Source organism: Lathamus discolor, chromosome 5 (genome assembly GCF_037157495.1).
Source record: "Lathamus discolor isolate bLatDis1 chromosome 5, bLatDis1.hap1, whole genome shotgun sequence".
Classification (NCBI taxonomy): domain Eukaryota; kingdom Metazoa; phylum Chordata; class Aves; order Psittaciformes; family Psittacidae; genus Lathamus; species Lathamus discolor.
In genome coordinates this window covers 33,215,873-33,465,281 of record NC_088888.1, presented here as the reverse complement: position 1 = coordinate 33,465,281, position 249,409 = coordinate 33,215,873, and the positions used below count along the sequence as shown (strand labels likewise).

Sequence of the window (249,409 nt, the reverse complement as noted above, 5' to 3'; positions counted from 1 at the left end):
GGTGAAGGGAAAACTGTGTCCACATCCACACGTTCTTTGGCCCAGAATGCTCTAGGGAGTATTTCTGGTTCATTTTATTACTGACTGCAGGAAGTGCTGTGACAGGAAAATGTAATTCCTTGGCCTTGTGTCTGACCAAGGTGGCCGTTGTGGTAGTGGCTGCTACGCTGTCTGTGGCTCTCTGCTCCCCAGCTGCCATCCAGTGTGCAGCTGACCTGGTGGCTTTGATAATCAGACTTTTATTAGCCTGTTAAGTAAATGCTGGCATTGAGCCACTGGCAAGCTGTAAAGCTGGCTGAACAATTGGAATAGTAATTCACCCACCTTGAACAAGGTCCATTTAAACGCGGTGCTTATTTCCTGAATGGAAATGAATCTCTTCTAAGGATTTGGTTTAGATTAGTTCACTGCATGGTTTGCTTCAGCCTATCATTTTACCACTGATACATAAAGTAGGTTCATAAATAGAGCAATGGGGTCTTGGCTGGGCTAGGAGATAGTGCTGTGCACTAATGTAAATTATAAATGTAGAGTTAGAAAACCTAACAAGCCCAGCTGGCAAACTTCCATGTATTATCTCACAATAATTGCTTCCAGCCAGTGGGTATTTTTGTACAGCAGAAGACAGGTTATTTATATTATATATTTAGCCTGAAACCGTAGTAACATCCTCTGGCAAAGGTATTATCTGATGGTGTCTGAAATGGAACCAGCTTTCCTCTTTCCAGGCATCAACAAATGCAAATCTTTGTGTCATCTCGTGGCATTTCCGGAATTGGAGAATAAAATGAGGAGGATTTTTAATACGTATCGTTTATTTCTTGAAAAGTAAATCTATTTTTGACAACCAGGTTTCCCAGAATTGTTATGTGTGGTTTGTATCACTGACCAGAGAAATACTTCCTTTATGATTCTAATCAGGCAGAAACAACAGTACCATCAGCAGGACTGGTTCTTGGTTTAGCACAGTCAGAAAAGAACCTGTGAACAAGCGAGGCACGTGAAGGTCACAGCAGAGGTTATGTTTCTTCCTGTTAGCTCAGAAATGCCTACGTTGCCCATCTGCGCATTCTCAGGCAAGCACTACAGTAGTGAAGATGTGAGGCCAACAACCAGGAAGGCTAATAGGTGTGTTTCAGAAATCTTAGACAGAGACAAAACTTAGCGAGGGGCCAGGCTCACTACTCAATGTAGCTGTTCCATCTTCCAGTGGCAACAAAGAATGAGTGTTGTGGTTTAACCCCAGCCAGTGGCTAAGCCCCACACAGACACTTGCTCATTACCTGCAGTGGGATGGAGGGAGAATCAGAAAAGTGAAAGTCAGAAAACTCATGGATTGAGATAAAGACAGTTTAATAGGTAAAGCAAAAGCAGGAGGATGGTACTTGGGATTTACGACCTCAGGTGCCTTCCAGTCTTTCATTAACTTGAGAAGATGTCATGACTATTAAGAAATCGGTTGGCCTGGGTTGCCCGCTCCCTTTCCAGTCACAGGTCATGGCCAAGGAAGTCTCTGTGAGTGTTTGGGTTAGGTGACTATTAGGCCCTGGCACAACCCCAGAAGTTCAGGCTGTGCTAATGACAGGCTCCTCAGTAAAGGAGGCTGGCCTCAGGGAACTCGAGGCAGATCAGCTTAACCTCTGCCCTGGACAAAGTCACTGAAAATAACTTAATTACTGGTAAAGAACCCAATCAGCTGTGAACTGAAGATGCTGATGTGCAGAAGGCAGTAATGAGAACAAGCCTTGTCTGGCCTGAGGCTCAGTATTCAGTGCTGATGAGAGCAGAAGCTTGGTGGATGTGGACCATCATAATGTAAGGTTTCTGTCAGTTATTTGAACAAGTATCACACAACAGCCTGATTTAATAAAAAATAAAGTAGAACTGTGTAAGACTGAAATATTCGGTAGTCTGAGACCTGGTGAATTGAAAAGGTGCAGTTTTCCAAGGAGAACTGCTAAGGAATGGGGGTTACTGTAGTGATGTCTGCGTGGAGCAGTACAAGACTTATTGCTGGTTTTGTCAAGATCTGAGAATAAACATCACATTTCTGCTAAGACATCAGATAGTGCAAATGCTGGCCAGGCAGCAAATAGTGATGAAGGGTCCCCTGGAGTGGCCAGGATTGCTCAGTAGAGAGCCCATCCAGGCAAGTGATGTCTTAGTACAGTCCTAAGATACCTAGCTAAATTAGACATCTAAAAAGCAGGAACAGAGGCTGGACTTACAGGAGGTGGTTTTCAGAGGGTAAGCAGTGACTCTGAAATACTTTGGAGAGCTCAGAAGAGAGAAGCAACACAGTAGGAGCTCCCAGTGTGATGGAAGAAAAGGTGTTGACTATCTTTGGATATGGAATTGGTGAGAAGTGGGTAGTGATCAAAGCCCCACATGAAACCATTGCTGGAACATGTATCCCGCTGGAGTGTTCCCACTGAAAAGGAAGACTGAAGAATTTTCTGTCAGCAGATCAGAGAGTCATAGAAATAGTTCAAGAACTGGGAAAAAAAGGCCTTTCATCAGCTACTGTAGAGTTCACTTTATTTAGCTTAGTCAAAGGAAGAAGATAGCAGCGTTCATCGCCTAAGGTAAAAACACTTACACTGGGGTAAAACCAGAGGGTGGGATTCAATCGCCTAAACACTGTCACTTGCAGCACATTAGATGCCAGACGTGTAACTCCTCCTTTGGGCAGGGAGAAGGATGAGATAAACTCTCAAGGCCCTGCTCAATCCTATGTCTGGGAATCTGCTGGATATGCCACAAGCTTGGATTTAGGCACGCTGTGAACTCCAGACATTAAGCCCTTCAGTCTTCCTGTGTCAGCGAGTTCCCCCAGCTGCTCTGCAAGCTCTGCAGGTAACAGAAGAGTTGTTATAACACAGCAGCAGAAATCCCCTGGAATTACTGCTAACACAGTCACTTGCAATCAGAGAACAACCTGCAGTTCCTGATGTAAACTCCAAGGACAGTCTCAGCACAGATGTATGTGAATCAAATTGAATTTGAAGCCAGACCTCATTCTCTAGCTGGAGACTCAACACACTGGGCTTTCACACCCCTGACTGTGGTCCTTCTCTGGCACCCCTTGGATTTCTGGCAGGCAGGGAACATGCTTCACATATTTGTACTTTTATTATCTTCTATTCCTGCTTAATACATCATTTAAATGTTCCAACATAAGGTATATTGGCATGAAAATGGGAAAAATAAAGGTGGCAGGAACTCATTGCCAAAGCTAACATGTTTGACTGCTTTTTGTGCCTAGGCACATGAGCAGCTCTGAGGGGCCCCTTGCAGCACAGCGCACTTGCCTTCTCAGTACCCACTGCTCCTTTGGGCACGGCAGTCACGCTGTGGGCAAGTCACAGGATCATCCCTCTGCCAGTGTTTTGCATGTACCGCAGCACCAGCAGGTCATTTGACAGCACTAATGCAGTTAGCTGGGGACTGATAGTGTGGGGAAGCCAGCAAGAGCAGCTGCGTCCCAGTGCTATAGGATGGGACAAGCTATTGCCCCAGCTCTGGGAAGGTGGCAGGTGTTCGTGAGGGACTCTGCCAGTGTCACTGTGGCTGCCCACACCCCAGGCCTTCCCCTCTATGTGATCCACTCAATCCACACAGGAAAATGGATGTGTACACTGGATGTATACAGTGATCATCTCGTGAGGATGACATGTCACCTTGACATGTTAAGGTCTATTAAAATGACTGCTACAGCCACATAATGATAAATCCAAATCTGAATTCACACATGCTGTGAAAAAAAACATCCCCCCCCCCCAAATAATAATGACAGTTCAATAGAAAATAATTCTGTATCCAGATGTAAAAAGATGAATGCAGGAAAAGTGGTTCCCTTAGTGGTTGTACCGTAATGTTTAAAACAATTTGTGACAACCAGTAGAAATTGAAGAGTGTGAGACTAACAGATCTGAGACAATTTGGGATTTGGGGGGGTAGTACAGTAAAAAGGATTGCTGCTGAGAAGAAATATGCTTATTCTGCTTTCTAAACCCCATTGCTCCTGAGTTCTCGCAGGTTTGTTCTTAGTTGATATACTGACTTAGAATTATGGCTGGTCCACGCTACTATTGAGTAAAGGGCCCTAAAGTTCATTTTTAAAGCCTGGAGAACAGCAGTATGAATTCTCAGCTTATTTGTGAGTGTTCAGGTGTCTCTAGGGAAGGTTCAAGTTTTCTTGAACTAATTTAAGTTTATAGGGAGGCATCCAGGGAAAATAAACACCCAAAGGCTTAACTCTTTTGATTTGTATATCCACTGGGTTAGGCCTTCAAACATTTTTGAGCTATCCATAATATATGAGTCTTAATCCCATAAATATTTTGAACTGAGTGGTAATGAACTACCAGCTTTACTCTTGTTCTGAAGTCCTCCCTGACACCAGTTGAGTCACTGTCTTTGGAACAGGACCACAAAACGACGCCAGCAGCATCTACAGCTGCTCCGTTACAGCTGTGGATGAATAAGGAAAAAGGTGATTCTGGAAAGTGAAATGTGTTCACCTGTACCAACAATCGCATTAAAGTCTCATCAGTTCCATTCAGATTCACATGTTTTGTGAAAGTTTTATAAAGTTGCTTATTTTTTTTTAAACAAAATCCTGGTGTAGCTGAAGTCTCTAGGAGCTCTGTGGGAACTCCCAATAACTCGGACTGTGACTTAGCTTTTGCACTACGCACTTCAACTTATTGACTTATCTATCATAAAGATTACCTGTATGCTAATCATATCACAAAGCAAGTTCCAGAGTTATTACCTTCAGAGTTAACTAAAGCACAATCAAGTCAGAACACCTCATTTGGATAGGGCATGGCAGTATATCTAAGCTACACGCTGATTAAAGCTGAAAAAACCAAATTACTTCAGTTCTGTGGATGAATGAAATATATATACTTAAAAGCTCTTTGCAGATCAACCCAAAATGCCCTTGCTTTTACTGTTTTCTGATGGAAAACAATCCTTTGGGGATGAACTTCGCCACTGAAAGTGAAATGAGTGCTTCTGGTTCTGGACATCTAAAGTGAAAATGAAGGAAAAGTGGAATAAAGTGTTAGTTTTCTCTGCAAAGCTGTTACTGAGGGGAAAGAAAAAGTCATGAGCTGAGCTGTGAGGGTACGTAGGTGAAAAGGAAGCAGCTCAGAGGTTGTGGCTCCAGCAGGACCAGGTAACGGAAAAGTATTAGCCAGGATCTGGCTTCTGCAGAGGGCTGCAAATGTGAGGAGCAGGAGCACACAGCCACAGCAAACCACTGAGCTAAGCTGCCATCTCCCAGCCAGCCATGATTACCTTCATCCCTTATCCTGAGTCTTCTGGTGAGGTATGGCAGCTTGGCTGGGTGTCCTACCTCCCCATGGGCACAGATCTCTGGTCTGTACCAGCCCATGCTGCTGCTCTGCCATAGCCACCCCTGCCTGGCCTCCTATCTCATTACAGCTTCCCTAGTCCGTACTGAAGCCATGCTCCAAAAGATGCCACGCAAATGGTTTTCAAAGTGAAGGAGAGATGAGGAAAAGAACACCTTGAGAAAAATCAGAGTATGAGGACATGAGCATGATGGCTATTTACTCTTCTGCTGCAGTGCCACATATGAGCATAGCTTAAAAAGATTAAGATGTCTTGATCCTGGAGAGATAAAATTAGTAAGTCTAACATGTCTGGGCTTTCCTCATTTTTATGCTAGGCAAAGCCTTTTTTTTCCTCCCTGAATTTGACTTGAATTTACAAGTAGAGTTGGCTTCCCTTCAGTGGTATGTTTTGGTGAGTACATTATTTACTACTGAAATAGAAAAGGTCTCTGGCGTAGCAGTGATGGGGTAAAGAATGAAAAACAAAGATGAATGTAAGAAGAAGAAAAGCAGAGTTTGCAGCTGAGCTATGAGATGAAGCAGAGGTCATAAGGGGCAGAGCTACAGGAAATCTGTTCACTATGGCAGCAGGTGCAGGGGGGAGCTCTCATACACTGATATCAATTGGAAGAGAAGGTACCACACAAAGAAGCAGCTATGTGTAGACAATGAGAAGCAAAGAGGCCAAGATGAGGAGTGGAAAACAGAGGAGGCAATTTTGGGCTTCCATGAGGGCACAGGAAGTTGTTTGACAAGAGGCAGCAGCCCTGCCTTCAGTACACAGGGGGGATTGTCTGAATTTGGTGGGATTTCTGATGCAGCCTGTAATGCTGTAGTTTCACAGTCGCTTTCAACTGGAGAAAGGGCTTTGGTGGGAAAAAAAAGAGGTTTAAATCCACATCTGTTCCCTGTTTACTGTAGAGCCAGAGAAACATTCTTGCAGCACAAAGCAGGCAGTAGCACAAGGGAAGGGAAGGAATGCATAACTGGAGAAGTAGTGGAGGGAGTAAGGCAGAGCCATTTCTTTAGGCAGCTGTGCCTGTATCCACCATCATAATGAAAATTAAAAATCAAGACATAGCAAAACATTCCAGCTTCTTCCTCTATAACTTAAATCAGAAGATAGCCATATAGTATCAGCTGTTAGGTAGGTTTTGTGTAATTTCTTACCCCGTCCATCTCACTCTAAATACTAAGTAGTGCCCAGAAGTGCATTAGGGGAAACTGTAGGTGAGTAGATTTCTCTGTAAGCTCTGGATGTCTCACCATGTCATTTTGTTCAGACCTTCCATCAGGGCACAATACAAACAGCATTTAAACCCAAGAATACTACTCTTACTTACCAAAAGTTTGTCTGCTTCCTGCATCTTTTTCTCCATGTGTCTAAAGTCTTCTGTAGAAACTACCGGCCATCTGCCATCTCCCTCCAACTCCATTCCAATGGTCTGACAATTGAATAAGGGTGATTGCCCAAAAGCAGCCTCTTGCTTAGTAAAGGAACAGATTGCCATGTTCAATATATAAATATATATAACACACACACACACATATTCACACATACTGCTGATTATCTACTGGGGTAATGACTTACAGTCTGCTTAGATTCCAAGGCCAGATTGGATGGGGCTTTGAGCAAGCTGGTCTAGTGGAAGGTGTCCCTGCTCAGGGCAGGGGAGCTGGAACTGGGTGATCTTTAAGGTCCCTTCCAACCCAAACCATTCTGTGATTCTATGATTCTGTCGTGGTGGGAATTTTCTGCTAAATAGGCACATTAATGTGAGCATACATGAGGCAAGGCAAAGTCACCTGAAGCAGAAGTGTTGAAGTTTCACATAAACTTTAACTCTTGGAATAGATTCACAACAAATGTAAAGAACCCGTTAACAAGATTGAGGTTTTTTTTTTCCTGAATATAGATCATGGCATGCCTCCTTTCATTATTAGTTTAGAGAATCAGCTTTGGACTGATTGGTGTCTCTATAACCTCTGCTGTTCAACATTTCAGATGAAACAAGTCTGCTGCTGATTCTAAGCTATCTGAGGGAGCATGAACAAGGGCTGGCTGTAAAGACCTGGAGAAGGACTTTATGAGGCTGAATGACTGGACAATCAAAGAACAGATGAAATTCACTGTGTATAAATTGAATTGGCACCTATCAGTAAGAATAATCCTAGCCTCTCATATAAGATGAAAAGCTCTGCGATGATTGCTGCCACTGAGGAGGAAACTGTAGGGTTAGTAACATATCAGAAAATATCAGCTAAGTGAGTGTCAGCAGTCAGAAAAAACAATCAGATGTTACAGACTGTTGCTAAAGGAACACAGAACACAACAGGAAACATGAATAACAGCACAAATCCATAGCTAACCTGTACCCTTACTTAGTGCCATCATCCCAAAAAGCAGAAATAGAAAAATGCAGAGAGGAGCAACAAAGATAATCAAAGGTTTGGAGCCACTTCTGTACAGGGTCAGTTTTTGAGTAGCTTAGCATCCCCCAGCTTGGAAAAGGGATCACACGATCCCTTTTCATAACACATATGGAAATCATCAGTGTCATGGAAGCATTAGGAAAACACAGTATCTCACAGCTCTCAAAGACAGTGAGCCACAGAGCTCAGAGCTCAGAGGAAGCACAAGGAGCTGGTGCCTTGTGCAGTGGGTGAGACCTGGGGAAGCCCTCACCCATGGATGCTGAGTGTGGCAAAAGCTGAAGTGGGCTCAAGGGGAGGCTGGGTGAGCACTTGGAGAGCCTGAGAGCCACCGCAGAGTGCTAGTTCAACAAACCAAGCTGAGCTGAGGAAACCCCTGAGCAGATATCAGTCAGAGAGTGGGAGAATCCAAAGGGGAAGTTTTGTGGGTGCTGCCTTGTTCCTGCTCATGCTGAGGCAACTGCTGTGGGTTTGAGCTGGACACAAGGCTGTGCTAGATGGGACCTTTGTCTGCATCAGTACAAATGCCTTTTACAACAATTTCTCTCTGACTGATGGGAGCTAGCACTGACATCATCTGAACCAGACGCACTGCAGCAAGGCTGAAGGAAGAAGGAGAAGGATGCATGGCTATTTTTGGCATGTGAGGCACAGCTGCTCTCTCTCTTCTCTCACAAGTCAGGAAGGGCACAGACTGGAACATGAGGTCAAAACTCCCTTTAGCATGTCCTGTATTTCTTAATAAATGGACTCAAACCAGAGAACATCAGTAAGCTGTCAGTTGCTAGAGAAACCTGAGCTTTTTTTTTACCAACTTTTCTGAATGTTATGAGAACTTCCGTGTGCAGAGGATGGTATTTTTAACTTACAATAGCATTTGATGTATCTGAGAAGGTAGAAGCGTTCTTATAGACTAGGATGGATAGAGGTCATCTCGAAAAACACTGATTTCCTTTGCATGGCTAACATAGTGGATATGATGATCCATGGTTGAAGCAGGTACTACTTTAGCAAAGGTAATAAAAAGCTGTAGTCAGTGGATAGTCATAAGCTTATATAAAGCTTGCAATTATGGGTACCAATAGAGATAAAACTGACTGTCACTAAAGAAATACTAGGGATAGCAAAAGGTGATGCATTAACTAGGGAGGAGAAGATACAAGGCAAATGATGGAGGATTAAAATTATCTAAGACACAAAATAGGAGAGGGTTTTTAGGAGAAAGTTATATCGTTGCAATGATCTGTAACTTCACGGGAACAGCCTCAGGAAAGGTACAGTGATCTTCAAAAAAGGACTTGAAATTATCTGCTCTATATTGTTGTGGGTTACTCTGGTAGGCAGCTAAGCCCCATGCAGCTGCTTGCTCATTCTCCCTGCCTTGGTGAGATGAGTACCACAAATGTAAAAGCGAGAAGATGCATGGATTGAGGTATAGACAGTTTAATAGGTAAAGCAAAAGCTGCATGCACACAGCAAAATAAGGAATTCATTTGCTGCTTCCCATTGGCAGGCAGGTATTGAGCCACCCTCAGGACAGCAGGGCTCCATCACACATAACGGTTACTTGGGAAGACAAACACCATCGCTCCCAGCATATCCCTCCCTTCCTTCTTCTTCCACTCAACCTTTACTGCTGGGCATGATGCCATATGGATATATGGTCTGAGACATCCCTTTGGTCACTTGGGGTCACCTGTCCCAGTTGTGTCCCCTCACAGCTTCTTGTGCAGCCACAGCCCACTCGCAGGGCAGTTTGATTAGCCAAAAAGGCCTAGAGGCCAGCGCAAGCACTGCTCAGCAGTGACTAAACCATTCCCAAATTATCAGCACTGGTCACAAATCCAAACCAGAGCCCTACATGAGCTACAATGAAGAAAATTGCCTCTATCCTAGCCCAAACCCATACATATATATATATATGAAAATCATAGCACAACAAAATGGAAAAGCTCTGTGTTTGATGTCGAGATACAAATCCAACAAAAATACATATGAAGGGTTGGCTACCTGAAGCCAATGAATACCGTGCTATCCAACTGTACACACACTCTAATGAAGTCAGTATGTGACACACAACACAGTGCCACAGCAGGGCTCATGAGCAGTCACACAGTGGCTGTGAGACCCAACCAATGCACAGTACAGCTACATTTGAAAGCAAATCAATTCCCAATAGTATATTTGGTATATATATTTGGTACATATATTTGGTATAGCCGTATCCCCATGATGCTGGGACGTGCAAGAGGGAGCCTGTATGCTTGTGTATGTGTGGCAGAGGTGGCTCTTCTGGTGCGCTGATCCCGTCAGGATGATGCAGATGGGGAGTGCGAGCGTAGTCATCTCTTCTTCCCTCCTAACTTAATGCCGATGCGCTGCAGGCCTGGGGGAGCAGAGACCGTACACCCTGAGCTCGCGGCACGGGCAAGGGCCGGCCTTGCCCGAAGCGTCGTTGCTCGCTGGGCCTGTGCACAGCTTCACACTGGGCCTCCACCGCCGGGCCCACCCGCGGCCCTCTCCCTCTCCAGGGCGGCGGAGCTGCCTGCGGCCCGCCTCCGGCTGGGAGGGGCCGGCGCCACGGCCGCTTTCCGCCCCGGTGAGGATCGGGGCGGAGGGGGCGCCCGGGATGTGGCGGCCGCAGCCCCGGCCGGGCGGTACCGACAGGCGGCGCCGCGGCGGCGGGGGCGAGGCGGCAAGCTCAGGTGAGGGGGCGGCCTGAGGGCCCCGCGGCTGCCGAGGGGGAGGGCGGCCCGGGCCGGCGGCGTGAGGAGGGGAGCGGGACGTTCACCTCCTCACGCCGCCTGCCCGGTGGGGCAGGTACCCGGGACGGGGAAGGAGGGCGACGCTGAGCCCTAACGGGGCCAGGGCTGGCAGCGCTTCTCCCGGCTGGAGGCGCCGGGCGGATCGGTTGGGTGCAGCCTTCAGGCTTGGAGGGCCGGCAGCTCTGATGTTGGGAGTCGCGTTGAGCACTGGGGAATTAAGGGTGGAAAAATACGGATCTCTCGTTTCTCAGCCTTGAAAGTTTGGGAGTTTTTAATGCTAAACCCCAGTGATGGCAGCTTTTATTTCACAGTGAATACAGTCTAAGAAACTGTGCTACAACATTGAAATGACATGCTTGTTATCTTTTTAACTCAAGAAATCCTTCAATTTCATTTCAGCCAGTGTGAGAACAGTTACACTGATACAAAGGTGTGTAATTTATTGTTTTTAAAATGACCAACTGCAAAGAGGGAAGTAACAGTCACCCATATGCTGCCTCCAAACTGGGCTTAAAGGAAGAGAAAGGAAACTGACATCTTAATAGAGAAACTGTGCATATATACCCTTATGCATGAGTTCGTAAGACTGTGACCTCTAGTGTGGATGAGCTGCTCTCCTCTTTCCTCAGAGCAGCAGCCATCAGCTGGCCTGAGCTAGGGCTGCCTGTGTTACCAACACGGGTGCTGGAGAGAGGCTGGAGCTGTGGGGAGATTCTGGGAAAAATAATACTTCACCTTTCCCAGGAGAGCTGGAAGAAAGACGTGTCACTCGCTGGGTGCGTCCGCTGCCTTCCGCGTTGTGCGGGATACATGGTTCTCCCAGCTCCATTAGTCCGGCAAGACTTTCTGCAAACACTTCAGTTGTCCTTGCCAATGGTTTAGTAGAAACCAGCTCATTCATGTTTTGGTAATCCACACTAATCTTTGTGTACAAGTGCTTGAGTAACTTTTTGCTGTGCTGCTGAATAGAGATTTAAGAGCTCTGCAGTGAAGTGCTTTTATAATAAGGGCTTTCACAAAGTATGCTGCAGAACACATACCAGCAAGTGCTACTGGTAATTAAAAGTAAATGAGAGATTTGAGAGAAATGAGCAAAGTACACCAGGATGCATTATCTCTGGCTTTATCCTTTCGTATTTGTTCATTTACTTGCTAATTTGCTATTGGCCTTACAGTAACTCATGGAAGTGCGTGTTCTTCTATATTAAAATTTTCTTATCTAACTACTAAAGTCTCTGATACTGTTGTATAGGTATTCCCCCACGTCATTGCTGAAAAGGAAGGCGCTGAGAGTGGTTTTCCAGTTGAAGCTGAAGATTTTTACTAGGGTTTTAAGCACTTACAAAACTGAAAAGTAAGGATATTTAGAATAAATATTTGATTTAAAAAGAACAAAGTTGAGTTTAGAGGTTTGTGGTTACTTAAAATGTTGTGGTCATGATGGGTTGAAGGAATGTAAATGAACCTCAAAATGCTCATGAACAGTGTTTTGTATACTTGTGATTAAGACCATACCCAACTATGTCTTTTTTTTTTTCCCTTGCTTCTCAATGCTTATTCTATTAAAGTTACCACTTTTCTGTATAGTTCATTGAGATTAGGCAGTGAAAATAACCTGTTCTCATACACGATACTGATGATTACAGTGCAGCAGCACTCTAAAGAGTGGTAAGAGGCAAGTATTGTATTGCTGCTGGCTTCCTTTCTCTTCAAACTTAGATAAATCAGCCTTTGTTCTCTTCAGTAAAGTGAAGTCAAAAGTTTGGGCCTAAGCTGCTGCTGCTGGAATTGTAGTGGGGTCATGTAAGAAAAGAGGATTTATTAGCACCAGGATAAATTAATTGTGATGAACAGGAAGATGAAAAGCACTGCAAACAACGTTTTGTACTCACAAAAGGGAAAACCCTAAAGGTTAATTCTGACTTTGTTCACAAATTAGGCACACTTGGTTAGGCTTTTTCTGCTCACCATAACTTGGGCCTTCAACAGCTACTGAACCACCTGACCTTTCAAATGGGATTTATTGGAGTGTGTAACACCTCTTGGAGTGCTCCTTGGGAGTTATGATTTTTTTGGGGTCATTTTAGCATTGGATTTCCTTGAGCTGACCTTCTTCCTAATTGAGCGGTGGACAGGCTGTGGCCTTTTGTGGTTTTGACCATAATACATATTAACAACTCTTGTGGAAAGGGATTTTCTTACCTCCTTTGGAGTATATTGGCCTCAAAGGTGAGCAGAAAGGAACCTGCAGAGTTGCCATAGTGATTTCCAAGTTCATCCTTAGCATCTTGCATCTTTTTCCAGAGAGCAGCCTTTCATGCTGTGTCACTTAGATTAGGATTGAGCTCACAGAATGTTGTAATACTATTCAATATTCTCGAAGGAAAACTGCTGCAAAACTCTTATGTATTCGGGATGAATGTGCCTTTTGTAAATCAGCAGTCACACGAGGAGAAAGCTGGCCCTCTTGTAGAGAACAAAGGCTGCTGTGCCTATGTTATGCCTGGTAGTATCCTTACTTGGAGGTGTTTACTTAATTCTGTGTAATGTTAAATATTTAACTCTCCATTTAATTTTCTGTTTTCTTCTCTTTCAGCACATGGGCACAGATTCTGTTAACTACTCACCTGAAAAATGCTTTCAGGGAGAAACGTTTCTTTATCAGGCCTCACAGCTACTGTTGGTGTGGAATCTGAGATCTGCTGTCCACATTGTTTGTTTGTTAAACATGAGTTTTCTGTATGGAAATTGAATTAGCTTTTGACATGGAGTTACTTCCCTATTTATTGACTGATGCTGAGAATGTAGAGTGTCTTAATGACTAATCTGAAGTCTGCAGGCAGAGGGCTGAGATCATGTGCTTGCCTCAAGTAGGGTTTCTTTGTTCAGCGCTACTCCTTTGGGGCATACAGAATTTGGATTCTGCCTCCCCTTTGTACATACTGTACAGTGCTGCTCCCTCTGTTTCAGACCCTCCTTCATCTTACAGCCGTGCTTCCTTCCAGCATATGTCTTATTATCTCGGTGTGATAAATTACTAATTGGGACCTTGCTGCCTAATGAGTATGATCCGTGGCACTTTCTATTTTTTCTCATCCCCTCCTCCCTTTCCTTCCTCTCTTACTGCCTTACAAATAGGTGTGTTAGTTTGCAACCCTGGTGTCTGAGTAAATTGTCTAGTTACTCTGCTCTTTTTGCCTTCTGTCAATATGTTTATTTATAACAACAGCAAATGTAAAAATAAATATTTTTACCTTGAAAAGTAAATATTTATTATGTAAACAGCTGTGTACTCAGATTTAGGGATGGAAAGTGGAAAATGCATTTTCTTAATAGTGCTTTGCTAGCTCCTTTTGTTTCAAAGGTGTATGCATTACCTATATTTATAGGTCAGATCAGACAGCATCTGAATCAGAACTACAGGTATAACAGTAATTTGCTAAGCACAGTGTATGTATGCTCAGATAATAAAATCTCCTTGGAAGATTGCTGTGTGGGAGAAGTGGCTGCTTGAAACTTAGAGCAGAATGAGTGTGATGTGTGTGAACTTGCCCTGTTCTCTCTAGCAGCAGAAGAGTTGGTTGGAGAGGTTTCTTTTGCTGAGGGGTCGGGAAACTGTTGCAGAGGAAAATTTCTTGCTAGAGCACCTTTGAGGCAACCTGTGGAGCAAAAAGTTAAGTATTATAAAATTGAGCAAGAATGAAAGGGTTAGTATCTGTGGAACAGGCAGGAACTAGGAGTTGATATTAGATTTTTTAGAGTTGTTTTGCAAATATCCTGATTTGTGTAAGGTGAGGCATGTGGCATCAGTGTAGCTTTTCAAGACATTGCTATATTCTGCATGATAATGATGATGATGATGATGATGACGATGGAAAACTAGAATCAAATGATAGCGATGTTTTAATGTGCCTGATGATAATGAAGTTTGACAGTGGCTCCATGACTTTGCAGATTGATGGGGTGAGCAGAGTAGTCTGTAGCTCAGCTCATCTCTCTGGTAGCTCTTGGAATTAAAATTGGCATTCAGGCTTTTGGGTCTGAAAAGTGTTTTTTGACCATTGAAAGCAACCATTCTTAGGGTGTTTTAGTTTTGGTTTTGGAAAGCCATAAAGCCTCCAGAGAGCTTGAGAAGTGGAAAGATGATTTTTCCTGCTAGTAAACTGCTTTCTTGCTGTTTTAGTGGGATGCCAAAAGTATTTTATTTCCCATTTTTAATGTTATTGTGGTAAGCGTCCTTTCCACTGACATATCAGCTTAGTTTTATGGTTTATCACTTCGGCAGATATACAGGCACCTGGAATGGTGGTTGTGGAGACTACTTGCAAGGCCAAATGCTTATAGACAGAAGCTTTTTTCTTATGTTATGGCTATCTAATTCTTGTGGTCTGGTTGTTTCCCTTCCCACACGAGCAAATGTTTGACTTGAAGGGAGCACCCCAGGGTTTCAAGGAAGGACCATCCCCAAACCTGTTCAGTGTGATGAATCCAGGTAGCCTCAGCCCTGTAAAATATGCGACTTTCTGTTGTAAGGGCTAAGCTGATCATATGAGGAAGGGCTTGATTTCCCCTGTTGTGGGAGAGCATGGCTTTGGGGACAAGAGCTTACACTTCTCTGTTAGTAACCATCCTTTGTCAAAACCTTGAGGCAGGGATGAGGTTGAATTTCATGTGCTGGTCCAATGTCCAGCTGCTTCCTGTTGCTAATGGCCCATGGAGACTCAAGTTGGGGGGTGGGAATGGGCAGCGCAGCTGTTTGCTGAGGCTTGGCTATTCCCTTTTATTGAGCAGTGCATTAATCTGTCAGTATTTGCTCTAATGGCTCAGGCTCTGATCAGGAAAGCTGAGCTGTTGACATCCCAGCTTCAGTCTTGAAGAGCAATAGGCACACCAATCTCAGGAGAGCAAGACAGACAACAGCTGAGTTTGGTGGTGCTTTATATTGCTGGAGCAAGATTTCTATGATTTTAACATCTTTGTGGTTGCTGTGTCCAAAGTGGAAGTGACACAGAAGGAGTGCTGACATATATGCATCAGCAGTGGTGTGAAGTCTTGGGGCCATAAGATGCTGTTGGACACCCTGTCCCAGGCTATGCTGGCACTGTGGTGGGGCATCAGTGTTTTACCACAGCACTGTGCTGAAAATTTGGTCCTGTACAGCCAAACCCCTTGTTTAGGAGAGAAGTACATTTTTATTTGCTTAAAGCAGTGAACATCTTGAGGAGACCCTTGCTGAAATTGTGTGAGAAGGGCCTGGTTGCCAATGCCTGGAGTGCAGCACCAGTGCAGATGGTTGTCCTTGTGGTTTTGCTCTCAAACTAGTTAATAATCAACATGTATCGCATTTCCCCTTTCCCTGGAAAAGCTGAATGTGCTCATGGCAAGACAGCTGCTATAGTGTTCCCATGCTTGTAGTCTGTCAGGGTCTTGTACAGACTTGGCCATGAGAGGAACTGCTGCGGTTAATGGTTCCCTCTGAGCAGGGCATCAATGTCTGCTTCCTGTGAGAATGAGGACAGAGGAAAAGTCCTGCTTTGTCAGGGTGTCTCTGGTTGCTTAAGATGAAAAAAGACCAGCACATGCTTTTTCTTAGAGTGCAGTAGGTAAGGTTTGTTGTCTTTGGTTGAAGAGACTGGGTATATTCATGCCATTCACTTTCCAAATTAATTAAATGTAATTTTAAAATAATTTAGCTGTGCCATAACTACTGATAATGGTGTGTAGCAACAGCTTTGCTGTGTTTCTGGTGAGTTTGGTTTGGCACTGAATTTTTTGATGGGTGTCCAGACATTTCTACTGGATCTGGACACACATGCTTCTTATGTTATTACTTCCCGCACTGCCAGGTCTTAGAGGAACAATGTGTGCTTTACATAGGCATTAAATGTGGCTCTAGCAAGTTTAGATTAGCTGTGGTTTTAATATTGAAAGGCCGGTATGGCGTGCCTGTTCAGTGCAAGCCATTTGAGAAGTACATGAGGTTGCTGTCTTCAAGGTTTCTTCTTAGGAGCAATTGTTCTACATGTTAGCTGTCTGAAATGATCTTTAATGACTTGAAAATCATGATACAATATATGAAAGTAGGTTTTAAAAGGAGGATTACAATGCAGGGAGCTAAGTGGGAATAGTAATAGAAGTAGTAATAATAAAAAAAAAAAAACCCAAAACTGACCAGGTAAAGACGATGCAGAGGACAGCTTAAGGCTATTCGAAGGAATTCTGTGTAACAGCCTGTGTATTTTGAGCACCGACAGTGCAAAGTAGTGGAAGAAGAAAGAGATCAGCCCCAGAAATCCCTCAAATTCTGTATAAAAACAAGGAAGAGAACAGAAAGAACTGTATTTATGCACTCAGCTATGCAGAACATATGCATTCTTGGCATGGTTATGGGTGCCTGACTCAGCTGTGTGGCAGAGTATTCAGGTTTGCCTTTTTTCATGCCCATGTTAGAATTAGACTTTATGGACTGAATAGAGACAATATTCCCTGAGCAGAGGTTATCTTCCTCATTCCTTTGCCAGGAAATCTGTGTGAGAGGCAGGTTTCATTGCAGCTGTTCAAATGTGATATTTCTGTGTGTGTGTTTAATGCCCTTATCACCATTTAAGGGATTATGTTTCTGAGAGGCAAGTGTCTTCAGACAGTTATAGTCTTGCAGATGGCTCTGTCTTGGCCTCTGGTTGGCAAGCAGCCTAGGAAAAGTTATCAAAATAATTTTTAATAATAGTAAACTGAGTGATGCCTTGAGAGAAATGCTCTCTGATGTTTGTGCAAGCAATAAAAAAGTCTCAGTAATAAACATTTTGTGAAATAACAGCAGTAGATCAAAGTGACATTTAAGTGATGCTCATGAGCATCATTTAGTCACCAGCTAACTGCTAAAGGTCTGCTGCTGTGGAACATAGGAGTTATTGTGTTGTTATGCCTTGTTGTGTTTGTCTTGCTTAAGGCACTGACCATCATTGAAGTTTGTGATTTCTGTGTGTGTCTGTGTGTGCTGGATGCTTAAATGCTGGTTGTGAACCTATTTATTTCAAGTACTGAACTTTGTTCTTAATTTTGTTCATAGAAAGTCAGCTGTTTCCAGCTTCCAGGATGTGGCAACACTATTGTTTAGCTTCCTTGTGACTCCTTTGTGGAATTAAATCAGATAAATTGCTTTCTTGCAAAGTTGGATGCATCTTCATGTGTAAAACTCTTGAACTGTTGTTGTGTATATAGACAACTAGTGGAATACTGCAGATCCTGAGACATGTATTTAAAGCTTAGAGGTTAAGATAGGATAGCTTGGGTTGGACCAGGAGGTCTCTGGTCCAACTCCCTGGTCAAAGCAGGGCTGACTGAAGTTGTACCAGGTTGCTCAGAGTTTTACCCTGTTGGGCCTAGAAAACCTCCAAGGACTGCATGACCTCTCTGGGCAGCTTGCTCCACTGCTTGGCTGGCATCAGGGTGAAACAGTTTTCCTTTGCATCCAGTCTGAACCTCTCTTGTTTTAAGTTATGCCCATCTCTTTCCTGTCCTACCCCTGTGTACTGCTGTGTATGGATTGCTGTTATCCTCACTGTTTGTATGTAACATCTTAGGAATGTTGTTGCTAATAGAGGGTAATCAAATGCCATTTATAATGTCTTTAATGGAAGTTTTACAGTACACTCTTGGCATTCTTTGATTTGCTTTCTTCCTATAGCGTAGTATTGTATTTGCTGAAATTTAGTGTTGCTGCAAATATATCTTTATACCCAAAGAGGGCATTCTAACCTTAAAGATGTTCTTAGTTCTGCCCTCGTGGCTTTCTCTGATAGAGAAGTCCTTGCTTATGACTCAGGCTTTAAGGTAATTTAAGACATTTCATACATTTTTGTTCAGTAAAGCACTATGCCGTTTTCATTACAGAGAAATTAAAATCGACGTGTCTTCTCAGTATCTTTCACAGTTTTATTGGCAGCTCTTTGTTTTTATAAGGCTATTCATGCATGATGTTCCTGCTCACTGAGCATTGGAAGGAAAGGATGTTTCTCAGATTGTGAAACTTTTGCAAGTACTTTCAGAATACTGTGAGTTTCCCTTTCGTCCTAGTCAGGACAGGATTTAAAAGGCTTCCAGCTTAAAGGTAGCACTGTTCCACTTGGAAGTTTAAGGAGCCTGTTGATGGACTTCTGTCTATAGCCTGATGGACTTACTTGACACAGATATTTTATAAATATACTTTCCTGTATCAGATCTGTGGGTTAATAAAGATTTGTTTACAAAATTTGGATTACAAAGACATAAGCAAGCACAAGTCATATTGTTAAGCAGTCATGTAAATATCGTGTTTGTATTTGCTTCAAATTTCTGGGGAAAATGTAGGTTAAACCTGAAGTTTCCAATGAAACTTCACTGCACAGAATTCCACACAGGATGGCCTTATTGCAGGGATCTGCCTTGGGGGAACTCCAAGGTTTGATAGCTTTGAGACGATTCAGATAAAGTTCTATTCAGATGCTGCTTTTAAAGAATCTAATATTTTCCACAAAGACAGGAGCTGTAAAGGTACAAAGCCTTAGGTGTATCCTTACAGTGAAAATGCTTTCTCTCTAGCTGTCTTTCAGGAGTCCTGCGTAAGTCCTTACTTCTGTCTTGGGTGTGCTTTGTGACTCGGGTAAATTGTGTAGCTTCTCATGTGGTCCGCTTTAACCACAGATTACTGCAGTACCTCAGGACTCATGAGATCAAATGTCTCTGAAAATGCATTGCTTTCCTTGAAAGGAAGCTACAGCAGTTCTGTCTGCTACTTTATAACAATAATACCCGTCAGTAGTACTATGTGTAAACCTGAAAGAAGCAGGGGAAGAAATTTCCTGCTTTTGCTACAATAGTATGAACCAGGGGGCTGTTACATACAACTGAAAGTGATAAGCAAACATGAGTGACTTTGCACAGGACCCTCTAATCCTGGATTCTGAATTCAGATTTTCTAAAGCAATCAATAAATAAATAATAATAATAAAAAAAAAAACCAAACCCCAAACAGTATGGGAAATAACGAGTTAATGATCTGTATTTATTTTGGAAAACAATTTGAATGACGCTCAAAGTTTTTCTCTGCCAAGCTTTTTGCTTCTGCAGCAGATCTTCTCAGGTGTGTGTGTTTAACACCATATGGTACAATCTGCACCTTTTTAAATCCATTTAAAATGCTAAACTGAATCCAGAATATGTTGACCTGAAAAAGAAAAAGGGGGTTGGCTTACTCAAGACAATCTTAGAGAATATTTTTGAAAGGTAGGTCTGATTTTTGCATTTACTTTTAATTATTTTTCAACTTAAAGGACTTTTGTTTCATTACAGTATCACAGAGAGTGTGGTACTTGCACCCAAGAAACATCTGCAAGTTATCATTAGGTACATGAGTAAGGGTACAATTTCTCTGAAGATTAATGTTGTGCTTTAATTTACATGGGTAATAGAAGCAGACAGGTAAGGTTCAATGAAAGGTGGCAGATCCTATGGCCTTGTACTTAGGTGGGAATACTTAAGTGAATTACAATAGCATGTGGCAGAAGTAAGTTAAAAAAATCCTCTGGCAAAAATCTGGGCTTTTGTTGAGCATCACAGGCATATGTTAATAAGTGTAACCTGTATTATTAGCTAATGTATGTTTGCCCAGGGAGACTGTCAGAGTAAATTGTGGCAGGTAATTGTCTTGATTTCCTAGACATGAATAGCAGTGATTTACAGTCACGGGAAGGAAGCTCTTACAAGAGTGTTTTTATTGAGTTGATCTCAAAGGAGATGAATGGAGCCAGTGTGTCTTTAGAGTGGGGTTTGGTTTAGATGCTCAAACAAACTATGTGTGTGCTGTGAAAGAGGTAACAAGAGTCCTGAGAACTGGCTGCAGTCCTGATAGTCAAAAGGCAGAGCACCTGGGGGCAAGCAATGAAATCAGTGGGCACAGCTGAAGTAGGGTTGGGCTCCTTTTATATGCAACTGGAGAAGCCTGGAAACTTCTGCGCCCTGCTGATGGAGACAGTGAAGCAGGAAGGATTTCCACCATGGAAAGGGATGGGGTCCCTTGGAGGAGACTGGGGAGCTGGATGGTCTGGAAGCTCATGTTAAGGGGACTTTTAGCAGGCAAGTTGAAAGGTGCTTGATAGCTGTTGTGAGGGGAATCCTATTAATGGGGATGGGGGAGGCTTGAGTATGTCAGGGTTGTGACAAATAGGATAAACCAAAAATGACCAAAGGGGTGGTGTTGAGGAGTGATATCAGGAAAGAGCGTATTTGTGTGATTTTTGAATGTTGCTTGGGAGCTTTGTGGGTGGTTAGCACTCTAGATGGTATAGCATCAAGCATGACCCTCAGTGAGAAGTCTAGAGCAGCAAGTGGAAAGATTTCTGGTACAGCTGTCTTTTTCACTTACTTAAAGAGAAATAAGCAATTGGTTTGTGAAGACTAATTGGGAATAAAAAATGCAAGGGAAGTTGGTGGAAAAGAAGTCAGGGTTTGATGGAAGCGGTGGAAAGCATGTGCAGCGCTGGGATTGGCAGAATTGGAATGGAAACAAGAATAAGTGACAGTGAAAGTAGATCTGTTGGTGTTGATGATACCCTCCCACAGCGGGCATGGCTTTTGGATGTACGTGAAGACAGGGCTTTGGTCCTCTTGAGTTGTTAGTTTCCAGTTGTGGTGTGAGGTGTGTTGGGTGACTCTTGGGGATCTCCAGGAGTCTGGCTTCAAAGGCTGTGTTCCTGCAACACCTGGTGATGTGGGTAGGAAATACCAAGTTTGGCCACTAATGTCAGGGCTCTTATGTGGGGAGGTGTGGGCTGTTAGATGTCTAGCACTGGTGGGTGCCTTCTTTGAGTGCTCTTCAGCCTTTTCTGTGAGGTCTTCTCATCCTCTATCAATGGCAATTATCATTCTGTGCTGGCACACTGGTAAATTCTGTAATTCAATGCAGTTACCTTGTAGAGAAAATGTTTCTTCTTTCCTGGACTGTTAATTTTTTGTTGGTGGTGTAACCTGTGCTAAGTAGAGAGACCTCTGTCCCACCTTATTTATAAGCAGCTGTGATATTTGCTAGAAGACAAGTGTTCTTGCCAATGGTTAGTAATCTGCTGCAGTTTCAGCAACATCTACTATAGTACTTCTCCCAAAACTTGTTCACACGGTAATTCCAGAATTGCACCTGAACCATTTAGTTTTCTCCTCTATGCTGAAGGAGGAAAAGGATATAACTGATGTCATTGCTTCTGTGGTCTCGGGCCCCATAAAACAAATTTTTCATTTCTGTTTTGTCTGTTTATGGCCATAGGTATGAGTTGTAAAGATCAAACCATATTCTTACCTCAAAAGGGATATCATGTGCTGCTTTCCTGCTTACCAGTGTAGGTCTCTAAGGGAACTGCACTGAGCTTGCTGGAGCACGAAGGTTGACTCCTTGCAGGCTATGACATCGACTGATGCTGCAGGGTTCTGCTGGCCTTTAGCAAGGACTTGTGTTGCTGAAGTTGTCTGTGTAGTTGTTGAGGATAGGAGAGCAGTGTTGCAGTCTGTGCCTCATGGGTTCAGCTGAGGATTATCTTGCCACTCTGTGTAGTGATTGTCAGCCAGCAGAAACACAATCCACAATCACTGCAGCAAAGAGTGGAGGATACCAGAGTACAGAAATTTGGTGGGAGCATGAAGAGTTGCAGTGGTTTGTGCAAAGCCCTGAGAGTTTCTTTCTGGGGGAACAGGGTGAGAGACTGGTGCTGCTCATTTGCCCGCCCCCTCACTACATGTGGGCTCTGTCACATGCATTGCTGTAATTGCAGTTTGTGTACATGCCTGCCTTAAGCAGTATCTTGTATTCAAGCTGCATCCTGAGGTGCTGGGCTTTCTGTGGGAAGTTATTGCTCAGCTTTCCTGGTGTCTGGAAGTCCATTCTATCCCCATTGTTCTCTAAATAGCATTGACACTGCATCCTTGCAAGCCTGACTGGCGATGTAAGGTAAACTTCCTTCAGCAGGCAAAGGAGGAGCATTTGTCCTGGGACTTCGATATTAAACTGTAAAGCTAAAAGCATTCTGACTCCTCACCCTTGACAATATAGGAACTGCCACATTGTTTTATTTTCATTAGATGTGATCACTACTGAGCTGTTAAGAGAAAATTACTTTCTATTTCAGTAATCTCAATTCTGGTTTCAGACTGACTGTGCATCAGATGCTTAATTTGGAACCCACTCTCTTGGTGAAATTAAAAATTCAAATCTCCAAGCTGGAGAACTCAAACTGTGCTTGAATTAGAAATTGACTGCTGTCAATGCGCTCTCACACTTCACTTTTTTTAATTTCTCCCTCCCCTCCCCCTGACGAGTTTTATATTAGAGTCTTGCTGTAGATGATCTGACTGAGCAGAAGTAGTGGAAATCCACACTGTCATTCTGTAGACAGAGTGATGAAAGAGAAGTGTGGTGTGTTAAATAGACCATTCTTGAGAGGACTGCTGTGTACTGATTACATAGTTGCATGCATATTTGGTGAAATACTTCTATGGGAGATGACTGCAAACCCATTGTGTTGTTTGCAAATTAATTTAGGACCTAAGCAAACATCACCATTTCTATTAAAAATCCTAGTTCCCCTGTTTCTATGTAACATTTAAAACTGTTTTCAGATCTTTACTGAAAGAACCAGAACATCTCTATTCTTGAGACATTTGTCTAAAAATAAGCATTGGTTATCTATTGTGAGAATTCTTGCTAGGTTTGCAATTTGTGTGTCCTTCTGCCTCTTTGGAAAACGGATAATCTTCTCAATTACTGAACGGTAAGTTAAAAATTATTATGCTCAGAGGTTTAAAACAAACTGGGCTGGATATTTTTTGAGGAAGTTAAATGTCTTCTGTTATTGAAGAATATTATATATTCTGTGCGCTGAAGGCATCCAGTGCTGGTACTGGCTTGTTTTTCCAGACCTGCTTATGTTCTCCCCCAGGGTGTTTTATTGTCCATCAGGGACTGGCTGGATCTAGATGATCTTTAAGGTCCCTTCCAATCCAAACCATTTTATGATTCTGTGATATAAGTGGTCCTGCTTAATTGCAACAGCAGAGTCACCTGGCTGTTCTAGAGTAAATTTGGCTAGTTAATTCTCTGGCCAATGAAATGTGTTTCCTTGTAATGCAGCGGTGAAGAAGTTGGGAGGTGTAATTTTCATTCAGCTTAGAGGAATGCAATTTCCTATAATAGCCAAGCCTTAGATCTCAGGTTGCCAGCCATAGGGTGTTGATTAGTTATCAAATAGGCCTTTACAGTGCGACTGTATGCTTTCACAAGCTGGCTACTTATATTTTTAAATTTGAAAAGATCAGAAAGGCGTATTTTTTTCTGTCGCACCAAGGTGCTTAGGCCCCGATTCAGCAAGGCACTTGCTTGAGAAAAAAGCCTGCTTTTGTGTGCAGTCAGTGCCCTGCTGAATACTGATGATGCAGATGTGTTTTAAAGTCTTAGTAGTATCAAGCACAATTATGGTATGTAATTAAGCAAATTCCTTATTCCCCCTGACTAAATAGGTGATTATTAGTGATACGGGAAGCTTTTAATGTTTACCAGCTTACTTTTTAACAGCCATTTTTCTTTTTTTCTGTCTTAGTGTTTAGGCAAACCTGTGTTTAAAACCCTTTTTCCTGAAGGGAAAAAAGAAGTTGATGGTATATTGAAACTGCTGTCAGCTAATGTGATTCTTACTGTAGTGAGAGGTGCTGTAATTTCGTCATATCATAAAATGAGTTGTTGTGCTAAGGAGGTAAGTGGCTCAAATGTAACAACTCAATGACATGCGTGTTATGGGAGTGTGTCAATACAAACGCAATTATTTAAACACTGGCTATGGAAGAGCACTTTGACTTCTAAAATGCACAACTCTGAAGTGTTTTTAATGAAGGGTAGAAACCAATGTGCATTTAATGACTTCAGAGAATATTGTGTATGTGATGTCTTGGAAATTTAGCAGTTGATTAACTGAACCCAGTCCGGGACCTTAGGAATCACAGGAACCCTTAGTGGGGAAATAATTTGCAAATGGTATCAAATGTAATACAGCTTAGCCATTGTCTGTTCTGTAGATACGCTTTATAAGATGCTAGATAAATCAAAGCATTGTTAACATTCCATTAGTAAGGTGAAAAAGCTGTCCGAGACCTTTGCTTTTTAAGAGTTATGAAAATCTTTATTGAAAAGTAACTTTCTTTGGAAGCTTACTTGTGTAAGGAGATGGTGGTGGTTTGTTTTAACATAGGCTGTGTTGAGATCAGTGCCATCTTATTTTGAAGAGTTAGTGATATCTTTGAAATTCAGCCAATGAGTTAAAATATAACTAATTGGGAACTTGCAGCATTTTATATATTGATGAAGGAACTGAACAGTAATGGTTCTTGTCATGCCAGATCAAATAATCACTGGGAAATTATTTTTTTACTGGTATGTTAAATGTTTGTGTGTGGCTATATATTTGTAAATAATAAATATTTTCATCTCGCTTTGTTTGCGTACAGTTTAATGCAGATGTTTAAGGCTTCCCTACCAGAAGCAGCGCTACATAAATGGCTTAGAGCAGTGCTTTGATAGTAGGATTTGAATATGACCAAGTGTCTTTCCCTCCACACAACAGTTACCACCCACCAATGCTCTGAAGGTGAATTTGTTATTCTAATAAAAATAAACTGTGTGTAATATAGGTGTATTCGTATAGTTGAGCTCTCTTTAAAACTGCACGTATGATTTCTCAGTTATTTTCAGGGAGGTCTTAATGAGCTTGCAAGCATTCTGCATTATGTCTTTAAAGCAGGGGTGGGGAGATAATTGCTTTGGAGTTTCTGTGCTGATCTATAAAATCCTAGTGGACTGCATAAAAATGTAAGGTGGTTAAACCTGTCTGTCCACAAATGATACTGGAGCCTTTGGTGGAAAAATTGAACTGCCACTATTGTGGTAGTTCCCACTGTACCCAATTTCCCACTGAGCAGAGTGGAAAACTCTCTTTGGCTTTACCTCTCTCTCTTTCTTATTACTGGTACAACTAAGATGTGATCAACATTGATGGTTATGCCTTGCTTTACAATAGACTTCCCCCTTTCCCCCTCCACTGTGCTTTGGCTCCGAGCTGTTAGATTTTATGAAATGCTGGTCCCTAGGAAAGTTTGTTATGGTGAAAAGCTCTTTTAACTATTTCTGGGCTTTCAGAATTTGTATTTGAAGCAATTTGCATATAGTCTGACATTAGAATATACATTGCTTCATCTTCTAGGATTGTAACATATTAAAAATTAGTTTGTAATTATAATTGAAAGGCCCTTCTCTTCTGTTTGTGACTTTCCCAGGTGCATGTCTCACACAATGCATTGCATGCTGTAATGTCGGGCTATTTTAATTTCCTTCAGTTACTTCACTGTCAAGATATTGCCAAGGAACCATGTTGATAGCCTTGGAGTTAATTGCCATCAGTTATTTGCTGTGCTTGAAACTGAGGGAATTGCAAGAAAAATTTGAGGCCTGCTTTTCTTTAGCAATCTAGCTGAATTAGTTCAGTATAGTTTCTGTATCTGATGTGCAAACAAAGCAAGCTATGGTTGGAAGTCTATGCAGAAAAACAAAGTTTCCATAACTAATTTCAAATACATGATGATAAACAACTGAACTCACACTAATCTTAAAAAAAGAGACATGGCAGCAGGGTAAACAGCACACAGTATACCCAAAGCCATAGTAGCATCCTGTCTGGATTTCAGGGTGGCTGAGGGTACTATGACTGCTCTCTAGGAGGGATCAGGTTGTGGCTGCCTTCTCCCTCCATCATCCCTTGGGGAAGGTGTGTGTGTTCACGTTGAGGTGCTGGTCCCAGCTCTGTGTCTGTCCACTCCTTCTCTGGCTTGTGCAGAGTGCAGCTCTGACCAGCTCAGGTGTAGTTGTTCTGGGGGTTAGGACCTGCAGCCCTCTACTCCTAACATCTGCTGAACAGCCTGTGGCTTGGGCTGTAATTTTCAGTATAATTTGGGCAGCAGTTCTGCTCTGGTAGCCAGGTGAGGGATTTGTGCTGCTGGACTTGCCAGGAGGCATACCTGACGTCCGTAAAGGAGCTGAATGGTAAACCTGTCTAGAGGAGCACCGAAGTGGGTGAGTTTTGCATGGACTAGTTCAAAGTACTGCAATTGTACCACTTTGGCTCCAAGAATTTGTAGAGTTGCATCCATTTCACTTTGTGTGAATATCTAATGCTTTGGCCAATTTAAACCTTACTTACATTAGCTTAGTTTAAATTTGGTGTTTAAAGAGCTGTGATTATCTGTCTACTTTAGAAATTCATAGTGATTTAGTGAGAACAATTTTAAGCTGATTTTAATTAAACCAAAGAACCTTTTCCATTTTTACAGATGAGGCCTGTGACTAGTCTTTGTAAATGGTGATAAAGTATATCCAGTTTTGGAATGACTTTTCTGCATGACTGATTTCTTCTGCTGAAAGGAAACTTAGGCTGTTATTCTGTATATAAATTAAAAGAATTAAATTCTAAAGAACATTTCGTTCAATTTTTGTTCCCTTACTCCAAAAGTGGTTCCTATTTGTTAAGACTTCTATTAAATTACTCCCAGTACAGCATTTCAGTGTCTTTTTATAGGAGACAGGCTGATGGACTCCCTGACCTTTTTTATTTGTGATTTCTGTGATGCTTTTTCCTCTGACAAAAGACAATGTAAGAGGCAACTGGGGTATTCTAATTTATGGTGGTAGGAAGCAGAATACAGAAGCTTAACTGTAGTCACATGGTGAGATGTGCCACTATTGTAGTATGTGGAAAAGGTATAAATTGCTTTTGTTGAAGGTTATTTGGAGAAAGTGTAGTGAATGTTGGAAAAATTCTTCTGGGAAGTTCCAGGGCCAATGCTTAAATTTTTATATAGGATGTCATTGTATTGAGGTGTGTATGAAACCTGTATTAGGAGTTGTCGAGGGGTTTAGATTACATGCACATATATCAATGTAAAAATTGTCAAAGGGTTTTAATGAGAGATGAATATTATAATGAGAGATGAATATTAAATTTATTGCATGTAAAGAAAAAGATTGGAAACTTGTGTTCTTGGAAGAGCCCTGTGTGGGTGATGAGAATGTTTCTGTCACCTGAGCTTTGGGCAATTGATTCTATTTCAATGAGTAGAGGGCAGGTAATTGAAGGCATGATTCAGGTAGTCGCTAGATCTCTTTGAAGGGTGATTCTGGTAAATAGGTCCAGTCAATATGTTTTTGTATTGCAAAATGGATCATGGTGCAGAGCGTGTATTCTCATTGATTGTGCGCAGGACAGATGAATGGAATACCTTTTGACTAGCAGCAGTAAATCCATGTGAATTTGAAAGTAGTCACCATGTAATTTTTCACCCATATTTTTTTTTTTCTAATAGAAATATGCAGAAAACAAAGACCAGATACCACATTCTGATATCCCACTTTTAATGTTTGGTGTGTTGTGTAATTTTTTTTTTTTTAATTAATTAATTTATTTTTTATTTTTATCTTGATTCTTTCTATTCTGCTCTGCAAACAGTAAATCTATCTTTTCATCTATGTAAGTAAGGTATATGTGGGGAAATTGAGCTATTGAGCCTTTTGCTTAATGATATCAATGCTGCAGTAATGCTACCAACTATATGGTGGCATTAGTTTTCTAGAACTGATGGTCCTCCATGCAAACCTTTTCCTGTAACATTGTATTTTGGACAATAGGTAGTACAGTAAAGCTAAATGACAATGTGTAAAATATCTCATTAGACTGACATCTGCAGCTACAGACTGTTACAGAGTTGCATCTGTTCTGGAAGTAGAATCTGAATCATTTGCTCATACTAATAACACATGGATATGATACACAAGAAACTCGGTGTGAGTAACAGATTATGCACAAAATTTCTTTGCATGGTTCTCATCTTTTTTGTGAAAATTCAGTCCTATCCTAGATGTCCTCGTAAGTCTGAAAATCATTCTGGATCGGAGAGACTTTGACCACAGAATCACAGAATCACAGAATCCCAAGGGTTGGAAGGGACCTAAAAAGATCATCTAGTCCAACCCCCCTGCAAGAGCAGGGTAACCTACAGTACATCACACAGGAACTTGTCCAGGCGGGCCTTGAATATCTCCAGCGTAGGAGACTCCACAACCCCCCTGGGCAACCTGTTCCAGTGCTCTGTCACTCTTACAGTAAAGAAGTTCTTCCTGATGTTAACGTGGAACTTCCTATGCTCCAGTTTACACCCGTTGCCCCTTGTCCTATCACTGGATATCATTGAAAAAAGCCTAGCTCCATCATCCTGACACCTACCCTTTACATATTTGTAAACATTGATGAGGTCACCCCTCAGTCTCCTCTTCTCCAAGCTAAAGAGACCCAGCTCCCTCAGCCTCTCCTCATAAGGGAGATGTTCCACTCCCTTAATCATCTTTGTGGCTCTGCGCTGGACTCCTTCAAGCAATTCCCTGTCCTTCTTGAACAGAGGGGCCCAGAACTGGACGCAATATTCCAGATGCGGCCTCACCAAGGCTGAGTAGAGGGGGAGGAGAACCTCTCTTGACCTACTAACCACTCCCTTTCTAATGCACCCTAAGATGCCATTTGCCTTCTTGGCCACAAGAGCACATTGCTGGCTCATGGTCATCCTCCTATCCACCAGGACCCCCAGGTCCCTTTCCCCTTCACTACTTTCCAGCAGGTCAACCCCCAACCTGTACTGGTACATGGGGTTGTTCTTCCCCAGATGCAAGACTCTACACTTGCCCTTGTTAAATTTCATCAAGTTTCTCCCCGCCCAACTCTCCAGCCTGTCCAGGTCTCGCTGAATGGCAGCACAGTCCTCTGGTGTGTCAGCCACTCCTCCCAGTTTTGTGTCATCAGCAAACTTGCTGAGGGTGCACTCAGTTCCCTCATCCAGGTCATTGATGAAAATATTAAACAGCACCGGTCCCAGCACCGACCCCTGAGGAACTCCACTAGTCACAGACCTCCAGCTAGATTCTGCGCCATTGACCACAACTCTCTGCCTTCTTCCTTTCAACCAGTTCTCGATCCACCTCACTACTTGATCGTCAAGCCCACACTTCTTTAGCTTATCTATGAGGATGCTGTGGGAGACAGTATCAAATGCCTTACTGAAATCAAGAAAAACTACATCTACCGCTCTACCATCATCCCTCCACCTAGTCACTTCCTCATAGAAGGCTATAAGGTTGGTCATACATGACTTCCCCCTCATAAAACCATGTTGGCTGTTCTTAATGACCCCCTCATCCTTGATATGCCTAGTGATGGAGTCAAGAATAAGTTGTTCCATCACCTTTCCAGGGATGGAGGTAAGGCTGACCGGTCTATAATTACCCGGGTCCTCCTTCTTGCCCTTCTTATAGATTGGTGTGACCTTTGCCATCCGCCAATCCTCAGGCACCTCGCCCGTTTCCCACGACTTACCAAAGATGATGGAAAGTGGCCTAGCAATGACCTCCACCAGCTCCCTCAGCACCCGTGGGTGCATTCCATCCGGGCCCATCGATTTACAGATGTCCAGTTTGCATAGCTGATCCCTAACCCAATCCTCATCTACCAAAGCAAACTCCTCCTTTGTCCTGACTCCTTCTGGGGCTATAGAAATCCGGGGCCCTCGGGGAGAGTCTGCAGGAGTAAAGACAGAGGCAAAGAAGGCATTCAGCACCTCTGCCTTCTTTATATCCTCTGTCTCCAGGGTACCCACTTCGTTCAGCAGTGGGCCTATATTGCCTCTTGTGTTAGTTTTACTTGCTATGTATTTGAAGAAGCCCTTTCTATTGTCTTTAACCCGACTAGCAAGATTGAGTTCCAAGGAGGCCTTAGCTGTCCTAATTGCCTCCCTACATCCTCTAACAACTGTCCTATATTCCTCCCAAGCGGCCAGCCCCTCCTTCCATAATCCATAGATTCTCCTTTTCCACTTGAGTTTGCCCAGCAGCTCCTTGTTTAACCATGCCGGTCTCCTAGATCCCTTACTTGACTTCCTACTCATTGGGACGCTCCGATCCTGAGCTTGGAAGAAGCGGTCCTTGAATGCTAACCAGCTATCTTGAGCTCCTTTACCGCCTAGTACACTTTCCCATGAGACTTCCCTTAGCAGTTGACTGAAGAGGCCAAAGTTGGCCCTTCGGAAATCCAGAACTGTGGCTTTGCTAGGTATTCTATTCCTCCCACACAGGATCCTAAACTCCACCATCTCATGGTCACTGCAGCCAAGGCTGCCATTGACCGTCACCACTTCGACCAAACCCTCCTTGTTGGCGAGTACTAAATCTAGCAGCGCTGCTCTCCTAGTTGGTACGTCCACCATTTGCATTAAGAAATTATCATCAATGCACTCGAGGAACTTCCTAGACTGTGAATGACTGGCTGTGTGAGTCTTCCAGCAAATATCGGGGTAGTTAAAGTCCCCCACGACGACTAAGGCATGTAGTCGCGAGGCTACTTCCAGTTGCCTGTAGAAAGCCTCATCAACTCCTTCGTCCTGATCAGGAGGTCTGTAATAGACCCCCACAACTGTATCACCCGTGCCAGTCTGCCCCTTGATTCGTACCCACAGACATTCCACTTGCTCCTCATCCGACCCCGGACAAAACTCAATACATTCTAGTTGCTCTCTCACGTAAAGAGCAACTCCACCACCTCGCTTCGCTGACCTATCTTTCCTAAAAAGGACATAGCCATCCATGACCACATTCCAGTCATGTGAACTGTCCCACCATGTCTCTGTAATTGCCACTAGATCATAACCTTTAGCCCGCACACAGACTTCTAACTCCTCCTGTTTATTCCCCATGCTGCGTGCATTGGTGTACAGGCATTTCAGGGAGCCAGTCCTAGTACCCTTTTTCCCCGGTGGGACAGGGTCTAAAAAGCTATCCTTTCCCACAAGTGAAACAAGAGATTGATAGTCCTCCTTAGCCCGCCATCCTTCAATCCCTAGCATGTTCCTCTTGGGCTTGTCCCCAACAGGCCCAGTTAAATCCCCTCCCCCCTTCCTAACTAGTTTAAAGCCCTGTCAATAAGCCCTGCTAACTCCTGCCCCAAAACCCTTTTTCTTCTCTGGGACTGGTGTATCCCGCCTGTCACCAGCAAACCAGGTGTCCCATACAGCAGCCCGTGACTGAAAAACCCAAACCCCTGCCTTTGGCACCAGTCACGTAGCCATACATTAACCTGCAGAGTCTTCTTATAGCACCAGGTCTGTGCTTTACTGTGCTGCTAAGCAAATTGAGAATGAGAAAGCACAAGAGTGGTGCTATGAATAGGAAAGATGCTGTAATTCGTTGTACCCAGGTTTGTGTCCCAGTTATGTTAGTGAGTTCACTTAAAAGCAGGTGCAAACTCTTTAGAAAGTGAATGAATACACACAGCATTCTCTGGCAACACCTTTTCTCCTCTCTCAGCATTATGGTCAGTGTCTTTGCTTTGTTGAAAGAGAAAGCAATGCACTGTGTGAAATTCCTGAGATGATTATTTTCAGATGCTGCAATATGTTGAGCCTAGGAAACTGTGGAAACACTTTAATGACTTTTTTTCTCTTCCCCAGTTGGTCAGGAGCACTTCATGCCTGCGGGCTCTCTTTGTAAAAAGAAGCTGGCAAGAAGACCTGGATACATGAGGCCAGAAGCTCAGCGACAGGTAGATTTTCAGTCCCTGAGTGCCTGCAAACCATTCAGCCCAGAAGAGCTCAGACATGGCAAGCAGCAGTGTGAGCACCATGAGAGCTGCTCTCTATGCAGACAATGCCAAAATAACCTTGAGTTCTCATGCTGTAGTTCTGTACTTCCTGCTAATGGGGTAACAGTGTTGTCCACTACTGGAAATAAGCCAGAATGCCACAAAAATCTACCATGTTGCAAGAGTCCACAGTCAGAAAACACAGTGATAATGGTTTACGCTACTGCAGCAACAAGCAAAGGAGATGTTTCTGCTGTATGCTCTACACAGCAGAAAAGTGATGGTGATAAAGTGAGCAAGCCTGCAAATATGTGTGCTTTGGATCAGACAGAAGTGAATAACAGATGTGAATATCAAACCAGAGATGTCATTTCTCGTTCTGTTGGGGCACACGATAGCTTTAGTTCAAGTTTCAGTTTCATACAGCTCTCCCTGAACTCGACATCTGGCGTAAGAGATGCTGAAGGCAAGTCAACCGTTGAGGAAACTGAGTATGTTCAACATCCCAGCACTGCAGGAAATCTGCAGAAGCCAGAAGAGATGACGCGCACTCATGAGCACTTGGGAGCTTTACGTTGCTTCTCTAGGCCCTGTGAGGATTTGGAGTATGAAAATGAGACTACAGTGAATGATAAACTGCAGGACTGTGAGACTGTCTCTCTCTCAGATACAGATGCAACATATTCATATTCTACGGATTCCTCAGATGCAGCATCTGCTGGCTCTTCTGTTACCTCAGGCTATGAAAGCTGTTTTACTGTTAGTGACCATAGCTGGGATACTTTGATAAAAAAGTATGAACCAGTGCTACAGGACTGCCTGCTTGGCAACCGTAATACATTAAAGGTTAGTAATCTCACTTCATCTTTGATTCCTCCCCTGGCCCTCAAAACATTTGTATTTATAGAGACAAAGTCAAAGCTGATGTAGAAGTTGGGATGTTAATGGCTTTTATCACAGTTGTTCATGAAGGTTTACAGTAGCACTCCGCATAATAAAAGTGAGAACTGGTTTTGTTTTCTTTTTGGTCCTTTAAAAAAAGAAAAGTGATTATTTTTATAGTACCCTATTCCTATGTTCGACTGAAACTGTGATCCTCTTATTTCTGATGTCACACATCAGTTTCTGAATTCAACAGATACTGTTTTCTTTCACAGATGGCTGTTTTGTCTGCAGTTTGGAGTATGTGTAGTATGAAATTTGAGGGTGGTAGGAACTCTTTTCTTGATGCACCATGATTTAGCAACACTAAACTTTGTAACTAGAAATGTGTTAAGTTTAGCCAGGTTCTTGGAGTGAGGCATCCATATGAGAGTAACCTGTCAACTAATGATGGGTGGCCTCCCCACATGAAGAAAAATGAGGGTCAAGTCCTTGTTCTAACTCCAACTGGGAACTGAACCTTTTTTCTTTTTCCTTTCACACCAGAGGAGTACTGGGCTGTTGAGTCAGGAGTCCTTGTTTTTGCATGTGTATACCCACATATATATCTACCACACAGGCAGTCTCGTTCACTGTGTTTTTGTGGGAAGGGAAACTTTTAAGAAGGATTAGCTATGTTTTGTTATAGCGTCTTTAGGATGGTGGGGTGGGCATTGGAGGGAAACTATTTTGAGCTTGCCTGCAATAAGGAGACAAATACTGGCTTTATTTCATTTTTGTTTACAGTGCCCTAAGTGGGTGGTTGGGTTTTTTGTTTTGACATCTGATCTGGGCTTACAATGCTCTCTGATACTTACTTTTCATAGAGGATGCATCTACGACTCAGGCTAGGTTCTCTTATGTACGGGCTTCACACACATTTTTATGGAGCAGTTTCTTTGGCTTCATGCCTGGAATGACAATGTGCCCAAAGCCTGGGACAGTTTGGGAAATTAGTTCATTGCAAATTTGGAAATATAAGCCATAATCAAAATAGAAAAATAATTTCCTATCTATTCAGCATGCTTCTTTGATAGGTATAAAACAAACATTGCTATCTTTTATTTCTGTAGTCATTAATTCATTGAACAGAGAATTAGGGATTTGTGTCCTCACATGTCTTTGCCCTTCATTAGCCAGTTGTGTATGTTTAATTTGAAGCCTCTTCCTATTGTAATGATAATGAGCAAGTCTCAAACTTTCAGAAAGGAACAAAAGCAACTATAGTCCAGAAAAGGGGACAATACCAAGGTTGTTAAACGTATGCTTTTTCTGTACTTGTGGCCATCACTGGTACAGAGATATAGGACATGCCATGCTGAAGCAGCTCTTTGATAGATGAGCTCCAAGCATCTTACAAGCCTGAAAATGGGAAGCGCTCTACTGTGACAGCATCAGTTAGTTTGCCGTGGGTATGCCTGGGCTGTGGTACCCAAGCAGTGTTTAAATGACCTGCCACTGCGAGCAAATGATGGAATAAACGCGACAAACAGCAGCAAAGCTTACTTCTCAATGTAGATGGTTGTTATATAACATATACATATATGAGAAAGGCATCCTTTGAATAATTCCTACTGCAGGCTTCTTTAAAACTCTATCAAAAGTATGGCATAACATATAGAAAATAATTTATGGTGAGGATTCATGGCTCCTCCCTTCAATATGTTACACATTCCTCACCAGTCCCAGAGAAAAAGATTGGAGTTTCAGGATGTGAAAACTAAAATAAGATAAACCCCTGAGGAAAAGGGAGTATTTACAGTGTTGTGCAGTGTTGTTTGTTTTTTTCCCTCTGGGGCATCCTATAGCCTGGTTTTGATTGTTTTCTGGCTTTATTTTTTATAGTCATTTTCTGACTTTCACATACCATATTTAGAAGGGTTATGGTTCGTTTAAATGTCTTAACTAATTTGTGTGTTGATTGTGTAGTCATGATAACTTAATTTTTGTAGTAGGTTGTTAGCTGGCTGTATCTATTTTTCCTCTATGCAATCTAGAATTTAAATATAGAGATTTAAATATAAAGGAGTTTCATGGAGGAGTGAAATCTCTTGTAAATGCAAAATATCTGAAGCATAGACTTTCTTGTACTGAAAAATGCTTTCCCAAGCACTTTCAGGCTTTGGGCTATGAGAATGTATGCTGCTTCTTTTTCTAGGCTTACTTTTTCAGTGCTAATAATGGTATGTTTGGTACAGGCCATGTATAAATTTAATAAGAAGCAAGCACTTCTCAGTCTTGTAGCTGTAGCCATGTTAGGCTGTGGCTGGCATGGCAATGAGGACTACCTACCTTCTTAGCAAATTTTTCTGCAGTAAAAACTTGTAATGGCCTTTAAACACACCCCTGGCCTTACAATTTTTTAGTAAAGAAAGGGTGCTGTGTGTGTGATAGAGGTATTCTTGGTGGTGTGATTCCCCCCCCCCCCCAGCATTTGCAGTGTGAACATTTCTGAAGATGTAAATGTCAGCATTACGTAGATGAGCCCAAATTATATTTTAATAAACTTCATAAGCTTCATGTGAACAGTTTTCTGTGCCATGAGTATACCTGTTCCAGAACATTCATGCTATATTTCTTTTTTTTTTACTTACAGAAGAAAATGGTTTTATGATGGAAATTCTGGATTTGTTCTGTGCAAAACTCATATGGAGCAAAAATTGTTAGAATGGTCTCAAGAGCACACAGAGTACAATGTGATCTGAAGTAGATGTCGTGTTGACAGAATCCTCTAATAGTCTGTACTTTGATTTACTCAAAGTGTGAAAAATATCCTGCAGTCACATGATCTCTTTTGCTTTTCAAGAAATATTGTTTGTTATTCTCTGTGTGCATTTGGACTGAAGCCGTGCTTGGCTAAAGTAGCTGCAGTTCAGCTGAGTTCCAGATGAGTCTGTCCACTTAACAAATGTTGGGCTTAACTCTCAAAGTCGGGCCATTCTAGTGATTTAGTAATCTATTAAACTGATATGATGTAGATGTTAATAGCGTAAGTATTTTTAAAATGCAACTTCATCATTAACTTCTATCTCTTTGCATAGATAAAATCCTTGATCTTACGGCTCCAGAGGCTTCAGGAAAAAGCAGTAGAGGAAGATGACTATGATAGAGGTGAGAGTTGTTCCCTCCTTCCCCCACTAGGTCATGCTGGGTTTTTTTCCCTTCCCCCTTCTTTCTCTACTAATTTAATTTTACATTTGCTACATAGTGGTGGGTAGGTGTGGACGGTGAGTTTAATGAACTGTGTTGTTTATTCTGATGTATGGCAGGAAACAAACTAAAGAATGAAGTAGGTCAGCAGCAAGTAGCAACAGTTTTTATTTTCTTGAGTCACATCACCATGTGGGAAGGTTGGAATCCAAATATCCACCATCTGGATCAGCTGTTTTGAAGCAGCATGACTTTAAAAAATGCAGAAATGAATTAAAGCTTTGAAAAGAGAAAGGACAGGCACTGTCTGCTGACAGAGTGCGATTTGTTGCTTGCTACATTTAGTCATGACACTACAGCAGGTCTCAAACACAGAAATGAGGTCAGTAGCTATTATAAAAGTGAATGATACCGTCCTGTGGGATTAACTTGATGTCTGCTGAGTTGAAACAAAACTACCATCTAGAGAATATGGTGATGATACAGCTGCTGGCAAATATCTGTATTTGAATAGTGCTTTTCCTTTCAAATGCCTTGGTGCTTCTGATAAGCTGTGTATGCGTGTGTTTATAATTAGAGCATCTATTAACATACATCTTGGATTTCTTATTTCACATGGTAGTCTGTATTCAGGTACTCATATTTTGATAGTCTTGAGGTTCTAGGTTAAATTCTTCCTGCTAGATCTGTCTTCAGTTGGGAAGCCCTGCAGATGGTTCAGTAAAATCTGCATGGGTACATCAGAGAAATAAGGCTGGAAAAAAAATAGTTTCTTTCCTGCTGCTTTTTTATTCTCAGCTTTTAGGTGGTTGGGGAGTGGCCAAACTTGCGGTTTGCCTTTCAAAACCAATATGTGAAGCTTTGCAGTTGTACCACGGTTCTGTTTCCCTGCCCCCAAAGATGTCCTTCAGGACAACAGAAATGTGTTTTAATAGTGTCCAGGGAGTAGGTGTGTAGCCCTTTTACAAGAGTGGCTCTGCTGACCTCTTAAACGCTCATCTGTATGTAGGAGAAAAATCTGCTACTGTCGCAAGTCATTCTTTTAGTGTGGCCTTTTCCAGGGAGGGAAACCTTTAGCTGTGTTACAAGCTAAGGATGTCGTAGATATTCATGGGTTTAATCTCTGTGAAATAAACATTATTGATGTGTATGCTTTACATGTGTAACACTCGTAACTCTTCCTTTTTTAAGTGCCTCTGGGTTGAGTTCCCAGTTGGAGACTTCCTGACAGCTGTGTACTCCGTGCGCATGGTTCTCACTCATTACAGCTGGGATTTTCTGGGCAGTCATCCACTCTGACAGGAGTGTTTTACTGTATCAGGTGTGACATCTGCCTGCGATGCCACATAGTCATTGACCACAGTGAAAAACAATGACTTGCCTAAGTTTGCACAGGAAGTTGTTACCTAGTTTTCCTGGGTGCTAGTATTGTATCTTCAAAGCAGGACTATCTTTATGTTGACCATTATTTTATTAATTACCCTTTCCAGTTTCCACCCTAGTTGTCAGGCAGGTAGCACAAAGGGTGGTTTGCAGAGTCTTGCATTAATTCCCTTCAGAAAACCAGTCTGGCTGAAATGTGATTTCACCATGTGTTGTGGGCACAGCTTCCAGACAGCAAAAGTGGCAGCAATGCAAAGGTGGAAAGGAGCATCTACAGGTGAGATTGCTGTTTTCTGCATGATGGCTGGCATATATAGGCTGAAAACTTTTGTCCTGATACAGGACTAGGTACTGAGGTGCTTGAGAGACTTTGCTTTATGTTCCTCCATTCTTTTGAAAACTAGAACTCCACCTTCACACAAGTGTTCCCAGGAAATGGCATGCTCCATGGATGTACATGACCACGCATTCTTAATTTTATCAGTCCTTTGAGTCCTTGACCCATTTACTGTCATACTGGTCTTTGTTCCTCATCTGATAGAACTGTCAGCTGGGGTTTTTTATGACTACTTTTCATTATGTTCATGGTATCTGAACTGGCTTCCTTGTTTTCTTTTGTGAATCACAGGCAGCATATCTCCAGGGAAAGACTTGCACGGAGAAGGTGCCATGCTGCAAGAAGAATTAGAGCTGTGACCTTCCTTCGTTGTCTTGCAGTTGCAAGCTTTCCACCTTTGCTTTTAGAGCTATGTCACAGTTCCTAGTGGAGAACAAAGTCTTGCCTGGCATAGAGTGAGGTTTGAAGGCTTATTAAAGAGCTTACAGGTTGGCCTAGTACCAATTTCTGTTCAAGTGGAATCTGTAATTAGCCTTCTTTAAAGGGACCTTATTGCCAAATACTGCTAGCATGGAATGGAATTGCTAAACATTCAGAGCTGTGATGTGGGACATAAATGAAATATATTATCAGGGAGTGGGAGAAGCTGACAGGGTGTATTGTGGAGGGCTGAGGATGTTTTAACTATAATGCTAAAAAGAAAACTATTGTCCCTATAATTTTGGGGGACCTCTTTGAATATAGAGTGAGTCCTGTGTTAAGAGCAGAACTGTTTTGAATGGGAGATGGTGGTACTGCTGTGTGTGGTGATAGCATGGGTCTTGCTGATTTGGGGGTGCTGCAGGGGAAGGGGTGATCTGGTATTATGTGAGTAGCTGCAAAATACCCTGTATGTGAAAGATGTGAGTAGAGGGGAAGGAGGGCAGGTGAAGAGAGGGTATGGGTGGCCATACCCGCAAATGGAAAACAAAATTGTCAGTAAATACATTATTATATGTAACTGTTATCACTTCAGTGGTAGAGGCTCTTCAGCTTCAACTGTTGGCAAGAACTCAAGCAATTTTCTGACTTTGGCTCTCTAAGAGCCATCCAGTCCTGCAGGAGAGAGGGCTCTGTTTTTAACAGCAGTTCAGTGGGAGGGAGATGTGTTAGCACTTAAAACTCCTCAAAGTGCTTAGGACTGGTTTCTGCAGTCTGAAACTGCAAACTTAGCAACTTAATGAAAGCCAAGCCTCTGCTGTCTGATATTGCTGCTTTCCTGCTCTCTAGAGCTTTTTGAAAGCTGCCTTAGTTTATAGCAACTTTTTGAAACTGAACTTTAAGGAAAGTGGTGCCCATACAGAGGATGGAAATGATGCATTGTACTATTGGTTGTGGCAACAAGACTAGGATGCTTACCTGTGCTGTACTTTCTTAATGACCTGCCAGCATGGTTAGGGTATTGGTGTAGAGGACTGTCAGCCATTCACGCAGCTACAATTTCTTCCTGTATTTCTGGCAGCCTCATGTGTATGGGGTGTGTGTGTGTTTGTTCTGAGAGTGTTGAAGGGGCTACTTGGGGCAGAGGATGTTCTCCTGCGCCGTGTTCATCCTCCTCTGCTAGGGGACCCTGAGTACAGTGCTGCAAGACCTGCAGGGTCCCCTCTCTACTATAGCCACCATGGGTTGTTCCAAATGCAGATGTTCCTTGGCTGTGAAATGTTTGTGTGAAATGCACATTCAGGGAGACAAATCTTCTCACTCCTGGCTTAAGTTTAAAAAGGAAACATGAGGATATTACATGTTTTATTCCTTGTTCTGTGTTTTGAGGTGATGAAATATCAGGAAGTTGCTTATTTTTTCTGTATTTACTTGTAGTCTCCTCTTGGTGGCCACATTACTGTGTATTTTCAAAGCAGGTACAGTACCATGGGAATATGATAAGTGTTTTGCCTTGCATAGCATATAGTAAAAATTGGTCTGTTCTCCAAGGATCACTTGGAGTGTTGTCATGGCTCATTATTCATGATGGAGCTTGACAGCTCCAAGGTTAAATGCACTGCTGAATACAGGAGGTTAAAAAGAAGAAAAGAAGCAGCTTATTTTGTGTCTGTGTAAGTTGTGCCTGCAGTGGAAGCAAGTGTATTTTGCACAATACAAATCTATTGCCCAAACATTTAAACTCCTTTTCCTGTTCTTTGCTGCTTGAACTTCTCAACCTTGCCTGGTGCAAGGGGCAGCTGGATTGGTAACTGTCAGGACTGAGTCTTGCTGCTGCATTCCACCACTGGTTCATATGCCATCTTGTTATTCAGAGATAAGTTTCTGCTGAGCTACTGATCTTTTCTTATAAATTATTATCAATTTTAAACTCTTGTTTGTAGGAATGTGAGTGTGTGGATTCATTGCTTGCAACTGGTAGAGAAGGGTAACTTCCCTGTACAGATCATATTCAGAGTTAGGGCTCTCCAGTGAAGGTCATTGTGTTGATCAGAGCAACTCCCCATCTGTTCAACATGGCAGCCAGAAGACGGAAACATTTGTGCTTGTTATGGCAAAACCTAACCTATCCTACCAATGAAAATTCACCTATAGATACACTTAATGTCATGTAAGCCTTCAGTTATTCTAGCTGAGATATCAAGGCTTGGGCTATATGAATTGGTGAGCTGCCATGGACTGTGCCAGAGCACTGTGTGCTCTGCAGGAAAATAGCCTATGTTGTTTTGTTGTATTCCTTTTTTTTTTTTTTAACCTCTCCTCTCTGCTAGTGCTCTTTGAGACCTCTTCATGCCAATTGTCCTTTTGGTGTCTCGAGAACTGCAGAGCATCAAGGACAGAACCCTGTGGTGCATAGGAGTTGGAGCCTTATTTCATGCATTTTCCATTCATCAGAACTGTAGGAAGGAAGGACTTTGTAGCAGTTAGCCACCTGTACGTTTACAGTGGAAGAGATGCTTTGCTCACTTGCAGAGAGAGTAAAACAATGGAGTATGATTTTAAGTAGTATCTGGCTTGAAAATGTTACTTGTGAAATAGTTTTCAGAGGGGGGTCTTGGCCACTTCTTACGTGGTGCTTGCGAACACTGAATTATGCAACAGTCCCAAAGTCCTGGCCAGATGTATAGCTGTTTGGAAAAAATAGTTTTCCTGTTTAAAGTGCTATTTCTAGTCATAGCTTTTGAATACTTGAGCTAATTTGATCTTCAGGCAGGTGGGTGTTGTGTTTGGTGTGTTTTGGTTTGTTTTTTGTTTTGGTTTGTTTTTCCTTTGGAAGAGCTATTTGCAGATGAGGGTTGGGTAGAATCCCTGCTTTACTTTGATTATTTCAAACTAAAGCTTGCTTGGCAGATGGTTGTTAGGACACAGAAATGAAGACAAGTTAGCTGCTTGGAGGAAGGACAGTGAATTTGAGAGAAGCTGTATTTGGAAATAACTTTCAAAGAACATGCTACTTTGGATTTTACTTGTTTCACGATGGCACATACCTGTGCAAGTAAAATCCTTAAACCTAGCTGAGTGAAGCTCTACTTTTGAGGCTACTTGGTTAGATAAAAAGTGGTGGGGTGGACATTGGAGGAGCAGAGTTTCTGTGACACAGGAGACTTACTGTGAGTTTGTAACTTGCAGTTGCAGGCTGTTGAGTTGGAAATATGTTTGGGGCGGATGGGACAAATAGGGCTTTCTGTTGTGCTGTATCGTCAGAGCCTTGCTCCATCACAAGCTTGTAGAAGTTCCTGAAATCTGTAGGTAAGTCTTTTTGGATTTCATTTTCCATTTTTATAACTTTCCAGTAAAGCTATTAAGAGGATGGGGGGAAGGGCTTGTACAAATTCTCAAAATCAAATCTTCATTGCATGGGTCTTGTTTATTTTGTCTTTCTTTGACAGACTTAGCTTCCACAAAAGGGTTTAGGTGGTTAAGGAAAGGAAGTGTTTATGTGAAGTGTAAGTTTATAGGTATGAAACTACTTATCTTGCTGTCAGGAAGCTGGAAAACTCAGGTTATTGGGTTTTTTTAATGCCAGAATGGTGCTTTTTTTTTTTTTTTTTTTTAATTTAATTTTATTTTAATGGCCAGTGTTTATGAGAAGGAGGTCTGCTATACATTTCTGGGTGCATTCACTTGTATTTGTTTACTCATTGCTTGTGTGGCACATTTATCTTAAGCAACTTCTTGAAATGCTTTCAATGTGAATCTTCATTTTAACCCGGTTGTTCAGTTTTCGTCTTGTAAGGGTGTGGCTTTGAGGTAGAATAAGATCTTGCTCTTGATCTGCTTATGCCCTCACATTGAAGATGCAGTTGTGTTTTCTCTGTCTTTAATTCCTTAGCCAATATTGGAGAGGAAGCTGCTGTAGTCATGCAGTATCTTGCTTAGACCGTGCAGCCTAAATATTTTTAGGAAGCAATAGTATTTTGTGGGAGGCTACTATGCTCTCTTATTTTAATCTTGGCCAGCGCGAAAAGGTTCAGCTACATCTTGTGTTTCTGGAAGCTGCTTGACAAAAAGAAAATTGCTGAAGTTTTGGCATACCATGTGCTTGGAAGCTTTCTCTACTCCTGGCCATCTGCTGTCTAAAACTGACACTGCGGGCTACCCCTCCTGTGATAGTTGGGCTCTGTTTCTCAGCCTGTGATGCAGCCAAGCTGTTCCCAGACAGCCAAGCTAGTCTTTTACAAACAAACAAGCAGTGAAAAAATCTGAACAAAATAAGCAATTGTGGATAATTTAAGAGCTTACTTGCTGTATTGCAGTTGGAAACATAGAGCTCTGATGGGTGTGTAAGAGCCTGGAAGCTGTGTTGATGCGCTATCTGGACAGTACCCACAGAGTGAGTGACACAGCTCTCCTGCCACCCAGCCCATCTGCTTACTTTGCACTTGCAAAATCATGCAGCCCAATTTTATATTCAGGACAGACTTATCTTTCTCTTGCTCTTTAGGAATATTAACTCCAGATAAGAAAATCATCTTTCATTTGCAGCATGACCACTGGAGACAGTATGAGTATTAATTAAACCAACTACTAGAAATTTATTTTGCTGCCCTTGTCTTACACTTAGGATATAAACATCTTAAGTGAGTGGGGGCACCTTCTCTCTTTAATTGTTGTCTGCTTAATAAATGACTGGACCTGGACAGAAACTTCTAGATGGCGTGGTAATGCAACTTCTGTGTAATCGGGGATTAAAAAGATGCTGAATGACTGTGACTACCACTTGAAAGCAAACACTGAAGTATTCCAATGTGAGTTCTCTGTGGGGAACTGATAACACTCCTTGCTGATTGCTGGGTGGTGTATGGTTGAATTCTTTAATAGGATGCTTTTATTGGCAGGTCTGCAGAGATCTCCATCATTTGCCAAACTTCTCTGCAAAGTGGGACTGCCCCCAGTTAATTAACTTCTTTCTCCTGAGGTTTCACTCCTGTCCTCCCTGTCCACATGCCCAGACCCAACTGCTCATCCTGGGGTGCATTCATAGTTCTTCAGGCATGCCTGCCCCCTCCAATGTTTCCTTGCCTTCATCATATGCAAGCTTTTGCATGTTTCTTATCTTTTGCCTGTTGAAGGCGAAGGTAGAAAATGTGCTGTTTTAAGGACATCTTTAGCCTTCTTGGGACAAGGGTAGGGTTATGGCAATGATTGTTAATCAAAAAGGTGAAGAGGGGAAATTTCAAATTCCTAGCACTCTTATACGATAACATGGTTTGGACAAAGAGCTAGTAAGTCTGTAAGAAATCTGATAGTGGGAGCATCTAAACCAATGCCACATATTGTAAGTTTTAAACTTCTGCTGTTGACATCCTACCAGTCTAATACTGGTCAGGATTTCTGGTAGGTTTTAATTTGAGGAAGTGGCTGGTACATCTCTGTACTCACTGAGGTTTTTTAAGCATGAAAAAATAGATGAAGTTAATGAGTTGGATTGATTTGATGTATGGCAAAGTTGAATGAAGAGCAAAGTGAGGTGCTGTGGATCAGAGGCATAGTTCAGACATGATGCTGGAACCAAATACAAATAAAGATGAACAGCCTTTTTAATTAGATCATTGCAGAACATAGTATTTATCTGACTTATTTGTGGGTGTCCATTCATGCACACCTCTGGCATTCCCAAATGCCTCAGTATATCTCCCTGCCGATGATAGCTTACTGGAGGAATAGTGTCGTAGAGAGAAAGCGTTAATGTGTGGGTTGCTAGAAGCTCTCCAGGGTTCGTTAGACTTCTTGAGAAAATGTGTCAGTGGAAGCGAAAAGCAAAACCAGTTTGGTATGTGCCATGGTATCGTACAAAGCTCATCTTGCATTGCACCGAAGTGTCAGGGACAGTGCTTTAGACTGGAGGACCTGTGATAATGGTCTCAACAATAAGACCTTTTTAAAAATCAGTACAGTCGAGTTTTCTGGAGACAAAGAAGAGTTCAAGAAACCTTAAGACTGCAAAGAATCAGGCCCCTGTAAACTGATGTACACGACTTCCTATTTGTTAGAGCTCAAATAGCTGGGTTCTTCCCCCCAAATGACATTCAAATGTTTTACCAAAGAAAGGATTTTCTTTTTTTGTCCCCCCCCCCCCCTTTTTTTTCCCTTTATGCTTTGACCTTCACCTGCCCAGTCTCAAGGGTATGGGTGACTTCTAATACTGGCAAATAACTGGTATTGTAGTGGAATGACTTTTGGCTGCTGCTGTGCACTGGGCTGATGCTGTGCTCTTTTCAAAATGAATTCTGAGTGACAGCAACGAGTTTCTCAGTGGGAATCATTTGACATTAAATGACTCTCTTAATGATGAGCATATAGGAATACAGAGAGAAAAGGTTCCTGCTGCACACCATAATGTAGTGCAAAGCCTACTAGTGGGGTTTATTGCTGAAAATTCCTCATATATCAAATACCATTCAAGGGGAACAATTTCTTAATGCTTAATCTGAGCAAGAGTCAAACTGGTGATCTGGAAGCAGAAAGCGCAATAGCACATTAGTAATTCTACTAAAGCCTTTTGTTTGCGGGTTTAGGAAAGTAGCTCTGATAACATAAGGGTGCTACACTGATTCTGACCTTCTCCAAATGTGCTCAAGCAGTATCTGCTAGTTGGTGTTCATAGGCCAAATGTCATGCTTTGTTGCCAAGTTCATAGAGGATCTGCTGCCCTGCCTTTTAAAAGAACAAACAAAAGGAATAAAACAAAAAAGCTCAGCTCTTTTAAGCACACAGCAGTAATTAAAATCAAACCAAACTTCATATTGAAGTTTGGGGGGTGTTGGTTTGAAATATTTTAATTATGACCTTTCCTGGCTAGAGAAAACACCTATGAGCAAGAGCTTATTTATGAGCAAGACCCCAGTCACAGGAGGCTTCAACAGCTCGTTATTCTGGTGCCATCTAACCAATAATAAGAATGAAAATAGCGAGGCATTCTGGACAAAGAGGTTCCAGTCATGCTGTGTCACCTGCCTCACAGGACCTGTGGCAAGAAGAATTAAGATGTGTGAGTGTATTTTCATAATGTTTTTATAAAATGACAGGATCTTTCAGGGGAAGAAATGCTGAAGATGCTGAGGAGAATGAGAAATGTTTTTTTTTTTTTGTTTTTTGTTTTTCTTTTTTTATAAAAAAAGTCCAAAATAGAATTATTCCAGAATTAAAATTTAATTCTGCTTCAGAGCACTGTGCCTGCAGAAGCACTGCTACTGGAATGGCTTTCCAATATAATTATTCTGCATCATGAGTCTTTTCATGTCTGCCTATAGATAAGTCCTCTGAGTTTCGTGCCGTTTTCCTGTCTCAGGTGCTTTTTTTCCACCTGTAACTCCAAGGACTCATATCAAGGAATACATAGGGTCCAGTAGGGTGCTGCTATTTCATTTAGATCACTCTTATATTTATTCTTTGACATTTTCAAAAATAATCGTGCGACTCCATATGAGGAGGAGAAGAGAAATTTGCCAGAGGAGCAAAATCTTCATTCCTCGTGCCATTTGTGCTATTATCAAATGTCTGATTCTTTTAATTTTTTGCTACTTTGCTTGTTGGTTGAACCTGCCTGGTTTTGTATATAAGAAGTGTTTCTTCCCTCCTGCTTTCAAAATACTTCAGCTCTGCTTACTTATAGGTGTTGTATTTACTGACCCATTCATTCTGAATATTTAGGGGGCAGCCTTACATGCTCAGCAAAACTATTTAATTTCTGTTGCCCCACTTGGGGTGGGGGAGCCCTTTCCTTTTAAATCAAGTAAGGAGAAGGCAAAGCTGCGTGTCTGTGTGAGAGTGGCTAATGCCTACCCCAGTGTAAACAGACGGGAGTTACCCAGAAACAGTGTGGGCAGCAAGGCAGCTGAGCTGTATATGACTGACTTTCTTCTTTTGTGGCACACACATTTGTTGTGGGGAAAAAAAAAGCCAAAAATGTGAAACGAAATGTGTTTTGCTTGTTGAAGTATCCTTAAAAATACTGTGTTTGCTCAGAGGAGGAAAAGAAATTCTGTTCCTATCCAAGCTGGAGCTCAGTTACAGGCTACAGGAGGTATAGGTCATGAGAGGGCTGGAGTGTTTTGGAGTGTAATGCGGCAGGCCTGGTTCTGCTGGACAAGCATCCCCTGGGTTGTAGGTTTAAGGAAGCAAACTTGGACCTTGACTTCAACAAGCCTCTGGAAAGAAGTTTCTTCTACCTCTATGTGTGCTCCTATAGGAACTGTGCTTTGAGTAGTGTCAGCCCCGTTTCCTGGCCTCCTTTGTGTGCTAGAAACAGCATTGTGTCTCCTGCCTTTCTGGAGTTAGAAGCCAAGTCTGCCTTGCACATTGTGCCTGTTTTAATTTGTCTAGAAGCCCATTTTTCACTGCTTTAATTTTATAGGGTCTAACTGCTTAATAGAAACTTTCTTGTGAAGGGTCCCTAACTGTCATTCAGAGTGAGTGCTTTTAAGAGTAACTAATAAGAAACTGAATGTTTGCCTGCAAAATCAATTTTTATTTCAGAAGTTAGAAGGGATGAGAAATTAGTTCTTTGGAGACACTGACCCTCCTTGCTGTTAAAAGCTTTCCTGACTCTCCCTTTCCTAAGAAGCAGCCTTTCCTCTATTTCTGTCAGAAAAGCAAACTTCTGTACTCCCAGTTCCCTGCTTCAGAGTTTAGTGTGCTCCCTGGCCTTTGCTGCACTTAGCCATTTCTTTATGTAACAGGTGTGGATGGATCAGTGGCATGTATGCCTTCCACACTGCTTGAGCAGAGATCCTAAAAGGATGGGGTGTTCTTAGCCATTTATTTCATGTAAGGCTGTGGGGTTTGTAGACAACAAACCCCAAACAACAAACAAAACAGTTGTTTTATGGATGGTTAGTTGTTCAGGTGTGTATAGTTGATGTCTCTCAGTTCTAAAGAAAGTCTGCTTTCTCACACTTTTTTTTTTTTCTATGGGCTTTATTTTTTTCCCCATCCATACAAAGATATGCTGTATGTCTGCCAAAAATTACCAAAGTCCATTCTTAATATTCAAGATATGTCATGTAATACCATGGCACACATTGTTCCCAGTAGTTCCAGTGCCTACCTAAAAGGGATTCTGAGAAATGTTACCTGTGGTGCAGAATTCCTTGAAGTATTCTTGTGAAAGCAAAGAAAACATTTATACAACCCTGGTAGGCAACCGGAAAGGCTACCTATACCAAAGTGCATTGGATAACCTTTGGAAAAGTCAAGAAAACAGTGTGAAATACTAGATATTTTTTTAACTCTCATCTGCAGGCTAATTGACTTTTGACAGTTGGAGGCCTTTTTTGAAGTGATGTATAGCACACAAACCTGTCATCTTAGCTTCCAGGCAAGTACACAGAAGAAGCTGGGGCCACCTAAAGGTCACAAAAAATACCAACCGCCCCTTCTATGCAAAGAAGTTGAAAGCAACAACCCAATTCAACTTGCAGGAGAGAGGTACAGAAGCTGAATCTTACTTGATGTTAGTATTCTGCTCAGCTGAGATTAACTAACTGCCACAGGTTTCTTTTGAAGGTTAGGATGAAGCTGTGGCAATACTTATTTCTAGTCAGAGATGTTCTTGGGAGCTCAGAGTTAAGGTCAGAAAGTTGTACTTCATCAATTCCAACTCTCATGAAATTCACAACTGTCCTGCTTCCTCCAGTTTGACCTTGAGTACCTGACTGAGGAACATCCTCCAGATCTGGGGTATGTTTAGCAGTATTATGATGTATTCAGTTCTGTAGTGCCTGTGCATGGTCTTTGCACAGGTGGTGCTCTTGCCATTCTTGTTTTTCAGTTGATATTTAAATGGCCTCTTTCTTCCTTATTGCTCAGCTGCTTCCAAGCATAGGCAGCTACTTGCTGCTGAAATCCGTGGGAATGACAATAATGAAAAAGGGCGTGTTAATTATCAGGGTCACCCCAGTGAGAAAAATGAATCTGCCGGAACTACTGTCCCCAGCTGGATCCTGTACTTCAGGGTTTTCCATTTGTTCATTCAGAAATGCACTGCTTGGGGTTCTTTTCTGGCAAAAGGGCTACCAAATGGCCGTTTCCTTACCACCTTAACTTTGGCCGTGAGGACCTGCCAGGGCTTCTGCTGTGCAAGTTCAGCCCTAGCAGATGCTCTTTTAAAAATGAAGATTTCCAGTCTTTCAGGCATGGGAATTGTGCATGAAGATGAGTGCATCCTGTGCATAGGGTGATAGGAGGAACTTTGGTGACTGTAAGGCAAGAAGCTTGCTTTCCCGTGTCTCCTGTTCGGATGTCCTCTGTTCCCATGCTGGCATCTTGCAACAGTAGGGTATCTTCTAGTAGTAACCCTTCTTCCCTCCGCTTTGTGTTTTAGGAAGGTGCTTGGCAAGTGTCTTTTGGGAATACCATGAGTCACATTTTCTTCCTCTCCTGTGCCCTTCTCGCATATTTGTTCAGCCAGCAGGGGCTGTTAGCCTGGGCTGCTGCTGTTTCTGCTTATCGCCTGGTGAGCAGGCTTGAATTTGCTCTTCAATGGTTTACTGTAGTATCCTGGGGGTGGTAGGGAATATTATCAACCTGCTGCTGTGCCGCATCTCTGTGGTTGTAAGCTGTCCTTTGGACTGCATAATCTAAGCTGCTTTGCAAGGTAGTAATTCTGCTGCTTACCTGTAATCTGAAGTCAAGATTGTGGGCATGATGACAAGGTGCATCTTCCTTGTCCCTTTCACTCAATGAGTTAATTTTCACCAGACTGGGAAGTTACTGACCTTTTCCTAGCAGGTGGTGTTTCCCTGCATTCCTTTATTTGCAGGAACCCTCCAGGAGCCTGAGGAAAAACAGTGAATGTATGAAAGGAGCTGGAGGTCATGTCACTGTGCGTGTCATACGTATGGGAGGGAACCTCATGCAGTATATCTACTTGCATCAAAATTAGATGCTGGTAGTTTGAATCATTACCCTCTGGAAAGTAGTAAAAAGGATTTGTGTGGTGGTGTGTTGTTCTTCTGCTGGCTCTGAATGGTTTGAGTCAGATTCTGCAAGGCCGTGCCTGGTTCCTGACGAAGTTCCCTGTCCCTTCCTGAGGCTACAGGCTTCTGTGTGTGATTGCAGAGGAATTTCGGCAGGAGGGAGTAAGGGGAAGAGGCTGGATCAAACTTACCCTTTGCTGTCCAGGTCTCTCGGAAGTGGGAGAACAGGATTGTACTTCTGACTTGCTCTTTGCCTACACTTTTTGTCTTTGGTCTTGTCAGAGCTTTCCATTTTGGATGAACAGTGGGATTTATTTATTTACTTTTAAGTAAATATTTACATTGAATCATATACTTCTTGTGTTCTCTCTTTCCCAAGAAAAAGATGTGCTACAACCACAGTGAGTGAACTTCACACTCTGCCCTGATGGGAGCCTTGTGGACAGCCGCCAACAAGATTTTAATCCTGTTCCAATCCTTTCTGCTAGGATTTGAGGATATCTGTACTTGTTTCACAGCTAGGGCTCATTGTTAGTGGATTTAGGTAAATAAGCTGAAGTCTTGCTTGTATGTGAAGAAAAGAAAGCCAACCTAGTAATGGTGAGGAAGCCATAGTGCTAGAGGACAATATTAATATCTTAATCCTTTTCCTGGTAAATAAGTAATTTAAAGAGTTGGGTTAAGAGTAAGGACAGATAATGGTTGGTTTGGTTCCCAAAGGAAGAGTTCTGAAACTGGATAGAATCACTGGGAATGTCTAAATTAGACTATATATTTTTGCTACTTATAAAAGATTTTATTTCTAACTTTTTGGGAGTTGTATGTTAATTCTTTTGCCTAATAACAGTGGGAGAAGAAGGTGAATATAAATTAGAAAGGTAACAGTGCAAATATTGCAGATCAACAGTGAAGCTTAATAACAGGGATATAACAGAGGGAGATATTCTACAGGAGTTTTCTGAAGGAATAACATTCAGACTCTTGCTTCCTTTGAAACTTTATGCAAATACTTCATTACTTCTTTTTTTTTATTGTACTCTTTCCTGTATTTGAAACAATTGTAGCCGATTGCATTTTCTGCTTAAGTCTGCTTAAAGTATTTCTGGAAGAGATTTTTGTAAACTTAGCGCAATGGAATTTTGTTTGAGGGTTTGTTTCTTAACCTCCATCGTCACATAATTGCGTTAAGGTATGGCTGCCTGCTAAGTCCTGTAGCCTGCTGAATTGATAGATAGGGTTTTCTGGCACCAGAAGTGTGTGCAGTCTTCTAGAGGCTGTCAGGCTGCCCCTGTAGGCCTTTCTCTCCATCTTTTGAAATGCTGAAACATCCAGTTGTCACTGCTGCAGGCAGGATCCTGTTCTGGTTGGACCTGAGTCTGATCTAGTCTGGCAATTCTTGTCACTTTACAACTTACTGTTTCTTCTAGTGGTTTAATGTGCCCGTGTTTTGTTGTATGTACATGCGTGCTGCTGGATTGTGCTTGGAAAGGTGTAAGGTATTTTCTGTCAACTTTTCTTTCTAGCCTTTTGTAAAAAGAAAAAAATCAAACATTTTTCTTCTGCAGCTTAGGCTCATGTAAGTGCCCCAGCTTGCAAATAGGCTGCACACCTGCAAATCCCACTGACTTCAGTGAATATCAGAATCTTTACATTTAGATTATGGATTTTTAAACTTTAACCTCTTCAGGTAGAAGACAGTTGTCCAAGGGAAAATTTTATTTACATAGTAATGGATCTACTTGATGAAGTTTCCAAGTGTAAGTAACATTCTTCAGAATGGGGGGGGGATATATGGTATTGTGTTAATGCAGTGACAGTTAAAGCATCCACATCTCAAGGGGTATGTGTCAAACACAATGCTTTCTTAATCTAAAAGACTTTAAAATGTTATTTCCTGTCTGTTACTGAACAGCTAGAAAGAAAAAATCTTTGAGGATAATTTTATTTTCTCCTTGGATATGCCTTACTGCAGCTGCTTGCAACCCCACATTGTGGTGCTGCCATCATTCATAGTACTTGTCAGCAGAGAAACCATTATGGCTTTTTAAGGTCTTGATAGTGTTGTTATTGAGTATCTTTGAATAACTCGTTGAATTTGACACACTTAGGAAATGTGCCAGAGGGTAAAACAAACATCACTCCCATTCTTACATGTGGCAGCTGAAGTGGCATTGAAGAGGTTTGTGAATACCACCCTGTCCCTTGGCCAGCTTCCAGCCTCCCCACTTCCCTGTGAAAGTGAAAACCTATGAAAGGAGCTATATGTTATGTTATGCCAGATTAATTTTTTTTTTTTTTAAGGGAGCAGTAAGGTTTTGAAAGAGGCATGTGGCTCTGATACCTGTACTTTCTGTCTCACAATATTTATTGATGGAATGGCCCAATTCTGATGTTATAGTTCCCATTTTTGATGATGTTATAATTAGCCTCATTCTGGAGGCATTCAGGTAGTTGATATCTGTTCTGTATCTTAGGGACAGAGTTGCAGCTGTCTCTGGTTAACTTTTGTTAATTTAATAAAAAGTTGTTTCTTCTTGATTAAAGCTTGTTAGGATGCACACAATTTTTTGGTTATGTTCAGCTGACGTGTAAAATCTGTTAAGACCTAAGCAGTTTTGCAGCAAATCCAGAAGTCCAGTGCTCATAGTCAAAACATTGATTAAATGCTATGGTGAGAAAAGTTCTTGGGCTTTTTTGCATTTAGAGTCCAGTGTGTAAAATATTTCTACTACTTTTCCTAGTAACTGCAAAATTTTTTCCAAACTTGTCTTGATGATACAGGTTCTGAGTCTCATATGCTGGTGCTCAATTTTTAATCTTTAACAGAAACTGAGAGTACACCGAGTCACATAAATTCGTTTTGGATAGATGTAGTGAGACGAGGGGAACCTGAACATCTTCCTTGCCCTTTTCTTCCACCATTGCATGACACAGCCCAGGCTTCCTCAGGTGATGAGGATCATGCATCTATGTAAGTTGGGTTGTTGCTCACTTAGCCTTAAGATTTCAGCTTCAGCATTAAACTGGTTTAATACTAACTTCTGTATTTGTATACATTATTTTTATTCTGTAACACACTGCTGATGTTCCAAATGATAGTGGAACATCTTTTTGGAGAAGCAGAAAAATGTTTTGATGAGAGAATAAGTTATTATACAGGAATAGGGAGCTAAAAAATAATACACAACAGATTTTGTGGGGTTTTTGTCGGTTTTAAGGTGATTTGTTTGGTTTTGTTTGTTTTAAACTACAAGAGCATATTGGTATTTTGCTATTTTAACTGTAGGCAAGCTACGTAAGTTTGCTTCAAATGAGCCGTCCATAACACGGGTATATCACTTACCATACGACAGTCTTCAGAGTTTTAATAGAAAACTGTATATCCCACTGAGCTCCTATTGTGATTGAAGCTTCAGAGTTGTAAGGTGTTGTTATCGATAAATGCTGACATTTTAATTTTTATGGTTCTGTGAAAAAGTTGTCCTCATGTAACTTTGTGTATTATATTTGTTGTATTTCTGAGAGCTATAAGGCCTATAGGTTAATCTGTTCTTATCAGAGTGTATAGGCAACGAGGCAGTGGGAGTAATGTTAGCTTGTGTCTTAGAAAAATAAATGAAGGAACTGCTCTTTTTTTTCCTCGATCATGTAGACTACTATAAAGTTATTTTCTATAGTGGCAATTACTGGACAGTGACCTTTACCGACTTATGACATTGATGTAGTGGAAGGGACGTTTTTCCACTTGACCTTTATGCGATGTGTCGGCTTGTCCTGTAGCACCAAATGAGTTGCAATTGACAGATTTGATGGAACACTAACTTGACAGAAGCTTATTGTTTGGAAGAAGATATGTGTTGAAATGTAGAGCCTCTAGTAAAGAACATGATAAAAGTTATTTGCATATCTTCCATCACTAAGGAAGAACTTGCTTAGAAATGACCACTGCCTAAATTGCAATTTGAACACTTATGAACTGAAATTCTAGCAAGTCAGCCATCAAATAGTGATATTTCAGAGTAAAATCTATTGTGTTTACTCTCCCCACTCCCTTTGTTTTTCTGTAACCAAGTAACAGTGATTTTCTGTATTTTAACCTTGCTTTTTGTCTTAACATTCCTCTCTGAAGAGGAATAAAAGTCAGACAAACTGTTTTCACTATACAGCAAGGAAGACATGTCTTACATAAGGATGGGAGAATGTGTGTGTGTGTACAAATATACACACCCAAAGGTGGAGGGATGTGTGTGTGTGTATAAATATATATAGATATTCATGAGTAGCTTCTTTGATAATTTATTAATATATTAAAGAAATAATGGTCAGATATAGTTCTGGTTGTGGAGAAGAACAGGGAGCTACAAGCACATGCTACAGTGAGGGTGAATAGTGTAAAGAGAACTGTAAGGGAGGGTCAAACTTTCCCCACTCCACTGTTCCAAGTGGGAAGTGCAGAGGCCAATTGTTTTTCAGATCTTCCAGAATAAAGCAGAGAGAGGATTATGCTTTTTGAGGAGAAATTGAAAAGCAAAGAACGGAAGTCAGTTATCTTGGGTATCTTGTAATCAAATATCTTTTTGTGCCCTGGCTGAAGGTTCTAAAGCTTCCTGTGAATAAAATAATTCCACTTACAAAATGGAGAAGACAAAGTTGTAGCGGAACCCAGGATCTGTCTGACACTATTCAAGTAGTGAATTATCGTGGCTTTTTAAAACTATTGAGCATCAGGATTCATAAAAGAGCAGCAAATGCCATCTGTCTGATCTACATATTTTACCACGGTTTTTCCAAAGCTGTCCAGTTAAGGTAAAGTAGCTGAATGGGTGTGGGTGGGAAAAGCAGCTCAGCTATCGTCTGTTGCATTTGCAGGAGGTATTTGGAATATGAAAGAAAGTTTAGAGAAGTTGCTGTTGAGACATATTAATGTAACCTTTCCTTATTATTTCCAAGACATTTTGCTGAAATAAATTCAGTAATAGGGTATGGTACTGGACAGAGTCAAGGTGGGAGGCTGGATAGAACTATTTATTTAGCTATGGTGAAACAGGTGGTGTGGGTATGCTGGCATGGAGTGAAATTTACAGCAGGATCCGCTACTGTAGCAGTACCATTTAATTGTAACTCATGAGGAAAGCAGAGATTAGTTACTGTGAAGCTGTATGCTAATAAAAACTTATTTCTTGCAGTGTTTTCATTTGTAGCTAACACATGGTACAGGAGATTTAATCACAGAATGGTTTGGGTTGGAAGGGACCTTAAAGATCATCTACTTCCAACCTCCCTACCATGGGCAGGGACGCCTACCACTAGACCAGGTTGCTCAAAGCCCCATCCACCCTGGTTCTCGGTCAATACAGACACTGGTCTAGCAGTTTTAGTTTCCATGCTGAGGAGGCTCTGGTGAGTAGGTGGAAAAGCTGCCGGAAACAGTGAAACATCATGGGCTCAGGCTGGAAGAAGGCAGTGAGTCTGCATGTAAAATTTTAAAGTCTCACAGCTTAAAGCATGGAGACCAGCAAAGGTGCCTTGACGCTGCTGTGTTTCACTTGAGTGGGACATGGAGAGGCTCTTCTGTGGATCGCCATGCTGGAGGAAGTCACGCCTCTTTGCAGTAGCCGTTGTTGGGTGGGCTCTATTTCTGTGTGGACATAATCCAGTTGAGCCTCTGCCTGCGTTTGGTGGTCAATGGGATGTTATCTCATTCTTAAGTGCTTTGCTAAAGAAAGAGCAGAGCCAAAGGACTGTGGAACTTGCTTGGAGAGCCTTTTGATCTTTTCCCCACTGCCCTCTGCTGACAACCTCCTGTACAGCTCGGCCCAGTGCCCTGTGTGCTTGAGGGGTAGTTCTGCCTGGAACACTTCCCAGGAGCTCTGTGCCGGGACGGTGGGGACAGCTGTAGTGCCAGGATTAAAAGAATATCATAAATGTGAAAAATAGCGGCATGTTTGTGAAAGGGAGCAAGGTGGGGAACAGTGATTTAAAAAAAAAAAAATACTCAGGATCCCTTTTGTTCAACTAGGAAAGAAAGGCTGGGCTTTATCTGGTTTTGAAATTAGAAAATTAAGAGGTGACTCCCAGAGGTAGTAGTCTTTTACAAGGAGCAGAGTCCTGTAAAAGAACAAAAGGGCACTAACTTTTAAGAAAAGGTCAAATTATGAAAGGGATAATACAAGGTTTCTTATGCAAGAAGCAGTTCAGATAGTGTAATTACAGCAATCCTTTTATCTGAAGATCTCACACAGGAGTTAATTAAGCCTAATGAGGCCCCTGTGGAGCAATTGTTACTATCCAAATTTTTACAGGCAGAGGACCTAGAAGCTGAAAGAAACGGGGTTATTCAGCGGAGATCACTGTAAATCCATGGTCATGAGAGAATACTGGGAGCATGATCTGAAGCCACCTGGCACAGCAATGAGCAGAACCCTTTCCAGGAAACCATGCTGTGTATCCCTTCTGCTTTTTTTTTTTTTTGTCTGAAAATGTTGCTAGATGTAGATGCATAAAAAGAAATGACTGAAATGGGTTCTCTTGATGATGCTCTTAACTGCTTCTGTTTGGTTGTTCTTCCTTTTATTTTTTCTTTCTTTTTTCTAATGCCGTGCTTAAGATCTGCAGGCTCCTGTGATATTTTGGTTAGCATTAAGTGTTTTGAAAGCCTCATGGGAACCAGTAGTAAGAAAAATATACCTATGTGGGCGAGACTTTGTATATTAACTACTTTCATGTGTTCATGTCAGTCTTTCCAGTGCAGAGCAGATGGATAAATTGTTTCATAAGCTCCCTACAGGGAAATCAAACAGCTCTTAATTGTTGTTTTTCTTCCTGTAGTACTCTTGAGCTGTTAGTAATTCCACAAGAAATTCTGTGATAGTACTGGTGGATGAGTAGGATGGGGAAACAATGAATTTCAAGATACTCTTACAATGCTTTGTATGTAGGATGTTGAACTTCTGAGCAAGTCATCTAAGCTTTTTGGACTAGATGATATCTAAAGGTCCTCTCCAACTGTCCTGGGTTTAGCAGTAGCAGTTATTTTTCTCCTTAGTGGCTAGTGCAGTGCTGTGTTTTGATTTTTTTGGCCTGGGAACAGTGGTGATAACGCCGATGTTTTCAGTTGCTGCTCAAATGTTTGGTCTGGCCAAGGACTTTCTGAGCCTCATGCTCTGCCAGGGAGGAGGGGAGGCCGGGAGGAAGCAGGGACAGGACACCTGACCCAAACTGACCGAAGAGGTATTCCATACCACAGCACGTCATGCTTGGGATGTAACTGGGAGTTACCCGGCAGAACTAGAGTGGACTGCAGGATTGGACGAGGTATCGGTCGGTGCTCGGCTGGGGGGAGTGGGGTGAGTTATCAGTCGGCTGGTGCTGAGGTGCTGTATTCTTTCCCCTTGTTGTTTCCTTTATCATTACTATTATTGGTGGTAGCAGGAGTGATTTGTGTTATACTTTAGTTACTAAACTGTTCTTATCTCAACGCGTGGGGGTTGCATTCTTTTTTATTCTCCTCTCCGTCCCTCCAGGGGTAGAAGGAGGGAAAGAAGGGGGGGAGTGAGTGGATGAGCTGTGTGGTTTATGGCTGAATTTGTTTAAACCCCAACACCAACCCAAACCATTCTGTGATGATTCTATGAAATGTTAAAATTTGTGACTAGATTTTGGCTGACAGCAGGCAAAGTAGTCTGAGGAAAATTACAGATGTTGTAAACTGTTCTCTCATATTGCTTGCTTTCTTAGAATATGGCCTTTCCTGGATGAAGGAGAACAGAGTGACCTTTGGGTGCTAGAACAGACATGGATGACAGAAATTGGGAAAGTGGCTAGGCTGGACTTAAGGTAGCATCTTTAGTAGTTTTGAAACGGTTTTTGGTTTTGCAACTACTGAGTGCTTGGGAAGGGTATCAGTTTAATCTGAGGGTAAAGGTTTAGTTCTTGAAGAATACTGGAGATAAGGAAGGAACAATGAAAGGAGAAATTAGATGTATATATTTGAGATTATGTAGAGTGAAGACCTGGAATACAAGAAAACATTGAGTGCTATTGTGGGAACACATGAGGGGAATGCAGGCAGAAAGAAGAATTAAAAATATTTTTCACCCAAACCTAAAATTCTGGTGTCCAGGTACTCATTCATTATGAAAGGATTTACTGTTTTCAGCTCAGTTACCGCAAAGACTTCCTTTATCTTTTCTCTCTTCTTTTTGTTTCTAAAGCAAATCTACAAGTTTCCCCATAGCACTCCCCACTGCAGTTTTCCGAGCAATTGGTTTGGGGATGTATGCATATACCTGTATTCTCTTTAGAGTTCTCTGTGGGTAATATCCATTCTATATGAAAAAATATTTGATACCTTTTCATCAGTGTGCCTTGTCACAGAAGGAAGATAATGTTGTCTAATTGCATTTTGGCTTTGGTGGTGCTGGTGGCTTAAGCAGAACTGCAAGTCAGTTTTTTTGCATATTATAGTCCTTGGGGGGGGGGGGATGTTGCACAATTTAATATGCACCACATTTTAAAATCTGCGCTGTTTTCTTTCAAACTTCAACTTAAAGCAATTCTGCATCTACTCATTGGTGGTTTTAGCCTATACTTTGTGCTGCTTTTTTATTCTTTTTTACAGGATGGCTTTTAAAAGCAAGAAGATAAACCTCTATGGAATACTTCTTATATTATCTATACTAGTTTTGGACTTCTATAGCAAAAAAAAAAAATCTTTCATGTGGTGTGCTTTGGGATGATATTCTCAATATATTCAGGTTAGGCAGTAAAAAAGGAGGCTTTTCTTTCTTTGACAGCTAGAACAAAGCGCTTTACATTCACAGTATGTGCTTAAGTAGAGCCTGGTAAAAAAAATCCCAACATAATCTGATTGTGTCTCTAGTTAGAAAATCCTTGATATATAAGCCCAGATACAGTCCATCAGATTTTAGAATTTCTTATTATTTAGAAACTTGCTTTATAAAAGTGACTGGTATCTCAAAATAGAATGCAATTAGTTGTAGAGTATTACATTGTTTCACTGCTAATTGACTGGACTGTCTTCTAATCAAGCCATGGCATTTATTCAGAGGCAGTGAATAAAGGCAGGTGTTGATTTAGAGATTCCTGGAACAAGGAAGGGGCCATGGTGAACTGGGATTGAATCACCCACAGGTGATATATTAATATATAGCTGACAGTTCATGTATGTGAACCATGCTGATGGAAGCCTTTACTGAAATTCTTCCTCTACCATCTCCAATAAAAGAAGGAGCTGTGTGGCTTTGCGTTGATTTCTGCTAGCTTCCTTGTCTTGAGGGAACTTTTTAAGAGTAGAATTTAATTCACAATAGGTATCTACTCCATTGTGCTGCACAGCCTTACTTTTTTTAAAATGCAGATTCAGCCTGGAATCAGCAGTACATGGCTTTTCTTTATTTCTGTACCATTTCATTTGTAGTGACAGTACTGTCAGCACTGCTTGCAGAATAATGTTGGTATCAAATGAAGCACACCAGCAATCAGCTTGTTTTTTCCTTTTATTGTCTCTTTTGATGTTACTGTAAATTATTGTAAAGTCATTGGAAACTTGATATTTATGAAAGACTATCAAAAACAAACAGCCAACAGGGCACTGCTTATTTTGTATTCTGAATTGACTAAAGCAGAAAAGAGGTGTGGGCATTTTTTTGAAGACATTAGAACTCTGGTGGTGTTTAAAGGAATTTACAGATGCATACAGACATTGTATGGGATTGTTCTTTTATTTTTGTGCACTCTCTGTAAGACTAGTGAGGGGTTGTCACATGCAGAAAACTGCCCACTATTTCAGCAACTGTTATGCATATCAGTAACTTAAATGTTATTACTCCAGCACTTAGAAAATTATGGAAGTGGTTAGTTTATGTTTTAATGTAAAATACAAATGTCAGATTAAGAGCAGTGGAGATTAAGCTGCTTCTGGTGTGCTGAAATTATGGTACAATGTTCTCGTTGTATGTCTGATGCTTTGTTCTCTCCATTTGTCTCTGACTGTTGATTGTAATTTTATTGCAGTAGGACCCTTTGTATGTGTGTGTGCTGTCATTTTCCCTATTTTCCCCGTTCCTCCTCTCCTTTTCCTTTCCTCCTCCCAGCTCCTCCCAATGATGTTACCTGCAGCAGGTGAAGCTTATGGCGTCAAATGTGACATCAAGTCACTGTGGTGCATTTTGGCTGCTCTGATGCCTTTAGTCTGGCTGGGAATGTAGGAGACCAGTTCTCTTGTGCTTTTCAGGTTACTACTCTTTTAACTTTAAATAGCACTAGAATTGGAGGCAAACATTGAATTACAAGGGTTTGCCACCTGTACTGTGTGCCAAAGAACTGAGGAATATGCACAAAACAAAGACTTATGGGAGTTGTAGTACACTCTACAGGTTTTGGCTGTCCTGCTTGAGGGTGGATTCTGTAGCAGTTACTTCTGACTCCCAAGGGTGTTCAGCAGCCAGGAGTTTGGTTTGCTCAGCTGTTCCTTAAGGTAGTCTTGATAGTTAAGGAGCACAGCTGGACTGAATTTCACAAAGCTGCCTTTTTTGTTTGAATGGAAAATAATAAGTGGTGGGGTAAGCTGGGTAATTTCATTTGCACTTTGCTGTAGCAGCCATTAGGCTCTAGCCTTTTATGAACTGAACATAAATTTTGGCTCTGTAACCCAGGGGGTTATAGCCTTGTCTGGAAAGCTTTAGCTTCTGCTTATTGGCATTCCTAGGAGCTACTTTTTCCACTGACAGCTGGATGTATTCCAAGGACCACAGCCCAAATAGTATCTTAGTTAAAATTAGATGTGCAAGCCTTTGAAGGGAATTTCCCAGTAGTCCCGTTTACTTTGCTTTACATTGTAGAGCATTCTTAGAGTGCATGGACTGGCTTCATGCAGGTGGGATAAAGTCTGAAGATGTGCTCTAGAAGTTTACGTAAGGGCCTCCAACTACTGACTGGCCTTTGGTCCATGGGGCTACACTTAACCCAGTCTGAAGTAAGACCCTCTGAACTGCAGATTTTGGGGGCTTCAGTACTGAACTGTCTTGCTCTGCAGATGTGCTCCTTTTAGTCCAGATATTCAGTAGGGTGGGCATAGCTCTGTGGTGGAGCAGCTGCTCCTGTTCCTTCAGCAGGTGTTTCCAGTGTCCCCACACCTTCATGGAGCCAGCCATGTGTGGGTGTGCAGTTTGACTCTGCACTGAGTTTATTTCAAAGGTTTCCGTATGCAGGGCTGAATGGAAGGTGGATAAAGCTTTGCTCTGTACCTGTGACCAGACAGCACATGGTAAGGGTTAAAACTTAAACAGGGGAAGTTAACATTGGATATAAGGAAGAAGCTCTTTACTGTGAGGGTGGTGAGGCACTGAAATGGGTTGCCCAGGGAAGTTGTGAATGCTCCATCTCTGGCAATGTTCAAGGCCAGGTTGGACAGAGCCTTGGGTGACATGGTTTAGTGTGAGATGTCCCTGCCTGGGGGATTAGAACTAGATGATCCTAAGGTCCTTTCCAACCCTAACTATTCTATGATTCTAAGGGCTAGCTGCTCAACTATCCCATTTTAATCTGAAGCTCCCTTTTACACATATCCATGTGTTAGGACTTGCAAGGAATTGCGTATCTCCTACTGTGTATCTTTTCGGAACTGTTAAATGGGTCATTATTTTATCCTTAAATTAAGGGCACAGGTATGCTCCAGTTGCTTGTAATGCCTTTAGTTCTTATCACAGTATATGTCTTTACATGTCACATTTGTATATTACTTGGTTTGCATGTTCTGCTTCAAGTAATTTTGCAGGAGGCAACGCTAGAAATTGGTCTGTAGACACCCTACTTACTAGTCTAATCTCCAGCTGCATTTTAGTCATGTATTCAGGCTCCACATTAGACTCCTCACTTTCTAGCCTTTCTAGCACTGCTTTAGCTTATGTAAGTCTCTTCTGGAAAATGAATGGTGCAATTGGAACATGATGATGTCAAAGTTATTAATGTGTAGGGAGAGTGAAAAAGGAATGTTGCTGGCTTCTTTCCTTTTTTATTTACAGTAAAAAAAAGAAAAAAAGGAAACAGCTAATAAGAATGGTCAGACTTCAGTTTTAAAATTGGTAAGGGGAAATCCTGCCTGACCAATTTGGTGGCCTTCTATGATGGGGCTACAGAATTGATGGACAAGGGTAAAGCTGTTGACATCATCTACCTGGACTTGTGCATAGCGTTCAACACTGTCCCACACGACATCCTTGTCTCTAAATTGGAGAGATATCAGTTTGATGGATGGACCCCTCGGTGGATAAAGAACTGGCTGGCTGGCCGCACACAAAGAGTTGTGGTCAATGGCTCGATATCTGGCTGGAGACGGGTAACGAGTGGTGTCCCTCAGGGATCGGTGTTGGGACCGGTCTTGTTTAACATCTTCGTCGCTGACATGGACAGTGGGATTGAGTGCGCCCTCAGCAAGTTTGCCGATGACACCAAGCTGTGTGGTCCAGTTGATACGCTGGAGGGAAGGGATGCCATCCAGAGGGACCTTGACACGCTTGTGAGGTGGGCTGATGCCAGACTTATGAAGTTCAGCCACGACAAGTGCAAGGTCCTACACCTGGGTCAGAGCAATCCCAGGCACAGCAACAGACTGGGCAAAGAAGAGGTTCAGAGCGGCCCTGCAGAGAAGGGCTTGGGGGTGCTGGTCAATGAGAAAATGAACATGAGCTGGCTTCAGTGTGCGCTCGCAGCCCAGAAAGCCAACCGTATCCTGGGCTGCATCAAAAGGAGCGTGACCAGCAGGTCGAAGGAGGTGATCCTGCCCCTCTACTCTGCTCTTGTGAGACCTCACTTAGAGTAATGTGTGCAGTTCTGGTGTCCTCAACATAAAAAGGGCATGGAACTGCTGGAACAAGTCCAGAGGAGGGCCACGAGGATGATCAGGGGTCTGGAGCACCTCCTGTATGAAGATAAGCTGAGGAAGTTTGGAGACCTCATAGCAGCCTTCCGGTATCTGAAGGGGGCCTATAGGGATTCTGGGGAGGGACTCTTTGTCAGGGACTGTAGTGACAGGACCAGGGGTAACGGGTTAAAACTTAAACAGGGGAAGTTTAGATTGGATATAAGGAAGAAATTCTTTCCTGTTAGGGTGGTGAGACACTGGAATCGGTTGCCCAGGGAGGTTGTGAGTGCTCCATCCCTGGCGGTGTTCAAGGCCAGGTTGGATGAAGCCTTGTGTGGGATAGTTTAGTGTGAGGTGTCCCTGCTCATGGCAGGGAGGTTGGAACTAGATGATCTTGAGGTCCTTTCCAGCCCTAACTATTCTATAATTCTAATAGGGTATGTGTTTAAATAATTCATAATTCCATTTGAAATTTTCTGCTGTAGTGTATTTTGGAGACCAAAACATAGATAGCATGAGAAAAGAGAACTCTCTGGTTGAACTAGCTGAAGAAATGCATTTTTTTAATGTCCAGCAATTTGTAGAATAGCAGGATTGATCATCTTCTCACCTATCAGCAAAGAACAGGCATAAATAAATGTAAATATATGCAGTAGCTAGCAAATGAGGTTCTGCCCTTACTGTGATGATTTTCTTAAATGTGTTTTAAATGATGATAAATAGTTCTGATAAAGTGAACCTTATCTTATAGGGAAAAATACATATCAGAATATGTAAAAAGTAGAGAGGTAGCCAGATGTTCTCATATGGTAAATTAAAAATTATGTAAATTGCTTCCTTTGCTTAAAGCTATTACAAAACATGTTCTTTGGAGACAATGCAGTTCTTACTGCTGTTTAATTGAAACTAGCAGTTAGCATCTTCCAGGCCTGTACTCTGGGTTGACTTCAGTTTGAGTGGGATGTTTGAGGTGCATAAGGCAGTAATAGATTGGGATGGGGGATAATTTAAGGGTTAACTTTTGCTGTTTACACAGAAGTAGAGAGGGACTTTTTACAAAGGCATGTAGTGGCAGGACAAGGGGCAATGTCTTTAAGCTAATAAAGGATAGTTTAGATTAAATATTAGGGAGAAATTCTTTACTATGAGGGTGGTGAGGCACTGGAACAGATTGCCCAGGGAAGTTGTGGATGCCCCATCCCTCGAAGTGTTTAAGGCCAGGGCTTACAGCCACTTGGTCTAGTGGAAGGTATCTTTGTCCATGGCAGTGGGCTGGACCTAGATAAGCTTTGTGGTCCCTTCCAACCCAAACCATTCTATGATTCTGTGAAGCAGAAGCTTTGTATGGGGTATCTGTAGGACTGGTGCAAGGCAGTTGGCAACATAATACAGTGAAATAAAAGGCTGTTTAACAGAATTAAGCCTTATTCCAGATACTTGTCTGTAAAACTGAATACACTAAGTTCCTTCATTACTGAATACACTAAGTTCCTTCATTTAAGAACTTCAAATGGGATTTTTTTTTTTCATGTAAATTGTGTATTAAATGACTTGAGGTGAAGCGTGGGACAGAGCACTAAAGTATTAAGCCATTGTGTGTGTAGGTATCCATGTGTGTGTTTCCTTTTGGTGTTTCCATCCATCAGTGAGCTCTGTGATTTTGTGAAGGTCTCTTCTGTGTTGGAACCACATGCTTAGAAAACTAAAATGGAGGCAGATGTGATGGCCATGAGTCTGATGGCTTATGAATAGCAAATGCCTTCTGTATCTGCTTTTTGGCTGAAAAATCCTAAACAATAGGTAGGAAGGGATCTTGGGAGAGCATATTTGATCTTGCTGGCTTCAACCTTAGAAACTGTGCCAGAGCTGTTCCTAAGAGATGCTTGTCTGACCTGAAAACTGGCACTGGTGGAGATTTCCTGTCTATCCCAGGCAGTTAGTTTTAGAGCTTTACTATATGTAATGTTTTTTCCTCATCTGCTTTACTGCAGCTCAGGTTACTGGGAACCCAAGTTCTGAGGAGAGGTGAAAAGCACTGTATTATGGATTTCTTTGTAGCTTCCTGGTGTGTAATAGTACTGGAAGTTACTTCCTTCAGTCTTTATCTCCACTAGATGAAGGAACCCTGCTTTTTGCCATGTTTTTTACATTCTACTTGCTAGACTTCTGATCGTTTATATTACTTCTGCTTGACCTGGATGTCTCTTGAACTGCAACGCTTAAAGCTGGACTGAGATGAGCCTTATTTGCATGGCTCTCTGCAGCTGGCACTGAGGAGCCTTGTTCTCTCTTCTCACTGAAGACATCAGCCGAGTCAAACTTTCCAGGAAAGGAGACTAAAAGCCGTGTGCTGTAGTGTTCAGCTCGGTGGTGCTGGAGTCTCTTGAGACTTAACCCCTAACTGCAATGCTGAAAGGATAAAAAAAATCATTTAGTGCTGAGAGGTAACAAGTGGATATGGCTAGCAGTAGTACTTATGCCAGTGGAACAAATTATTTAGAAACATCTGTTAGTAGAAACTAATTGAATACTGTGTAGATTGGAATGTATAAAGCAGGACATAGCCAAGAATTAATGAGAGAGAGAATGAATTGGCAGGTGGATCCCCTCATCTGTTTTCCTTCCCGAAATAGCCTGTTTCCAGGGCCAGGATGGGTAGAATAGCATGATGAAACAACTGGACGCACAAACACAGTGTAAGCGTAATTATGGTGGAAAACAGTGAAAATGTTGTTAAATGGCTGTAGAGAGTTGCCTGCTCTCTCAACTCCTGCTTGCTTAACACACAAAGCTCGTTGGTCGATAGTTTGAGTAGAAGGAGGTGTTTTTATGTGTTTTGGCATTCAGTAGTCATTGGTCACAATCCAACACTTTTCTGTTTTAAGCAGTGATATTTTTGATGGCTGTCTTTGAAATTCTGTACAAATGACAAATGCTGATATGTCCTTCTGGTGAAAGCATGGGCTAGGGAGCTTCATCTGGGCCCAAATTTGAGTTTCCTTGTTGTGGTAGGGATTGGACAACTGTGGTCCCTGAAAAACGCCCTACAGATGTAGTTCAATTTCACTGCTGAAAATGTGTTTCTCCTTTGTAGGAAGAGAACATGAAAATGTACATGCGGCTGCTGGGGCAAGGTGTGGATCCTGCAGTAACTTGCATGGTGATCATTTTGGCTAGAGCCTTCTGGCAGCATTTTGCACCCTAATAATAACAACAGTAGTTTAACTACCCTGGAGCAGTCTACTGCCCCAGGGAGAAGATCTAGTCTCATTAGTACATTCTTGTGTCTTTATTCCACCCCATCAGCACAGAAGCAGAAAAGCGATCAGTATGAACGATAGATTATTGTAAAAACGGATCATTTCACTAAACTAGCAAATGTAGACAACCCCTCTTCTTAAAACCCCTTTGAGGATAAAGAAAATAAGCTGTAAAAAGCGTGCACAGATGGATGTTATTCTTATAGTAACATGCTGTACTGAGATGTTAGAAAGGAAGGAATGTTAATTGTGCAAAATTGTAGGCAGTGAGGTCATGGGGAAAGTACTGAACTGTAAAGGTTTTCCATTTGCAGGATAGTTCAGCTCTCTCTGATTTGACTAATGTATCATCAAAGGTGTCCTGGCCAGGACCAGCCAGGCTTCGTCTCTGTCATGGATGTGATTTTTGCTAATATACTGGCACTGTACAGAATATATGTTCCAGAAATAATAATTTGTAATTGAAACTGTGTTCCTTTGATTTCTACACAGGGAAAGAAAACAAAGAACTGGCTTACATAGAGAAATATTTACTCTAAGAAATTTATAGTCATGGTAGAGTCAAAGTAATCTCTTAAGGACCACTGTTTCTTTTATTGCAAATTAAAAATAAATCTTTTTGTTGGATGATAAAATAAGCATAATTCAGGACAGCCTGGAATGGTATAATTGTTTAAATGCTATAATTGCTTGTGCATTTTCTGCTGAAATATATTGCTGATCATGTGTGATTCTTCAGTTCTTCACCTAATAACAATGCAGTTTGTTAAAAGGTCAGACTTTGAATGTGTAACTGCGATCTAAGACTGTTTTAAAACTGGAACAGCTAAGAGTAGGAGTTTTCTTAGAATTGAATTCAGAGCTGTTTCTCTGGGAAAAAAGCAGATTATAGCTTTGAACCAATTCTTTGAAGCCTTACCAAATTAAAACTCTGTGAAAGTGCTGAGAAGCCTGCAGTTTTGTCCTTGTGGTAGAAGAAAGTAGCTTAGCATCCTGCTTGTCTGATGTTTTCCATTGTAGTCTTAGCAATTCATCCTTCAGCAAAACACTGATATATTTTATCAAAAAGAGAAGAACTGTCTGTGAGGTGGATTTTACTTTTTGTTGATTGACCTTTATTTCTTCTTCACGCAAAACGGAACCTTTTTTTGGCACTAATGAGTAAATTTTTCTCTGTGTGTGGTTGTTTTTGTTTTTTTGGTTTTTTTTTTTTTTGTTTAAATTTTTAGCTGATAAATTTAGACGGAAACTGGAAGAACTGGAGAAAGAGAAAAATTCTTTAAAATTTCAGCTTCCTTCAAGACATCCTTCAGTTAGCAGTTTTTTGGACCGGTTTGTTACCCAAGTTCAAGCAGTGTTGCGCTGGGCTGCTGATCATCGGTAAGTTTGTTGATTCCCCATTATGTAGCATGGTGCTTCTGTTTTTCTCTAAGAAGGGCAATTCATGAATAATTCTAATAAAGAGTTTTAAGGACATTCTAACATATCAATATGGAGCTTGTTTATGAAAATCCCCTCCCACCTTCCTTTTTTTCTTTCTATAGTTCTTTTAGAATTGCCCTGAAAAACATTGATCATGTCGAACTGGTGAATTAAGTGGAACTTTTCTCACTCTTATTGAGTGGGAATGGGATTGAATCCTTGACACAGCAACTTGAGCATACAGCAGCAAGGCAGCTTGAGCGATGGTTCCCTGTGGAGTTAATTCTGATGCTCCTTTACAAGCAATTGAGAGGATGTTTAAATATAAAGTAAAAACAGATTGTTTCTTTTTTTTTTAATATGAACAGATCTTTGGGCTCTTCCTTTTATGCATCACTTGTTAGGTGGCAGTAATGTGCTCAACGCTGTACAAAGTCGCAAAAACAGTTTTTCAACCTTCACTTGAAGGGATAACAGCTTTGAAGATCAGGGGAATGAAGATGCGTTGGATGACCCAAGGGGGGAGGTAGTTAGCTTAGGAAGAAAAAGTTGTCTCTATTTCTAAGTCGGTCTTCAGCTATGCTACTGGTTACTGTTATTAGAAGCAAGAGGATTCTTCATAAATATTGGGAGCTATTCTTAAATGCAATAACACAAATGAAAGAAGAAGAATCTTTTGTTTTCTGGCAGCTTGTACATAGAAAGGCTTCAGTGTGCTAGTCCATACATAGTTTTTGATAGACATGAAAATTGGGTAAAACCAGTACAGATAATAGGATTTCATTACTAAATTTGAGACATTTAAGGATATTTTTAGTTTCTATAGTATTTAGGAATAAGAGAGATTTAAAACAAACTGCATGCCCTCAGAGTTTTTTGCTTCTAACTTCTGAGCCTCTAAGCAGCTGTTTTGCCATTCCTTAATGATTTAGGGTACAACATCTTGCATTTTGTCATTGAGATGTGTCTGCTTTATAATGATTTTGGCTTTAGAGCTGCTGTTGTCTTTGTCACAGAAATTAAGTCACTAAAGCATCCTTGAAGTACATAGTCTGCTTCTTTTCTCTTAGATAATGTAGATATATTTTTTTGTATAATAACATACAGAATAAATAATATATACATTTATGAAACTAGTGCTGTTCTTTGATTATATCTGTAACTCTTCTGTTTGCACAGGTCTGAGAGCAGTGCCGTTCTTCAGGGTCAGATGAATATCCTCTTTACTTTCGTGTCCTGTGCATGCTTCTTTCTTTGAGCTTGTGCTTGTTGTGACACCCTTTCTTTTTCTTGCTTGATTCCTGTAGCTTTTCACACTGCTTTGTAGTCTGACTCTCTTGTTGATGCAGCAGGCCTGCCCTTCATCTTCAATACACGTTTTTAAAATCTTTCTTTTCCAACAGTATTTTTAGATAGGACAAGATTGAAAATGTGACCACTTCTTCTTGAAAAACTTGTAGGCTTCAGTTTTTATTTTGATTCTGAATGTGAACAAAACCAATATACGCAAGATTTCTTTTTTCACTGGAGGACTAGAAGGATGATGAGGCTAGCCCCATATGACCAAATCATTGCAGTTTCGCAGTAGTTAAGCCAGTCTTGTCTTTTTGCAAATAAACAACATTTAAAACAAAAAGTGTGTATTGCAGGTTATTTGTTCAATATATGAAACTGAAATTCATGCCCTGGTTTTGTTTTACTTGATTAAATTATGAGACTAGTTTTTAGGTGAGTGTATTTAGTTTTGACACAGGATACTGGGGGCAGGTGGTAGGAGCCAGGTTTGGTTATGTTTAGCTTATAACCTGGGTTTGTGCAATCACCCAAGTTTGGTGAGATCCAAGAGGTCTTGTTTCTGTTTCCTCAGTACCAAATAGACAAATGTACATGGGATTTCCAAGGAGGTTCTGAGAATAACATACGTTTATTGTGGAATGTTTCTTAATTTCAACCAACTACTCTGAAATCTCTGCATACAGATCTTGGGAAGATGCAGCTCTTGCTAAAAGAAGGTGGCTTCAGAGCTGCTGGCGAGTGTGGCTGGTTGGAGCCACAGCAACCTATAATGATTGTAAGGCATATATGTAGTGATGACCTAGCATCTCACATTGCAGGTGTTTTGTTTTTACAGAAATTTTGTTATTACAGAAATAAGTTGTGCTGTCATTATGTATGTTTTGTTTAAATATTAATGCCATTTATTTTAGTGCTAGGGGTTATTTTGCCTTTTCAGTACATTCTTCAGCACGTAGAAAGGGAATTAGGCATGTGTCTTCTGATGGTCCTGCAGAAGAGACAGAAACCTCTTGTTATACACACTTGTCAAACAGATGTGCATGGGGTTCATAAGTGTGTGATTAATTGTGCTTAAACTAGACTTGTGATGCATATTTTGTGTGTGGCATGAATGCATTTGCTTTGCATTATTACAGTGGGAAATCATGCTTCAAAAACATACTTTGAGACATAGTATTTATTTATTTATTTTTAAGCAAGATCTTGAAATGCATCTGTACCCTTTATGTGGTAATGCACTTGCTTCTGTAGAGATGAACACAGAAATACAATTGGCCTTACAAGCACGCATGCCCTTATGCTGGAACATGCAAGATGAAAGGTTTGCATTGTTTGTAGATGCATTTTGAGAAGCTGATTATAGACTTGACACTTAATGTAGTGCACTGATTACCTTGGGGTCCAATCATGCAAAGATTTACAGCTGAGGGTTGTACTGGTCACTGTGAGGAATCCCACTGACTGCAATTTTGAAAGAACTCGCTGTGCAGCAGAGAAGTAAAATTTGGCATTGAGAAGCAAACACTCCAGATGATCTCTAATGTAGTCTCCGAAAGCTGTCAGAAGCTGCAAAATTTGCTTTGGCAAGTTTCTAAACTTCTGTCTAAGAGAGATTTTTTTTTTCTCTGTATTGATAGAAATTACATGCCTTAGTTTTCTCTCTTTCAAGGCAGTGATGGATAAATTTCTGAAATATGAAAAAGCTGGGGGAAGCCTGAAGCTATACAAGTTTTCCTTTTTCCTTCTTCAGCATGTTGTAAAAACAGTGTAAATGTTTGAGATAATAAAGGAAGATATGCCAAGGAAAAATCTCTTGTTCTCTAACTGTATCCATTTAAGATGTAATCATTCTAGTGATGGAGTGTTATGACTCTGAAGGTAACATGTAACATTCTGATCTATTTAGTCTTTGAGACGTTGGTACTCGGCAATAATGCTAACTTTTAGCTTTTTTCATTTTTCCAAAGTCTTAGAAATGAAGAAATGCAAGTTTGGCATGAAAATGAACATAAACTTTTGAGATCCACTTACCAGGAGAGGATGGAGGTTTCAGCCACAAAACGAAACCAACTTTTTCAAGAAAAGAAGTGGTTACAGGTAAAAGGACCACAAAGAACCAGTGCTGTGTGGGGAAAAACTTGTAAGCTGTCACACCGAATTCAGTACGTTTATTGTAATAGTAACTTTGCTTCTGTGCAGCAATTAGAGCCTTGGCTGTAGTCCAGTTGATATCTAAGTGATGATTGGAGATGGCAGCCACAGGAGCTGAATTAATCTCATTATGGAGAAGCAGAACTGCAAGGCTCAGTGGCTTGTGTGCATGCTTTAACTTTCCTCATTATCTTTTAAATTGTCCTCTCTATGTTCTAATTTGCCATTTTATTATTTCACTGATCTCCAGAAATTTTTATTCAAAGACAGAAAGTTTTCGTCAGACTCTGGTTAGAACTGACTGTAAATACATGATTTACCAGCTTTTGTTCCTGAAAGATGGTTGATGCATCTCATAAGGATGAAGGAATCATCATGGAGCTCTTAACATTTGCCAACAATAACTTTGTGACATCACATGTCAGTGTAATGCGGTAGTTTGGCAAATGGAATGCTTTTAAAATGGCTTCTGTCCAATTTTTAATCTGTAAGTCTTTTCTGCAAAATTTAGCTCTTTTCACTGTCCTTCAAAAAATCCCAATTTACTGGCTAGTGCAAGTCTTTGCTGCACCTCCTTGGCAATCACACTTGGCAATGTGACACTTTAGAGAGCTAGTAGGTCTTGTCTTAAATTCTCATTATTTTTGATACTATTTTTCCTTTGGTGGATCTGATGGTTTAATCATCTGTTTATTTGTATACACACAAATATGTATATAAAAACCAGAAAGAACTACAGCAAAGTATCTATTGGTTATAGCAAAATCTAACTTAAATGAAAAATGTCTTTTCTATCCTAGTCTTCACCTTTGTACTGTTTAATTTATTTCATCAACCTATAAGAATATAGTTCAACATTATCAGCATTCAGAATGACAGTTTTTTAATAATGTACACGTCTAGCCAGCTACCTCAAGATATTCAAATGAAAACTACTATAGTTTTAAAATTCCAAGCCAGGTAATGTTTTTATACTTTTCCAGGTGAATCATTATTCCTATGTAGTTATACTAGGGACAAATTAGTCACATTGTTGCACAGGCATGCTATTTATGAGCATTTGATCAAAATTACCACTAATTTGAGCTTCTGGAGAAGAAGGCTGAGCTGTGGCATTTGGTTATTCCCAAGCATCCCTTAAGGAGTGTTCCTGCCCAAAATCTCCTGCAGTCTGAAAAGATCAGTGTTGTTTGTTTTTGTTTTGCTCCCCCCCACACTTTCCTGTCGTTTTCCTTCTACTCTATTGTTGGTTCTGCATTTTGTGTTCAGGGATTAGAAAGTGTGTGACAGTATCTAAAATTTACTTATTAATATTTCTTCTGTAATCTGTGCTTCATGGAGAACACCAACCCATAAGTGAAGCTGGAGGCTTACAATCAGTACTGATTAGCTGTCATGTTATAGAAACCTCAGTCTAAACTCAAATCTACAAAGTACAACTCCAGCTTATGTTTAGTGAGCCGAATATAATCTGCTGCTCCATGCTGAGGCTTTATGTCCTTTTTATCTGTCCCTGGAGGCTGACCAAGAGCCCATTAAAAACTTCTTGGCATTTCTGGAAAAGAAGGCAGAAGAATTTCAGTTTACTGACTAAAATTTCCCTTCTCCCAAGAATGCTTGTGAACTATTCCTGATCAGAACAGCTTTCTCTCTGTGAATGCAGATTGTGTGCTTCTGCTATCTATTTATGTTGTAAAAACACTTCAGTACTCAAAGTGTGTTTGTAAAACCAAATTCTGTTTATCTCCCTTTCTGTTCCCATGTAGGTTGCTTATTGGAGTGATTGCAATTACTATGTTTTTGCAGTGTGAAGGTCTTTGTATAAAGTAGGGCCTATGAAGATTTTGGCAGTATTCCCAAACTGGTAACAGAGACAGAATTGTCCTTTGTGCACACTAAAAGCCTAATTTGAGACTGAAGGAAATAAAACTGATGTTTTTGGCCTGCTGACCTTTCTGTCCTTGACAAATGCCTGTAGATTGAAACATGGGCCACTCTGTTCTCTTGTTGCTAAACCTAAAACCAAAAAGGAGGAAAATAATTGATGAATTTAGTGTGCCAGTACTAATACAAGTTGAAATTTTGGAGCCAGTCAACCTTTTTAGATGCTAGGACTGTTTCTTGTCATTTTAAGTGATGCTCAGGGAGCTTATTGCAGTGCAGCAAACCTGAAAGTATGTTTGTTGACAAAATGAGCATTAGACAACTAAATTTCACTTTAAAATATACTGAAAATATTAAAATCATATTAAGGTTTGGAAGCAAAGCACTCAAAAAGCAATTAAGTGCTGAAGTCAGTTATCTGTGCATAGCATGTATGCTTTATGAAAGTGTTTAATTATATGAGCATGCCTCTTTTTCTGGATTCCTGCTGCATATGTTACTGAAGATGGAAAGTGCTTGTTTAGATATTCAGAATACCATTTTTGTCTTCATTACTCAATATTTGGCCCCATTTTACTGTATGTCATTCAAACTCTCTTTTCAGATGTATTAGTTTGTGAGTGGGCTCTTTTTACAGCATTAATCAACATGGCATCAGAGCGATTCAAAACCACTTAACTTTATCTCCATCACATTGATTTGGGTGATGAGGTACTCTTATTGCCATTTTACAGCGAGAATGAAGTGAATTTCTGTAAAAAGCTATATGGTTGTTTCTAAGGTCAATTTTGTAATGCCTAATTATTTACCTGTAAAAGGTTTTGTTTTGAGGTTGTTTCAGTTTTATTCTTTTGTTAATTTCTCTTTTTAGCTGGACTGAATATAATCAGGATATGGAATTATGATCCTTGATTTCTGTTGAGAGTCTATAGATAGCACTTCAGAGACCTCTCTTTCTGGTTCTATGGAAGATGGTGAACATGCAGTCTGTGGCTGTGTGGGGGTAGTAGTTTAAGTGGCTTGCAAAGTTTCACAGAAACTGTAGGAAGTGTTAGGAATAGAATCAATTTACCAGGATGGTATTAAACTACTTCAATAGCAAGTAGTTATCCTTTTTTCTTTTCTTTTTAGCCTCACTTTTCAATGGGGACAAATGAGCCAAGGGCTAGATATTAAATACCTTTATTAACTCCTCAACCCTGACTCTTTCATGAAATGCTCCTTCCTAGGGTGCAAGCTACCTGGTTTTTTTTTTTCCAAGGAAAAATTAGAATGTGCTTTTGCAGAAAGTTTAGAACCATAATGCATGGTATTTGAACCTCTAGCAAGACAAGTGCAACTGAGGTTTGAAGCTGTGGTCATTTTAAGTCAAGGTAGGGATTTTACGCTTTTAATTTAAGTTAAATACTAATAATCAAAAGGACTTGCTAGAGATTCAGTGATTTGCAATTTAGATCCTGATGCTGGATTGAAAGCCTAGAGAAACCATTGCAGAGGTACTCTGCAGGAGGACAGATGTATGGTTGATCATGTTACCTGTCAGTCTGTAGCAAGATTCTCTTGTCATACTCGAACTGAGATTTTGTTTGGCTTAGAAGTAGCTCTGTATTTTAAAGATAAAAGGTGGCTGATGGAGAAGAACCTGAAATTTGGCATTGAAATGGAGGTGGGGTGTTCAGATTGTTAGCACTAGTGTTTCTAAATATGATAAATGTAAGTGTTATTGTGTGTTAACAAAAGAATGTCTTCTTATTTAATGTGCTAAATTGGAGAACCTTAATTCATGCTACTTTAGAGACTTGTACTGTATTTTCCTAAGAGCAGAGGGTTTTCTTGAACAAGGTTCATAGTAAACTCAGGTTTTTGTTCTCTGCAGAAGGAAATAGAAGACCTCCGAGCAAGACTGGCCATATTGGAAGCTAAAGATCAACAGCTAAGAAGAGAAATTGAAGAACAAGATAGGCTTACTCAGTCACAGGACTGTGAACTGACTGCTTTACTTGGCTGTGTTTCTTTGCAAGAACTACAGGAAATAAGCAAGGCTGTGGGTGACACTTTAGCATTGTCCTATCAAATTCCATTCAGTCTGGATCTTCCGGGGACAATAAAAAGGTATTAAGATTTCAGCATGTTGTCAGTGATGCAGAGGCTTGTATCTTCCCAAAATAATGTTGAATTTGCCGTTAGTTGTTTTCTTCATAATTACGCCAGCAAAGTAGCTGAATTCAGACACTTAAAAATTTTCTGAGAAGAGATTTTGAAGTTCTAATATTAATATACTTTCTCAGGAAGAAAGACTTCGTAGTTATTTGCAGGTCTTGCACTTAAAATTTTTTTTGTGGTAAAGAGCCACTTACAGAAAGTGTATGTATCCATTAACTGCTAATACCTATCATCAGTTTAAACTATTTCTTGTTAACTGGTAGATTTCCCCCTTCACCCTGCACCCCTCACCCCCAGCTTGGTAATTGCAGTAATTACAATGTTTCTCTTAGCCTGGAAGTCAGTACTAGGCATCATCCGAATAAATATTGGAGATGCTTCTTGCTTCAGTGAACTTCCAATCATAATAAATTCTGAGTGTTAGGCTCAGACAGTGGGCTTCATGTAGCAGGGGAAGGATGCAGCATGAAGACTTTTCAGGTCCCTAACCTTAAATGCACAGTGTATGGTTCCTTTAAATGGAAAAGTAGCTACTCTTGGTAACCTATTGGAAATAACCTCATCTTTATTTATGAAAGCAACACAAATGCTCAGAGCCTAAACTGTACTGGCAGGTAATGGGATGTTGGTGATGGAACTTTGAAAGTGTTGTGTCACAAGGATAAAATAAAATCTCTGTTTATCCTAACTTGCATTTCTTCCAGATAAGCAATAACTAAGTTTCTTGCTATTTTTCCCCCCCTCCCTGCATGTTTATTGGATTTAGTTTGGTTATATTAACATTCATAAGAAATTGCTGCTCATGTGTGCTAATTTGTATACTTTTATTTAAAGTCAGCAGAACATTTTGTAAAGGACATATTCATCTCTTTTCAGGTTTGGTTAAAATTTGAAATTAGGTTATGGGAAATATTTTATTGAATTAAATTTAGTTTGGTTCAATAGTATCTTATACCTGTGTTTCTGAGATTGAGGACTAAAAGGTCTCAAGCAGTCTGTCAGAACCCAGGCTTTGATTTTTCTCTCAGTTTGATATTTGTTTATGAAAGAATATTTAGATTTTTTTTTTTTTCCCTCTCACACTGCTGATGCAACATTTGAGTTGCCCTTAACTCTTTGGGAAATGATATAAAGAGGAGTTGAATTAGTACTGGTTCAGGAGGAACTTGCTCAGAGTTCTTTGCTTGCTAGCACCATGAATAACACAATCACTAGAGGGAAAACAGGCACTATCAAAAGTAGGTTCAAAACTTAAATGAAAATTTAGAATTAATTTGTTTCCTTTCTGTTCATTTTTAAAAGATGCACTGAATGAAACTTTTCTGGTTTAGTTTTGTTTGTTGATCAGCTCTGTGTCACGCGGGACAATGATCGGGTGCTTTGCTCTCTTTACTATACCTGGAATTCTGCTATTGGAAATGGAGACAGATGAATGCTGGGTTGGGTTGTGCAAGTAAGCCCACTCAGGCAGTCATCTGTGACAACCTTTGGGAGCAGTTTAAATCTCCTATGTTGGCTTATAGCTAGGTGCTCTTGTCGAACCCTAAAGCCTTTTCTGACCAGAGCTAGTAGCAGTGGTGTGGATGTCCACCTATGGCATGGTCACTTGGAAGCTAGAGTCCTTGGTTCAGAACATGGAAGCTTTGCATTCAGGTCCTCTGCAGCCTGACTGGATCTGAACCTACCATCTCAGAGTAAGCTCTTACCTGCCAAGGATTTCAATGTTCTGGCAGGAAGCGTGTTCCTTCACAGTTCTTAAGTTGGGTCTTAATGTATCTAGTAATGAAAAAGCAGAAATCTGGCAAAAGGCTAGAAGGCTAGCAGGCAATAGGAGCCCTGACTCTGAGAGAGTAAAAGTGGGGAGGATTAATGATTATAGCACTCTGATGAGATGAGAGACTGATGCGGTGGTCATACCTGTCATATCTGTTGAGGGATTTGGCAACTGTCCCTCAAGAGTGATATTCCTTCTCCCCTCCCCCCCCCCCCCCTTCTTTACAGCTTCAAAGTGAGCTGATAGGAATGTGTCACATAGGAATGCAGTCTTTCAATGAAGCAGTGTACCACTCACTGTCTATTCAGCAGCTTTTCTGTCTGCAGAAGATGGTGGCTTGCTCTTAGTTAAAAACATCTTGTAGGTGTTTCCTCTACATGATGTGGCTTCTTGGTCTTGTGCATCCCACTCAAAATCTGCTCAGGTGTTGTATATGCTGTAGCTGCTGCTCTGTTGAAAAGTGCACAAGCTGTCTTAGAAGCACAGACTGAAGTCTCCAGTCCAGCTGTGTGACTCAACCACTTGACTTTATCATACAGCCCCTTGCTTGCCTTTCGTTCTCAAATCTCTTCTCTCAGTCATAGAATCATAGAATGGTTTGGGTTGGAAAAAGACCTTAAGAACATCAAGTTCGAACCCCCCCTGCCATGGGTAGGGGTACCTCCCCTGAGAATATGTTGCCCAAGGCCATGTCCAGCCATGAACACTGCCAGAGATGGAGCATTCACAACTTCCTTGGGCAACCTGTTTCAGTGCCTCACCACCCTCACAGTAAAGAACTTCTTCCTGACATCTAACCTGAACTTTCCCTGTTCAAGTTTAAACTCATTACCCATTGTCTGATTGCTGCAGTCCCTGATTAAGAGTCCCTCTCCAGCACCCTTGTAGGCCCCCTTCAGATACTGGAAGGCTGCTATGAGGTCTCCACGCAGCCTTCTCTTCTCCAGGCTGAACAGCCCCAACTTTCTCAGCCTGTCTTCATATGGGAGCTGCTCCAGTCCCCTGATCATCCTCGTGGCCCTCCTCTGGACTTGTTCCAACAGTTCCATGTCCTTTTTATGCTGAGGACACCAGAACTGCACACAATACTCCAGGTGAGGTCTCACAAGAGCAGAGTAGAGGGTCAGGATCACCTCCTTTGACCTGCTGGTCACGCTGCTTTTGGTGCAACCCAGTATATGGTTGGCTTTCTGGATGTTCTTTCCTTTAAAGCTGTGCAGTCCATCATACCTCAGGTACAGTGATTTTATGTTTGCATCCAGTTGTGTTGTGTTCTCTTTTTCTGTAAGAGAAAAAGCAGTAGCAGATAGTAAGACATATGGTGCGGATATACTTCCTGTATGCCTATGGGCATCCCCTACATTGTCATACAATTATAGAATGATTCAGGAGGTCATCTTGTCAAACTCTGTTTCAATTTCCAAGTGAGATCAGGTTGCTCAGGGCCCTGTCTGTCTTAAGTTTTGCTTGTTTTCAAGGATTTTTTTGGTCCATATCTAGCCAGAATTTCCATTTTTGCAACTTGTATTGGCTATCCTAAATCAGTATGTCTTGTGAACAGCAACTGTGTATTACGTAACATGTTAAGATGCTTGATGAAGTAAGTTGAACATATTAGTTTTAAATTTAAAAGTCTTGGGATATTTAATATGGAATAGATTTTTCTGGAAGTGTACTTTTTATTTTATTAATAATAATGTCTTCTAAAGTTTGGGCTACCTGTGTGAGAAACAAAGCTGTTACTCATGCACATTTATTAAAGATCAGTGCTTATGCAGAAAGTTGTTCAGTATCGATATGCTCTAAATTACAGTCTCTTGGCTATCGGGTTGCAAGATACTATGTATTCTAACTGCGTTGTCCTAAGTACTGCTATAATGTGCTTTGGCATAATTATTTGTTGGGTACACGAATTGCATGCAGTACTGGAATAACACAGTGCTAGTCTGAAGCATCAAGACAATCTGTGCTAAAATTAATTGTATTGAGTGGATTGTAGCTCACTATAAAATACAAATTATTTTGTTTTTCTTGATCTAAATGCTACTAAATAGCAACTTATTAAAGTAAACTTCAGGGAATGCTGAGAGAACATCTTAAATGAAGAATAATTGCCCAGATAGAAGTGTGCTGAAGCAAGAGCACAAGTCAGTGTAATATTGGGCTGAGGATTGTTTCTAAGCTTATTTTTCTTGCCAAACATTATTATTTTCAGGAAGATTCTTTGTTTTGTCTTGTTTATCTTCTGTTTGTGGGGGACTTCTGAAAATAAAAAGCCTTTGTAAGTAGCAATAGTATGTTTTGAGTTTGAAGAACAGAGAAATGTTACCCTGGGCTCTTTCTTGTGGGCTTTTGGAATCTGAGGTTAAAACCTGGCTGGTTAATGTGCAAGCAAATGTGCTAGCTTGTGTTTTGACAGGGATTCTCATCAAGGTTGAGACCACAGAATGTGTAGTTATGCTCATCCAGACAGGCCTAATTGCCCTTGGTAAACTAAAGGGTGTAATCATTATTATAAAAGGAGGAAATTGCAGTGCAAGAGCTCAGTTCATTTTGTGTGGGGTTGTGTGAGGATGTGTTTAAAAGGTGGGAACAGCTGGTGTTGTGTGCACTGTGACATATGTTAGTGTTTTAACTAAAAATGATGTACTGAAATCAGAGGAAAACAGGACCGAGTGTTTCAGTGGAAAGTACTTTCTCCTGGAGATTGCAAAATGTAACAAAATGTATAATTTCCATACTCTACTGAAGAGGACACCATTTCAGAAATATGCTTTTAACTGGTGTAACTTGAATCTTCTATTGATAAGACCGTTTTAATTATTTGACATGCTCTCTTCAGTACTTGTTATTTCCTTTTTTTTTCTTTTCACAATGAAAACTGGGATGTCTCTTATGTTCATATTTAGTTTCATTTGGCATTGTTTTTTTTTTCCATATCTACAGATATATGCAACTGTACAGCATGTCATCCTTAAAATAAATTGCACAGTTCCATCTGGGCTATTGTTTGGGCACTGAATGCTGGTTGAAAGAAAGAAATTCAATTAATTATCTTTCAAAATATTTTAATATTCCACCTCTTCTTCCACCCTTCCCATGAACCAATTTTTAATTAGTAGGAATTTGTTCTGCAGTGGGTATGTGGGATCTTCTGAAGATAGGAATATTCTCTATTCTATGTATTAGTTATTATATTACTGTCATGGCTAGTGGTGCACAGAACTGAAATTTTATGCAGTCAGTTTACTTTGCTTTATTGATGCCTGGAGCTCATCTGACAAATTCAAAGTGAAATACAAATGCTCAGGGGGTTAAAAACATTATTAGAATACACTCAAAGGATTCAGCAACTTCCTCTGAGGCCAAAGCCTGATAAAGGCAAAAAAGGTGGTGTTTTGTTTTGTTTTGGGTTTTTTTGTGGTGTTGTTTGGCTGTGTTGTTTGGTGTTTTTGTTTGTTTGGGTTTTTTTTGGGTTTTTTTTGGGGGGGGGGTGGGCGGGGGGTTGTTTTTGTGTGTGTGTTTTTGGGTTTTTGGTTGCTGGTTTACTTGGGAAAAGATGGAGAAAAAAAGGCTTATGCTTAGTTTAACATTAACGGATGAAAAGTGGCATTCAGAATGGGCTGTCATTAGGACAGACTGTTTTGTACACATTGTGTTGATGTTCTTCGAAGGATATTGTCCACATGATATTTCTAAGCAAATTAGTGATTAGCAAGCTATGTGAAATTACTAAGAACTCTGAATGCAGCCATTTTTATTCACATGGGCTTTTCAACAAAGTTTTGAAGAGCTATATTTAGAAGATGCAAAACAAATTGCACCCTATGCTTTCAAAAACACACCTGTTTTTTTGCTACATAACATGTAGTCTATCCAGGAAAATCCTTATTTAATATGTAATTTGAGGTTTTCTTTGGCTATTTCTGTGAAAATGCACACGTATCAAAAATATCCTCTGGGAATAGGAGGCTAGCACAGACACAAAGAACGGAGGAATGAAATGGCTTTATAGTATCATCAAGTGTATATGACAGTGTACAGGCTGCTAATGTTCCTGCATGGTACAGCAGAGAACTGAATTGTACTTCTAATGCCAGATACGTTTAGAGTCTTTACTTCTGGGTTTAATTCTTTTGGGGGTTTGAAGCTTTTTTTTTTTTTGTCTGCACTTTTTTCCTGATTTCACAACCTTAATAGTGCTTAATTACATGTAGAAAGTGATCTCAGTAGGTAAGTTAGAGGCAAAATACTTTAATTTTTTTTCTTCTTATAAGATCTTCCTGAATGTTTTCATGAGGACTCCTATGATGTGCTGTGAGTTGGACCATGAAGGCTTTGATGGTTTTCTAGACCTCGAAGCGCATTGTATCGATATGAAACATTTTCTGACATCATTTGGTGCTGGGGTGGGGGGTTGGCTGGGCCTTGGACTGGCTGTACATGAAGCTGTTTTCAGCAAGTCACCACTGCTTTCACCTTCTCATGCAGTGTAATTTACTTGTGGGTTTTTACTTGGGGGGATGATTTTTCACATGCTTCATCATCATGTCTCTGCCATGGGAGATGTCAGCCTGTGGTGCTCCCTTGGCAGAAAGACTTTCTGCCTTTCTGACCAGTATTTCCCCCTTCTGCCATCAGTTGTCACAACCTGATAGCCACTTGCCTTCTCAGGTACAGTTATATTTCACTGATGGTGGTGTAAGCATGTATGTTTGTGTTTGATCTGCGTAAGACTCTTGCTCCTGTGCTCTGTGAGAGGATAAAGCCTCTAGGCTCCTTTCTGTGTACTATTCCCTGCTTTGTAAGGCAATCTCTTCTTTTTCCTCTTGAAAATACTTCTCCCTCTCACAACCACAGTACACTATCAGTCCACATAGAATTGCTGTGGAATATCAAGAGTCCAGGGAAAGAAGAATATTAAAAAGGAAGGTATATAAGTAAAATGTGAGAGAAGAGTGATTTGCCCACCTGCTACCTGCTTTGTTTCCCTGTTATGGGTATGCATGGTAAAATGAGTGTTTTGAGCTGGCAGATGCGCAGACAAAACGGGTAGCTTGTGTGGCCTCCACAGCTAGGTCTTCATCAAGTAATAGGAATGAAGAAGAGAGAGCTCTCAATCACCTCAGTAGTACAGTTGTTTTAGTTTTGCTGGTCTGCAGGAATTGAAATACAGCACTTGAAGAAGTGATGCAAAGCTCCTGGAACTGCTTTCTCTGTTGTTCACATCTGTCCCAGTCGTAAGCTCTGGGCATGGAAGCCTTCAAGGCTTCTGACAGCTCTAGTTCCCTCCCCAGGCCTGTTCATGTTAACTTAATTTCAATCAGTGATAAATCATCATCTGTGACACAAGGAGGATGGACAGGTCACTTTGAATATTCCTTACTGCTTTGACTTGGGGCCCTTTCATGCTGCTCTGATTTTTATAGTTTTTAAAGCTTAACGGAGAATTTTAAAACTCTCTTCTATGGAAACATGTCTGTCTATGGTACATGAGATGATCCAAAACACAATTATGGGGCTCTTAAAGTATAGCCAATACCATTGCCGCTACTCTAGCTAGTGATAATGATGGTAGTTTGGTGCCCTGTTTCTTTAATTGTAGTTCTCTTGTTTAATGGTCCACTGATCCATTTTATTTGGTGTGCTACACTTTCACAAAACCTGTATCAGTGAGCTTGTGGCAGAGGAACAGAGCCAGAGAAGATGTTCCCTGGCACTTGGGGAGGATTTTGCCTTGGAAATTCTCCAGCCCTCCTGCCCTTGGGATGATTAGCTGCATAGCCAGCTTCCTCTGCCACAAGGGGCTTTTTGAGGGGAAAAACTGAATTTTGTGTCGAAAGTCATAACCCACCCTGTGCTTTGATAATTGGATTGTCTCATTTTCAGCTGGTCCCACAGCTGGGTTTGTGTTTTGAGGAGACCATCATCTCTGCGTCTCAAAAAAGGTGGCTGCAAGCTTTTGTGAGAGGCTAAGAAAAGTCATAGGTGAAAGAAGAGGTCTGCCTCTTTCTTTGTGATCTGAATGATTAGGAGGCTCAGCTTTCTTTTTGTAGATAGATAGGTGTGTTCCTTTCCATTTTGTCTACCTAGGATTAATTTCATTCCTTTGTTCTCTGCTGAGGATTGAAGGGTAGACTCCTTGGGCAAGCGGCTTTGTTTCTTTTTTAATTCGCTTGTGGGAAGAAGCTGTGTATTGAAAGCCTGGCATGACATACCATGTCTGTGCTTTGTCACATGTAAAGAATTTGCTTTCTGCAAATGTGCGAAGAAAAGTCATTGAACAAGAGCTGCCAGAGTTTGAAACTGTGGTGTAGGACTTCTTGATTGAGTTGCCTGTGTCTGGGCTGAGTCCTTTGTTCTGTGGCTTAGCAGTTTATTGTGATTCTGATGCTGCTAGGGCCAGCGGGGACCCTGTTACAGGGAGGAAAAAGGGTTTCTGTGAAGTCTGCTACTGTACTGCAAGAACTGGCCTTCCTTGGGAAGGACAGGGTGTATTGGAAGCACAGCAGGGAAAGGAGAGTAAGTCTTCCAGCGTGGAGGACAGAGCCAGGGCTACCAACCTGAAGTATTTTACAGCAATCTTAAAAGCAGTTTTTAATCCTGCCAAGCAGCTTTATAGAAGGCAGAAGTCACAACAGAAAGATGAGCACCACCTGCTTGAGTACCCACATCTGCAGTGTGATAAGGAATCTGGTTTTCCTTGCTGAGCATGTGGTTCCCCCTGCTTGCCTGAACAGTATCCAGAAGGATGTAGCAGCCTGTAAAGTCTAGGCCATATACGTATGGATTCCTCTGGAGATGCATATGATGAGATTAATTTCTCTTTAGGGAAAAATGACCAGCTGTCCCAATCAGTGAATGATACTGAAGTCATTTATATATAAGAAAGAGTAACAGCTAACAATAATATCCAGGAACAGACCCCTTCAGTCTGTGAAGTACAATGGATGTTATGAGAATAATTGCAGCTGCTGCGGGCAAGCTCTACTTTTTGTGCATTCCAGACAGATGTAGCAGGAGAATGGGGATCTCTTGACACATCAAAAAGTCTGGGGAAGTTGTCTGGAAGTGATCAGCTGCTGCTGCAGATAGCTATTTGATTGTGCCTTTGTTTTCAGTCTGATGCTCCTGTTTCAGGGAGCAGCAACTGCCACAACCACTCTCTGCTGCAGCAGCTGACAAAGGGTGACTACAACACCACATGAATGGTTGAAACAGACGGCCAGTTTGGCTGTCTGAATGGTGTGTCATACAGGACCAGAAGATTTCCAGTACATGCCAATGAAAATTCAGCTTGGTGGTATCATTAAAGATGCCAGCAGCATCTTCGAGTGACTGTGAACTCATTTTTTCTGTTGGAGTGATTTTTATCTAAGAAAACCCCAGCTACCATACTGTGCAGACTGAGGTGCTGCCTCAGTCCTCCTATTGCAGGTATTAAAAGAAAAAAATATCTCATTTATCATGCTTACCAGAAAATTGTGGAGTGTCATCTAATTCCCTGATTTTTCTGCAAGCCTCCCATAATTGGGGCCAGTGTGTGGCAGCACTGCAGCAAATGAGGGTTGTCTCAGTTTAAAGTTCTTGTGTATGTAAGAGCTTCTGAGCAGTATGATGAGTTGCTATGGTTCACTTTGTATAGGTATAACTCTTTGAGAGTCGACAAAAGCAAGTGCAGTCACCCAGCAACCCATGAGTCAATGGGAAACCTTATAGGTAAGCTGATGTTATACAAAGACAGTGGGAAAGTGTACTTCTGTCTCTGCCTCTTGAAGAATTCTGAGTGGAGGAGCACGTGTATTGAAGTGATCCTTGACATAGAGCAACAATGAAGAAAAACTGCTCTGCGCATGGTAGAAAAAGAGCAAATTGCTGGAGCAAAATCAGCTCTCTAGTGGTTCAGAGCTAGGTGCATAATTTTGGGTTCTCATTCATATTCCTTGGAGAGCTCTGTAGATTGAAATTTGCAGAAGGTCCAGTGCTTCTGTACCTTAAAGTACATCTCTTGATAATTTTCATCTCAGATCAGATTAATTTTTCAGGTTGGAAGCTTTCCAAGGTGACATTTTGCATTTTGCTGCTAATTCAGATGACTAGTCTTTGCAACTGCCTCAAATTTCATTTTCAGATGAATTAAATACAAGTTCTCTCCCTTTCTATTTAGTGTCAAAGTCCACATCTCAAGAGCACATACAAGTTTAGATAGAGAAATTGGATTTTTCACCACCTCAGTTCAGCAGAAATTTTGTGGATTTGTCATTCTTTAACGAGCTCTGTCATCTCGGAAGTTTTCTGTGTGCTGCATTATCTAAGAAAAAAATCAGAGTTTGTTTGTAAAACCCTGACTTATGTTTAATGGATGTTTTTTGCTTCCAAACACGTAGATATGCTGCTGTGAAAATGATATTGTTTAAAGTCCTATGGATCATTGGGTGAAGATGAAAAGGAACTTGCTTGACTGAAAAATTGCTTTCCTGGTATGGTAATACCCAAATACGTATCCCCGCCAGGCTTATGAACAGATCACGTAAAATGAAAATATTGTTGTTCAATGTCTTTTTTGATTAGGTAGAATCAAACTTCGTGGTGGAGAGTTTAAAAAGAAAACAAAAAGAGCTGTTAATGCATTTAATGTCATCTGGCTTTGAATGTTCTTAATCAAGCAGAAGTGTAGGGTCAGCAACACTCTTTTCTAGGCCTAACCCTATAAAAAAAACCTGCATGTGGTAACTGTAATAATGAATCTGTTGATTTTACTCAAGAAAACTTTTTGTACAAGTAGATTTTCTTATTTTTCTTTGTCCTAGTTGTACATATCTAGCTTAAAGCTGCCTCTTGTTAAGTATAGTTTTGTTCAAAAGCTTTTTTTTCTTATTTGTCTTCAAAGCTCTGTGAGATATGCACATAAAGGGAACTGTAAAAGTGCAACAAAGTTATTGATTGATTGCTTTATTTTTGTATTGTGGATTTCTTCCTTAAAGGTCCAGTGAAGTCCCTAGACTTACGATTTTTGTTGGATTTTTGCCTTGATGTAGACTGTAGCAGATGTTTGCACCAAATGTTCCCTGAGTGGCACTTCCAGTTTCTTTTGCAAAGGACTGGACAAAGGCTTTTTTGGAAGGTCAACTTCTGTTTGCTGTTAAAAGCAGGATTACTATCGTAGGGCTTGGTTTATGCATTTTCATCTTCTAAGAGAGTACAGCTTCTTGTGATTTCAGAGTTGAAGAAGGAATTGTGTTAGAAGACTCAAAGTTGGAAAAGTCATGCTCTCTATAGGCTGCAGCCATTAGAATGAGGTTATCCTTTGCAGGCAGTCTCATTACTCTGGGCCAAATTCAGACATACTCTAACCTGTTTAAATTTGCTGATAGTCAAGAAAAATACTCTTTAATTTTATCCAGGAGGGGATACATATTTGTATGAACTGAGGGTTCAGCCCATCATGCTTTCTAATGCGTGTATAATCTGAGCATATGCTTCTAGACTATTGCTCTTGAATTAGAAATTCAGACATGGGTAATTTTAGGTTGTTCTCTTTTGTGCTTAGTTTTAAAGAAATGGAAGTTCTTTTTGCTTAAGCACTATGTTGTGGTGTGGAGAATAGGAATTGAAATTACAGGATCTAGAATAAACTTTCAGGTGACACTAATGTAAGGATTATTTGCTGTTAAAGGGTATCTTCTTGTCTTTCAGTCTGGCTGCTTAGGTTTTGTATGAAGATAAGAATTTGGAGTACAGAATATATTTATTTTACACTGGTACCATGTGTATGGTATGTTTTCTTGTGTAGTTATGGAAACTGCATTCTGACTATGTTTCATTGTCACCATATATATATTTTGTCAATAATACAGGAACTGTTTCTGTTTAAGCAGTATGTATATTTATATATATTGAATGTAGAGAACAGCATGACTTGCCTTTTGCCCATTTTCATTCTTTGAATTTTTTCTGAGGAAGCAAAATATAAATACACAATAGCCTGGTATGCAAAGGGAAGTATACTAGCAAAGTGGAAGGAAAGACATTCAGAAACATGCCTTCCTTTAGTAGAAAGCCATTCTTCCCAGTATTGTGCTAGACAGCCTTCCTCTGAACAAAGCCACTTCCATAGCATTTGTAATTCCTGCATATAAATTTTAACTTCTCAGAATGTTCTTTAAAAGACATTTTAAACATTATCTGCTATATTGTGACGTTTAATGTCCTCTGTGGTCATGTGGAAAGCCTGTGATAAAGCGAGGAATGAGTGAAGCAAACCACCTGACTCCCAGTTCTCCTTCTGTCCCCCATTGCTTTGAATTGGCTTTCTTTATTTTGCCAGCATACTGTTACTGATTATGAACATTATCATCTCATCAGGTTGCAACTACATTATTACAGTTCAACATACTCATTCCTATCTTTCTTTAAGGTCACTAAAATGAGTTACTTAAAAGGCACTGTCTTGTTTGAAGTATTGAGATCTTAAAATTTTTGCCGTGTCTTTTTTTATGTGCCAAGCCATCCTCAGCTCCTGAATATGCAGCATTTCCATATCCTCCTGCAGCTTTCCAGCTGAAGTCCATGTTTTGCCAAATTATTACTGAATTTGTTATCTAGAAAGGGTAATTCCTCAGCTCCTGCTTTCCTGTTTTCGTCTAGTGTGTATACAGTGAGGCCCTAAGATGTATCAAGTCTACATGCCTTTCTTCTCTCCTCATTGTGGATCCTAATGTATGTAAATCCATTGCAAGCCATTTAAGTGATAGGCTTACATGGCCGTCCGCATGAATGAAGAAATTACACATGATATATAGATAGCTGTCAGTTCTGCAAGTGTTGAAAACCTTTCTTCTCCTGCGTTTAGTCTGTTAATTTTGCATTAATTGAATTCCTGTCTTATTCTAGTCCTGTCAGCTGGGTCAAGAACTTTGCTTTCTTCATGCTGGAGTTAGCTTATATTGAATTTGAGAAGTAATTTCTAAATGGTCCTTATAATAGATAGCAGAGACTGTGAGGACAAGCAGTCAAATTCTTGATTAGCTGTTCTGCCAGAGAAGAATAACAATGAGTCAAAACTATGGATGTCTTCCCAGGCAAGAATTCAGTGCTGTTCTAGAGAGCTTGTTTTAAAGCTGTTTTCCCTGATAGTAATAAGTAAAACACCTTTTAAGCAGACAGAAACCCCTCTTACAATGAAATATGATGCTTCAGGGTGGTGGTAAAAGAACATACTATTTCTGGTTCAAGTTGCATGTAAAAGATCATGGCTGTTAAAGCTCTTTTGTTAGTAGAATGAATCAGTACTGACTGCCTGGGTTCTGTTACGGGTCATTAGCTTGTCAGTTAATTGGAAAGCTTGTGAGGGGCTTCTCCATGATGGTGTTCTGTGGTAGAAGAAAACAACTTGAGAATAAACTTAGTTAAAAGGTGGTCATAGCTGGTAACTATGGTTGGTTCATACATGGTTTTGATTGCTTTGTGCAAACTGTGTGATGGGCTCATCTCTAAAAGGAAAGGGAATTCCTACAGTATCACTCTGAAGGCAAACAAGGATTCAAAACAGGATCCTACTGTGGAATTCATATCATAAATAATGCAAATACACTTGTAAGAGTCTGCATGAGTGCTTCAACTCTAACAAAGGATTCTTCAGATTCAAGTCTGTGGTTAATGTAGCTATTGCTAGCTTGAGTCAAAATGATGATTTACTAATTATATTCTTTATTGATATGTGTCAGATTAATATAAAATTGTCTTAAAGCTCTAGTTCTGCTGTCATTGTAATGACTGTGTGTAATTTCCTTATTTATTTTCAGTGATTTGATAGATGCACATAAAAAAGAAATCTGGGTATAGAGTCTGTTTCTTTCCGCTCGGTACCTGGACGTGGGAGTCCTCATGGGCTTGTGCGTCCTTGTTAGCAATATAGACTTTACAACTGGGCCTTAATTTGTAATGCTGTTTTAAATTTATGGTTTAAAAAGAAGTTAAAAACTCATCTCTCTTCCTATTATCTGTGTGAGTTCTGCAGAGAAGTGAAACATTGTATGAACCGGGGGGACTTTCTGTGAAGAAAAGTAAGCAGATAAGAGGAAAGGCACATGGAAGACATTTGTTAAATAGGTGTGCCATCTTTATACTGTTCTTCTGGCTATAACTGCACTTTACATTTTATTATGGCCTGGGTCTCTAGAGTTGAATTTTACAAGGCATTTTCACAACAATTGGGTCAGTCGCCCATTATTCATACAATTACACACTGTAGTCTTGCTGCTCCTTTTTGACATCTGTGCACAAAGCCCAGCTCTTTTTTACATAACTTGACCAGCTCAGACACTGATTGTGGGAGATGCTGAAAGTCACTGAGAGCTCCAGAGCCTGAGAAAATAAATGGCTGAATAGTTCATTCCCTCTAGCATGCCCAGAAGCAAGCAGGAAGTTGATAGTGGCATCCTTACACATGTGATGTTTTGTGGTTTGCCTATATATTGCTATAGAAAGAGAGAAATTGGAGACTGCTATGTGGGAAATGTTGTTAGACCACTTTTACATAGCTAGCCAGCTACATTACTGTTTGTTGCCATACACAGGTATTGACTTATACTGTTAGGAGCTATTTCTGAGGGGACTGCCTCATCTGGAGCTAGAGGGACCCCTGCATGCTGTGGTGGTAATGAGGTGACTGGCCCTGCTGGCTGTAGATTGAAAAGGTGTGTGCTACATGAAGCAGGGTATTAGGGAAAGTGATGCAAATAGCTGTCTCATTAATGGGATTAAATGATATGCTAGATAGTTGATTTCTGCCTCTGGGGCTGTCTCCTGTGTGCCAGCCTTTCTGTAGGCGGTCAGTAACTGAGCACCAGTTCAACTTCGTGTGCTTGGCTTTCAGACTTAACACAAATTCTGACTCTTTAAACAAGACTCAGTATGTGCTATGCTTGGAAAATATGAAGGAGTCAGTTTTCAAAAGAAAACTGAAATGCATGGAGGTAGCAGCAGGGATAGTGTGCATGTTGAAATGGGCATTCAGTCTTAACCTTCTGAATAACAGTGACTTATTTCTTTCACCTCTAAAATGAATACCATACTGCCTTTTCTTGAGGGAGTATCACTGAAGTAAACCCTGTGATGTTTCCGAAATGTTTGGATACTTCAGTGCTGAACACTAAAGAAAAGCTCAGAAATAAATTAATAGTTCTTTCTTTGGCAAGAATATTAGCAGTAGGCTGTGAAAGAAGTACAATTTTTATAATGCAGCTAAAAAGAATTGTAATGCTGCTGTGGGGAGTGCTGTCAGGTACATTGAATTGAGGTGTCTGACAGAAAACCAAATAGTGTGTGATAAAGTAATTGAACACTATATGTAAGAGTGTGCCTGCTGAGTAGGAGGGAGGGAAGTATTAGAATTGAAAAAGTAATCTCTATACTAACTCCTAATGTTTGACTTGACTTGGATTTTTTTATTTTATTTTATTTTTTAGTTAAGAATGTAACTTGTGAATTTACTTATGAGCACCAAAGGTAAATATTTATGTTAGGTTCGGTAATATCAAAGTATAATAAACCTATTTGGTTTTATACATGAAAAAAACCTTTGCATTTCTTTTTGTAAGCATGAACAATGCCTCAATTTCTGCCCACGGTTGTATCAATTCGATACAAATATTTTGTAGGTTTTCATGAAATTAAACTGAGTAATGACATTTCATATAAAATTACTGTTAGAACAAGTGACTGTAGTTGAACATTTCCTAGCAGAGTTGGAAACTGGGTTATAAGAGAACAGTTAACTGCAAACTCCTTATGTCAGAAATGCCTTTATATTCGGTGTTTGGATGGTAACATAGCAAAGCATCAGTCCTGGACACTGCTGGGAACTTCTAAGATACTGGGGTTACACAAGAAATCATAATTGTGATTGATAAGTAAAATGCGTATACACTCAATAAGGAACTGTAAAGCTAGTGTATGAACTGTTTTGCAAACAAACAGAATTAAGTGGGTAGAAATTGGGTAGACAAAATTTTGGTTAGTCACTAGCAACACTAAAACCAAATGTACAGATTTTATCTTGGTATTGGCTCTTTTGTGTTAGTATGAGTCATTTTAAAGCCTCTGTGGTTCCATATGAAAATGTGTCTTGTCTAGCAGACCGTGTTCAGCAGAGAGAGTCAACTTCACTTTATTTTATTTTAATCCCTTCTAGCCTTCAGGAAAAAGAGCAATCGTTCACCATGTCCATTAAAGAAACTACTGCCAAAGTAAGTACACATCAGTGTTCAGTTCTTCAAAATATTTTGAGAAGCAGATAATAGCTTGCATCTTAATAAATAGTCTGTGTTTTAGAAAGTTGGTTTTGTGGCACTTCTTCTAAACAGATTTTGCATATAAATATTTTTAAACATACACTCCAAAAAACCCCCCAGCTTTTATATTTGGACAGGCCACGGAGATTACGTTTAAGAAGCAGATGGAGTAATTTGTTGTTTCTTGGTTTATGTTTGCTAATATCTATTTAGGAAAAGAATCCTCAGCTTCATGAAATGAAAGTGAACTCTGGTCACAACTTAATGCTTTCGCTCTTCATACAGAGCCTCTTACTTTCCCAGCTGACTGGTTTCATTGGTGTACAAGAAAAGCGTAAATGAGCTACCCATCTTTCCCGCCCACACTAGTACTAAACTAGCAATCTCATTCTTATTCCCCTTTAAAAATATAAAGAAAAATGATATGAAATATTTAGCATACCTTTTGTTTCTAACCAGAGATGTTAATACTTTAATTTTCTTATTTCTCATGGCCTCCTTCTGAGAAAGAGAATACTAAAATTTTCTTCTTATTTTAGTGAGCCACAGAACATTTTTGCTTCAAGAGAGCTCTAGAAAAAAAAGGTCCATTTATTGTAGCTGATTCATATTGGTCTATATGGAACAGGAAGTGGAAAATATTTCTGGCTTTTGATCAGTAATGAATTTGTACTCTGAAATAAGTTTATTTTTTGTGTTCTTTCTCTAGTAGCACACATCAAAATTAGTAAAAATGTTATCCTTTATAATCTATTCTTTCTAATCATCTCAACCAATGCTTTTGGCATGCACTGTTCAAAAGACTATTCGAAGGCTGCATCTCAATACCCCTCCCTCCTTTCCTACATAATTTTGAGCTTATTCTACTCTATTCCTTGCTTTATGCACACATCTTGGGGAAAAAAATTGCTATACACCATTATAACATGATGCTTCCCCTATTTTTTAAATTATTATGAATAAGGTATCAAGGAAAAAATTGTAATTGACCTACAGCTCATCTACTAAAATGAATGAGACATTCAGGACCTTAGTAATATGTTATTTCAAGCCATCTGCAAGCTAAACCAGATTTCACCTTCTACCCTGAAAATGTGTGTCTCTTGAAGTTTTATTTTACAGCTGTAGTATCTAGAGACTTTTTCAATAAGAACTGAAACATCGGATAACAATTGAAGTCTGCAAGGTAGAATTCCACAGCCTGTTTGTTCCTTTAAATATTCAAGAGATAAAATATTATTTTAATTTCATTCCATTCCTGTGTGATGTCTTTTATTTATTAGAGAAGATAAATAGAAAGAACGTAATGAGACTCCTCCAAATCATTTATTGGTTTATTTATTCAGATTGTCTCATCCTATTAATTTTTTTCTCAAGCTGAATAGAGCTGATCTTCTAAACCTTTTCACTGTGAAAACACTGCTTTGTCAAAGGTCTTTTTGTTCCCCTGTGCCACTGGTATTTCTATGGCCTTTTCTGCCTTATCTGTATTGTTTTCAGCTGAGGCTGCAAAAGCTAAAATTTGCCTGCTAATGAAGGGAAAAATCCCCCTTATCCGCCACCACCCTTCAGAAATTAGTATCTGCTTTTGCTAATGGCAAGATTGTGCTGTTATGGGAGATCCAGGTGGATTGTCGTCTTTATGCAGTGTAAAGCAAACTTTTCTTTCTTTCCAAAGTGCTGTTGTACAGAAATGTGAAGGTTATTAAAAAATTGTTATTACTATCATTTTTTCCTTGAAATGGTTGGAGGAAGAGTAAATTTCAGCGCTCCAGTCAGTGTCCTTGTCCCTGTTTCTGCTGCCTTAGATTAAAATCATATGCTGGAAAGATGGAAGAGGATGACAATAGGCAAATTTTCTTTTGATATTTTGCTGCTTTTCATCTTGATTCCACATATCTTTGCTAAACAGCATCCTACTGGTTTCAGATAGACTGCTTTTTTGAGTAGCATTTATGTGTCTGAACACAACTCATAAGATATATTCCTGAACAAGAGCCTCTTGTTTATGGCTTGTGTGTGGTTTTTTGGTTTTGTGTGGGGTGGTTTTGTTGTTTTGGTTTTTTTTTTGGGGTATTTTTTTATAGTCTTCTTTAAAAAAAAAAAAAAAAACCCACTGAAGAAAGTAATATTTGCCTGTAAAGAACTTCCCTGAAAGGGAGGGTTTTTTTAGACTTGGAGCATATTGGACCATGGGCTACAGCCGAGCTGGTCACTGACACCAGGGAAAGGGCATTGCTGGGGGCACAGGTGCTTGCAGTCAGACTGGTTAGAGGAGAATGGGAGCAACAGAGGAAGCTGGCTTTGTGAATGTTTGTTTTTTGTCAGCTAAGAAATAAACTTTCCTTAGTGGCTGAATAAGCTACTGTAATGAATAATTGTAGCTGTTATTAGGATAAAATAATTAGGAAAAAAATGAAAAGAATTGGAGCTTGTAGAGTAGAACTGATCTAATGTCTGAGCAGTACTATTAGTTTAGAGGATGTGACATTATTTTGCCTCTTCTAGTCGCTCATTTAATTTTGTTGAACTGTGCCATGTGATAGCTCTGAAGATTAATGTTGTTCATTTATTTACAGAATACACGTGACATAGATACAAGCAGAGGCTTGGTAATGTATTTATCTCATGTTCCAGAAGAATCATCTCTGTGATTTAAGAGGAGCAGCCTCTGGTTCCTGCATTTTGCCCGTTAATAAAGAGTGCCAGTGAGCTTTGTTCTGATGGTAGTGCTTACAAAACTGGACAGTTTTCACTGGAAACTGATTAAACCTCCCAGCTTATTTTGCATAATTGCCAAACAGCTGTCTAGTGGTAATGACTTTAAGTTACTACCAGCATGGGATATATTCATGCAGTTTTCCTGGAGCTGAAAGGTTCCCTATCTAATTGCAGTTCACTGAGCCATTCAGTACCCCTAAAGAGAGAGAACTGCTTAGAAAGAAGTCATTAAAAACTTTCAGATTTATTTTGGAGATTACTATGACTAGAGTGTTGGAAGGGAATGATACAGGCAGGGGAGACAAAGAGAGGGTGTTGCCTTCTGTGTCGACCAGCTATGGTGCTCTGTGTGGGAATGGATAAAGGATCAATCAAGAGCTTAAGAGTCAGGATTTAAAGGGAAGGCAGGGACAGGTGACATTACAGTGAGAATGGATTGAGATCAGCCTTTAGGAGAGGGACTTGGAGGAGGTATTAATTGATGAGAAGCTCAATATGACCCAGCAATATGCACTTGCAGCACAGAAAGCCAACTGTGTCCTGGCCTGCATCAAAAGAAACATGGTAGTTCTGTTGACTCAAGGAAAAGTTTAACAGATGCTCTCAGCTGAAGCAAGGGGGTATTTATCTTTTTTAAGGGATTTAGTTAGTGTCATATCTGAATTATTATAATTGTACAAACAGGTAAGCCATTAGAGCTGTAGGCTTTTGCTATTAGAAAGTGAAGTGGTAACTCTGCTTCTGTTCACAGCATGGTATATGCGCTTATTTTTGTGGCCAGAGAAGACAAGTAGGAAAGGGAAACTTTCCTCTGTAGATTGCATTTCACATCTCTTCATTACTGGCTGGTGCCTGTGTTCACTATTGCTTTACTCTTGGTTCCAATGAATACAATGTTTTCTCAAGTGTCAGCTACAATTTTAAGCTAGTGTTTGATGACTGCCTTCAGAGCAAGGGATTTACTTTAGCTTGTTGAGGGATTTTCCTGTTCATTTTGCTTTCCTTCACAAATGAGGCAACATGGAGGAAACACTATAACATTTTTGAGTATGTGGGAATTGTACGAATTTTGTATGCTGTTTAAAGTCCTTCTGCAGTGGTAATGTACTCTTAAATGGGAAGTACAGAAACAGCGTAACTTCCTTTTTTATTTTTCCTCCTATCTCTCAATGTTTTTAATACCAATCTTGATTCATTGCTGAAAAAACTTCCAGTTAAAAAGGTAAAAAAAGAGAGGAAAGTCATAAACCTGAGCCCCAGTCAGCTGTGTCTCCTGATAGTGAAACAAAGTATAGTATTGACCTGATTTAGCTTTATTCATTGTCTGTGTAGAGAATTAATTCTGGCTGTTCTCAGTTAGGATGAGCCTGTTTTCAGTTCTGGCCTGTTTTCAGTTAGGATGAGCAGCACCCTATGTTTTTTATAAAAATTGCTGTACATTCTGTGCTATGGCATCTTAAACTCCAAATGCTGGCTTATTTACGCTTTGTTCCAGGCATCACTCTTAATGCTGAAATGGCACAGAATTTGTAAGATGGCCTTTCTTCTATGTGCAGTCTCAGTATCTAGTAATGATACATGCCTTTTCTCATGCAGGTAGCTAATGCTAGTACTTTTCCCTATTTTTATGATAGAATGTGTGACAAAGCCTGGAAATTTTGATTCGTGTTGGGTATTCCTGTAAAAGCATCACCTTTTATTAAGCTTCTCTACCTTGCTATATGATGTTATGTCGTGTCTGTAAACCAAGAACATTTGAAGCCCCATTTAAATTGCCTTATATTTTACAGTGAATGAATTGTATATCATGGCTGTCTGCCTTGATCTAGGTTTGCACGAGTCAGAAACTCTGCAGTACTTTGAGGAGGAAAGTGAGTGATATTGAGACACAACTGCCAGCTCTACTTGAAGCAAAAATGCTGGCTGTTTCAGGTAAGTTTTAAGTAATGAAAAGGACTAACATTGATGAGTGATGTGTTAGAGCACTTGCTGAGCTTTTAATATCTGAGACTTCCTAGGAAAGTTGATGTTCTTGTATGTAGATCGCTTGAAGTTATGGCAAGTCTGAGTAACCAGGATGTGTCCTGTGTTGTGTAAGGTATTTCAGGCCCCTCTATGTGGCTGGGAAATACTGGTAAAGAGGATGCTGTGTGGTAGGCATTGAACATGCAAAGAACATATTTTTCCATAGGTGAGATTGATAAGTAATTATCAATAGATGTTCCTGGACCTTACAAGTTATATGCTTATATAACTTACATACTAGCTAAGCCTATATTTACAGAAAAGGCATAATAATTCCAATTGTGGCTTTAAATGACACTTTTAAATGGAATACAGTAATAGGCAGCTTCTGCTGTTCAGATCATTAAGCAACTAATGTCGGCAGCGAAAGAGCAATTTGGTCCATGGAGCACTTTTGCCTGTTATTTACAACCAGTAAAACACTGAAATGTGATTAGAGAGCCTGATACATAACAGCTTTACATACCATTTATTTGGGATTACTGCACTGTTTTTTGAATGAAAGAAGGCAAAGCACAGTTCTGTCTCTTAAGTTTGAAGAGGTGGGTTTTCTATTCTATTTCAGTTCAACATATTGTTTGCAGGTGTGTAAGTAGGTGTCTCTGCTAGACACCTGCCTCAGAGAGGAAGCTGAGTAGGGGGGAATGTAGACCTGAGTACAAGGCATTTTCCAGTGTTACACCAAGTAAAGAAAGGCTAGAGGGTTTTAACACGTCGAGGTGACATATTGTAGCTATGTGTTGGTGATTTACCTTCTCAATTAGATACAAGAATCCAGCACTGGCACGCATGGATTTTTTTAAGATGGAACCTTGTGCGGTGTTACATGGTTTGTTTGCCAGAAGTGGATAACATCAGGCTTGAGCAAAGGCCTAAAGGAGATTAAGGACCAGCTCTTGTATTGGTGCTGAGCATGTTCATTTTCCTTGTTTCTAATAACAACTTTCTGAAATAGAAACTCTATTTCTCTGTGTCCAGCTTTGAGAGGTGAGCTGAACAATCATCCTTCTCTGCCTGTGGGCTGTTTGAATGTAGGTAATTTCCTTGCTTTCAGAAACAGGGTCAAAGTTTTCCCCAACCATTTTATGACTTTCTTGAGAACAAAATATCCCACAGACTGGACGTGCAACTGCTTCATGCTGCCAGCAGGAAGCAGTTGGCCAGAAAATATGTACCTCAGTCAAAAGCTTTGGCAGAGTTAATGACAACTTGAGGATGATTTTCAAAACATTCGTAACTCTTTTATACCTTTTAGATGTTAAAAGAGGTTTCTTATTTCAGGAATGAATTCAAAAGACAATTTAATGCCGATGTTTCTATAAACTGTTTGCACAGCACTGGGATGATGATTGCCTTTCTATGCATTTTTAAGAAGTGTCAGTGCTATTTCTTAGTACTGATGATAAGCATTGTTTCTTTGTCTTTTTTTTTTTTTTTTTTTAATTCTTACCCTGAAAAACTCTCATATCGGGGAATTTTAATGACTGTGATACAGTCCTAAGTTGTTATAAGGCAAAATTCTGGAGGGAACTGCCTAAAAATCAAGGACAAAAGGTAATTTGGTGACAGTGGATACTGTAATTCCTTTCTCTTGCCATAAGATATGGATGCATTTATTTGATGTGATGGCTCTTGTGTATGTTACATAAAGAATAGTGTGCAGAGGATATGGGGGAAATATGGGAATAAAAAAAAATAGGTCTCTGAAGACCTGAAAGAAAAACAAAAAAAAATCAGGGGGGGGTGGGGTGAGGTGGGGGTGTGGTAGGGAAGAAGGGAAATATTTTAGTCTTAGAGCATGAAATGATAAAATCAGAAACTCAGGGTGCAGAATTAATTGCAGTGTGCAGAGAAGCAAGTTGGGAAGAAAAGATTTTATAAATGCGAAGAGGAAAGAGGAAGAAAGAGATAAAAATAGCCTCTTCTGTTTTTTAACTTAACAAGGCAAAAATAGTGAGCAGTGGATAATATAGAGAAAGCTGAATTATTCAGTTTCTGTATATTCTTGTATTAGGCATAAATGAATGACACCTCTTGAATAAGGCATAGTTAAGAAGTAGGTCTTAACCTTTTAAGAGCTGGTTAAGTTTCAGACAGGATACTTTACCTATGTATACCCTGAACTGTCAGGCAGCTAACATACTGTTAATGAACAGCCTGAGTATACTAAATCATTATAAGGTGGGAGAATCATCAACTGGGTGGTAATACACAATTATTTAGGGACAGGTTTGGAATAGCATGAAATTCAAAGGGAATTATAATGTATATATTAAATATGCAGTAATAATAAAGTTTGGTCATATAGGTTTTAATTTAGTCTGGAAGCATGAGGAAGGGATAAATGTCTATTATTTCTGCTTTTATATCTAACAGATCATTCGTTCTAACAATTACCTCAGACAACAGTACTGATGGATACTGAGATCAACTCTAAACAGCTGTTGCATCACTTTTCTTTAACATAGCATTTTTCTTGAGGAAGCAGTTAGAATTAAGTGGTTTTTGGAACAGTGTCAAAGCAAAAAGGTAACTGAATGCAGTTGCACATGTCTGTATTAGTGTATCGTAAAAGTTAAGTTAGATATAAGGATGCTGTGGAGGCCCTCTTCATTAGGGGCTGTAGCTATAGGGCAAGGGGTAACGGGTTAAAACTTAAACAGGGAAAGTTTGGATATAAGGAAGAAATTCTTTCCTGTTAGGGTGGTGAGGCACTGAAATGGGTTGCCCAGGGAGGTTGTGAACACTCCATCCCTGGTGGTGTTCAAGGTCAGGTTGGATGAAGCCTTGGGTGGGATGGTTTAGTGAGGTGTCCCTGCCCATGGCAGGGGGATTGGAACTTGATGATCTTAAAGTCCTTTCCAACCGTAAGTGTCCTATGATTCTATGAGCTTAAGAATATAGTTGTTAAGTGGTACATGCGTACTTGGAGCTTACATGCAATGACATAATGATGTGATGACTTGGAAAGCATGATAATATAACTCATCCACTAATGGCTACCTTGGTAGCTTCAGGGCAATGTTTATATTCTACGTGAACTGTACTTCCTATACCAAACACACTGATTTACAGTACTGGTGTACTTGCATGAGAAAATTAAGAATATAACCGATTTTTTTTTCTTTTTTTGAGGAAAACGCTACAATTAATGTAGTGTAAGTATGACAGTTCTATTAGTTCTGTCAATAACAATACCTTTAATTTTAAGACTATAATAATACTGTAAAGATATAAGAGATGATGCTACATATGTGAACGTCTCTTCTCCCTATTATTTTGTCCTAGGAAAGAGGCAAAAAGCTCAGTTTGGGGGAGAAAGACAGTTTGTGAATCTTTTGATTACTGAAAGCCATTGAATAAATACAGTCATTAAATCAGAGTGAGATTTTGGGGGGAGGGAGAAGCAGTGCATACTCAAACGTTCAAGAAGTATTTTTATCAATGGTTACAATTCGGATCCTTTATATCAACAACTCCCTTACTTCTACAGGTGTTTGCCTGTTGTGATAAATAACTTGCAGTTAATACTCCTGAGATGCTAGTCCAGAATTTTTTTCAGATGAAATTAGTAGAATCTTATAATATTGTTCATGGTTTTTAAATCTGTAGCTTCAGCTAATTATAGCTAACAAGTGCTCCTGATTGCCTGAGATGTTACTGTTGACATACACATTTGTAAATACTTATCGATGAAATGTTATGGTTTAGCATCTAGTAGGGTTGTTTTTTATTGAAACAAAACACCTTAATGTCAGCGCTTAGAAACCTGCATGTGATTATTGTAACAGTTGCTTATTGCAGTAGCTGTTAATATGCTTATAAGAATTCTGTCATTAGTTACAAGAAGAGCACAGCGCATGACGCTCTGTTTTTTGTTAGCATTGTGTGTCTATTGAGCATGAAATGTTTTGGGGGAATAAATTGCAGATGAAATAATCGTAAGGCAGTAAGAAAATTCAGATAGGATGATATGCTAAAAGAATGTGTATGTAACTGTGGAAATATTATTAAAATTTATTTACCTACTTTGGGCTGTTTTGCAGGAGAGCAAATTGTATATGAGAAATTGTGTGTTTCTCATTTTTCCTTAGAAAATAATTTGGGAATAGGAGAGAGTTTGTAAGCTAAAATGAATTGTTAGTCATCATTTCATGTTTCCTATATTTGAATAATAAAAGATGTTGTTTGATACATTTTACAGTGTCTTCATAGGTCTATGTGATTTTTTTTTTTTTCTTCCTCTTGAGAATGCCTAATAGCATTGGACTACATAGGCAGAAAGTGGCTAGCAGGGAGCTAAGCAGGCATGAATGAAATGCTGCGTTTGTTATGTAGTTATCTGAGATGCATGTCATTAGTCATAGAATTGTAGAATAGTTAGGGTTGGAAAGGACCTCAAGATCATCTAGTTCCAACCCCCCTGCCATGGTCAGGGACACCTCACACTAAACCATCCCACCCAAGGCTCTGTCTAACCCAGCCTTGAACGTTGCTAGGGATGGAGCATTCACAACTTCCGTAGGCAGCCCATTCCAATGCCTCACCACCCTAACAGGAAAGAATTTCCTCCTTATATCCAATCTAAACTTCCCCTGTTGAAGTTTTAACCCATCACCCCTTGTCCTATCACTATAGTCCCTAATGAAGGGTCCCTCCCAGCATCCCTATAGCCCCTCTTTAGATACTGGAAGGCTGCTATGAGGTCTCCACGCAGCCTTCTCTTCTCCAGGCTGATCAGCCCCAACTTTCTCAGCCTAAAACTTTCCTTATGTCTTTGCAAACACAAATCGTATCCAAATACAGAAGTTACGATGAGGTGACTTGTAAGTAGTTAAAAAAAATTAAAACATTTTTGTTCTTAAAACCATCTATACTGGTGAGAGATTGTGTGTCATCATCCTATGATTAGCACTATCTCTGTTTCATTAAATACCTGCAAGGGGGAGCTGCTTGGAAATGCTGTTGTGGGATGATTTCCAGTGGTACAACAAAAAGGGTTTTTTCCTTGTGTTAGTGTAGAAATATAGTTTATAAATCATATGACATAAATACTAGATACTGTATTTCCACAAAACTTAACGCTACAACTGTTGACTCTTTGATGTTCGTTTAGGGCAAGTTCTGCATGTCTCAGAAAAGACCTGTAACAAAAAAGCCTCCAAGCTTATGAAGGCTTAATTTTTTTGATGAATTAGAGTCTGAGTTCTGTGCCTTGACAGATGATATAGCTGGTTCCGCACATGCAGATTCTTGCTTGTGGCAGTGGTGTGGGTTAATGGTTCAGGGGCATATTAAGATTAATTCTTCTTCATGCCTCTATTGCATTGTCTGTCTCCAGCATACAATACTGCATATTGGAGTGTCTTCCCACAACAGTCACTTCATACTCCATGAAGTAAAATTTGCTACTGTGTATGGGTGCAAGTGATGCAGTTTTTGGCATACGTAATGCCCCCAAACTCAACTCTCAAACAGTCACACAGACCTGAGACAGCTATGCTGTTTGTCTTTTTCAGCTCATTTCCAAATGAGACTGCTGGATGTTACTGGCTTTCAGTGAACTTCAAGCTAATTTGTTGTAGCTGGAGTTCCAGCATGATATATGACCAGACAGCAGAAAATCGTTGCTTCTGTTGCAAAAGGCAGTCAGTCATGTAACAACTTACTCTTTTACTTTCCTGTTACCTAAGCTACTATCCCTGGAGCAGGAGGGAAGGTCAAGTAGTCTCTCTGGCTGTTCCTTTTCCAGGGTTTTGTGCTCAAAGGAGAAATGTCAGATGGTAAAAGCTAGAATTCTATGATTCTGTGAAGGGAAGGTGTTCTCGCACCATGGAAAAAGGCTGTTCTGTGATCTGGAGGGGATTCAAGAGAACCCCTGTACAGTCCGTGGAAGGGGGCAGTGATGTCACTTTTTTCCACTGGCTGTCTGGGAGTCAAGTTGAGAAACCTCAGAATTCCAGTGCATGTGCTTTTGGTGCCTAAACCTAGGTGGCACGAATACTTCTCTCTCTCATCCTTCTCTGGTTTTCTTTCGTGGCCTGGTTGGTTAAAAAGGAGTTAATGGTTTCCTGCAGCCCTCAAGATCATGGAGATCAAGTCTGGGCTGTTTCCCAACTCTCGGCATGTTCCTTCCTCTCTGCTGGTAGCAGCAATGGGTGGAGGCCAAGGCAGGAGAGAGGGGAGATGTAAAAACCAGAGACTGAAAAGTGTGAGTGGGAGCTATGGGGTGGGGGAAGTGACTATGTAGGGAAGCTTGTGTGCTCATGTGCCTGTGCTATTGGGTGAGCCTTGGAGTCACTTTCAGTTGGGCGTCCTTTATGATGTTTTAAGAAATTATACATGACTTGCAACAACCATTTACTGGTTAATGCACATAGTAAATTGCGGGGACTAATGTGCTCCTGGGCTATACTTATCACCCCCCCGGTGCAGGTACTTGAGGGAATCTGGTGGCCTGACAGTCACCAGTAGCTATTGCTCCTTGGAACAGGTTGTGTCTCAGTCTTGCTGAATTGCTCTCTTTAAAACCTCTGCCTTTTTCTATAGCTTTTTATGCATTTTCTCATTGATAATTTTCACTTGAGCCTTTGAGTTGTTATTATTGATTTGAAATTTTATTATTGCTGAGGTTTTATGCTCCCTCAGTTTTTCTTGGGGGGGGTGGGTGGGTGGGTGGGAGGGAAGGTGTTGGTTCCTGGTTGCTCGATGGTGATGGGTTCAGTGTAGTAACAAGAGGTTTTCTGTGGCAGAGAATTTCTCCTTCAAATGTATGTCTATGAGGTCTCTTGCCTGCTTCTAGATGGATTTTCTTACTTTACCTTTCAAGATCACATCAATCATTCAGTTGCATTATGCTTCATGAAAGTGTTGGCACATGTTATTGCTTAAAACAATAATTGTAATTCAGAAATGCTGGAATTCTTGTGAAATGTTTTAGGAGATGGTAGGCTGTCCCTCATTTGCTATTTGGGTTGTTTTTTTTTTTTTTTTCAGTGGTGCAAACACAATGGCAGCACTTCCAAAATCTCACATATCTGTCATGGTTTTAGGTTTTTCTCTTTTCTTTGTGAACAGCTGAATGATATTTATTTTCTTTTTTTTTTTTCCTTTTTTCCTGGTGTTGGATTCAGTTTGTATTCTCATTAATCACAAGGGTAGAGGATTTTCAGCCTTGAATTCCAGTGCCATTGATAAATACCATGGCAGCAAATGCCTTAAGCTAAAATAGAAGGTTTCACTTTCTTATGTATTATGAAAGGTAATGGTGTTAGTCTATGAAGAATTAGCTTATGAATAATAATAAAGAATGACCGGTCTAGCCTTTCCTACATTCAAGCCAGTGTCCATTATGTATTCTTTTCTCTGAATGGAAAAATGTCTCCTTTTCTCATACTACATTGGACATAGTTTCAGTAGGGGTGGGGCGTACCACTCTACTTCAAGTGTAAATGATGAAAACTAAGAGCTTATGTAATTTCTGCCATAAATACACGAAAAAGTGGGAATAAAAGCCTTATGGGCCAGTATCTTTGCCTTACATTTTGAAGGGGAGAAATATTTAATAAAGCTTAAATGATAACATGTTTAGCTTTTACAAAATGGGACAGATTTTTAGTCTACCATATTTTTAGTCAGTTTGGTTTTGGCAAATGGTAACAACTTCATATGTTAGCTTAAGGCTACTAAATGGGCAACAATCTGGCCAATACAGTAAAACCCAACAATGAGCTGTTATAATGGACTTGAGTCTGTGGCATGTAACTGTATAGAGAAAGTACACTTGATATGCAGAGCACTATTTACTCTAGCCATACAAATAAAATTCTGGGAAGAGAGGAAAATAAATATTCTACTTATGTTTTCAGTGAATAAAAGCAGTTATATAGCTACTTTGTGCCTGGGGATAATTTTAATTTTTTTGGTTTTCCCAGTGTGGGTTGTTTTGTTTGATTTGGCTGGTGTTTTTGGCATTCACATCAAGCCACTGGAGCTTACCTGATATGACCCTCTGTAGAGAGTGGGTTATGAAGGATGTATATGAAGTGATAGCCCCAGAGGGTAAGATTGAGGAGGAAGTTTGAACTGGGATTTTGTTGCTGTCTTTTGAGGTAATGGTACCTTTCAGCCTGTTTGAAAGTAAAGTGTATCTACTCAGCTCCTTATGACAGTGTACTGCAAACATGTAATTCAACCTGATAAGAGCACTGGATACTTTGAATTAGCTGGAAAGTTAAAAATTGACTTTTCAGTGTTGTAGAAGTATAATCAGTTTGGTTGAGTTCATGTGAACGATTTCAGATTTTATTGTGACCCCAACTTTACTTCCCATGATTACCCAAGCAGTCTTGATTCCATGTATTCAAGTTGAAATGGAATAGATTTAAGATTCTGATAAAGCATCAGACTTTCAGTCCTGGAGGTTTATAAACAGTTTTCTGAATTCGTGGGTTTCCGCATTTGGTGTACCAGTTTGTGCCCAATGTGTTAATATGAACATGCATGAAGTGGCTAAAATTACACATTGGTAGGAAGCATCATTGTGAGACAGGATAAAGGATGGGAAAAGTAGCATTTTGCCCTTCAGTCCATTTCATAAAATCCCTGTTTCTGTCTTGGTTTAGACAAAAAGCTAAGCTTTGATCTTAGACTAATTAGTTCCTTACTTTTATTGTCTCCATACAGATTTTGTGTGTGAACAGTTCCGTTAGCTTCAGTGATTTTTGAGTTTCCTGGGAAGAATTAGGACTGACTTTATTTGTATTGTATCACCCAGCTAGAACTCTCCCAGTGGTATGGCTATATAAAACATAGCTCTGAGTGCGTGACAAAGTAACAGTTACTGTGTTCATTTAGGAAAAATAATTTTATCATCAAAAGAAAGAATTTCAGCATTTTCAGGGTATTAGCAGAAAAAAATATTTTGACTCATCTTCAGAATGTGTCTACAGCATTAAATGTGACTTTGTCTCTTAACAAATAAATAAATAAATAAAAAAACCCCAACCTAAAAGGACATGTCTTTTAATGCTGGCAGCTAGACGTTATATATTAATTTTTAAATCAACCTTCTCATGGCATTTAGAAAGCAGCTATTTTGGTTGCTATGATTGAGGTCAGGAGCTCAGTCATGGCACTTGTGGTGCATGAGTTTGTGTACACTCTTCTGAATTTTCAAGGCAGACTTCCAGACACTTCTGCTGTCATGGGTAGCTGCATCAGGCACCTGTGTTTTGGATTTTGGGTATGTATCTAATGACATTTCCTCATAGCCTCAGTTTTGATATAAAATTTCCCTCTGGGAATTAAGATCCATTCAGTATATATAAAACTTTAATATGTAATATCATACTACTTTTCTTGGTGACTTCTAAAATGCAAGAGCAGGTCCCAGATTCTAATGAAGAATCTCTTGCCTTCATGTTTTATTAAGGCTCTTGTGCTTTGATGCTTGGGATGAATTCAGGTGAATAAAGGTGGTCTGTTGAACTGTATGTCATGTTGCCTTAGAAGCATCTGAATCATTGCCGTTTTCCCCATGATTTTTGTCTTGTTTTTCTTGCTGCTGTGTTTTGCCCGCTTGGGAACATGTGACAGATTCGGATAACAAAAATTGCACTATTTTTTCCCAATAAATGCACTGGTAAGCCATGAGAGCCTATTGTTTGTACAGCATATTTATAGTTATTTAATTGTAGAAGTCTTTGTAAGACAGAACTGGCAAACAGGATTTTAGCTGAGAAATAGAAATCAGAGAATTTTGAACTCTTAAATAGAAACAAAAAAGTGTTAGCTTTAAGTGGGGAAAAGGGGTCGGATGAAACTACCATAGCCTTAGGACTAAACTAAAATGAAACAAAGGCTACCATACTTTGCAATGTACAGTCTTTAAATTTATCTTGTTTGATACCATTTTTCTCAAAATCCTTGGAAGTGCAGTCTCCCTTTGGTGCACTTGTCTCCATACAGCCACTTCAGTTTGCAGCAGCTTCTTTCCTCAGGGAGGATGATTGTAATTATTTACTGGAAGTGCTTCTGTTCACTCTTACATTCTGGAGGAGTGAAGCTGCTCTCAGCAGCTGACAGTGGTTTCTGACCAGTGTAAATACTTGCTCCTCTGTCCTGAAGCAACTGAACAGCAGGCAAAACATTCCTGTTTAAGACTTTGTGACCAGCACTCTTGAGACACCAGGTAAAAAAGATGTAAAGCCACAATTTAGAATACTCTGATGTGGATTTAATGTTTTGGGTTATGTCTTAATTTTCTAAACTATACTTTTAAATTGCTCTTTTGAGTGTATGCAACATCTTGTAATATTCCAGAAACAAAAGCCAAAGGACATCTTTATATCTTAATAATGCTTGGTGGTGTTATAGTTATTTCTGGAGTCTAAAGTCATTGCATGTACTTCAGAAGCCAAGCAACTGAATCACTGAAAACACACAGGTTCATCTGTATAAATGTAGCCTTGTAATAGTTACTCTACTTCTCTTTAAAAATAATTTAATAGCTGAGCATCTCTGACTGTTATTGTCTATATATACTCAAGGCTTCCCTGTGAAGTAAGGAAACATTCCTCTCAGGTTCTTATAAAAAAGGTATTCAGAAAGGTCAAGTGGGCAAATGTTGCTTGGCTATACTGCAAACCACTTGGGAATTGAACTTTTGACTCTGGATCCCTGTCCAAAGGAGCCAGTCATTTTTAAAAGCTGCAGAGCAGTGTGAGCTGGTGATACTGAGGTATTCTGCCTGTGTCTGAGGTTTTATGCTTCAGGGAGAACCAGAACTGGAGAGTTGTGACTTTCAAGTATGGTCTCTCAGAAGAACATCTGACAGTCCTTGCACAGGCTGCATGCCGTTTAAGAAATGCTGTGTGTCATTTATAAGCAATCTTCTGATTCTTGTTAGGAGCAACATCATAGTGCTGCTTTGTTCAAGAAGAAATATTCAGGTTCTAGTAGATTGATAGCATCTATTTTAAAAGTATTGCAAGATGAAGTGTTCTCCAAGAGAAGAAATGGTCTGACAGATCACACTGTAGTGATCAGTGAATTACAGTATGACATTTTTTGAAGTATGGACCCTTAGGAACAGGTTTTCTTCAAAATTGTAAATTATATCTGTAATTTAAAGACAGTGTTCCTGTATGTATAAGGTTAAATTTGCTACAGTTATGATTTGGTTTTGTAGCATTTGGTTTTTCTCTTTTTCTTTTGCTCTTTCCCCCTTCAGATTGGTCCTTTAGTTGCTTTTGGGAAACATAGTTGCTTAATTTCCTTTGTTTGCTGTGTAATCTACTGATGTTGCAAGTATCTGCTTCATTGTCTCTTTCATCTCCCTACCCCCTGTCCCCACAAAACACACAGGAAGTAATTTTGGTACTGCGAAGGACCTAACAGAAGAAATAAGATCATTAACATCAGAGAAGGAGGGGCTGGAAGGACTTCTCAATGAACTGTTGGTTCTGAGTGCCAGAAATGTCCGAAAACTAGAGACAATCAAAGATGATTACACGAGACTGAAACAAGAACTTGAAGAAGGAGAGACTGCCTTTGGTAAGTAGTTCACATGCTCTTGCAGCTTTTGCTCAGCCGTGAGATGCTAGATGTCTACAGGGTTTGGTGAACCATCCTGCGTTTCACAAAATATACTGATTTTTCTGAGGTAAGTTTGGCCAGCACCTAGATAAGCATTATGCTGAATATGCTCTCAGCTGTTTCCACTTGAGGTGAGAGAGTCTGAGGGGGAGAAGGGGTATCCCAGCAGCATAGAGATTTTTGAAATCTCTTAGCCCTGTTCCCAAAAGCTTAGTTTTCTAAGCCCATATTTGTAATAGTGATAATGATATTGTGCATATATTCACATACAGAGAAACATATGTGGTCTTTTATGTGGAAGCAGTAGATGTGGCTGGCTGTGACAACAGCAACATATTTAGGATATGTAACTAAATATTTAGTGTGTATATATATATATAAAGCACTTGGTGGTGAGTCTGAATGTACAAGGTACAAGGGATGGCTGGTTCAGAAGGCAAGAGTTCTCTTTGTAAATTTAGTTTGAGTTGGGGTTTAAACAGCTTGCCAAATGCATCTCGCATGTAACTGTAAGCGGTGTGCTTGGGTTGTAGTGTCATGGTTGAATTGGAGAAGTTCTCTGGAATTACTGTGAAAGCTACTGACAAATTAACAAACAGCACGATTGTTCCTAGACTTGACTTAGCCTCTTATCTGCTGTATCCTCTCCCGAAGTTAAGCAGATATAGTGGCCTTGCTGCTTGGTTAAATGAAAAGGCTGAATAACATTTAATTGACTACAAATGTACAGTTACTATAGCTACCTCTAAACAGCTAAGTATAAATCTGAGAGCTAATTTAAAGCTCTAGGGGTTTGAAATGTCTTTCCTTTTTCCAGATCTTATGAGGTGGTTGAAGAGAGGAAAGCACCTCTGTTTTAAAATTATATGAAGTTTCTTCATAGGCAAATAGATAAACAGAACTATCCAAGAGTAGGCACTTGGATATGTCTTACAACAGTGTTTTAAAAATGCATAGAAGAATATATATATATACACACACGCTACTAGAGAAGAACTTGCTTTCTTAGAAACTAGATAAAAATTCTAAAAATGATTCCCTAGATTAGTGCATTGTGATCCAAAGTTGCAAATACACACCAGGCAATGCTTCCTCATTGCTTGGGCTTCCAAGTGAGTTGAAGAGGGTTCTGACCTTCTAATCCCCTCCTTTGTTTCTAGGACAATTAAACTTTCTATAATACGCATGTGCTCCTCATTTGTACTTTTCTGCAGCAGGGTTTTAAACAAAACCTCTGCAAGACTCTTGCTGATGTAACAGAATTGGTAGTGGTTCGCAGATTTTTTTTTCTTTCCATTTTGCATATAAGTAGCTGTAATGAGGTGTCTTCTTGGCCTGACCTCTGCTGTCCTACAGTTTATGGCAATAAATTGCAAAATACTGTGTTTACTATCTGGGTTGTTCTTTCTATTTGTTGTGGTTCTGTAAGGAGAAATTTGTCCTTGTGTAAAAGAAAACTATCAAACAGATACTAGTCAGAGACACAAATGAAAAACTGAGATCTTCCTTTTTCCTCATCTCTGCCCTCCTTGTGTGTTATCCACACCATTTTCTCCTTTAACAAATGAAAACTCACGTAGGTTTGAGAACACTAGCATGAGTTTGGTAACAACGCATTTAACTGAATGTAAGCCTTCTGGTACACTCTGGAAAACAGTATCTGGATCATATCTCAAAGACAGCATCCACTTTATGAACCAGTTGTTATTTTGTAAAGTACTTTTGTATTTGGAGAAAAAAAGCGTAAACTATTGGAATAAGATTTTGTTACCATTTTTTTTTTTTGCTGTTGTTTGAAAGAACTGTAGATAATTGTGTTGGCTTTGTCTGCACCGTGAAAGGTGAAATTTGAGTCAGGGTGGCCAAGCTGACTTAATGCACGTCCTCAGGCTTTGTGGTTCATTTACACAAGTAAAATCTGTGTTGCTGTTGAGAAGTGTGGTTTTGTCTTTTACTTGTATTTCTTCCCCATCCTGTATGCCAGCTCAGACCAGAAGCCTGCTGCAAGCTGGGCATCAGTGTGCCTGTGAGACCCACTAGTGCCTAGTGGGATGTCCAGCATCAGTCCAAGGGATGCAGCAGGGTCATGGGGCTTGTGATGCAGGGTGTGCTGACCTCTTGGTTTTGGGGATAGTGTGATTTTGGGAGAGTGTAGTCTGACAGAAAAATTATTTCTGTTCTTTGAGCTACTAGTGCAGCATGTGCTCAGCTGCTCTGTGCCATGGGTAAAATTAGCATGAGTGGCACCATTGCTTGGTGAAGCCTGTTGGTTAGTTTGACTTCTTCTTATAGTTAGAAGCCAGTGAGACAAATCCCTTCACCTAATTCTACTAGCTGAGGATATTACTGAAAATCTGGCTTTTCTTACTAGCTGCCTGCACAGATTTCGTTAGGGAACCCTTCAGTCTATGTGAACTTAAACAGCAAAACCATTCTGGGCTAGGCTGGCTGATCTGTGTCCTGGTGTGCAGTAGGGATGTACCTGTGATTCTTGTTTGTGACACAGCTGTGCTGTGCTTTGGCTCAACACAATTAAATAGGTGTCTATCTGTAACTAAACATAAGTTACTGAAAGTAATGCCAAGAAAACAGTCCCTTGGTTTTCTCATTTTGAAGGCAAATGAATGCTAGTTTAAGTCAGTCAGTTGGTTTAAATGTCTTTCACTGTAGAAAAGAGATGCTTAATTTTTCTTTGGGAGCGGTAATAAGATCAACTGGAGCTGTTGTCTCCTCTCATTCTTGGTTTTGTATTATTCTACTTTTCCTGCATCAGGAGCCCTTCCTCTTTTTTAATAGAACCTTAAAACCTGTGCAGGTATTCCTCCTACACATGGCTATTTCTCATCTGGCACTTGAACTGTTATCTTTTGTGCCTGTGAACTTCTTGAAAACTTATTTTTTCTTCTGTCTGAAGATAATACTGCTTTGTCTGGAATACATTGCAATGCTGAAATATGTGTGTATGTTTGTCTTTCTCTTGTGTATAAATTGGTAACCTATTTTTTTCCTTCATTAATAATTGTTGATTTCTCACAGTAATGCAGATATAAGGAAGCAGACGTCAAGGGAAGAGACTTAATCACACAATAATCAGAGCTGGAATTTTAAATAGGACACATCATTAGCATGTTAATGAATTTTCTCACTGTATGCCAGCTGCCCAAGTATAAAAGATATTGCAGATGCAGTGCAAAAATCAGGCTTGGCTTACTGTGCTGAGGGCTGTCAGTACTCCTTATAATGGAGATTTGACAAAAATCCTTTCATATTTTTAGAGATACTCAAAAATGTTTTCCCTATTGGATAACAGAAGCATTGACAAGTAACGCCATGTATGAGCATTCTAGGAAGAATAGTATTAATTTGCCCTTTAGATGCTTTCTTCTGGGGGCATCAGAACACTTTTGTAGAAAGTGGTGAACTGTTACTGCCATTTTACGGATAGGAAAGCCAGAGACTCAGAGGTCATGCAATTTTACCTGGAATGGCAGTGAAACAGTTTCCCAGTTGATGCCATAGCATCAGTCATGGTTGAATTAATGACTTGCAATAAACAGAAAGGAAGTCAAGCAATACTCTGTGTGAGCTTTACATTCTTCTAGACTGCAGGCATTTCTATAGCCTAACACATGATGTTTTGGGGAAAAATCACTGAAGGTCTGAGTTTTGCTGTTGAGCAGACCTGCCTTACAAAATTGGAAGGTCCTGTTATGGCAAGGAAGAGAACTGCTTTGCAGCCCAAACCAACAAACCCCATGTTCCAGACAAGTGAAGCTTAATTACTTGCCTGTCTGCCAAAACTGCTGGATTCTGCTTATAAATTCTGGCTTGGGTCGATTCACATTTGTAACCCAGGGCCGGAAAAGAAACCTACCCTCTTGGTTTCCTCATTACCAGTACTGACAGGCAAGTTTTCCTGCCTTATTTGGTGAATTCCTTTTCTGGCTGCACTCAGCCATTTTCTGCCTCTATTTTACACTTTTGGGAAAGCATTTCCTTGTAAATAATGTATCTGTGCACAAAACTGTGGTGGGGGATACTGTATTTTGCTATCTAATTGCTAGGTTGTGCTTGCCAAGTCATCTTAAGTAGCATTTCTATACTGAATTAATTTCTAGAGGAAATACAAAATAAAGGCTACCCCACACATCAAAGTAGCTTTTTAACCCTTTCTTAAACTATAGTTTGGAGGTTGGTACTTCAGTCTGTACTGCTCAACTGTCATTTGACATGATTGAGTTTTATAACCTTAGAAACTGGTTGTGTAAGTCCTAAAGCTCTTACCAGCCTGCTTGTAGAGTGAAGCTTTCTGGGATTGACCAGATACATTTATTGAATAATGAATTAGATGGAGCAGAGAGGGTTTTTTTTAGGATGCTGGAATTTTCTTTCACGCTCAGATTTTATGTCTCCTGTTCAATCACACACTCTGCAAGCTTGCACAAAATACCTCATAGCTTTCTGTCCTCTAACAGAAACCTATTTGAATCCATTTTTTAATTTACCTTTTTTTAAAAAACAATGTTTTAACTTAGCTACTTACGAATAAAATGTTAAGAATGTACTTAAAAAATAGCAAAAATTCTCATAGTCTTTTTACAGTCATTGTTTAAAAAGCTGTGTATTTGGCTCTTGTGGAGGATGTAGTTAAGTAGTCTAAAGCTTAATATCAGGTGGACAGCAGAAATCACTACTGGTGCTGCCTAAAGCAATATTGGCTTTGCATATGGGAATATTTGTGAAAGGTAGGCTCTGTACTTCATATGAAATTATATAGAATGTGATTAACCAAACTGTTAATAACCATTTAATGCGAGGTGTTTTTATTCTCTTTCAAAAATACTTTATTCTGGCAGATTCAATACTCAAAGTCTTATAATACCATGTGCTTCCCACTGGGAACTCTTTTTTTTTAATTATTATTATTATTATTATTATTATTATTATTATTAATTATTTTTTTAGTTTAATTATTTGGTTTTTTTACTAAAAGCCATTCTACAAAAGTGTGTGTATTTCTCTTCCTAACTGATTTTTGTAATGTTTTTTGAAAATGTCTGAAGATTATTAAAAACCTTATACTGCTTTTAATTATTTAAAATAAAACCCCAAACATTTCAGTATCTGCCTGTGAAATGAAAAAAATAATTCCATGTTTTGCTTACTGATTTTTCCGGTGGTGGTTTTAATTTTGGTCCTCAGTGCTGGTTTTTCTGCACCAAATAGGTTTTCCATATTGTTTCCACAGTTCATCCTGTGTGTGATTATCTGATTCTAAAATGAAAAGCTTAATCTTTTGATTGCTTCTGTTTAAATAAATCATTAAAGGAGAGCCACGCAATGTGTAACAGATGGGCTTCCATGAGGAGGAAGCTGTTCACAGTCTCATTGTGTGTCCACTTCTTATTTGTGCAAGGTCATTACGTTCTGCGTGTCATACCTATATGAAATGCGTGTTGTTATTCAAGTGAATAGTGAAATGGAATGGCTTATTGCTTTTGCCCATGGCCATCTCTATTTAAACAGTGATCTTGTCAAATTTAGCCAGCATTCACCCCATTTAGCTTTCACCAAAAAGTATAAAAGCCTTGGTGGTGATGCAGGAATAGGACTGTCACTGCATCTGGTAGCATCCTTTATTCTCGGCTGACATTCAGCTGGTGCTCCAAAGTAGTGCTCATCAGCCCTCTGTCAGGCAACACGTGAAGGCCAGGTCCACATAAGAAGAGAAAACGAAAAAAGAAAACAACAAAACCAAGAAGCCTAACCTTGCAGAGCTCCTTTTGTGTTGTCATGGCCAAATACAGCATGAGTAATTACACTCTGCTCATCAGTATTCTCTCTGCTGTTTCATTTGAAAAATTGGTATTTCTGCATTTGCTTGGACTTGTGCTGTTATGCATATTATGCGCTCGTCTGCATTTCATTGTGAGCATGATTCTCATTTTCTTCAGTCAGTTTTAAAGCACTTGGGATCTTTCAGGTTAAGTATACCTATATACATCTTTTTGTCTTACAATTTTGTGATGGTAGTCATTGTATTTTGAGTTGTTGCCCAGCTTTGAGGATTAAATTCAGACTAATGGTTTTCATTCCATATCAAACTTCCACAAAAATTTATATAAAATAAGTAATTCTTTTAGTAATATCACTTCTGTTAAATAATACCTAATTGTAAGCAATTGAGAGCTTTTTGTGTTATGGAATTGCTTTTTTTTTTATGGAAGTGCTTTTTTTGATAACTATTATCTGTAGAATTTAGAAATATATAAAAATTAAGTTCTGCTATGCTCTTCCTGAAATTAAAACTTGTAATACATTTGTATTTTAGACACTGATTTTTGTCAGGATTGAAAAGATTGGAAACCAGTCTGGTTTAGGATAATTGTTTGCTATATGTCTTGAGTCACTTGTAATGTGTTTTTTATAATGGTGGTTATAAAGGTCATCTTGTCTGCTGTTGTTCATTTAAATATGTAAAATACTTCATAATTTTCACTTGGAGGATAGTGGTTTAGTTTGTATAAATGCAATGGAGGTATTAAATTTAATCTGGCCATTCTGTATAATTAGATGCAAATATCTGTAATTCAAGAAATATGAAATATGTGTTCAGGCACCTTGAACTGACACAGCAGCTTGGTTCAAAGCCCACTGATATCTATGGGGGTCTTTTGATTAGGCCATTTCTCTGTTGCTGCCCAGAGGTGAGCTTCTATCTCTTTCTTCTGAGATCTGATGGTATTAACTTTATTGAAATGTTTTATATATCTGTGTTATACTCTTTCTCTGTAGGTAGCAGCATGACCTAATTACACACAGAATAACAGCTCATCAAATGACCTGGTATTTTTTCCAGTTGTAGAGGTGGTTATATACCAGGTACAGGAAATAAAGCTTGGTCAGAAGTTTTAAGCTGTTTCTCATCAGGGAAAATTATGATCTCTTTAACTAGGATAAGCCGTAGACATGTAGGTTTTCTAAGTTGTAGCGCTGCAGAAATATAAAGTGGCTCTGCTGGAATCATGCAATCTGATGTTGAAAAGTGTTACTGAACAGCCTTCTGCTGCAATGAGAGATGGTCAGCCTCAACCCACAGTGGAATGTACATACTTTAGTGTGCTGGTGTACATACAAACAAACAAGTACGCAGAAAGGCCTGATTGTATGCCAGGCAACTTTTTCTTTTATACCTGGAATGCTATTGCCAGCTATATACACAGTGCATTAAACTTTTGAGGTGTCTGTAAATATCAAATTATTCCTAGTTTGCCATCTGTGCTCTAGGCTTCTGCATTACTTCTCTTCTTAGTTGAGCTGCTCCAGCTGATTGAGTTGCAATCATATGAAGCAACATAGATGAATGAATTTGGAATAAATTTGGAAGTTTATGTATGCCACCAGTTTTAACCATTCTTCGTTAGATTCTAATTCTGCAGCTGCATCTTCTGTGGTACTGGGCTGATTGAACTGCTCCCCCCCCCCCTTTTTCTTTTTTTTGACTATAGTTTGTTTGGTTGGTTTTTGCGGGTTTTTTTTCCTGGAGAAAAGAGGTGCTAGGATGCCAAAAAATAAAAATAATAATGAAAAAAAAAGATAAAGTCTTTTTGCATCAGACAGATAAACAGGTTCCTGTGCAACTACTTTAGCATGACACTAGCCCTGGTGATCTCCAGCAGACCTTTAATGTCTACCACTCCCGGAGTTTGAGCAGATAGTATTGTCATGCTACTGAACTCTCCAATTTATTTCATTGTGAAGCTCACATTTTCCTGATGGTGTAGAGCTGTCATTTCTATACATTGTATTAAGAGAATTACAGTTTTGGCAGAAAGGTAAAGTTGTGTCTGACTGAAGCTGCTTGGAGGCAGGCAGAAGGGTGAAGTGTGCCCAAGGATGGTGGGGTGCTCAGAAGAGAACTAAGAAAACTGCTGACGTATGTAGTTACACTTAACAGTTAGAATGGCATTACTTTTCAAAGCAGGTAAATACTGCTTTCCTTGTCTCACAGGTGAGGTAGCTGGAACACTCAGGTAATTGGTTTTGTGGTTCTGTTTGTTTAGCCATTTGGGATACCTATGGCTGGGATGTATTTGGTCTGGACCTGTTGGATGGGATTAAGGCGTGTATTTGAAATCTTGATCTTGAAACACGATTAGAAGTATGAAACCAGTGTTTGACCTCTTAAAGTCCCAAAGTTTTATTGAAAAATTGGGTAAACAGTTGGCCTAGTGTTTCTAACATGCGTATATTTTGAGGTCCCCAAAATGAGCAAAGGGCTCTTCAGGATTCTTTGCCTTATGGACTTTCTTCTTGAGGATGCATATAGAGATTGATAGGATATTTAAGGAATAGTGTCAATTTGTTTTCAAGTAGTACTTCAGTGAAACCAATTTCAGGCAGTTATTCTTCCAAAGATTCAGGCTTTCTGCAGATTGAAGGTAAAAATAGTGCAGCATTTTACATTCAGTTAATGTTTTGGATTTTATTTCTTTTTTTCGCTGTAAGCAAGAAAATGTTGGCTTGGGTCATCTGGGATCACTGATGTAAAATTGATGTCCTAGGACAGGATTATACTGCCACAGAATCAGAGAGTGAAGATATTGTTTAACTTTTTACTTATGGGTTATTTTTTCACATGTATGTATTTTAATGCAAAATCTAGCACAGTAATACATTTCCACCCAAAACTTTTCAGTCAGCAATTTTGGCAGTGTTCTTGAGTTGCAGCATGCAAGTCTAATTCTGTGCTTACATGCAATTTGTAAAAAACTGTGCCTCATTACATTGATGGTAAATTCACCTCTGACTGAATGAAAAGTCAGATAATTTTCTGAGATGTTATCTTTCATCTTTGCTTTGATATCAACTGGCAATATTTAGATACGGCATCTAGGAGTACGAACATACAAGCAAAAGAAACCCCTGAGTTACCATTACATTGGGAATACGACGTCTCTCATGAACTACAGGTTGTTTTTTGTTCTTTTTGTTCCAGTTTCTGTTCCTGCTGATTGTCAGATGCAGATTAGTCAGATCTTTCTGCCTCATTCTGTCTTGCTCTTAATTGGCTCAAGGTTTTCTTTGAGGTATTTGCAAATACAGTAATAAAGATGTGAGCTAAATGAAGGTTTCTGTAATTAAGGTACTGTAAAATAGGAATATTATTATCCTTTACTGACTTTTTACTTAATAGGTATACACTTAAAATGAATGAAATAGCTATCTGCTGTATAAATTTGTTACTTGAACGACCGAAGGGTTCCAAGAATGCTGCAGACTTTATACCCACAGATATAGAGAAGTATAACCAAATCTGGAGTAATGGAAAGATGGGGAAGGCATAGTATCTGTTCATAAAAACAGAATAAAAACACTGAATTTGTAATCCTCCCTAGAACAGCTGTTTTTTATCCCCCAAATTATTTTAATACTACATGTGTTATGCTAAAAAAGGCTTTATTGTAGAAAACCTCTTCCAATTCACATATTTCACCAAGATACACAAGTGGAAATACAGAAATGGAAGAGAGATATATTATTTGTTCTGACTGTGATTCCCCAGAGAGAATATATTTATGATTTACTATTCTTGCTCTTTATTCTCTAAGCTTTTTGTCCTTTCTGTACTTCTATTAAATCCTAACTGATTACTCTGAGGTGATGGAAGTATTATTATTTAGAGCGGAGTTAAGTACCTTGTATCTCCTATTCAGAAATTTAAAGCTTTCATCACATAAACTTCTTCCTCCCTCTATCCTTGGAGACAGAGAAACTGGAGTAAGTGGCAGAAAACCAAGAAATTGCTAATGCCTGGAGTCAGGAGCTAGAATGTGGTACCCTTAAGTTTGATTTCTCACTGAAGAAGGAACAGAGAGAGTTTGCTCATGTTTCAGTTGACTTGTGCCACAGTTTCCTTGTATGAGGACTTGAGGTAATGACTGTTTCTGTTACAATTATGTTGTGAGGTCTGTGGTCTTCAGACTCAATACTTAAGCACAGGAGATGGTAGTAGGAGGCTATAGTATAAGACCAGCAATTTTGCCACCAATAATCGCACAGAATCTGTGGTCCGTGTGCAGCGGCTAGTGATTAGTTACTTTTTCTGAGTTCCTGTTAGATGTCAACTGATAGGCTATGATCCTGTAAGAAATACATCAAACTGGATATTTGAAAGCCTATTCTTATTTTGTTGTTGTGTTCAAATCCTGGTATATTTCTTTATACAAAAATATTGTAGTAGACAGAATATAATTCAAACTTTGAATGATACCAAATGAAGATTCAGTCGTCGTATTTGCAGAAAGTATATTTGGTTTGATGTGCATGTGGAAGGCTTGGGTAAAGATAAACAGTGTTTGCCAAGCTGCAGAAGATTAGACAGTTCAGCACATGTTGGAATTATCAGCTGGAGGACACATTGCATAATTTGGACTACAACCTTTACACATTTTTGGCTGGAATATACCTCTTATCTAGTGAGGTGCACTGAAACATAATTAACAGTGCCAGCTGGAAATGACAGGCTGAAACTATGTGTACTTCTGTGCAGATAAACAATCCTATATCTAGATCAGAAGTCATAGTAATGTTTTCTCGATTAATTTTTTTCCTAGTTCCTGTATTCTGAAACATTGTGTGGAGTTATCTGTGCTCCATGCCAGAGAAAAGCAAATAGGCACCAGCCATGTGTCCTATGGGCTTGATTTTAAGAAGCTTTGAAAAATGCTAAATCCTGCAGAAATTGGCACATCTCTTGTTCTTGATTTTGAATGTTTTGTTTGAGAGAGAATTTTGAAAATACATGGAGACAGACATTCTGGTCCACTGGTATCAATGCATTTTTTCTTCCAGTTTCACCTCTGGCATTCTGTTATGTTGAAGCTGCAGCACCCATTTCTGACCTGATCTGCTTGGGTGCAGGTCCACTTACTCTGATGGAAAATATGAGAAAGAGCAGAAATTAGTCAGAAATTCATTTATCTTAGAAATCCTTCAGTTTTATCACAAAATGATCCATTTTGCAGTTGGTAGGCCCCTCCTGGGAAAGAAACAGTTGTTTCATTTCATAGTTTTTAAACAAAAAGCTAATTACTTTTGGGTTTAGGTCAGTGAACCTCTATCCCGTTGACTTCTGTAATGTTATTTTTTATTTTGGGACAGTTCTTCTCTGTAGATAAGAGAAAAAAAATTGTTTTTGCAAGTCTGAGTGTTTGCAATGTGGTATTTCCAACAGAATCATCTGTGTCATTTAGTCTTGTTATTGCAGTAGAATGATCAGAGTGAAATGTGCATTGCTCTTGTATTCTCAGGTTTCCAGGATACAGTATTGTGGATATAAAAATGTTCTTGTAAATTCTAATCTAGCGATCAAAATAAAAATTTGCATGTCCCAGCAGAAAAAAAATGTTTAAACCCCAATATGGAGTTTATTTGTTCTGTTCAGTACCTGTGAAAAAAGCTGTGTAACATACCATTGTTCATGAGCTCATTAAGTGGTCAGCCACATTCTTAAGTGGGAGGATATTATTCTAGTGGGAGAGATACCTCTAAATAAGCCTTAGATGCTGGCTGAAATATCCAAAATGGTGGTGTTCTTTTAAGCACCTTAGATGGCATTACAAAAGCATGGGTGTGAATATTTGCTAATGTAGTTCTTTTTTCTCAGTGTGCTTTGTTTTCATGTGCTGAGTAATGACAATTTTGGGAAAAGTTAAAAAAAAAAACAAAAAAAAAACAAAACAAAACAAAAAAAAAACCACAAAACTAGAGCACGGCACAACATTCCTACAGTCTTCTGGAGCTGAAACAGTGGTTTTGGCAGTTTCTGCAAGTACTTGACTTAGTCCTTCGCCAGGACTAAAAAACGTAGGTGACATGTCAGTGTCATAGCCTGAAGATGCTTCATGGGCAAATTGGCTGATACTCAAAAAGATTTTGCCTACAAACTGTCACCAGTACAGGTTATAAACCAGAAGAAGTTGAAAAAGTCTGTGTTTCTGAATAGCTTTTGCTGATGAGACTGGTTAGAACTAGGTATAATACCCTCTGCCATTACAGGCAGCCTGAGACAGTATTGTACTTTTGTTCTGGTGAGTAAGAGCATTTTCCATTCCATTGACTTGAGTTTTTCTTGAGTACCTTTTGGAAGGTAGACGCAGAGACTATGAGAATGAAGACCTTGGGCCCACTGTAGGAGAGGATCTGGTTCGAGACCATCTTAAAAACCTGCATGTACACAAGTCCATGGGACCTGATGAAATCCATCTTTGGGTCCTGAAGGAGCTGGCAAATGAAGTTGCTAAGCCACTGGCCATCATGTTTGAAAAATCATGGCAGTCAGGTGAAGTTCCTGACGACTGGAAAAAGGGAAATATAACCCCCATTTTCAAGAAGGGGAAAATGGATGACCTGGGGAATCACAGACCAGGCAGCCTCACCTCCTTGCCTGGCAAAATCTTGGAGCAGATTCTCCAGGAAGGCATGCTAAGGCACATGAAAAACAACAAGGTGCTTGGTGACAGCCAGCATGGTGCTTCACTAAGGGGAAATCCTGCCTGACCAATTTGGTGGCCTTCTATGATGGGGCTACAGAACTGATGGACAGGGGTAGAGCAGTTGATGTCATCTACCCGGACTTGTGCAAAGTGTTTGACACTGTCCCACACGACACCCTTGTCTCTAAATTGGAGAGATACCAATTTGATGGATGGACCACTCGGTGGATAAAGAACTGGCTGGACGGCCGCACACAAAGAGTTGTGGGTCAATGGCTTGATGTCTGGCTGGAGACCAGTAACGAGTGGTGTCCCTCAGGGATCAGTGTTGGGACTGGTCTTGTTCAACATCTTTGTCGGTGACATGGACAGTGGGATTGAGTGTGCCCTCAGCAAGTTTGCCGATGACAGCAAGCTGTGTGGTTCAGTTGATACGCTGGAGGGAAGGAATGAGGAATGCCATCCAGAGGGACCTCAACATGCTTGTGAGGTGGGCTGATGCCAATGCCTCATGAAGTTTAACCATGCCAAGTGCAAGGTCCTACACCTGGGTCAGAGCAATCCCAGGCACAGCTGCAAGTTGGGCAAAGAAGAGATTCAGAGCAGCCCTGTGGAGAAGGACTTGGGGTGCTGGTTGATGAGAAAATGAACATGAGCCGGCTTCAGTGTGTGCTCGCAGCCCAGAAAGCCAACCGTATCCTGGGCTGCATCAAAAGCAGCGTGACCAGCAGGTGGAAGGAGGTGATCCTGCCCCTCTACTCTGCTCTTGTGAGACCTCACCTGGAGTATTGTGTGCAGTTCTGGTGTCCTCAAGATAAATAGGACATGGAACTGTTGGAACAAATCCAGGATGATCAGGGGACTGGAGCACCTCCTGAATGAAGACAGGCTGAGAAGGTTGGGGCTGTTCAGCCTGGAGGAGAGAAGGCTGCGTGGAGACCTCATAGCAGCCTTCCAGCATCTGAAGGGGGCCTATAGGGATGCTGGGGAGGGACTCATTAGGGACTGTAGTGACAGGACCGGGGTAATGGGTTAAAACTTAAACAGGGGAAGTTTAGATTGGATAGAAGGAAGAAATTCTTTCCTGTTAGGGTGGTGAGGCACTGGAATGGGTTGCCCAGGGAGGTTGTGAATGCTCCATCCCTGACAATGTTCAAGGCCAGGTTGGACAAAGCCTTGGATGGCATGGTTTAGTGTGAGGTGTCCCTGGCCATGGCAGGGGGCTTGGGACTGGATGATCTCAAGTTCCTTTCCAACCCTAACTATTCTATGATTCTAAAATGTGAGTGTACCTGTACTGATCACAGGACTTGTTTATACAGCAGTTTGGAGGAAAAAAAAATAAAAGGCATTTTAGATTGTAATTTGAATTAGTCTCATTAAAAATATTTACTTTTTTCCCACTGTGAGTAGCTTTTTGCCTAATGTTGGGGAAAGATAGAACTTGAAAATATTTTAACATTTGTTTCATATATTTTGGAAGGTAACAGATGATGTTCAATGATGGAATGAAGTTGGTACTCAAAAATTGAACAGAATTTGTAGAGCAGTCATAGGAGATGAAAGGGTTGGGAAGACAGCCTAGTCATGGGAGGCTTAAGGTGCTTAGTGCGTCTGCTCAGCTTAAGGAACAGAGATCTGAGATCATTGGATAGCAGTGTGCAACTGCCTGCTTGTAGAACAGAACTGATAGTGGAAGTATCTTTATGGTGATACACCAAAGCAGAAATGATCACTTCTAATGGCTAGCAATTGAAGCTTGACAACCTTAGGTTAAAAAAGTGAGTCATTCACCTTTTAACTGACAGGACAATTAGCTTTTGCCAGAGTTCAGCAAAAATTGCTGTAAATTTCTGGTAACTGTTTGGGTTTTTTTTTTTTTGGTTGTTTTTTTTTTTTTTTTTTTTTACTTAGTTCCAGCTGGAATGAATTCAGAGAAATCTTACTGGCTGTGTTTCAGAGATGACCAGAATCAGTGAATTCAATAATCTCTCTTAGACTTGTATGCCGGAACTGTTGTTTTATCAATATGGTAACTAGAGAAGCTATTCCTATTTTGGTATTTTTTGTAGGTGAATGAAGCCCAATGCAGAATGCTGTATTAGCATTTTCTGTTGGTGTTACTGTTCACTGGGTTCTGTGGCAACTCCTGGTTGTTTTCCTGTCCCTGTTTTCTTTAATTTTTAGTTTACTAACTCCCAGTACTTTCTCCAAACTCTGCATAATTTATTTTCTTACCCAGTTTATGCTCTGAAATTGTTTTCTTATAATTCAGTAATTGTCGTGGTTTAAACTCGGTCAGCCACGCAGTTTCTACTCCCCCCAACCTCTTTCTTTCCTCACCCGCGCCCCCCCTGCCCCGCTCCCAGAGGGATGGGGAGGAGAATTGAAAGAATGTAACTCCCACGGGTTGAGATAAGAACAGTCCAGTAACTAAGGTATAACACAAACGGCTGCTGCTGCCACCAATAATGATAATAAGGGAAATAACAAGAGAAGAGAATACGATACCACCCGCCGAAATGAGCCCGAGCGAGAAGAGAGTGCGCTTCTGGGTAACTCCCAGTTACCTCTCCGGGCATGATGTGCTGTGGCATGGAATACCTCTTTGGCTAGTTTGGGTCAGGTGTCCTGTCTCTGTTTCCTCCCGGCCTGCCCTCCTCCCTGGCGGATCATGAGACTCATGAAGTCTTTGGTCAGAGTAAACATTACTGAGCAGCAACTGAAAACATCGGCGTTATCAGTTCTGTTCCCAGGCTGAAAGTCAAAACACAGCACTGCACCAGCTACTAAGAACAAGAAAAAATGACTGCTACTGCTAAACCCAGGACAATGATTCATTGAAGTTCTGTTCATCTGAGCTGCTAGTCACACGGAACACAGTTTTCACACCTTTCCCAGGGCAGTGTGCAATTCACCACCACTGCACTCTCTACCTGATAAGTTTATTTTTGAAAGAAGCTGCCATGCCCAAGTCAGAGAAGACTTGTTTAATTCCTCAGAGGCACAGTATGTATGTGTTATCTCATTCTTATGCTGCTTGCATTTTGCCTCTCATGGTGACCCCTGTTGAGGTTACTTGTGTAGCGTATGAGTGGATTGGTTAGGGAGATAGAGACTGCAGGAGAAAACAGAACCCTCTAAAAGCTTAGAGCATTTTACAAGCTGTCTGCCTGACCTTGAAAACCGATATTCAGTGGTCTAAATGGAAGATGTATTCACAGTTTTGCAGGATAATGTACCAGGGCAACCAGGATCCTTTCTTGTGTTGGAATACTTTGTCGCAGTGCTAAAATGCTGAACTGCAGCTGAGAACCATTGGGGTATACATTTATTAGTTCGTTCTGCTTCTGTAGCATCCTCCTAGGTAGGGTATCAGGCATCCTTTTATGCTACTGGTAAACCCAGGACACAAAGAAATATAAAGAAGTAAGAAAATCTGTATCTTTTAAAGTTCTCCTGGGTTTTGGGAGTTGTTCTGAACCTCCAGAGTCTGTAGTCTTTGGCATTCCTGTGTTTATTTTATACCCTTTTCCTAGCATTAAGCATTTTGCAAAGCATGTGCTATAATACTTCTCCATCTGATAAATCCTATGCATCTTTGCAGCAGAAAAGAAGTTTTAACCTTTAAAATCTGGGCATTAAATTGTTTACAACTTTTCCTTTTGGTTTTTTTTCCTTCATTGTTCTTTCTACTACTGTATTTACTTTCATTGTAAGCTTTCATCTTCTTAAGTCCAGTTGAGGTGTATTTTTCTTTTATCTTTCCTCATCTCTATTAAGTCCTTTTGCATTTTCTGTAGTCTTTTTTTTTTTTTTTTGTATTTGTGTATGTGCAAAATAATTTATCATGCTATTCTCCTTTCTAATAGTTTTTCTGATGCAAATGGTTACTGAAGTAAGCTGTATGGACAGACTTTGCTGTTAATTTTATCTTTGTTTTTCCCCAGTTTGAGTTTTCCACATTTGATGCTTTACATCTTTTTAAAAAACATGTCAGGCTGGTTTCTTGTTTCAATCCCTGAGTAGCAAAACTGAGTTACAGAAAGAGTCTTCATTCTACTTGCATGATTTGTGGACTTGGTAGTTAGATGGTTGCATTAGAAATTGTCAATTCTTGATGACAAACATTTTTCCAATGTGCAGGTTTAGTGGAAGATAATAATAGAATGGTTTGGGTTGGATGGCACCTTAAAGATTGTCTGGTTCTAACTGCCTGTGCTCTAGACCAGGTTGTTCAAAGCCCCCACCCAGCCTGGCCTTATGCACTTCCAAGGATGGATCATCCACAGCTTTTCTGGACAACCTGTTCCAGTGTCTCACCACCCTCATAGTGAAGATTTTTTTTTCCTAATATCTCATTTAAATCCTACCCTCTTTCAGCTTGACACCAAATGGGAAGCTATTTCTGCTTCTTTCTCCTGTGTACATACCTTCTCACTATTCTAAGGAATAGAAAACTCTTTAGGCTGTGTTTTACTATTTGTGCAGTGTAAACCAGCAGGGACTAACCTGCAGTATTTCACTCACCGCCTGCAGCAGCAGTGTATCTGAAATTCTCAAAGCAGAAGGAGACTCATCTCAGTTTAGCTAAGTAGTGCTCTGTACTGCCAGGTCTTTTTTCTGTCCCAGAACAGATGCTTCAATGAAGTGCCTTCAGTCAATATACTGCTCTCTTTTGCCATAAGGCGTTAATGATAACCAGGCTAGAGACAGCACTGCTCGGCTCTTGCGTGGGCATACACTGTTGTACAGTTTCCTTGTCACAAACCTTCTATTTTTCTCACCCTACATGTCGTCCCTGTTGGATGTGGTGCTTAAAGGGCGTGTGGCTGGGTAACTCTGGCTTAGCTGTGCCTTTGCACAGTGTGTTTCTTTTGGCAGTGTTTTCCAGGTTCCTATCTTTCAGTTCCCCGTTAGAAAAAGGACCGTGTTGAGCTGTGATGAAGTACTAAGCTCTCAAGGCAAGTGCGATGATCCCACAGAGGCATATTTCTCCTGCGTTAAGCATAAGGGAGCCCAAGGTGACTTGGCTTTGGAATTATTATTTCTTTCGTTTTGTCTTCATTTCCTCCATTGTGTTTTGCTGCTGAACAGTAGAACTTGTGATAAATTTATATACCCGAGGTATTTCTGGAAATTATATTAGCTGTAAAGTTTAAAAAGGCAAGGAGATACATTCCTGGAAACAAACTACCCAAAATGATTGTTTAATGAAGAATTCTGCTTCAATACATAGGGTATTCCTCAGGGAATAGTTTGAGTCTGAGTACTGTGAGTTTTTAATGTTACAAAATAGCTAAAAACCATAGTAATAGAAGAGTTGCTGTCCAAGCCCAACTCTGTAATAAGAGGTTAGGTAAGAAAACCTATCTGGCTGTCTAGCATTCAAAGGTCACTAGCACAGCAAAACTCATTTAGCTTTTGTTCCCCATTCCTACTGTAGGTGATAGCTTTCTTCAAACATTCTTGTTATTTTGGCACACTGTATGTGAGTGGCAGCAAGCTTTTTAACTCTTCAGCAACCACCACCTTCCTCCGCCACCTCCATGAAATGACAGTCTCTCTATGGATTTTGATAAGGCATTCCTTAAAAGGGAGCGTAATGTGCCATCATTTAGTTTATTAGACTGAAATATGTGCTTGCTGCCCTCTTTGATGAGAGTTATTGCTTCAACAATCACAGGCAAATCTGATTTACTGTAAACAGTTATAACAGCAGAGTAGGTATGTGGGCTGTAAATTGGAAAACGGGAGCGATTTGCTAACAGAGAGATAGCAACATTAAACTATTCTAGCATTCACTGGAGTCTTGTATCATCAGCTACGCCAGCTTAACTAGGTATTACGAGAAGCCTTATGCCAGTTCTTGTTTTGCCGCTTGCTTTGTGGCTGCGTTATCAGAGCGCACTGAGAAGGCACCTCCCTGCCTGGCAGGGTACGATGCTGGCTCAGCTCAGTTGTTACTGGTGGTAAATCAACTGCAATGAAGAAGAAAAGGGAAGGGACTGTTCCTCCATTGACCAGGGGAGGCACTTGTGATTTGGATACAGCAAATAATTTATTTTTCATTTTGTGTAATAAACTGGAAAATTGGGGGGGGGGGAGGGGGGGAGGAGGGAAATAAAGCCTTTTAGTGGGGACAGCAAGGAGGCACAAAAACTAAGAAAACATTTGAAGAGGAGGTGTTGTGGATTGGAAGAAGCTCTTGATTTAGTAATGTGTGAAATGTTTCCTTCAGCCAGAAGTAATGTTTAGGTCTATTCCCCTTGCAAACTTGCAGAATTGAGGTGAATTCAGTGCTTTCCCCTCTCTCCCCACAGAAAGAGTAGGTGGAAGGTCAGTGGCCCTTTGGTTAGGGAACTATCTGGATTCAGTTTCTCCTGTGTCTAGGATTTGAATCCACCTCTGGCTCTGCTGACCCTCAGGACAGGGGTAGGGCTCGAAGGGGTGGTGGGTCCCCAGTAACTGAATGTGCTCTGGAGGGGGGCCTGTGATGTCACCTCTGTGCCCTGATAACCTATGAGACTAATTCTGCTTTATCATTCATTGCCTTTCCCAGTGCAAACTGTCTCTGGAGCCACGAGAAGTTGTAATTATGCAATTTATATGATTTATTGCTTAGACTCAACAGCCACTCTTCACTGCTGTTTTCCATTGTTTTTGAATTGAATCCATTTAAAAGTTTGATGTTTTTTCAAAGATCATATAAATATAATTACAGGTAACGTAACTCTATTGGCCAGTCTCATTTGGAAAAGAATTAATTTTGATAGAAAGTATTTTCAAGAATGATTAACTTAGAGAAAAGCCTAATGTTTGCTGAATGTCGTTTGGTGTGGGGGTTAAATGGTCGCAATTTTTGTGCATGGGAGAGATACTTTACCACAGGGGGTTGCGCTGTGGGGAGGCAAGCTCTGTGCTCATCAAGGCAGCAAATGTCAAATTTTACGTTAAAAAACCCCAAAGCTTCTCAACATTATGTGTTTTCTGCATAATGCATTTGTGCTGCCTCCAAATGTTCCTTTTGACCTTGGCGAAAGGCTGTAATTAATCTGCAATTAAAGTAATGACAGGCTGGGAGAGGCCGAGGTGGCAGCGCGAGAGGGCGGTGTTGCCGCGGGAGAGTGGTTGTGGCTGCCGCGTTTCTTGGTAGCCAAGTGTCCTCCTTTAAAGCCTGATTGAAGGCTGCTGTTCTGGGCTTTGAATTGCATTTGGTCCTGGCTGGGTTCTTCTTGAATGCACACCTTGCTGTAATAATCCAGATGGCTGTCCTCTTCACAATAGATAAGAATTAAGAATGGTAATAGGGGATATTTTATTTAAATCCACTTTCTTTATCTTTACTTATTCACATTCTATTATACCCTGGTGCTGTATTCAAAATACTTCAGGATTTAACATGGGAGAAAAAACCCAACCCTTTAAATTAGGATATTCTGTCAGCACCTTTCGTGGTGGTAAATTTTTAAAGCAATAGTGCAGTATGGAAGAGTGAAGTTGTTTCGAATGGAAAAGGATGCCTCAATAACTCAGAATTTTGTTCAAGTTGCACTTACAGGCGAAGAGTTAATTCTGCAAGAGGAAAAGACCAACTCACATGATTAGGTGGAAAAGTGTCACAAACAGGTATGCTCACAGACCTCATGTGTGCTGCTAAATTGGTATGACTGAGCTGAACCTTGTTAATCCCACTAATAATAGACTCTTAAAATTATCATAGAAGCACAGAGAGAGCAAAATACACACAAGTATTTTGTGCTACTTCTGCTGTGTAATGGAATAATGATATTTTACATTTCCTATATACCTATTAAAAACAGAGTACTGAGAAGTGTGAGGCATTTTTTTGTCTTTCAAGGTATTGAATGTGAAGGCGTACGGTACAGTCTGTGTGAGAAGTACAACTGGCGAGAAGACTTTGTAAAAACTTTGCTAAGTTTTTTCATTTCTTTGAGCACCACAGAATGTTTTGCAGAGACTTCTGACTAAAACATCTTCAAGAAACTGATGCAAAACAGATAGTAAGTACAGTGGTCTGGGAAATGGGATACCCATCTACAGGTCTGTGTGTGTGACTTTATTCATGGCAGTCTTGGATGTTTGTGTCTTCACAGAGTGAGGTGGTGGAGGAGTAGAGCCTCTAGCCCTCCTTGTCTCTGCACCAGATTTCCTGGGGTGAATGGATCCATCTTCTCACTTGTAAACAGACCCTTTGAGAGAATTAATGTTTCTTGAGACAGTGACCAGACAATTCTGGGCATTGTCTGACCTAACTTCAAAATATCAGAATGCTGCTTTGAAACTGAATTATCCCTAGCTGGTGCTGGTGATGCTGCAAAATGCAATGAAACTAAATTTTAAATGTCTTTACAGTAATGAGTGACTGAGCTGCATAAAGTGCATTTTCATAGAGGATGAATCTTCTTTAATGTCAGTACAGGGACAAAACAAGCGGGTGCATTGGCACTGTTGTAGATTTGTTTCTGTGTAGCCCCTCTGTGCATAAAATTAGCCTCCTGTCCATGATAATTTTTACTGACAGAGGTGGAAGGACCATTTTCTTTGTTGCTTGTGGGATTTGAGCTTGCTAAGGGAGTTTATTTGGTGCATAACAACCATGCTTAATCTCAGAAGGTCAAATGAATGCTTCAAGTAAAAAAAAAATTATCTGGATCTGTATCAACAAGGAACCTAAAAATGTTAGTAATTTGCCAAATGTAAAATATGTGTTGGGAAAAAACCTTCCTTTTCTGTATAGGTAATCTTTTGTAGATGGTACAAGCGGCTAATTGTTGCTGGTAAATCTGGTGTAGCATATTCTTAGCAAGACAGCAGATATGTAGAAGGAAAAAGCCTGTAGTAAAAATATGGATTCTTTTTACTTAGCATGTACGCCTGTGTGTTTTTGGAGCTCAACAAGGTTGCAGGATGTGCATGTGTAGCCGAAAGCCTCATCAGACTGATCGAAACGTTTATAAAACACTCCTGATCAATGGAGTGAAAACAATGTGAAATATGTTTTAGGGGGAGATATTATTATCTGTGAGAATCAATACAAATGTTGCAGACGAATTACTGTTTCAGAGTATGATTTGTTATGTTGAGATATGCAGCCATTTTTCTTTCAGTGCTGGTGTTTAGCCATTTATTTAGCAATAAGAGGAAAATGTGAATTTGACAGTCAACCATACTGAGATTTTTTTCCCTTCTATTATTTTTTTTTGTGAGCTCACTCTACTAATTCTATTGTGTGGAAGACAGGAAAACTTGCCATTAGACTTGCATTGCTCTCTGGACTTCTCTCTCATTTTTCTTTGAAGAAGGACGTGGTATAAAATGAAATGTGGAAAGTTATAATGAGTGCAGGTTTCTGAACCCTTTTTATGCACAACTAAAATGACAATTAAGGAAAGAATGAGAATAGCTCTTGAAACAACATTAACAACATATGTCATCTTAATGGATTACAAAGATGTTAAATATGACACTATAAAGTACATGCACATCATCACCAAACTATCATGGAAATACCATGTATGAGAATTTAAAAAATGGCGCCTCTGTGTCTTTTGAACCCCAAGCCTTGCAATCAGCAATTAATCTTCCCACTGGTTTGTGTGACATGAGTTATTTAAGTCTCTTCTCATCAAGCTATTTTATTTAAGCTATCAACTTATTTAAGACTTCTCATCAAGCCTTTTTTCTCTTGATTTTTGAGTACAGCTTAGTACAATTTGTATGGTCTGTATATCCTGGGATGTATGTTTGTCTTCCATCCACAAAGGCGGGAAGAAGTTAATTTAGGCAATTGTCCTTCAAAAGCTGCTCAAAGTGTACTCATTTAATGTGCATGCCGTGTAGGTAAATATTTAAAATAATGTTGAAATGATGACTTTAATATTTCTTTTTACTCTAAATGATCTAGAAGATCGGCTTCTCTGTGGGTTTCTAGTGGTTGTTACCACAAATGTTCAAGTCAATCGTAGGGCAGTGTGAAAGGTTCAATTAGGTTTGACAGAACCGAATGTGAGGTTAGAAGTTGTTTATCTTCAGCTGGGTTTCTAATTTTCCTGGCAGATACGTGACCACTGTAGATGGAATTTCTACCTAATATTGACAAATACTATTAAAAATACTTATGATCACTTGAGGTAACAAAAATTCTCCTTGCTTGTTTGATTTTGATCTTGTTTCTTGCCAGTAGTACAAATTCTATCTGTCATTGTGCTTGGTTTTGCCCTTGACTTTTGTGAGTTCCAAAAAATGTATCTGCCTGCAAGTGCTACTTGACAGTGGAGGTGGTGAAGCCAGCAGCAAGCTAACTTGATAATACTGTCAAGATCTATATTATATTATCAAGGTAGGTAATACTATTGTGTCTCAAGAGTCTCCCTTTGCTTGGCTTGTCCAGTGGAATAAGTTATCTCAAGAACTGAAGTCCTGTTGTCTTCAGCTAGAATCTGGGCTGTTTAATGACTTAAGAACATTATAAAAATAAGATTTGCATCTTATTGTCTATATATTGCTTTCAATATCTTTTTAGACAGCTTTTTTTTTTTATCATTTAATGAAAAGTGAGTAACAAAATCTATTTTTCCATCTCAGCAAAGTCTTGGGTTTTTTTTTTTGTGTTTTTTTTTTTTTTTCTTTTAAGTGTATTTCTCATACTAAATGAAACTTTGACAGGAAAAAAAAAAATTCTATGAGCAGAAAAATTCCCAAGTTTTCCATAAAAACCTGGGATACATTTGAGTGAGTATTAAGGGTTAGGAAACTGAGCCAGAGAAACGCAATTTTTTGAATATGTATTTTAAATTCTTCTAGCTAATGTTATCCTTGGAAAGAGAAGCTACAGTGCAAATGTTTCTGAAGTTAGTGACTCTGTAAATGCACACAGCATTTGAAGGCTGTGGCAAATTAGGTAGGAGTGTTCATCACCATCACTATACTACTTTAATGTAAATTACTTTGCCGAATACCCATTTTGCACACAGGGAGCAGTATAAACCAGCTGTTTCATACACTTAACTAAGACAACTCGGAAAATAAAACATCTCATTAAAACCTGTCCCTTTCTTGGCCATCAGTATTTCAAGTGGCATTGGTATTGCTTCTTGGTAAAAAGTTTATCTAAGAGCAGCACAGGCATCATCTCTGCCCAGAAAGAACTCATTCAGTATGATGGAGAGTAGCATTGTTAGTTGTATGTGATTCAAAGCTGGAATTTATAATCAGAAGGAGTTCTGTAATATATTAATGTGAATGAAATATTAAGTATTAAAAGGAAGAGTTTGTCAGAGGAGTATCCAGGTGTACCATGCAGGCTGCCAGCAATAACTTGCTCCCACCGATTTTATAGTCTGTGGCTTGTTATGTTTTAATTCAGAGCACCTTAAAGGGCAACATATCAATATATAACTATGTATGTCCCTAAGTGCTCTTTCAAAACTTAACTTTGGCAGAGAGTAAAATGGAGAGCAGACTCGTTCGCTCCTCAAATGGGACCTGCTTCTGCTAGAGTTTCGCATGAGCCAAAGCAGTGTCAATAAATAGTGTGAACTCTGGATAAAATATTTGCTTGGGAAACAGAGTAATACACTGGTATGGGTTGTTTTAAATGTACCCCCAGTCATTAATTATTGTTATTGAAAAGTGATTCCTGACTGCTTTTAAAGATGATATCGCAATGCATACAAATTTTGTGTGTTTAAAGAGGAGTCTTCCTCACAAGTGCTATATTTTAGTCTCAGTATTTGATTTATTCCTTTTGTAAATAATTTGTATTCTCTTTGTCACTGTTTCCTGCCAATTTACATATCTACCCAAATGGTAGAATTTTTTTTTTTTTTTTGAGTGTTTTGAGGTTATTTTATGTTTGTAAAGTTCTTCCTGGGAGAAGTAGGAATTACTGTTCTACTGGAGTGGACATGAAGACTCCCAGCTCCATTGCTAATCTAAGTGTTTATCTCTTGACAATAACACTGCACAGTGTGTACTAGCATAGACTTCCCTCCCTTGGAACTGGCTATTGTTTGTTGAGCGCTGTCAACACACTCGGCGCTGTGTAATAGAAAGAAAGAGGAGGATGGGATTTCTGCCCCAAAGGGTTTGCTGTCTGTTAGATGCACAAAACAGATTAGATAATGCTAAATATGGCACCAGTCACATGCACAGATTACTCTGAAAATGCCACAGATCTTTTTAATATACTTCCTCCTTTGATGGATGTAGTCTGTGTTTTAATGAAAGCATAAAAATACTCTTGTCTTCCCTGAAGACTTTACAAAAAGCTACATCTGAGTAACTGACAGGTAGGATCTATCATACCAAGCTTAAGCTTATTGCTAAGCCAAAATATCTGTTAAAGTTGGTTTGCCTACTGGCAAAGAATTAATTGGATTTAATACTTTGAGTCCTTTCTTTTGCTCCATCATTATTATCATGGAGTTACAGGAGGCAGAGATACAAAAGACCTATTAAGTCATCCAGGCGATAGACTTCCCAAAGCCTGTCTTACCTTTACTTTTTTTCTCGAGAGGCAGACCTTTCTTAATTTCAGCTTGTTATTCCTAATTGTATCTAGGTTTTTTGCCATCCTAAATAATTTATTTCCTATTGGCATATGTATGCTTCAAATATTTACAGGCTGTTACTGTGTCCCTGGGAAAGTTGTTCCTTAGCCAATCTTCTTGCAGTTAACTTTTAACGTTTTGATGTAATCAATCTCTTCAGTCTCCACTTATCATTTTTGTTGCTTCTTTTATAACTCTCTCTGATGTGTAATCTTTCTGGTAATGAGGCGTCCAGAGCTGAATGCAAAATTTCGTATGTGCCTGCACCAGAGCTCTGCAGAGGGGGGACTTTCAGCTCTCTGCAACTGCAAATGTGGACAAACCTCCCTGAGTTTTATTGTGCTATATTGTGTAGCAAACAGGAGACCAATTGATTCAGATTACGATAGTTTTGTATCATTTCAGGTGATAAAGCAATATAATGTATGTTTTTCCATGCAAGTGTGAATGGGATTGGCTAGATTTTTATCTCTGCAGGAGTGAACTATATTCACTGAAAAGATTTGTTTTCTTTATCCCCTCTTAATAAAATAGACAGTTAAAAGCTGAACAAATAAGTGAGGTTAAAATAACACTGAGGTGATCGGCAATGCCTTGCTGCTGATCTCTCCTTTGAACACCTGCTGACACCCTTGGGGGGAGAGCGGTTGGGATAGGAGTGATTTCTGCTGACTCATTGTGGTTTATTAACCTCAAATTGAATATATTGGTGGTGGAGATGTCCCTGAGGAAGTGGCAGCTGTAAGAACTGGTGCTCTGTAGGTGTGCCTTATTTGCTTGTGATTAAAATAAATAAATCCTCACACTGGAAAGGGTAGGGAGTTGCAATCAGGATATGAGGCCTTGGGAAGGATAAAGGAAGAGCACTCCAGCAGTAAACTCTCATTGTTTCGTGGTGCATTGAGGGAATTGCAACTGTGGTTCATATTTTCTCTGTATTGGAACATACAAGAAGAAAGATAATGAAGGGAGAAGTGGTCAGGGAAGTGCTGTCTGTCCTGGCATTGTGCTCCAGGCTGGGCCCGGCACAGTGCAGCACTACATCAAGCACTGATCCCAGCCACCAGCTACAGACCGTCAACAAATAAATTGGGGTGGATTTGGAACTGAAAGTGAAAGCAAATGGTCTGAAATTGGGTTTGATATCAGTATGAAGCAGTGAAGAACTAAGCTTGCTGTGACATGTTAAATACATTTTTCATGTTTTGCTGCTCCTGCACAGAACAGAGCTATGTCCAGTTACAGTTTTAACAGGAAATGCAGCTGCTGATCTGAAAGGGGAGTTTGTACTCCAGCCACCTGAGATCCCAGTGTGTTTGAAACTGAATGTTTGACATCACCTTATCTTTCTTGCCTCTGCTGCAGGAGCTGTGAGATCATTTTCTGTTTCAGTTTGACTGATTTAGTGACTGGTTTATTGAACACTGAGGAACTGAGTTAAACTGTCATAAACTTGTTTCCCCTCTTCCAGTCTACAAACTAAGGTATAACACGAATCACTACTGCTACCACCAATAATAATAAGGATAAGAGAAATAACAAGGGAAGAGAATACGATACCACCTGCCGAAATGAGCCTAACTGAGCAGAGCGTGCCCTTCTGGGTAACTCCCAGTTACATCCCAAGCATGATGTGCTGTGGTATGGAATACCTCTTTGGTCAGTTTGGGTCAGGTGTCCTGTCTCTGCTTCCTCCTGGGTTCCCCTCCATCCTGGCAGAGCATGAGACTCAGAAAGTCCTTGGCCAGACCAAACATTTGAGTGTTATCAGCTCTGTTCCCAGGCTGAAAGTCAAAAACACAGGGCTGCACCAGCTACTAAGAATGAGAAAAAATGACTGCTACTGCTAAACCCAGGACATTTTGGAAGAACTGGGGACCCAGAACTGGTTGTGTCCAGTCCCTAATTTGAGGTAGTGTTTCCTTCTGATCAGTTTAAAATAGTTTCGGATAAATCTAGCTTCCTTCAAATGTACACAAGTCATTGAAAGTAAATTATTTAGTGAATTCATACCAGTTTGCAGTGTTCTTTTTGTGCCATTTAAAAAGGACTCTCATTCAAGCTGAGCTTGGTATATCAAAATATCTATAGGAACTTCACTTACTGTTTTCTAATAAAATAGATATGAAGATAATATAAAGATACAATTCTGGTAGGTTATAACTGTTTAAATAGTGTTTATTTCATGTGCTGTCAGAACATAGAGAATATATTCTGACAGATAGCTTGAGTCTCCAAAGAGAATCACTTCTTTTGAGAATCAACTGAAAAATAAAAATATGGATCAAGACTGATTTAAGGACAGGCTTTTTTCTAGTTATAATCTAAGATTAAAACTGTCCCAGAGAGCAAGATGGTAGTTTTGCTTGTTATCCAGTTGTGTATTTGATGCAGTGGGATTTCTATTTTTGGTCATTTCATTCTTGTGCAAGGTCTATGGTCTTGGATGACTGGCAGGGTAAATTGTTCTTGTGCCATTCACTTCAGCACATAAGTATTGGGTGGAGAGTGTCTGACTGGTCCCCAGACTGGCAAGCCATGGCCTTTGTTAGCACTCCTTTGGGATAGTTTGCTCCCAGTGTCAGGGTCAGTACCCAAGTATCTGGAATAGTTGTTCTTCAGTTTTTAGTACTTTTTGTCAACTGCCTAGATGGAGGCAGATTTTGGTTTTGAGCAGGAGGCTGGGTAGGGTACTCAATGTTTTATTTTGCCGTAGTTTGGAGCAAGCCTCAATCTCCTGATAATATGAAAGGAAATTTAGTCTTCTAGCTGTACCTACTTCTTTTTTATTGTAGGCGATAATAATCCACCACAGATGAGTAGGCATGTATTGTTACCAACCTTCTGGCATGTTGAGGACAACAGAGAGGAACAAAGGGAAAAACTTTGTCTCATTACAATCTAAAGTTTTAATTTATTCCTTAGCTTTTCAGTTAGCCTCATATATACAGAATATAAAAACAGTGCATTGAAGCAATATACACAGTCATAAGCTTTGAACTGCAAAGTGTCTGCTACTTCTGTGCTTTATTCAGAGTATCTTACTGGGGAGGTACACTGGGGAAGAAGGAGTCTGAATTAAGTTAACCAAAGAATGAATGCTTTGCGAGAAGAGTAGCATCATTCTTCCAAGTTTCTGCAGGGTTTTTAAAGCACAAATTAATTAGTCTCTCGGCCCCTGGCAGTAAAGATCATTTTACACAGGGCTGAGGCCAGGAGAGACTGTTACATTATTTAGTCTGATTTTGCTCGTAGTGTGTACCAAGCAAATGCTCTCTTAATGTCTCTCACAGACAACCTAATGTGGCTTTTTCTACTGGTCTTTAATACGTTATTGAGGACTTGATCTAAAAGAATTAGATGCTGCAAGGCCCATCACTGGCTTCTAGGTGCTAGACCATCCAGTGTGTGGTACAACACATCCTGTACAGTGCCTCTAGAGAATTAGTGCCTTAGATGAGGTTCTGCAGCAACTGCTTAGATTTATCCAGTAAGAAAGGCTAAGGAGAGAGTCCCTAGCCTCATGTCTCTCCAGAGCTTAGGTATTTAGCCTAGACCTTTAGGGTAATGTTCCTCTGTATTTGAGTTCATAGCCTGCAACCCTGTCCTGAAGACAGGACAAAGGGATTCCCCTCCCTCCACCCCTCGCCTCCAAAACACCACGCAAAGCTGGTTGTCCTTGATAAAGTATAGGCAGTATTTAATTTCTATATCAGCTGGAGGGATAGACTAACAGATTTCAATTTGTTGAAGAATATCCAAACTGCCAGGGAAAGAAAGGGCACCTAGTTATACTGCCAGTCTTCTGTCTCTAACCAAAAGGATAGACAGCAATATTTCCCGGTGATCTCTTTTTTGTTTTTCCTCTCTAGTGAGCAGTGGAACATTTTGACTGGATTGATACCTGAGATAGACATTGACCATCATGCCCTTGCCGAAACAGGGATATTAAACCCAGGAGGTTTTAGATGCTGGTAGAACTCAAGGGTTAGTGAACTTGGAGGCACATTGAATGGTTTAGACTCCCAGATGACATACTGTGTCCCCAGAGAGCTTGTGGAGTAGGTTGTATCTTAGTAGAGATGAAAATGTTTGAAATGAGTCCTTTGTATTTTGCTATGAAGTGATTCCTCTTGGTTAGAAAGACCTATCAGTGTATTGCATTAGATCATTTGCATAAAAGGCTTTCTGCGAGGTTGAATGCTACAGGTTATGTAAATCCTTAATTACTTCCACTTTACTACTTAAATTTTTTAAAACATCAAACAAATACTGCAAACAAAAGTAGTAACATGGAGAATCCATTTGTAAAAAGTTAGTTTCCCTGTGTCTTTTTCTTGGAAACGTTTTTCAGGTTTGTTTCTAAAACAAAACCTGTGCCCATTAATCTCTACTGAAACATCATCGAAACTCACGGTACAGAGTGGAAAATTACTTCTGGATCTATTCCATTCTTGCCAACGGTGAGTCAGCACTGTCTGTCATTTTTGCTAAGATAGCTTTGTGTTTCTTAGGACATTAGACACACATCTACAAATTACTGTAGAAATTACGGAATAAATTAAAATCATAACATAGAAAAACATCCCCTGTAAAGATGACACTTAATATAAGGACTTTGATGTCAGGATATGCTGCACAAGGTTTTTCTTTAACTCTCTTGGGGATTAAAGTTGCCGAATTCTCAATAAAACCAGTTAAACTACATGGCAAAACCCCTTACCTGTAGTGGTGGAGGTAGAGAGAAAAGAGATGGAGGTTTGTCTTAACCACAACCACATTTCCTATCCTGAAGAGGATTTTGTTCTGGTTAGGGGTATCTTACACAAGCTTGTCTTAGTGACTGAGCAAAGAGGTCACAGCTTTCAAAAGGTCCAGTATGATTTGGAAGCTGAAGTCATATAGGCTGAACTATTTTGGCACTTTAGTGGAGGCTAGACTCTGTGATATCTATGACACTTTAAATGATAATAAGGCATCCTGTGGAGAATCTTAACCTTGGTTTTCATTCCTTTAATTGCTATGTTTCACTCATGTCCCTTCAGATAGCTTTTTTAAACACCCTATTGATTGGAAGGAATTTGAGGCTATCTTCCAGTCCCAGTCCCTTCTCTCTCTGCTTTCTCTTTTGTTTCTCTGGGCAAGCAGGCAGTTCTTATAATTAAGAAATGGGGACTCTGGGGATTTGAGACAATTGCATCACATTTTGGGATGTTGACAACTGACATTTCAGAAGCTTTGCAAGTCTGAAAAGGTTGTTAGCATTCTAGCAAACCTAAGCATTTTTTTTTCCCTTCCTCCTTTATTACTGTACAATTTGAATTGTCACATGATGATTTTGTAGTGTTCTGGAAGAGGCAGACTGTGTAATTCTTTTATTTTTGGTAACATACATGAGATTTGTGGCAAAATGGATCTTATGGTTCTATTGAAGTTTGCCAATCCCTATTGCTTATTTCCGTGTTGAATTCCAGTCCATGATACTGAAGAGTGGTGTGGTGGAAATATCAATACTATTGTAAGTGAAAGATGGCAGCTTCGGAAGATAAGTGACCAATTTCAGTCAGTTAATTCCATAAGAAAGTAAAAATGAAGACTTGTAAAATGATCTCTTAAAAGAGTAGCTGTTATGATCTGTAGGAGGTTGTTTCTAATCAGATGAAGCTTCCTGTTAAACATTGAAGTCAAACATTAGATTTTATGGAAGAGGGACTCATACTTGATTTTTTTTTTTTTTCCCCTCCATGTTTTCACCTTGAACTATAACTTGAAGACTTGTGCCGCTAGTTTTGACTACTCAATATGTGGCTTAGGGAAGCATGTTCAAATCAATCACTCCTGAAGAGAAATGATGTCAGGGAGATCTCAACAAAATGTTTGTTGATCTGAGAGGCCTTTCACTGTTACAGTGGTCAGGCAATCGAGTGACTTCTAATACTCTGGTGACTGCTTTGCTATCACTTCAAAATGGATATATCAATTATTTTCTCATGCTTTACATTCAGTGGTCAGATCAGCCTCTGCACTACAATTTTAGTTTGTTTTTACTGTACCCTTTTAGTCATTGTTGTAGATGGATGTTTTAGATGAAGTTGCTTTATTGAATCTCTTTGGGGAAATTAAAGGAGGAGGAGATTAGAATTAAATTGTTAATGCAAAAACATGCTTCACTAAGTTACTGACAGACTACTTTTGGGATGCTTATTGCTGCAGAATGTATGGAAATGAATGTATTGATTATGCACCAAGCAATTTTTTGCAGACCCTCCCCTGTATTTTCCATAAAAGAATAAAAAAGAATATCTATTTGTTAGTGTGTATATATCTTGGTTTTCTGTTTGAATGCTTTATTTTCATCCTTAATTCTGTCACTTTTAGACAGCAATGGTGGGTTTTTTTTGCTTTTACTCCCTTGTTTCATAGCTTGGCATAGATGCATCTTGAGTTATCCTTCAGTGAGCATGTACAGGCCACTTCTTTCACACAAAACCCACTGAATGATCATCCAGCTTTCCTCCCTCTTCCTTTTTCCCCCAGTCTTCAGCATACTTGTATTGCCTGAAAAAAACAGCCTTGCTGTGAAGTTTTGCAGAAGTTCATTGTATGATCTCCAAACTTGGGTTGCCATCAGCATTATGCAGTGAACTTGTCGTGGTTGCTTTTATTCTTCTCCAGTTTACTGTGATAATGGTTTTCAGTACCTTTTGTGATGGTTTTTTTATTTATCTGGAACAAAAGAGATCATAACAGATGAAGCTGTTGTGGGGGTTCAAACTATATGGCAGGTGAAGCCCATCATTGCCTGCCCCAGTGAAGTAAAGAATAATATTACACTGTTTTTTACATCTTTGTGTTTTCCTGATGAAATTCCCCTGCGCCTCTCCTGGCAAGTTGCTGTGTACAGCTCCAGTGCGAAGACTTTTTAAGCATTTAATTACATTGATTAGGTAAGCAGAATTCATGTCTGCAGTAGGAATCTGTTTTTCATCTTTGTTGTTTATCACTGTCAATTCTGCCTAATTAAAATCCCTTCCATTTTTGAAGATTGTATCAAGTCACCAATTTTACTGTGAAGGTTTGTCTGAATCATCCACTCCTTATTTACCTTTGCGATTTGACTGTTGTTCCGTGCAATACTGTTAATAGTAATAACAGAAAAAGAAATTTGAAACTTCTCCAGGTTTAAACAGCATCCCAGCACCTGAATCATAACTTTTTATACTTTTGAAATGTCTTTGCAGTTTACTTCTGTGCTTCAATATATTGGAGGTACTTCCTGTTTGTTTAGGCTAGTATGTAATTCTTACCTCTGTAAATCAAGGCACAGTGTTCTAGTATTGCATTTCATCCTGTCAGTCTTGCATCCTCGTTGCTTCCCTCACCTCAGCATTTGTGCCCCTGAGAGAAGTAACTACCACAGCTGCTGATGTTGCCCTCTTTCAAGGTGTCTGCACTCTCACCCTAACCCTTGTTTCCTTACTCTCTTCTGACCTTTTCTAAGTCCCATTAAAAAAAAAAAGAAAAAATAAATTAAAAATAAGAGTCTGACATCCCAGTCTCTGTGAAGAGTAATTGATTTCTGTTTGTCTCTCTTAATGTTTTGGGGAAAATGCATGAGCGAGGGGGAATTACTTGGAAGATTACTTTTTTGTATTAAAAACCCCACAAACCCACAACAGTGACTATAATCTAAAGTATGATTAATAACAAATTAAGCATGAAAGAATCCTGTGCACCTGCACAAAAGCTTTGTGATGAGTATAATGTTCATACTGCAGCGTTATCTCCTAGTTCATGGTAACGATTAAATTTCAAAGTATCTGAAAGAGAAGATGGAGCAACTGTGTTTCTAATGAGTCTGTAATGAGTTCTAAGGCTGGGTAACCATGCGGAGTTGAGGGATTTGCATAGTAATTATTATCACTGGACTACAACTATAGACCTATAGAGTTGTTCTTCAGAGGGAATGAGAATTGTCTTAGAATTTAGTGAAAATTCTTGGCCAGTAATACCACAACTGTAACTAAGGAAGATAAAGTGATGGCGCTTCACTTGTTTCTGTGTAAAAGTCTGCCTGAAAGCAATGAATCTTATGGCCTGTATAATTACAAAGAAACAAATTTGAATTTTACACTAATTGGGTCTCTTCAGTCAGTATGTTTCAAAATAATTGAATCACCAAAAAGTGTAAAACGTAGGTAAAAACCTACCCAGCATCCTTAGACACTGATAAACTGGGACAACCAATAGAAGAGAGAGATTGTTTAATTTCAATTGCAGGAGGAAGGTCTTTCCTTAGCTCTGAGGTGTTGTGTGCTAACATTGATGGGTTTATTCATTTTGTTTGGTTTTACTTTCTAGTTAGATTCTTACACAGTGAATGGTCCAAAACTGCATTCATTGATTTTCAGTAGCATAGCAAGAAAGAGCTCATATTTTGTATCTTGACTAACACTAGAGAATTTTGAAGGTTTAAAAACAATGAACTGGAAATTCTGATTTTCTTTCAATACTGACTTTGAATTTATATTTATAAAGAGTTGGACAGTTTTCCAGGCAGCCAATGTTTTACAACAAAAGTACTTCATCTGTATGCTGCCTGTCTTGGTTTATTCCATCTTTTATTCTGTCAGGACTGTTTTTTACTTTGTAAAAGTAACATTTTCTTGCTGGTATTGAAGGGCAGTGTTAAAATGAACCCTGTCTCATCTTGGAAGAGTGTGATTGGAGAACACTTAGTACACAATATTATGCTTCTGATTCGAAGCACTGTGCTGGCCTAATAATTTGCAGTCACACTTCGACTGCAAAACTTTGACCGCTGCTGTGATTCTTCTCTTGGGTTTTCTTTCTCCTTCTGCTCCGCTGGGTGGTCAGCTCAGTGGTGCTGCTTGGCTTCACCTCACAGCCAGGCTGGCTCTCTTGCTTTTAAGATAACTTTCCACTCTGGTTTTCCCCTAACACTTGCTACTGGTAAACTCACAAAATCTCTGTGGCTTCACTAATCTGACTGTGTTTCTGCAGGAAATTCTTCCTGGAGCAATTTCAGTTGTTCTCTGCCTCCTGATGTCACACCACTTGTGTGTGTCTGACTTTTTTCTGGTCTGACCCCTGATGACTTTGTCGAATGCGAGATGCTCCAACAGTGCATTCAGTTCCTGGAAGAAGTTGGCAGACAGTGAGGTGAAAATTGCTGAGGTTCACCCAAAATCCTCCAAATCACTCCAGTCTGTAAGGATGGATAAGACTCTCTGCAAGACAGTTGTAGGCCTCTCTTGCAGAACAAGCTCTTTTTGAAGGGATGGCTGAACAATTAGGAGTAGGTCAATAATTACACATATGAATCAGAATGCATTCTTGTGCTTTAGGTTTGTTCTAATACCAGTGTTGGCTGTAAAAAACAAAAAGGGGGGGGGGGGGGAAGTGGTTGAGGGGGGAGAAAGAGTGGATTCCAAAGAGATCAATCTGTGGGATGATGGATGTTGTCCAGGCATATTGTCACATGTCACAAAAGCCTTGAATGAGATATAGCAGGTATTGTCACATTTCATTCTGTTTCTTTGCCTTCCAGAGATACGTAAGTCAGGCTTATCTTTTTCCTGTGCCCAAAATGTGAATGTATCATGGTAATCCATTAGTCTTACACAGGTGGAAGACTGAGTGCAGCAGCTACCAGCAGTGCTCAAAGCAGTTTGTATGTCTAAGGTTAGCAAAACCAACCAGCTCACCTGGGCCTCCAACTGTAGGCTAATGAAATAGTTCACCTCAATGGGAGAGGTATGCTTTCCTTCACACTGTCTTGTTATCATGCTCAGTCTGTTGCACAGATGCAAATTCATTTTCTGACCACCCATCTCTAGCCAGAAATCTTGAGGTTGAATGAGGTCAACAGTGTGTATAGTGCCAGATAGCACATGAGTTAGCTCCATGCTTATTCCAGTCTTACGGGGATGTTATTTCCTGTGTTTGGATTGATGAAGTTTCTTTTTTTTTGGAAGCTTTTTCCCGTGTTCCAAGTCTGGAGTAGCCTGAGTCCCGACAAGGTGATTTGAAATTGGAAAAATATTCAATTCAGATTGATGTACTTGACTGCTGAACTAAGTTGATCTGTTAATAGTGTCCAGAACAGTGAATGACTTGATTAGGAAGATAGAGTCAGATTGCTAAACTTATTTTCTTGGAGAATAATCTCACTTCTTTGAAGTAGCCTTGCTTTTGCATCATTACCATGATATTATTTGTGTGCCTGTCTGTACTCCCAAAACATTTATTTTCTTTGAAATGTGGTCTCTAACAAGCTTTATCAAATACTCCTTGCGTAAGTGCAGATTTAGGAATATTTTGAGATGGAAATGGATATGATTTCTACAAGTAACTGATAGTGTTTTGAAACTGCCCATCACAGTTTTTAGCTTATCTCGATTTAAAACAATCAAGAGATTAGCAAGCAATGATTTTTGTCCCTAATTCCCATATCAAAGCTGTTTGTGTTAACTGGATAAAACACATTCTGAGGCAATATGTGCAAAGGCTTGTTTATCAGCAAGAAAGATTAAGTTATCCTCACTTGACCTGAATATTTTTCTTTGTTTTATGCCTTTTCTAGATGCTTCTGAAGCATTTAAATGCTTCAGAATAAGTTATATTTGATCTGCACTAGCATGATTTTATCTTTGTTTTGTTTTATTGCTTAATTTAAAACAAATTAGTAAGAGGTGAAGGTAGAACAGTGATGTTCTTTCAAAAATACAGATTAATGCTACTGAGACTCATACATTTTTAAGTTTCATCAGAGAATAGTATTATTCAGTAAGGAAAATGGTGACTTCCTACTTCTTAAAATTATTATAGATAAAAATCCATCTATGATTACTTGTATGAGAGTAGCGTGAAGGGTATTATACAAGAAAACTATTGCCATAGCTTTGCAATCTTCTTTGAGCCGATTCTGTGTATGCCCGTTGATCCCCAGAACCGGTACATTTTATATTTGACTTCCCCCACCATACCGGTTGTCATTAGAAGGAGTTCAACCCTCTGACCCCTTGCTCTATCCTTGTTACATCTTCTTGTACCAGTTACCTACTGTTAACCATCAATGCTCATCAGGAGTTGAAGTGGTAGGCTTCCACACTCTGTCTGGGAGTTTTATGCAGGTGGACAAAACAGCTGTGATTGAGGCGAAGGAGATTTTTGCTTCCTTTTTTTCCAGTGTCAGTGCTGTGAGCGCTATTTGAAGTCTTTGATTCAATCTGCAATGTCTCACCCCATCAGTAATTTGTTCTGATATTCTCTATGTCAAATCTGATACAATCTTCATGGAAGACGTGAGGGAGTCCTTTAAATGATGGAAAGGAAAGACTTTGTTTCTTTAGAAATTCGCAGTTTTGCTGCTTATTCCTGACAGCAATTTAAAAGGAGTCTGTCTTTAATTTGCATTATTTTTATGCGGTATGCTGATGTTTTAGGATTATTTTGAAGACCAGCTTTAATAGCATTACTGAATGCTGTGGGAGGTTGTTGAACTCAAAATCCATTATTATTGGAGAAAAGGATGAATTGCTCAGGAAGAGCAATTAAGGGGAGGTCATGGACTTCTAATTTTGCTCCCCAAGAGCTGGAGATGCTGATCTCAGCAGATGACCAAGAAAAAGTATTCAAAGCAAAACACCATCAGTGAGAGAATCTGAAACTGAACTTACTGAAAATGAACATCAGGGTGAGTAATGGGATAGGTTATTTTTTAATTCATTTCTGAAGCATGTATATGCCTTCTGCAGGAGGGGACTTCCTCTCTCTTATGAGGAATATCACATTCAGATAACAGAAGTGCTTGAAACATGGCTTGCAGTGTTTCTTTGAAAGATTTGGGTGTTTTTAAGGTAAGTCGCTTGTGAAGCCAGTTGCTTCTGCTAAGGTGGGTCCCCCCTGCTCTCGTGTTTTGTGCTTCTTTGATTCTTAAGGATGTTCTGGTTTTCTTTTTATCTCTTCGTTGCAGTGATAAGTCAATGAATACTTCAGCTTAGCTAAGGCTGATCAGAACAGAAATAAGTTTTTCAAGGGGCTTTTTGAGGGATCTCTTTTAATTTTTTTTATTAGTTCTTCTAGAAAGTCTGAAAACATTGTGCTTGGGGGTGGAAAATTTCCATTAAAGTTATAAAAGGAAATGTGAAAAATTATAGTAGTAGGACGAAATCTAAACAAAAGTGTTGGATTGAAATATCATCTGATTTGTGATTGGTATGGGTATTCCTTATTATGCCCTGTAGAAACTAACTTGCCTGTGATGAGTTGTGCTGATGCATCACTAGAAACAGCTGTTCACACTGAGATCAGCCTTTGTATGTTTTGGCCATTTGAGTATATGAGGGAATAGTAGGATTGAGCTGGAAGCATATTAAGTAATGCAGCTAAAACAGGATTTTGCTGAAATTATTTACATCAGCTATTCTTTCCAAGACCCAGAAACCTTTATGTCCATGCAGAATAGGCAAGGAAGTTCATTTAGTGCCAGGGGGTTTTCCCATTTTTTCCCATTTCTTTTTTGCCATCTTCCCCCTTCTGTTCCAGCCACTCTCTATCAGATTCAAAATGAAGCACCCTGGTACCTCCAAATTGCTGTCTCTGCAGCAGTTTCTGTGCCTATAATACGCTTTGACATGCTTCCTTCCCCAAAGGCTGCCCTCCCTACCAGCCCACCTTAGCTGCACATGTTCTGCGTGTGGTTTCTGGGTTAAGGTGAATGCTGACACTAACACAATAGGAACATAGACAGTTGATGCAGATACTTAAAGCAGTGACTGCAGAGAGAAGAAATACCTTTGTTAGCAGTCTTTTGAAGAAGGGTGAATGGAAGTGGGGAAAAAAATGAGGGGGGAAAAAAGCAGGTCAGAAGCAGAGCCCTGCTGAGAGTATGAGAGGAATGAGAGTTTGTTTCTGTGGTATGTACCAGTCGATTAACTTTTTGCTTTGACCTCTGCAAGTTACAGTCTCCCTTTGAGGAGAGTTTGAGGCCCCCCTTGGTAGGCATTGCCAATCACAGTCAGTTGGCAGATCTGCCACCGAAGGTGCCCTGCCCTCCACAAACTGTTGGTGTGTCTCAGGTCTCCTTTGGTGAGGGGTGGTGTTATCCCTATGCCGGAGGCTGGAGAGCCGTGTCCCTGAACACTCTTTCTGGTATCAAGGGTATTCCCACTGTGCTTCTGAACCATTCCAGTCCTTCAGGTGACTCAATGATCTGGCCCATCACCTTAGGTGAAATGTGTGTTGGCAGCATGCAGCATGTCCTGCTGAGAGGTAGGGTTTGGTTTCACCTCAGTAATGCTTTTGGAAGTGGAACACTAGAAATAGCCTTAATCTTGGTTATGTGTTTAATAGACTTAGCTTGCAGGTCTGTTGAAGCAGTATGGAGTTTGGAGCAACAAACTGAACAGTTGGATGTTTGGATTCAGCTCCTGTCTCTGCCTCGTATTCTCTTGGCTGATGTGACACAGTACCTGTGTCATTCTGGGTCTGTTCATTTGAATGTTAAATGGTGAAACAGTTCCTCTCTCAGTGAAGAACAGCACTTAGTTTTTGGGATCCAGCAGTGAATGTGTTCGTTTAAAGGTAGGCACAGTTCCTTACCATAGTTTAAATGCAGGAAGCTCCTTGGCACAAGAACTTCCTCATGGAGGAGATAACATGCCGCCATCATCTTGGAAGCTGCTGGGCAGGGATTATCTGATGCAGGGCCTAAGGCTGAGTAGTCTGAGAGCTGCTTTCTTTTTGCCAGGAGATAATTTCAAAGAGGGTCTTCTATAAACTGTCCTGACCAGTCCAGAAGACATTTCATCTGCTCTCTGTTTTAGGCAAAAATGAGAATCCTTGCTCTTGTTTCAGCAGTTGCAGTGGATGAAGCATGCTTACATGAGGATGAAGCACACTTACAAGAAGCTGAGATTTGCCCTTAAATACAGTCCAGACATATAAGCTGTCACTTTACTCTGAAGCTCATTGATCTGAAATAGTTGTGGTTCCCATCAGCTAGAATTCCCATTGTGGCAGCCAAAGTATATTGCTGCCTCCGTGCTTTTTGTAAAAGGTTTTTTCCTGAAATAGACTTTTCTGAACAGTGAAGGATGAGGTTTTTTTTCTGTTGTCCATCTGGTCCATTCCTCCACATCTGGAATGCTCTGGTTACCCAACCCACAGCACCAGAGATAATTTAAGAGTCTTAAAAAACCAGCAGAAGTTTGTGGAGAGGATTTATAGCCTGTTAGGGTGCCTGCATATTTCTTCTCTGAAGAACCTCTGCATTACTGCGTTGTTTCTAAGGATGAAATTGCCCTCAGGGAAAACTGAAGTCCATCATAAAAATGAACTTGAGAGTAGCATTCCTTTCCTAGAAATCACTGTAAATAAAAGATGCCTTATAGGTAAACACTGAAACTGCAGTGTTTCTTGGACAGTTTAGGTCAAACCAACAAATATTCTTCAAATAATTGTCAAACTAGGATAGTGACTTTTATTTTTGTTATAAATGGGATCAATTATATCTGTGTTGTATTTCCCACACCATGGTAGAAAGCAGATTACATTAACACCTCTCAGAACTGATGAAGTTTCAGAACAGTACAAATCAAATACAATAAATCCAATGCCATTTAATGCCTTTGTTGCTAATTTCTTAGCTAAGGTTGCCAGGAGATAAAAGGTTAATCAAAGATGATTCTTGCTAGACTACAAGGTGATTTTAATGGCGGGGTGACAGAAGCCGTTTCACAAGGGTTTCTTCCTGTTCTCCTTGGTTTTGTCTGCCTTTCTGCTCCTCATTGCACCGTGCAAACTCGGCAGGTCTGTGCAGCCATCTGAATCTGGGTAAGTCATTACATGCCTGGCTGGCTGCAGGAGGCTGGTATGCCCCAGGAGCTCAGGACACTGGGTCAGAAGGTGGCACTGTTCACTCTCTGGAGGGCTCCAGTCCTGGCAGGGTGCTTTGTACTGGAGACCATCCCATGGGGGATGCACAGTATGCTGCACAGTATGCTGCACAGTATGCTCCTGGTCCTGAGCCTCCATGAATGTGAAATTCCTGTTTTCCAGGTAGAAAAATGGATCACTACAGTACTAACTGAAGGCAGATGGAAAAAGTTTTGAGGAAAGCTCCTTAAACCAGGGAGAGTGGATTTTAACAAATTGTGAAGAAGCCCAGGAGGAAAAGGTGGTAGTTTCAGGCAGTAGAAGTGTTCAGAGCTTTCTGAAATGACTGTACCTGGCCCCCATTATCTCTTTTACCAGTTCAGCTGGTCAGTAACTTACAGATTGTCCAATTTGGTGAAAGAAAAAGTGTTCAAAATTTTGTTAAGAATAAGTGAAGAAAACTTCAATATTTTAATGCTTTTCAAAGAAAACTTCAATATTTTAATGCTTTTCAAAGAGTCGTAGCTGTCCAAATGTCACAGAACTTCCTACAAGAATATATCTTGAGCAAAGATGCAATGCCACAAACCAAGGTTAGGCAGCTGTGTTCCTTTGCTGATATGCTCCATTTTGTTTTATTAAGCAGTGCCTGCTTCCTGCTGCTGACTTCAGTGTTGTCTCCTGTTTAAATATCTTCTGGGGAAGACCAAGGAGAATGAAGCTATTAAAAAAGACAACCCCAAACCTGAGGTTCTCTGGGATCATTTGAAATGAAACATTATTAAGAAATTCTGCCTCACAACTTTTTAGAAAGTGACTATTTAATTGCTACTACTCAAATGTGTTTTCTTAGGGAATGGTTCCCCTTTGGACATCTCCTTTCTCTTTAGGCAGTTTGGTTTTAAAAATGCTGAAAATTGGAATAATGCATAATTAGAATAATAGTTACACCACTCATTAGGGAAGTGATATCAGACTGACAGTCTCATGTAAAACACAGACAAAGCAGAGAAGCTTTTTCTTCCTTCTGTGCTTGCCCTGCCCCTGAGTAGATGCATCTTGAAGACAAGGCTAACACAGATTCCCATCCATTTGTGTGTTTGTATATGTTAAAGAGAAACTTCTAATTGATGTTTCTGTGGGGAATATAGAAATGCAGAATGACAGAAAAACCCTCCCCAAATAAAATACTTGGCAGTTTCTTTGCCTCTTTAATGGATATAAAATGTGATGGAAGAAACATTAGCCATGAACCCAATGAAAAAGACCAGCAAATTGAAATGAACAGCTGTAACTGAAATAAGGAAAGAAAATAAGTCATGGGATGATTTTTAAAAAAGGTAAAATTCAGATTCAGTGGAATAGTCTTTTAAAGGCAGTTTTCTCCACAGTAGATCCTATTGAATCTTGCAGTAATATGTTGCTTCCTTGCCTCTGCAAATTCATTTGTGCTTGTAGTCTGTTCCTTCTAAGGCTAATCTAAGCCTTCCTGTGCTACTATATAGGTAGATATAATAAGCAGTCTATTAATTTTTGTTACTTTACCTGGTTTCAGAAGCACTTATTATACCAAATAGCTTTTACTTTGGTGGGCACTCTAGTTCATCTGTTTTTGCAGCTGAGTTTTCATGTAATAGTAAAGAGTCTTACAGTGCTTATTTTCTGAAATATCCCTTTTGCTTGTTTGTATTCTGACAATACATTCATTTTCTTTCAATTTATGTGTGGTTTCTGATCTTTCATATGTTACCATCTTCCATATAGAGCATTTTTCACCCAGCTGAGTAGTTACAAGTCCTTGCCAGCTGTTTGTAATTCACTAAAAGCCTATTTTCTGTTTCACACATCAGTTTGCACTGCAGGTAGGGTGGGATCTGTTATGCTTTTGTGTGCTGCCTTCTCCCAGAAAGCATGCCCGGTGTCTTGTCCAGGCAAATCCTTTCATTCTCCCTGCTTCATCCAGCAGGAGGTTACAGCTATTTAGCTGGTCATGTTCATGGGCCTGGAAGCATTTCACAGAGGTACTCGACTCAAACATCCAAATTAGTTTTCCAGTATCTCTCTTTTTTTTCTGCATCTATTACAGTAATTTCTTCCAGGGCTTGTCAGAAGCCTTGGTGAGTTCAGCTCCTGTATGTCCATTAGGCAGTTGCCAAACATTGGTACAAAGAAAGGAGTTACAAATATTACTGATGAAATCCTCCTCTGTGTCACATCTATATTTGTCTTTGTGTATGAGGAATGACCAATTTTATTTGATTATGAAACCTGTCCATTGAGTGATTTATTTATGTAATTGGAAATACCATAATTTGGTTTAAGATTACATGATTTTTTAAAGTCACCTATCATTTCAGGTGTTTCTGCAGAGAATAGGATGTATTTTTGAGTTAGTGTTTCTCAAATAAGCAGCTTTATAAGGCAGTATTTTAGCTAAAATGTCTGAAGCTAACCACCAAATGATAAAGGGATGAATCTTAAGATCATCTTTGGCTGAGCAGAGGTGTACTGTGCTGACTTGATGGCTTGGTAAGACCTGAATTGACTAGAGGGTTTAAACCAATAAACTGACTTGACCAAAATAATTTCCTTTGGCCCTTTTTTTTTTACTCTAATGTGAAATCCTTCAGCTTTGTCAGAGTTGTAGTCTGAGGTAGAACCTCATTAGGATATTCTTTCTCCTGTTGGGTCTGTATGCTTCTGTTCCAGCAGTTTGATCCAAAGATGCTGTATCGGTTTCTGAAGTTCATTAGCTACTACCATAGTTGTGTGTGTGCGTGTGTATATATGTACATATAGTATGTGTGTATATATGTATGCTGTTTGCCAAAAGGTAAGTAGTCCTACAGTACTGGTTACTGGGAACTCCCTGCCTTAGGGAGTTGTAGGCCTCCTTTCATCATTACTGAACTGTGACTTTTTGGTCTGTGGCTGCGGGCTTGGTGGTGCTACATTTAGCTCAATGGTAGAAGTTAAATAGTTTTTCTTTGTTAGCTGCATTTTCATATAAGCAATATATTTTATGTTAAATTCCTAGATCCTCCAAGTCTTCCTCATACTGACCTGTTTTTTAATTTGGATGAAGAAGAAAGTGGTGTTCTGAGGATCCTCTATAGTGTTCTGAGGATTTTCACACCTCCTGCAAGTTAATTTTGCCCTCCTCTTTGGAACAGGCTAGCATTGCTTATCAGGCATTTGGGTCACCAGCATCAGACCACACTGCTGTGAGCTGAGGCATTCTGGTTTCTCCCAGAAGCAAACTCAGGCTTCTTTCAAGAGGTACTTAGCCTGAGAAGGGAGAGGATTTCCTAGGACTTTAATCATACCCCTTATGTTTTCACCCAAACTAATGTGCTTTAGAGCTGTGCTAATTGACCTGATGTTCTGGTTTTAGATTTGTAGTAGTAACACTCAGAGCTAATTTACACAACGTGCTTTGAACTGAACTTGGTAATGCAAATATAATGTCCTATTAGCAAACTATGAATGGTTCCTACTGGGATTTGTACAATGATTCTGAGCTCATTATTACTGTCATTCAATACTGTGGATGAGTAGAGGAAAAATAATTAAACAAAACAGTACTTTAAATCCCAAAAGGAATGTAAAATCAACAAAGTTGAAAACCCAGAAGCCTTAACTTGTGTTTAATATATACGCTCTGTTGAAAGGGTGGGGGAAGTGTGGGTATGTGTTAAACACTCAGCATAGTTGCCCAACCTAATTGGATGGAAAAGTTGATACCCAGTGAATCATGTATTTCCCCCAGACGATTCCATGTTTCTCTGAATTTAAGAACGATAATGTTACATGGGAAATGGTTTAAGAAGTATTTTCTTCTAATCCTCCTTTAAATGTAAGTCATCTACCAAAAGTGTTGCTTAGGACGTTAGTTGTGTGACTCCTACTGATATGACTGGAAGCTTCACGGCTAAAATGCACAAACACCGCTTGAAAAAGCTTTTGCAATGCAGCACTGTGGAAGCAGTGCTGTGTGAGCATTTCTCACTTCTACAACTTGATCTGGTGTGAGCAGCAAAATCTATGGGAGGCCTTAAAGTTCAGAAAACCACTGAATGTTCTTCAGCTTTGCATAAACATACAGGCTGGTACAAGTCCAGTTCTCTTATACTGTAGGCATTGTGGCCCAACCTTTAGAATTCAACTGGGGGAAAAACCCACCAAAACACCAAAGGTAGGCAAATAACTCTTAACTCTTCAACTGATTTATCAGTCAGCAAGCAGAGAGGCAGCAGCTCAATTGAACACCAATCTGGTGCTCTGGCTCTACTGAGACTTAAACAGAGTGCCCTGGAAATAGGGCTGTAATGTGCTGATAAGCTGCAGATCAGCTCAGACCAACAAGTATCCCCTTGGGCTCTGTTCTTTCATCGCACTTTTTAACCTGCTCTTCATTATGACTTTTTTTTTTTTTCCTCCTATTTGACTTGATCCACTCCAGTCTGTTCCTGGGCAGGCTGTCTCTCTTATACTCTTAACTGCCCAGTAATTAGACTGGGTAGCTGAGCAGGAAACCCAAGTCATCCTCTCTCTGTTCAGGCTGTGGGAGTAGTGAAAAATTTCATTCCCTAGGCATCTCAACCCCAATTTGGTGTGGTCCAGCCTGGTGGCTTGCAGACCATACCATCTACCTGGCTAGCTTTTCCATGAAGGAGTGATGAAAAACAGGTGGATGTTGTCTGAAAAGTTGATTAATTTCTCCTGGAAGGGGCTAGAAGAAGTAAGAGTTACTGTTGCTATTATATGTGAAAGGTTGAGAGAGGAGGGATAAAATCCCAATTTTGTACATTTTAGAGGAGCTTCACAATACCACTGGTGCTGTTGTTGTGGGTTTTGGGATGTCCTAAAGATTTGGATGTTGACTTTTACCGGAGTCGGACTCATATCAAACTTCAGAAATTCAAACTTTCCAGGTGTGCTTCTTGAAAAATAACTTGGATTAGATCAATCAAGCATGTAAATTCATACCTAAAGAACACTTGGTATTAGAATATGTTAAATTAAGCTACTGTACTGTACTGTCTACAGCAGCCATTGGGAAGCTATTTCAACATCACCAGAATAACCAGTAGAGTGTCCACAACCTACCAACTTGGGAGCTCTTGTTAGATTGCACTGAAAGTTTTTTTTTCTGGGAGGAACTCAAGCACTGCAAGTATGGTATGGGGAGCAAAACCAGAAGTAAAATTCCCTGTGGTAATGAATGATTTCCAACTAAAATGCAAGAGCAAAGCTGACAAGAACCGAAAAAGAGGAATTTGAAAGACAGTGAAGTGAAAAGAAAAAAGAATGGAGGAGAAAATGAGACAAACAGTGTAGACTTGTGAGTCAGGCAGCTAGGTTAGTATGGCAGACAAAATGTACAAAAAAGAAAACACAGCAGTCAATAAAAAGTGTCAGAAATAGTTATTTTTTGGGGGTAAGAGCCACTGCATTTTAAAGCATTGTGCTGCTATGAAGAATGAAACCACTCATCCTACTTGCAGTACAGCAATGCTGATGAGACTCCCTACGAAGGGCAAGGTCTTTAACTCCTTCTTTTATGGACATTACTTCACCATAGGCCTTAATGTTTGGTTCAAATAAAAGATTTTTCTATTGATGCTGAAACTGCCTCAAACTAGAAAGAGATTTTGAACTAGTAATAAGGCTGCTTTTTTCATTGTCTCTGTAAGCAAAGTATGAAGTAAGAAATAAGTCTATCTCCCCCCCCCCCCCCAAAAAAAAAAAAACCCCACAGGTTAGAGGGAGCTCAAATATTTTATAGCTTATCCAGATAAGGGGAAGATGCAGACTTATCTCTGGCTCTGACAGAGGAGGATGTCAAAGAAAAAAAGTTATGACATACAGAGCAGCATAGGTTGAAATTACATGATAATCTGCAATGTAGTAGGTTTTGTCTTCCGTTGGAATGTCATTGGAATCCCTTGTTTATTGTGCAGTCAGAAGTGGTATGTGCAACTCATTTATAAAATGTACTTTATCATTTTATGGGGAAACATGCCTTCATTGGGACCGCGTTAGCTTAGAGATATTAAATCTGTTGCTTTCAAGAGCTCTAGTATAACAGAGTTTTGCACTAGAAAGTTAATAAGAAAGGTAACACAGTTTTTATAGTGTAAGCAGTATTTTTTAAGTCAGCCAATTAAATTAATGATCCTGTCTTGAAAGTAGTTCAGAAAAGGTCACACTCGATAGTATGCACTCGTGTCTGTGACTCTGCTCTTTTGGGTGCTCAGTGTTAGTGTGGGCACTTAGTGCACGTACATTCTTACAGCTCCATCTGTTTTGTTCAGCTGCTGTAATTTTCCCAGTTACATTTTGTACATCTGCTCCAGCTTTGTATGCTAATAGTAGAGAGATCTTTAAGGTGTTGCTGCATGTTCATGGTCAAAAGCATCATGTTTACAGTGATATGTCAAGTATAGCCAAATGTTGCTGATGAGTTTAATGAAACTTGTAAGCATTTGTGAGCAGGTTGCATAATACCAGGAGAAGAAGGAAGCAGCGGGGCAAAGATTATTAGGGATTAAGGAAAGTAATATATTAAGGCTGTCTGTTTTATTCCTTGTGCCTGGAATGACTACAGAAAAGGCTCTGCTCAGCTTCACGTTTTTTCATGTTCAGAAGCCCTGTAATTGCGTTGCAGAAAATATGTCTGGTATAGCCATCAGCAGACAAGTAGTTTACAAAGGGCTTCTAAAAACTGCAGTGTAGTGGTCTATGTGGGACACTTTGCTTCTTTCTATCGCTGTGCATTGTCAGCTATTTTTCAAAACAGAAATTGATGCTTCTTTGTAATTTGAAGACCTGTTTTAGATCCTTGGAGAGAACAGCAGTGCAAAAACATAAGTTAGTGCTATCTGCAGTTATCATTTGTAAGTACTGGTACAGGAGCTTGATGCTTTATTTGGTGTCATTTCAAGTTTGTTAAAAAATAGCTTGCAATGCTGAATATTACTCTTTCTTGTGGCTATTGCAGTATGTATTACTTCAGTGTATACATTTAAGCTCTGCTTTGCTGTCTAAAATAATCTGAAGGACTGTCTTAGCAGCCATTTGTTCTACTGGAGTGAAGATAAGTGTTTGTCATTTTCCTTTGTCGGTGGTAACATTGGCCTTGTTTTAACACTTTTTTCCCCTCTTTTAGTTTCCCTTTCAAAGCTCTTATGCTTGTACTCAGCTGTCCTTTTCATCTCTTTTAGTAACCAGATTCTGTGGCAGCATTTGGGAGCAAATTCCTCAATTCCCCCCCCCGCCCTTTTTGTTCTTGTGCTGCACTGCTGTGTTATTGTTCCATAAAGAAGTTTTTTGAGCACAAGCATCTTCTGCATTAAATAATTGTATTTGTTGAAGTACAAAATTTATTTTATCCTCTGGCTTTTTGTCTGTAGGTGCCCAGGTTCCTCCTCATTTCTATAACATGACTAGCCAGCATGTTGAGGTGGAGAAAAGGTAATTAGCACTGTTAAGAGTAGCATGAAATTTTTGCAGAGTCCTTTTGGAGAAATATTTCTGGAGGAGTTTGAGTGATTCAAAGGAATCTTTGGCAGTCTTTCCTTTGTGACCTTGAATTGAAAAGCCAAAGTGGGTTACTCATTAAATATCAATTTTTGGTTGTAAAGGACTGAAACTTTAGGTGTAATAATGTCTACTTGAAACTTCATCATAACAGCCACTGTGGGAGAACTTAAAACAGCTACTGTATGTTTTAGAAGTCTTGGTGTTGCTGACCAGCTATGACTATGTCTGATGGTCAGTGGATCATCCCTATTAGCCACAAGGTATCCCGTTAAAAGCTGAATCATGATTTCTCTTGTTGCACATTTTGTCTCCTCAGCCAAAAGAAGTTTGAACTGTTCCTCCTTTTCATAATATAGGCATCAGATGTTGTCAGTTATTGTCATGGAGCTTAGCTCCTGCATAAAGCCTGATTGTTCTCTGTTTGTCTTGGAAAGCTATGTAAAGGGCTCATTCTGTTTTTGGCTTTGTGGGTTGTTGGGGGTTTTTTTGGTTGTGTTTTTTGGTTGGTTTTTTTTTTTTTTTTTTAATATCAGTTTTAAAATAAATCTTACTTTCAGGAAAAGCTTGTGGCAATTTGAGTAAAAGGTTTGAACCCTCTTGGTGCCTATGCACATGTTGAGTCCCGTTGCCTTTTTAGCTTGTGTAATGGCTTCCAGATGATCTCCTGTGACTACTGACAATCCACAGAGAGCAAGGTGGACACATGGCTTTCCTTGATGTTTAGGCTTTGCTTTGCAAGGATAAATGAGTAAAAATAAAATAGTTTTTTTTTGGGGGGGGGGTTCTGAACAGATGGTCAGCAGAGGATTGAAGTAATAAGTAGCAAACAGGCAGAGAGGAAAGCCAGGTAAGAGAAAATGTGAAGAAAATGTAAGCAGATTGTTCGCTCTCCCTCAGCCTTCTGCTTCATTTCTCCCTAGTTGCTCAGTGAAGAACAGAAGAGAAATAGGAATGGAAATGGAAATGAAAATTTCCTCATGTTTTTTGAATAGGATATGATAATTTCAATGCTAAGGTGTGTTAATAAACTGTTGTGTAATGTTCTATGTAAACAGTAATTTGGGTGACTACAGAGAAGCTAGCAGAACAGGAGGATCTTATCCATGGGATGGGATGGGATGGGAGAGTAAAACTCAGCCCTTGCCTTACATGTAGAAGAATTTAGGATCTCCAGCATCCTTCCAGAAAGTGGTTCTGTGCAGTCACTCTGGAGCTAAGAATTGTGCATGGTTCTGCATCTTTCTAAATAAAGTAAAGCTTGTCTGTCATGAAGAAGACCTGTCAGGGGAAGTTGGCTTATTTTTGTCAGCAGTTTAAAGCAGAGATATAGTTTGGGTTTGAGTTCAGATTTTCTTGCAGTAAAATGGAGAATGTTGCCACCCGGTACCAGGCGTATGAAGTAGTAGGAATGGTTTTCTCTAGGTCTGCAACCAATTTAAAGCTTCATTTGGTGCACCCCAAACATCTGCAGCTTTTGAATCATTTATGGAAATGTAACAAAACCTGTGATAGGAGTCTCTGCACCTGGCCTGTGGTACCTCAGAGGTAGTATGTGCAAGAGAGACATTTAAGATAGAACTCCTGGAAGCTGCTCCCAGACCCATGGTTGGACAGGTGGGTGGTCTTGCACTAATTACTTGATAACCCTCGCTAAGCTTTATATAGTCTCCGTAAGTATCAAGGCAGGTCTATTGCCATGTAACTTCAGTGCTCTGGTCTCTGCTGGGCCAACATTTCACCTACCACCCCTTTAATTTAGAAGCAGTGTGCTTGCTTTAATGCTGTGTAATAAAACAATTTGTAACATTTCAGCTGATTTTGTTTTTAAGGTAGATTATTTACTGAAAGTATTTAGAAAGTAATTTGCCTCCTTCCCCTCCTGTGTCCTGTATGTAGCACGGGAGGAACTGCTGTGTGTCAGGCTCGCCAGGTTTTGCAGAAATGTGAAAGCAGCCTTAGAAACCCTGTGAAAGTATGGTAATTCTTTTCAATTTAGGCAATTTAGTCATCACAGAACTTGAAGGGTTACCTGTCTCTTTGGATGAAAAGTAGCACATACAATGAAGAAGCTTCAGGAGGTAAATTCCTGGAATGTCTGTTTCTCAAATGTGCCTTTTAATTCAGGGTGGTTCCCCCTCCCCACTTGTCTGCTCTGCAAACCTTTTATGCCATGCTCAGAGAGACAGAATTGTAAGTTGTTACAGGCAGAGCTGCTGGCGCCTCCTGTCATTTCTTTTTATAAGATCTAGCTTTCTAGGGTTTTATTTCTTTGTCAAACTCTTGTTCATGCTGAGATTTTCTGTAGCTTGTATCTGCCCTGACATCTACCTTGAGGGTAGGATGTGGCTTCTCTTTAAAATCAGTATTTCTATATATTATATATGTTTAGCTATAATTTCTTACAAAGGCAAGGTATCACTTGACTCATTGCAGGCTCAAATTCACTTCTGCAGCAAGGCCTAAAAATTAAGTGAGCTGTAAATATGTAAAGAGCCTTGTAGGCAGAGACACAAATGGAGCATGTTCTTCACTATGTGCTTTGTGCATGCTCTGCTATGTGTAAATCACTGTCATCTCTCCAAATGAGTTGGTTCTTGGCGTTTCTGTGGTGTCCTGAAGAGAGGAAGCTGGTTGTCCTGGGTGTAGCATTGCCCACCCACTCCCAGCATGTCTAGAGGTTAGACTGTATGCTTCCTCCTGTGCAGGATGTACCCATGTGCTTGACAGAAAGTTAACAGTAGACCTTCTGTGTCGACAACCCCAAAGGGAACTTCCTGAGGAAGATAAATTGTTCACTCTGTACTTTTCTGCTTTTCCTGTTTCAGTGCATTGTAAGAGGGAAAACGTTATACTGTCCTGTGCTCTGCCAGTTGTGTATTTCTTTATTACTCTTCATAGATTTTTATTTCATATATTTTTATTACTTCCCTCAGCAAAGATGAAGGGTATGAAGTGGCAGTATACTGTGAGATTTTAAACATAAGAGAGAGCAAAGTATTTGAAGACAGTGACGCTTGAGCTAGAACCTTTGTTTGTTTCTGTATATCAGAAGAGTTGCCCTATGGTATCAGCAGTTGACAACAAGTGCTGGAGAGGCAACTGAAGCTGATGGCAGAAATATTCAATATGGTCAAGACTCAATATAGTGCCTCTCTGAAAGCAGTGGAGTGGCATTTGACAATAGATCCATGAAAGCCCTCTGTCGTCTTGGAATGGGATTATGGTAAGGTCAACGTTACCAAATCACCCAGCAGTTACTGCAGACTCTCTTCCATCCAGAAGGGATTCAGGCTGTTTAGCAGCCCCACATAGTACAGCCCTGCTGCATTCATACAACTCAGTCCCTGCAGAACTGCTGTGTTAGAGCCACCCACTGGTGTCATGTCATTGCAGAGCACTGCTTTACATTTGTGTGACAGGACAGTATCCTGTTCTCCAAGCCACCTGTTTTTAGAAAGAGGAAGAAAGCTTGTGGTTGTGTTATGAAATCATCTCCAATTAGGCAGATAGTATCTTCAACTCCATCAAGTAAGTTTGGGTTGTCTTTAAATGTGTGGCTTTCATTTCATAGATGTTCAGTACTGATCTTAGTCTTTCCACTTCACTTTTATGTGTTGTTCCTATTCACAGAATAGCCAATCTATTTAGATGACTCCTAAGTTTTGGCCCCTTCCTTTCTGGTGGCAGTAATTTCCTGAGGCAATTTTTGTGCTCTTCTGCAATGATATTTAGAAGATTATCACATTCCTTATAACAAACCATAACTGCTGGAGGAGATGGGCGATAACTACATATCTCAGTATTTGCTTAATTACTAGGAGGCAGTCAATGAACCTGCGTTAGAATATGGTGGCTTGACTTAACCCAGAATGTTAGCTCTAATTTTTTGAGTATTTGCATGTCTTTATCGAGGCATCTATTTCCTTTTCTTTAATCCTGGCCTTTTTTGTTCTTTTAAATCAAGTTCCCTGGAAATAATGCACTGGAGAGAGGCTGTTGTTCTTTGTGCAAAGCTCGTTCTTTGGGTTTTTCTTCTTTCTGTCTGCTAGATGCAAAATGTCTTACCATCCTGTAATCTAAACTCTTGTTATTGGAGCTTGGTAAATCAGTTTGACATCTAGTTGTGTATCTGAGATGTCATTGCTGAAGTTTCACTGTCTTTTCAAGTTAACCTTTAAATATATTGAAGCCATTCTGCATTTTTTCAGACCCCAACTTCACACATTAATGCAGCACATCTTCCATGACAGGAAACATCAGATATTTTCAACTAATCATGTTCTGGTTTTGCTTTTTTCTTAGTGTTAATAATAATTTCTGCATTAAAAAATTGTATAGTGACAGGACAAGAAACCTGTCAACCTTGTTCACTCCTAATTCTGCATTCAAGAGTTTATCACAGGTGAATCAATGCATATCCATCCGTTACTTCTATTTTTACATCATCATTAAGAGTGAAATCTCATCTTAGATCATTAAGTCATACAAAAATCTGACTGAAGCCAGTGGGAGTTTTGCTTTACCTGACTATTAAAATATTTGAGAAGGAATGTAATGCTTGTGGATTGGAGAGGCTAATTGTGTAGGCTTCAGGTTTGTTCTGAGGGCAGGTAATGTCTGGCAGTATTTTTCGTGCTGGGTCTGGATCTGCTAGCAGCCATTGTGGCTGTTCCAGCCTTTGATTTTGTGTAAAAATATGTGTCACTGTTCGCAGAGCCATAGAATAGCTCACCTCCATTCTCCACCCACAAAACAAACAAACCCCCCCCCTCCCCCCAAAAAACCAACCAACCAAAACAAAAAAAAAAGGCCTTTTAGAATCAAAAGCAAGAAGTTAACTTTGGATTTGCATCTCTGGGACTCAAGGTGTGGGTTGCTTGTCTGGTAGCGAACTACAGACTTGTGGGCTAGCACTTAAAAACTGCTGTGATATTGGCTACCAGTTTTGTGCAGCCCCTTATTCTTCTGAGGTGCCAAGCTTTTACATCCCTACACCTGGAGCTTCCACGTGGACACTGGGTTCAAGGTGACTCCAGTCAGATACTCAGTTTTACAAAGTTTTTGAAAACATTGATCATAGAATCCAAAGCATGTGTGATGGTCCATAGGTCTTTGTAAGCTCAATCTGTGAGGACCAAGACTGGAGAACAAAAATGATGATATACTTCCATGTGCAGGCTCAAATAGTAATAGAAGTATCATTACCCCAGTGGGGCTGCTTTTAGATGAGAAACATCACATGATGTTATTTTAGAAGAATACTAGGTAGGTTAATTGTTGGAAGATGTTTACACAGCTTCTAAAGTGGCAGATTTATGCTCTGTAACAACCAGAAGGACACCCCAGGAGCTCACCATTGCCCCTCAGCTCCATCTGGCCAGGAGTGGTTCCAAGACTGGACTTTTCCTGCTGCTGTAAGGAGGAAGAAAAATATATGGTAAAATAAGACAAAGAAGTGCTGAATCACTTTTTTTTTCAATTAAAGCTTCACAAAAAAAAATCTTTTTAATCTTAGTAAATGCCCTGTTTGATTTTCTGTGAGTATTTATACTTATTTTAATACCCCCTCTTAAGGCAAATAAGAGCTAAGCATGTAAATCCCCAGAGAACTGATGAAAAAAAAGCAATCCCCTTCACTTAAATGTAAAAATAAACCATTTGGCATGTTTATGCAGAAAAGAATCTCATAAATTATTATTGCGGGTTTTTTTCCCCTCTGTCATCTAGTACTTTCTTAGCTGGATTGAAGGCATGCACAGCTTTCTGCTTGCAATTTTTTCTTTGAAGTGATGGTGAATATATTCATTAATTTAGAACAAAAAATCTGCTAATTTGTTACTTGTCTTCTGTTTCAAATGGATGATCTAAAAGGCTGAAAGTATTTCTTTATTTGGTGCAGTGCTACTTGCAGTTTGTTGTGAGGGCAATCATCTCTAAGATTTTTAAGCAAGATCTCCAGGTCACAGCTCATCCAATTACATGCAGAAGAAGGCAAGGAGACAGAGCTAGTCTGGGGAGCTTTCTTTTTCAGCAGCAAAGTTTGCATTTCTTTTAATGTAGTTAAAACATTTGACAGGAGAGAGTAGGGTTTAGTGATGTGAGGTGATTTCCAAATGAGTGTTAGCTTTTTACTGACCTACTTTTGACTAGCGGTGTATTCTTGTCCATTACTTTTTGTCATTGAATAATGCTGATATATTAAGCTGTGTGCTTCAAGGGCATTGTAAAATTGCATGTAGGGGCACGACTGAACTGTGAAAGTGCGAATTACTCTATCAGATCATACCCAATTAAAAAGTGACAAGCACAGCAGGAGAAATTGAAAGCAAGGTTTATCTTTCATGTAACATAAGAAGTCACTATATCGGTTAGAAACAAAGTGAGTGTGAAACAGATTCTCCACCTCTTCTCATCCCTCTTCAAAAATTAATAATATCTGCTGACTTTATTATCCAAAAGAATAAGCCCCTGAGTTGAAACAGCTCATGTTGAAGGATATTATGACAATAGCAAGTGAAGGGGAAGTACAGCAGCCATACACCTTTAAGCTATCTGCTATCAAAGCATGCACTGGCCCTGAGGTCAGCACATTGGGGACTGACTGAGAGGGAGTTTGGAAAAAGTGGTGGTATTTTATATAAAGCTGTAGTGTGTCATTAAAGGAAAGCTTGCAGTCTTGCAGGCTCTCCACAGTTCTGCAGGAAGCGTAGGAATAAAAGCATGGTAAAGAAACAGAGAACTTCTGCTAAGTCCTGTAGTTGCTAGAGAACTGCTACAAGCTGAAGAAATTTTTTTATTCTCCAGTGCCATTATCCTTATATAACCTTTTGCATTACACTCATCAGTACTCTTCTTATGGTGAGATGAGTCTGTGAATATACAAATGAATGCAGTTGTCTATGTAAAATACAATCTTCCAGAATCCTGCTGGCTCAAGATGTGTTGCAGAACCTATTCTGACAGTGAACCTGGATTAAGGATGTTACAAAACTGTGGTGCTTTCCAGAGTACTAGGGTTGTGGTGTTTTATTCTGATTGATTGGTTGTTTGGTTTTGTCATAGGTTGTAGGGTTTGGGGGATGTTGCTATTCTGGTAAAGTCTCTTGCAAATTAAATACCCTCCCCCCCAAAGTAAATTACCTTTGCAAATTGTGTCCTGTATATGCTATTAGGATGCAGACTGCTTAAGTGATGTGTAACTGCTGTGTGACCAGGTGAATACCACTGTCTGCAGACAGTCGATGTTAGGTTGATCCTGATGCTCACTGCTAATGGTAATACCCATGTGGTTTCATTTAGTGAAATCCTCCATGTGTATGTGTGTGTGAACAGAACTTTGGCACAGCTGATTTGGTTAATGCTGAGTTTTCAGATTAGGCTTTAGTGTGTGACATTATATTTTGTGATGGAAAAAAGAAAAGGAGGAAGAGAGAGGAGTGAGAAATACGAAGTACCTGATATGTGTAAACTGTGCTTGCAGGCATTATTGTATTGTAGGGAAGATAGGGGGAGGTGGATGGTTACTTTGCCAGGGTACCTCACCCATGTAGCAAGCTTTGCCTGTCAAAACAGTGATGCTCTGTAAAATGCATTTTAATGTAAAATATATATTTAACTGATGTACAAAAATTAAGAGTTTAAAAGTGACCAACTGATTTATAATCTTACTAGACTAGGAGCTGGCAAGCAGCTATTAGGGAGGTGAAAAAAAGTTATCATAATGTGAAAATGATTATTCTCTAAAAGCCTCCTGTTTCCTGGAGGGGATTTACCTTTTCCCCACTCATACCCATGATGGAGGACCAAGTGTCATCCAGAAGAATGGCTTTATTATTATGTGTTATGATGAGTGGTTTATTGGAGTTTCTTCTGAGAGAAGTAGTAGGGACTCGTGCAGGCAGTATCTAGGTACCCAGTTTAAAACCAAACGAACCCAAAATGCCAAACCACAAAACCCATCACAAATCTTAAAACAATCTTTCGTGGTAACTCCTTCCATTCTATACTGTTTTGGTTCTATCAAAACAAGTTTGATATAAGATTCATAACATTTGAAAGGACTCTTATGTGTGGACTGACAAATCAGGTAAGCTTCCTTGCTTCTCCTGATGGTAAAGGGGAGGACCTAAGTGTGTGGGATTTACAAGATCTATTAATGCGATACAGATACAATAGACTGTCAAGAAGAAAAGGGAGAAGACACCCACACTGCAATTTGAATGTGGAAAAGATTAATGGAATTACAATTTCTAGCAGATATATATATGTATATATATATATATAATCATAGAATCATAGAATAGTTAGAGTTGGAAAGGACCTCAAGGTCATCTAGTTCCAACCCCCTGCCATGGGCAGGGACACCTCACACTAAACCATCTTGCCCAAGGCATCATCCAACCTGGCCTTGAACACCGCCAGGGATGGCGCATTCACAGCCTCCCTGGGCAACCCCTTCCAGTGCCTCACCACCCTAACAGGAAAGAATTTCCTCCTTATATCCAATCTAAACTTCCCCTGTTTAAGTTTTAACCCATTACCCCTTGTCCTGTCACTACAGTCCCTAATGAAGAGTCCCTCCCCAGCATCCCTATAGGCCCCCTTCAGATACTGGAAGGCTGCCATGCAGCCTTCTCTTCTCCAGGCTGAACAGCCCCAAATTTCTCAGTATATATATATATATATAAAACCTGTGGATAAGAAATGAGTTGGTTAAAAACTGTACAGTTATACCATTACCTAACTGTAACTTCTATTTTGCAGTCACCAGTGTAAAAGAAAATGCTGAAAAGTATATGGAGATACTGGAGGATAAACTGCATAGGTAAGGATGATATTATGGAAACCTTTGTAAGCTTAAAAATGCTTGTTAATGCAGCATTGATATGCATAAAAGTGTTCAAGAATGTTTTGGAACTTGTGTTAGTATAATACAAAAAACGGTTCAAAGCTGGAAACCCTGTAAGTGTTATTGTTGAGATTTCTGTTTGTGGCTGTGCTCAGCAGCTTTGCCACCAGCCTGCCAGTGGGTGCAGGTAAAAGAAAAATCACTGTGTTCTCAAGTGCGTAGGACTACTCTGAAGCAGTGGTCGGATGGCCAGAGAAAAGGGAGCACGTGTATGGTTGGTGTGCATTGCTCCAGCTCTGCCTGCAGGTGCTGTAATTGGTGGTGAGAGCTCTTGAACACCCAGAAGCCCTGAAGTATTTGGGATGTGACAGCTGGTTGAAAAATCACTCATCTGTTCTTATGCAAAACCCAGCTCTGAGCAGAGCCAAGGAATCCCATACTAGAATTCTGGGCATCTTTAACAAGTAATGAGTCTTTATATAACAGTTTTGAAAACGTGCCATTTTGGGTGATTGTGGAAAACAAATAGAAACCAAGACAACAATGGAGATATTTTAAGAACTGAATCCTAATGCAGAATTTGCTTATTTTTATGCCTTTTCTTTTTTTGCCTGCTGCCTTTTTTTTTTTTTTCGTTTTTCCTTTTTTTTTTTTTTTCCCTCCCCAAATGCTAGCATTTGCATTTCTTTCTCTTACTGTGTGAAAGGGGCTCTATATCTTCCCTTAAATTTTAGGCTACTCCTTGAAATAGGCTTAGCAAATGTTGCAGTGCTGTTATAATGAATATTGTACGTTAGTGGACTTTGCCTCGTTGACCTCATTATTTTTGGTTGTATATTTATTAAAAGAGGGTTCTAGTTATTTAGATTTGCTAACTCATGCTTTTGAATATAGAAGTATTTATTTTGCGTAACTCGTAAATTTAAAAGCAATTTAGTGCTAAGTGAAAAATGATGGAAACAGACCTCAAGATCAAGTTGTGTGACTGTGTGCTGCCTAACCCCCTCTTAATATCATTTTATTTCATGACATAGTTTAGCGGTGAGCTTGGCAGTCCTGGGGTAATGGTTGGACTTCATGATCGTAGAGGTCTTTTCCAGCCTTAGCTAACTCTGGTTCTACATACACCAATCCATAAGCGTAAGACAAGTCTTAAGAACTTTCTGAGGGTTGTTGTTTTGAAAACCATACTCTTTATTAAATATAATATTAAAATTAATGTTTTAATATTAAAATATAATGTATAACAACATGTATTGATGCTTCTAGGCTGTATAGATTCAATTGACTTATCAGGCTTTCGGAAACAAGTAAATTTCTCTGTAACTATTAAATACTTGGAGGATCTGTATGTTTCTGCACCACCACCATTTCCAAGGATTCATTAGATAGACTCTGCAGCTGTTATTTGTTTTAATTTATTTATGCCTTTTTGTGTAATTTTTGGGTTGTTTACCTGGACTTTTCTGCACCAGTATTTTGTATTACTACACATTTTTGTGTACCTTGATAACTGTTGTTAATGACCTTGCAGCATGGTTTTTTCCACTCTTCCTGCTGTTTCTGGGAGAAGTTTCCATGCTGAACTGCTGGTATTCATCCTGCTTCACAGAATCACAGAATCCCAAGGGTTGGAAGGGACCTAAAAAGATCATCTAGTCCAACCCCCCTGCAAGAGCAGGGTAACCTACAGTACATCACACAGGAACTTGTCCAGGCGGGCCTTGAATATCTCCAGTGTAGGAGACTCCACAACCCCCCTGGGCAACCTGTTCCAGTGCTCTGTCACTCTTACAGTAAAGAAGTTCTTCCTGATGTTAACGTGGAACTTCCTATGCTCCAGTTTACACCCATTGCCCCTTGTCCTATCACTGGATATCACTGAAAAAAGCCTAGCTCCATCATCCTGACACCTACCCTTCACATATTTGTAAACATTGATGAGGTCACCCCTCAGTCTCCTCTTTTGCAAGCTAAAGAGACCCAGCTCCCTCAGCCTCTCCTCATAAGGGAGATGTTCCACTCCCTTAATCATCTTTGTGGCTCTGCGCTGGACTCCTTCAAGCAATTCCCTGTCCTTCTTGAACAGAGGGGCCCAGAACTGGACGCAATATTCCAGATGCGGCCTCACCAAGGCTGAGTAGAGGGGGAGGAGAACCTCTCTTGACCTACTAACCACTCCCTTTCTAATGCACCCTAAGATGCCATTTGCCTTCTTGGCCACAAGAGCACATTGCTGGCTCATGGTCATCCTCCTATCCACCAGGACCCCCAGGTCCCTTTCCCCTTCACTACTTTCCAGCAGGTCAACCCCCAACCTGTACTGGTACATGGGGTTGTTCTTCCCCAGATGCAAGACTCTACACTTGCCCTTGTTAAATTTCATCAAGTTTCTCCCCGCCCAACTCTCCAGCCTGTCCAGGTCTCGCTGAATGGCAGCACAGTCCTCTGGTGTGTCAGCCACTCCTCCCAGTTTTGTGTCATCAGCGAACTTGCTGAGGGTGCACTCAGTTCCCTCATCCAGGTCATTGATGAAAATATTAAACAGCACCGGTCCCAGCACCGACCCCTGAGGAACTCCACTAGTCACAGACCTCCAGCTAGATTCTGCGCCATTGACCACAACTCTCTGCCTTCTTCCTTTCAACCAGTTCTCGATCCACCTCACTACTTGATCGTCAAGCCCACACTTCCTTAGCTTATCTATGAGGATGCTGTGGGAGACAGTATCAAATGCCTTACTGAAATCAAGAAAAACCACATCTACCGCTCTACCATCATCCCTCCACCTAGTCACTTCCTCATAGAAGGCTATAAGGTTGGTCATACATGACTTCACCTCATAAAACCATGTTGGCTGTTCTTAATGACCCCCTCATCCTTGATATGCCTAGTGATGGAGTCAAGAATAAGTTGTTCCATCGTCTTTCCAGGGATGGAGGTAAGGCTGACCGGTCTATAATTACCCGGGTCCTCCTTCTTGCCCTTCTTATAGATTGGTGTGACCTTTGCCATCCGCCAATCCTCAGGCACCTCGCCCGTTTCCCACGACTTACGAAAGATGATGGAAAGTGGCCTAGCAATGACCTCCGCCAGCTCCCTCAGCACCCGTGGGTGCATTCCACCCGGACCCATCGATTTACAGATGTCCAGTTTGCATAGCTGATCCCTAACCCAATCCTCATCTACCAAAGCAAACTCCTCCTTTGTCCTGACTCCTTCTGGGGCTATAGAAATCCGGGGCCCTCGGGGAGAGTCTGCAGGAGTAAAGACAGAGGCAAAGAAGGCATTCAGCACCTCTGCCTTCTTTATATCTGTGAGAAGTATCATTTCAGGGGAAGAATTAAAAGTTAAACCACCTTTTTGGGATTGCTTTATATTTTGTAAGCATATTTTGATGAGCAGTAGATGACCATTTCAAAGTTCCCTTAGAAGATGAAAGAGTTGTCAAATATTGTAGTATAATTTATTGCTTTTGTATGCAAGGGTTGCCTTTCTGAATACCCCATAGACCCGGGCCTCAGTCTAGGTTCTCTACTGCAACCAGGCTTCAAAGGTTTGCTGTCGAGATGTGTGTTCTTCCAGCCTTTGCTGAGGACACAAATGCACGACGTCAAAGTATATCACTGCAGCATGCAGTTTAACATGCAGTTCAGGACTTGCCATCATCTTCTGTAACAGACTGTTGCGGTGTTGCCAGGCTTCTAAAATTTTTCATCCTTCTCTTAAGAATTAAAAATACATAATAAAAAGCCCCAAACAGCACCCCCCCAACGACAATGAAACCCCCTAAAACTCACCAAATAAACCCAAACCAACCTCCCAAAAAACCCAGCGCAGTGCTGGCCAAGCTCCCAGATGGTGAAGATTGAGGCCTGAAACAGTGTGACAGTTTTTCAATATGTACAGATGCTATTATTCTAAAAATAGTTCATCCCAAGTAATTAAGGGAAGAGAATTTCTTTTAATATTGGTGGAAAGAGAAAATCTCTGATATTTTTGACAAAAAGGAGTCTCTAAGATACTACATCATTAAAATCTCTTTGTATTTATGCTAATAGATTTGTTACAGATACTTGTTTTTTAAAGGTTCTTTGGACTTTAAGTAATTAACTGCACCTGCTATACAGCTTGAGTGATTAAAAAAAGTAAGCAAAAGCCCAAGATGCTTCCTCTCCTCCAAGCACCTCCCCTTAGAGAAATAACTTGAGAAACTGTTTCTCTTTGTTTGGTCTTCATATAGATGCCCAGATTACTCCTTTATGTATATCGTAACCTAAAGAAAGACTCTCTAAGGAAAGTTTAAAGAGCAAATTATAAGTTCACGTTGTAGACAGAGGAAGAATTTGCATCTGGCTCATGGATGCATTTTTTTTGATGCCTTTGAAACCAGCAGAGGATCAAATCTGTGCAGCATGAATTCAAATAAGCTTCTAAATTTTTTCCTCCAGCTGAAACATATAATTTTGCTAGGTAATATTCGAAGTAGAAACCTAGATTCAGAACCCTTCAGTTTAAGAAATACCTCCAAAATAAGATAGAACTCTTAGAAATGTAATTTTTGAGTGCTTTTTAATACAAGAGAATTAATGAAGAAAACTCAGACAAAAACAGCTTTAATGAAGATTAAGGTTAAAAAAGTATCAGTTTTGTCAATGAAAATGCTTCCCCCCCCGCCTTCTCTTTTGTTTATATTTTTAAGAAAACTCAAAGGAGGTGATCCTGCCCCTCTACTCTGCTCTTGTGAGACCTCACCTGGAGTATTGTGTGCAGTTCTGGTGTCCTCAACATAAGGACATGGAACTGCTGGAACAAGTCCAGAGGAGGGCCACGAGGATGATCAGGGGACTGGAGCACCTCCCGTATGAAGACAGGCTGAGAAAGTTGGGGCTGTTCAGCCTGGAGAAGAGAAGGCTGCGTGGAGACCTCATAGCAGCCTTCCAGTATCTGAAGGGGGCCTATAGGGATGCTGGAGAGTGACTCTTCATTAGGGACTGTAGTGACAGGACAAGGGGTAACGGGTTAAAACTTAAACAGGGACAGTTTAGATTGGATATAAGGAGGAAATTCTTTCCTGTTAGGGTGGTGAGGCACTGGAATCGGTTGCCCAGGGAGGTTGTGAATGCTCCATCCCTGACAGTGTTCAAGGCCAGGTTGGACGAAGCCTTGGATGGCATGGTTTAGTGTGAGGTGCCCCTGCCCATGGCAGGGGGGTTGGAACTAGATGATCTCAAGGTCCTTTCCAACCCTAACTATTCTATGATTCTATATTCCTCTTGCGATATTTTTTGGTTTTTGCTTGGTTTTGGTTTTTTGGGAATAGAGGGTGGGAGTGGAACCTAGCTTATTCACTGGAGCGCCTTTTTGGGGAGTCTTGTTTTCAGGTTTTGTTTTTTAAACAAATGCAATACTTTTGACTGCAGCCTATGAAATAGCTCTCTTCTCAAGTAGCTTTATAGAATGTCAATCTGTTTGATTAGAAACAGTACTCTTTTAATAGCCTTGTGCCTACAGGAAAAAAAAAAAGGAAAATATGCACTGGAAAAAGAAAAGGGGGGGGGAAATATGCACTGACAAAAAAGGAAATATGTTCAGTCTCTAATAATTTCACTCCAAAGAAAAGTTAACCCATTCAGTATACAAACCACTTGGCAGTGTTTTTTCCTTTTGAGGTATAGCTTGTATTCTGAGTAGTGGATTTGCAACTGTTGAGAACGGTATCCTCCCATCAAATAATAAGTAAATATTGTGCAGGCTGTCTCTTTTCCAATCACCAATATATATCAAGCTACTTCTAGGGCTTATACATTAAATCATCAGCTGCTCTTTTGAGAGTGTAAATACCATTGCCATCACTTCCACAGAATCATAGAATAGTTAAGGCTGGAAAGGACCTTAAGATCATCTAGTTCCAACCCCTCTCCTGCGGGCAGGGACACCTCACACTAAACCATGCCACCCAAGGCTCTGTCCAACCCAGCCTTGAACACCATGGTACACCTTGCAAAAGTTTTATCTTTTGTTAGTAAACAGGAGATGTGCAAAAGAGGTTAAAGTTAGCGTAATAAAACTCTGTGTTCAGTGAAGACATCTGTCTGTATGAATATCTGAAGTGCAAGAAGTTTTGCTTAGATAACTTCAGCTCATTACTTGAGATAAGGGATTTAAGAGGGATTGTACAGGAGAAGTTTACTTATAGATGTCTGATCTAGCTCATTGAAAGTCATCTGAATATCTTCTTGTGTGACCCTTGTTCTTCCACAGAAAGTATTTTACATCTCATTTCTTTCTACTCCAAGTGAAGGCTCTGCTGGGGTTTTATATCATTACTGTGACTAAAGTGGGCTTCTAGTCTGTAGAAGAGCCATGAACATGATCAAAGGGCTGGAGCACCTCTGCTATGAAGACAGGCTGAGAGAGCTAAGCTTGTTCAGCCTGGAGAAGGGAAGGCCCCAGGGAGACCTTGAAGCAGCTTCCAGTGCCTAAAGGGGCCTGCATGAAATCCAGAGAGTAAGTTTTTACAAGGGTGTGTGGTGATAGGATATGGGGCAATGGCTTTAAACTAAAAGTGTGTTTAGATTATTATTTAATTGAAATTAAATATTAGGAAAACTTCTTTCCTATGAGGGTGATGAGGCCCTGGCAGAGGTTGCCCAGAGAAGTTGTGGGTGCCCCATCCCTGGAAGTGTTCAAGGCCAGGTTGGATGGGACTTTGAGCAACCTGGTCTAGTGGATGGTGTCTCGGCCTGTGGCATGGTGGTTGGAACCAGATGGTCTGTAAGGTCCCTTCCAACCCAAACCATTCTGTAATTCTGCAATCCAGCTCTTTAAAGAACCACGAAATTCTGCCGTGAGCTGAAGTCATGTAAATGGTTGAGGGTCATGAACTGAGCCCACAAAAGAAGTACTAGAAAGCCATGAGAACAGAAAATTTGGGTTGGGATTTTGTGCATTAAATGCTCATTAGTTAAATGGAAGCGGATAGATTTTGCGAAGTGTGTGGGGTACCAATAAACACCTTTGAGATGAATGGAGGTGGAGAAAGGGTGCTAAATTGTGTTTGGCTAGGTACTTAGATGTGGGAATACAAGTCTAGAATTGGGGTTTGTAAATATTCACTTGTTTTTGAAGATACCAAAAAAATCACCTGCATTTTAAATGGTTAAGAAACCTTTGATGTGTTTCTGCATGAAAATCCGTCATCTTCTGGGTTATTTGCTAGCTTTTGCATATCTCAGTGAAGTCATGTGATATGAGCAATTGTTTTTCTGTCACATTTTACATGTGCCCTGTATTTCATTAAATCTCTGTCCTAGCTTCAGTCTGTTTCCTTTCCATTGTAGAGGAGGTTGTGTGAGAATACGTGTGCGCAGAAAGATTGATCTCTATGAGAACTGTATTTGATAGCTGGAGAAATGAAAACAAATGTGTGGAACAAGGTAAAATTGAAAAAAAAATAAAAATTATCTTTCAGACCATTGCCCTTGCAGAAGCTAGTAAATGTTCCCCAGTAAATACAGTTATCTGGTAAAGTGCTGTGCAAAACCAGGAATTCAGTTACATTACTGAAACATGCAGCAAAAGGCTTTGCTTCTTTCAGCTCAGTCTTACCTTTGGAGATACTGCTACGCTGCTCTTGCAGTAGCAGAGGGAAATAAGGCATTTTATAAATTAAATAAAAAACTTTTTCTGTACTTTTTTTATATTTCTTTATACCAAGCAAAAGTAAGATTAATGGTGCAAATCAGCTTCATGAGATTTAGGCTGAAATAACAATACTTTATTTTTCAAGTGTCCATCTGCTAGATATCCATTGAAACATATTTGGAATATATTGCCCTTGTGAAACTTATTAGAAACTGATAATCTGTGAAAGTTTGCACTCTTAAGCTGGTGGAGTAAATACAGCAGAATTGTTAAAAGAGAACTTCATCTGAAGATTTCTTTTCTGTATGCTGTGAATGATCTGACATTTGCCCTAAGAATTGGGGTTTTTGGCATACCAAATATTTCCTGAGTGACATTGCATGTTAACTTGAAAGTTTTGCCTGAACCATAGCCTGAGCAATTAATGACAGATATGATGTTGGATGAAGGAGCATCTCACAAGTGAAAACACATCTTGAGGCGGAAGGAGGCAGAGAGCAAATGAAATGCCAGGTGAAACCGAAGATCTTGGGAGCATCATTTATCCTTCTGCATGCACTCAGAATGAAGAGCCAGACCTTTCATGGAGAATTGAACCCTGAGGCAGCAGAAACCCCAGAAGGAGCTGCCTTCATTGCTAATTAAACAATTAGGTCCTTAAACATTTCTCAAGCCTGTAATGATTTTCTATTGTGAGGTCTCTGTGTCCAACTGGAGCTTTCTAGCATCCTGCATCCACCCAGAGCCCTGTTTGAAGCCTGTGGTATCCAAGCCTACAAGCACAAGCTTGCAAATGTTGAGCATTTTAATGACTAAGCTCTTATGTGGCCATCTTCAGGCTTTTATTTTCTGTAAGGGTAAGATTTCATCTTGGGCTCTTAGTGTCATGTATGTCGTTGTGTAGAAAGCCTGGTGTTTGCTACAGAACTGCTGTGCCGAGGCTGCTGAGTAAGGCTTTTTCAAAAGCAGCAGTACAGGCATGCTTGGGAGTGCCAGATGGCCTGCAGTGATTTGTGTGACCTGTGACCTGCCTCAGTTGCACTGAGGGCCATTTTAGCTGCTGGTAGTATCTTAGGAGTGCAAAGCTAAGACTCTAATGCCATCTTTGCCTACGTCCCCAAGCCTATGTGTTTTCTGCTGTGCTTCCAGGAGAGCACACAGCCCCATCCCTTGGTGGATAATGATCTGATCTTATTTTGCTTACCAGCAGTTTTGCTGCAGGAGTGTTAAATGCAGGTTAGACAAGATACTAGATCCTTCTAGTGACTCATTTAGTCCCTTTCTTCTTCCCAGCTGGTCTAAGTCATACACAGCTGTGAGAACATTAGCTCTCAAATTGTGAGCAGCAGACACGTTATATGTGGTGATGCATTCCTTTATATCTCATGGCCCACATGGTGATGGCTTCTAAATCCCTTATCATAACCGCCTCAGGCTGCAGACAGCTTTTTTTATACCAGCCGATGCAAAGATGACATTTCTTGAGCTGAGGGAATTTAATGTGATTGTGCTGTTCTCCAGGCCTCCAAAAATTATGATGTGACTTCCATTCATCACAAGCACAGGACTTTTTAGTGGCTTTTTCTAATTCCTGGATAGGAATTATGAAATTTTTTGGGAATAATATTGTTCAAGAGTAGGTGGTGACAATTACACAAAGGTGTTTTATTGAGCTGTTTTCTGAGTTATTCTGCAAGAAAGGGGAAATGAATAAATTCACCTGCTGGTATGTGCTTTGCCATTTTTGAATGATACAGCACCTCCTAGCTTCAGAAATATATGTGAAACCTTACTTCTTTAATTGATTCTCTTTCACTGTTTGTCTTGGTTAATTTTCAGTTCAATAATGTTTGTTTTCATGTTAATGGTGGCTTTTTTCAACTCACGGATGCACAGTACAGGAAATTTAGTGGGGTCATACCCTGCTGTGTGGTGTGCTCATCTGCATGGCTCCTTGTTCACTGAGGTGTGAAGAGGATTGTGTATGATTAGGACAACTTGCATTTACTGAAGAAGCAGATTCAAACCCAAGGTGTGTTTTACCTGATCTCATGCATCTGTAATTATTTTTTTTTTTAAGGGTTTCAATCAAACACCACTTGACTAGTTCAGAACAAATGCGGCTGCAACCTGCATGCTGTGAAACTCCTAGTCCGAGCATACCTTCTGTATCAGAAACTTGTGGTTTTCTCATGCAAGCAATGTTTGTAATGCATTTGAACACATCGTCTTCACTGACTTCCATCCCTTCAAATGTCCTGAAGGGTCCAGGTCAAGAGTAATTGCCATCACATCACATTCCAGTTTGCGTGAAGATGAACAGTCTTAAAACAGTTATTCTTTTGCCTTATTATTCACCTTATTAGCTAAATGCATATGTCTCAAGTCTCCTTTATAACATACTAAGTTTCAGAAATGTTTCTTGGAGCAGAGCTGGGTATGAATGCTCTTAATAGCACGGCACACTGAAGGGACAGTGTTTCGTATTGTTGATGGTTGTAAAGCTGGTTGAAGATTGTCTTAGAGCACATTGAAAGGGCTGTGTGTCCTTGTGGATGCATAGCTCTCATACCTGCTTACAACTTCTCTACTGTTCCTGTCTATATGGGATATTTGTCCCAGTAATGTTGCAAAAGCGTTGCAATGTCACCAAACCCATGTGAGGATGATCAAACACTTTACTTGGGAAAATATGTTCTCTTTGTTGTGTTCATTTGCTTTGTTTCAGTTACCTTATTCTTTAGTCTACATGAGAGACACTGTCGTGAAAACAGCATCTTTGTTTTTAAAGGCTCATGTTTTCTTGATCCTCTGGTTTGAAAACTGCCTATGTCATAGCACTTACTTTGCTGTGGAAAGGTTATGATATTATGAATTGAAGAATTATCACTTCATCTGTGTAGCTGGTTACAAGAACGTAGGAACTTGAAAACAAAAATAGTGTTTTAAATAGATTTCTGTAGGGGAGGGAAAAATGGGCAAGATCCCACTGATCTTTTGTTTTGTTACTGTTGTAGTGAGGGAAGGTTACTTGCCCAAAATATTAATGACTAAAAGGAATGAATAATGAAAAGCAAACTGCTAAGTGTGCTAGTTAATAAATTACAGGTAATTCTTTGGTGGCTATATTGGCCCAGGCTTATTTGGGAGATACATGTTCTTTTTTACTAGTTCTGGAAACTTAATTTTCACAATGGTGAATCCAATTCACAAAGTAGAAAAAACTAAGTATCCTTTCTTGCTCTATTTCTTTGGTTTTCCTCTGCTTTAAATATTTGTGTGCTTTCTTTTTTCCTAATGTTTTCTGTTCTTTAATTACTCTATCTTGAAGTTAGCATCTTAGAGAGACAGCTTTTCTTATTCTCATCCTGGTGTTTCATCTATTGTAGCTTCTCTGTCTCCAACTTGTCTCATTTCCACATTGTAGATTTTATTCTTGCCTTCTTTCTTTTATTTCCACCTCCATTCCTTAGCACACCTATTTCTGTGTATCTCCTTTCTGTATATCATGGGGGTTGGAGGGAGGAGAGTTGGATGGCAGGAATATAATTAAGCACTTGATTCACAGAAAACCTGTTATCAATTTTAAAACACAGCAGATACTTTTTTGAAGTATCTTAGACTACATGACCACAGTGTAGGTTCACATTATCTTCATAATCACTTCACTACATTTGAAAATGCCTGCAAAGTCTGGCCAGAGTATAGTATCTTGGAAGCTCTTAGTAAATTTAAATTTAAATAATCTTACAAGCAAATGGATTAACCTAGATTAACTGGGCCTGTAGGAAAGGGGACAATCTTTGTTGTTCCTTCTGTTTCTGGATGTGAAAAATATAGCTAATGCTCACAGGGATGAGCTGAAAACTGAAATAATCTCTCTGGAAACTGAAATAATCTCTCTGGAAGTGGGGCAGATTAGAGTTTGGAATCGTGTCTCTGCAGTATAATACGTATTTCGTCTTTAGGGTGCCATGTGCCAGTGGAGATCATTTGGTAGGCAAGCTCACGTCTGATGCCAGGGTGCAACTCTTGGTCCCCAGCCTGAGCTTGTGTATTTCAGCACTGGCAGAACTAATATTTACACTTTTCTATAGATGAAAAGCATTTTGTACAGGCAGTAAAAATGGAGGAGGACAATGAATGCAATCTGCTTTGTCCAGTAAGTGAGAAAATGAAAACAAACCAAACACAAACCCCGGACAAAAAAATCCCCATTGATTCTGTCTAATGGCCTTCATAATACAGGAGATAATTGAACTGGTGGCACTCTCCATGTCTTTTGTGGCAATAGCAAGGACCTTCTGAGTCTGCAGTGATAAAACAGTTGCTTGCTGCAAGGGAAAGAGGAGTTTGTTTTAATTCCTGAGGATCCACCTGCTGGATAAAGGTGTGGAGGAAGATTATGTTTTGCAGAAGAGATGTGATGGGGGAGGCTTTTGGGTCCAGCAGTTGTCTGGGGGAAGGCGACAGAACACAATTTCCTTTTCTACTCTGAAGTCCTAGTGATGAGTTAGTATTGCACCAATGTATATTTGGTGTGTATATATACATATATATATATATATATAGTGCCCTGAACATTTTTAATGACTGACTGACTTCTGTGTGAGACAGTAAGAAGTGAAGAAGGGCACAAGAACTACAAGCTTAGCAGTTCTTGTCCGTTTTCTTTTTCTTTTTGCATTTTTCCTCTTCAGGGATGCTGGGTCTCAAGTAATTGATTTCTTGTTTTCCTTTTTAATTGGGAAGTGGGGGAACTGTGGCACACGACTGTACTGATTTGTGAGAAGTAAGGGAAAGCTCTGTTCGGTTTAAATCTAATCTCAGCATTGAAATTAAATTTGTTTTTAGGGAAAAAATAAAAAAAAAGAGGCCAGATTTGATGCTGGTTTCCAGTGTCTGTTAAAGCTTTAGAAGAAGCAAAGCACACGGTCACACAGCCTTTAGCAAGTCTGTCCGTATTAATTCAGGTTTCATCTAGATTAGGGCTTTTTCAAAGTTACAGAATTAACTTGAGTAGTTAGTGTGCAACACTGGCAAAGACAAGGTGATGGGATTTTGCTGCTTATTCATGGAAAAGCTTGCCTGCCTACCTCCATTCCCTTCAGGCTCTTTGTCTTCCATTCATTTTATACTTAGCATAGCAAAAATCATCAGAGGACAAGGCTGGATCTCCCCTTCTAAAACCAGAAAGTATTGCTTAAAAAGAAAATGTGCTGAAAGTTCACAGCCTTTCTAGCTGGTTAGTAATTGTGTATTTTGTTAGGATCTTTTCTTGCTCTGTCTGCCTTTTTCTTAGGCTACATTGTTCTGGTGCTGGTCAGTCATGCCTGAAAAGCTAGAGTTCAACAATGTGCTGAAACTCATTAATGTCACAGTAGTCTTTTATGCTGCAAACTCTTGCCTCATCAGGAATAAGTAATTCTACATCACTTTGCTGCTTTGATGTGTTCAGATTTCCCTATTTTGAACCAGAAGCAATATTTTACTTTTGTCTTCCCCATCTGTTTTCTCATCTTTTTGTATTTGATTCAATTACATAAATTTTATTAGGAGTTTAAAATTAATACTCATCTTTTGTTTGTGAATCAGGGATGCTTTTCATTGCAGAGAGGATCCCATTTTGTGAATGGCAAATGTTTAACATGACTGACAACAGCCATACTGGCTTCCTCTTACCAGAGAGTGGGTTGTGTGGTTTTTGATGTGGAAGCCTATAAATTTTTCTCTTTAGGTATCTATGCTAATGTACTTTTGTATTAAAGAAGAAAAGGTTGATACAGAGGGCTTTAGTTATTTGCTTTTAATAGTTTTCCATTTCCAATGGCTCTGAGAGATTCCTACCTTGTGGCTCCACTGGGCTTCATAAAGAATGTGCAGCTGTTGACCTCATCCTGGGATTTTCAGGGGGTGTTTAAAGATAAGGTCCAAGACCATCATCTTTAGGATGCATTTGCGGTGTGCTATAGATGCTGAGGAGTTACCTTTGGATACTTGTTCAAGCTAAAGGACGGTGGTTTCATCATCCCATCCAGACAGCGGAGAAAATGTTCGACAGGAGGTGCTGGCGTTATTTGCAGATGTTTTGTTAAGAGCATAGTGTTGGGCAAGAGGCACCCTGGAAACTAGGGACTGATTTTGAAAAATGGATAAAAAGACATCTACTTAAGCAGAAGACTGTTTCCAGCAACTTTGTGGGACTTTCCCAGTCTTTTATTTTTACTGAAAAGTGAGTGCATAATGGATGTAAACTCTTCAAAGTACTCCTCTTTGCCCACTGGCATCACCTGTTCCTTGCCCACCTCTGCTCTGCTCTTGTCTTCTCTGTGAGCTGTTTAATGCAAACCTCAATCTATCTTAGTCGTGAAGAAAGAACTATGTGAAGAGAGGGAGGGATATGCAAAGCTATGTGTCACCTCTGTGTTCATGGCATCAAGCTTTTGCTCTCTTACCAGGTCTGTTTGGTGGCTGCATATAAATGCACGTACACAGTGAAAAAGACCTGCTCCTTTCTGAACTTGGCAAGAAAATTGTTCAGAGGTGGATATGTATTTTTCTGCTGCTGCAGGTTTTGAGCGCATTCTTGAAGACGGGACTTAAAAACAGTTTGTGCATTTCTCGGAAGCTTTGTTGTCTCCCTTGAGCAGGATTGCCATCGACAGTAGTAACATAGAGCAGTCAAGGAAGATGAGGATGGGCATCTCTGTGTCATCTGCCTGCTGTCCAGTAGCGGGGTTAAATCCTCCTGCCCTGTGTTTGGACAATACTTTGCAAAAGTGCTGACTGGCCAATTAGACACAAGCATCGTGATAATTGGAGGAGCAGAAATAAAGTATCACCAGCTGCATAGCATGAGTACAAAGATGTAGGATAGCTCTATCTTGCACACAACTGGGACGGTCTTTCCCAATAGCATTTGGAAGCATTCGTTACTTAATGTACTTGCTGCCATGAATATGCTGTACCATTTTGGGAAGGCACACAGGCCCCAGCAATTCAGAGTGTGCTGTCAGGAGTGCGGGCTTCATTGTAGCTAACAGGATCCAGCCAGGGAGGATCTGTGGACACCGCCCTTTCTCTCTTGCTCTTTTTGAGCCAGAACAGGATCTGGCTTCTGACTTTATTTGACCCTGCAGCTACAATATGTCATATCATGCCCTTCGACCTTTCATAGGAACTCAGTAAGCACACATCTATTGACATCACCATTTGGCAAGCACTCGTTTTTCCAGCTGTGTCTTCCTGGTCACAGAGGTTGAATTTCAAGGTACATTTCCACATCATAACAATATATAATCTCTCCCAATTGTATCTTTTCTAAAAGGACATTAATTTGTCCTGTTGTTTCCAATTGTTATATATGCTTAAATTCTGCTCAGTCAGTAGTACACAGAATGATTCACATTCCCAAATTCACTTGACAGTGAAAGTCTAAATCAGTTATTTTTTTTCAGAGAGAGGACTATATTATAAACTGTTGGATTTTATATCAGGGAACAGAATAAAAATAAGAGAATTGTAAATTCCTTCTATATGCTTCCTAAGACATGCGGTCAGACACTGTAATAAGCAAGGAGAGATCAGGCTTGTTATTCTAATTGCTCTGTGATAAGAATGCATTCTTCTATTGGTATAAATAGCCATTGCTGCTATTGCAGCAGAGTGGTTTTGTGGCAGCTGAGAATGTGGCCTCAATGGAAACACTGTGCTTTCTTCCTGTGGCATACTTTTGGAAACAAATGCATTTTCTTGGATTTAGAACTGGCTTTGACTTTGAAAGCCACTGAATTGCTTCAGTTTCTGTGGAAGTTACTAGAATCCTCTGTGGGATCTCACAAAGGTATTTAGGCTTGCAGCAGCTAAGCTGTTTGAGCAGAGCTTAGGTGAATACATAGCTCTTGAGATGCATGCTTTCCAAAATGAGGGCCTAATTCATGCCTCTCCTTTAAATCTGATTTTGGATCAAATATTAAATAGTGCAGAAAAAAAAATAATCTTATTCCAGCAATTCCCATCCAGTCAAAAAACCCCAAACAACCTGATTGGGCTGTTTAATGACATTGTGGGGCATTGCTGTTATTGCAGGAGCCAAAGGCAAGCAGCATGCAGGCTGAGTTATCAGAGTTAGTACCAAACTTGAAGGTGCTTTATCAGATTATGAATGAGGTGAATGATAAACAAGGGTTTAGAAGCTGGCTTTATGGGGACAGCTTATTAAGAAGAATTCCCTGGTAGCTTTTTCCTCATCTGTCAAAGTTACATTTTTTACTCTTAGAATAGATTATTTCTAATAGGTGTTTCAGTGGAGGTAGGGGCAGAGGACCATTACTTTGTTCCTTTTTTTAAAAGTCAAATAAATAGCCCTGAAAACAGGTACTAAATTTTCACATTATATATTAGGCAGTACAGTAAAAATAAATTGTACAGTAAATGTAGGGACAAAATTGGGTAGTAAATTCTTACTACAAGTTGCATTCCTTCTTCCCTTGTAAATTACTTAATTTCCTGCATTCGACATGTTGGTCCCATTCCCGCATCCACCTTGCATTAAGAATCAAAGTGAAAACCATCAGCTGCAGCAGTCTGTCATTTTGTGTTTCCAGTGGAGGTAATTTAAGTATAGCACAGTGGCATTGAATGTTGATAGAAAGATGAGAGGCCGTGATTAAAGTTTTGTGCTGGGTAAAATAAACGGGTAGTGGATTGATGAGAAAACGGCAAAAATATTGTTTGGCGTTGTATGGTATCTTGTTTTTTATAACACTAATCAAATGTCCATTGTTAGTTTTAAGCACTAGAAAAATGGTTCCTCCTACTTGTTTTGAACAGGCCCTTCAAGAAAGAAAAGGCAGACATAAAATCTGTACATTTCATATAAAATACAAGGTGGCAGTTCAAACCTCAAGATGCTATCAGGTTTTTTTCCTATGGGCAGGAGAAAGATGTCATGATTATTAGCAGATTAGTTTTAGATTTTAGTTTAGATTCTAATCCTACAGTATCCGGGATGCAGTAGGTAACATTTTACTGAGCGAAAGAATTTGTGGATGATGAGGGCAGCTGATAGGCTTAATTTTTTAAAAACATTTGGCAGAAAATACTGTCAGTTAACAGAAAAACATAAATAGCTGACATCACTGTGAGGGGTTAAGTAAGAATATTATTATATGAGTATTATTTCTTCTTTGCTGTTGTTAGCTTCTTTGAAAAATCTGAATGTCATAAAGGGAAGGTATTTTTAGAGAAATGTTTTATGAAGCCAGTTCAACTTAATAGCATTTAACAGGTCTGAGAAAATTCCCTAGGAATCTTAGAATCCATCCATCATAATAGAATGCATTTATCTTTTTTTTTTTCTTAATTATACAGTGTATGGAATTGGTGATATAACCTCATTATGCATAGGTACAAAATGCTCAAAACTGATTTCAAGTATTAATGTGAGAATGTAACGACTCTTCATGTGAGAAATATTTTGATGCATTACATATAATGTAGATTTCATTACGTATAATTTAGGGACGAGTGTGGAGTGGAATTTATGAGAAATATTACAACTTACATCTGGTTCATTACTTTGTTAACATACAGGTATTGCTGTAAAACAATGATTTATTAAATCAGAATCTGTGGAACTAGAGAGAAAAATGGATTTCTGGAAGGAGATCGGACATAGTGGTGCCCCTTGCTGTTAGTTGTGGGCAATGTTTTGCTTGCAGCCCTCCCATTTAATACAAGGTTTGTCTTGCCTTCTGCACAAAAGGCTGTATTCTCAATAATGTATCTCAGCTGCTGATAGAAATTATTCAGCTACAAATGCAAATTAGGAAACTACCTACACTCACAGCTCCCTTTTGTTTACCTTGCTTTGACAATTTGGTATGCACATTTGAAAATCTGTCCCTCATTTTGTACCACTGTGAAATATATAATAGTTACATGGTACATTGATTTTTGCTTCAATGACAGTACTATTATTTTAAAAGTAAAGTATTTATACAATATAAAAAGCATATTTCCTTCATATATGAACATCTTCACATCCGTGTATCATCACGATTATGAGGTCCTTCACCAAGGATAAAACAATACAATTAAAATTGTTTAAAAATAGAAAGTAATACATGTAAATGTAACACATGATGTTTGTGTTCTCAGCTAGTTAATTCTATAGTACAGCATATACTTATTCTGTGCATGGTCTTTCACAGGATCTTCATCTAAAGGCACTACCTGTGGCTACCACAAGTAATTAAATGGCAGAGTAATAAAATGGCGGTGTTACCTGCTAGGTAATAGCATGGAGGGGAAAGAGAGAGGGAGGGAGGGGAGAAAATAGAGTCAGGGAAGGAAAGAGTTTTCAACTGAAAGAGGATAAAGACTGATGGAGATTGTCCCTGTAGTCAGACCTGCAGAAGTACATGGTCCCTGAAGTGAAAGTTCAGAAGGGCAAGGAGAGATGTGAAAAGTAAGGTCCGTGCAGCAGGCAGCACCAGTCTTAAGGAGACTGTGCAGTGCTTGAGTGGTTGTGTTCCTGCATGGCATTTTTCCTTCCAAAGTGGTTTTGTTACACTTCAGTTTTGTTCTGTAAGACTTTTTATACTGGGCCTCAGGTGTCTACAGTGTTAGATATCTTGGATGAGCAGGTGTCTGCTCATATTTGGGGTTCTCCACTAGGCTTTGTCTGGAATTTGGCAGATGTCGGCAAGGAGGGGATTGAACTGTTGTTCTTTGGTTTTGTTCACAAAGTCAAGAGCTCATAGCTTCTAATCCCAACATAACTTAAAAGACTGGTGGGTGTTCCCTAAGAGTATCGTAAAGGTCAGATCACTCAACAAAGACACAGGATGCCTGGCTTCAGTTATGCTGCCTGCTGCACCTCCAGGTCTACTCAGCCCTGTTACATCCTTGATTAGCGGAGGGGAGGATGCCAAAGCTATCACATTGAGGGCTGGTTTGGCCTAGGAGCTCTGCTCACCTGTTTCATCAAATCTGTTCCTTTCTGCACATTTGCCTTTGCTACTGGCATGCTGTGGAAAGCAGAGACACTGCTATCACCTGTTCTTAAAGATGCATGCAAGTAGTGTTCCCATCTCTGTGCTGTACTATCGTGTCCTGTCTGGTATGCTGGATGTCTTTTGTCTAGGAAGTCACACAGTGGACTTGTCTGTGGCTCATCAGGTTTAGGTATTAGAAAGGTTAACCAGAGCAAAATGTTTGGGTGTTGAAGATGTAGGAGTCTAGGTTAGATGGGCATTGTGAGGGTTGCTTTTTGGGGCTCTTGTGGTTCTGGGCCAGAGTATACTCTAATAGGTCAAACATCACATTTAAAGAGGGTCAGTTATTTGTTGTTTTCTAGATATGACTGTGTTTTATAAGGAAGAAGGCAAGGTCAGAGAAGCAAACTGCTTGTGCCAGAGAAAAGTACTGCAAACTGCAGACTAGGAGCTCTAGCTAGTCTCCAAGGCAAGTGTTAGAGCAGATTGACATGTGGCCAGGGGAGTGTGGACTCTCCTGACCTTCTGAGCATGAGTTTTGTTCTTACATGGAGAAGTGCAATAATAGTGCTGAACAGCAAACAAATGTTGTCAGTAAGCTTTGAAATAAAGGAGTGAGAAGAATGTCTCCTGCACTGGGGGACAACTAGATGATCAGAACAATATGAAGTCAGTTCGTGAGATTTTCAGCTCCTAAGGAGATTGGAGAGAAAGAGACACAATGCAAGGGATTGAATTGTGAAATTGAGGTTGTTATGAAGGGGTTTATAAGATTAGGGAGACTTGCAAGAAGAAAAAAGCAGAAGACTTTTATCTCAGATGTTTAAAAGAGGTGACTTTATATTCTAGTGCACAGGGCAAGAGAAAAATAAAGTAAGTTTTGTTGTTCAGCAGACTCCAGGTTTTCTCTATTCTTTCCCCTGTACCTCCTTTCTTTCTTTCATGTTCATCAGCTGAGAGCTGTGATCTAATGAGCTCTAGCTATATATTCTCCTTTTCAGTCTGCCATTGCACACCAGCCAGATGGGGTAAACAGGGTTAGTGCCTACCTCTCTAGAGCCTTGCATGAGCTACGTAAAGGGGTCATGAGCCTTGTAGTCCATGGTTTGTTCAACAGATTGGTTGTAGACATCTTAAAATATAACAGCTAAGGTGAGAGATGAAGAACTGATCAGGCTGAAAACCTCTTTTTTTTTTTTTTTTTTTCATGAAGGAGAAAGGCAAAACATATTCCTGAAGTAGTAAATACTTCTTTCTTTAATCTAAGAAGGGCTGTTAATGCATGACTCTGAGTTAATGTGATAAACCAAATAAGAGGGGTGGATTTCTGCTACTAGTAAAGCAATATGGTTTTCTTCCTTCCTTCAAGTATCATTATTCCATACTGTCTTTCTCTTGCCTCCTTTGTTCACTGCATGGCTCTTGCCTTAAGAAAAGGCAACAAAGGCATAACTAAATTTAGAGTAAGAAGAGCTAGTTCCTTCCTTTTTCTGTAAAATATAAATAGAAGTGGGTGACCAAAATATAGAGAAACTTTCCCTAGTTTGTACAATGGAGTGACAAAGAATGGGGATATAGAACGAAGTCTTTTGATTCTGCAAGCCTCAAAACTTTCCCATAATTTTAATTGTTGTCATGAAAATCCCTGATGTTTCTACCAGACTGTTTTTGTTGCGTTTTGTTTGCTTCCTTGTGAGAGAAAACCGCCTCCATGTTCAGTGAATGCAGTGTTAACATGAGTGCTAGGTACTGGGAAAAGGTAAGTTCATGCTTTCTTGAATCTGCACCTTGGGGTGGCTCATCTCTATGTCTAGAGTATTTCTTCTTAGTGATGCTTACTTTCACCTCATAAGTTGGCTTTTTTTTATGCAGTTTTTAAATAGATGTCTTATGATGTAGCCTTTTAGCTTCAGTCTCACTCTCTTGGCTTTCAAGATGCTTATTTCACAGGAAATGCCTGTAAGACACAACTTTTTCTACCAACACAGTAGATCTCAGGGTGTTACAAACCACTTTTAACAATTCACTCACCAAGGGGCACTAGAGATGATGAAATTTGAAGTAGTGCCATCTCCCTGGCTGATTCTAGTTTGCTTTTGAAGAGATTTTGGGGAACTTTGGTGTTGTGTTTTTTTTTGTTGTTTTTTTTTTTGTGGGTTTTTTGTGTGTGTGTGTGTTTTCGGTTTTTGTTTGTTTTGTTGTTTTTTGTTTGGTGGCTTTTAGTTTTTTGGGTTTGTTGGTTGTCTTTTTTTTTTCCAATAGGGTTTAATATAAAAGCCTCTGCTATTTTTACATGGGCATGTTTTTATTTAGGCTGTAGTGTTCAGGAACTGAATGTGCCTTTTGTATGTATGTGGAGCCCTCAATAGGAAAGTCATGTTCTCCTAGTTCCAGTTAGTACTATAAATAGCTTTAGAATAATGTTGTGCTGAGAGACACATAGAAAGTCCCCACTGGTATCTTTGAGAATCTTGTGAAAAGACAGAGGAGCAATATTCTTTGGATTTCAAGGAAGAGAGAGAAAATCCTTGTTGGCTATGACTCTTGACATGAATTTCACCCAATGTGACCTGTAGATTGAAGATAACCTCTAATTTCCTTTTACCCTCTGTTCTCTGGTGTTTCCTAGAAGACTGCTTGAATCTTGGTAAAGGCATCTGCAATTACAATTTTGTTTGCTACTTTATGAAGAGAACTCGAGGATAAACCTCTCTGTTCTGCATTCATTTCCTTCTGTCCATAAACATCTCAATTTCTCTGACAGCTCTTTCATCATCATCAACTTGACCTAATCCAGAACACTCCCTGCTGTGTCCTTTTGTATTGCTGTGGATGTGTCGGCCATTCTTCAAGTCAGCTTAGGCCTGCTCTTGTAGATTCTTTATGAATAGTGTCCTTGAGATAAGAACTGTTCCAGCTATCCATCAGCTAAAAAAATTACTCGCGTTCAGTCTTGCTCACTGCAACATCCATTTCCCTGCCCATGACTTGACAAAAGCAGTCTTGCCCTACTCTCATCCATTCAAAGAGCTGTTGACACTGCAATGACTGTTCTCTTAAGTTTTGTGTTTCTGATCATTTCAATTTGTTTGCTTTTCTCCATTCGTTCCCTCTGTCTTGTCACATCACTTGTAACTACTAGCTTTCAGTGTCAAGGCTGCTCACAGTCTTTTACCATCTACTCAGTCCTTTTGTTCTTTCTTTTTTTTTTTTTTTTTTATTAAACCACATTGGTATCCATCACTTGCCCATTGCATTTTTATGCTAACCTCTTTTGCTCTTTTTTGCTCTTTTTTTGCTTTTGCTTTTTTCTTACATGATTCCTTTATGAAAGGGTGAACATCTTGGATATCCACTGACCTGTTTCATGGCCTCCTGCAGGTCCTTAAAATGCTCATTCACTGTGATACCTCAGTGTGCTTGACAGTGATTAGACTAATTAGTCACTGATGTAACAAATTAAACCATTGTACTGTAACTAAAGTGCCATGTTCAGTCCATTGTTGTCTCTGTTTCTTTGAACATCCTCATCTGTATCTTGTACAAAGCCTGGCACTTTGTGCTTGTGAGCACTCATGTGAACTTGGAAGTTCACAATCTGTGATTAAGGTATGCATTGTTGTTGCTGGGTCTATAAATGGCTGGTGGATTGTGATTTGCTATGGATTCCAGCAAATTGATCCTGGCACCCCCACTGAACTTGCCACGTATTTGTTATTACTTTGTTAGTAAAATACAGACAGGCATATAACACCCAGAGGTTGACATATCATAAAATATTTATAAGTATAGGAATAATACAAAATCTGATCCAGTCTTGATCCATCATTTTGAAAAGTTGCATATATGAAAAAACTTTATTCAGTAAAAGCATCCACATATTTTTGGCTTCATGGAGGCTGCAAATGCATTTTAGTGTGGATTGAACATGAATAAACCAAACTCTGGAATTCAATTGAGCTTGATTTCACACCTGATGTAAAAGCCTAAAGATTTTTGCATGCTGGTAACAACATAATTTTGAATAATTTCTGTATGCGTTTGTCAGCTATTTGCAGCTTTCAAGTAATTTTCATTCAAAAAGTGTGTTTGAAAAATGCTTTTAGGCACTGAATTTCAAACAGACTAAAAGATGCAGGGTTCTTAGGCTTGGGTATGTAAGTTTAGTATATCCAAGTGTATATGCATTCATTGATAAAATTTCAAAGTTCATCCTAACACCTCAGTTTAAGTAGTTTAAGATGTATCAGAGTTTTACAGATATGGTGGTAAAACAAAGCTATTCCTAAAATAAAAGTAAGCTATTAGTGGTATATTCAGTAACTGCTGATTACTAAAACAGGTGTCAGTCAAAAGCCTGTTGACCGATGAGGTGAGACATGGCCCAATAATAGCAGCCCAGGCACCATTGCTCTGTACATATATATATATATATATACTTATATATATTTGCTATTCATCTTGTCCACTGTGAATTCTGCATACATCACTGTCTCTGCCCTAGTTTTGTCAGTAGAGCTCTTTGTTAAATTGAATAGCCAAAACAAGGTATCCACTGGAAATCATGATTTAGGTCTCTAGTGTCTTTCCTAAGCCTATAGTAATAAACCATATACAGCTGCAAACAAACTTTTTCAAAAAGTAAGTAAATGGGCTTTTGTATGTCTGCAAGGAGATGTTTTGGCTATGTAACCATGATGATGTGACTGACAAGTAGAGAAACAGTGGAGGGTATATTGTTTTTCTGGCTTCGTAGGTGAAATGCTACCGGGATGGAATGCAGGTGTAATCTAGTGAAGGTTTTTTTTCCTTTCTAATTAGCAATACTCTGAACTCCTTGGCGGAGGCTAATTTGTGGACCTCATGGTGATTCTGCCTTCAATAAACATATATACTGACTCTAAGCACAGATGAAAACGCTCAGCTTCTGGAGCATAATTTTATTCTCGGTCTCAGAATATTGCTGTGTGAATTTTACAGCTTGACATCTTGTAGAGTTTGTAGGGTTAAAAATGTATCTTTGTTAGGTTAATGAAATCAGTGTGAGCAGTGCAGCTCCCTTATCTCTTTCATTTAGAATAAAAGATAAGCTGGTATTTAATTTAGTCAGAAAAGCTGAAATTAAGTAGTTATTTTCCTTTTTTTAGTCACTTATAATCCTTACAATTATATAGTAAACAATATAATTTGAAAAACACTGTGAAAAACTGAGGTTATTAGATATTAGCCTTGAAATCTGTCTGGAAGTGTGTACTGCCATGAGACTCGATGCTTTTGCGTCCCATCCTGGGCTCTGCCACTTATCTGCTATATATTAGCAGGCAACCTAATCTTTAGTCCGTAGAGACAACATGTATTAAATGAAGATGTGACCACATCTCTTGAGAGCAGTGTGATCTTAGTAATCAGTGTCTTGTCCTGATAAACTATCTATGCCTAGAATTCCCATTTGCTTCAGGTGGAAATACTTACTGGATGGATCTCAGGAACAGTATTTGTAACATACATGGGTATCTCTGAGAGATGATCAATAGATTAAAGGTATGAGAAAGTTGGGTATTTTGAATTTTGTAATACTTTGGTTTTTTCTTTGGTGGGATAACAAAGTAGAAATAAAAACCAAAACATATTAGTGAGAGGTAAGGACAATACACGCAAGTATAAGCCTGAGGGGAAGTAAGGGTGTTACAGTTTGATCTAATCTAATCAAATTCACCAGAGTTGAGGTAAACATGTTTCAGTCTAACAAGAAATACAGTGTATATATTTTCCAAAACTTAGAGCTGATTTAATGCAGTGAATAGTGCAATTCTTTGTACATGATGTTCTACATCAAACCTGGGAAAACCAAATGACTGCTTTTAGGGTGATGAGCCTGTATATCTGGTAGGATGAATGAAGCTCTGGTTGTGATCATAAGACCCTGGTCTTAGGTCTGATCCGAAGAAGGACATGTATAGCCAGTATACAACATACAGTTGAAAGCAACATTTTAGCACAAAGGGTTTTTTTTTTTTAATGGTATTGGCTTTGTAATAGGGCCACAATTTTACTGCTTTTCAGTTTTAAATCACTTGTGTTATCTCTGTGGAAGCATTTGAGCTGCAGTTGTTCTTATGTTGTTTTTATTTTCCTAACTAATAATAAGCACTCGCCCCAAAGTTTTCTTGAAATAGCAGCTATTCTCCCTGAACTGCAGTTTTATTTTCTTTTGGCTTTTATTTCAGCTGTGGGAGCCAGCTGCTCCAAAGAGTGTGGGAAGCTGACTTGGAGGCCTGTCAGCTGTTGATCCGAGGGTTTCAACTGAAAGAAACGAGTTGCTGTGGTTTTGAGCAAGAGGAGAACCAAATGGATGAGATGGAGATGACTGCTGATGGCCCATCTGATTCTGAGAAAAGAAAAGAAGGTCACTTGCCAAAGGGCATAGAGTGGGGCTCTGTTCCCTGCCCCAAGCACAGAGAGCTAGAAGAGGTATCTGAAATATTCTACAGCTGCATTTCAAACTACTAGTTTTCTTTCTGAGAGGATGAGTTGAATCCGGGTGACGGGTCAGCAGGGCAGGTTAAGTATGAATTTAGTATCTGACCTTCAATCTGGGACATGAATAAAATAGCTTACTAGCTTCTCAGAAGCCCTTCAACCCTTTTTCTTTTCACAGTCAGTCTTTTTAAAATGTGGAAATTATTCAGACAATGAGTACAGAATGTACATCAGGACTTAAAGGAAAAACAATTAAGTATTTAACACAAGCTGTCAGCTGTTCCTCATCTCGTTGATGAGTGTCACTCTGGCTTAGTTCTGCTGACTTGTTAGCCTGGATGTATGTTAGCTGAAATGGTGGGGAGAACAAGTTTTCCTCTCCTAGTGAAATGGTCAAAGGTTTCCTAGCTCAGATGGCTGGTAGGCTTCCAGCATCCAACAAGTATTAAAATGAGGAAAAAAGTCATAAGGCTTAAATGGTTTGACAAATTTCTAAGTTTTCGTGTTCTGTTCTGGAATGCTATCCATGCTCAAAAAATATACAGCTGCCTAATGATCTTAACTGCACTGCCAAGGCAAAGAAGCTGTCAATAAGTTTCATCAGCCCAACAGCACCACTGTGACAAAAAGACCCTCCAACAGGAGTTGTCAGTTTTCGTATCTTGGAATTTCATTGACAAAAACTAGAAGTGTGCTTAATTACACCTCATGTTACGAGCCGTTGAGCCGTGTGTTACATTGAAAGCTGATGACTAATTTTGCATTTATATTGGCTGAAACTTGGTGGAAAGCAGGCCCTTACCTTACTGTAAAATCTTCTCATTTGTGAAATTCTTGGTGTGTGCTTCAAGAGTGCTTGCAGCCTTTTCCTAGGGAAAATGGTTTATGGGCTGATTCCACGTAGACAGCATTTTTACTGGAGATGGTCAGCTGTGACTTTGATTTGTCCCCCCAACCCCTTCTTATTGTATTCCTAATGAGTCTGATGAAGTAATAAGAGTTCTGTTGGTTATGGAATGCTGCATTCCCCTTTCAGAAGTGCATCTGAGAAGCTTGGGGCTGGGAGGGCTGGGTTTTATGACTGTGTAGTACTCGAGATTTGTGCTGTAGATGATCGCCTATTTCACCTCTGCAATTCCAGATCGTTTGTCTGGAAATCAGCATTTCTATCCTAAAATGACATCTAGGCAGCTGAAGTGAGGTGACTTCTGGTTCTGGAGAGATGTGTAGGACTCAAGACAGACAGGTTCAGCCTGGAGAAGAGAAGGCTGCGTGGGGACCTAATAGCAGCCTTCCAGTATCTGAAGGGGGCCTAATAGGGATGCTGGGGAGGGTCTCTTTGTCAGGGACTGTAGTGACAGGACAAGGGGTAACGGGTTAAAACTTAAACAGGGGAAGTTTAAATTGGATATAAGGAGGAAATTCTTTCCTGTTAGGGTGGTGAGACACTGGAATGGGTTGCCCAGGGAGGTTGTGAGTGCTCCATCCCTGGCGGTGTTCAAGGCCAGGTTGGATGAAGCCTTGTGTGGGATGGTTTAGTGTGAGGTGTCCCTGCCCATGGCAGGGGGGTTGGAACTAGATGATCTTGAGGTCCTTTCCAACCCTAACTATTCTATGATTCTATGATATGTTTAATGGAAGAGGAAGCATACCTGCAGTGTTTCTATTAAGCTCTTATTTTTGAACTTGCTTTTTAATAACTTACCTCTGCCTCTATCAGCCATAGAGGGAACTTCGGGAGACTACCTCCAAACTCCAGCATTTCATCTAAGTGCTTAAACTTTCTGGTATAAATGCCTTTGCCTGGAATACAGCTTGTCCTGGTACCCTGAACAAACTCCATTTTGAGAACATGCCAAAATCCATTCAGAAGCTAATGTGCAAATATAAACTTGAAAATGCCCATCAGTATTCCTGCCTCGGTTTCCACAGTGCTTCTAGGACTGACAAACTTGACAGAAAAAAAGAAGCAGTTTTGTTAGTATAAGACTGTTCATTTTCCAGCTTTTTCAGGGAGTTGAGCAGCACAACTGTATTTTACAGCTTAGTCGACTAGCCTTCCTCTGCTTCAGTGCTGCCTACAGCTTTGATCAATGAGGCAGTGTTGTATATCAGTGATGACTGCACCCCCTTGCAAGCATAAACAACTCCAACGTATAGACTATAGTCTGGTTCTGGAATTAGGGTTAGTCTGCTGTTACACTTTCAGGAGCTAGGATTTTTTAACTTGTTCTGTCATTTAGTAATTTTACCCAGATGAGTACACTTTAGATAGTAAAGCTGGTAGATTCTCAGTATTAGTGACAGGCAGTATCTAAACTTTTCAAAAAGAGCAATAGCATAGAATTCCCTAACATCTCCTAGTAGCTCATCACAGGGCAGAATATAAAACCAAACAAAACCGTGACACAAATCATGCTAACTTCCAGTTTTGAACATGTTGAAGTGCAGGACAGGATCTCTCTTGGTGTGTAAATGGACTTAGTTGAAAGATAAACCACTTCTGGAGCATTTAAGTGGTCTGGCCTAGAGTATTGCATTGTTTTCATTTAAAAATAATTAAACCCCACAGAGTAATAGTGCTGTGGCTTTTAGCCTCTGAATTTAGTCATTCATATGACTTTCATAGAAAAACTTACTGTTGCCCATTAGTAATGAACCTTTTTGTGGCCATTACAGTAAGTGGGGATACCTAGTAGAAAAGCATGTCAAAATACATTTGATATTATTTAAGAAGGATATGCTGTCCTTCTGTGAGAAGTAGCTTGATGTGGTTGCCATGTTTCTAAAATGACTATTCTCTTCAACTGTGTCACTTCTGTTCCCCATTGGGGAATTTCTAGAAAGTTCTGTTGGTCACTGAAGCAGAATGAAACAGTGGCATTCTTTGTATTTACAGGTTATTGAATTTCTTGCTTCAAAACAGTATAGAAAAGGGTATTAATGGCATAAGTGTCTATACGCCTTGGAAGTTATATTATTTTCCCAAGTGATTGATTTACTTTATGGTGAAATGCTGTAAACGAAGCTCTCCAGTTATTTATCATGTCATATCTGGCTAAGAATTACTGTGGATTGGGTGTTGGTTTTGTTGATGTACACTATAAATATAGTTTCCTTGCATAGAACTGTTTTACTGTATAGGTTTCATTAGAAAACAAAGAAACAAGCAAGAAACGTGGTAATAAGAAAAGCAAAGTAGATGAGTTGAAAACACTCTTCACTTAGATCCTTAGATATTGCTTGCAGAGGGAGTGTCTTTCATTTTTAATTAAATATCCCCACTAGATCATAAAATACGACATGTTCTGTTGTAAAATATGTAAGGTATAAATTCTTTGAAAGTTCAGATATTTCAGTGTCATGCGTGAAGCACAGGTTTATTAGCTGTCAACAGTTATTTTATAGTCTTCATAACTGTGTTCTCTAAGACAGTACAGGATTTCTTTTTCCCAGTTGTGTAGACTATGGCGTCCCAAAATAATCCGGTAAATCAAATTTCCTTTATAATGGTTAACCAGGGAAGGCAATCGCATGCTTGGGCATCTGAGCTTTTTGACACATTGTTACTAATTCAAAACTAAATAAAGTGAGGCCAGCAAAAATCATCCTGTGGAGCATTCTTAGTTACTTAAAAATTAAGACATACTCCTCTCATACGGGTAATACATTAGGTTTAAGTATTAAAAAAAAAATGTTGAGGAAAAGTTACAGACGTTATTACTGGCCTCAGCCATGTGCAAGTCAGCTCATTGTCTGATGTATTTGATACTGCTTCTTGAATTTCCATATAAGCATATACTCTCCAGCTGGTAGCTATCTTGATGAAATTAGGGTGCCCCATCACTGCAGTTATAGTTTGTCTTTTTATGACTAATTTGGCTTGATTTTTGTCTTCATCCCAGAAATTTTCCATACTTTGAAACTGACTGCAAGTCATTTTGCCCAGGTGACATGTGAGTGAGATAAGAGTTGTTATGACCATTATTATACATTAAGATATGTATCTGGATGATTTTTAAAATATACAGTAACCTTTAATTTCTCTTCAGAGATTAGCTCCTGCTTTTACCAATCCTTAAGATATCTTGCTTTACTTTTTTTGCTTCTTGATAACGTATGTGTAAGCAAAACCTTGTTATAACACCAGAAACAGATGATAACTAATAAACAGAGTGTGTGTGTGTGCTGGGACCTCCCTAACACCAAATATCATGATGAACATGAGTATGTGTGCACCTGCAGGCTTGAGTTCCTGACCTATCCTTTTTTCTTCTTCTTCTGCTATCTGGCATGCTGTGCAGTGCTCCCTCTTAATCACTATGAAGGAAAGAAACACCTACTAGATTTCAAGAAAATTGAGGTGATTAAAGTTACAAGGTAAAAACCAAAATTCAGTAGTGTTACCTTTTGTAAGTCAGCATTTTTGGTAGTTATCCTGTCAGAATTCTTTGTAGATCATTTCTCACATTTTCACCATAAAAGAAGCAGGGAGCAGAGGTAAGACTAAGGGCTGCTGTCTTTTCCCCACCTCTCCATATTGCAGTTTTGCCATCTGGGACAATGTTTTGAGATCTTCTGTAGAGCACTCTGGTGTTGTGAAGATGTTCTGTAATTGTAAAGTCTTCATGTGACTCACTGTTTTTGACATATTGAATGTTCTAAGTGATACTAAGTGGACGATTGTGAAAGGATAATAATATTTAATGTGGTGTCTGTAATTAAAAAGAGATCATCACAGTTTATGACATTACATTTTTCAGAATGTAGAGATAGCAAGCACCAAGAAAGCCTCTGTCAGCAGGCTGTAACTCATTACTGTGCATTGAGATAGCCAGTGCTCCAGGAGGCAAATGGGCAATGTGTAAAGGACAAAGCCTCTAGAAGGCTAAATAAACTGGCATTTGTTTGAGTTTTAATTAAACATTGTATTTGTAGAGTGCAAAAATAATTCAGAAATGTTAATCTTCATTTTAAATGTCAGCATTAAGCATCATTGAAAGTCGATGTTTGAGTGTTTTTTTTGTATTGATCCTAGCTGGAAAGGGTTTCTGCTGCAACAGGCAGCTGGCTTGTACACAAGGGTCAGATCACTGTTGTACAGTCACATGTGTTGTTGTGCAGTATGGTGCCCCTGAGTGGCGTGTGATCCTGATATGCAGTATCCACTGGTAAAAATACTACCTCATTAGCTGTAGATCATAGCATCTCAGTAAGCTTAATGCTTATGTGTATTTTGCAGTAAAAATGTAATTAAAAAATCAATATTACAGGTAAAAGAAATGTAAGCAATCTCTTTTCAGATAGATTACTGAAAAAGAATACCTAGGAATAATAACGATCTTATAGCACAGTAATGATTTTGCACTTTATTATATATATGTACATATCTGTGATACTATTGCCCTACCAAAGCAATATCCCTATCTCAGCTTATTGAAAGATTATCAATACTGTTATATGTGATAAGAATTAATGATTATACAATAATGTTAACATCAAATTTCTTTGCTCCTCAGCCAATCAATGAAGTGTTGGCTAATTTCTTACAGAATTTACAGATGAAGCAAGTTTTGAAACAGGAATTGACTATAGTTAGCATGCGTTAACAATACAAATCATCAGTAGGGTCCCTTGTATGTCCTGCCTGAAGTCGCTTACAGGGTTTTTGCCAGAAAATTCTTGTAGACTCCTGAATGGTGTATAGATCCATAAAAGCTTGATAGAACATTTTGGTTTAATCTGTAATTAGTCCTTCAGCTTTAGAGGCTGTGTTCCTTGTGGGTTTTAACTGTGAAGACAAAGGCAGGCTTTAGTAAAATGTACACAAATTTAGCTTTAAATATTGGGTGGCTACAAATGCTCCATTATAAATGTGATTGAAATGTTTCATGTGTGTGAAAGAAAATGATGTAATTGTTCTCCTTATATGACTTTTTAATGTGCTATATGGTTTTTGTAAGTTCCATTGAAATCTTACTGTTTATATAGCATGTATTTACTGTATACTTAATAATTTTGTCTCTAACAGGTTACAGAAGACATTTCATTTGGTGCAGAGGGTCTTTTATCTGAGGTAAGTGTTTTCTAGGTAGTGTAGTGATACTGTACAGACTTTCCTGGGCCTCAGAACTAATGACACTTCATAAAATTATAGAATAGTTTGGGTTGGAAGGGACCTTACAGATCATCTGATTCCAATCCCATGCCACAGGCAGAGACACCTTCCACTAGCCCAGGTTGCTCAAAGCCCCATCCAACCTGGCCTTGAACACTTCCAGGGATGGGGCAGCCACAGCTTCTCTGGGCAACCTGTGCCAGTGCCTCATCACCCTCATAGTGGAGAATTTCTTCCTTATAGCTAATCTTAATCTGCCGTCTTCCATCTTAAAGCCATTCACCCTTTTCCTGTCACTACATGCCTTTGTACAAACTGCCTCTCCAGATTTCTTGTAGACCCCCTTTAGGCACTGGAAGCTGCTCTAAGGTCTCCCCAGAGCCTTCTCTTCTTTGAGCTGAACAAGCCCAGCTCTCTCAGCCTGTCTTCATAGGACAGCTGCTCCAGCCCTTTGATCATCTTCGTGGCTTATCAGGCACAGTGCGTAATAGGAATTTCATGTGAATAAAATACTGGATGTTGTCATTTTTTTTTACTATTTTCATAACTAAAAAGACATCAAGTCCTAGTCTGTATATTTAATGAAGTCTAGGATAATTGAGTAACAGGAGATGCATTTGCTGAAAGCAATGAGAAAAATTGGTCTACACACAAACTAAAAGCTTAGATAATAGATGTGTAAGGAGAGTTATACTGGTTCTGAGAGCTGTACTAATTCAGTCTGGTCTGTTTTTCTATTGGTATGCCTTGGGTTGCAACTTACATATTAAGGAAATACAGTATGCAAGCATTGTGTCCAGCCAGAAAATACACAGGTGAGTAACCCTCAGTCACCTTCCATAACAGCATATATGCCACATGTAAAGTACAAGTGGCGAGTGCTAAGCCAGGGAATACTAAATGAATAAAAACTGCAGTTGGGATAACTCTTCAGATGAGGCATTTCTTTGGATTCCCACCATGAATCCAAAATCTGTGGAGCAACTTGGAATGCTCTAGGAAAGATAATCTAACTGCAAGACCAAACTCAAATTGCTGACCTTGCATACAAGGAGACTGTGACATGAGAGCGCACCTAGGATAAACTGCTTGGCTCTGTGTAGATTCAGCATTAATAAAACCAGGAAGCCTTGAGAGTGAAGGTGAACTTTGCAGAGTATGCAAATAGCCTTTCTTATCATTGAACTTTGCTGTGAATTAAAGCAAAACTGTGCAGGTGCTTGTGTCCACAGATAACATGAAATAGGAGCAGTTAGTCCCACAGGATAAAGATAGCAAAAAGCTCTACTGCCAGGGGGGCAAAACACTGAGGCCACATTGGTAGTGACAGCTGCCAAGACAGCTGGAAATTAAACATTCCCATATGGTCTGGACCAAAGCAAATGAAAGTACAACTGCATGTTTGTGTCCAGCAGTGACCTGTACTGAAAGCTGTAGTGCAACCCAGCCCTTGGCTGAAGTTGTTCCTTTGCTTAACAGGAGATGAGCCCAGAGCATGTGTGATGTGTGTGCTGGGTTTACACATGCACCAGGGCTCACAGGCACAGAGGGCTGCCACTGCGGAAGTATTCACTAACAGTTTAATATCTTAGAGTCCTCACAGGCAGAGGAACTTTGCCGTTTTTAAGTTTTGAGGGGGAAAAACTGCATCAAGAGAATAGAGAGCAATGATGCAAATAAAGGAAATGGAAGTTTACTAAAAAGCCAGGCCCCACCACACTGCCACAGCTGGATTGATGCTGACTTGTAGACAGCTTTATAGAACTGTCAGCACCATTTACCATGTCATGGCTTTGCCTAAATGCTCCTTTGATACTCTGGTCCCCTAATCCACTATTGTCAGTCTCCCTGCTGCCTGCGGGAGAGCACCCTGTTAGTAATTTCAGATTCTTGCATCTTAGTGACTCGGGAGCAGAGATGGGAGTGAACAGTACTAGAAACCACCTATAAGTGATATCCAGCTGTGCTGACTCCTAGCACACCAGGGTGTGGACACTAGAAAACAGTTTGGTGCTTTTGTTTCTTTTCCAAGTCCTGGTCCACTGTGAATTTTTATTGGTAAGTCAGTAAATAGCCTCATCCTCCCACAGCAGGAGCTGGAGTTGTCCCAGTTTAATGAAATGAGTCAGTGCAGTAGTGTTTAGGAAATCTGCATCTTAGGGAATCTGCACTCAGGGAAGATCTTCAGCCTGCTGGAAGGCAGTGGAAACCTCTATTCCTATGTAGATGCTTTTCTAAGGACATTCCTCCACTGCTGTAATGGAAGATGAGGGGAAGGATTGCCAGCATCGGGCTGTAATTTTGATGTGTCGTTTAACACTCCCATGTGGTGGTATATCCCTATGGTTGAGGGAAGGCGATCAGTGCAAGCAAAGGGAATGTGGAAAAAGCGTGTGATGATGGGGCAGAGGTAAGACACAGTTGCAGAACAGCTGTCTGGAAAGCTTTATGTCTGAATTTTTGCATAAGAGAAACTGAGGAACGTGTTGTAGTGCTGCAGTCTCCTAAATATATATATAACATAAACAGACTGATGGAACAAGCTAGCAGTCTGTAAGTGGAAGGTAATAAGAGCAAAAGTAATTGGGAAAGAACCTTGATCCCTCTTCTGAGAAAAAGCAGGTAGAGTTTCTGTTGGGTGAGGAATCAGCAGATGATCTTTGGTAATGTCCAGAAGACATCATGTTTATAGTACAGCACCATCTCCTTTTAGGACGGAAAAAACCAAACAGTAACAATCTACATATCTGTGTCAGCAGCTCTTCAGTGGTCCAGAAGAATTTTGCAAAGGAAAGGATAAAAATGTTCTTAAGAATGAGCCTAAATGTGTACTACTGCACATTGTAAGCGTGCATCGGCAAGACCACTGATTGTACTAAGGTGTTGTAAACAAAAGACATGCAAAATGGCAAGGGAGTCCAGGAATAAGCTGTATGTAAAGGGTAGGTGAAAGAAAGCATGTGTATCTTCTAGTAATAAAGGTGAATGAGAAAATACTGAAATGAGAGCAGAGAGCAGAAGTATTTTTTCCCATTCATTATTTTCTTTGCTTTTGGTCTTTCTAAAAGTGATAAACTATGTCCATAATGTAGTGCTCTTAATATTCACTTCAAGGTAGCAAGAACTGAAAAGAAAAAAGGATCCTAAGGTAAGCGAGATGTATTCAAGTCAGGCCAGACTGATGAAATTTCTTCTGAGTGCATAGGAGCGAAGAAAAACAATCTCCAAACCATTAACAAACCTCTTTGAAAACTCCTGGAGGAAGCTTGAAGTCTCAGGGGATCAGTAAAAGGCAGACTTGGTATTTGCCTTTAAAAAGGAGGCAGGCCAGTAGTTTGTGCCAGTCAACATAATTTCAATTAGGATTAGAATTCAAAATGTTCTTGATAGATTGAAAGAATAGCCTGAAATCAATAAGATGGGATATGTTAAAAGACAGGTGCAAATTGCATTTGAGGAAGAAAAAAGTCGGATTTATGTATACAGATGGTAAATAGCAGTTAAGATGACAATACTGCAGAAGCTAAGATTATAATGGTCTACAGATAGTGGGATTCATTACCTTCATCCAAGAAAGGGCAAATGTCATTTGCAGCCTCATTAATGGGAATGTCAGTTGTAAGACAGAAATAATTACTGTGCTTAGCTGAGAATGTCAAAGACTCCAGAGGACTACTGGTCTGGGCACCTCACTGTAGAAGACAGGAACACACTGAAGAAAAGAAGGAAAGCAACAGAAAAAAGGTTTAGAAATCCTGATCTGGTTGAAAGTCAAAGTCTTCAGCTCCATAAAAAATAATTATATGGAGGACAACTGTTAGTTATCATTATGTGATATAGAAAGGTAAAATGAAATGTGGCCATCTTGGTTTGTAGCAAGGGAAATTTGCAGTAGGAAGATTTGCTCAGTCCAAGGGCAGTTAAGCCCTGGAGCAGGCTCTGTTCTGTCAGCTGCTAAGAGCTGTGTAGACAGATGGCAGCTGAGGAGAGTTACAGCGGGCTTAAGAGTGCTGCAAGACACAGAGCAGGCATTGGTGCTCCCTGGTTGCTTCCTCATCAGCCTTGCCAGTCACCTTGATGGTGCTGGTAATGAGTTACATGTGTTTTTTTCAGAGTAAGAGATTAGGCCTGCCCAGGACAATGCCCACAGCGCAGGGGCAAATGTCCTGCCTCCACCTGCACTTTGGACATTCTGTGTCTGCATAACTCACTATCTGAAGGTCTGTGTGCTTAGCTTGCGTGTGACAGAAGCATCTGCTTGTACAGGACAAACAGATGGATGGATGCACTTTTGTTTCTAGAAATGATTTAAGAGGTGTCCTGGCCTGATGTTCTGGAGGGTCAAGGGCTCACAATTTACATTAATTTTTGCAAAGGGGTGAGGGTAAGCATGCAGCACTGCTGCCAGCGATAAGTCACTTGTTCTAAACCTTGTGCCATAGTGTGAAGTATCTGCAAGGCCAACTTTTTGTAGTTGTTATTTCTGTTATTTTGAATTATTTTAACCATTGTAGGAGAGAGAGGATTTACTGTTTGTAAATCTCTTACTCTTTGAGGCTTTAATGTTCTGCAGAAGGTCATCTAAGGCTTTTATCTTATTGGGGTTATGATATTGTTAGTCGGAAGTAAGGCAATGCCTTTTTACAAAAATTCGTCTTGTAAGAAGAATTAATTTTGAGGATATATCTGGGAATCTTGCTTCTCAGCAGAACCACCACAGGCTGTAATGGTGGCTCTAATCCCTAATAGAGTCTCTAATAGAGTTAGCTTAATCTAGCTACTGCAATACTGATTCTTCCATGTAAAATTGCTGAACTAGATCCAAGAGAAGATGGAAGACGTTTGCACTGGAAAAGATGATCAAACAGTTTCCTTGAGTAATTCTGTCAAGGAGCTGTTGCTCACAGGTGACTAAAATGATTCGTAAAAGGGCAAAATGAAATGCAGAAGACTAAAGTGGAAGCCCTTTCCTCTGCCCTTGATTTAGGATGCTGATGCTCCAGCTGTGCATTAGCTGAAACATTGTTCCTCCCATATCTTTCATCAGACTCACATCTCTGGGACAGAATGAAAATTTTTACTTTGCATGAGAAAACAGAAGAATTTCACCTTAAAAAAAATAGCAAATTGCACCCACATTTGTGCTGTTTTCACCTGCTTAAGGATGGGGGTGGGGGGTGAGGGGGATTCCAGTCAGCCATTCACAGAAAAATCCATAAAGCAGTACTACATCTCAGCTCTCTTCTGACTCCTGCTGTCTTTCCTATCTGCTTCCTGAAAGTGCTGTTAGTACAAAAATAACCAAAGCATTTTTAAGTCTTACAGTAGCTTGTAGCATTGACATAACCTACAAGCTTGGACGAGTTGTATTTTATTAATGTGTTGAGCTGGAGGCAGAGTCCACTCTCCTCTCAGAGATGTTGATCAGTGTAAAGTGCCACTTTCCAACCAGGAGCTGTTCTCAATAGTTTGTGTGTCATTGATAGCTTTTTCCCTGCCTACATAGACAAATGTCAAATAAAAATGTTGCCAGTGACATTGCTAGGCATGAGTGGCACTGAGAGAAATCTTTCCTATCTACGTCTCTGGGTTATTGAACTCTTTTCAAACAAGGGCCTGGGGGCAGAAGCTGTGGAATTGGTTGAATTTTTAGTATAATTCTTGTATATATTGAAAGCAGTATATTTTTTTCCTATTGTAACTCTTCCTCCTGTTCAGTTAGAGTTCTCTACATGGCCTCATCTTTCCAATCCAAAATAAGAAAGGCGATATATACATGTTCTGGAAAACTATAACTTATATGATGACCTTTCTGCATTTTTCGTGTGATACTAGTAAGTAAGTTCCTCAGGGATGATGCTTGTCTAAACCATGGAGGAGCTTCTCATTTCAACTAAAAAGGCAACTGTGTCATGTAGGTGCAAAAAATAGTTTATCCATACACTGTTATTGTTGTAGTAAAGAGGAATTAAGCTGCAAAATACCTGTTAGGAGTTTAATAGAATATAACCCCTACCTTATGGAGTTATTTTAGTCACGCTGCAGTGCAACTATAGCCATATAGATATGATTAAATGGGTTTCAAGTGTTTAAAGACCTAAACAAGTTTGATTGATTTTTATGTTCTCAGATTTCCTGGCTTCCCTTATTGTTGTAACAAATCTGCATTGAGCGCATTGTGCTAGTACTCATTGTTCATTTTATATTCATTTCCAGGGTAAACGGGATTTTTGTTCTATTTTTAGACAATTCATTATGTACTCAAAATGTGATCTTTCAGGAGCACTACACTGTTGTTTGTTTTTTTTTCCTGAGACAGAATGGACATTTTACTTTAAATCAGAATCTAAGTATTTGGTTGACAAAGGAATTAAAGCCAGTGATAAAAATGAGTCTCTTATTTCTAAACATGTTTAGTGTGAGATCAATATACCAATAAAGTCCTTCCTAGAACTGCAGTGAGTTAGAAGCTACTAACCAAATCTTAGAATCCCAAATACAGGTTTGTACTGATTTGAAGCACCATGAGATGCCTTTGGTGCAGAATTAGCATTCACCTGAAGTCCAAGGGCCTTGGGGGTCTTGTTTTCTGAGTTGGTTACTTCCATCCTTCCTGGGACTTTTCTTTACTTTGCTCTAAAGTTTTATTTTGAAAGGGGAAAGAAAATTTCAAACGTGAAATCAGATTATGTAGCAGTACATCACTAAGTGTAGTTATCCACTTAAAATGTAGTTATGCACTGCAGCTATGGATTTCAAGCTCTAGTTATATTTATTTTATTTTGGATTTTCACGGTCCGTGTGCATCAGAGTTAGGTCACACTTGCAGCTTGGAGCCTGATTTGCCAACCAGGTATCTAAATGCTGTCTCCGGCATCTTTTAACTCACCTGAAGTTCAGTGAGGGGGTTAGTCTTAAAAGGCCCATTATGCCCTGCACATTCACTGACACAGCAAATAGGGAAACTGTGGATCTTCACAGCAGGGCTGGGCAAATCCAGCCAGTGTGCTTATCATTTAGATTAGCTGCTCAGTGAAATCTGTGTATTTGCATATAGAAGACAGGAAACCTGAGGGCAGTTTTAAAGTGGAGGAAATGGATCTTCTCTTACAGCAACTGATGATACTGCTAATTGGGTGAGAGATTATCTGGATAAATGTTCAAGCCATCAACAGTATACTAAAAAAGAAAGGGATCCCTATTGTAATGCATATCTTTATAATGCTTTTTATATTTAAATATGCTTAATGGCACAGGTATTCAAGAGTGTGCTGTAACATGTACTGTTCTTTATTTGCTCTCTGTAGTAACTGATGATTTCAAGTTGGGACTGGAGGTGTCATCCTTCTTGACAGCATTAGTGTGATCCAAAATCTCATATGGTAATAGTTTTTGATAAAAGCAGTGACTGGATCACACTAAAGCATTCAATGCCTTGATGTTACAAGAGCAAGAATCAGCTTTTTATATGTCACTATGACATAGCAGCGCCTCAGGATCTGTACAGGACTAATGCATTTTGTCAAAGTACACAGTCTGTAGAAAGAGGCTGGTTTGGAAAACTTCACCTATGGCTTTTGTCTGTCAGAACAATACTTAGTGCTGTGCTGTACAGTCATGGAACAGTTAATTTAGGAATAACAGCTTTTAATTAATGGACAAACTGAGTATTTTTTACTTGTTTTTCTTGTGTTTGAGATGATGGTTATGTGAAGACCTGTTTTCTTAGGTGTAATTAGCTGTTAGAGAAAATCAGTGTTCTGAGTTGGATCTTTCTCTAGATGCTCAGCATTTTAGATGTGCTTTCAGAGTACTAGGTTTTTGCAGTTTACTGACTCTTCTGGCCCGAGACCTAAGTTCCTTTAGACTACTGTCATCGGTTCTTGCATGCATGTCACAGCATGGTTCCCTAAAAGCTTTCTGTTGATATAAATAACCTGGGTTATTCCACTCCCTAATAGCATACGGAGTCCTGCTGGTGTGCTGAATAATGATTTAGCAGCTGGATGGAAGACTTGTTACTCATCTTCTGTTCCTGGCCTTGAGAAAAGGACATTCCTAGTTGCTGCAGTGAGAATGTGTACCTTCTCCTTCCCTGTTCTTATTTTTGAAACAGCGGGTCATTTTCATGTCTATAAATTCCGTGGAGTGCTGCCACAGATTCTCATGTTTGGTACTGACTCTGAAGATGGCTGCTAGGGACTCATACGCACAGTCAGGGACTCAGCCAGCCTAAGCTGTGGGTATTTGCAACATAACCTTTCTTAACCAGCTCACTCATCCAGGATTCAAGCTGCAGCTGGATGCATACCCGTGTGGTCTGCTGAATAGCCACATCTGGCAGAAGACCTAGGAAAGCAGAAAGGTAAAAGCTCTGTGCTGTAACAGAGGATGTGGCAGCAGGCAGAGTTCTGACACTTGACTCTGTGTATGTACTGTGTGACAAGAAGCGTAAGGGTAGCACAGAAATGAAGTCTGGTGAATGTGTTTACCAAAAATCAGATTGTTTCACAATGGGCAGCATTCCAATAAGTATTAGCACGATTTCTTTGGAAGGCCTTTGCTTGAAGGTTTGATTTCTCTTAAGCAACCACTGATGGGCTGCTATCATGGCAACAGATCAGTGCAAAGGACTTAAAGTACTTTTTTAAAGGAGAAAATCTTTATCAAGATTGCATATGGCCACATGTGCAGCTGGCTTTATGGGTGAGTGTATAGACTAGGTCTAGAAAAAGTCCACTCTTCTGTATTCCAGCAGATGAATGACTCCTTTTTTGTCACCATGGCTCCAGCAGAACTTCATCTTGGCACTATATTTCCTTACATGTACATCAATCACTGTAGATAGTTTCATGATGTCTTAGGAAGGAGAGTAGAAGCTTTGTCTCAGTGCTGCACAAATTGATTGATTTTTTTTTTTTCCCCCTCCCCCTCCTGTATTTTTTGCTTATTTGGGTTGTTTCTCAAAGAAGTAAAGAGTACAAAATATGAAGATACAAACACTATTGTGCAGTAAATGTTAGGGGAAGGACTTTGCAACTGGTTTAAAATATTCGGTTTAAGATATTCAGTTTAAAATAGAAAAAAAAGAGTTTATATGTGTAAGTAAGTAGAGAAGCATTACTCTTGAAAAAATTAGCATTTCATGATAACACAAAAAGTGTAGTTTCATTTTGTAATCTCTTAAAGCTTTGATGCATTTTCTCAGGTCTGATGCATTTTCTCTGGTCAGTTGAACAAAGTCCCTAGGTATTCTAACCATAGTTTTCCTCAAAAAAGTAAGTACATTTTGTGTTTATAAGACATACCAGAAGTGGTGTCTCTTTTAAATGTTTAAATGGCCCGACAGTGTAAATCATATTTACATGAACAGTTTGACTATGCCGTAAATGACATAGTCAGCATGAGATTTTCCTCCCCTGCTATGGTGAGACAACTGGGAAGAAGGAGAGCAGTTCAGTCTTCACACCCCTTTAATCATCTGCTGAAAGTGAGATCATGACTTTTTTTGTGCTGAGAAATAGACTGAGACCTCAAGTTTATTCCATTTTGTATAAACCACCTATTTATTGTACAGTAACAGCTTTTTGTCTCTCTAATGGGAATTTGCTTTCAGGCAATGTCTTAGCACTGCAAAGTATCATTTCCCCTTACTAATATTTTCTTTTCCCCTTAACTTGATGCAAATTTGATGTAGAAAATTGTAGTCAGCAGAAAACATGGTTTCTTTTCTTTTCCAACTTCTTGCAGGAGTTCTTCATATTTTCTGCAGAGTTGGGAGAAAAATGTAAAGCAATAAGTGAGAAATTGCTGCACCTGGAAGATCAATTGCAGAGTTCTGCCTGCAGAGTTGATGAAGGAGTTATTCATATCCTTTTTGGTACAGCTACAGGTATGTATCAATCTGTGTAAGTATGTATGTGGAATACTTGCCTTTCAGGTTCACATGGAATACTAGTTTTTAATACAGATTGAATACATTAAGAAGGTGAGAATTGATTGTCTTGCCGAAGTGGGTGTTTTTGTTGTAGCAAGTTTTCCTACAGTGAACTTTCACTGTGGTCTGATCCAGCTTTAATTGATTTAAACAGAAGTTATTTCTGTGCACACTGAGATTAGGCACTGGAAAGCCTTTATTCTACTGTTAAATCCTTTTGTTAGTAATGCTCATGTAAGTAAATGCCTAGCACACTAAAAGCTGCATGGATATGAGTATCCATGCACCTGCATTTCCCAACATGATTTAGCCAAATTAAATGCTACATCATTGACTCAGATTGTGCATATTGTCACATGTAGTTTGGGGGTCTTCCCTTTAAAAAAAAATGGGCAGCAGGTGCATCATGTGGCATCCTATGCAATTTAATCTGCCTCTAGCTCTCCAGTGCAAGTAACCAGATAAGATGTTGTCTTATAAAGCACCCATATCTTTCTGTGCTTCATTTGTCATTCCTTAACTGATTGAAGATTGCTTAACTTTTATGAGGCATTCACTGGGCATTTTTCAAAATTTAAGAGCACAGAGTGTTGTTTCATTTGTAACTTTCATAGACAAAAGAGATTTTGTTCAGCTAAGAAAGAGAAAAAATAATAAGAACCAGTGAGGCTAAGGAAGATGAGAGTACTTAGCTGGTTAGGTTTTAAAGGAAAAGAGGTGGCAGGCAGTGGGATAATGAGGAAAGATGAATAAATTCAGGTTGGAGAGATTAATAGAAGAGCCTTTACAGACACCTGAAGGTGATTTGAAGTGAAGAAGGATTCAGTTCCTCCTAACCTGAGGTGGGCAGGCCTGCAGGAGAGGGTTTAGAGAAGGGATAATAAATAGAGTGTGTGGAAATACCACTGTATTTTAGGTAATTTGGCATCTATGGCCAGCATATTGCAAAATCCTATTGTAGAAACTTGGTTTCTGTAAAGGTATCAGAATGGCAGAGAGAGGAGGAATGCACCAGGAGGTGCTACATCAGAGGGGAGAAAGGCAGTCGCTGATTTGTTACTACTTCAGATCTTTCTCTCATAAGTATTTCAATGTACAGATAGATTATTTTCTTGTATATACCACAGACCAGTTTGCAGTACTCTTTCAATTATATTTACAGCCTGTGTGCTTGGTTGCATTTGTTTCCCTGATGCTCTTTGTGATCATTCTTTTCAGAGCTATATGAATGTGTGTGTCTTGTGTGCGTGCAGAGCATCTAATTCCTCCTTTATGCATATTTGCTCTCAAATAAGCTTTTCTCATTAACCCCAATAGAAGAACTTTGAGTTACGGATTCTTTGTAGTGGATTTAGATTCCCATTCAAACCAAGTAGTCAGGCCTGATCATGGCTACAGTTTACTAGGTAAGGTGAAATAAGCTGGAAAACTGCTTTTTGATTCCTGAAGAAAGTACACTACAAGTAAAATAGTAGCATTTGTATTTTCTATGGAGTGTGCATATTTCTTTGTAGGTGGTGAAACTAAAAGAAGTAGTTGAAAAAATAAAACCTAATCATTGAAAGTTTGACAAGAGTTGTAGGTTAATCTCATTCTAAGCCACGCTTGTCTGATACAGATCTGATTTCTGCTGTTGGTGAAATTTAGCTCATGTTATCTAAGTACAGAAATGCAGACTGTGTGATATCCTGGTCCTAGCAAGACCACTAGCCACAAAATGAGAAACCATGTTTAGGACATAGGGACATACAGAGAAAGCAGTTCAGCAGTTCGGCTGCCCCTTATTAACATTCAGTTGCTATTTCAGAGGTAGTCCAGATCAATGTGCATAAAATGCTGCCATCTGGTACATGTAATTGCTGTGCTATACTTCAAAAAGGAATGAGGAAAAATAGCTACCACAGTGCTACAGACCTGTACATTGTTTTTTGAGTAAAAACTGCTCAGTGCCTATAAAATAAACTTTCAGTCATTGTAACGTGCCTATATCGCAGAAAGTAGACTGCCTCAGTAGAATGATTTATGATTAATAGATGGATCTATTGTTTTCATGGTAGTTTATTTGGTTTAAAATAAAACAAGTTCTTAACCCAATATTGGATAATTATTCAGTGTTCATTAAAAATCTGTAGAACTCTTGAGAGTGGGAGCTTAAAGATCTGTGATTGTACTGAAAGCAGGGTAAATTTTTCAAACTCATGTTTGCTGGTTATTTTTGCCCTTCCCAACAACCCCCCCAAAACTGCCTTAAAAATAAATGTTACAAACTGTATTAGGTCACAAATCTAACTGGGGGCTGCACAGATGTAAATTAGTCCTGTCAGCTGATTATTAAAAGACTTTTGAAGACTCCACTGAGAAAAATAAATTCCTGATGCTCTTAAGCCATTTGCCAATGTTTAGTGTGTGTCATAGCTTTGATTAATAATTAAGTTTGTATTAGAAGAAAAATCCCAGATGTCATTGTTTTTCATTCTATGTTCTGGTGGCGTAGCACACTTAAATCAACCATGCTGCTCATCATAATTGCCAGCACAACCTGAACAAAAGAGAAATCTAGTGCTATTTCTTGGTCCCGAGTATAGGCACAGGCTGAATTGGGATTCTCATTTATTTTTGAAGCCTTTCATAGCAAATATTAAACTGTACTTTTGTATAAAAAGCATCAAACAATGGGGGAGGAAGGGGGAAGAAAATCTCCTCTGTAGCACTACGACATATTTGCTAAATTCTATGTAGTATAACCAAATAAACCCACAGAACATTCAATTATGGCTAATTATTGCTGAGTGTATGAAAACAGTCCACATCATTAATTGGAAATAGCAAAGGATGAAAGGCGACTCATTCTGGTGTCTGCAGAGCTGATGAGAGGTGTTACTTTCCTGACAGTTAAGGCTTGGAATTCCCACTAAAATTAAATGGAGCCTATATTGCAATTTCACAGTCATTTTTGTTCTTAATTAGCAGGTGCATTTTGATAGACAATTTGAATGCCTGTAATAGTTCCCCCTTTTGTTGGAAGAAACCTGGCTGGACTATTATTATAAAAGCAATCTGCATTTGTCATCCTTAAATGGGCATTTTAAACAGTTTCTTTGAAATCAGAATTTTGTTCCTGTTCATTAGGCACTGCAGGTCACTTTGCTAACCCTTCACCTTGATCATATGGCAGGATCCATCAAATCTTGCTTTACACCAGAGTAGGTTTTCAACAGAACCAGGAGTGTGGAATCTTATCCTGGGTGAACCTGCACTAAATTTTGGGATCCCACAAGAGTGAGAGGTGTCAATAGTGCCCTCTTTGATTTTATTTTTAATGACAGGAGGGTGAGCCCTTTCCACTGTGTGTCGCATTGAGAGAACGTGGTTCCACTTGTATTGTTTATGTATGATGGAGGTAGGTTGGTGTATTTATGCCCATGTGCTTCAGTTTCTTTGCCTTCCATTTTGTTTTACAATATACTCTTAGTTTCTAACCTTTCCTATAGTAAGGCAACTGGTTTATGATACCTGCTCTTTGTCTCTTTTCCTTAAGCATTTGAGCTGAGAAAACAACAGATCATCGATGAGCCCGTTTTGTCTAAAAATTAAGTCTGCCATAATTAGCTCTGCTTTGTATCTCCTTTGTAAATTGTTGACTCTGTCATGTTGCTAAAGTGTTTTAAAGAAAGAAAGTCAAATAACTGAAAAGCTACAATCAAGACAACATTAGAGCTGTGTTATTGTTGCAGAATTTGGATTGTGTTTATGCGAAGCTGTTCCTAAATACTTGAATTTATTGCTTATGAGACATGGAAGAGATTTTGGCAGTATTTCACGGGAAGACAGCAGGACCAGAAAATGTTCCTAGTTGAAACTTATTTTGGCTTCTGTTTTGGTACTGGCTCAATATTTGCAGCATTGGGGTTGCGAATTTAAGCATTAAGGACATACTTGCATGTGGATCCATGCAAAACTAGGATAGTTTTTTTCATATTTAAAATAGGGGAAGTTGTATCCAGACATAACCTCTGTATATGTATAGAAATTCAATGCTGAGCCCTATACCATATATTTTTCCTAGCTATAACGGCTTGTTTGACAGTTACTGGTCTACAGCTGGCTCTGGTATTATTTATGAGGTTACTGAAACTTGCTGCAGTTAGACTATGCAGTCATCTTTCTTTTCGCTCCATCTTCCTGTTGGTTAAGAGTTTCTTTCCCTGTCCTCTTAATTTTCATCCATCCTTCAAGGTTTCTTATCCACTGGCACCAAAATGTTTTCATTTTGTTTTTTCTTTCTACCTGAAAAGAGATTTTGTAATAGTTTGGGATATTACACATAACAGCGTGTAGCCAGAAACTGCACATCAGAAGTAATTTAATTTCAGAGGCTTCCTGGTGTTCATAAACTGAAGAATTTCTATTCTACCAGTTAGGTTTTCAGCAGAGTCTCATGATTAAGTGGCAGAGCAGTGGACAGTCCAGGACTGCTCATATGAAGATAATAATGTTTTTTACTTCAGAGGAGATGCAAAGCATAACTAATTTGTCCTTGTATGGCCCTTTGAGATCCTAAGGGAAGTTTTATGTGTGCTGCTATTACTTGTAATAACAGACATAATCCCATTATATTAATAGGAGCTGTCCAGAAACTAGAAGTGTGCATGAATACTCCCGGTGAATGTGTTAAAACATCATAGTAAATGTATGTAAATATACAAAGATGAAAGTTTGAAGACCTGATAACAGAATCAAAAGCAGCCAAAATGCTTTTCAAAGGCAAAACTGTGACTGCCTGAAATAGCCATGATTGGTATAGCTTTCTCATGGTCCTCTCTAGTCACAGTTTTTCAAACATAGCAGCTCACTTTTTACAGTTACATAACCCGAGGGCGTCTTTTTTTCCTGGCATTGCATTGACATTGGGGTCGAGTAAAACAACATTTCATAATGGATGAGCTTTGTAAAGGATAAAGCCTGTCCTTGTGCGTTATCCTTCCTGTGTGCTGTATTTTTGAAATGGAGTTGTTTCAGTGTCAGCCCGTTTCATTTCCCTTGAAGTGAGTTTGTGGCTCTCTCAGAGATCATTTGGTGACTTACTGCTAGAAATGACCGCAATTTTCTCTCTCATGGCCTGCTTGGGTTAACCTTTTAGGGTCCTTGCCTTTCAAGCCATACCTGTACAGGAGGCCTCAGTGTGGAAGGGGTGGTCCCTGGGGCTTATTCAGAGTCTTACTCATTGGTTCACAGCTTCAGCAGGCTCTGACTTGTATCGTGCTTACTTTGCTCTCCACATAGTGTAACCTGTGGAAGAGAAAATAAGGTTGGTTGTGTCATCTGATCTACACCCAGTCCTTGTGCTTGAGTCAACAATGGATAGTCTCACTGACAGAAGATTATAAGTAGCAAGGCTTATATATTGATAGTACAAACTATGCTTATTCCCAGGAGAGAGTAGTCGTCAGAACAAAAAGCTGTACTGCCTAAGAAGCTACGCCACTTTAAAAATCGTTGTGTGTCTCAACAGTTGCCACTAGCTCCCGTGCATATCCTGCCTTCATCTGACAGTCTGTTCACTGCTGCACCCCTTGTGTTCATTCCTGCTATCTTGCCTCTCATTGTGGAGCTGGGAAGGAGGAAACTGGAAGGTCTCTTAAGAGGCCGATCTATTAACCATAATTTTCTTCCCGAGTGCCTTGCAGGAAATCTGAAATACACAATGGCATATAAAATGTGGAAAACTCTCTTAACCGAATGAAGTCTATTTACTGAATTATCAGATGTATTTCTGGTGGCCTTTCTCCTTTTCATGCACAACTGCATAACCTTGCTGCTGCTAATTTCTTTGCTTTTCAACTTGTTCAAAGCATTCACTGTGAAACCTCCTATAGTTTTATATTTGTGGGGTTTGTGCTGTAATTATACTGATAATTCAGCTAAGATTAGAGCACAGATTTTCTCTGCTATAAGCTAATTTTGCTACTTACCTAGCTTCCCAACACTCCTTGCATAGCACACATCCCCGAGCTTGCTAAAGCCACACAAGCTGTGGTCGCTTGGCTTACATTTCAGACTACTCCCGCTGCCCTGTTGCCTTTATCTGAGGTCTGATCCGCTCAGGTCTATGGCTCTGGCTTAAAAGTCCACCCTCCACCCAGCGGACAGCTTGCAGGTAGTGCTGCTGCCTGTATGGTACAGCTTCTTCATCTCCTTCCTTCCCCTGAGAACAATGTCCAAGCAGTATCCACTATCCTGTTCCTTTTTTAAAGTGCTAAATAATGCTACTTGAGAACTCCAGTTTGCCTGGATTTTTTTTTTCTTCTTTTTGAAAGCAAGTGTGAGAAATGTATTAATATTTAATCCTAACAATTTGGAAGAACTTGAAGCTACAATAAGATAGCCATGGCCATCTGTTGTGAGCAGCAGAACAAGAATTTATTTAATAACTTGGAAAGAGAAGAGGGACTGCCAATCACCTATAGATTTATTCCTTAATAAAGCTTGCACAGTCTCTGCAGAGGGAGATCCAGGTGGTGAAGGAGACACTCCAGACAGTGCTCATGCAACTTCAGCCAGCAAAGGAGGCAGAAGAAAAGGCTGGAGACTTCCTCTGTGACAGCTGGTGTCCAGGAAAACAAGACTTGAAGGAATAATGAGCAGAAAGAGCTGGTAGGATGACATTAATTCACAAAGGGCTGCTTTTAGTAACTGAATATTGTTTTACCAAGCCTCAGGGATCTCTTCTCTCCCTGCATAACTAATAACTAAATCAATTATGGAGCAACAGAGCCTGGAGGTCTATCATCAGAAGTATGCTACACAGCCTCACATGTTCTGGCACAGATTGGGAAACAGCTTTCAGAGCAGAGCAGCCCCTGTTAATGTGTAGATTACAAATTGATACATTTCAAGTGAGTCTGCAAAGTTGCCTTTAATGTCAGTGAAATGTTCTCCTTGAAGACTCATAAACAGTATCTGTCTTCCTTACTCATGGATTTTATCTCTGATTTAAAAATGTAGCATTAAGGCTGGAACATCGAGTATTGCTTGAAAACTAGATGTAAGAACAACTTTTTTTTTCCTCTTCCTTAGGCTTTAACAGCTTTCTTACACTGAATGCATTTTCACATTCCTGCAATAATTAAATCAATAGGATGAAATTCAAGCTAACAGCATTCTTTCTATTGAAATTTGGACCTCTTTTACTCAGTGGTATTGAGTACAGTGGAGGTAACTAACAGCAACCCCTATAGCAGTAGCGTAACTCGCTTCATTTATGTATTAATATAAACTTGCTTTAGTATTACAGGGGTTGTAAAGCACAAAGAATTATTACATGGGTAATTTGTCTACCGTAAATACTGTGTGAATGATATGTCATTATGTCTCCTTGTAAAGATTATTACTACTATTATATTACTTAGATCTTCCTTGTAAACTTCAACAGGAACGCAGATATTTTTTTGTAACAGACAGGTATATGTATATATACGTAAACATGTCTTTTTATAGGAAATAAAACCAATGCTCAGCTGAAGCCAACTACTATAAATGATCTATACTTAAATCATTGTTCAAAACAGTTAATGCCTTTAGGAATTCATCATGTACCCTTAGCTGGATACCAGTATATCTCTGATGTCACAAAAAAAATTCTGCTTCTGCCATTTGTTGGAGGGGAAGAATTTATAAAGAAAATCTGGTTTGTGTTTTTTTATTAAGCCAATAGATGAAGAAAACGTCTTGCACCTCAGTACTGTGCTTTTTATACCATTGCTCTGACAGTTTTAAGATTACTTTTTTCTGCTTCTTCAATTGCTAAATTTACTAGCCACATTGTGAAGGTTTTTACAAATTCAGAAGGTCATTGGGCTACTAGCCCGCTAAGATTGTGTTCAATTTCTGTGTGAGTTTTAATCCTAGTTGAAGCTTCTACCTCAATGTTAAGGATAGAAGGGAAAAAAGTTCCAGGCAGCCAAGACATACAACAGGATTATAATTGCATCCAGGAGCATACGGTTCTCAAAGCAAAGCTCAGGTGGTTGCTGAGGTACCATCAGGTAGTCATCAGATCCTCAAGGTGGATTTATAACTCTGTAATTCAGAACATGGTTGACTTTTCTCTTTGTGGAAAACGTGAGCCAGCATCCTTGTTGTGGTAAAGACTTTTGGATCTTCACCTTGTCTGGACTGTGCCCCTCAATTCCCATTCCAATCCCCAATCTCTTACTGCTCCTCTCTTTGACCAGTTCTTTCTCCAAGCTTTTCTGGACAGTCCCTGTTCAATACCTACCTCCCCATAGCAGATTTGGCACTTTCTGAAATGCATCCAGACAGGTAAACAAGGCATTTGTCTCCAGCTCAAGGTAGCCCAATCAGCATGGGTAGCAGCCTGTGGCACCCTGATGTTCACCCCATGCACAGGACCAGCTCCCATCCTGTGGAACGCACCTGAGTTCAGATAAACAGCAAAGAAAGCACACTGACAAGATCAGTCTCTTACAGCTGTTTCCTTAAGACCTGTAGAACATCCTTGTGGGTTAACACCACAGAGGGCCCAGGTACTGAGTTTCCAGCTATGAGCTCTTATATAGGATAATGGCCAGTACACTGAGGTTGCATGACCCTTCTTCTCCTACACAGAGGGGTGTGTGGAGTTTTGTCCTTTGAATAAGTAGTGCCCACAATGTAAAGAGTTGGCAGGCCGTGTAAGTAAGTGCCTCAGAGCCAGCTAAGCATGAAGTCTGCCTCCTCGCTCAACAACCATGACAGGGGCAGGAGAACAGCACCTTCATTCTCACTGCCCCTTTCTTGAAGACATTCCTGCTCAATTAAAAAGCCTGTGTGGCTTTTGTGTTTCAGAGCACTGCTGCATTTTAATAAAAACTCAACCTATGCAACCACTTTAGTAAGATGCTGAACTCCTGAGAAGGAAAACTGAATCAGTCATCATTCGTGTCATATTTGTCTCTGTTAACATTTACTTTATACATAATGTGGACTACTACTACTTTAATTTATTATTCCATTAACTTCACTGTTTGTTGTGGGAAGTTAGAGCCAGTAATCATTCCTTTTCTCAGACATGCTGTATAATAAGCATACTTAAAGAAAGGTATACTATGCAATGTATTAGCTGCCTTTTATTGGTGGGTAGAAAACTTTCAAATAAAGAGAAAAATGTTTTTAACTAACCCGATGCCTGTTTGCATTCTGTGCAGCGTACAAGGCTTTAGAAATTTCATCCTGCGGAGATGGGATTGGTGAAGAGGGGAGGAGAGGAGAAAGAAACCATGTGGGTGACTGTTATTGTGCTGTTGACAGCAGCAATGCCTCTGCTTGGGAAATTCCGTGATGCCTTCTGGAAGCAGTCTGTAAAGATGCAATTAAGACCAGAGTCTCACAGCAAAATGTAGCTATTTTCATTGTGAAAGGAAGAGAAATAGCATGCTGTGAGCTATACAGACAGGTAAACCTGCTGTGATGAAAAGTGAAAGAGCATCTGTGGTATCCCAAGGATGTGTTTCACATATGCTTGCTAGGACTCCATCACCTCCAGATGAACTGAAGTCCTACCACCTGCAAGCAATGAATCTCAACAGAAATAAGCCTCTTTCTCATTTTGGAGCAGGGTGCTCTCCTTGTCTAAGACCCCAAGCCCTCAAAGTTTTGAAGAGTACACAGACAGGCGTACAGGCTTTGCGTGTTAAGCCTTTGCACATCAAAGGAATCATAGAATTGTTTAGGTTGGAACCTTCACCAGGTTCTTTGGACTTCCAAGGCACATGCAATAGACTGCTTGAGGAAAGGTACAAGGTGAGGAAGCAGCTCACCTCAAGCAGTCCGTTGCATGTGCTTTAGAGGAGGAGTTAGTTATGTTTAATACACACCACCACCCCCACCCCGACCCATGTACAGACATACTCAAGGGACTAAAGGAGAAAGCAAAGAGGGGACAGCACCCAAAGGGTGTTTAGCACCAGCCCAGTGTTTCTTTTCACAATCAATTAGCTAATCCATTCTTTCTAAAGCATGACAGCTTAGACTTTTGCTATCATTACTTGTTAAATCAAGATAAGCACATCTTCTGGAGAGCACTGGAGAAGGCAGTTCAATAACGGATCCCAGACAGTGCTGGAGAGAGCTCCAGGGTAAGATTAGAATAATCCTCATATGTATCCTCTTAGTTTACTAGCCTATTATAAATGAGATTGGGACCAAGAGATTTTTAGTCTCTGAGATTAACATGCTACAAAGAAGCTCTAAAATACTACGCACATGTGGATATTTTTCTGTACTGTTTATTAAGGAAGATAATAGAAGTTTCTAGAGAGATTCAAGAAAAGAACAAGGAAGAAAGGCCTGTGAATATAGGAGATTCTTTCTGAACTTCTGAAGAGCAGCCAAGCCAGCAGCCACAGTAAAGCATTTATCTTAAATTTCTAATGAAGGCTTGAATATGAGGCCTGGGAAAAGAACATCTGGGGTTGAGTGAGTAAGGAAATGTCTGAGCTCTTCACATGCGTGGCATTCGGCCACTCTTTCCTGGTTTTCTTGTCTGGAAAAGCAGTGTCCTACTGAAGGGGGGTGTTGTGGTATTGTCAAAGACACACACAAGGTCAGTACATCACTAGGCTATTTGTTCTTATAATCATCTGCAAAGTTGAACAAATAGTTTATAATAAGCAGCCACACAGGAATACTAAGTGGAAAATGAGCGAAAATATTGAAATAATCAGAGTCACAGCTAGGAGACACATGATGGGTCTCACTGGAGAAATGGAAAATTAAGAGACCCTTCCACAGTGACAATCCAATTTACAATCAGAAAACAACCTCACATGTATTACTTTTCTGACAATGAGACTATGAAACACCAAAAGAAATACTTCTGGATTTTCTTACCAAGTAGGCTCAAGAGTTTGTGTGTATCAGCTCAATCCCAAGACCTATAGCTTGCGCACACTTTCAGGCTTCCCTCTAGGAGCACCCCAGTGCCAGCAGCCTGGAGCCAGGCACGGCGCTGGATATAGGAGCTCCTCCAGGGCTGCACTGGGAGTCAGTGTCACAGGAACTGGATTAGAGATACCGGGGCCAACCTGTTTTGCTCCCTGGGGATTGGGAGGAGCAATAGGGACACATCCATCTCACTATTTCTGTGCTCTTCTAGAAACTTAAAAATTTTGTTTTCCTATTGTTTAAAGCACATTTTCAGAAAGTTCCTTTTTCATTCTTCATGAAATTTGAAAGGACCAGGATTAGTTTCTCCTGGCTTTAATACAGTTTGTCCTGGCTTTAATACAGTAAGGTCAGGCAATGAGACCTGCTTGTTCCTGGCTATTGTCTGATGAGTTTGGATCAAAGTTTACTCCTGTAATTTCAATAACCAGAGTTCCTGGAGCAGCAGCTGGCTGGTTGACCAGGCTATTTTTCCCCACTTAGATGGCAATGCTGTAAAGCAGGAGCATGGTATTGGCACCTGCACACAGCACTGAAAAGACTTTACAAATGGTGCCAACTCCACTGTCCCCACAAAATGAAAGTGGACAAGGTTTCAGGTAAAGAGGTGCAGGAATTGCTGAGATGATAGATTAGGAAAATCTAACTTTCTCACAACAGACCAGCAAAGCTGAGTACCAGTAACTTAGCCACATAAAGACCAAAATGTGACCCACTCACATCCTTTAGTATTTACACTGGGAAAGATTTCCAGTGCCTATTGTCCATTTCATTTAGCAGAATCCTCCACAACAGAAAAATAAGACATTTCTAGGGAGGGAGAGAATTGACCATTGGAGCAAAAAACTGTCTCAAAGTTAAAACAAGCTTGAGATTTTATTTTTTCTTCGAAGAAAGCCCTCCTGAATCCCAGATGTAACACATTTGGTTCAGGAAGCACCACAATGCAGTTTCATACATGCATGATTTGGATGCCACTGACAAGTAGGGACAGTGCTTTGCCTTAAATATATGCACTTTCTTTAGTGGCTTAAAAATAAAAAGGTCACAGAAAGAACAAATGCTTTGGTAACTGTTTAGCAGCAGAGGTGGACTTGGCAGACAGGGCAGCTGGGTGTCTGCAACCTGGAACAACCTATTTACCTATTCTCTGATCTTGACCTTAGCTCAAAAGGGCAAGTGAAACCAAACATTAAGGAAGGGCTTATTGTAAATCTTTCCTGGGATGCCAAGACTAAAGCTATTACAAAATGGTTCAGAGCCTGACTAGGCAGGAGCCGAGGGTTTCAAGCCAAATTCCCTCTTTCCTCAGGGCCAGCAGGTTAAATGTGGCTGGGGGCACATTTCATGATGCAGCACCAGGCAGGATGGGGTGATGCCAGCACTGAGCTCATGTCTGGGAGCAGAGGCATTGCCCAGCACTCACACTGTGCTCCAGCCTAGTAAGCAGCACTGGTGTTTGCAGCACTGCACAACATCCTCTGCAAAAGAAGAAAACCCAGAGAAACACAACCAGCACCATAGCCATCAGGCACTGCGTGTTTTGGCTCCAGTGCTGGCATTTGATCAACCTGTTGCCACTCGTTTTCAAAGTGAAAAGGAAAAAGTGAAGAGAGCACCCTGCCTCTCACAGCCATACATGATTTGTCATTACTAATTCTCTATAATGAGCTGTAGCAAGTGAGGCCAGTCTCTTTTCATTAATCCTGACAGGAAACATTTCTTCTTTGTCTTCCCATCAAGTACCCCAAAGTCTTTGAGTGAATATGCACTACAGCTGTACCAAACCCCCAACTCTCCTTGAAACTTCTCCTTAGCATCATGAACAGAAGGCAGCAACACAGAGCAGCTCTTCCAGTACAGTAATACTGCCTGGTTATGACATGGGAACAGTAAGGCATCACAGCTTTATTTCCTTTTTTTTTTTTTCTTTTACTGTGTTTTTTATTATCCTGAATTGGAAATGTAATATTGATTAGGTCTTCTTAAATATCAATGCTTAGTAATCCTATTAAAATAAAGGTCTTCTGTAGTGGAAAATAAAAGAAATGAAGCAGCAATGGTGTCTCCTAAAAGATAAATAAATCACCAGGCCTGGTTAATGTCTCCTCTTCTGCAGCCTTAGTTCTTGGGCTTTAGAAAGTTCTTCCCAGAAGATATATTGAGGCCAGGGGGACAATCATTCAGGGATTTCTTTATTCACTTTCCCTATAAATTGGTAACAGACCCTGCTTGTCTTTTGCAAAAGATACCGGAAAGCATCGAGTTTTGCCTCTAAAGCTGTTAATGATTACTGGGTCATTTATTATGGGAGGTGGTAGTTAGCTCTACGAGTTGAATCAACAGGAGAAAATAATCCCAACTCCTGTGTACAGACAGTCCTGTAATACAGCAACCTAAGCGAAGAGGCTTATGCCTCTTGGTCAGGAGCTACCAGGGTGGTTATCCTTCCCTCCAGTCAGCCTACCCCTGGGTAAAGGCTTAGGCAGACAGATGTACTCCACATTCATCCTGTAACACCTTTAACATATGGTTTATGCATGTCCTAAACAGTGCAGATTTGAAAGAAAGGAGCTAATTTTGTACTGGAATTCAAGAGTTTTTTTCCCCTGTCTGCTGGTTGATCTTTTCCTTTCAGCTCTTTCATCTCCCAGCACAACATTCTGCCTCTGCTGTGGGCTGCACCTCAGCTCAGAGATATGGGGGGCTGTGGCAGTCCTCACCCCTGCACTCCGCACATGTTCACAGGCACGCACACACATGCTCACACACACTCAGTCCAAGGGACTAAATAGAGCTTCACCTTGTCTCGTTTGGGTTGAAGCCTGCTGAAGCGGTGCTCAGGAGAGGCAAGCATGCCTGTCAGGGATTAAGGATCCGCAGAGGTGATCTCAAAGAAAGCTGTTTTCAGCAGTCACACACATCTGCCTCTTCAGAAGCTGAGGCCAGGCTGACACAGAGCAGAGCTGTTTGTCTAACCACATGCCCAAAGCATCTATAAAATCTTCGCCTTATCACTGCAGAAGCACTGACAAAACACCACCAGATTGGACAGAAAGCTTAGTTCCACTGGCTGAAGTGGGAGGCAGAAGGTACAATTTGGGCAGGCAGGAGCTTGCCCTGCCTGTTCCTCCAGAGGAGGAAGAGCTGCATGACCCTGTCAGCACCCGACACGCCTGTGCTCAGGCTTTCATGGGGGCTTGTCAGCTGCAGTAAGAAGTTCACACACCCCCTTTGAAAGGGGAAAGCAAACTCATCTGCCTGGAAATACAACAAAACCAAACTCACAAGTCAAGGACAGTCTGGTTCTCCATCTGGCCCTATCAAGGCTCAGCTGTATGATCACTGGCTTTCTGCCCCAAACTGTACCAGGCTCAGATATAGTTAATATATCAGTCCTGCATGGTTACTGTGTAGCTCGGTTACTAGTTGTGAAGGATTTCAGAGAAACAGGAGAGACGAACTTCTCATACCTGATAGGCAACTCCAGGTTATCCCTACATAACCAGTAATGCTGCCCAGCTCTCTCGTCATTGAAGGGGGATGAAAGGGGAGAGGTTGCTTTCCCTCTGGGGTTTTAAACACATCAATGCTTTTGAGGATGTATACCCAAGTCCCTGGTAAATTTTATCAATGCCCTTACTATAAACCCAAATGCTGTCCAGGCTGTCCCAAGCTGAGCTTTCTGGTTTGTCTTTGTTCACTAATCCTAGGATGAAATTCACATGCCTCTCTATTCTTGCCAAACTCAACACTTGCCGCTGGCAGTCAGGTCTCCTGGCCAGTCTGTCCCCTGCGCAAAGACACACTGTTCACCTGGCACAGGATGTTCAGACCCTTTTCTTGGTCTGCATCTCTTCTGACTTTGGACACCACTTTGATTTTCAAAATGCCAACAGCGAAGTTTGGGGTAAAAAACACACAAAAAAAACCCCGAAGTGTCATGGTTTAGGGACTGTAGTGACAGGACAAGGGGTAACGGGTTCAAACTTACACAGGGGAAGTTTAGATTGGATATAAGGAAGAAGTTCTTTACTGTGAGGGTGGTGAGGTACTGGAATGGGTTGCCCAGGGAGGTTGTGAGTGCTCCATCCCTGGCAGTGTTCAAGACAGAGCCTTGGATAAGATGGTTTAGTGTGAGGTGTCCCTGCCCATGGCAGGGGGGTTGGAACTAGATGATCTTAAGGTCCTTTCCAACCCTAACTTTTATATGATTCTATGGTGATCTGCAGTTAGGCAGAGATTTATGTGATCCAGGGTTGATGAAGAGAAAATTAAGCTCATAAGATACCCTCCATGAAGCACATGACATAGAAGACAGACTCCGTGAATACACAAACAGCACTGCCTGTTAGAGGTCAAGTCTTTCCTCGTGACTTGGTGACAAGTTTTCAACCATATGCTCTTGCAAATCTGTTGCTGAATGCAACTCCATTCTCACCCAGAGTGAGCAAGTTGCCCTAGCAGGAGCCTCAAGTACAACATCAAATGCCAGTACTTAACCTCCAGTCACTGACCAAGAGGTTACGGTGCTGCCATCAAGTCTCACAGAAAGGCAGAACAATTTCTCCCATGCTATTGTTGGGTAGAAGGAGGACTTGACAACTTCTGCTCACATGGAGGAACAACGCTGACCTGCATTTAGGAGGGACTTGGACTGAGTTTCAGCAAGTGCCACGCACACAGGTGAGTCCAGGAAGCAGCTCCACTTCCCACAGCCTCTGCCACTCCTCTGTGAACCTGATGCTGATTTTCAGCTGCTCTGTCCACCTGCTGATGCCCTCTGGAGTTTCCCCTTGCAGATATGCAGCCTCTCTCGCAGAGGACACAGTGTAAGATTTTATATCATGGGCTGTCAAAGGGAAAGCTTCTCCTTCATACATACGTTCAATACAAGCTTCAATACGCACATTCACACCCCACCCCTCTTCTAGGCTAAACACTGAGTCTTGAACCAAATCCCACCTGCCCTTCCAGGCATGGCAGGCAAATTGACTGCTTTAAAACGTAAATAAGAGGCAAAAAAAGAAAAAGCCCAGAAAGTAAAGTGGACTGCTCTGTTGAGAGTTTCCGATCTGTCAAGTGCTCCCTGATGCTTTTTATCACAAGTAATCCTTTAAGAGGTTTTGCTGGAGGGAGCATTAGAGTGTGCAGGATCATGCAGAGGTCTCCAAGGAGAGTCACAAAGCAATACCAGCAGAAAAACAGAGGCAAGAGGCATGCCACTGACGTGGCTCTCAAATTCTGCTCTTAAAACATGAGGGAAACCTGAGATTAGACAGATACGCAGGATCCTTACAATAGCAGCCACTAAGTGCATGTCATTTCTGAATTGCATCTTTACAAGCAGCGCTGACCCAAATATAAGATTTAAGCACAGGAAACAATTTACTGCCCCTTTTGGAGTAACAGCTGAGCTGCTTAAGGAAAGCTTGACCTAAGGTGATAAGATAAAAAGCTTCATCATCTGCAACCGCATCCCTAGAGCATCTGAACTCTGCTTGGGCTCCCTGTGCGTGTCTCTCCTTTGAAACTGATGTAAGACAGTCCTCTCTTAGCTCATCTGTTTCAGGCTCATAAAATGACAGGAATGACAACATTCGTCACTGAGACTCTGCACAAGAAGGTAGTCACTACAAAGTAAAGTACAAGCCTGGCTTCTCCAGCTCAGCCCAGGGACGGATGTGAAGCTCTCAGAGAGAGATAGGAACTTGCTCTTCTTGCAATGAGCAGAAATCAAACTCAGGCCAAATCCTGCAAAATTGCTACAGATTACCCATGAGTCTGATACTTTTCATCCAGTGAGGCACAAGATGCGAGGCAGGTCCCTGCAAAGGGCGCAATTTAGCATAACTTACTTCATGGGTCACTCTGTGTAAGGGTTTGCAAGACCCCAGAGCACATCATGCATTTCAGGTGATGGCAGCACTGCCATCAGTGGATTTGCCGAGGAAAATACTACCTTAGATTTTTTATTTCGCCTCTCATCCAAAAAATGTTGTGAATGTTTTCTTCTCAGCTGAAACAAAGTTCCTGTCGTAAAGGGTGTGGGGAATTATTCTAATGTGGTGATGCTGCCCAGCTGTTTTAAAAAGGAAACAAGTAGTCCTCATTTTTCACCACAATAATGGGACAAGTGTAAGTCAGCAATGCTAGAGATCACTTGGGAAGAGCAGGGTATCGTTTTTCCAAACCAGGAAAAATAATGTCTTCAGCCATCTCTTGAATTAAATATTCACAGTCACAAAGGAGTGAGGTCCCATATTCTCAGTAGTCTTATCTATCATGACAGAGGTGGTTACATATTCATACGTAATGCCTGCCCACACTGGTCCACAGCATTATTCACTGCCATCACTAGGTCAGTATCAAGACAGTGCAGAAGGTGGTGTATGTCCTTTATATATTGTGTTATGTGAATTAATGATCACAATAAAAACACCAAAGAACCCCAACCCTGCTACCTTATTGAAAAGAGGAGCTGAGGTAAAAAAAGAGATGAGCTCAACCACCATCTCCTCACACACCTGGAGTTAGCAGCGATATTATTCACGTCAGACTACTTCATGTGGAACAAACTTCGTGCTTTGTGTCAAACCGAGGACAGTCACTTTCTGCACAGGATTTTTACTCTTGCAAACCTAGCACAGAATAGTCAGACAGCCTTCTTCACCCAGGTTCACTGACCAAGACATAAAAAACTGTGCCCAAATGTGGAGCTAACCCAAAGAAATGAGGGTCTCCCACCATTTGCCTGGTCTGCACAGGCACAGGGAGCTCCTGCTGAGAGAGTTTCCTCTACCTACTGCTCATTTCCATTCTGCACACACTGGAAACACCTTTCTCACTCCCCACAGATCCTCTAAGCCCAGTTAATAAGATAAATACTGTGAGTTTGCCATGCAGCAGCTCACTCCTCGGCAGCAAAGAAACCCTCCTTGCAACCTGCTCAGCAGCAGGAGCAAGGAGCTTACCATTCCCACTACTGGCTCTCATCAGCTTCACATTGAGAGGAGAAGGGGCGAATTGTCCCACCAAAACCAAAAGAAGTGAATGCAAACATCAGCTCACAGACAGATGTACCATGTTTCATGCAGAAAGCAGGGCAGAGATTATCCAGATAATAGATAATAAGGACTCTCTGGCAGACCTTGCAATTCCCTCTTTGGGGTACACAATATTCCCAGCTAATCTGCAGGGTTGTTTTCTCCTTCCCCACCACACAGCCTTTTAGTACTATTCATTCCTATATGCACATACAGAACCCTGCTTTCATCATGACATGGGCTAATTAACCAATTCTGACACAGTAATTAGCTGGTAAAAGTAGGTCTACACTTTCTTATTTAACACATCAGTGCTGTAGTTCTTGCACCAGAGAAGCTTCAAAGGCCAGCTGGGCACATTTTGCCTACTGCTGCCTACTGCACTGCAGCTTGCCCACTTGCACAGTTCCACAATGCTGAAGAGCTCCTGTCCACACAGTGACTGGCTGCTCTGCGTCAGGAGCCATAAAGAGACATGGCAGGACCAAAGCAAAGACCGTATCTGCATCGTAAATCACATCACTGGTGCGTTCCAGACATACTATTGAGCCAGATCACACTTTAACACATCAGGCATGTTTTGTATGAGAGCTCTGGCACATCCCTATCTGTGTTAGATGATGCTTAGCCAGCTTAAAAGTAACTCGGTGAGAGTCACAGAACCCATAAGCCTGTTTTGACTCAGTAGCCACGTCATAGGTCTTGGTTCCAAATAGTCTGCAGACAAGAAGTAACAGCTCTATCAAGTCCCACTCAATCTGGAAACAGGATGAGCATCCCCAGGAGTCCCGCGGATGAATTTCACATCCCATTTTGAACCACAGATATCAGCTTACCCTGCAAATGCTACCAAGTTTTAAATATCAAATGCTCTGCAGGAACATGATATTTCTCCTCGCCTTCCCCCGCTCCCCACCCTCAGGGCCATGTTGCCTTCCCCTCTATTTCCAGCTTGCAGACTTCTTACTAGAAGCTTCAGTATTTCTCTTAACTCTGGTCAGCACTGGATAGACACCGGTGCAGATGCACGGTGTGACTGAAACTGAGGGAATGTTTTATTTTGGAAAGGTAGTTCCGAGCTTTGTCGGGAAAGAAAATATTGACTAACCTGGGGCAAGCCAGGACCAGTACCCACTCTGATATCCATCAGTTTACATATTCTGAATTAGGAAACGTGGCTGCTTGCAGGCCAGTAAGCACTAGACAGGTCCAGCCATGGTTCTAAGCCAAGCAGGGCAGAGTTGCCTGCACCCCTGTGTTGAGTATCTGACATGTGAGCCAGTGGAGCTACGTCTGTCTCTCTCCTCCTCCTGTAACCTTCACTAGAGGTATTGCATCCCAGTGCCACTGAGATTAATGTCAATTTCCAATAGATGGGGTCTGGGACACAGGCTGGCCATGGACCCCTGGATCATTTCCTGACTTTCAGCCTGATGAAAGACATTTAGTGGGCTTGGGGAGGGTATTGAGGGGCCCATCTTCATTTGCAGAGGAACACATGAAACTTGCTCAGAGAAACCCTGTTATTAGCCACTATGAAGATGCCTCCATCTCATAGCAGATGGCAGCATCACATGCTGAAGCATTTTTTAAAGTGCTTTATGTGCCAGGAAGCAGTCACATCAGGTTAGCAGTTCACAAGTACGCTGGAGTTCAGAAATTCATTTACTGCTGTTCCAACACTTCCCAAATGGCACGTCTGAACCCTGGTTCCCCTCAATAACTGTATTGCTATTTCCCTGCCCCCAGTAGCCGGAAGATGCATTTTATATTTTCATGCAAACACTAAACTTTTATAAAGTCTCTGTGGCGTGGGTTACTCCACAGCACAACTCATCTGCCCTCCCTGCCTGGTTTTGTACATCTTTAAAGATAACACATTGAATAGATCCAGGGTCCAACAAGTTATGGGCACAGAACCCACAGGCGTGTGACCTCCACAGGCTGGCTTCAGTCCACATTAATAATATAAACTTTGTAACCTAAAACATAGTTCAGGTAAATATTGAACTGGTGTTATCTTGCTGCTGTTCCCCAGCTGAGCAAGAAGGGTTCAAAGCTACAGGTGTGAGATGATTGCATCACAAGCACCTCCAGCTACCTCACTTTCAGGACGTATGGAGGATGCTCAACAGCTTAGTGCAGGGATCAGTTACTTTAGCTCAAGCCCTGATCCCTTGAGGTTGATGATTTTTAACTTTATCTTTCAGTCACATTTAATGATGTATAAGGTGTTCCAATTTGGCCACAACCTCCTCTGAGTATAGATTGCAGTCACATTCCTCAGCAGCCTCTGTAGTTTTTAAAAGGCTTGGATGAGCACATGAAATAGTGTTCCCCTGGTCCCAGAGGAGGCATTAGCTTGCTAAGTCAGATGAAACATTTTTAAAAGGGTACTGCCAGGGATATTCAAGCAATCGCCAAAACTAAGAGGGAAAGCGAGGATTCAGACAGTGAAATGCCAGCAAGCAGCCTGAGATGAGCTATTCCCTGTGGGAACTGCGACCCTGAAATTGCAGCGTTAAGCCAGAGAATGAGAAAGATGAAGATGGGGTGAGTTTATTCTCAAAGGTGAGCAATGTAAACCATGATCTGGGATTTTAAGATTGCTTGCATTTACATAACCAACACCAAAGTAAGAAAAGAAGAACATGTAAGTGAATCCATGGATTATATTTAAATAAAACCCTGATTATGCTGTCCCTTAAAGGAAGTTTAGAGGGTGGTGAAGTTTTTCTGCCTCCTAAATGTACAATTGAGCTTGTGCTCCAAAAAAGTCAAATTGTCACTACCAATCAGAACCCAGGCTGTGGGAACACAACAGCACCTTACTAGACAGGTCCTAATAGGCGTAAGAGAAACAGCCACAGGACATGTAGGTACATCACATTTGTGATGTAGGACATCACAAAGCAGTGTCTGGTAATTCTGTGCTTCTCTAGCTCAACACGGCCAGGTCCCGTGGGTTAAATATTCATGGATTTGTATAATCCACACAAAAGTAGTTACAGGTCTTTTTGGCTCTTAGCAAGCTCTGCATACTGGCCATGTGCTACGAGTGCTTCTCCAACCTCATTTTCCAACACACCACCACAGCCCCCTTATCCCCAGCACACACACACCCCCCCCCCCCCCAGATAAAAAGCACATCACCAAGTCACTAAGTCTTACGTTATCCAGACTGAATTTTGACGCTTTTGATCTGTCAGGACTGAAGACTATACGCTGCCCAGGACAGGAGCTTATTTTTCTTATCTCTTCCTCACATCCCTCTTAATCTGTGCAGCCACATGAAAATACTCAGGGCAGATGTCAGGCAATGAGGTCTGTAACACCAGTCAGATTTGATTACAGGCCTGTCCCAGACTTAGCACACACACTGAGCTTGTCTCAGGTCAAGTGCCCTGTGTGGATATACCTGGCAAGACCCAGACATTGAGACTGCTACTGCAACAGAAGTGGGTATCACTGGTCCACGCCAGCAGGCTGCAGAGGGCAAAAGGGCTGTCTCTTTGGCCTGCCCTCCCATCTCAAATGCCTGTGTAAGGACTAGCTCAAGGCACTGCAAATACGAGAGCACAGGCACAGAACGAGCATCTCCCTCCTCTGCAGCACTCAGTGAGGAAAGGGGCTGCTTTCCCAGAAGGGATGCATCTCCCTGGAGGGCATTATCATCTGAAACATCTTCCAGTGGCCAGTCCAAGACCTGGACAAGCCTGTGCTACATTTGCCTCTTGCCCAACATGTACCTAGCTGCGATAGCTAAAAATCCTGAGGATATTTCAGGTGCCACAGCTAACCCAGGATCTTCCTCATAGGATATGTGACCTCCTAGAACAGGCACATAGGACTCCACTATTCTTCCATTTCTGCCACCAAATCTGTTTCCAGTCCTCTTGAGCCCTGGTCTGATATTTGGGTATTTCCAGTGCAGGAAAGGAAGGTGAGACTTCGGTGTACTCTGTCATGCCAGTGCAGGAGGGCGAGAGCTGTTTAAATCGGCAGCTCACCCTAGGTCCAGTGCCTAGTTACTCTGGGAAGGCAGAGGCGAAAGGCAAGTTCCAAGGACAATTCATCCTCTCTTTTACCCAATGGCTCTGCAGGAAGCCTATGGAGCCATGCAGGTAACAAGCTACTGAACAACAGTTGTCCCCAGAGGCTGCTTCAGGAACAGGCAATTAAGGAACAGCAGCCATGGGAAGTTTCAGCCTGTCACCCACATCACTCTTCCAGATGTGGGGGTTTAAACACTGCTGAAGGATGCCCTTTCTGACAGCCCCAGGTCTTGATGCTCCCCAAGCGGGAGGGAGGCCAGACCAGCTCCCTCCTGCACAGCCAACACGCTCCATCCCCACGCTGCAGGGACACCTTCAAGGGCCACAGGCAGAGCTCACTTTCTCCGACCTATTATGTTAATGCCCCCTGTGATGGAGACAGGCAAGAACTATGCCAGTTAATAGCAATTATAATGAGGGGTAGAAACAATCCTTTTTCCAGTTGAGGTCGATAACAAGGCTCCCATGGGTACCTATGGGAAGCAGATTAGGGCTGTTACAGGAAATTAAGATGTAGGCAGAGGAGTGTTGAAGGAGCCCTGGAGAGGAGTTTTGAAATTCTTGTAGCCTGATGAGAAATGATTGACTTATTTTCCCAGCTGGATTTTAGGAGAAGAGGCAGAGTTGCATGTACAGAAGAGATGTCATGCATGCACTGGAACAAGGAAACCACAAACATTATTTGCTCGGCTCTAAAGCCCTTCTCTAAACTCCAGTGGATGCAATTGTACAGTGTTCTGACCTTCCCTCCACCGAATAAATATCTTACTTGCAGTGAGCTTCATCCAAAGTAAGGATAGGGAGCCAGTAACGACTGGCATTATACCCTGCCAGCTTATCCAATGCAGTGTTTCTTAAGCACAGACTCTTAGATGAGGGGACAAGAGAGATGCCCTGGCATCTGAACCAGAGCTGCAGCCCTGTTACACAGATACCAGTAATCCTAAAACCTCAGAACAGGGCTCTCAAGGCATGCAGGACAGGGGTGAAACTTCTCCTGCATCACTGGCATTTCATGCAAGCAGAAAAGTCTCCGTTTCAACAAGCTGTGACATAGCCTCCCAGCAGGGGAGGGTTTACCCCTTCACAATCTCTGCTGGCCTCTTCAGTCTGGAGTCAGGGCTTCACTTTTCACTTGATGAAACTTATTCCCAGCTAGCCTCAATGGCCATTAAAGAAAAGTTAGTGCCAGCCTGACTTCTCCAGTGCTTTCAGTCTGGTCAGCGGAGGCAGCATCCCCAGCTTGGAGCCTATACTCTTCCAGCTGGTGTGCCCAGGGCATGCTCTCTCTCCCTGTGCACGCAGATGGCTGGCAGCCGCACCAGTTAGCATGAGTTCTAATTTTGCTTCCTGATGTGAACATGTACACCTGGGACAGAAACCAAACAGCCTGCCTTACTTCGCTGAGCAGCCAGGTCCCAAACAGCTGATGCTGCGTTATCAGCGAGGACCACATCCAAGTACCGGCTCATTAGTTACCAGTCCTCCAAGCCATTTAGGGCAAACCAAACAGAAAATGCTTCTGATCTCTGAAGAGCTGCTCTTTTTCCAGTTCAAGACTCACCTCCATTCATGGTCTTCCAATATCTGAAAAATATTTGCTTTCTCCTTTAAGACAGGGCTCTGTTGTTTCAAAAAGCATGTGTTGGAAGCCAGTCCTCCAGGTAGCTAGGTCTGGACAACTGTATTGCTCTGTTTAAGCCAAAATAGGGTAGTTTTTCCCCTGATGAGCTCAACACTTCCGCCCAACTGCACAGTGAAGCTGGAGGATTTGTAGACCCAGAGCCATCAAAGAGTGATACTCTGGGCTGCTACCAGTACCCAAATTTTGCATGGAAAATAGTAGAAGCCCACAGACCAAAACTCACCCAGACAGTAGCATTGCAAGTGATAAAACAGGAATGTTCTTTGTTCTACATGGCAGCTCCTAACCCTCCACGCCCTGGCTGCCAAACGTAACAGCATGAACAGGGGACTGGAGTATAGGCTCTGTTTACTCATGGAAATGCGTCTGCACAGATAAAAGAAAGTAGGAAAAGCAGTCCCTCCTCTACCCCCAAACAGCAGTAAAAAACAGTGATTATATTTTTCTCAGCTACATCTCACTAGAAGCTGACATTCTATTCCTTAAACGGACATTAGCTGCATTTCTCCTGCATTGTTCTCCTTCAGTTTGGCTTCAAGGAGCCAAAAAGGTTGTGTCAGTCTTTCAAGGAGAGCAGTGCTCAGGCTTCCCACTATTTTCTGTGTGTCCTGGGTTCAGCAGCAGCAGTCATTTTTCTCCTTCTTAGGAGCTAGTACAGTGCTGTGTTTTGATCTTTTGGCCTGGGAACAGTGCTGATAATGCCGATGTTTTCAGTTGCTGCTCAAATGTTTGGTCTGGCCAAGGACTTTCTGAGCCTCATGCTCTGCCAGGGAGGAGGGGAAGCCGGGAGGAAGCAGGGACAGGACACCTGACCCAAACTGACCAAAGAGGTATTCCATACCACAGCACGTCATGCCCGGGATGTCACTGGGAGTTACCTGGAAGAGCTAGAGTGGACTGCAGGATTGGACGAGGTATCGGTTGGTGCTCGGCTGGGGGGAGTGGGGCAAGTTATCAGTCGGCTGGTGTTGAGGTGTTGTATTCTTTCCTCTTGTTATTTCCTTTATCATTACTATTATTGGTGGCAGCAGTAGTGATTTGTGTTATACCTTAGTTACTAAACTGTTCTTATCTCAACCTGTGGAAGTTGCATTCTTTTTGGCTCTCATCTCCATCCCTCTGGGAGTAGAGGGAGGGCAAGAAGGGGGGGAGTGAGTGGACGAGCTGTGTGGATCGGTTTAAACCACAACACTGTGAAAGCTGCAGATGCTCTGACCTGTGGAGATCAGGATCTTTCAGCTCAGGTACTTTGAGTCAAGTTTGTTCAGTTGAGCAAAAGTCCAGAGGTCAACAGTGAAGGGAGGACCTGCAAGGCAGAAAAAGGCTTGGCAGTCCCAAAAGAGCCTTCCCCAGGAAGTACAAGCAACCACTTTTGATGATCCAGTGTCATGATAAAAACATTTCCATTTTTAAGAACTATTTCATAGAAGATCTCTGAATGAGTGATGGCAAAACCCTGCAAGTGCCTACAACCTTTTAATCCGGCTTCAAGTCCCTTCAGATTGGATTTCCACATATTGCTGCACTTGCATGCAGCACCTGGAAAAGAACTTCAGTTATAGGCTTTTGTTCCATCTCAAAAGTCATCTCCTGTATTTTCTCTTGTAGTTGCAGTGAAAAGGGATCCTTTGGAGCTTTTTTGAAAAGCTAACATCAAAGCCCATCTAAGATTTGCAAACTAAGTGCTTACTATAGAGCTTGAAGGACTCCAGCAAGTTTCTCACTTATTTAGCTGCTGCTGTGGTTTAAGCCCAGCCGGTAACTCAGAACCATGCAGCCGCTCTCTCACTCCCCACCCCCACCCCCCCCCACCCCCCTTCATCCCCCCCACTCCCAGAGGGATGGGGGGAGGACTGAAAGAATGTAACTCCCATGGGTTGAGATAAGAGCAGCCCAGTAACTAAGGTATAACACAAACCACTGCTGCTACCACCAATGATAATATTGATAAGGGAAATAACAAGGGGAGAGAATACAGCTGTTCACCACCCACCGACCGATACCCAGCCCGACCGAGCAGTGATCTAGCCCTCCTGGGTAACTGCCCCAGTTTATATACTGGGCATGACGTGCTGTGGTATGGAATACCTCTTTGGCTAATTTGGGTCAGGTGTCCTGTCTCTGCTTCTTCCTGGCTTCCCCTCCTCCCTGACAGAGCATGAGACTGAAAGTCCTTGGTCAGAGTAAACATTACTGAGCAGCAACTAAAAACATCGGTGTTATCAGCACTGTTCCCAGGCTGAAAGTCAAAAACACAGCACTGCACCAGCTATTAAGAAGGAGAAAAATGACTGCTACTGCTGACCCCAGGACAGCTGCTAAATTCAGTTTTCAGACATTCAATAGTCTGTCTGGCTCCTGTTGATATCTAGGGAAGATAGAAAGGGTAAGAACAGAAATTATGCCGGATAAGCCTAATTCTTTACCATACAGAACAGGTTCCAAGGGAGAGCTCCCATCCATCCCAACCTTTCACAGCAAATTAAGCTGGTTAGGGAAAAAACTGCACTTGTGGCATGTAGGTCAGAGGCAATGTGGCCTCTCCCCCTCCCTCCATTGGCTCAAATGGAGCATCTGCAACAAATTAATTCCCATTGGTGCGTTGCAGTCCCCTTAGCTGCATACAGACCGCGCGATCAGCATCTCCTGCCTTTCCTCATAAGTCATAGAATCATAGAATAGTTAGGGTTGGAAAGGACCTCACGATCATCTAGTTCCAACCCCCTGCCATGGGCAGGGACACCTCACACTAAACCATCCCACACAAGGCTTCATCCAACCTGGCCTTGAACACTGCAAGGGATGGAGCATTCACAACCTCCCTGAGCAACCCATTCCAGTGCCTCACCACCCTTACAGTAAAGAACTTCTTCCCTATATCCAGTCTAAACTTCTGTTAAAGTTTTAACCTGTTACCTCTTGTCCCATCACTACAGTCCCTAATCACAGAATCACAGAATCCCAAGGGTTGGAAGGGACCTCAAAAGATCATCTAGTCCAACCCCCCTGCAAGAGCAGGGTAACCTACAGTACATCACACAGGAACTTGTCCAGGCGGGCCTTGAATATCTCCAGTGTAGGAGACTCCACAACCCCCCTGGGCAACCTGTGAAGAGCCCCTCCCCAGTATCCCTATAGGCCCCCTAAGTATGTGGCATGCTTTCAGCCAGGTATCACAGTGCCTGCAACTGCAGACTTTCAAAGGCTTTTACAACTGGATACAAGTTGGATCTTCAAAACCCAAGTCAAGACAAGACCAATATGTTCATTTTCATGTATTTTCCAGAGGAGAAATCAAACCTGGGTCTTCTTACAGAAAAAAAGCTAGGTACAAGACTTCAAAGGACCCACATCCTTCTAAAGCTGTAGCATTACACCTTCCTAAGGAGGCTGGATGGTTAAATCCCTACTGCGGAATGCTCTTTTATTGAACATACTTTACCACTTCAAACCCAACGTAGGATGTAAATTTCAATGTACTATATGTTTTTGCTACCATAGGGTGTCAGAAATAAGTAACAAACGAGCAAGGGTTTCAAAATTACAGACTAGAAACCCACCAAAAGCACTGTTGTGTGAAGATAACTTTTAAGAGAAAAATAATAATAAAAAGAGTAGCTTAAAGCACAAATTTCAGAGAGGGTGCCAACCTTTGAAGGTCCGTCCGCATGCAAGGTGCAAAGATTGGATGAACCTGATGTAAACAAGAAGAAAATGCAAGATCTATAAACACAACTGCCAGAGACTGACATGAGTTACAGCAAGCCAACAAGAGATGACTTTTCATTCCGTAAGTCCCTGCACTCAAAGTTTCCTGCTGCAGACAGGCCCTTCCTCCTTTGTTAGCACCTGCCGTTTGTTTTTGTTTGTCACCAGCTCAGAGGAACACCCAAATACACCCTACAAACATGCTCCAGAACTCATCAGCACTACATGCAAGAGGGGAGAGATTCCCCTTTCCAGGAAAGGGAACACTGTTCAGTACATCACTGTGCCATCATCACTGGAAGGTGGACAAAGGCAGGAGAACAGCTGATGAAGGATTCTATGGTAGGAGAAGAAGAGCAAAAGCTAAAGCCAGACTGCTCACTTGCTGAAGAGCATGCAGCAGCCCTCTGGAGGCCAGCACTAGAGCCAAACCCATGGGCAGGGAGAGCTGCTTCTTATACCTGGCCTTACACCAAGCCAGCTGGTGTTCTTGGGCATTACACCAGCTGGCCTTGATAACCCACCTATTAGGACCCCCTTGTTGTGTAGTCCCTACAGCTGGATATGGGTCCAGAGCTTGGCACAGCACCCCCAGGCTGCTGGGGCAGCCATGAGATGTTCTCCCCTCTGCTTCTGTTCACAGGTTTGATTTTGACCATTGGGAATTGCTGCTCACAATTTGTTCAAGGCTGTGTGGTTATAGGACCCCAGTGGGGGTTATGCTTTTTTCATTTACTTTAGCCTGAAATAAATGAAGAAACCTGGACAGGAAATGCCAAACATTAAGCGAAGGGTCTGGGATATCTATCACATGTTTTCCTTTAACAAGCCCAAGAATCACACTGCTCCTTAGCACGTGCAGAGTCTCAGCTTCCACAGTTAAAATCTTCTCTGCTATTTAAATGCTTCCTCCGCACACTTACCCTTCCTGGCTGTCTCTCCAGCACAACCTTCCATAACCTGGGACTTCTTCTCACCCAGTAGTTCACAGAGCAGTGCAGGTAGAAAACTTAGCTAGATGAGGAGAGAGGCTTTATCCACCTTTGCCAGGACCAGCAGGTCAAGAGGTAACCCTGTGCAAATAATTATGCTCTTATTAGCATAATAATGTCAGAGGAGGGCCATGAGGATGATCAGGGGGCTGGAGCACCTCCCGTATGAAGATAGGCTGAGGAAGTTGGGGCTGTTCAGGCTGGAGAAGAGAAGGCTGCATGGAGACCTCCTAGCAGCCTTCCAGTTCCTGAAGGGGGTCTACAAGGATGCAGGAGAGGGACTCTTCATTAGGGACTGTAGTGGTAGGACAAGCAAAAGGCAATGGGTTCAAACTTAAACAAGGAAAGTTCAGGTTAGATATAAGGGAGAAGTTCTTCACTGTGAGGGTTGTGTTGGAATGGGTTGCCCAAGAAAGTGGTAAATGCTCCACCCCTGGAGATGTCAAAAGCCAGGCTGGACAGAGTCTTGGGTGACATGGTCTAGTGTAAGGTGTCCCTGCCCATGACAGGGGGGGTGGAACTTGATGATCTTAACATCCTTTCCAACCCTAACTATTCTATGATTCTATGACTACAGACAAGTTCCTGGTGAACAGTTAAGAACCACCAAAAAACAAGACCAAGAAGTACAGCAGTGATGGTATTGCCATTTACATAGTACCCGTGACAATTTATACAGGATGAGAAGCAGCAGATAGCATTTGAGCTTCAGTGGCAATACAGATGTAGAAGTCCTAGCTTTAATGACTTCCATCTGTCATCTAACACTTCAGCACAGATCAGCAAAGGCTCCAACTTCTCTTTCTAATGACATTTATTGTGTTCCATATTCATCTTTGCTGCACACCAGGAATTGCTATGTTGGAGATTGCTAGCAGGGATAAGCTCCAAGTGAGGGAAAAGACAAAATGAATCCAGCAACAAAAGCATATTTCCTTGGGGTAATGCTGTGTGCAACAAGGCTTTCTGTTATGGAGGATCCCAAGCAGCTAAGGCCTGAGGCACAAGATTTGCTTGCAGGTTTATAGGATACCAATGCCTGCTTGAACCAACCTGCACACATGAACACCTACAGAGACTGCTCCCTACCTGGATAAAGCAGCTCAGTGGGAGCCAGAGGGCACCCTGTCCAGCCTGTGCTGCAGTAGGCTGTCCCCACAGCGGCGCAGGAGCACCAAGTAGCAAACCAGCGTGTTGAGAATCTACAGAGGAGGCTGGGATAGAAGCAATGACATGCTCCAAATGCCAAGTCATCCCTGCTCCTCCCTGTTACTCATTGCCCTGCCAGAGAGCTTTCTGCTTTGCTGGTACTTGCCACTCTTACCCAGAGGCAAGAGCCAAGTTCCTATTATCTTTGAGGGAGTTGATGGCTTTCTTTGCTGAAAAGAGCACCAAGGCATGGGCTCCTATAAATCACTTTCATGAAGTTGGATGAGGTGATTGATGTTGACAGAATGAGAGCCATTGGCCAAAACTAAGTTCAGCTCAGACTGAGGCTGCTTTTCAAGCCTGGTTAATCACAAATATGAACAACAAAGCCTTCCCTTCCTGTGCTGTACACCTTCTGCATCCCCCTCATCCTGAGGGAGTAGGGGTGGATGTAGATGAGAGACCATCTTTGACTTGAGCAGAAGCCAGAAAATTCTGGAAACAGATGTTTTCAAGGGGAAATATTTTCCCCCAGAAGTTTCCAAACTGCCCAAAGACACCGCTTACCTGAAATACTGTCTGAACCAATGGAATATTGCTGTTAGAGCTTGGCAGGAAATATTTCCCCTGTCCTATGAAGAGAAACCTTCCTTTTGTATCCCTCCTGGGGAAATCCTGCTTTGTTAGTCTTCGTACACAAGGAAAGGGAAGCAAAGCAAAACAAAAAACCCCCCAGCAATCAAGAAACCACCTGTGCTTCCCACCATAGCTAGTGGACAAGCAATTGTGCACTTCCTTGGAGTACAGGGGAATCAGGTTCAAATTACTGAGCTCCCCAGATCAGACAGACTTTAGTCTTGCTCTTTCTGCACCTCTGACAATCACATCGGTCTCCAGGCTGTTGTTACTGGCAACATTTTCAGGAGTTTTGGACAACCTGGAATACCCTGCAGGGTGGCAACCCATCTAGAGCCAGGCACACACTGTCGAGTTGGGATGCGGAAGTTCACAGAACACCTCTTGTGAGTAACTCGGAGCCATGGAAACTGCCAAAACAAAAATCCAAGAGCCTTCAGTGGCGCTGACAAGACAATTCTAGATTAATTGTAAACCCTGTCCTGGGTAACAAAGTAAGAGACATCACAAGATTTATGCAAAATACCTTGCATCTCATGAGGAAATAACTTATCATAGACAGGTAAGAGAGTGCCCCAGCCTGTTATTCCCACTGTATTTCAATCCAAATGTATTCATCTTGCTTGTGAAATTTGAGGGAGTTTCACACCACACAAATTCAGAGATTCTTCCAGCTCACGCCTGGCTTTGTAAGCTGAAATAAGTGAACTCCGCAGGCAGGACAAAACCAGTTCAGCAGCTTTTCATAGGGAAATGGTGTATTGATAGGCAAAAGCTTCCGAAACAGCAGAGACAGACACCCAAGGTGTATAGCTACTATTATAACTAAGGTGTTTTGGAAAGACTTCTGAAGCTGCTGACCAAGAAAAGCAGCACTGGAAATTATTTGTCATATTGCTTTGCAGTTGTACAGGAAATCTGATAATGCAGAACTTCACTTCCCTCTATGCTTTCCCCCACTCCTTTACTCATATGCCAGGAAAATCTCTGGAGCAAGGACTTACATAGATGGTCCCGTATAGCACTCAAATAATTGCCACTTTTGCCTTAGATTTTTGCTTGTGTTTTTTTGCCTTATATGTTGAAGAATAGCAGTAAGGACAGCAGTGCATACTTCAAAGCATATAGTGCTTCAGTAAAAACAGGTTAACATCTACAGGTAGAGAAAGAAACACCTTAGTGTTATGGATAGCCAAAGTCCAAGACCAAATTGAAGTTCTTAGTTAAAAAAAAAAAAGATAAATAAATCTATTCTCAGTGTCTTTAACCAGCCTGTGAAGCATAAAGGCCTTTCACACAGAAGTTGTCATACAGGCAATTACAAGAGGCAATAGATTTGACCTACAGATCAGAAACAATAGATTCATTTGTCCTGATGTAGGTTGAATCAGATTAGTGCCAACATACCACAGCAAGAACTCAGACTACAGACTATTCTTTCCATCATAAGGCTGAAATAAACCATGCACACGCAGAAAGGTTCTTCTCTACAACATAGGTTTATCCAACTCAGACTATATCAGAAATTAAACCAAATATTAGTTAATCTATATGTTTTCAGATGACTGTATAAAGTAAGCTCTCTCAGATAATATCTCTACTTTAAAAAGCAAAAGTGACATCGTATGATTTTTTGATGGGGGTACCTAGCCCCACGCCTTATTTTTGACTTGCAGTGCTAATGTGACTGTAGAGTAATAAAAGGCAGTTCCAGGTAAAGTTAGAGTAATTCTCCATAAAATCTGCAAAAATCCGAATTTGCATATGCTCATCTGAGAAGAAAAACAAACCTTTCCAAATGGGCAAGTTGAGGATTCTTTTTTCTGGCATCCTGAAGGAGGTTGGAAAAACAGATCGTATTTTTATTATCTGTACACAGGACCATTCAGAGCTCATTAAAATGTGAATGCTCATGATAGCATGACTGAGCCTTGACTTCTTTCCCCCTGCCACTTCATGCTACATGGAAAGCCTCTGTGCCCATTTCAAATTGGGAAGGAAAAAGAAAAAAACCACATGTCCATTATTTTAATAAAGTAAAGAAAGAAATTGTAGACCGATGGACTTAGGGCAAGTTTCCCAAATTCAAGGGTCACTCACCCTCCCTGGAAACCTAGCATCCTCAACAGCATACTTAGAAGATAATCTGGTTTTAAAAACCCAGGTCAGGTGCCCCTCCAATCAGCCTTCCCATTCACCATTTGCAACGTGTGGCAGTTTGAAGCCACAACATTTTTTGCCCCTTGAGCTTCATCATCAAATGCTCACCTGTTGCCCATCATCACTGCTGGAAGCCAGTAAAGCCAACACCCCTCTCCCTACCCACCCTGACCTATCATGCCTGCACCACCAGTTTCCTTCACAAGCCAACCAGTAAAAATAGTTCCCAAGTGGTTTTTATCTTTAAGATTAGTGTGTGTCCTCCCCCTCTGCATCCCCTCGCTTGTAGGCCAATTCTTTTGTTCAAGGGTTGTAGAGCACAGGCTCATTAAAGGCTGTGGCAGATGGTGAAAATGCTTTATGGGAATGACGGGAATGACAGCAAAGACAGCAGGATGCACACGAGATCAACACAAAGGAGCACTCAATAGCAGTGATACTGAACTGTGGCATCATTTATCACTGAGAAGGCAAGACATACGGTTATCTCAAGGGATTAATTGCTTGAAATTCCACTAGGTTCTTCCAACCATTGCCCTGCAGTTTTGGCTGTCAAGCCAAACATTCCCTGTCCTTCAACCTGGCTAGTTTGGCATCAGGGAGGGGGAAGCACTTATTGACCATGTAACTCTTTGTGAAATAAGCAGTCTCATGCAGCATTGAGAACCAAGGAAGTAAGTGCTCCCAAAACTAGGGGAAAAATGATGGGAAGCAAGACTTTCTACATAAAGCCACAGGGTAGAAAAATCAGGGACAGAGCAGGAATGAGAGCTTACCCTAGCCTTCAAGCGCTGTTAATTCCTCTGTATAATACATACCCCTACTTGCAGAAAGGCTGAACAGAAGCATTTTCCTTTGAATGCCAATCAGCTCCTTTGCCAGATACTCTTGAATCTATGTTTATCCCCTGATTGCTGCAATTCTGCCATATTAAAGTGATTCTCTGAAGTAACGCCGATTTACTCACAATACTGCTATTTAGCAGGCAGAGCATCAGAGAGATACGATTGTGTTTTGATTTTGGTTCAATTACCAACAGAGTAGAAACCACGGCATGAGACAGAGTGAGGCACAGCTATGACTGAGGTCACATACAAGCAGCTTGATGCCTCCCTTCCCCAGATTAAAGTCTTTCTAGAAATACCCCTCTGCCATGTGGCCCCTCACAAGGTTTAGGTGGGCAGATCCCCAGGCATGAGGGGGCAGTTTTGCCTTGTGAGAAATAGATTGAGATGCCTTCGCACCAACACATACAAAGCTGGTTTCTGGGAGCAGCACCAGCTGAAAAGGCTGTAGGAACTGGGGTTGGAGGAAAGGGAAGTATCACATCCAAGAAGGACACAGTCTTCACATGAAAGAGATCTAAAAGCTGAGGTTAAAACACACTTCAAAAGGAGCAGTTCTCTTTTCAGAAGATGATGTCACCTCAGGACAAAGCAAGAACAGCTCCTCCTACAGACCCATTTCCTGGTCCACTGGTCCATGGCTGGGACCAGTCCCTTCAAGCAAAAGGGGTAGGTGCCCAGGCCTTAGCAGGGTTGAGAAAAGCCTGACCAGGAAATATAACTCTCAGATTTAATTCTACTGCAAACTTAAAATATCAGAGCAGCAGAGCTTCAACATGCGAAGATACAATTCCCTCCTCCAAAAGCAATACTTTTCAAAGGACACTGACAATCAGACAGATAAAGGGATGCTCAGATGCAATTAAAAAAAGGACATAGATACTTTCAGCAGCCAGCATACGCTATGTTCTTTTCTGTGAGTTGTATCCAAGATGCTTCACAAGTGGGTAAACAGGTAGAAATCAACACTCACCAGATAGTTTTAGCAGACATCTACAAAGCTCAATCCAAAAAAACTGCTTCTGTTACTCTCAATACCTACAGCAGGCACAACTTCACCATTAGCCACTCAAAGGCAAACAAAACCCATGTCACTGCTCAGCAAGACTCACCTCCTTGCTCTGGGTTGTGCAGCCAAAACTCCCTTGCAGAGGTACCTCATCATTAGCCACAGCTGATGAGCACTCACCACTGATGGAGACTCCAATGCTTGCAAGTCATAAGATTAAGTACAGCTTTGGCTACCCCACTGGCAAATTAAATTACCTCCTTCAGGTGGCCTGAATGAGCAGAAATGTCCCCAGCCCCAAGAACAGGGAATTAAAGAAAAAAAATCTAACCCCCCCCTTCAAAAGAAAACAACCCCAAACCTACTAGAAAGAAGACAGCAGCAGTAGCCCAGGTGAATAGCTCAGTTTACCACTCTACCAGAAATTTTGGTGCTTGTCGTAAACCCATTTGTTTTTCAATGTCTCTGAGTAGCTAAGGATTCAATTCTGCATATTCTAGATACTGCTCTTTACCCAGAGTTTAAGGAGCATATGCTTTTGGGAAGATCTGCATTTCACCTGGAGGGATGAGCTACTGTTAAGTAGAGCCTGCTGATGTGACAGAGCTGTAGTGCTGAGGACTTCATCTTGGTGAAAGTGGCTGCATTTCTCTACAGCCTCCCTGGAAGCTGTGTGAGCTCTGATGGTTGCCCCAGGGCTGTTTCTTCAGCATGGGGAGGCTGTCATGGACTCCAGAGAGCAATTCCCTTGCTCCTCCTTTTCTCCCATGTGCTGAGGAAAGGCCTTTTTACTGTGATGCTGAAGACTGCTGCTCTAGCTAGGGTGATACCTCAGGTTTTGTCACCCCCAATTCAAAAGGAACACTACTGGAATAAAGGCATCCTGTCCTGCCACATCTTGGAGACAGAAATGAGGCCAAAGCCATTAATGAATTCTATTGTGGGGTCCCTGGCAGTTCTTGGGAGCTCAGCAGCCTGCTCTCAGCGCCCATCCCCAGACAGCTCCCTGCTGGTTTACAGCTTCAGATTTACAGGATCAGTTGAAATCTCAAGGAGTAAACACAATAAAAGATGTTTTATTTTACATCTAGGTTTCTGTGTGTCTCATGATGAGCATGCAGTGATCTTTAATGTGTTAAAGGATGTTTTCTCAAAGTAGGACTTCATAAAACAGCTGATTGTTTAAATTAAACTACATAGCCACAGAAACGCCCTAAGGGGCAATTTTTGGAGTTCTGAATCACCATCTGGAGGAGCTGCCTAGCTGCAGGGGAGGCCAAGGGATCAAATTCAGATTGGAGGGAAGACTTGTTGGGGAAGACTGAACTTAGGTGAGAGGAATCCAACCAAGACACTGCAACAGCTGCTGAGAGTATTTGTAGAACAGCCACTGAACGTGATATGAGTTTTTTAGTGGGGTACATTGTTTGTTTTACAAATAAAGCTTTCTACCCCTGTTCCTGTTCTGGAATTCCCTTAAGTGCAGGAGATGTGGGATGTACTTCATTTCAGCAACTCCAAGGAAAACAGGTGCCTAAATCCCAGTGATTTTAGTAAGAGCTGAGGCCTTCCAGTTCTGGAGCTGTGTAACCCATCTGCTTTGCCTCTCCAGTGATCAGTTTTTCTGCACACATCACATGTACCTAAGAACAAATTGGTAGAGCCATGGTTTTTTTCAAGCAGGATTCACTGAAATTTGAGGGTGGGAGGAGGGGAAAATCCTCTCCTGTGAGGTACGGATCTGCTGGCAGATGTAAGGAGATGCTGCTCCCCACATTGTCACCCCTGGCTGAGAAAACCGGTGCAGGCAGTGGGAAGCAGCAGTGTTTGGGTGCTGGACAGCCCTGCTCTGGCACTATGCAGCTAACCTGGCCCTGGCCTCCTCTGCTGGGTCCCTTTTGTCGGCTGACACTGCCAAACTTAGCATAAACTCTAGATTTCTTTCTATTGTACCCTTTTCCATCCAGCCACACTTTTGAGTATTGCTGGAGAGCAGCCATAAGTAAATTAACAGATTATGTTATCTGTGAACTCTGAAATTAGGTACTGTTACCAATCATCTACACGTTCTGTTACTGCATTGATATCTAACTGGTTTGTATTCTGTTTTTTTTTTCCCCCTGGTTTATTCCTGGTGTATTTTTGCTGGCTTGGACAGAGCCTTGGGTGATATGGTTTGGTGTGCAGGGGGGTTGGAACTAGATTACCTGAAGATCCTTTCCAACCCTAACTCTTCTATGATTCTGTGATTCCCCCTTGTGCATGGAGCCAAACAGGGCAATAGCAGATAACTGACCAAATAGTTTCCTGCAAAATATTTCTGTGTTCAGTAAAGATGAGCTGTGCAGAGCCCCAAAACTCTAGATTGGTTGCCAACACTGCTATATTCGTATTGAGATGTACTTAGGCTATCATGTCTACATTTGCTTAGTCTGAACACTGTAACGTTCACACATGAGCCGTCCTAGAAAGAGCTGTCATTTCCTAGACAGCATTTTTTCTAAGTATTAATGTGACAGTCTACTTCTACGCTTGATACCCACTGCAGTAAGGTGAAGTAAGGGATAAAAAGATCATTTAAACCACCCTTGAAAGTTTCTTAATTTTATCTTTCCTAGGCAGTTATTTTGATTGAATGTTCTTATTTTAAGTGGTAAGAAGGAAAAAAAAGACAAAAGAAACAAAAAAAGGAAAAAAAAGTGAGGTGTGTCACATTTGTGACTGTAGGTTGTGAGAGACCCTGGGCTGATCATTTAACTTGCAAAATCAGACAATGTTGAGCTGTGAAGTAAAATGTCTCAAAAATGGTAATTCCCTGGAATGTTACCATTATTCATTACTGGCATAAAAGCAATGAATGGGGGTGGGGAGCAGTGGTTAGACAGTAACTTATCTTAGACTGTCAAGTGTTCACCAGATATTTGAGTAAACCAGTCATCTATCAGGCATGGCATCATACAGTTGCTGAATGTAGCTCTGCACAGATGGCTGCAGCATTCTGCCTATAACATAACGTATCGCAAGATAACAGCTTTATGTATTTCCTGCATTACATCAGACCAAGCATGGCATGGTGGCGGCCCTCATTTCCCAGCACTTCCTACAAAGAGGTGATGTGGGCACAGGATAGCAGAAGCTCAGAGTCAGCTTCACACATGAACAATAAAACAATGGCTACAGAAAGAGATGCTGTATTGTAAATGATGACAAGTTGCACTCACAAAGGAGCCCAGCTGGAGTTCAAGTAAGACATGACTGCAGATTTGAAAAGATCTTTTTTTCTGGAAAACAGCTTGATCTTGCCTGAAAACACATACCAGACTGCAGATATTTCTATAAGCAAAAGGAGGAATCTGGCTGTGAGTGAAGTGATTAAACAACAGCTTTAAGGTTTGGTGACAAATGTCTCAGCAGCATCTGAAGGCATTTGAGGGGCCTGATACTCCTTGTTTTACAGAGCGCCAAGGAGAGAAGATATGCCTTTAGAAAAACAATGGAAAACCACTGTGTGTAAGGGCAAACCTGGCTCATTCTGACACTGGGGGACAAATCCTTATGCTTTTGCTCACTCTCAGCCACTGCATTTGCTTCCCCAGGAAGGTCCTATTTTAAGCTCCCTGAAGCAGACTAACAGCTAAGCAGCTTGCTGCATGCCAGAGCATGCTGGAGTCTGCAGTGCCATGGGCTGGAGGCCCAGCTGACCCCTCTCAAGCCACCAAACCTGTTGTCTTTGGGCTCATCTTGTTAGTTTTAGAGGATTCTGTGAGTTCTGTGGAAGTTTTCTGGCCTTCAGCTGCTGGAGCAGGGAGCAGTGGTAGGAGCAGGAAGGTAGACAGTGGAGTGTGGAGGAAAGGAATTATTTATTTCCCTCTAAATAAAGAATTGTCTGACTTTAGCTAAACTAAACATATACACACATGCACCCCCATAGAGCTGTCACATGTATAAGACAAAGTGTAAGAAAAAATATTATCTCAAAAGTAGTTTAGCTTTTGTAAGTAGCTACATTAAGGGACTAGGACTTGATTTTAAAGTGGATACTAGACAGACATGATATAATACTATTTTTTGGATACTTAAAAGCTGTTAAAATCTTTCTAAGCCATGAATTCCTCCAAAAATGTCTTGTGCTGTTTGTGCATGAGCATTGTGAGGCTGGATTCTCCTGACGCATCTCTCCAGCTAAGAGCAGCCTTTAGGGGCTGAGAGTCTAGCTGAGTCTTTTCCAAGTGCAGGGAGCACTTCAACTAACCGGTTAAACCATCTCCCTCTGGGCATCACAACTGATTAACGCTCGGTCAACATAAGAGCCTGTAGGGTCCAAGCTTGGTGGGTGTGATTTAGGACACACCTTATATTGTTCTGGGGCATGAGAATTAGAAAAACTAGTTCCCTAATCTCCATCCTGACAGGCCAGTGAAGGAGCTGTGAGTCACTGCAGTGACAGGAATGTTGATGACATTGGATTCTTGGGATGGAGGAGACCTGTGCTTTCTGCGAGAGCTGTGTCATAAATTCAGCAGGAGGAAAAGCAGACTTTTGTCCGTTCCTTACAAGCCTCAGCTGGTGGGTCAGGCATGGCATCCCTCAGCCTTCAGTGCAGGATGCAGAGTCCAAAGTCCAGCTGTCCACTCAGGATCTGGCTGCTACACGCATTTTGAAACACAGAAAATGCATGTTTAAAGTAACCCTGCTTTGAGAACCCCATCTTCAAGGCTCCTTGGACAGAGCTATCCCTCTGGTTTTCAATGGAGCGGAGCTGACAGTGGTGGGTTGGTGGTGGCAGGATGGGGGGCTGGCCTTGAGCTGCCTGCTGTGCCCAAGATAGACCCTATTTGGGATGAGGTATCTATCTGTGAGGTTTCTTCTTCCCTGAGACTTTGACAGAAGGAAAGTTTCAAGGACTAGCCTTTGCTGTAAGCCCCGTTTATAAAGTGTTGAATGCTCTTATTTGCTATTTTTAACGATGCCACTTGCTCAGATGTGTTCACAATGTAAGCTGCTCAGTCAAGGCCCTCTGGATGGAGCTTGGCACTGTGGATTTCCACCCAGGCACTTCAGTGATGCAGACTGTAACACCTGTAAGACTTGCTGATGTGATGAGTATCTGACTGTTTGCACGATGCATCTTTGTACTTGGGTGATGTTGAATCAAATCCTTGATACACTCAAAGGGTGACAGGGATATCCCTGTTTATAGTTGCTTAGTTGTTTTGCATAGCTTAGAACAGCAACTGCAACAAGCACAAACAAGCAAACCATGACAAGGGATGTTTCCTACAAGCTCCAGGCAGCATCTACGCTCTTTCACAGTATGCATTTGTTTTCTGAGGGAAATGAAGCATCTAGGTCAGGGTATGCTTTTAATAGGCAGGACTAGTGCAGGAAAGCCTTGTAATATTCTGCTAGCGACATGCTAGGGAGAAATGACAGTAAGCTCATGGAAATATATGGAAATTCAACATCCCACCTCTGTTTCCCTCCCCTCCCTGCCCCCTGGTATGCATGAATTTGAATCTGCTTTTGAGAGTCCCCACTGGGCAGGGGCTGTCCATCCAGCTGGCAAGGTTACAAACACATTTCAGTGCTGTCTACAGCATGCCTGATGTAACCTCCTTTCTGTAGCCCCTGCTCTCCTCCTCGCAATCTTTGTTTGAGGTGGAGGAATGAAGCCCTGCAAAGCAAAACCGATGAACTGTGAAGAATCGCAGGGCCCAAACTGCCAGATCCCAAGAGGGGAAAAGTGGGGGATAAAAAGCACAAAAGGAAGAAAGGGGGAAGGGGGTGGAAGAAAGAGCTAAAAAAATACAAAGAAGGGGTGGGGGAGAGGGGATAAAGAGAATGCCAGCAGAGATGGGCTGTGCCCTCGCAGCGGGGGTTTACCACTTGGTTATTACTTGCTTTGCAGCTATGTTACATCTGTCAAAATCTCAGATTCTGCCTGTCGAGGTATTTATATTATGCTCACTCATGACAGCACTGAGCCTGTCACCAGCTTCCCCTCTCCTCTCCAAGGCTGTTCAGGAGGGAGCAAGCCTTTGTTTATTTGTCAGTTGTGCTTTTTTTTTCCACTGGGAGGCTTTCCCTAGCCAGGTCATGGAGCGGGTCCCTGCTATAGAAACTAGGCACAACGACATCACAAGTGTTGGTGGTTGTTGCGGCAGTTGGGACGAGATGTTGAAGTTCCCGTGTTAATCAAGAATTGTGTTTACTCATTTAGCTAAGAGCTAAAGTGCTAATTTAGTTGTTCAGTAATTTATTTTTGTTTCTTTATGGCACCGAGGCAAACTATTCTGTGCACATCAATCAGAAGTTCTATGGTTCATGACTTCAGGATGTTTTATTAGAAATTAGCCAAGAAAATGGGAACAGTCAAATCTCTCCCTGATGTGACTCCATGGAATAGCTGTTTGTATACTGACAGCCGGTGCACTGCATACAGAATATGTGAGTCAGAAGCATTTGAGATTGAAACAGTCTCTTGGTTTTCTCTTTCTAAGAAATTTAAATTGTCCTGATAATTTATGGAGGAAGCCTGGGTCTTTCTAGCTTGATGCCTTTGAATGTCAGCGTAAACAGGGGAGGCTTTCCTGATGAACCTGCAGAGGGGAAATTTACCCTCAGGAAACAAAGAGTTTACCTGGCAATTTATAGAGGGGCAGTGCACTCAATTTATTGACCCCGTTCTCCAGCAGGCCAGCTTCTGCTGCTGGATGCAACTTGCAGGCACTGTTCGAATGCAAGTGCCAGCCTAGGCAGTCATACATCTGTAGCAGGGGAGCCAAATGTGTTAGCAACTCATACAAGAACATCTTTCCACTTTTCCGTCTCAGTTTTTTTTCAAGAGCTCTGACTCAGCCTCACTAAAAATATGCCATTCCAAAATAGAATATTCCCCTGTGCCCCAGCTTTTGAGATGGTGGAGCTTCCTGACACCAGACCTCACATGGGCCACCAGCAGCTTTCCACTGACTTTTGAAAAGAGAAATTAATGTCTTTGACCTTCACTGTTTGTACATCACACTGCTCATACTAAAATGGAGCACCTAAAAAGGCAGGGAAAGAGGCTGTATGGTTACTGCCTTTGCTTTTGCTTAGAGCTTTAAAGGCAGTTTGAAAGAAAAGGCAGAGGCTACAAAACTCTGAGCCAGGTCTGTAACTTCTAGAAAAGTTGGAGTTTAGCTGGAGTCAGGGGAGCCATCTCTCTTTTGGTAACAGCTTAGGATCTGGCCCCAGGCTTCTGCATTTCAAAGGGGACTAATATGGAAAACATCCCTCAGTGGTTTTGCAGGTTATTTCCCTTTATTTTGAACTGGAATTGAAGCTGATTTTTGTTTATTCTCTGCAGAAGCACACAGGTTACTGCGAAGTCAAAATCTGCTTACATAACCGTAGAGGAAGATCATGTAGCTGCTTGCAGCCTTTCATATCTATTAAACTTAATCCAGTCTGCCAGTCAACAAATAAAAGATGGGATCACTCCTGTGCTCTATTACTCCACTTAAAGGCCTTTTAACAATTTGCTATTGTTTGAAAAAATTTGCATGTCATCTGTATTAGTCACACTTTTCCTCCCAGGAGCATAACCTTAATTACTGTTACTAGGTTTGCATGACTGATGTGTTTGATCCCACCTATTTTGCTTATGAACCTGCTATTTTCAATCACTGCTTAAAAAGAAATACTTCATTATTATGACTGTGTTGTTTCTTCGCTAAATACCATGATACGTATTTTCCTCTGGGCTAGAAGGATGAGCAGAGTGTTCCGATTGCTTTGTTTGGCATAGTAGCATCCCTGGTTGTCCGTGTTATTCACAAACTATAAATATAAATGTTTGGAAAAAAACAAAACAAAACAAAAAATATCCCACAAAACCAAAGCAAGTGATAGTGGATCATTCTCATTTTATGACTGGCTGAAACTGAAAACCTTACTCTCAGAATGGGAGCTTAGAAAGAAACTTGGTGGCAAATTCCCAACTGTAGCAGCTACATGCTCCAGTGAGGCACTCAGAAATAACCCCACTCACCCACAAATCTGGGGCTTCTCAGACATGCCTCACCAAGCTCCACCTTGGCTCCTGAGAAGCTGCTTGATAAAGAGGTGGCACCATGATTCCTGCTGCAGGATGTGCAGTGAGAGACTGTTTTTCTCTCCTTGTTTGCACTGTACCATGGTCACGATGACTGGTTTCTCCGTATTGTTTGCTTTTCATAAGACAATGCTTCAGATTGGCTTTTGCTTTGTTTCCAGAGATGTCAGTTTTGGACTCCATTTTCCATCAGCACTCTTAATCTTAAAGCCTGTTACAGTGGCATTAATAAGAAGAATTTCTTTAGAACATTAGATCATTTAACATGGACTTCAGAGATACTGGCACTTCCAACCTCCTTCCAACCCAAACCTGATGAACGCCTAACACAGGTGCTGTTTTCTGAAGTTTCACTATTTTCAAGAGTCCTGCTGAGTGAGGCTGAATATATTCTGCTTGTGTCCTAGTCAGGTGATGGAAATTCTCCAAATGCCAGTCATTACAGGGGAAAGCAACACTGAAAAGCATCATTAAGGTTGCCAAATTACATGCTCAAAAATTCGGTCATTAGAAATGCATCATGTCTGAAAACACCTTGCCCTCATCAATTTTCTTATCATAGAGCCTACTGCAGTGACATAGTAGTTTGTGATCCCTTGATGGGCAGATATTCAATATTTTCTATTTCAAATGCAGCCTTCTGAAAATGAAACCTACCTTTCTGCACACTATACAAACCTTTCTCAGAAAGCTGGGTGTTTCCTCATCCGGCTGTTTGCCAGTTAGGTGCTACAGTCTTCGAACCCATCTCAAATGCTGGTCCAACAATCCCAAGCTACTTTTCCCAGTACAGCCTTTCTGGCATGCCCCGTAATACCCCTCGTCCCCCGTACTGTGTCCAACAGAATGTGACATCCTCTGCCATACTGCTTCCAGCTCTGTAGCCATGCTCTGGGCCTCACGGTACATCCTATGGGCCACGTACCTCCCCACAGGCTGATTCACACCTTGGGACCTGCTGCATTGTGCATGACTGTACCACAGCAGTGCTGAGAGGGGGTGGAGGCTGTCTGATCCTCTTTTCACAGGTATGGAAAGGATGAGGTCAAAAGGTAGCACTGATTTCAGCACCTTGTCTGAAGTGATGAGGGTGTGATGATTTGGGCATATTTGGAAATTTAGAGCATGAAACACACCCATGAGCACTGTCCGTTGTCAGTCTCCGCAGCCAGGAGAGCTCCAGCATCTCAAGTCAGGCACCAAAAAATAGGAAAAAAACAACAGTATCAGTGATCATCAATGCCAAATCGGGTGTAAGTGGCATGTCAAGCATGACATAGGATTGCTTTGATGATTGTAAGGACAGAATTGGATGTTCAGAGCAGTGATTGGTTGCTTCAACCTTGACATAAGCTTTTAATTTCCTGTACTTCGATGCCTAATTCACACTTTACCTGCCAGTTTCTGCAGCAAGTGAATCTTCTTTCTCTTGCCCAGTCTTTCCCCCTCCATCAAATCTACTTTCCCTCCCATCTCACTCCATCCCATCCCGGTTTCTGCTCCTTGTTTTCTCCTTGTGCTGGTACCTTTGCCTGGGATGCTCTCTTTCTTCAGTCCCAGCTTCCCCTCTCCCTAGGTCCTCACAAGCCTCAGTCATTCCTGGTACTTTTGCCTCATCTGTAGGACCACCCCCCTCCACCCCCCAGCTCGGCTCCAGTTCCCCTTGCCAGCCCTGTCTTTGCTCAGTGCTGGTTTTCCCTTCTTCTTCCTCCCCCTCCTAACTTGCCCACTCCATCCCCTAGCTCCTCACCTCAGATAGGGTCCCACAGGGTGGTAGGACACCAGCCATTTCACCAGCCACTTCCCATGATAAAGGCAGTGTGGGGTGAACCTGTCCACAGGATGCTAGGGTGGGATGACATCCTTTGCTTAGCATGGACCACTGGCTTCAGCATCCAAAGTATCCTAGTGGGCCTGGGGCAGGACAGAGGTAGCTCCATGCTACTGTTAGCACCTTAATTGTTAAGCTAAACCAGCTAACCAAAATAGTTACACATACACAAATACAAGATGTTTCCTGCCCTAGGCTGCGAGAGCACAAAGGCTACTCCAATAATAGTAAAAGCTATTCAAATAGCTAATAGTAAAAGCTGTTCAAATTTTTACAAGATAGTAAAAATATTGCAAACTGAAAACCTATAAGAAGAGCAAGGGAAGGTGCAAGTATGCAAACTAAAACACATGTTCATTTTTCAGATGTGGCCATTTGTTGCCTTTTTCCTATTTAGTTATCTAAATACTAGATATCTCCCAGTCAGAGATATTTTTTCAATGATAAAACAAGAGCAGAAAACAATAAAAATTGTATGGTGATAAAAATCACAATATACAGGACTTACTATTTCCAATTGCTTGAAAAATACGCTCAAAATTATGAGCTAAAAATAAACACATCTATGTGAAAAAAGACCACCTTTGTGCCTCACCAAATCATCATCTCCTATTCCTTTCATCTGCTTGTAGTTTGTACTGCAACTTATGGCTGCACTTTCCTTTAGCTACATTCAGTGTTTGTTTTTTCTTTTTCCACTCTTGCCTCAGAATTGTTCCCTGATGTTTGCATACTTTTTCTCCTGCTATTCTCTCTTTAAATACTTTTTTACTACTATTGAAAT

General features: G+C 40.6%; 1 protein-coding gene and 1 long non-coding RNA gene across 6 annotated transcripts; one reads left to right on the top strand and one right to left on the bottom strand.

Moving 5' to 3' along the window:
- Positions 1-10,373: 10,373 nt before the first annotated feature.
- DISC1 (DISC1 scaffold protein) lies at positions 10,374-211,071 on the top strand. 4 transcript variants are annotated; one of them, XM_065680272.1, is made up of 14 exons: positions 10,374-10,504; positions 32,171-33,147; positions 36,264-36,333; positions 66,864-67,014; positions 70,320-70,449; positions 74,264-74,499; positions 90,519-90,573; positions 95,169-95,271; positions 106,732-106,920; positions 163,244-163,304; positions 188,203-188,446; positions 194,487-194,531; positions 204,324-204,465; positions 210,023-211,071. In XM_065680272.1, exons 1-14 carry the CDS (start codon positions 10,429-10,431, stop codon positions 210,058-210,060), a joined length of 2,517 nt encoding a protein of 838 aa, XP_065536344.1. In that variant the 5' UTR covers positions 10,374-10,428; the 3' UTR covers positions 210,061-211,071. The 4 variants fall into 4 exon arrangements, with proteins under 4 accessions (XP_065536344.1, XP_065536343.1, XP_065536345.1 ...); XM_065680271.1 differs by having other exon boundaries at positions 208,049-211,071; XM_065680273.1 differs by lacking the exon at positions 106,732-106,920 and having other exon boundaries at positions 208,049-211,071.
- LOC136015001 (uncharacterized) lies at positions 204,029-238,750 on the bottom strand. 2 transcript variants are annotated; one of them, XR_010613027.1, is made up of 4 exons: positions 238,664-238,750; positions 212,789-212,946; positions 209,674-209,799; positions 204,029-204,339 (listed from the first exon to the last, which is right to left on the bottom strand). It is a non-coding gene; the product is annotated as an uncharacterized LOC136015001 (long non-coding RNA). The 2 variants fall into 2 exon arrangements; XR_010613026.1 differs by lacking the exon at positions 238,664-238,750 and adding an exon at positions 215,401-215,560.
- Between the last annotated feature and the right edge of the window lie 10,659 nt (positions 238,751-249,409).

Bases quoted from the DNA above. Each gene is read 5' to 3' on its own strand.
- DISC1 (XM_065680271.1), top strand. From the start codon at position 10,429: ATGTGGCGGCCGCAGCCCCGGCCGGGCGGTACCGACAGGCGGCGCCGC. The intron at 74,500-90,518 runs GTATTAAGATTT...AATCCCTTCTAG, and splicing joins CTTCCGGGGACAATAAAAAG to CCTTCAGGAAAAAGAGCAAT. The intron at 90,574-95,168 runs GTAAGTACACAT...GCCTTGATCTAG, and splicing joins TTAAAGAAACTACTGCCAAA to GTTTGCACGAGTCAGAAACT.